The sequence below is a fragment of the Python bivittatus genome, unplaced genomic scaffold (assembly GCF_059951505.1).
Source record: "Python bivittatus isolate LINGU-HERP-01145 unplaced genomic scaffold, Pbiv_v1 ctg000840_np1212, whole genome shotgun sequence".
Taxonomy (NCBI): Eukaryota; Metazoa; Chordata; class Lepidosauria; order Squamata; family Pythonidae; genus Python; species Python bivittatus.
Window position 1 is genome coordinate 8,564,294 of NW_028277113.1, and position 264,019 is coordinate 8,828,312.

A 264,019-nucleotide genomic window follows, 5' to 3' on the forward strand; every position below is an offset into this window, starting at 1 on the left:
CACAATATCTTTACAGTGATAGGAATACTGGTGGTCATTATTTATTTATTACATTTATAGGCAGCCATAATCAGATTGACTCCTGGTAGTTTACAAACAATGAATAAAAAGCACATACTCTAATAACATCTACAAAACAAAATAATGGTCAATAACTTAGTGATAAAATAAACTTTCCCCAGAGAAAAGGTTGGTCCCTTTCTCCTTGGCATTCCAGAAAGCTGTGAAGACTCTCCTTTTTAAGTGGGTATTGTGTTATGTTAAGTCATGTTGGTTCAAGGGGATTGAATTTTCATTCATGCATTCCTTATTTAACATTTTTATTGTTAACCTTCCAGAGTAGATTGACTGAGGTGGCATAAAAGTAGTGAAAATAAATAGTGTAGGTTAAAAGTTTGTCTCTTAACATTAGTGAGGTTTATGTCAATTAGTCGTACATGAAAAGAGGGTGGCATGTGCAGAAGGACTGAAGGCATGCTGGACATGACAAATGAATCTAAATGTAATAACTTTGTTGTCTTTCAGTTGTACAGAAAATCCATAAATTCTTAACATACTGCTTTGGATGTCAAACACAGATGGCTTCTGAGGGGATTATTTGGATTTTGAGAGGATTTTTCTAACTGAGAGGGAAAATGTACTTGACATACAGTGCAATGAAAGTGGGATAAGGAACTCAAAGGAACATTTGGCCCTTGAGCTTCTGAAAGTGTCTATCCCCCCCACCCACCCCCACCAAAAAAAAAAGCCTTTATGGGAAAGTTTTCTGATTTTTTTTTTTAAACTTCAACAATAGGAACAAACAATTGAGGTAAAAGCAGAAACATATTTAATGATGCAAAGTTAGAATTCTAATGGTGACTCTGGGTAGAAAACCCAATGTGTAAGATGGATACAATAGGGAAGAAACTAAAATGTAGATGCCAGATCCCACCAAGCCTATACAAGTGAAATAATCTATAATATTTCTGAGGCCAAATATCTATAAGAAGAACCAAAGGGGAAGAGGGTTTAAAAAAAAAAAAAGTATCACTAGATTTCAATGAAATCTGTTCACCCCAAGTTAGCAGTATTGATTGCATGGGACAATAGCTTTATCTACATTAAGTTTCTTCCTGTCTTTTAATTACCATCCTAGAACAGGCAATAATGCAATACACACTTTCTCATCTCTCAACTCCCACGTTTAATTTCTCAGTACACCCCACCCTCATGGGCAGCTAGCAGGGCTCACCCAACATAGCAGTTTGCCCAATTAGAGACCAAGATAAAATTACTTCACATGATGTTTAATTTATAAAAGTCTTAATAATAATTAAGACTTATTAACCAGACAGAATATCTCCATAACCTTTCTTGGAAACATGGCAATGTCTACGCCCACCCAGAATAGCTTTTAAGGTTTAAGGGCCGCCCAAGTTGCTGAGTTAGCACTGAGAATTACACCCACAGATGTGCATCACACCTTCACATATGTACATATACGTTTATTGTATCCTGAAGGCAACCCAAACACAATACCAATTGCAGAAGAGACTTGCAAATGACAGTAGAGAAAACTACTGAAAACTAGACTTCTTCAGATTTATGGTCTCAAAGACGTAGCTTGCAAGGGGAAAGAGATAGGGAGGGAGAAGAAGGACCTACACACACATCCAGAGGTCATAGTCATACAGACACACCACTTTGTCTCTCTCACCCTCTTTTGCATACCACTATTCACACACACATATGAGAGACAATTTGGTGTAGTGGTTAAAGGCGCCAGGCCGGAAACAGGGAGACTTTGAGTTCCAGCTCTGGCTTAGGCATGAAAGCCAGCTTTGGACCAGTCACTCTCTCTCTCTCTCAACAATATGAAGAAGGGACTGACAAGCCACTCCCCAAAATGTTGTGAATAAACTGCAGGATCTCATCCAGGCAGTCACTAGGAATCAAGGCTGACTTGGAGGCCCTAAACAAACAAACATCACGCGTACCCAAGTCCATATAAAACTTTTACAAGCAGACTTCACATGCTCCTATGCAGCGACTAAGTAAAACAGAACTAACCATCCTATATTATGACCCCCTGCTTCTAAAAATCACAGAACATATCCATTTTATCAACAATGAAGCATGTTGGCTTCATTGGCTATAGAATGGAATGTCTCAGGAAAAAAAAACATATATATCCAGGCAAACAATTTTTAATTTTGATAAGGGCTGCACCAAAGCTCAGTCACTCTGTTACAGGGACTGCAAGATGATTTTCCTGTGAAAGAGATTCTCTGTGACAATGTGGATTTCTGTCATCTGCTCTCTCTCTCTTTTTCTTTTACTCACAAAGACACATCCATGTGAAACTGAAGTGTTTATGTCGTTCCCTTGCTTTCTCAAAGCACCGGGGTACATCAGGCCTTACGGATGGTTGGGAGCTAGTCATCTGCTATTGAATGACAGCTTGGATATAAGAACAAGGCATCCTCTTGTTCACATCAAAGATTTCATGATTCAAGGAGACAAGGCTTTGCTCAGTGTTAACACAGAAGAAAACCCACAGCCGTAGGGCCACTGGCCGCCTCGTAAAGCCTTGAGGTGGTCCCTAAGCCCTCCAGAATGGCTGCCAAACTGTTATTTAACATGATAGAAAAGGGGAAATTATTAAATGCATGAGAAGTAACCAGGTTAACTGTGTTTAATTTTAATAAAATCAAATTTAACTTTTGCACACTAATGCTTTTGAGGAGCATTTCTCAATTTCAGCAACTTTAAAATGTTGGCTGGAGAATTCTGGGAATTGAAGTCCACACATGTTAAAGTTGCTGAGGTTGAGAAACACTGTTTTAGAGGCATGGGGACAGCTGGTAATGGACTTCTTCCTGCAGCAAGAGTAATCTCAGAGGTCAGGTAGAAGGAGCTGACACTACAGACACCTCTCTTGCCTGCCTCACATGGGTCTAGCCTTTATTTCTACCATTTCCAGAATTCCTTCTTAGGATAGCCATGTTGACTGGAATTCTGGGAATTGTAGTCATATGATATTTGTTCAGGAAGGCCGCTCTGGGAGAATGACAAGTTCTGCAACATTTCCCATGCCATGCTAAAAAAAAAAAAAAAGGCAGAACTTATATATGGTTGTGTGTGTGTGTGTGTGTATTCTATTCTGCCCTTTAGCATAAAAATTGCCAGGCAAAATGTAAAGGTGCACGCATGGCAATAAGAATAGTTAAGTTGATGCCAATCCATCACCCTCTTAATCTTGGATATAGCAAGAAGAGGGCCTAGACAATGGGAAGTTTGGGTGCTTTGTGTAGAAGAACTATTTTGGTTACAATCAACATGCCTTTGTGAGTTAGCTGTGTGCATTTTACACGAAAATAAGCCCCCTGAACTTACCAGACATCTGTAGCCTTAAACTGCCAATTACTTGAAGTTAGATCTCTTTAGAAGTTTGACTCAATCATGAATTAACTCTTATTATTATTAACAGGAAGAAAATTAAGCTGAATTCATTTTCTGCCAGTCAAATGTTTTTGTTTCCTCCTCTTTCCATATCTACATGAGGGATTCTGGTGGTGAGTCATGGTGATGTATTTTTCTGTGGTTGTTGTTGTTTTGTGTTTTCTACTTTACACATTCTGTGCTGATTTTTAAAGATTAGGGGATATATGGGCAAAGTGCAAGCTTTTAAAAGCTCAGGTGAGCAACATGAGTGGAAGAGACAACAAAAACTGTTATTTAATTCCCATCTTCTTTTAAGTAAAAAGTGGGAAAAGGTATTTGGATAAAAGCATGTTGTTAATTGTGCTTTAAAAATACATTCTTTTCCAATCCTTCCCCCCTCCCCCACTGCATTTCTCTTCCAATATTGAAAGCTCCCTTGCTGGGTGAGACCATCAGAAAAGCACAGCTTGAAACTGAAAGATGAGCCAGTACAACTGCTACACTTTGAAGCACACAGTAAGAAAAGCTGCAGTTTGGAAGCCTAGGAGAGAGATGTTTTTAAAAGGAACTATTTATCCTACATCACATTTTTCAATGTCTGTCTTCTTTAAAGCATAATGCAACTTGAAAAAGGGGTAAGCTTTGGAGGAGAGACAAAAGTTCTGGAAGATGATGATGGTGATTGTGATGTTCATGATGATGTCAAATGCTGTCCATTAATTCATATCCCAGGTGCTCCACTCTTTCAAGTCACAGGAGGTAATGAGAAATATAAACCCAGTTGTCTTTCTGGATTAAACCAAGGGTCCATTATCTAGCCCAGAATTTTATTAACTTGCAGGAAGTCTACAAGGAGGACATGGAGGTAGCAATTTTATTATTTGACTCCTTCTAAGTTGTCCTTACAAGATATCCTATTTCTTAGCATAGAATTTATTAATACAGAATGTCTTTGATGGGGGAATTATAGGTGCCAGATGTTTAGATATGTAATTTAATATAATATATGATATTTTAGATTTATTGTATTGCTTATCATTGTTGCTCTTTATGCATTACCTAAAATCTTCTTAATACTGAGTCAGTTTAAAAACATTATTAAACAATACATTGAAAGGGAGCAGAGGTAATATCTGTTGACAGACTTCCATGATATTGTTCATTCAAATTTACTTAAAGCTGTCTAAGCCCATCATTATATCTGTTGCCAGCACTTCCCAGTTTACTATGCATTGTGTGGTTTGTATTGCCCATAAGTAGGCTTAAAATCAGAAGCAGGTCAAACAGAACAAAATCAGAACTAATGACAAAAGGCTGATACTGTAATCTTTTGGAATTTCAGTAGAAAAAGGTTCACCCACCTGAACCTTGCACCAGCATACATATACACAATAACCAAAATGTTCAAGAGAATGAGCAGGGAAGAGAACCCTCATTGCTGAGAATAACATTATTCCCATGATTGTGCTCCCACCCTCACTCCCACATACCTGAGAGAGAGAGAGAGAGAGAGAAGAAAAGCATTACAGAATATCTGCATCTTTGGATACTTGTTTTTAGAATCTAGATCATTCTGCAAAAACGGGGGGGGGGGGAAACGGGGGGGCAGAATGACAGTAAGATCAAAAACAGGGTTAAAAATGATGATAATGTCTGGATACTCAAGGGAGTAATTATAATGCCTGGACACTCAGAGTAAAAAATGTATCTGGAAGCTATTTGGACAGCCTTCATAGAGATACTACTTTCCAGAAGTTCTGAACAATAACTATCCAATAAGGTCGAGAGACATCAACATCTGGATTCTGTATATTGATCATAGTGGCAAGAATTGTACTATCAAGAGGGAGAGAAATCACATTTTTGCAAAAGACAAAAAAATGATTCGACCACTGAGAAATATAACGTATGAATAGTGGTTTGCTGCAGATAATCATTACCCACCCCCCTCCTTTTAAGGACGGCATTTTCACTGGAAATCACACCAACAATCTTAAGATTTTATATGCATAAAAGAAATTCCTGATAACTTTGAAAGGTGTTCCAATAGTCATTTTGATTTCTCCCGTTATCATTATTACTATGTTGATAGATTTATTAACTCTCAGGGCAACAGCTTTTTCATTCATTTGACATAGGAATGTATTTCATCTGCCCATTGCAACAAGTAGAAACTGCAAGCTAGGAGTCATTTTGCCCTTTAAAAAAAAAGGAAAATCAAGAAATGGAGAAATCAGAGGTCTGTTCATAATTAAAAAATTAAAAATCCCCATAGGAAATACCTCTTCTGCTTGCATATATCTGCCAACAGTCCACCAGATGCCAAAAGCAAAGTTAAATTGGTGTGGTCTTTTTTAAGCAAGCTATTTCAGCTTCCATTAGGCCAATTAAAAGAGACAGTATATGTAACCTGTCTCCTTTATGCCATAAAAATGAAATTTCTCATCTTCCAGATATGCAGAGGTTCCACACATTCTAAACCTGATTAGCCATTGTAGCACCACTAACTAGCTCATTAATGCCATTCATTCGTATTCCAATAGCTTCTTCAAACGTCTATCAAATTTGCAGCCCTTCAAGAAATACTGTTTGAGCAGAGAGAACAAATGTTAAGCATTACTAATGGCTTTTCACCTTGTACAGGCACGTGATATTTAAAATTCGTAGCAAGGATATTTAGGTACTTAATCAATATATAACCATTTTTGTGGCCCACCTATCATACCCTGCCATTTTAACAATGATAGGTCTGAAAAAGTAATCTTGGTCATCACGGGAATAGATTGTCTAGCCCAGAGATGAGCAGAAGATGGATCTGGATTTACTGATGGAACTCTGAGTAGTTTGTAACAAATCAGCAAGGACTTCTGGCTACTAATTGTTTAGCAGTAGCATCACTAGAATAATTCCTCTTCCTCTAAATTAATCTGCTGAAATTAAATAAATTTACAGTTCTCCCTAAAGAAGTAGATTTGCATGTGGAAAATTAATTCCATTTTAGTACTGAGGTTTCTAGGCAAATTTATTTATACTTAGTGTAATACTTTTGGTCTAGGTGGTAGATCTCAGGGTTCTATTTTGTGGCATACAATTTATTTTAATTTATGATGATGATGATGATGATGATGATGATGATGATGATGATGAGTCACACAGTCAGCCAGATGTTTAGACTGGACTTGGCATTTTTTATGTACCTATTGGGTCCTTCCCAAGGACCTGGGATAGGGTGTTGTTGTTTGATGGTATTAAAGATGTCGTCACAGGATGTAAGCTGTTCCAAGTAAAGCTGCCTTTTGCAATTGATTGATGGTGATTTTGTCAATGCTGATGGTGTTCAAGTGGTGCTCCAGATGTTTTGGGATTACACCTAAGGCACCTATAACTATTGGTACTCTCTTTGTTTTCTTTTGCCATAGTCATTCTACTTCTATTTGCAGGTCTTTGTATCTTGTGATTTTCTCCAATTCTTTCTCTTCTCTTCTGTTGTCTTCAGTATTAGAGTACTATCCAGACTTTTTTGTCTTTCTTATCAACAATTGTCAAGTCTGGGGTGTTGTGTAACAGGTACTTGTCTATTTGAATTCTAAAATCCCAGACCATTGCTTTGTCTGTTTTGTGGTCCCAGCAGTTCTTGCTTGCAGGCAAATGGTATTTCTTGCAGATATTCCAATGCACCATTGTTGCCACTTTGTCATGCCATTACCGATAGAGGCGAATATGTCAGTCTCTGCGATCTTCTTGCAGCAGCCAACTAGGTGTCCACTGATGATGATGATGATGATGATGATGATGATGATGATGATGATGATTAAATCTAAAAACTAGATCATGCTTTAACTTGCCTACTTTACTCAGTTGGTTTCACTTTTTGCTGTTTTTTTTTTTTTTCTTTGTGAGTCAGTATGATATTGTGGAGAGACTTGGCTTTAGGCTCAGCATTGTTTCGAGAAGAAAAGCAGTGAGACATGTATAGTATGTCTCCTGAAGCTTCTTTGAGGAATGTTGAGATACACACTAGATACATAGAATCAGGTCTATCTCTCAGAGTTCTGTTGTGAGATAGTAGATAAAAGGCCTTAGCAAGTTGGGTCTAACTGCCACTGGGCCTGTCCTCCACCTCACGATCCAGATCTAGTATGAGGCAAGTTGCTTACCCTTCAGCTAGCAGAGAGAGAGAGAGATCACTCAATTTATTTGCTGAGAACTGTGTTTTAAACGTCTTCTGTTAATTTGTTGATGGATTTTGTCCAGATCCAGTGCTGAATGAAATATCCATCCATTCAACTTCCTGGGAGAAAATGGTGCATACACATTGGGGGCAGAATATCTCCCTTTAAGACTGCAATCTATTTATAAGGCCCATAATATTGATTCAACTTGTACTGAAAATGAGCAAATTTTGCCATTATTCTTCCTCTCCCTCTTCTTTCTTCTTTCTTCTTCCTTATTTACTGCCTCTTCAGACCGATTAGCCATAGGTTAAGCTTTTTTCTTAGATTCATCATGGCAAACAAAGGACCATGAAGTGAATGGGTTGATACAAAAGAATATATAGCCAGTTTAATGAACTACTTGTTGGTAAAGTGAGTATAGTACTTCTTCAATTTAAGCCTTGTCTATCAGTAATCATATGGTAGGAAAAGTTGCTTTTCTCTCATGGAAAATGTATTATGGGCCATACGTTTTCAGCAATTGGGATCTGAGCTAAAGGTGGATGGATGGATGGATGGATGGATGGATGGATGGATGGATGGATGGATGAATGGATGGATGGATGGATACTCCACAAAATAAAAATAAAGGCAAAATGTGTAGGGAGGTGATGGCTTTGGCAGAGTGAGAGCGAAAACAGGAGGTATGATAAGCTTATAATTCTCTCATACTCACTCTCTTGCATTCATTCTCATCCATTCAGCATATCCAGCATTCAGATGTTCCCTCTTTCCCTTGTGGAAACATTCCCGAAAGCTAAACCCTGAGGACAGGGCTTTAACGAGTCACAAAAATGTTCCTAAAAATGCTGCTCTTGGTAGGAGAAATGTTATATATTTTAAATTAAAATTATATATATAATAACAACAAAAATAATATTGAGTATACTTTTCTAAAATGAATTTGGAGAAATCATTCATCATCTTCTTTTATTAAAACAAGGCTTTGAATCCCCACCAGCCACTTTAGTAAAAGGAAAGAGAAATTTCCATTGAGTTAGGGTCAACTACTGGTGACTACATGGGACACATACATGTTGGTTTTCATAGCAATACAAAAGTGGTTTGCCATTATCTTTACTTCTTTTTTTTTCCTTTTTTTTTTAATTTACTGCCCAGTTCTATTCCTGGGACTTCCTAGTGATCTCCCATCCAAGTACTAACCAGGATTGTCCTGGCTAAGCTTTTCTGTGATCAGCCAAGATCAGCTAACTTTTAGTTTACAGTTAACTGTAAACCAGTAAACAGTCTCAGCTAGCCACAACGAAGGGTCTCAACATTCTTGTCTCAACCTTCCTTGCTAAAAGATTTCTAAAGTGCCCTATCTTATAGCCCTCCCATAGTCAAATGTACAAGGACACATATAATGTTATCTTCAGCTGCTGCTTCATGATTCTCTTCCCTTATCCAGACTTTTAAAAGCAGTTTAAGGGGGGGGGGTTGCTGTTGCTGTTCATTTTCATGCAGTTTGCTTCAAATATTCAAAAAATAAGATCGAGTAGGTAAGGAAGCAAAAGCTTTATTGTTCCCTAGCATGATCACCTGGGACAGGATGGCTTATACAGTAAACAACAAAATGGAGCCCAACTTTATTAGCAAAAACTAAAAACACAAGGAAAGAGCTTGGCAGCTCCTCAAGGATGGAATGGAGAAGGCCGCAAAAGGTTTGCAGCCCATGAGTCCTAAACGTTATTCAGATGCAAGCTGGAGCTGCGTTTTGAGCCCAGAGAATGTGGCTCAATCAACTTAAATTAAAGCAGAGGCCCCTGAGAATATCATGCCAAGCATGACTAAATTCCTTGTCTGCAAATCGTCTCAAGCTTGGTTAAAAATTAGGCTTTCCCTAGAAACCAGAGAGGCAGGGTAGAGTCAAGTCTCAGCAGGACAGCAATGGTGCTTCTTTGGGCTTGAAGAGATTTCTTCATCACCCCTTTTGCATATCCCAGCATGTAGTTTGTTTGTCAGACTCCAAAGGCTTTCAAAAGAATTAATTAAACTATCTCCCTTAAGTGCCAGGGGGAATTAAGTCTGAGTAACACTCTAAGGCTTGGTTCTCATTCTGCCTCTTGATACTGTTTTGAACACCGAAAGTGAAGGTGGCAAACACTGAATGAGTCAACCCATCAGATGTTCTATAAACACTCACCAATGGAAGGTTTGCTCATTTTAAGGACTGAAAAATTATACCTGGGGCTTATGTATGCTAATTTAACGGGTTTTCATTTTAAAGTTCTTTGAAGAAATACACTTGCCTGAGGGATGGTGATTGAGCCAAGAAAGCCAGTCACCTTCACGCCTAAATAAAAATTCAAAATCAGTCTTCCCAAATGGTGAGGTTACCATTTGATCAAGCCTAAATGGTAACCTCACTTTCCCCAATGTGAGGCAATCCAAAGATGTTAAACTTCACGGGAGATTGAAGTTCAGATCAATTCTGGGGGGAGGGGATGGTACCAAGTTTGGGGTGTCACAAGGGAAATCCTTTCCCCATGATCAATGAGTCTCTATGAGGTGGTGTCCTTAAAGCATCTCATGCAAAAGTTCTACTTTAAGTTCCAGTGGGTTAACTCAGTGTTTCTCAACTTTGGACATTTTAAAACGTGTGGACTTCAACTCCCAGAATTCCCTGGCCAACCTTAAGATGTGTGCGATCCCAGAATTCTGGGAGTTGGAGCCCACACATCTTAAGATCATTCAGGTTGAGAAACACTGGGTTAACTCAACCACAGAGCCATTGTTCTCAGGGCCAGCAGATTTCTGGATTTCTGCCTACATGGAAAATCAAACAAACTAACTAAAAAAAGCTTGAGTTCCAGATTTGAGTCTCTAGAGATCAGACATCTAGATGTTGAGGGAATGAGGCCATATCAGTAGCAGGGAGACCGGGCAAAATTTTGATGGCTCTGTTTCATGTTGCCAGCCTGCTCTTTTTAGAGTGTGTTTGCTGGGTCAAATGACACAGTTGTTCTTATAAATCTGGAATCTGTGATGTTTCATTTGCAATGCTGCAAAACAAATAAAAATGCAAAAAGTGTGCTTGTGTTTGGGGGGGAGGGGAAAAAGCAATCAAGCATAGCATTCTTTACAAAATGACGTGTTTCTCAAACCTCTGGTATATTTAAGACCCCACGTTTCTTTTCCAAAATAAGGTTGAGATGTTCCTCAACCTCTTAGTAGAGAACACGTGACCCTTCCCTCCTTCTGCATGAACCTTTGTCCTGGGCATGCGTCTTGATAATGTGAAGGGAAAGCTATAATATAGTCGCACTGTAAAGATTAATCAATGTTAATCTGAGAGCAGAAATAACTAAATGCTGCAGTTGCGTCTATTTTTGAATTTCAGTTTTCCATTCCCATAGAGAGATCAGAACGCAGTCTACTTTCCCTTAAGCAATCAGAGGAGAGAGATACAAATATTACATTATGTCATGCCCCTGTATATGACTTCTACCTCCACCAACTGCTGGAGGGGAGGGAAATTTTTCTTGTATTACACAACGTATATCTTGTGCCATCTATGTAACCGAAAACACCATCTGCAGTAGAAGGTGATTGAAAGAGGTATGCCAAGAACGGTGACTCATGCAGAGAGCCAGCAGGCAGGTAATTCTGCTGTGCTTTTCCACTGAATGTGATTGAATCATTCAACCACATTTCCAGTAAAGATGCAGCAAAATTAACTACCTCAGGAGTATGTTAAGCTAGAGCAGTAACTCATTCAGAGACATGGCAAATCATTCCTTCTATGTAGAGCTGGCTTTTGTCCATGGGAACTGCTGATATGTCTGTTAAGAAGAAAGTCTCACTGAGTTCAATGGGGCTTATTCCAAGATAAGTAATATATGATTACAGCCTGTTCATCAAGAACGGGAGCTTTACTTTCTTTTATTTTGTCAAGGACTGCAGGGGCTGGGTATCAATTGCTGGAAATCAGTGGAAGGGAAGCAAGAGAACAGCACTGAAAAGAGATTGAAGAAGCTATGATTGCTACTCTATTTTCATCTGTCTTTCTGCCATCCCTCTTTCCTTTCTGATACCTCCTTTTCCTTTCCTCTTTCAAACACTTCTTCTCTCTTTTTCTGAAGAAAGTGGGAAATGCAGGTCATTCTGTTGCCAGAGATCTTATCAGTTGTAGGTATCTTATAATATCCATCTGAGGACATGGTTCTATTAATTATGTTGTGATACATGAACTATAGCCTACTTCCTTACTCAGTGAAGTGAATTTATCACTTCAATTAATTTGATTTAATTAAGTAAATCTTATTAATTTAATTGCCTAATCAAATAGTGTTGGCATTTTCATTCTTGAAAAAAAACTCTTCTAGATTTTTATTTCCACACCCTTTTCCTTTTTTTTCCAGTATGTAAATGGACAAAAATAGATATCAAATCCTTTAACATGGAATTTACCTTCTGCTACCTTGCTTTGCTACCTGTCCAGTTTTGATACAAACATCTCACAAAATCCAAAAGCATCAGAAGAGTAGTCAATCACCAGTCTGTGAAAGGAAAAGCAGCTTTCTTCAGTGAAAGAAAACCCTGAACAATTTATTAAAATAAAAACGGTTGGAAGATGGATAATAAATATGCCTGTAAGATTTAAGATAACTGAATTGATTCCTGCCCTTTTTCAGCAACTGATTTCACCATTCTGTTTACTTTTAATCGCTTCTTTGGAAGTTTTGTTGGTTTAGAAGGTGCACCACATGGTGATCATACACATTGAACGTAACCTGGATTCCTTCTAACTTAAATGGGAGGAAAAAACAAAGTAACAGTTATGTTTATTAGTAAGCCTGTATTTTTTCAGATGCCAGTTCTTCTTTTCCTCTGGACAATGTTTAAGGACAAGAAAAACCCAAGTTCCCAGTAATCTTAATCCATTATGTTCCATTCAAGTGCTTTGCTATTTATGGAAAGACTGGCTCCAAGGGATAATAACTAAAACTCCCACTGGCTTCAACAGCATCAGGATTTCAACTCAGATGCCTGTCTAAAATAGCTCTCCAATCATTTTCCTCCTCCTCCTCCTCCTCTTCCTCCTTAAACACAAAGGAAAGGAACAAAATAAATTATGGAGCCCTGCAGCCCTCCTATCTAATCATTAATTAACAACTGTCCTGTGGAGACTGCTATATCTCTTTTCTTCTTCTATCTACTGAGGACAAAGCAGGCATCATTCAACCAAATGGAGCATTTCTTTCTTCCATTTATTTCAGCTGGGGAGTTAAGCTGCCTTTGATTAACTTTCTTATTCACTGATCCCTACTGAAACAAAAGCTAGGTTCCCACTGTGTGCCAGAGCCAAACAAGCCACATCAGGGTTGTTGAATAAGCCTAAATTAGCTTGATCCACAGTACCCAGTGTATCATGGTAACATGCTTAACCAAACATCAAACATGATGGCTTACTGTGGTATGTGAATCGCACCTAAGAAAGCTTCCAGAATAGATTATGTGTGAAATAGTATTGTGCAGCTGTTCCATCTTTTACAAACAGCAAAATCATGCTCAGTTAAGCCTATTTGATTTTGTGTGATACACAACCATTACGCTATCATTTACAAACCATTTTTTATGCTGTAGCCTACTGTAAGAATCCAGCTTTACAACAAACTGTAATTAAACAACTCATGGATTAGCATAATACATAAGACTTTATCTAGTAAGAGGAAGAAAGACTCGGCCTGGGAGAAGACAGAAAGGAAAATGGGGTCATCTGCTTTCCCACTGCTTTAAAATTCTATAAATGAGCCCAAGAAAATCCTATCTGTTGAAATAAAGATATAATAAAGACCCTGTATCTGAACTTGGATTATACAGGTTTCCTGATTACTGAAGCTGGTTGACCCCTTCACACACAGAAGCTGAGAAATCCTTTCACAAGGTACAATCTCTGGTACCCATAAGAGGGCAGCTGCATAGTCCACATCTGTATGGTAAAGACTACCATGTTGGCCCGGCCCACATATCCTTATCATACAGCATCATGTGGAAGTCCTTCCCTGTCATTCATCTTCGCAACAAGTGAAAGGAGCATCATCTTTCTTTTACAGATATACATGGAGCTCAGATTATCCCATTTATTTGGTAGGGAGAAAGGAACAGAGATGGTATTCTTAAATCTAGTTCCCCCCACTCCCCAGATCTTTAGTCCCAATTCAAAGAAAACAGTATGTATATTCTGCTTCATTGTTTGGGCTAAGGCAGAATTGTACCCATATGTACAAGGAGATATCCCAGTTAGCTAAAAATAGAACTACATGGCAACTTTGATCAGGCAGGTACAGTGATACCTCGAGTTACGAACGCCCCTCCTTACAAATTTTTCGAGATACGACCAGCTCCAGCCCCAAAAATTTACCTCGACTTGCGAACTCCGCCTCGAGTTACGAACCGGATCCGCGGCCATTTTCCCTGCTGCCACACGGTCGTGGCTTCCTGTGGGCGAGATCGCGGTAGCAAGGAGACGTTCGGTGAGGCTTGTGGTGTGTTTTGTGGCGTTTGGAAGGTGTTTGGTGTGCTTGTCAGCATGGCTCAAAAGAAAATGCAGAGCAGGCTTGGCAAGAATAAGGCTTTGAAGAAAAAAGTGACGATCGAACTTAAGAAGGGCATTATAGAAAAGCACGATCATGGTATTCGTGTGACTGATCTGGCCTTGGAGTACAAGATGGCAAAGTCGACCATCTTGACTATTTTCATGTTTTTGTGGTTTAAAAATAAAATGCATATGTTTCAGAACTGTTTAACCGTATGTATTTACATTGACCCTTATGGGGAAATTTACCTCGAGTTGCAACCAACTCGAGTTGCAACCAGAATCACGGAACGGATTACGTTCATAACTAGAGGTACCACTGTATATCCTGACATCTTAATATTCAAAATCATCCTTCCATTCAAGTTTGTCCAGCTATTGGGGTAAATGAGGTATCAGTTTCTGGAAACTCTGAATGACTGGTTCAGACAGTGGTGGGGCTCTTCTTTCATCCATGACTTTGTTAGCAATATGGAAGATTACTTTTTCCATAGGCCCACATAACAATGTCCATATATTTGGTCTTCTTTTCATATAATTTATGAATATCACGGCCACTATAACATAAACTTGTTGGTTTTAAGTTGAAACATATTCTCCTGAACCTGATGGCTGACTCTAATACTTAAAATACGATCTGAAAAAGTTACCCACTAATGGGGAAATCTTTTTGTGCTATGTGAGTGTATTCGTGCATGTTAGGGAGTTGGAAGAGAGTTCCAAAACTCTGCTACTTTTTAAAACTTTTCTCAATTCCATAATTTTTGAGAATGTTGTAGAAGAATTGAGTTTTGTCAAGACTTGAAGTAAATCAATCCCTTTTGCACTGCTCAGATTCACATGCATATTAAGACATGGTTATTCTTCAGATTAAGGGGCATCCAGGGGTCAAAAAGCCAAGATGGGAGCTATGACTGTGCGATCAGAATTGACAGATGTAAAAACTGGGAAACTTTGGTTAAACCTTTTTGACACCCCCCCCCCCCGGTCCCCCTCAGTGGGCAACCCTATTCACATTACACATTGCTATGCAGTTTTTTTTTCCACTAAATTTTGTATACCTGGAAAAAATTGATATTATCCCAGAGAATTCTAAAACAATCTCTATTTTGAACCATTAGTTATATTGGAAATGAAACTGTAATCATCTTAATTTTGGCCTTTCTCTATTCCCAAAATGGCTGCTCAATGAACAGGATATCAATTTAGTCTAAATATACGGGCTTCTTTTGGGACGTAATCATAATAATCATAATAGCAGAAATAATAATTTCAAACAATGTGCTTATATCACTTGAAAACATAGTTCAATGACAGTTTGCTAATAAGAAACAAGAGCTTTTTCTTTGAATATTTATATTTATTTTATTTATTTATCAAATGTGTTTGTTTATCCAATTTATATTCCCTGCCAATGAAAAAGAAAAGACTCATATTTTATCTTTTCCAGGACCTTCAGCTTTGTTTTCATACCTCTGAGCCAAATTGTGGCCCATATTTTACATCTCAGGGATTTTATCTTTCAAAAATTGCCAACCTAATCACATCATGTGGTCTGATTCCCTGACTGCCCTGCCCAACAGGTCTCGGGCAACCATGCTTGATCAAATTACTGACAAACCTCCGAAAAATGAATGTATTCCAACATTAAATTCACAGTACCAATCTCTGCAAGTTATTCCAAAGTTATTCAACTAGAACATACTTGCATATGCATGCTCTTCATTTTTGCACTGTTTATTCTGAGCTCTTTAGCTTGACAAGAACCAGTTTGCTGAAACTCCCCATTGGACAATACTCAAATTGTATTTTTTTCCAAGTAGCTCCCCGAACCATAATAGCTAGGAAACTTCTTGAAAAGAAAAGAAAAGAAAAAAAAAGTAAAAGAGTCTCTAAGGGAAGTCTTGGTGGCATATTTAAGCTTACTTTATCACTGCAAGCAACAGGAAGTTTTCCATTCCTTTGAAGCCTCCTTAACTGTCCACGTTTCCCAACTGTGGAATTTAAGTGATGTGGGAGAAACCAAAGAGCCCATCAGCTGCTGGAGATACTGATGTCTATTCCTAACCACAATGATGTTGAAATGATGAAATGTGTGTATATTGTCACCATGCAAGCCCTACTCTTTTGTAGTTGTGTTGCAACATGAAAAGTGTATAAGAGGCAGAATTTCCATCATCACGTCGTGATGCATGCTCCACCATAACAGATGCCTATGGCTGGAGACATGATTACTGAAAGTATATGTTTACGCTCACATACATCTACTTTAGTCTCCTTATGACTAAATAAATGCATGATACCGTGTTCCACCCAAGAGAAATTCACAGAATTCTTCCACTTAACAGAATGAGAATAGACAAAATGGCAAACTGTTCAACACAGTGCTACTTTCGGTGTACCCAGATCTCAAAATTCGTGCTTGTACATTCTGATAATATGTGCACATAAGAAAAAACCAGGGATGTAATATATCAACAGATTGCTTTTACTCCAAAATGTCAAGACTGCTAGGCTGGATTCGGCGACAGCATGTACTGCAACACTGAATCAGATCTGCTGCCTTTCATCATTCTAGGTGAGAGAAACTTGTACAAACCAACACATTTTGGACAGATTACTTTTTCACATATTCTTTAGGATAGTTAACAGTACCTTAAAATCTATATTTTAAAAATGTGTTGAAAAAAGCATGCATTTAGGAATTGTGCATCCAAAAGTATTGTAACATAGGATCTCAACGTAGAAAAAAAGTTAGATGGGGAGCGTCATGTAAATTATTAGAAAAATATGTGCCTGTAGTATGGAAAGATATATCCAAGATCTGTATGTCTGCAACTATAGCTTTCTGTATTTTTAATTGCTTTTTAATTTAAAAAGAAAATTGCTGAGAATGTATTTTCACTGGTTCACACTTCCCTAAGAGGGCCAGTCTGGGTGTCGTGGTTAAAGACACCAGGCTAGAAATGGGGAGACTGGGAGTTCTAGTCCTGCCTTAGGCATAAAGTCAGCTGGGTGACCTTGGGCCAGTCACTCTCTCTCGGCCCTAGGAAGAAGGCAGTGGCCAACCACTTCTGAGAATCTTGCCAAGAAAACTACATGGATTTGTCCATGTAGTCACCAGGAGCCAAGATTGACTTGAAGGCACCAGGAAAAAAAAGGAAAAAAATTCTTAATCAGTACTGGAATTACAGTATATTGAGTCAGGGTACCGATTGTAATAGTTTATTTATTATTTTCTTGCCAGCATAAGTTGCTGCCCATACCAACATGTACAGTATGAGAAAAACGGTTTCTGGCAGCTGAAATTAGAGGTATTAGGTTTTTTCCCCCATTCATTATTCTTCTCATCATTCCTTCTGGCTGATCAGGTCATGCAGCCTTCAGTTGTTATAGATTCATCACTAATTTAACCAAAGACAGAGTAATTTGTTCTTGGTGGCTCTATTCAAGGTTCATTCTAGCAGGCGCCTTTGAAGTTAGCAGGAAAGCTGTTCAAGAAGGAAGAATAGACTAGGCTTTCTATTAGCAATAAAATTCTATGCATTAACCCCACATAGTTCAGAAAATGAGCTGCAGTCAAGTGAAGAAGGCAACATCGTCTCTTTTCACGCAGCGATTTCCTCATACCTTAATTCGTTATAAACAAGATGGTTGTCATAAATACAGATTTGTTCTTCTTTTGCATTGTTCAGAGCAGGCGCTGAGCCTGCAAACCTCAAAACCATTTGTACGCAGGTAGTTCCAAGGACATGGTCATTTCTCACATTCCATAGTAGGATTAGAGCCATAAACCTACTTTGGAAGGTTACATTTTAAGGCAAAATAGTATTCAGAAGGAAGGAAGCTGCTTTATAGGAAGCTGTGATCTTGTGTCATGCTAATCCATAGTTCATTCTAGTCATAGTTTGTGTAAGTTGCAAAGAACACCATCAGTTTTTCAGATCAAGCAGTTAGGACTTGCTTGGATAATTTTAGTTGGTTTTCTATGCTTTGTAAAGCTGCTCTAATATTTATATGTCTATGATAGACAGAGATTTTGGCAGGACACAAAACCAGTCAGGAATTGCATGGATCCACATTTCACTTATTCACCCTTGCAGTCAGAAAGATCAACAATCCATGGTTCCAAACTGTGATTTATTGCTTTAAAACAAAGTGTGATTTATTCACAAACCTCCTTCGCACAAAATAAGTCAAACACAAACAGGTGATATTATGACAACTGCTATTTGAACCCAGCAACTGATCATTAGTTTGTCTAGTTTTGTCAGAACGCTTTTGTGCAATGCTGACTTTTTCAAGAGCTTTTGTTCATTTTCAACTGAAGCTGCTATGGTCTGAATCTGGCATCTTTTACATGCAACAGGCATGTAGTAATCCAAGCTATAGACATTTCTTTAGAAACTTTAGGATCATTTTAAGAAAAAAATGCTTATGCCATTACATCACAACTTACCAAGGGTGATAAAGTGTGCATTATGGTATTTTAACATACATACGAAAGTCTAAGATCTATCTTTAACTTTTGGAATAAGTTTACCATCCTTTTGGACCAATATGCAGTCTCCTTCATATGTAAGATACATAAAGTCATCCTCATTTAATTACCATTATGTGCTTTATCACCGAACTTGCCCCCATTGTTAGGCATGCTACTGGCCTTGCCTTCTGCTTGCTCATCTTTAATACAGAGGGGAAAACTCTGTTTCAACACTTGTTTACATACCATATCAATATTAAAAACTGGACTATAACATATACTGGAAGCCAATTGTGCTAGCAGCCCAAAAGATTGAAGTGCTTTGGAGAGTAATCATTTAGACAACTCTTCATGAATGTAATTCTTTGAAGAATTATATTCTTTCCTTTCAGCTGTCTTTTGTGGCCAATGTCTATCTCTCTGGAGACTGAGCTGATCATTTCTGGAGTCATCAGCTTATCGCTCTACATCTGCCATGTAGTTTTCCTATATATCCTGAAAGCAGCTATAACAAGGCTTCATGTGGGTCAGTCATTAAACATTATCCAGCTGCACTTACAAGGATTTCTATAGAAGCACTTATTCTCCTTCAGTATAAGTAAATAAGATAAATTGACAACGTTGGCTTGCTGGGGATTCCTTTCTTGCTTCCTAGTTGAGGGAAGATAATAATTGGAATGACCTCAGACAGATTTCACTATTAAAATGGTGATAAAAATATCTTGTTTTTCCATGCTTTCATAAAGCTACATGAGATACCAAATGCATAGTCCCTTATTTATTGGAATTGTTGCAGAAAAGAATAATTTAAAATATAAGCAGGTTTCCCCGAAGATAAATATCTCTCCTGTATCTTTGGGACAATGTTCCTTATGGCTGCACGCCCCCATCCCCACCAATCTCATTAAAAAACAGAGAAAATCCTGTGTTCAAGGACTCAATTTGTCCACTGAAAGTATTACTCCTATCTTCTCCCTAAGCTTAACAGATGCCGAGCATCTCTTTGAAAGCCAATGAAAGGACTGATGCTAGTTTATTAAATGAGAAGTGAAAGAAAGGATACCGTACTCTCTATTCATATGTCCTTGAATACATGTTTCTGCTTTGTTCCTTTTCTACCAGTAAGATTTCTTCCATCAGGTTCGAGAATCTGAAATCTATGTTCAAAACTGCTGAGATATAAGAGGAGTTCTACGATTGCAAAACACCTTAATTAAGTTGGAAGTGCTGGATCTGCCCTCATGGTGTTTTCCAACATTTTAGAACATTTTGTTGCTGCTGCTGATGCTGATGCTTGCTTAGATTTATTATAGCCGCCCACTCCAAAAGACTCTGGGTGGCTTACAACATTGGAATAGATGACTAAATAGACAGTTAAAAATATGACAAAACATAGAAGCCCAGGCTAAATAACAATAATAAAAAATACAACAAGGGCTCCATAAACACACTTAACTCTAGTTAAGCGTGAACAGAGGCAAGTATTAAGAACCTTCCAGAAGCCCAGGAGAGTGGGTGCCATACGTATCTCTGGGGGGATGCTGTTCCAGAGGGCAAGGGCATCCACAGAGAAAGCACAAGGTGACAGTATTTAATTGAGGGGACCTGGACCGCACCCACTCTGTCCAAACATCCAGAAACCATTGGAATTAGTTCTGGAATTCAGACAATTTTCATTTGTAGACATTGTGTGTGACAGAGAAATAAATGTGATTGCGTGTGTGTGTACCTTCAAATCAGTTTTTGACTCCTGACAACTGCCTAGACCTGTGTTGTCCAAACTTGGTCACTTTAAGATGAGTGGACTTCAACTCCCAGAATTCCCCAGCCAGCATGGCTGGCTGGGCAATTCTGGGAGTTGAAGTCCACTCATCTTAAGGTGGCCAAGTTTGGACAACACTGGCCTAGACTAATCCCTGCAGTTTTCTTGGCAGGGTTTATCTGAAGTGGCTTGCCCTTGCCTTCTTCCTAGGGCTGAGAGAGAATGACTAGCCCAAGGTCACCCAGCTGGCTTTGTGCCTAAGGCAGGACTGGAACTCCCAGTCTCCCCATTTCTAGCCTGGGGCCTTAACCACTGCACTAAATTAGCTCCCACCGATGGCCATCCAGAGATACCAAAATCTGCAGTGAAAGGCATCAATGGATGCTGTGCAAAGGCCTGCAAAATGTTATCCTTAGTGCTGTCAATAAGCATAGTATTCCAATGGTTTAACAAATCAGAATCAACCAAGCTAAAAGAGGTTCCCTGCTTTTTGCAGGAAATGCAGTTAAATTCCATGTCCCTTCCCATATGCAATGTCTGTATTGGCTGGGCATAAGAGGAACTGTAGTCAAGCATAACTGGATGAAGCTAAGATTATGAAAGACTTGTTTAAAATATATGACACTGAGAGCTTGATTGATTCCAAATAAATGATTTGGAGTTAAGTTCTCTGTCAGGACACCCCTGTTCTTCTATTGTCTGGACTTTATTTCTCTGAACCAAAGAAATTATCCTTTCTGTCCAGCTTGATTACAAAAGATTAAAAGGATGCAACAATCCTTTTAGCTATTGTTTATCCATTTTAATTGTCTTACTATCCTATTATATTTGTTGTCATCTTAATTTGTAAACTGACTCAAGTTTACTTGCCGTGAAGGGCAGAATAAATATTTTAAATAAACAAACAGTCAATTGACAGGACCAACCTGAATGCCTGTGAATTTAAAATGTACTTAAAATATCATTGAGGTAAACCAGATCCAAAGAAATGTGGCTGAATAATTCTGGTGGTTGTTTTCTTTTTTCAGTTTCATGAATAAAATAGAAGAATGACTTCCAAGATCAGATTTACTTTTTAAAACTTCTGCTTACCCCAAAGAGTCAACTCATCCCAGAATGGAACTGTGGCACATCATTGTTGTGATAGGCTTTTTTTTCGCCGAGAACATCAGCTAGATTTTTTTTAATTAATGTGGGGCAACTTTTCCATGCTTCTTCTTGAAGTAAGGAAGATTGCTTCAGGGTGTTTCTTCAGAGGAAAACGGCCAGAGGCCAATCTGAATGCAGAATATATTTAATAGGTTCACAAGGGTAATAAGATGCATGGCTGTTAAATATTTTATTTTACAAAAAATAGGATAAAGCTAAATTTATTTTGCATACAAGTGGGCCTTCAAACAAGCCCAGGGACACCATACAACCTGGGATCACATGCCTTTTTGATTTAGGAAGGAGCCATTATTCTGCTATGGAAAATTCCCACAAAGCCATTAACTCCTTTCAGTTCTGACTACAATATTGGTCACTGTGACATATTCAGTGGATCCAATTTTTGGGGTACCATCACTTCTCATTCATTTGGCTTTTTCCTTTGGGTCCTATCTCTCAACCATCAGAATGAAAAAGACAAAGAGCCCCAAACCACCTTCTCACTCTTGCTAAACTATACAAGCAAGCATTAAACAAATAGCTGGAAGAACTGGGGAGCATCAAGGGACCCCAAAGGTTAAGAATGGAAGCTTGCTGGAGCATATCTACCCAACAATGCCTGCTCTGAATCCCAACTCTCCCTTCTATTCACCTCCCTTCTCCTTGCCTTTCTAACAGAACAGATGCCCTCAGACCAAGTACTGAGAAGGAAAAGAAGAAGATGAACCTCCTTTATATTTTCACCACTTCAGGGTGAGATGGGATCTCACATGACAAATGCTATCTAAGTAAAACCAATTAGCCAAACTCCAGTATATAACGCATTGGCACTTAGAGAGTAGAATTCAAAGTTAACCTTCTTCACATGATCATTTTTGGTGTGCAAAAGGTGTATTGTATGAAAGTGAGCACCATTTGAATGTGTTGTTTGTGGAAATAAGCTTTAGTGGCAGGATTACTGTAATGAATCTAGCTTTAGTGTGCATCTGTCTCTTTAAAGAATATGCAGAAAAAAAGGGGATGCCATCCTGTACTGGTTTTTGTGATTATTCAGTGTTTTTCTTCCACTTCCTGATTGACAAAAATATCCCTTCTTTTTCATAACACCAAATGACAAAAAGCTGAGAAAATTAAGCATCTTGTACAAAAGCAGTAAGACTGAAGAGTAAACAGTGCTGGATTGTCTTTAAAGAAGGAAACCTGTATCTTCCTAGAAGGGGGCAAATTTTGTTTTTAGTAATAGCAACAAGGTAAGTTTCCTGCAATCACTACCCAGAGGAATTATCTCTATATATTCTGTGATGAAACCAGTGAAATACAATCTCTCCATTCTACAAAGCAGTTGTATAAAATAAAAATAAGATGTTAAAGGAGGCAAAATTCTGAGTCAAGATGCTCAGGCTTTGAATTCAGATCTTCCCAACTAGGCTGAAACTTACAGCAACAATTTTGAAGTGAAATCACACCCACCCACAGGCTTTCTAAAAACGATTAATATAAATATAATGAAAGAGCCAGGACCTTTAATAAAGGCAGAGTGAAAACAGAAGTTCAAAGGGGAATTTGAAAAATGGGAAGGGAAAGGGTATAGACAAAGGACAGCAGGAGAGAAAGAGATTATAGCCAGACTGCCAGTGGAAGGAAAAAAAACAAGTCATAAGTGGGGTAGACATCATTAGAATAACTGGTTTTTGCATGTCAGATGTGTGTACTAGGCTAATTCATTCAAAGTAATAAAAGTGGATCTTCAAGGAGAAGTTTTCATATTTTCTTTTTTCAAGGACATATCACGAGCTGCACTCAAAAATCCTGTAGTTCCCAAACCAAAACTGAATTCTGAACCCATTTCTTGAATTCTAGAAGGGAGGGAGGGAGGGAGGGAGGGAAAGAACAGGGCATGAGGTGAAGAACTCATCTTTTCCACTCCAAGCAAGACCCTCATATGAAGCACATGTTGACTTGATGAAGTATGATTTTAATTTGTCCTTGTGCCAGCAAGAGAATAAATTATAGTTTTCAAAGATAGCTTGACACTTCTCTCCTTTCAGAGTAATTACATATTCTCTGGGTAGAAAAACAACATCCAGACCCATGATGTTGCATTGGCTTGCTTTTTAGCATTGTGGTTATTGTTAAACTTATAAGTCGAACAAAGAAAGGTATGGGAGGGAGTAGGTGGGTTAACAATTAGGGCACCTTTTAAAAAAAGTTCTCCATTAGCACCTGGAAAGGAACATTTGGTCAAGCAACAAAAATCTGCTTAGAAAACCGCATAGAAAAAGACAAATATGCAGTTAATCCACCTTGATGTTCTAGCTTTTTATGTAAAGGTGTTAACTACAGAACGATTACAAAATCTTATGGTGCTTAGTTTTGTCTTTGTGTAATCTTGGCAACTCTTTCTGCCCTCTCCAATTGTTTTACTCTTCCAAAGGCCAATGTCACTGCCATATCCTGCCTCCTCCCCCAGTTCCAGGAAACTTTGAATAGTCATGCAGAAACATGTACAGAAAAGGCTGAAAAAGGCTGAGGATGTTTCAAAAATAAAAATAAAAATAAAAAAGGAAGAAGTGCTTGGGATCTCAGGCAAGGTGAGCATGTCACCGCTCTGCTTTTCATTCCAGCTTGCATGCCTTTTTTTCTTGCTTCTGTCTGAAAAAAGCTGTGGCTGCTTTAATGAACCGAATCATTAAAACAGCACTTCTGTAATGCAACTCTTAAAGCTGCAACATCTTTTTTCTTACTCACACAGATATCTGAACAAAGATGCATGTGCTTGAATGAAGAGCAGAGAGGTGAAATGCCCGAGGCTCACAGTATTTCTTCCTACTCATTTCTGAAGCATGCTCACTCACTGAATGACAAATGCTATCTGCTCAAATTTGTTTGGACACACTTTTTGGCTCTGAGGACTCACAAGTAACTGAGGGCATACTGGCAACTTAGGGACCAAAAATGTATGTTTCAGTAGCTGCTATTCTACTTTGATGTGCATCCTCCTGCTTATTCCCTCTGCCTCATTCCATTCCCTCATTCTTATATCCACAGATACTTTCTCCTCTCTCTCTCCCACAAATATGTCAGAGCCTCATATGTTTTTTCCCCCTTAAAAAAAAATAAAACATTTATGTAGAGGTCTAGGCAACAATATGGGAAAGATTTGCCATGGCCATAGATTTTGACACCCCAGTTTAGCAAACAATCCTAAGAATGTCCTGTGGTCTCCACTCCAAGCATTACCCAAGTCTGACTTTGCTTAGCTTTTTGAGATCAGGTAAGGTACCAAGCTGTTGTTGTTGTTTTTAAGTCTAGTTTTTAATAATTAAAAAGTAGGTCTGAGAGGGGAAAATATGAATATTCCAGAGTTCAGTGGATCATGTGAAATAATTATTAAGATTTTTAACCCAGTGAGCACTGACATTTTAAAATTAATCATTCTTTTCTAATTAACATGTGTTTTCTTTCTATATTCAGTTTTTCAAAAACAATTATTATATTTGCACTTTAAATTTCCTTCTAGCAATGCAGGAATGACTAGATCAAATGACAACTGCTGAGGTGCTGATCCAGTGCCTGGAGACTGTGAGGGTCTAGATGTGGAGGAATGGACTCAGATTCAACCCAAAAACATCATCTTTGATCTTCAACAGGGTCGGACTTCCCCAAGTGCACTCCAGAGCTGGTGAGTGATCTGGAGGTCCTCCTGGACTTACCATTCCTGCTCAAGGAACAAGTGCCAGCTATGGCTAGGGGGACTTTATCCACAGATTCATCTCATATGACAGCGGCACCATTCCTGGACAGGGAGGCCTCATGGTCACTCGTGCCTTAGTTATTTCTCGATTGGACTATTGCAACATGCCACACATGGGCCTGCCCTTGCAGATGCCTGTAAGTTACAACTGGTTGAAAATGCAGTGGTGTGCACAGTGTTGGGCACCCCTTGGTTTGCCCATGCCACACCACTGTTGTGCAACCTGCACTGGCTCCTAGTCTCCTTCCAAGGCAATTCAAGGCACTGGTCATCTCCTTTAAGGGCCTGCCTGGCATGGGAGCAGGTTATTTGGCAGACCATCTCTTCCTGAGGACATCTGCTTGTCCCACTAGATTGGATAGAATGGGCACACTCCAGGTCCCTTCCCTGAAATATTGACATCTACCAGTACCTAAGAAGTATGCTTTTTCTGTGGTGGCCCCAATCCTGTGGAAGACCCTTCCCCTGACTATACCATAGGCCCCAACCCTTTTAGTCTTCTGGAAGGCGATAAGCAGCTGACTCTTTCCCAAGGTGCTGGGAAAGAGTGCAATGGGAACCTGTGGATGGCTGTTGGGGCGTTCCAGGAGGATGACTGAGTGCCAGATTTTAGTCTTTGTTTCTATGGCTTTTATGGTTTTACTGTTGTTGAGAGCCACCCAGAGTAGTGCTCTAAGATGGGCAGCCATAAAAAAACTTATAAATAAATAAAAACATTTGAAGAAATCCATTGGAGGCCCTTTCCTGTCCCTTGTTTACTTTAACCATTGTTTCTTTCCTTCCATGGTAGAACTTCTCTCTGCTTAATTCTAATTCCTTAGCACTGATGAGTAAGTTAAAATGCAGCAATCCTGATACAGATCCTTGGACAAACCCCACTGTTTAATTCTTCCATTGCCAGAACATTTAGTTACTACTAATATCTACCTTGAATTTGTACTATAACTCTTTGCTTTCTGTTTTTAACTGTTAGCAATCTGTAAGACGATATATTTAGATCCGGCAATTAATTTTGCAGAATCTAGTTATAGTAAGAATTTGTTGACACTGGCAGCATATCTAAAAGGTTATCAAGGCTGTATTGTTTTGGAAAAACCATTTAATTCTTCTCCAGGATGACTTTTCCTTCTCTATGTTTGATCACTTTATCTTTAATACAAATCAGCTGTTAAAGTAACTGTTCTGTAACTTATGGGATTCTCCATGGAACTCTTTTTTTTAAAAAAAAAAGTATTATACTGGTTATTTCCAATACCCTTATGACATCTTTTGATATAATTTTGTAAAAAGATTAGCAATTACAAAGTTGAGTTTCCTAGGAAATTCTGTAAGGATATTACCTGAACCCAGTGGTTTTTCTTGTGAATTTCAAGAGTGGAAAGGGTCATTAGTATTATAAAATTATCTCACCCATATTTATCTAGCAAGCTATTCAGAATATCATGGGGGTATTTTATCAAATGATTTGTTGAAAGCAAGATACAGTATGTCTGCAGCATTTTCCCAATCTATTAAGAAAATTACTCTCACAAAAAATGAAATAAAGTTAATTTGGAAAGACTCATATTTGACAAATTCATGCAGTCTTCTGGTAATTAACTCACTGTTCTCAGGAAATTATAAATGGGTCTCCTTATGGTTTGCAGTTTCTTTGTTCTTTTTCTATTGTTGAAGATAGAACTCCATCATTCTCCAGGATTGTCAAAGATAAATAGTACATAAATGTAGCAGCACTGGTTCTCTGGAACAGTCTCTCAGCAGTGATCAGAGTGGGCCTCCCTAAGAGTATTCAAAGGGATATTGAAGACCAAGCTATTTCAGAGTGGTCTAGTCAGACTTGGACATTTTTTATTTTTCTCTTTTTTTTAATCAAGAATTTGATTTTTGTGGTCTGATCTTATTTTAATTGATTTTATTTTAATACATACAGTGGATCTCTTAAATTCCTTCATATCATGTAAACAACTGTGAATTGCTTTGGATTGCACCAGGATATACATATATGAATGAATGAATGAACGAACGAACGAACGAACGAACGAACGAACGAATGAATATCTGGCCAGACCATCAGCAAGTTCCTTTCAGTACCCTAGATGATACAATTCATTTACTCTGGAAATTTAAACTCATTGATATCCCCAGACCATGTTTTTTGGCAATTGAAGGTTTCAATCCTGCTGATTCATACTGCTCTTCACAATGTCTGGTAGAACACATAACTCTTGCTGGCTAAGGCTAAGACAAAACAGGAGTTGAATAGTTCTGCCTTTTCTTTTTACCTGTAGTATCTTGCTGGTAAATATGTCCCAATTTCTACCTTATATGTGCCATTTTTCATTTTCAGACTTTCCTGGAACTATTTTTTGCAACCACAGTAATTTTTTCTGCTTTCCTTTTTTTCTATCATTAGAAATGTTTTCAACTTTGCTTTTTCAAGATCTCCCTTTTATAGGAATGATGCCCATCTTAAGCTTCTTTTCCCATTTATTCTACTGCTATGGAATCCTGTTTAGCTTTGCTTAGTTTATTCACCTTTTTCAAATTCAAACTACACATTTTACTGCAGTCAGTTTTAGTTTCCCTTCAAATCAGGGACCCCAATGTTAGAAATAACTTTTTCATGATGTTCCTGCTAGTTCCACCTCCTTAATCATATCTTCCTAAAACCTAGATATCTCTGATCCAAATAATTTTGCCCCAATTTTTCTAACACAATTTCACCAATGTATGTATTGTCTATTAACTGCCTGTTGATCAGGATTGATCTAGTGGTTCCCCTTTGAATTAGACAATAGAAATCAAGGAGGCATATTAGAATTAGTGATGAGCTGTTCAAATGTCAATCTACTATAGCAAGAAATTTTTCACTCCGTCTTCTGGTGATGCTGATTATGCCCTGAATGAGGAGCCACTATGTTCTGCCAATCTGCAATCTACTATCTCTTACAATTCTTTGAATAATTGAGTTCTCAAGGAAAGAAAAAATGTTGCAGATTGTATAGATTACTCATATCCTTTCCCCTTTTCAATATTTACAAAAATTGAACTGAAATAGGCAAATAGCTAATTTGTGCTTTTGCATTTCACAGCCTTTAGGCACTCTTTGCCAAAATGAATAATACATATGTGCATGAAACATAACCAGCACTTTTCATATGGTGTTCCTAAAAGAGAGAGAAAGAGAGTACGTGCCATCATCCCCCCTGAGGTGAGGTTGGCCCCAACCCTTATGGCCTTCCAGAAAGCCCTTGAAATGTGTTTTTTTCATCAGGCCTGGGGATCCCCTGGGAGCAGGGAGTCTGTACCATGTGTAACATTTCTGATTTTAATCTTCTTGTGATCTTGTTCATATTTATGTTTAATTATTTAAGTGGTTTTATAATATGTTTTAATTGTTGGTTTTATTGTACACCAGCCAGAGTCGCCTTGTGTGAGATGGGTAGCCCTATAAAGTTGGTAAATCAATCAATCAATCAATCAATCCGATTTAGTTGGAAGTAAGTCATTAGAATGCTGGGTAGAACTGTAGACAACATTGCACAATCTTTCCTGGGAGTCAGGGCCACTGAATAGAGCAGAGCTTACTTCTGAGTAAATGTGCACAGGATGGTGCTGTGACATCCCAGATAATTTAGCTGAAAAACAAAATTCCAAATATGTTTTTCACTTTTCCCTAATCAGAAGTAGGATAGGACTCTGTCATTAAGCTGTTCTCCTTCTTTGCTGAATGGATGCATTTTCATCTTCTATTTAGAAGTACGTATGTCTAATTCATTTTTTTCAACTTAGGGAGATTTACTCCAAGTCATTTCCTATTCACTCTCTTGCTGTGAGGAGAGTCAAAGTCTCTACAAAAAGTCACTTTGGTACCAGCAATTATCACTGCTGAATGAGTATGCTCAGGCCCCAGTCCTACACTCCTACACCACATCATTAAAAAACACAGTTGACTCACGCTGGTAATATATCTTAATAGCATGTTCATAAAGACATGGGAAAGTACAATCTGAACAAAGCAACATAGCCTGAAACAAAATAACAGAGCCTTGGAGTGAAAGAACAGACTTTGAAGAGAAATAAAGTAATACGGGTTTGTGTGTATTCACAGTAAATTATCTGTTAAAAATACACTGCTCTTTGGCACCATTAAAAGTTAACACCTAGGTGTACTTACATTCAGTTGCTTTCACTTGCCCTTGCTTTGAAGATCATTAGCTATGGGATTATAAGAAATTGTGTGGATTAAGAAGGATTTAAGGCCAGTTTCTCTGTTCTCGGTCAAACAACTGGTCTCAAACAGCCTAAATCCTCTGCCAAGCCATTAATTATATTTCATTAAAGTCCTTAGCATGAGGATGAACTCAAACTAAACCTTCATCCTTTGCCTGCTAGGGACCACTCCCACTGATATTTGCTCCATTACCTGGTATAAAAATAGAAAATTAATTGTCAGCCACTGAAGTTCAAGCACCTATTGTTCAAGCAATTTCTTCCTATTCTCAGTCCAGTACTGCCTCAACACGGTCCTACACCCCACAAAAATAAATAGAGTAGGAGCTAGCCTCAGCTTTACAAAAGAGTGAAATATTAGCCTCCCACGGCACTTCTCTACCTGCGTATATAACGTATTGATCGGCTCTCCCAAGCAAACAAATATATTATAGGCCCTTCTTAGTGCTAAGGTTCTTAATTTACTGCCTCGCCGTAATGATCATAAGTACAAACAATATGGGATTCTAGAAGCTTGATAAATATGCACTGGTTAATTGGAGACTGTTTCAAAGACAAGAAAAGAGCAAGCAAGTTGCAGCACCTTCAAGGTTCTGCAGCACACAGGTCCTCGGCAGTGATGTTTGCATAATTAATTTGCTTTCTGCGCAGGGCACGTGAGAAAAAGGAGACAGCTTAGCCAACATTCTATGAGAGCCCTTTCATCTGGAAAAGCAAGCTGACAAAATCAATGATGGCCTTTCAATTCAGGGGCTTAGAATTAGGTAGCATAGGTGGAAAAGAATAATTCTTTACATGTTCAGGAAACAGAGCATGTTAACCAAAAACAGTGCTCCCTCTCCTCTTTGTCCTTTGTAGCTAACTAACCCTACTTCTAAAATTAAAATAGCATCATATCCCAGAATATATATATGCACACACCCATACACACACACACACACACACACAAATAAACATGGTTTGAGTAAGCATCTCATGGAAGAGGTGGTGATTAGCTCAGCACCCTGAGCTAACTGAAAACAATCCAGCCAAGTTAAGTACTTTTAATGTTCTTGGTGTATCTTTTCTTGAAAATAAATCAGTTGAGCTCAGTAGGTCTTATTCTACTCTAAGTGGGCATAAGATAGCAACCTCAGTCCTATTTTTCCTTGTGGGTAAGATCATGCTCAGATCTTTTGTATGGAAATTGGTAAAATGAAAATATTCTTTTTCTTTTCTTTTCTTTTTTTTCAGTCCAGGAATATCCCCATTGACCCGAATTGTAGACTTAGAAAAATTTCCAGAGAACCTTAAGGCAGGATTAATAAAAGATACGGAGCAAGCTGGAGTATTAAGATTGAAAAATCAGTTAAGTAAAGTTTCTTGTAGAGATGATATAAAGGAAATATTTGAACGAAGTAAAATATCTTGGTATAATGTACTGCAATTGGAGGCATGGACTAAGGATTGGGTAAAACAATATGGGAAATGCAGACAATTAACAAAATTTGAGGAATTAATAATTGAAATGAAACAGAATGATACAAAGTAACAAAAGGGTTAACAGGTAAAATATATAAAATATTGTTAGAAGGTAATCAAGCACAACAAGGAATGAAATTTAGTTGGGAGAATGATTTAGGTATTAATATTACAGAAGAGGAATGGTCGAAGATTGGGACGCAAAGAATTATGAAAAATATGTCTGTTAGAATTAAAGAGAATTGTTATAAGACAGTTTGGAAATGGTATATGACCCCAGTAACTTTAAGCTATTATAATAGAAGTAATTTAAAAAATTACTGGAATATGTTTTTGTTAAAGGGAAGGGAGTAAAATCAGATCAATACATATCATCCTTTTGGAGAGGAGGGCTTATTAAGAATTAGTAATAATAAAAATTTATGATAATAAAAAGTAAAAAGATAATGAGGGTTATAAGTCCCACGGGTAATGGGTGCACGTAGAGGTTAAGTTTATATGTGTTCTGTTTTGGTGGTTTGATTGAATTATTTTATGTTTTTGTTATTATTGGTTTTGTGTTTTGTAGTTTGTCTTTTAAATTAATAAAAAATAAAATAAAATAAATGAAAATATTCTTAATTTGGGCTGGATCGTACCAGTATCTCAAAATAATAGTGGACTTGGACATTTGGATTCTGATTGAGACCCATTTATATGAAATATGTAGAGCTTCCCTGTGCAGCATATCCCTCCATTTTTTGTATGTTTCATATTCCATAATAGAAACACAATGCAGAAGTCTTAAGAAATTGAATACTTTGGCAAAATGGTTTGTTTCAAAACTTTGACAAGTGGAAATGATTTGTGCATTAAAATCCCCATATTCCAGTACAGGAATTGATGAAGCTGTTATACAGTCAGATATTTGGCTCACCTTGATGAGTAATGCCTATACTGATTGGCAACAACTCTTTAAGCTTCCAGACTGAAGTTACTCCCAGCCTTGCTTGGATTCATCAGAATTAAACAAGGGTCATTTCACATGCAAAAGAGAAGCTCTTCCTGTCTCTCTATCTTGGAAACATTGGTGAACCTTCTGATGATAGCAGCACTGAAGACTATGAGGGATAGCTTTGGCAGTAAGGATTAAAATATATGCATAGTCAAGCTTTGAAGAGATCAATAAGTTTTCTCAGTTGATAAACCCAGGATCTGGACAAATATCTTTCTACCTGTAGTTAAGTTCCTCAATTAAGGATTGAAAATCAAAGGAAGTTGCTCATGTTCTAAAATATCAGTATGGACTAGATGAAGGAAAGCAAGCTGATACTTAATTCAGGTGAGGAAGAGGTGCTCTTGATGAACCTAAAAGAAGATCAAGAAATAGGAACATAATCTGGGCTGCACTGTGCTCCTCTTGTTCCTGCTCCAAATGTCCATGTATTCATGATTCCAGGTTTATCTATTGAGAAACAAAAGCTAGACTTTGTATAAACATGTCAGTCTAGATATCTTGGTGGACTTGGTGCTCAGGCTGCTTAGTTATCAGATCTACCAGAAATGGAAGTCCAATTCTCTGAAGGCGCCATTCTTCATTATCTCAGAGAAGGTGATACATACCTTAGTTACATCCCACTTATAGTATTATAAGTGCTATATATGGGATTGCCTTGTGTTCCAGGCATTTAGATAGTTCAGCTGGTCTACAGTGCTATATCCAGCTGGTAATATGTAATATACAATGCCCTTGTTAGACAAAAGGGGAGGAGAACCTCTAATGGCTACCGTCTCTTTCTAGGTGAAATTCAAAGTGCTGGTTGTGATTTTGAAAGCCCTATTTGATTTTCAAAAAGACTAGAGACCCTTTGAAAGACTGTGTTTCCCTATATGAGCCTGTCTTTGCTTTAGGGCCTTTGGAATAAGATCTTCTCTTGGGCTTATCAACATCTGAGGCATAGAAATCAAGAATGGGGTCGCTTGGTTGCCCTGCTGGACACTAGTACTACGTGCAAACTGCCTTTAGTGATAGTTTGATTGTACTGTTGGTGTGGACACTAATATTGCCCTCAGACCATTGCAGTAGTTTCTTGATTGTACTGCTGAATACTACGGCAGTCCTCAGATCATTATGCCAGTCACTTGATGCACTGCTAGATGCTAATGACACCCAGGGGACAGTCTGCTGGTTCCTCCAGAGGCAGGATCAAAAAGCCACCTCCTGAGGTAATGAAAGGACTAAATGGAGCAGAGGAGCCAACATGAGGCCCAGGGTGCAAAGAGGATGATTCTATCATTAGAAGGAGAAGGAGGGAAAAGAGGAAGCCATGAGGAAGTCTCATGGAGCTAGGCTGACACAGCAAGATCCACCATAACTGAGTGAGGAGGAGCAAATGCAGAAACATTGCACAGACAACCTCACCCTAATCCTTAAAAAAGGTACTTTATGCATCCATCAAAGCCCATCTGCCATTATCCACATATCTAAATAACAAAAAACAAGACCAAAACAATGGATAGGTGAAACCTTTCCCTATATACCAAGATCTCTAGTTATCAGTTGCAAATGCACAAAAGTGCAGACAAAGAGGGCTACCTCTACATTCTCTGGCTTCCTTCAAATATGTCATGGACTCTGTTCTTCTAGACTCTACCATCTAGGCAACTCAAGTGCTAAGACAGAAGTCTAACATGGGAAGAAAGAGAAAGTTTATAGTCTTGTTTGTTTTATGTATTAAGTATATTTCTAAACATGAGAATTGGCAACCCTGAAACCAACTGTATTAAAATGATGGGGGGGGGGGGGAGTTTCTTCTATTAAGTTGGAGTTGAGGTGCCTATTACATATCTGAGAAATGTGGAAGGGTATAAATAGCTGCAGAATTTTTTTTCAGAGGCTCTGTGTCCCATGTGCTCTTTGTTGGCTTTGGCTGGGTTTGAATTGCATGCTGAATCCAGATGTAAAATGTGAGACTCAGTATATGTACAAGGAGGTTCGTCAACTCATTTTTCATTACAGGGTTTATTTCAGTGGATCTTCATAACAATCATCAATGGTTTGTGATCTGGGATAGACATGGTTGAAAATACTTTTTTTTTTTTTAAGAAGGGATTTATTCTCATAAATGCAATCATAGATTCACATTTTCAACAGATGATGATGACGGTGATGATGATGATGATGATGATGATGATGATGATGATGATGATTCTCTACAAAGATTATTGAAATTTCTTGGACAATGCAGTTGTTTGCATTTGGAAATACATATTTACAAACTACCCAGAAACAGGCAGCTGAACTCCAGCTCACTTGTTTAGATCCTGCTTCAAAGTCTGCCCTAGTTTGGATCATCAGTCTCTTTGTATTGATTCAGATAAATGTTAGAATCATTCTTCAGAAAAGGAAACTACTAGAGGTACAAGCTTTAATTGGTAGATTAATCAACAAAAGCTTTTGTTGACTACTCAGTTTTAGAAGATAAGGACAAATTTTAATCAAGGGCACTGAAATTTAATGGCCCACTTGTTTGTTTTCCCAGATGTTTTGGTTACCATATTCTGTGTAGGTTAAAGTAGGGGCAATTACAGGAGACAGCACTTTCTAACACTTTCTACCTATTAAGGATTAGAAAGACCTAATAGCACTGAAAGGCACAAGAAGAGTTGCAAATGCTGTTCCCCACCCTTTAATTCTTAAAACAAGGCTTACATTGAAACTATAATGCTTCCTAAATGTATCTAAATATACTAGTTATCAGTCAGTTAACTCATTTGAAAACCTGTGTGGATTGATAAAATTGCATACTAAAGGAATACTTTATTAGGCCAGTCTTAGCTACAGTTTACAAAATAGCAAGATTCAGATTCAAAAGTGAGACTGGGCCAAGAATTCTCCCAAAGCTGGTTGGGAAAAAGTAAATATGATTAGTGGGAATTCTTCACTGAATCCACATTCTCTCTAGGGATGGAAACAACCTTAAGTATTTGCATAGAGTCTGTCTTTGGAAAACAGGTTGAGGATGACATTCATTACTAGAGCCCTAAATGGGGATTGAATAGAACTATAAACACAGGATGCCGTATAACCTCTGGCACAGCATAATTCTCATTCTAAAAATAACACATTTATCTATGGGTAGAGTGGATTCCAAGTGTGGAATCAAGATCCTCCTCCTTCTCTAAGTGGCAGCCTTAGCTTTGTTGTGGCCAAGTCATCGTTTTCATCATTCCAAGGAGTAGCATTTGCCTCTTAATCTCCAGAGAAGAGGGTGCTGCATACAGAGAGTCAAGATAATTCTGGCAGCAGAAAGATACATTCCCAACTCTTTGTGCGTTGACCATAAGTTACATCTTATTTTAGCATGAAGAAAAGCACTCAATCGCTATTTATTTCACTACCTGTAAGGGAAGAAATGAATATTGAAAGGCAAATGCACGTTATATCTATACTCACATCCAAGTGAGGGGTAGAATACCTGGTGAGTGAAGTAGATGACGGTCGTTTCATAGTTGCCAGTATAATACAGTAACCTAAATAAAAGATGCAGAAAATCCACAGGAGTCAGCTCTGTACAGTGTGTCTGGTGCATCTAAGACTGCTGAGACCCATTCAAGTTCAAATAACAATAAGTGAGCAAGTGTAAGAACCACTTCACTGCTCGACAGCATAATAGGAACTGCTTCCTTATGTCTGAAAGTTTTGAACGAGCATGGAGTCAATTACATAGTTTGTTCCTCAAGTTAATTCTTGTAGGCTGACAACTGGGTGTGCCGTAATCTGTGTGGCTGGCTCCACCTATACAGTTCCAGGCTGCTAAATATGATACAAAGCAGGAAACCATGGGAATACTGTTGCAATCATCTGCAGAAACATATAAAGCAGACCCATATATACACAATACCCAATGCATTTTTTCTTCAATTAAAGTTCCAGTATGGCGAATATGTAGGAGCTTTTGAAGAATGACAATGGCACACGAATATGACTCTTATAGGACTAGCTGTATAGCGTCCGAAGCTAGGGGACAACAACAGCAACTTTATGATTATAACCTGAAACACTTTTTTCCTTGTAGAATCTTTATATTGCCTTTCAAGTAATTAGTTGAATATAGCAGAAGGGGGGGGGGGAACCCTGAAGAATGTTATTTTCCATGATAGGGAATAAAAAGCAATCTAGTGCATTAGTAAATCCTATGCCCAAAACTATGTACAACAAACGATAAGTGAATGGACAGGATACAGAAGGCCTTGTATCCATCAGCCTTATCTAGACAGATGAATGAGAGGTACCATCTTCACTGTCATGTGGAAGAACAATCTCGTAAATAGTCTAATCTGTAGTTTAAGTTGAATACAGAGGTTATGCAAACAGCAAGGCCTTATTTGTGTAGGAGTGATAGGCATGAGATATTTGTATAAGACAGTTCCTATATTTGGGATTTCGAGAGAGAGAGAGTGCACCAAAATGGTCCCAGTGGTGGTAGGAGCACTCGGGGCTGTGACCCCTAAGCTGGGGGAGTGGCTGCAGCAGATCCCAGGAACAACATCAGAGCTCCCTGTCCAGAAGAGCGCAGTGCTAGGAACAGCTAAGATACTGTGCAGAACCCTCAAGCTCCCAGGCCTCTGGTAGAGGACCCGAGACTGAGGAAGACACAGACCACCCATAGGCGTGAGAGGGGAATTTTTTTATATATAATTTTTATTAAACTTTTTTTTTAAACTAATACAAACTAATATAAAGTAAGAGAAAGAGAAGAAATCAAAGAGAAAGCTGAAGGTGCAAGAAAGGTGGGGAAAGCAAAAGAAAAATAGAAAAGAAAGAAAAAATGCAAAGAAGTAGCTTCTGATCTTCTTTATAGCAGTTATAAGTACAATTATAAATTCGCCTCTTTCTCTAAAGTTACAGGTCTCTCATCTTTCTATAATCTATCCTGTCTAATCATCAAAACCATAAATCATAAGTTCACTTTTTTTCTGTTTCACACAAAAAATCTATAAGGGGTTTCCAGTCAGCAATAAACGTAGATATTTTCTCTGTATTTGGGACTTCTGTTAAAATTAACATTTGCAGTAAAAATATTAGAGAGTTTCAGTTTTAAATACTATTCAATAATCTCTCTCTGTCTCTGAGGAACAGTCTTCTTATGAAGCGGCAGCCTCCTGCAACACCTTGTCATATATAGCTTCAAAATCTTTCTTAGAAAATAACAGTGAGAACGGTTGCAACCCAGTGCTTTGTTTGGAATTGTGAATGGCAAAAAGGCAGCCATTTTGGAAATTCCCCCATGTCATAGATTTCCAAATTGGCTCAGTGGTCCAAATAGATCAGGGACATTTCACATATTTGGGTAAAAGCAATTGATTTTTAATTCTGGAAATCATTCTTCAGTGTAGATAAAAATGGGGTCAGTAGAAGGGCAACCATGGGTACCAGGCTATCCTTGAGATCTACAGACCATCAGGGATGAAGAAAAAATTAAGATGAAAATGGCCCAGATCTTTCTTACAAGATTGCCAAATCTAACAATCTTTCAGGCATTCTAAAAATGTGGGAAGGGGAGTTGCCATCCCAATAAAAACAAAGAAAAAATATAAGATGTAGATTCAGTGCTATCATCCATCCATCTATCTATCTATCTATCTATCTATCTATCTATCTATCTATCTATCTATCTATCCATCCATCCATCCATCCATCCATCCATCCATCCATCCATCCATCCATCCATCCATCCATCTATCTATCTATCTATCTATCTATCTATCTATCTATCTATCTATCTATCTATCTATCTATCTATCCATCCATCCATCCATCCATCCATCCATCCATCCATCCATCCATCCATCCATCCATCCATCTATCTATCTATCATCTGTTGGCCTTTTCTAAAAGAATCTACTTAAACATCTAAAAACAGGTAATTGAATTTCGAAAACCAGGGTGGCTTTGGTCTATAATGCTTCATTGTAGTAAGCCTTGACTAAAAATGACTAACTTTGCTTGGATCTTAAATTAAAGGAAAAGTTCCTGTACCATATTGCAGCAGAACTGTCCATCCTTTGTGCAATGTTCTTCTGACACTTTTTATGATACCCAGCCACTCTCATCATGGAGACAGGCTCCTATTTATGTGTGCCAATTAGGTTCTTCTTGCCATCACAGTCCAGACATACCGCTTGCACCATTTAGTCTCAGAAGCAATTCACAAAACTCTTGTGGCCTGGCAGTGGTCCAGGCGAGCTGCTCTATTAACATAGCTCATCTCCTACTGTGAGCAGGGAGGACTGTCCCTAAGTAAAGTCTGAGTACCCAGAAACATGCGATTTCATCATGACCTTGTTGCCCTCAGTATAGGATGCTATTAGGGAAACATTGTTATATTCGAAAGAGAGTGGCAAACATGCAGTAGACATCTTAGCTCTCTTGTTCTGCTGAGTAGTATTAATATAATTGCAAGTTGTGTGACTGCTGAGAAATTCACTAGAGAATAATCTCACTCCCAATGCTCAGGTTTTCAACACATCTCCAGAAGAACAGATACATTTAATTTTGTCATATGCTATGGAATGATGTGTTTGAAGAGGGATGGTATATATACATATACACATGTGTGTGTACACACAGACCCACAGACCCAGAATAGGAATGATACAGACATTTGCTAATTTTCCCTCTTTAAATACTTCCCTTACATCTTACATGCAAGTAGAACATTAACTAATGCCTCTCGTCAACTTCATTTTTGTCCCTACATAGAAGAGGTCCGTATCAGTGCACCAATATATAGTGCTGGATGACAAAGAGAAACACCATCCCCATTTAATGCTATAGGGAACCTCTCTGGGATCTCATACAGGATTTATCAGAATTGCAGGTTTGATTCCAAGAAGCTTATGACCCAATTTTTGCTACTCGATGAAGCTACTATTTCAGACTTCAGATTCATTTTTTAAAATGTCCTCCCATGGGGCGGGGGGAAGCATCCATATCTAGAAAAATAGCATGGCAGGAAGAAAGATTAACCCCTGTAGTTCTCTCCTCTCACATGCTAGTCTTCTGTATGCAGGAATCAGACACACACAATCGTCTGGTTCTGGTTTATACCTTGCTGATATTCAGTTCAGCACATAGGCAAAGGTATAAACCAGAACCACACGATTGTGTGTGGAGACCTTCAGACACTGGCCCTAGCTGAAATGCACATAGGTGCAGAAAAAAATAAGATGTAGATTCCTCAAAACTATGTCCTTCTCTTTGCCTGCCCAACTTTAAATTGATAAATATTTAGCAGTTAGCCATGTTCAAAAGCATTTTCTATATTTTGCAGATTAAATAATATCAGATATCTTTCAAGTAGGAAACCCAAAAAGGAGTATATCTAAGATACAAAGCTAATTGTGCTTCTCAACACATATGATCAGTGCTGTCCCAAAGCATTAGGCATCTGAAGCAGAATATAAATGGTGGTCCCCGTTGCACTAAAGCGACATGTACGATAGTCTTGCTAACCACTTAACCACCACTTCTTATCTTCATCTGCCCATTGTCTTGAGATGATCAGTTCATCCTGCTGTACAGCTTTAAGCCAGTCCTGCAGTTACATATGTCATATACACAGGATTGGCTTTCACTTCAAGATTATGATGCAGTCTCAACTTTTGCTCACAATTGGGATTTGGGTATAAAACAAAATGTTTTATTGTCCCAGCCAATAAGAAAATCACTGTTGTTGTTGTTCAGTGGTTAAGTCATGTCCGAATCTTCGTGACCCCATGAACCATATCGCACCAGGCCTTCCTGTCCTTCACTGCCTCCCTGAGTTTGCTCAGTTTCATGCTCATTGCTTCAGTGATGCTATCTAACCATCTCATCCTCTGCCGTCCTCTTCTCCTTTTGCCTTCAATCTTTCCCAGCATCAGGGTCTTTTCCAAAGACTCCTCTCTTCGCCTTAGGTGACCAAAGTATCTGAGCTTGAGCTTCATTATCAGTCCTTCCAATGAGCAATCAGGGTTGATTTCCTTTAAGATTGACTGGTTTGACCTCCTAGCAGTCCAGGGGACTCTTAAGAGTCTTCTCCAGCACCACAGTTCAAAGACATCAATTCTTCGGCGCTCAGCCTTCTTTATGGTCCAGCTCTCACAGCCATACATTACTACTGGAAAAACCATAGCTTTGACTATGTGGATCTTTGTCGGCAAGGTGACGTCTCTGCTTTTTAATATGCTATCTAGGCTTGCCATAGCTTTCCTCCCAAGGAGCAAGCGTCTTTTAATTTCATGGCTGCAGTCTCCGTCTGCGGTGATCTTGGAGCCCAAATAAATGAAGTCTGTTACTGCTTCCATTTCTACCCCTTCTATTTGCCAGGAATTGATGGGTCCAGATGCCATGATCTTAGTTTTTTTAATGTTGAGTTTCAAGCCAGCTTTTGCACTCTCCTCCTTCACCCTCATCAAGAGGCCCTTTAGTTCTTCTTCACTTTCTGCCATGAGGGTGGTATCGTTATTGATGATTCTCCCTGCAATCTTAATTCCGGCTTGTGATTCTTCCAACCTGGCATTTCTCATGATGTACTCTGCATATAGGTTAAATAAGTAGGGTGACAGTATACAGCCTTGTCGTACTCCTTTCCTTATTTTGAACCAATCGGTTGTTCCGTGACTGGTTCTAACTGTTGCTTCTTGGCCCGCATACAGATTTCTCAGGAAACAGGTAAGATGGTCTGGTACCCCCATCTCTTTAAGAATTTGCCACAGTTTGTTGTGATCCACACAATTGAAGGCTTTTGCATAGTCAATGAAGCAGAAGTAGATGTTTTTCTGGAACTCTCGTGCTTCTCCATGATCCAGCGAATGTTGGCAATTTGATCTCTAGTTCCTCTGTCTCTTTGAAACCCAGCTTGTACACCTGGTAGTTCTAGGTTCACTTACTGCTGAAGCCTAGCTTGTAGGATTTTGAGCATAACCTTGCTAGCATGTGAAATGAGTGCAATTGTGCGATAGTTTGAGCATTCTTTGGCATTGCCCTTCTTTGGAATTGGAACGTAAACTGACCTTTTCCAATCCCGTGGCCACTGTTGCATTTTCCAAACTTGCTGGCATATTGAGTGCAGCACTTTAACAGCATCATCTTTTAGTATTTTAAATAACTCTGCTGGAATACTGTCATCTCCACTAGCTTTGTTGTTAGCAATGCTTCCTAAGGCCCACTTGACTTCACTCTCTAGGATGTCTGGCTCAAGGTCAGTGACCACACCAGCATGGACATCAGGGACATTAAGATCTTTCTTGTATAGTTCTTCTGTGTATTCTTGCCACCTCTTCTTAATCTCTTCTGCTTCTGTAAGATCCCTGCCTTTTTTGTCCTTTATCATGCCCATCTTTGCACTAAACATTCCTTTGATATCTCCAATTTTCTTGAAGAGATCTCTAGTCTTCCCCATTCTATTGTTTTCCTCAATTCCTTTGCACTGTTCATTTAAGAAGGCCTTCTTATCTCTCCTTGCTATTCTCTGGAAATCTGCATTCAGTTGCTTATATCTTTCCCTTTCACCCTTGCTTTTCACATTCCTTCTTTCCACAGCTATTTGTAATGCCTCATCAGACAGCCATTTTGCTTTCTTGCATTTCTTTTTCCTTGGGATGGTTTTAGTTGCTGCCTCCTGTACAATGTTACAGACCTCCGTCCATAGTTCTTCAGGCATTCTGTCTACCAAATCTAATCCTCTAAATCTATTCATCACCTTCACTGTGTACTCACAAGGAATATGATCTAAGTCATACCTGAGTGGTCTAGTGGTTTTCCCTACATTCTTCAATTTAAGCCTAAATTTTGCAGTAAGAAGCTCATGATCTGAGCCACAGTCAGCTCCTGGTCTTGTTTTTGCTGTCTGTATAGAGTTTCTCCATCTTTGACTGCAAAGTATATAATCAATCTGGTTTCGGTATTGAGCATCTGGTGATGTCCATGTGTAGAGTCGTCTCTTGTGTTGTTGGAAAAGAGTGTTTGCTATGACTAGCTTGTTCTCTTGACAGAATTCTATTAGCCTTTGCCCTGCTTCATTTTGTGCTCCAAGGCCAAACTTGCCTGTTATTCCGATTACTCCTTGACTTCCTGCTTTAGCATTCCAATCCCCTATGATGAAAAGGACATCTTTTTTTGGTGCTAGTTCTAGAAGGTGTTGTAGGTCTTCATAGAACCGGTCAACTTCAGCTTCTTCGGCATCAGTGGTTGGGGCATAGACTTGGATTACTGTGATGTTGAATGGTTTGCCTTGGATACGCACTGAGATAATTCTGTCATTTTTGAGGTTGTACCCCATTACTGCCTTTCCCACTCTCTTATTGACTGTGAGTGCAACTCCATTTCTTCTAAGGGTTTCTTGGCCACAGTAGCAGATATAATGGTCACCTGAATTAAATTCACCCATTCCCGTCCATTTCAATTCGCTGATTCCCAAGATGTCGACGTTCAATCTTGTCATCTCATGTTTGACCACATCCAGCTTGCCTTGGTTCATAGATCTTACATTCCAGGTACCTATACAATATTGTTCTTTACAGCATCGGACCTTCTTTTCGCTTCCAGATACATCCACAGCTGAACGTCCTTTCGGCTTTGGCCCTGCCGCTTCACTCTTTCTGGAGCTACTTGGAACTGCCCTCCACTCTTCCCCAGTAGCATATTGGACACCTTCCGACCTGAGGGGCTCATCTTCCGGCGTCATATCTTTTAGCCTTTTAACATTGTCCATGGGGTTTTCTTGGCAAGGATACTGGAGTGGGTTGCCATTTCCTTCTCCAGTGGACCACATTTTGTCAGAACTCTCTGTCATGACCTGTCCATCTTGGGTGGCCCTGCACAGTATAGCTCATGGCTTCACTGAGTTACGCAAGCCCCTTCACCACGACAAGGCAGTGATCCATGAAGGGGCAAGAAAATCATAGCAGAGTCAAATTAGAATGTAACTGTGATACACAGACAATAATATCTGGCTACATGATGATGCCACTGAGGGCAAATTAGTTACTTTATTAATGAAAAGACTTGAAATACAAATGGCTAGGTGAACAGTTTTGAAATCTATGCCAAAAAAAGTATTCTCCCCACACTGCAAAACAGCATTCTTTCAGCAAATAAATCCTACACAATGTTGGCTTACTGCGCTCTTAGAGTGTGACTGCAAATTTAGAAGCGAATCTCACCTACGGTCACAGCAATCATGTTTAAGATTGCAAGTTTTAATTTAGTCCACCAGATTTGTCTAATGTATCCTTGAATCCAAATAGCAGGTTCTAAGAAGGGCAAGTATTTCCAAGGCAATGCAACTTCTGTAGAATAAAAAGCCAGGCCTAGGGTGAGTGTAATACCCTGTCCCATTGCCATTACCCAGAGAGAAACAGAGATATGTATCAAAGACAGCTAGATGCTTAAAAGAGAATAGTATACAAAAAGAAGGTGTCCAGACAGTGCTGGTGGCAGGTGGCAGGAAGTGAACATCTTCTGGATCAAACACTAGAGTATCCCTCTGTTGCTTCTTGAAAGGGATTTAAGGGTATATATACACATACATACACATACATACACACACACACACACACACACACACACACACATATATATATATATCTCACACATACATACATACATACATACATATTTCTATTAGAAAAAAAAAGAAACATAGAAGACCTCAACAATGTACAATAGGTTGAAGATTTGAATGGGCCTGGATTTTAGCAAAAAACAAACAAAAAAGAAAAAAAAACCAAATGAGATTCTGCTTGCTTTTCTACACACATTTCCTATACGAAAAATGGGACAAATAAAAAGTCTTAGGTTGCTGTAAAGCAAATTTTCCCGTTTTCTTTCTAGATGTTAGAGAGCTGCTGAGAAAGTAACATTAGATAGGATGCTAAAAGCATTGTATCCTGTCTGCTGAAAGGCTTTTATCTTCACAAGAAGACTGGATGCAATGAGAGAAGGAGGGAGGGAAGGAGGGAAAATTCAACACAGAGTGTTTGCACTGTTCTTGGATCATCTACTCCTGTGTGGTTTTGTGCATTGCATCTTTGGAGATGTGCAGATTTGGGAAGTAGGCCTTTTTGCCACTAGTAGGAATCCTTGCCTCATCTGCCTCCCAGTTTCTGGGTTTTTCCCTCTATCTGTAGGGTTGAAGCCACTGTAACATCATTCCATCAGTGTGGAGGAAAATGGTGACGTGGCACCTTTACAGCCTTCACCCCCCGGGGCCACTTGCTTTTACAGAATCAGAAAGAACATTCAAAAGGAAAGTAGACACTTGCCAAACTCTTCCTTTTCTCTCTCCACTGAAAGCGATTAAGCACATGTTTCTCTTGCCCGCTGAAATTCATAGGAGCTTTTTATAAAATGCCTAGTTAAAGCTGAATTGTGGCAGAGCACTGAATTATACCCCCTGAAATTAATATACAATACCTGAATTAATCCATGCATACAAATTGTGACTTTTATACAGCAAATAAATTCCACAAATAGCATGAAGGAAAATGAGGGAAGTTACTAGCTGCTAACTGTTCACTTAGATGTATTATGAATGGTGTCACTTTTTAAAATTCCTCATTTGCTTTTGCTTTATTTTATGATGTTTTAATTATTGTTGATTATTTGTTTTAGTAATTGCATTTTAATGGGCTTTTGAATATCCTGATTGTCATGTCATCTAAGCTGCAAACAAAACAAACTCATTAGCATTATTTATAAATAGAATATGGTAGAAGGGATTTGAGTATTTGTTTTTATAAATAGCAACAAAGATGATGACAATGTACCTCTTTTTTTGAGCATTGCTCAAAACCCACAAAGGGGCTGAATGAAGATCAACATGGAAAAGGGAAAACATCTGAGAAGCTCCGTGCTCTGAACTGAACTGGTTTTGGAGATCTTGTGAATCCCAAGCTATGCTCAGTGACACCAAAACTGGTTTGTTATACCAGGTTGCAGATGAGAGTAAAGCATTATTGCCCTGCTCAGAGTGTTCAAATGAAAAGTTTAAAATCCTTGCTCATTTCAATCCTGTTTAATCATGATTTCCTAGTTTAAGCTGAATTGAAGGGGGGGGGGGTTCCCTTGGAGTTAGTGTTGACTCCTGGCAACTGCCTGGACAAGTCCCTGTAGTTTTCTTGGCAAGGTTTTTCAGAAGTGGCTTGCCATTGCCTCCTTCCTAGGGCTGAGAGAGAGTGACTGGCCCAAGGTCACCCAGCTGGCTTCGTGCCTAAGGTGGGACTAGAACCCACGGTCTCCTGGTTTCTAGCCTGGTGCCTTAACCATTACACCAAAGTGGCTTTTAGACTTAATGGGAAACTATAATTAGTTGAGTTGTGATGTGGCCCCCAGAAGTGACCTGATAGCAAAGATAGGCATTGCAACTTGGCCACCGTGTCAAATGGCCATACATGTCCTTTCTGAAGAGGCGGTAACATCAGAAGCTGCCTTCCAATCCATTTAATTCAGTATGATCTGTTCCAGCAATCACAGTGTCTTGGAGAATTTTTGCTGTCTGATCTTTGCAGGCATGTGGCATCTATTTTGCTATCTGTTAAAAAAAAAAAAAAAATTAGGAACCTACTCGATGCGACATAGACATTGTATCATTGCCTCAATGATTTTTTTATTTCTTTAATTGTTCACATTTGTTGCAGGTGAACAGAGGGCCATGATGGCTTCTGTTGCAAAGGCATGACCTCCAGAAGCAGATGGCGATTATGTATGGCAGTAAAGTGCAGCGCCAAACAACCAATCAAATATGCAAGAGCTCCTTATAGTTTTGAATGAAAGAATGAAATGATGTTCCTGCATGTGACTGGCAGGTAGCTGAACCACTAAGGCATTGTCTTTAGGGGCACATAGCTAATGAGAGTACCAAAACAGTGACAGCCCCTATTGTTATTCTGTTGCCTTCATTGACCACTTGCCCTCAAAGGCAGCTTCTCATTGATTTAGCTCCCTGACATTCATTACAAATGAAAGGGAAAGGTGAAAGGGAAAAGTTGCTGCTTTGACTATCATCCCTAGAGTAAGTTTCTTTTCACACTGATTGGAATGACTATTTTCAGAGCAAGGATCAGATACAGGTTGCCCCACCTTCACCAAAGAGGCAAGTTTCCCACTCATATATTCAAAAAGCAGGAGGAAATAGACAATAGTTTTGCTAATTACCTACATATAGTGTCACATTTGATAGAGAGCAGTCTCTGGAATTCTTGTGTTAACCTTCTAATAGATACTATTAATCAGAGCTCTTAGGTTCTTGCTCCTTGGATTAACTGTTTCCAGTCTACAGGAAACAGGTAATCCAAGGTGCAGGAGGGAAAGCTGACAGCTGCCTCCATCAGGCCAAAGTGCAATTGTGAGAAAAGCTGAGTCACAATGACAACTGCCAGGGAAAGTGCTGCTCTAGAAACTTTGAGCCCCACCATGCATAACATGTTACTCCAACAGACTCTGCCCACCTACTTTTCCTCTCCATCACTCTCATCTGTTTCCGCATGCAAACCTCAGGAGAAGAGTTGAGATGTGGCAGGATTCTGACTCTCCAAAGAAAACAAATGTCAGGAACCACAGATTAAATGCTTTCTTTTCCAGTTTTTACTGAGAAACCTCATTTTCTGCTTTCTTCAGATATGCCACTGGCTGATTACGGGCAGAAGAATGAGAAAGGCTAGGGGTTTTTGCAGAGCAGAAGTGCAGTGTTTTCTGCTTTAATAGACCTCATTAACAGATCAAAAGGTACCATTAGTATGCAATGAAGATATAACTTGACACAGAATACAATAATGCTTCTGTAACAATGGGGGAAGTAGAAGGAACTACTACTACATTTGAACCTCACAGTAATTTGGTCAAATTGCAACAATTGGTAATATAGCATGGTGAAATAGACTTGAGGAGGCATTTCTCTGTTCTGGTTTTTTTTTTTTCCTCCCTTTATCCTAGATAGCTGTGGCACGTGGATCTTGTATTCATTCTTTTGAACAAGAGACAAATAAAATAAATGGGATCACGTCAGAACTTGTGTACTGTGCATTCTTTTTTATAAAAGTAAAAACTCCCTTGAATCGAATTCTGCTCTTCATGACTTCGTGTAATGTCCATGTAGTTTTCTTGGCAACAACATGGAAATAATTTGTCATTGCCTTTTTTAAGGTTTGAGGGGGCTGGTTTTTTTGGGTTTTTTTTTTTTTTTTTGCTTCCTAGCTTAGATGATAGTTCTGGAATTTTCTGGTGGACTCCCATCCAGCTCCTGCTTAGCTTTTCAAAATCAGCCAAGTTCATCTAGATCCTGCCATCTGAGACAAGTACCTGTAAGCACATTTCTGCAGCCAAAACAATCCTTCTTATGTCCAGTTAAGGGAGCATTCTGATTGAAGGGAATCACTTCACATGAGAAATAGTGTGGTGTAGTGGTTAAGGTGTTAGACCAAGAGTGGGAAGACCCAGGTTCTAGTCAACCTCAACCACAGAAGCTCCATGGAAGACTTTTGGCCAGGCACTTTCTTTCAGCCCCAACTACCCCACAGGGCTGTTGTTGTGAGGAACAATAGGAAGAGTGTCAGCCCTTTGAGGTAGGCCAGGTCAATAAACCAGCATGTTAGGGACTCTAGGAATGCTGTTTATTGAGGGAAGGTAGAACAACAGAATCTTGAAAGCCTGTCCAAGTTTCTCTCTGACCCATCTTATTTTGACCAAAAGTAAAGCAGAGTTGTTCTGCATTTCTTTGTTGTGCTTCCCTCTTTCTCAAGTCTGTGTAATCTTTTCTGTGTAATCTTTAATTACTTGTTCCTTCTCTATCCCCAGGATCAGCTCAATTCTTTACAACAAAGGAGGACTATGGGCATTGTCTCAAGCTCCTGAATGAAAGGCAGGATATCAAATTAATAACGAGCAAACAAACAAACTTGTCATGCAAAGTTGCTTCTTCAAATCTCTGTACTCCACGTGCATCTACTGGGCCTGGGCTCATGATACTGAGTCAGGGGCAACAGTGCATCCCCCACTTTGCAGTCATCATGAACTCTATTCCTACCCATGATACAGGGAAAGCACTTAAAATAAACCACAGCAAGGCAAATTGAAGCAACAAGTAATACATTGGTATAATCAAATCAAGGTGGGCCATTACATTTGTCTAAATGTATAGCAAGATGATTAAGACCTTTCTCTTAAAAAAAAATAGTTAGACTCATCTTTAACTGAATGAGGACTTGACTTTTTGCAAGTTTGGATGTCTGAAATGAAAGCTTTGAAAAGAATATCCTTCTTGTTTCAGGAGCAATTTTAACCAAGCTGAATCTGAAGTTCTCTTGCATTTCTTCTGTCTGGAGAATCTTTCTCCAGATGCTTCTTCTAACATTTCTATATGTAAAGGTGGAGAGATGCTTTGTCCTGTACAAAATGTATTGCTCTCCACTTAGTTGCGGGGGGGAGGGGTATTTTCCCCCCTTTTTCCCCCGTTTCCCATTTCAGCCGCCTGGTGAGAAGGCTTTTTATGCTTCCAAACCTGGGGGCAGAAAAATGCTGACTCATGATGTCTGACTGTTTGTTGCCTCCCAATCATTCTCCCCTTTGATCTTTGCTGTTTTGCAGCGCTTCACTTGCACATCAATACTGATGGTTGTTGACAGGCAAATGGCTACTCCTGCTCCTATTAATTAAAAATTTATGCAGCTGATAATTTGGTAACCAAGAGAATATTGCATACATTATCCCCATATTCTGTTCTGCCTGCCAACTTTTGTAACATTAATATTGAAACTGAGAAGCTGAAAAGGAGGTGTTTTCTTTTTGAATGGAGCCACCACCTCCTCTCCACAACAGTCCTGTTCAAACACTGTATTAAACATGAACACACCTGTTGATTTTAGTTGCTGTGACTGAGCTAGCAGCAATAGTGTCTTTATTTATGTGCTGCTTTATGGTCCAAAAGTCTCTAAAGAAGCTCATATGGAGCAATTCCAAAGCATATATTATATTATGTATTTATATTTAAGTTGGTTGGATCCACTGAAAATAATATAACTGAGATTGTGTGTATGGGACTTATTTACTGCAAATTTCAAGTTATTGAGAAAGAACCCTTCCTTTCAGATTCAAGAGAAAATAGTTAAAGTATTTTAAAGAGCTTCTTACCTTACTGGCCTTTTTAAAGCATTAGGGAAACAAAACAATGCCCCTTCCTTGCTCTGCCCAGGCACAAGGCCACCATTCTGAGTACTTCTTCGAGACAAAAAATCCAACCGAGCCCAAGGTGATGACCTTGAAGGGAATTTTGATGATGAGATCCAGGGAAATGTAACAAATAAAGTGCCAGATTTGATTAGGAAATCTGGCTGATCTTAAGCCAACTGCCATGTCTAAAGCCATTTCCCCAATGGTGACTTACAGGGTCTCCACAGCGTCATCAACCAACACTGAGATTACATAAAATCTGTCCTCTTTAATGTTAGTTTGGTACAGTACAGTTTGGATGGCTCTAGAAGACATTGTAAATTGCTAGTGCTGTTCTATTTTGCCTCATAGACTTGTTTTGAGGAAATAATTGTCAGAAAGAAGAAATTCTTTTTTGGGGGGTGGGGCAGGACTTCTGGAAAAGGACAGTGTAGATCTGACCTGAGGGTGACTTTACACATTGTAAAATAGACAAATTGAGGTTCAACCAAGATTATAACCAAATATAACTCTGTGGCAAAAGCACAGATTGGCTTCTTCTGTATGAGGTGACTAATTAACAACTATCACATTCAACCTTTTCAGTGACTAAATCATTGCCAACACAGCTCTTCCTCTTCCATTCTAATCCAGCATCTTCCTTTGTGTCACCAGTGTCTGCTGGGGCTCTAAACTGTCTGTTTTACACAAGCCCCATTCAGTCCAAATTTGTCTCTTTGATTAGCATGGATTGTAGTCACATATGTCAGGCTCTTCTGCTGTCCTCCAAACCTCCATTAACATTTATGGCAGTTATGCTTATCAAGGCACCGAATAGACCTGGCAGAGAGAACAGGCAGCTGAAAGAGATCTGTTTTGGTTACAACAAGGTCTTTTCTGTGCAATACCTTCCTGCAGACAGATACAACGAGCAGAAATCAATGTTCTGAACACATTATTTTCAATTATGTCTGGTCAGATTAAAAAAGCATTCTTTTTTATCATGGGGTTTTCATTGCATACTCTTGGGATACATTTATAACTTATTTGGGCTTCCTCAATAAAAAGGGAAGAATAAAGACAGACATGATGGAAGTCTTAAAACATCCGAAGAGCTGATATGCTGGAAATGGTGCAGGCTTTGCATTTTGGCTTCAGAGGGTAAAACCAAAACTAAAGAATGGAAATTGCATCCAAATTCTGACTAAGGTTGAGGGATACTTCCTAACAATAAGAAGTTCAATCTTAACAGCTGTTCAAAAGTAGAACTGCCTGGCTTTGAAGACAGTGGGCCCTCTTTTGCTGGGAATGTTTATACAATGAATGGATAGCCATCATAGAGAGATGTTGTACTTCTATTTGGCATTGCAAATCTACACTAAACAGGATTAAAGTTAAGGTGGACAGTCTGTACCTCATCGGTCACATGTAGTTCTGAAGTCTCTTTTTTGTGGTTGTTGGTTTCTCCAGGATCACTCCACTAAAAAACCAATCATTAATCAATGATTAATGGCAACACAATTTCTCACCATTTTTAGGGAAGTAACAAGTGGAATAGGTGCACTGAACCTCCATTAAGTTCATAAATCAAATTTAGTTTAATGCCTTAAATCCCCTCCCCCATGAACTGAAAATTGCCCATCTCCCTGTAGTGATAGCATCATGCAGAAAGGTTGCTCATCCCCAGACTAGATAGTCTCCACATTTTATTCCAATCTATGCTATTCAGACAATGTCGTGATATTATTGTGTTGCCATAGCACAGTATTGGATGTCTCAGTTTATTGTGTGGGGGGGGGGGGGGAGATGGCACAGAGATTCAAGAGACCTGCCATTCTGAGCCTGTGCACCCTGCAACCAAACCTCTTTAGCAATGTGCAGAAATTCCATGGCAAATAGGCTAAGGAAAATGTAAGGACTACAGATTTTAGAAGAAGAGGAGTTGATTTTAATTTTCCATGAGGAAAAAGGTCTGTTTTGAGCTAGTAATTGTAACTGAGCCAAAATTAGTTTCACAGTACATTTTCCACTACCCTTTCCTCCATTGATTGATTTTTGTTCCTTTAATAATTATTACTGAATTTGATCCAAATTACCACAGTCAGAAGTCTGAACTGAAACTTATCTTGGGTCTGCATGCTTCTTTGCACATCCAAGTGGACTGCTGGTGGGCGGTTTTAAACTCACTGCAAACTTAAATTGCACACAAGGCTGTAAACTGAAAGTGCTGATAGGGGGTATTCTCAGTCAACAAGAGCAGATATCCATGCTAAAAGGGAAAGGACTTCTGAGCTTGCCTTTATTCTTCAAAGCCTTCATTAGGCTGCCTTACACTGTTTTGATTCATTTTTAAAGATTCTGGGCTCACTGGAGCTGGAGAAGTTGTGAAGGTCTTTATCATCACAGGCTGCCACACCAAAGCTGAACAATCTGCATGAGCAAATATTGATATGGTTGAACTCTTTGAAAGGGGAACCAGTCAGTACCCTTCTCAAAGAAGCCCCCCCAAAGGAACAGACATAAGGTCCACCTTCTTCAGAATCTTATTTCCACAGTGACCGAATGAAGCCCATGAGGGATTTAGCCATCTCCCACCATTGCTCTCCAGCAACTGGTATCTAGTGGCATATAGACTGTCTCTGAACTTTTATATACAGTAGCTGCAGTTACTGGGAACTACTGACAGATTTATCTATCATGAATATGTCTAATCTTTTTTAAAGTACTGTATGTTAACGGATGTCATCACCACATCATGCTGCAACAACTCCCACCAGTTAATTTTCTACTATGAGAAGTTGTCCAGCTTGGTAATTTTAAATGTTGACTTAATGAACTTGTCCTCATGTCCCATTCCTTGAGATGGCTAGAATGTATTATTTAAGTTTTGCAACATACAACTATGTCTTTTCTCCACAGCCTAGTATAAGTTCTGGATGTCCAAACTTTGTATAAGGATAATGTAAGCAGAGGACTTTCTCTGTAGATTTCAAGCCATAGACAGGGCAATTTAATTAGGGAAAGTATTTTTATACAAAACTGTTCTGGTTAGTTATGATGTAAAAGTAGGGCTTGGAACTCTTAAAGCAGTGGCTTGGGAGTTTCTAAAAGCACCCATTTATTGGCCCCTTTTGTGCCTATACTTTTTATGGAATTATAATTTGAAATACTCTAATTCACACATAAACTTGAGATAACTATCCTATGAACACTTACTTGGAAGCAGGGGGATTTTAAGTTTCTCTTAACTTGGGTAAGTCTACATTGTTAAATTCTTAGTGCTACAATGTTGTTAAAATCCAGCACAATCCTTACCATAAGTACCATAAGTACTCTTCTTTAATAAGAAGCCATCTAGAATTGTGGTTTTCAGACTCGAGAGCAAAACTAATCTTTCTGTTTTCACAACTGAGTTTTCATGTCAACACTTTGTTGCTTCTTGTAAAAGTGTTCATGGTCTGGAAAACTCCTCCAGGAGTCCTCCAGCAACTGGTGCTTGCGAGGAGAATCTTGCGTGCTTTCAGATTTGTGAAGCTCTCACAGAAAAGAACAGCTTCAGGAGATATCTTCCCTCCTATACCTGCTCTTTTCTGCCTTTGAACTGAAAATCAGCCAAGAAAGTGGACATGATTGTGGAACAGTGAGAAATATCCTGAACCTATCTGGAATTTCTCCAGGATCAAACTTTGTTACAGATTATTTATATACTCTGCCTTTCATACCATCATTTATATGGTATGAAATGGTATACCCTGATAAGTGTGTGCTATCCATATTGCATGCTGTAAGTTGCTTTACTGCCTAATCTATAATCCCTTCCTTTCTAGACAGGTATAACCCAGTACAAAGACAATGGTGCTTTTTCTAAATTCTACAATAGGAATAGGCAGCATAGTCATTCTTGATGACCGCTATCTTCTCCAGAGGAATTGGAAATGCATTTTGCCACACAAGGTCTTTCCTTTATTTATGATCAAGCTTTGTGACAATATTGTTGATATCAAGCATAAAGAACTTCTCATTTATGAAGCGTGTAATTAAAATATAGCTTGATAGATGGATGGATGGATGGATGGATGGATGGATGGATGGATGGATGGATGATAGGGTATGCAACAGTTAAAAAGTGTTGAATGGCTTTTATTTCTTTACAAAACAGTTTTTTAACACTAGCAAAAGCAAATAAACTTTTTATTATGTTAGTATAGTAATTTCATAGGGCTGCTGGACCACTAATAAAACTGTCTTGAGGGTGAGATCAAATCCAGGGCCTTTTATTTATTTATATGCCTGTCTTCAGCCTTTGACATTAAATATAGACATCCAAGATGGCTTATGACAGTATAAAAATTATGTCCACTAATACATCAGAGCTAAATAAATATAATATGTTAAAACTTTAAAATATTAAAATAATACCAGGAAGAGCTGTCCCATGATAAATGTACCACAATAATAATAAAAATAAGAGAACATCTCTTAAAATCAGTATAGCGGCTGTCTAAAGCTAAACAAAGGCTGGGCTTGTTGGATTTATCTCACAAAGGAATTCAAAAGGATGGAGGCCATAATCAAGAAAGTTCTCTTCCTCATAACCACAAGTTTAATTTCTGAAGGCTATGGAACTCTGGGCAAAAGGCTCGCTGCTGCCATTAGTACAAACGTGGTATTTAGTTGGCTATAAATAGAAGGAGAAACTCTGTGTACTCTCAATTATAGATACCTAATTTATTTGGAAGATTCTATGGTAGCTAAACTACTTTGATGTTTGGAGAAATATAAAAGGAAGCAAGAAAATCAGGAAGGGATATGGCAAGTAAAACACAATGAGAAGGTGAGTGGGGTTGTGTTTGGCAAAAACTCCATGAAGTCCAGGATTCTGAGTCACACAATGACCAACCAAATACATCTTCGAAATTCACAAAGAAATTGTCAGGGTGATAGCCCTGGTATTTATGGCATGCTATTTTTGATACTGGAGATGGTACAGCCCTTTGGCTATAGTCCTGTCCTCCATAAATTTATCTATAAGTAGACTCCTTTGAAAACAATCTAATGGTGGGGAATGAATTCTTTGTGTTGTGCAGAAAAGTAGCCTCTCTTGAATCTCTCTATGTTTAGGGTATTTCCATCCTGGGTTTTATACTATTCCAAAATCAGCTCCAGAGCTCTGTGCTCCTATGTGTCTTCCATATTTGCCAAATGAGCCCATTGATTACCAGCTCATCTACAATGTATCCAAAAAGGGGACAAGAGATCACACAACCTCCAATCTCCATTCCTTTGCAGCAGTGAAGCTCTATAGTTCAAAAAACTATAAAGGGGAAAGGTGGCTTGATGATTTCACATCCTTCCTCCTTCAGAGCAAACACATTTTATTTTGCTTGCCATCAGATAAAGTGCACACCACTCAGCTGATTATACTTGAAAAGGTAGGGGGAACCTTTTGACAGTTTGGAGCTGGGCTGAAATTGACAAGTATTCTGTCCATTTCCCAGTTCCAAAACTCCAGGCTGCTGGGTTCCTTCCTTCCTTCCTTCCTTCCTTCCTTCCTTCCTTCCTTCCTTCCTTCCTTCCTTCCTTCCTTCCTTCCTTCCTTCCTTCCTTCCTTCCTTCCTTCCTTCCTTTCTTTTGCATTATTTGTTTTAGAGTGACTGCCTTCTGGAAGGGATAAGAGGGCAAGCTCTCCCCACCCCCACCCCCATCTTTTTTGTAGAAGAGAAACGGAGGGGAATTTTGTTACTCTAGGATTCTCTCTATCTCCCACGCATGCACAAAAATATATCCAGGCAACCTTTAGCATCCTATTCACAGTATCTGTCAATAGGCATTTTTTATAGGAGAGTTACTTCTCACTCTGATTAAAAAAAAAAAACTAGCAGTTATCTAAACCATCAACAGATTCAGACAGTTCCTCCTTTTCTGCATTAGAAAAGGGGGGTATCTCATTTAAAAGTTGAGTATTCTGGAATTCTTCTGTTGTAGCCTTAAATTGCCTTCTAATAAATACTATTAATTAGAGTTCTTAGATTCTTATTCCTTTGGATTAGCTGTTTTCAGCCTAAATTCCAGGAGGCAAGTCTGATAGTTTAGAATGTAGCTTCCCTCCCCTCCTTTGCAGCCACTGAAACAATATACAACAAGGTTATAGCTGGGGGTGGTGGACTGATTGCAAAATTGCTGGTGTGGTAGTCTGTCAGCACCACCACATATAGCAATAGACTTGTAAATGAATCAGAGAAATGGGTGACTTGGCAGCATCACAACTACCCTTTATAACAATTGCTCAGAGCTTTTGGGGGGGAGGGAGGCAGTTTTCACATGGCCAGATAATGCCATACATTCTGAAAACATAAAGAGGCAGACATTTATTTTATTTCCTTTTCTTCTGCATGGGGTACAGGATGAAAGCATTTATTTCCTCTAGAATCTGTCACACTGTGGGTGGGGCATAGATTGAAAACTTTTTACCCTCTCTTGACTGGTCAGTTGGAGAGACAGCATGGATTGCCTGGGATCTGAGGTCTGTAATAAGGAAGAAAATCCCACAACCAGCTGCAAAGCAGTTTGAAGATACTGTGGTGTGTGGAAATATTGCAAGCTTCATGGGTGATTCAGAGTTCTAACATTAGGAAGAAGTATATCCACCCACATTCTCCCTTATACGGGTAGTCCCCAGTTAAGAACAAGTTCCGTTCCCAAGGTCTGTCCTTAAGTCAAGTTTGTATGTAAGCTGGAACAGTATTACTGTATAGTACTGAATAAGTAGTATTGTGTAATGAACTTGAACTATTGTGTATTTAACTCAAATCATTGTGTATGTAACTCAATGTTTTCTATAATAGGCTCCATGCTTAACTATGGGTCATCCTTAAACCGGGTGTTCTTAACCTGGGGACTACCTGTATGTGATGCCTCTAATAACGTTTTCCTCTTAACCTTCTTCTTCTGAAACTAACAGCCCCATAATGCTGAAAGCTTTCTTTGCAGGGCACCTGCTTGACTCCCTAAATCAGTGTTTCTCAGCCTTGGCAACTTTAATATGTGTGGACTTCCACTCCCAGAATTCCCCAAGGGGAATTCTGGGAGTGGAAGTCCACACATCTTAAAGCTGCCAAGGTTGAGAAACGCTGCCCTAAATGCTTTGGTTGCCTTTCCCCTCACCTTTTCCAGTTCTACATTACCCATCTTGAGGCATGGAGACCAAAGCTGTGCATGGAATTCCAGATGTAGTTATACCACACATTTCTCTGAAGGCATTATTACATTGACAATGTTATTTTCAGGCCTTTCCCTAATGATTCCCAGCATGATATTCACATTTGTTTGTTTCTTTGTTTTCCAACAGCCACACACTGGGTGGACATTTTCATGGTGCTAACTGCCATCGCTTGCTTTATGAGTCAATCACTGCCAGCTCAAATGCCACTTACGCTATACAAGCTTCAGATTTCTTTTTTAAAAATGTTCTAATGTGCATAATTTGCACTTCCTTGCATTGAGTAGCATTTGCTATTTTGAAGCCTATTTACAAAGTTGTTGATAAATGATTGCTTCATTGTTTCAGGGCAGATTCCTCCCTGGGCAGAATTAGGGTCAGCCTTAATGAAGCTAAAAATAGAAGGGTCACCACAATTGTACACTTGTAATATCTTGAAATAAGTAGATGTTCAACAAGCAACCTTACTGTTAGTTTTAACAGCTATTGGTAGTGCATCTGAAATTAACCTATTCAGTCTACTATATATAGCCCGTCTCTTTTAGAGTCAAAAGCTTCTGTCTATAATGGAAAATTCCCCTTTTTTAAAAGAAGCCAAGATCCTCTCCCAACAGCATTCACTTTTAGTGCACCCTAAAAGTAAGAACTAAGAGAAGCTGTGAAAAATGTAGTTCAGAATAAATTGACTGTGCTGAACATTTGTAATTAAGCATGATAACCAATTACAGTGATACCTGGAGAAGCTCTGTGATCCACTGCTCTCACATCACGGGCTTCCTAATCAATTTGAAGTAAACCAGGCACTGCTACAGAAAATAAGCAAGATCAGATTATTTGTTAATGAGTCTCAGAAATGGATTTCACTGCAGGAAAATGTTCATTGTCAAGTGAAAGGCAACACTTTTGAAATCTTAAGGGTCATTTCCATTTGCATGCAGTTGGGGGGGGAAAATCCCCCCCCCCTTGTTCCTTTATCCTCCCTTTTCCATTTTCTACATCCCTGCTACATGGCTGCTTTTTCCATGTGATGATTTAATGGTATAATATTAACATGGCCCACCAGTGTCTAAAAATACAGCCAAATAAGAGTGTTTTGTGCTGAAGCGGCAAGTATCCCCTTTCAATTATTACTTAATTTCACTTGGTAATGCTGCTTTCCTTGAATTCAAATGAACAGATGCATGACATCTGGGAGAGTGGCTTGACAGGAGATGTAATGGGGAGGCTTTGAAGCACATGCCTGAGAAGTATATTATGACATGAGTGACCCCACTGAAAACCTTTGTAAAATGTAACATTTCCATGCACTCCCATAACAGCAGGCACTTTCATGCTTCATCCATCTACAGCAAGGTGTGTATAAAAGCCATAGAGCCTTGAGGTGGAGATATAGCACTTGGTTTCTCCCCATAAAATAACAAGAGAGTCTTCAGCCTCACAACACAGCTTTCCTGGTTTATGCATTGCATTGCTTATGGGAAAATCCCTGTTTCCATTAGGATTTGGTGGCATTTAAATGATGATCCACCTGCATGTCAATGTTACTGTAGCAATGGAAGAATTGAAACCGTGGCAACTAGAAATTGGGTAGCTGGCTTAGGAGTACTATAAAGTAGCATAAATGGGTGTGAAAAGTCTCCTCGATTCCAAGCTGTTTAATCATAGATGAATTTTATAACCCGTTTGTTGCCACTGCACACATCAATTCTTCTTCCTACCCTATGCACGTCATGAATTCATGAGTCAGAAGGCATTCTGTGTGTGACTATTATCAAATGCATCCTATAAAGTATCTATGGAACATTTGGGAGCTGGGGATGAAACTTTTCTACCTCAGGCGACTGGGAAAATAATGAAACGGTGCACTGCTGCACTAAAAACAAACAAACAAACAAACAAACCGGCAGAGGGGAAAGTAGGAAACTGAAAGAAAAATAGTAATTTAAAAAATATATTTCTGCTGGGTTCTAAACCAGCAGCCTTCTACTTACAAAGCAAGTGCTATTACCCTTGTGCTATTCTAACATTCATAGTAAAAGGCAGCTTTCAAAGGTACTAGAGGGTATTGCAAGCACTGCCTTAGTTTGAAGAAATATTCCTGCCTCTGCAAAGTAGGTAATGAAGTGCTCAGGTTAACCTACAACAAACTTGAAGTGCGCTATCAAGTTAACATAACCTTGAAAAGTGTATTTCAGAAATAGACTGGAATAACACATCCTGAAGTCACTTTGACAGTGAGTAGAGGATTAATAGAGGGCAATGTTGTCTGTTTCTACCCCACATAAATGATTGCTGGCCCATTCCAGTAATGGGACAACTGGACAGCTCATATAAGACCTTAGAAACAAATGAAACCTAGGAAAATCCAACATAAGGCAATACATTACATTATCAAGGTTACTTTTAAAATATCTGTTTTAGGCATATATTTACACATTTACAGTTGCTATCTTTTTTTTTATTCCCTCTTATCATATCTTCCTTTAGAAATGTTTTATGATTTTAAAATTGAGATGCTAAACTTATAATTTGTTTATATGACATATTACTGAAATCTTATTTCTTAGAAATAAATCTTAGAAGTCAAGGATATATTTCAAACATCCATAATTTATCATGTTTGTCTATGATACTTCCCCTACAGACTTCAAAACTTATATGAGTAGGTTCTGTACCATTTTATCCTCACATCTGTGAACGATAGTAGATTCAGGAGTGGTAACTGATCATTCAATGGGAAGGTGAACCCAGGTTTTCCTACAAGTATGACACTTTACTGGTTCTTAGTAATCACTCATATCAGATAATGAATGGAATCAGTATAGAATTAAGGAATGGTAAGTTGGGTACTGACCTTATTTTAAAAAGTTGTTACAGGTACACATGATACTGTTTCCTTCTGGTTCCCTCTAAAGATTACAGTTAAAGAAGAAGAATATCTAAATTTGACTTATTATACAGAATGGAGCAAAGGATTTTAACATTGGACGTACTGAAGGATATTTTTGAACAATGGACCCAGAAGTTTATTTTAAGAGTGTCTGCCATTATAGATAGACTGTCCTTAAAAGAAGCTTGAGATTGATTTGAAAGTGGATATAAAAATGACAGGCTACAAGAATGATATGGAAAAGATGCTACACTGGATATTCAAATGAAACTGGCTGATGCCTTAATAATTAAAAGGGATATTCAAATAACAAACTGAAAGAGTGACCTGGATAATTTTCCTATACTGGATTTACAAAAGATACTTGCTAAAGTTTTGAAGAATTTTGTGAGAAGGGATAAAGAAAAAAAAGAAAAGAAATCAAGTTCTAGGACATTATTTGAAGGGATTAAAGATCAGGATTGTTAAAAGTAAAAGGAAGGAATTTAAAGTTGGTTTATTTGATCAAGGTTAAAATAGATATGTTGTTATGTATGGTAACCCTTAATAGAATTTTGCTGATTTGTTTATAGATAAGAGATGAGATATGGGAGGAAGAAATCATTTGTTGTATTTTAAAAGAGGGTGATAAGTTACTAAAATTGTTTATACTTGGGATGAAGGGAGAAATTTATTTATACGTTTCTTTTCTTAAATATATCCTTTCTTTCTATTTTTCTTTCTGTTTCTTTTATTTTCTGCACTATTTTTTTTCTTTTTCTTAATTTGTATTAGTGTCCATCTTTTTAATTGTGATGCTTAATAAAGTTACTTTTAAAAAATATTAACAAATATGCTAAATAAAGAGACTTCATTAAAGCTAAGATTCATTAAGCCCAGACCTGTTGCATTTATTTTCTAAGCTTTGGGAAAACCTAGTGAGCCCTGAACAGGCAATTAATTTTCCAAGCTAAATGCAGGCATAAAAGGCATGCCAGTAAATTCTTCCTGAAAATTAAAATTTTAGTATTCTGCAACAACTCCTAAGACAGCTTTCTCTTTCAAAGTTTTCCAAGTAGGGCTACCAGATCTGGACTGAAAAAATCCAGAAGGATGTTAGATAGCAGCAGAGTTACCTTCTCTCAATCTCTTTGCTGCCATCTAATGGTTATGTAGATGTTTTGCAGTCCAGTCAGCATGGACAGAACTGAGCTAATAGGACCAAAAGTGCAAATCTGTAAAAGACAGGCTCCTGCATTAAACTGATTTCACAAAGTGTGTGTGTGTGTGTGGGGGGGGTGTTGCAATATTTTCAATAGCTTTGGAGGGCTACAGGAAGGGACAATGTTTGGTGGAAAAACAGCTGCTTTGCATGCAAAAGATACCAGGTTTCTTCTTATCGTGGACAATATTAGACTAGATAGACCAACAGATCTGATTTGGTATAAGGTATTTTTCTGCATTTCTGTTTATGGACTGATTATTTTAGGGGCCAAGGAAGGATTTTGTTTTGCTCTGGCTAAACAATTCTTGTCACATTTGCTAAAATACCTTGTGTAACTATCTGACCTCCATAATTTTCAGTCTTCTGAAAAGGAAGAAAAAACACAGAACCTTGATGGTAGAAATAAGCTGGCAACATGACTAACGTGCTGGGATCTGTCACAAATAGAAATGATGCAATATTACGATATTATCCTAGCACCACTCTGGGATTTCTCCAAGACTCTTCTGGAAAAAGTTGCCAGAGATTAAGAGCAAGAGAGTGGATTACTTTAAAAGTACTCTGTACCCTTTATATACTTGTGAGCAATATTGAAAATATTCATAAGAAGGCCTGTCTAGCTTCAGAAAAGACAGGGGTAACTGCACTGTAAGCATCAAAAGCAATTTTAAAATGTAAAGGCCATCATGATTTTAAAAAGTACTGTTGATTTAATTCCTCACCAGCAAAGCTAACATTAGCATGGAGGTTGAGGTAGTCAAGAATGCAGGTGATTGGGCTTATAAATCCAAAAGAATAGCAACAAAAATTACACAACTTTAATAGGTAGATCTCCTGGAAAGAGGAGACCAGGCAGATTAGGAAAGAAATCAGAAAGCATTGTATTACCCTTGTGAACAGGCTGTACATGATTACCAAGAAGGACTGCTTAGGCGTAAGTATGTAAATACTACTAAGTGTTTGGGACAATCGGGGCAAATATAAAATGCAGGGCCCCGATGGTGCAGACCACTTTTGCCTGAGTATTGCTCATTCACAGATGTCTATATCCAAGATAACAAGGGCAAGAACATCAACTTGCACTGTGTTGGAGTTTGGCTAGCACAGGTCCCAGTCCAAGATCAAATTAATTTCAGGGAAGTTTTAATATACATGACCCATGAAGAGGGCTAAGAATTCCAGGGGAAGGGGGAAGGGCAAGGTCTTGGCAAGCATGGAAATGATCAGGACCTGAGTGGACAGACTCAGGATCTAGAAAGGGGATAGGAAGCTTTGAGTTAGAAAGTTCAGGGAAGGTGCTCCTTAACGCTGCAAAAAGCAAAGAGAAGTCTTACAGCAGTATACCTATAATGACCTTATTTTTAAACTAAACTTTGCAAGTTCATGAAAGGGGAAGATTTAAAAAAATAAATAAAAAATAATAAATCTAAAGTTTGTTCATTCTTGAGAAGGGCAGAAGGGAAAACTACTGGTCTGAATCACCAAAGGCATTTGAAGCTTTACTAGGGCAGTGAGCAATCATGTATAATTAACAAACTCTTTGAGTGACTCTTGGTAGCCTTGAATCCGAGTGCTTATGGAACAGGCATTGTGGAGTGAGAACCCCTAGTTCTCAGTTTCTCATGGAAGAAACTGGAACTTCAAATTGTACTATACAATACGAACTGAAGTCACACTGCTCCTTCAGTAGGTATTGTATAATACAGGGACTCCTCCATGCAGTGAGAATGTTCAGCAGGATTGCCAAAAATTGAGGAATAAATTGTGGTGGAATGTTTGGGAGTGGTATATTATGACTTCAGTAGGGCAGTTGCAATAAAGATCTACTGGGATGTGAAAATAGTTCAAATGATATATTTTTATATTCCAGCCTTTCCAAACCTATCTGAAAATTCTGGGAGTTGAAGTCCCAATACACCTACAGAGCTCCATGCTGGGGAGACCTATGTTATCCATAGTCACGTGTTTGAACCTAACTTCCTTGCTGATTACTGCATCAACATTATTATATTCCATATTTAAAACTTAAAATTGTATAAATGTTGTATAAATATTCTGGCTATGCCAGAAGGCCTGGGGGCCAGATGGGGGTTCCCATCAGTGGAAGTGGCTTGTGGGGTAATTGACCTTGCCCCCCTCATCATCTTGAACATTTTTTTAGTAGTTATGTATAGGGTTGTTTTTATAGTCTGATTTTAACTGGTTAATTAATTTTAACTATTTATATGGTATCATTTTTTAATGGTTCTTGGGTCTTTGGTTTTAATTGTGAGCCACCCAGAGTCACCTGTTGGGGGAGATGGGCAGCATACAAATTTAATAAATAAATAAATATGCAAATCAAATTATCCTTGTTCTTTTTTAAAAAATTGAAAAAGGAAACCATGAAGTTGCTGCTTTCCATGTCTAATATGTACAGAACCGTTTTTCCCCCAATCCTTGATTTGTGAGCTCGTGTGAAGGGTAGAATTTTACCATCAAATCTGATCTGCTATATCTTCATTCCTCAACCAAATGAATTCTCATTCAAAGGAGTAGAACATCACATCATCTAACAGTGAACTCAGGTACTGAGTGCTACGAAGACTGTAACCAAAGGAAGACCACCATTAAAATAAACAAAAACAAATCAACAATGTAGGGAAAGCAAGCAGGGCATGACTTCTGAATTCTTTTCAGTCCCTTTAGTGGCAGTGATCATAGAAGGTGTCTGTATTTTCTTCTGCCAGTGAAATAATGTGCTATATTTGTATGTATGTGTGTACTTTCTCCCCAGGGACTAATCAGAGTGTATGTATACATTTTGCTTGTAAGTAAGGATCTAATCAGAGTGGGGGCCTATGTGTTGCCTCTGTGCATGCATGGATCAAGGCCTAATCAAGGCAGGAGTTCTTCTCCTGTGTTCTATCTGTGCATATTTGCATATAGGTGTGCCCTGTTCAGGATCATGTTACAAAAAAGGGAGGAGGGAGAGTAGTAGAGTAGCATGAGAAGTTGCAGCCCAAGTTTCTCTCCCACAGGGATACACCAAAGTGCCTCTTTACCTACCTTTTCCCCCCATTTTCTGTTGGATAGGAAAGAATATTAAGGTAAGGAAACTATACAAAGGAAACTTCTGGAATTCTTTCCCACCTCTTTATCAGCAGGCATCTGCATTTTTTCCCCATGTAATGAAATAACACACCACACATATATGTGTGCTCTCATCTTTGCTGCCTCTCTCTTGTTTTCTGCAGTGTATACTGGGAAGCACAAGATGGGCTTAATATAGTCCTTTCTGGGTCACATGACTAGAAAGGAAGTAGAAGGGGGGCTTAGAATGGCGTAGTCAGCAGCATTCCGATCTGCTACCCGGTGGCTTCTCCTGGCATGGTCGATTATGATATGTGCCATCAAGTCATTTTCAACTCTTAGCAACCACATAGATAGATCTTCTCCATGATGATCTATCCTTAACCTGTTCTTTCAGGTCTCCCAATGGTGCCCCCATCGCCACTGTCACTGAATCCATCCACCTTGCACGGAGGGACTGTTTTTCTCTGCAGCCCTTCACTGAATCCAACCCATTTGCAAACTCAGTCAGTCTTCCTTTTGCTATCTTCCTACATACACACACACCAAATATGATCCTGTTCTATTCAGGTTTTTGGAGAATTATCATGTTGACAGAGCTAAAATCCCAAGCCTCTTCCATTCAATCTGTTAGATTGGAGAGAATTTAAATTTTAAAAAAGGAAGGAGAGAAATATCATTTTGCCTGGGAGAGTGTCAACATTTGCAAATACCTGAAGAATCTTTACCATTACCCAAGCCTAGGCCGGTAAAGACTGAATATGTTTAGTAGATGAGTTATTTATAATGACACATGAAAAACAAAGCTTAGGAGTAAAGAGTAGAATGTTCTGCTAAGAGGAAAGAGGTAGTTGGAATCCTGAACAGATTTTTCTGTTTGGAGGAAGTCACATTTTACCGTTGGGTCCCTCTTATGGTAGAGTAATACCTATATCCATCATACAGAATAAAAATTCACATGGGTGAATTCCTATGAGCAATATGTACCAAAGTATATTACTTTTATGCTGCTCTATGACTGTAATCAAGATCTGATTTGACATTACTTGAAAATACATGCTTTGCCTATCTAGTGACTGTTTTTTCTCCAAATAATTCCCTGTGTTTTGACTGAACAATTACAAGTTGTTTTGCTGCACCATATAAACTTCTTCTGCTTCCCCCTGCTCTTAAACAGTGAGCAGTTGGGTGGCTCCTGACATCACATCTGTTGTACTCCCTTTGGTAGGACTCGGGTTACAGTTTTAGTTTTCACCCACCATCATGTGTACATGGGTGTGCAATAATTAAATAAATAAGTCTAGACCTAGATCAGCCCATAGTTTAGCCTGGAGGTAAAGAAAAGGGCAAACAGTTCCTAAGCTCAAAAGGAGTGTTGTGGATCAGAATAAGCTGAAGCTTTTGTTCGTACCTGCAGTGAACATCTTTCAGTTCTGAGCATCTGATTCGCAAACTATCAATTCCCAACCAAGAGGCCTGAGAGAAAGAATGCATAACAGGGCATACTCTAGTACCAGCCTTACTCTTTTGCCTCCAGCAAAACCAACCAACCAACCAACAAAAAAAAAAAAGCCAGATGTAATTTGACTGCAAATGTAATTTAGATAAGTGGCTGCTAGGAATCTGGCATAGGCATCTCTGGCTTGTAGCAGTGAAACTGACTCGAATTCATTAGCATGCTTCATCTTATGTTTTCACAAAGCGCTTAACACAGCATGACTTTTGTCTGGTTCGCTCATAACAGGTGCTTTACTCCATGTGTTAATGTGCCATTGCAGGTACTAATAATAAAACAGTGAGCAGTTGGGTGGCTCCTGACATCACATCTGTTGTAGTGCCTTTCGTAGGACTCAGGTTACAGTTTTCGTTTTCAGCCACCATCATGTGTACATGGGTGTGCAAAAAACCTAAAGAATGTACATGGAGGTTTGAATCTACCCTGAGGGTAATTCTGCACTGCAGCCTAAGTTGCTTGTTCCTTAAGCCAACTTAGAAACTCAGCTGCTTCTTAAGCCAGCTTCAGATATTCCAGTCTGGACTGCAGTGGGCTGACAATGAGGCCAGGCTGTTGCTGAAACTGGACTGTGGTCACCTGATTGGCCCTTCCCCTGCTTCTCTCCCTTTCCGTCCATCCAGGAGAGGTCAGCCTCTGGCTGGCTCCTGTGTGGCTGCTCTACCACTTTCTGCTTTTTTCTTTTAGGGACTGTTCCCTCCTCACTAATTCCTGTGATTTTCCTTTGCTTTCCCAGATGTTTGCAACATGGATGCCTTCATACCTGTTTCCCATATATCTCCTTTGACACTAACACAGATTTTTTTCTTTTTTCTCCCACCCCTGGAAGTACCATCCTAGCTCTAATGCTACAATAATCAAAGCAACAGGGGACAGGTTGTTCTTTCACTCCTACCTTCCTGCGTAGGTCCATGGAAACTCTGTCACAAGGAAGGACGGATAGCTTAGCTTCACAGAAACAGAGTAGTGATGTTCCTTTATTGCAACCTAAAGATACAGTATATTTAAAAAGAAAATAATAAAGGGCACAAAAGGGAAGATGTGCAGTAATGTGTACAGGGAGTGGGAAAGTAAGGGGAGCATGCTTCACCCACCCCAGGCAGAAATGGAAAGGGTGCCCTCTGGGAGATGTAAGGGTTGAATGGAGAATGAGCTTCTATAGCTGAGGATAGTTCATTGACTTAATGGGCCATTGTTGGCTCAATTGCAAAATTATTTTTTTTAAAAAAAGAAAAAAAGCAATTGCCAACCAGCAGAGAACATAACAGTCTGGCAGCTGAAGATGAAATGGTTGCCAGGGCAGCAACTAGCCACTGCAAGGAAGCGGGCATGCCAGGCACCAGAGTCAGTCAGAGCTGGGGCTTTTACTAGAATGGAACAAAAAGCTGGAGACCACCCACTCTGAAGGGCATAAGACTGCTCAGGCTGGAAAACAGCAGTTCTGAAGCAAAGCTGGAAAACAGAAGTGGGAGGGGGTGCATTTGCAATGGGCTGGATGTAAACAAAGTCTTTTGTTTCTGCACTCAGAAAGTAACTACTGATGGGCCAGGCAGAAAATGGGGATATGCCCTGAGAGTCAAATGTTGCTTTTTATGCAGATATCTGGTCATGTAGAATGGCTCAAGAGACAGCAACTTCAGCTACTACATAAGCCTCTCTGAACTATTCTATTCTATTCTATTCTATTCTATTCTATTCTATTCTATTCTGTTCTGTTCTGTTCTGTTCTGTTCTGTTCTGTTCTGTTCTGTTCTGTTCTGTTCTGTTCTTCTACTCTACTCTACTCTACTCTACTCTACTCTACTCTACTCTACTCTACTTTTCAGGACTTGGTGGAGAGTTGCAGGGCTAAAGGAAAGGATAATTACTATATATATATATATATATATATATATATATATATATATATATATATATATATATTTATTACTGGAGGAAGTAGGTCCAGGAGTTTCATGCCATTTTTCCTCCTCTTTAGCACTTAACAAAATCTTTGTATATTTGATTTCTTGAAGGTTTAAAACACTGTTTAGGGTGGCTTCTTTTAGAAAATTAATTAGTGGGCAATTGCGGGGTTGCTGCTGACTTTGCTGGCATAATTCTGATAAACTTGGATATGTAATAAGAATTTGAGGGCAATTACACAAGGAATTGTCTTGTCCTCAGCAATCCAGTACAGGACACAAAATAGGTTCGATGACAGCCTTTTTAGACTTGTAGATGTTTCTGGAATTTTGTGAGCTAAGTATATATTGAGTTAGTTCATAGCTACTCTCATGAAAAGGCAACCTATTGAGAAGATACGACAAAATATGTTATGGCAACTTAATGGCTAACAGATTTATTGTCACATAATTTTTTATGGATCACAGTCCACTTCATGTGATGTCTGATGACGTCTGGTTCTGAGAAAGCTGCATATCTTTATAATCCTCCTTTCTTAGGTCTCTGTTGATGCATCTGATGAACTGTGATCTACAAAAGCTTACAGGAGTCTTTAAGATTCCATAAGACTCTCTGTCGTGTTCATTGCAAAAGATGGAACAGAACCGACTACCCCCCAGAAATCCTTTCAGATGAGGCCATTTCAGCTCAGTCCCATCTATATCCACACAAAACAAAAGATCCATTGCTGTGATTTATGGCTGATTGGGTATGCTTGTCTGGGCATACATGAAGATATGGCACCAGAAAGGCAGAAAAATAATCAGCATCTGACAAGTTGCAGAAGCTGATTCCTGTTGGCAATAGACATGTTTCTTACATTTCATGCTACAGCTTAGGAAATACGTCCTGACTGGGCTATATGTTTAAGGATATCCATGAGGAATAGCCATCAGTAATTCATCTAAGTATCCCACAGGATATTATTACTGTTCTTGTGAAATTAAAGTCTAGAGATGGGGATAGGAAGGATGATACTTTTAAAAATAGAGAGAGAGAAGAGCACAAGTGCCCCATATTTGTTAAGCCATAATTGGGAGGTAATAGGATAGGTAAATGAAGGGGAGAGTAGGTTGAAGTTCTCATTTGCATGGCCTCTGTTTGCGTTTGGGCCCTGCACACTACGTTTACTCTCATCAAAAGCTTTAGTTGCTATATTTTGCAGTCCTTCAAGAAACAGATGATTACCTTTCTTGGAAACATGTGTTTACTAACACAGAGCTTTTTCTCCCTTACTTTGTCCCTTAGGTAGTATAAGAACTTCTTTCCCTCAAAATTATTTAGGATACTGCACCAAAGATGTTAGTATGTCATCCCAAACTAAGGCAATACCAAAGCTTTGACAAGTTCACATTTTAAAGTCCTCTTTGAACTCTGAATCTTTCTCCCTCTACCCTGAATCACAAGCAGCGGATGTTTACAGAAAAGAGACAGGTAGAATCTTTTGATACTCTTCCTGCTGGGACCATATACAACTATGAGAGAGGAGTTTGAGCATTTGCCAGATTCCATCTGTCAGAGAGCAATAATTACATGTTCTGTTGACATAGTCTTTATCGAGAATCTCTCTGTCTGTTGATCAACAGGAAAGATTTATGAGGAAAGAAAAGAAACATGGCATCCCAAATGTTTCTGGAAACTACAAAAAAGTTGGAAAAGGTTTCTTTTGCATTAACCTAGTAATGAAATAGTAAGAGGTTGGTTCAGACAAAGGTGAATTTAGTCCCATCCATATCAATGAGACAAGCCCATGATTACCTAAATCTAGCTGATTCAACAGTTTTTGAAAGAAACCAGTGCAGTACAGTGTGATTTTTGGCCAAACCAACATAATTCTTAGAAGATTAAATATCACATGAGTTAAGATAAGAGATTGGGGATCTGATACATGATCTCCTATAAAACCTTTGTCATCATTATTACCACAGAGCAGGCCCCATCTAGCTTGAAAATATTCATCCTGAATTTTCTATCACTAGACCTCATTATTTCATTGATGTCAGTGCATCGGAGAACCAAGGAACTAATCTTGCTCTGTGTCCAAGAACAAGACATTCCATTGTCCAGGCTACTTCTGTGTTCAGGAGATCGATCAGGATTTTGGAAGGATTGCCAATTTCTGAGACAAGAAACCTCCAAGAAAACTCTTGGGACTTAACAGCTTAGTGGGCCAGTATGTCCACTGCCTCTAAGACTTGAGTGTCTCAACAGCAAAGCTGACTAGGTGATCTGCCCATGACAAATAAACTATAGAGCCAAGTAATGTTGATAAGCAGGACTTTGATCAGCCAGGAAAGATTTATATAAATATCCACTCAAAGAGGTTTTTTATAATTTATAGAAGAGGATAAAGTGATTTGGCAAGTAATATGAAAATACTACCATTGATCCATGACTTATGGGGAGCACTCTATATTTCTGTCAGTGAAATTCAAAAGTACTGTTGTAGACCCAGATTAGCTTTAGCAGTCAAAATAAGAAATGCTGTTTCTGAATAACAACCAGAAGTTGTTCATGTGCATAGGACAGAGTGAATTAGTCTCTATTTCAAGTGCCTCTTATTTAGTCTTTTCTATTTAATAACATGTCAGCCAAGCCATCTCACCATTTGTGGCCAGGTTTTGCATTGCTATACATTTAATTTACTGATCACCGCTGGCTAACAGCTTCTTTGTATGACTGTTACATAGGCCTTCATGTTTTGTACACATGTGATCCATACTCAACGTTTATTTATTGAAGTGCTTTCATCTTCCATTTAGTCTAATGGCTCAGGTTCTAAATATATACTAAAGAAATTAGTATTTAGAGATACTAAACTTCACTGTTATCAGGTATGTATAGTTTTCATCCCTGTCAATTTCAAAAACTAAAATCTGGCATTAGACACCAAATTTTGATATGAGCTATTGAATCTCCAGATGAGTTTTTAAAGTTACTGATTATTTAATATTTGCAGAGAATTGTGCTGAAGTAGTGTCTTCCACTTCTCAAAAGAGCCAACATGGGCTATTTAAGCAGTTTTGCATTCATCATGACTTGCTCCCCATTTTTCTCCGAAATATGTCCTGCTTACAAAACTGGCAGCTTAAAACTATGGTATGTGTTTCTGTTGTTCGTACCAATTTTCTGTGAAGATCTAACAAGTGAGCTGTTGCTCCAATGATGTATGAGTTAAGAGTTGTTTATACTATATTTTGCAGAGCAAAAGCATGTACCCTTTCTTCCAGAACACTGGTATTCCCACCACTGCAAGAAAGCTGCAAAGACTATCTTACTCTCACTTAGCCTGTATTAGTCCTTGTCAGTCATACAGACTGTTTGAAGCACTTAATTCCTCTGAACAGTAGGAAGCAGAAATATCAGATCATTGTGTTTGATCTGTGAAAGCACAATGTTTAGATTGTTTTTAAAAAATGAAGGATGATGTTCACTTCAATAAAGCACCAGTTCAACCTGATATGGCAGGACTGTAAAAGGTTTTAAAGAATGTTCTATATCGTTTTGATGGCCTATTTTGGCCCTTGTCAGTCATACAGACTGTTTGAAGCAATCAAATGCATGCATGCATACGTACATACATGATAAGAATAAATTAAAAACATAGTTGTCAGAGATGTACATGTGATGTTGTATTATACTCCAAAATGCAGGGTTTGATATTTTATTAAGCACTCTGGCTCTCTCAAGCCTGGAACTGGTGAAGAGAATCATCCTACATAGCTGAAAACTCACTCCGAATGACAAAGAATGGATTCAATATATGGTTCTTTGTTGATTTTTCAAATAACTTTTATTGTCGAAATGAGAAGATGGACTAATATGTTCCGATATGGTTTAGAATATGTGAAAGGACTGAGCTAGGTCTTTCCCCCTTTTCTAGAGTTTTAGTTTATTTTTATCACAAACATCTAGTTTGCTATGTAAAGCTAAAAAAACAGTTTAACTTATACTACCAAACCATAAGATGTTACTCATTATGTGATCATGTTTTATTGAAATGGGATTTGATGTTCAGTTATGCAAAGTGATGGAATAATTTTCTGTGAGATGTTGTGGTTTCCTTTGTTAGTGCTTAATAGCCTCTGAGTTACAACAGCTGCTGCAATCCAACAGCATTTGGATTATATCTCAGCTGTGTGCATGAAACTGGTTTGTAGCTAAAGGAAAAGAAGGATGCATGCATTTCGCAGATGGGTTGTTAAAAGCAGCCTTGGGGAATTGCAAGAAGAGACTGATGCTGGTGGAAAGCTGGAAGTGTTACCTGCAACCTGAACATTTATAGATGCCAAGACGGTTTATTTGCAGGAGCTGATCGGAGCAAACCGTAAATGACAATATTATAAAAATCAAATAACCTATAATACATTTACAGTGCAGAGTGAAAAGTTTCTATTAAAAAATAACAAAGAGAAACCATTTTTATCCAGAGAACATGCGGCATCAAGACTTTTCAAGGCAGTTCTTTGAAATGGATTCCAGAAACGAGACCCTGCATCTCAAAAGAGATGGCTGTTAATAATTTTATTGGGTTCAGACTGGCTGTAAGAATGACAAACCAATTAAACATCCACTTTGAACAATGCAGGTTCACGTGGAAAACAAGCAGATGATACGTTGCACTCTTACACTTAGCACTGTCTTCTGTTGAAGGTGAACTAGATTGAATCCACCTTTCTGCGGTTCTTAAAATAGTCACAGAAAGGAAGGAAAGGCAGTGAAATGGCAAAATAGGAATGTTAATTTCCTAATGAGTTGTCATCACACAGATTACTATTACTCCCAAAAGCAAATGTAAAAGGGTCCTAATAATCTAGGCTGCTATTCAAATATTCCCTCTCCATTGTATTTTTTAAAATGATAACAGAGTGTTTTCTTGTGCTTATTACATTTTGGTTCTATTTTTGCTTTCCCTTCACTGGAAACATTAACCATAGTCTCTACTTTCATCACTGTGAAAAGTTTTCTCTCTCTTAGGGCTTACAAGTAATGTAAGTCTTACTTGTTAATTTTTTAAAAAGACTCGTTTAGAAACTTAGCTATAAAGAAAAGGACTAACCCCAGATTTGTGAGCTGACAGGGGATGAAGAAGGAAAACTGTTTCAATCATGGGACCTATACTCTAGAACAGGGTTCCTCAACCTTGGCGACTTGAAGATGTGTGGACTACAACTTCCAGAATTCCCCAGCCAGCATGGCTGGCTGGGGAATTCTGGGAGTTGTAGTCCACACATCTTCAAGTCGCCAAGGTTGAGGAACCCTGCTCTAGAAGCTAAGCTGACCTCCTCAGTGATAGTCTTCCAGAAGACACTGAAGTCCAAATTCTTCCAGAGGATCTTTGGGGAATGATTTTGTGGCCCCTGGAACTGGATGTCATTAATTAAATAATTAATTAATACCTGTTTGAAATTGCCGTTGTTTTTGGCTTATGGTTTTGCATTGTATCATATTAGTTTTGGAGCTAGGCTTCTCTTACTTATTTTTGGCATGTTGTTGTGTTCTGCTGTCATAAGTCACCATGAGTCTCAATGTTTTAGTGGCAAATTTAATAAACATTGCATCATCACCATTGTCACAGTTTCATTGCTGTTCATATTTTTGGAATTTACCTGAAACAATTTAGTAAGAAGATATTACAACAGATGGGGCATTTCCAGATGTCCCTGCTATAAACAGCTGTTGCAAAAGAACAAAAAAAGCAATCCCTGAAAAAGGAAATATTCAGTAGTTACTTCCTCTTATGGGAGCTTTAGACATCACTTCAGATGACAGTAACATTAGACTATAAAAAGCAGTACACTGAATCAGGCTGAAACTAACCCACCTAAAACTAAATGCTTACCATTTTTCTGGAATGTTTTTCAAACCTAAATAACTGGCAAAATCAAGGAAGCAAGAAAAACAAAAATTTCAGGAAGGTATCTTTAATCTAGCCTGGGGTAAATACAGAATCTTGAAAACTGTAAGAGTTAATCCCCAGTCTCAGTGATAGTGAGTTATTTAATACAGATCCTCTTTGAAATGAAACATCCTTCACATCTGTGTTGCTTCTTCTCACATAGACCAAACTGCTCATTCCCTGCATTCTCATAATCACTCAGAAACATGCTGGATAGAGAGACAGACATCATGACCAGTTGCCAGATGACTGTGCCTAACCTCCTCTTAAAGCCAGTGTTGTCCAAACTTGGCCACTTTAAGATGAGTGGACTTCAACTCCCAGAATTCCCTAGCCAGCATGGCTGGCTGGGGAATTCTGGGAGTTGAAGTCCACTCATCTTAAAGTGGCCAAGTTTGGACAACACTGTCTTAAAGCAGTCTGAGAGCCGTTCCTCAGTTTCACCTGATCACAGCACAAGCCTGGGGAGCCCCAACTTTTTTTTCCTGGGTCTCCACAACATTGTCTTCATCTCATCCTCAGAGTGAGAGCGCGTTAAGTAATCCTTTTCATGAAAGGATAGACCACGGGAGGGAGGGGAGGCATCAAATTGAATCCATGACACTTTTTGCATCTAATACTTCAATCACAGGGTCACAGACACTGTCTTGACTTTTTTAACCCCTTCTGAGGACACCCCTGGTAGGTGACACCCCAAATCTCATTTTTTTAAAAAAAATTATTCATTTATTTATTATTACATTTGTATGTCACCTGACTCCCAACAACTCTGGGCAGCTTCTCCTCCTGAAGTTCCTCTGACCATTGTTGCTGAACACCATTTTGAGGCAGGAATCACAACTGCAGAATGGGTCCATCAGTAAGTTGAAAGACTTTAAAAAGCAAAGAAATCCCTCAGGAAAAAAAGAAAAAAAACCCCAACCCTCTCCCATTGGACATCATTGCCCTCCTCTTGTAGCCCTCAGACCCCCACCCAATATTATGCAGCCCACAGACAGTAAAGGGTTGCCTAGCTTTGTTGTAGTCAGAGATTCCACAACTGAGCAACGTACTCAACATTTGCACTCTCAGCATTTCTCTTAATGGGATTACTGTGGGTGCCTGTATGAAGAGAGAGGTGCAAAAAAAAGTCCTTAGCATACTTTTGCAACTTTATATTCACCTTTCTTCTAAATTAAAAAGCTCAAGTCTTTGTTGCTGTTTTCTGGAGCTCTATAATATCCTTTTTGGAGTCCAGAGACCAGAAAGTATGACAGTGAAATAGTATAATGCAGTGTTCCTCAACCGTAGCAACTTTAAGATATGTGGACTTCAACTCCCAGAATTCCCCAGCCCCACATGCTGGGTGGGGGATTCTGGGAGTTGAAGTCCACACATAAAGTTGCCGAGATTGAGAAACATTGTTATAGATAATGGAAATAGATAACAGGTAGGTAGGTAGATAGATGGATAGAATAAGGAATTGATCTAAAACTTTTACCTTAGAGATGGCTCTTGATTTTTGTAGTTTGTAGCATAGGGGCATTTACTTTATTTTAATAAAGAGATCTCTTAGTCATTCATTTTGAGGGTTTGGAGGACATCTCCTCAATAGTGAAATGTGCTCCCTTTCAAATTAAATGTAAATATGTAGAAAATTATTTCTTAATCAGTGACATTTCTTTAATTGGCTGTCAAGCTTCTGAATTCCAGAGAAATCTGAACTTCTGTAGCCCTGGCAAAGGCTGTTTTATCTTCTCCCAAGACGCCAGGCAGAAACAATTGACTTACAATGTGCAGGTTCAATTTTCAAAAATAATAAAAAGGAGAAAGAAAGAGAGATCAAAAGAGAGTTCAAAATGCCCAGCAAAATTAAATTAGCACAGAATGCTTGCTACAAAAACATAGGAGACATTTACTGCCTAGGAGCAGGCAAGGAGCACATAACCTTGAAAGGAAAAAAGAAAAGTTGGGTTGTATTTTTAAAAGATGCCATTCTATGGCAGATGGAAATGTTAACAATTTTGTGAGATTCTGATTAAGGTCACTCCATTAACCTGTGTCAAATTATTGTTATTTTTATTATTCCCATGCTTTTGCAGCTACTAACTCATTTGATCTTCTATGTACCCATTTACATAAGGTATAAGAGAAAAAGCTATCCTATATAATGTTACACTGCAGAGGTGGATTTTTACATTATAGCTCTCCTATAGTACAAAAATAACGGAAAAAAAGGTAGGTTCCAGAGATTCTAATTTAAAAATTCAGACAAACTAGATCAAAGCTGGGTGAAGCCTGCAAATTTATTAAATGCCATAGCTCAGCTGTAGAGCACATCTGATCCCAGATTCAGTCTCTGGTTTAAATAATCTCACGTAGCAAGAGCAGGAAAGATTTTGCTTGCAACACTTAAATGCAAGCAGGAATGTATTCCAGAGATACCACTATGGTCTGATTTAGTATAAGTCTGTTCTTTATCTTATAGAATGTTGACCTGTAAGACCACTTGTATTTGACAGCCTTTTTGATGGTATTTCATGACTGTTTTTTTTTCCCCCAGAACAGAACTTTTAAAAGCCTGTGATCTTAACGACTCTCCAGTTGGTGTGCAATGGTAATATGTTGCTTAATTAAAAGGTTCTCAAACTCCAGACTTCTGCCTTCAGAATCAAGCCAAGCCACACAATATACAGCAGAAATTATCAGAATATTTTGAGTTGATCTGCTTTCATTTGATTGTTTCTACCCCACAATTAAGAAAGTGGGTAGATAGGAAATGATTGGGGTGGTTGGGTGAGAAGTGTTCATTTGGGGGTTGGTGCTAAAGCATGGGGTTAATTCTAGATATTTGGTTGATTTATGTCTAGGAAAAAAATAGTGGGTCTGGCTTTTTAGATAAGTTGGAGAGATATTTATTAGAAGCAAGATGATCAATTAATTGAACTGGTTTTACATGTACAGAATACAGAATTTGCTATTTCTCTCTCTTAATCAGGCTGAACGACTTGTCCGGGCAGAAAATCTTTCTCATACACCAAAAGGATCACAAGGTTTTGTGTGTGCTTAAGCACGTGCAGATACATTCTGAATTTGGGTACATTTTTATCTCCAATCTATAGTTGTACCTTTGAATTTACTTGGATTTCCAACCCAATCAGTTGTATGCAAAATGCTTAGAGAAAGGACTTTTCAGACACAATGCTGAAATCATGTAGTTCACCAAGGCCCCTTTTCTTTAGAAGGACTCACTGCTAAAGCTTGATACCTTGGTAAAAATACTGATATTGAATTCTGATGTGCTTCTAGCAATTGGATCTAGTTCCCATTCTAATTTCTGCCAATGTAACAGCAATCTCACCCATTTTTGTTGAAAGATAAAATGATAGCCTCCAGCATAGTATCCACTTTTAGCCACAGTGACCAAAAAAATGACAAAACATGTATTGTGACATCATGACCTGAACCGGATCTTTTGTATTTGCATCCAACATCAGACCCAAATACATAAGTCCCAGGGTCAATTATCTCATATTGCATGTCTTGTCACTTACCTGTCCTCCCCCTCCTCTCTCTCTCTTACACACACACACATCTATAACCTCCAGTCATCTGGTGTTGCTCAGAAAAATGATGTGTCTTCCACCACTGTAACTAAGCTTAGTACACTTCACCAATGGAGAAGGGATGTTACTTAGCCCTGCGTCACCTCAAATCTGTACCTGGCTCTTCAACACATAGAAGAATACAGCACAGCTGAATTTTGGGAACTGCTTCCTTGGAAAAAGTATTGTATCTGAGATGATTTAAGGTGACATGAAAGCTATCACTTCATATTTCAGGCAGAGCCCTACAACAAAAATAAAAATGGCGAGTCTTCTGTGTGGCTTTTTGTGCATGCAAATCCATTACTATACCAATGAAATGTAATTCAGAATGCATTCTCAAACACATGGAGAATACTAATGTTCAAATACATGGTTTAAAACTACTGGGTGGCATTTAGGAGAGGATGTTTTGAGTTGAAACTGATTTCAAAAGAATATGAAGCCCAAGATAGCAAGCCAGTTCTTCAAACTATGCTGCCAGTCAGTCTCAAGGAAAGGAAGGGACCTTGGTTGATTCTGACCCCACAAGATGAGGACGGGGCATCCTGCAGGCATATAAGACAGCACAAGTAACACAAACAACAGGGAAATATTTATGTTATGTATCACCCACCTGTAGAACTCATTACTGCAGAAGGTCAGTGGGTCAAACAACGCATCTGGATTTTCAAAGGTCTGGAGGGAACTTTGGTCATCAATAACATCTGTAGTTATACAGGCAAAGATAATATTATTCTTGCTTCATAATTCATAGTGTTGGCTGATGGTTTACAGAGGATGGCCAGAAATCTCTGTTCTGGGTGGCATTGCACAAGCTGGCCTCACATTTGCTGCTCCCCTTGAATATGTAAATAAATTATTGTTTGGAATGGTGTATTATATCATTGTAGCCTCTTTACATGTAAAATGCATCAATCTAGGATAGATTAATCTGAGTTGTAAACTTCTCAGGACTCTGGGATTAGATGCAAGAAGCTCATGGGCCCATCCATAGACACATAAACAGTTGGGGACTGTGATTGCTTACCTTTTAGAACTCTTTTTAAGAATGAATAGAAGTGTGCATCCTGTTGCTTGACTTGCTTCCAAACATTTCAAAATGAGGGTTTGATTGATTTTTACTTCTAGGTAGATTTTCAGAAGTTGTTTTCAATTCAATTTCATCGAATAGCATGCTCCATCAGATGACTCATAAACAACTATGGATGGCCAATGAATATGAACATGGATTTCCTTGGTTTCTTTTCATTGGGGGGAGAGGGGCAGGTAGAATCTAGATGATTGATTAGTTACATAATGACCCTCTTCAAGAAAAATGGACTTATGAACGTTCAACCAGTTATTAATTTATTTGTGAAGATAAATAACCTTTTTTAAAACTTTAGGTTGCTATTCCATTAGACTGTTTTCAAATCAAATTATAGTGTGTATGTATGGATGGATGTGTGTGTGTCTGTGTAAAACAATCACAAAAGTAAAATTATATCAAATCAGATCTTTATTACGGTCATAGACCAGCATAAAAATTATATCATAGTTGGCCTAGAGATCCAAAGAGAATCTTATTTCTTGTATTGAGTTCCATAAAGAGTTTTCCTGCATTATACAGGCTAATGTAAGAAAACTTGGAAGACAGAAATATAAGCATAAGAAGAGTCTAATTATCAGACTATCAGCCAATATTATCAGACAATCTAGTTCTACATCCAGTTTCAAACAATGGCCAATTGGAAGCCCACAAGCAGAACATCAAGGGAATAATTCTCTTCCATTGTTGTTCTGCAGTCGCTGTTAATTTGTAGTCATTGATAAATATCCTCCAAAAATTGTCTAATCCTTTAATAACCATAATCATCAAGCAATCAACTTTCATGGTGCAATAACTGAATAGAAAAATCACTTATAGGCAAAATGTATAAACATCTTTATTTTCAAAATAAGGAAAGATTGTCCAATCTCTAGCTCAATACATTAAAAAGCTCTGGGTAACTGTTGGGTAACATATCAGACCAAGGATAGTCAACCTTGTGCCTTTCAGATATTTTGGATGGACAGGTGTAACCTGTGAGCACTGGCAATGCTGAGTTTTGAAAAGCAACACCGTCCAACCCAACAGAAGACATTATTTATTTTTATGCATTTTATTCCATTTGGACTCCAAATGGCTCTGGGCAGCTCACAATACACCAAACAATATAAAAACAATATAATAAGAAACAGTAAAAGACAACAAAAACCAAACTAGAACAGAAGAAAAAGAACAGAACAAGATGGTGAACTGGGTAGAGACCCCCAAAACCTCCTACTAACATCTAATATCCAAGGCCTGGGAGAACAGCCAGAGTACGATTATTGTTGTTGCTGCTGTTGTTGTTATTATTATTATTTTATCCCACCTTTTTTATATATTTTGGTCAACTCAAGGTGGCAAACATATCTAATCCTCCTGCCTCCTATTTTCCCCACAACAACACCCCTGTGAGGTGGGTTGAGCTAAGAGAGAATGCCTGGCCCAAAGTCAGTCAGCTGTTTTTCATGCCTAAGGCAGGCCTAGAACTCCCAGTCTCCTGGTTTCTAGGCCAGCATCTTAAGCACCGTGGCCCCCAGAATGCCAGTGGGACAGGAGCCACCTGAATCTCAGGAGGAAACTCATTCCAGACGGCAGGTGCTATGACAGAACATACCTGCTTCCTGGGTCCTAATAGAAGACATTGTTTGATCAGAGGAATCCAACTCTGTGAGCTTGAATAAACTGGGCAGACACCACGGGAGATAGGCAGTCCCTCAAACAACTGGACGCTATGCCATGTAGGGCTTTATAGGTCATAACCAGCACTTTGAATAGCACCCAGAAGCAACCTGGCAATTACTGCGGGTTATGAAGCAAAGATGTCACATAGCTATTTCAAAGTATGCTTGTAACTGCCCATGCAGCTGCATTCTGGACTAGTTGAAGCTTCAAAGTGGTCTTCAAGGGCAGGCCTTGTATGGCGCATTACAATGGTTGAGCTGTGAGGTGACTAAGTCATGAATGACTGTCTGAAAGGCCTCCCAGTCCAGGAAAGGGTGCAACTGATGCACCAGATGAAGCTGTGCAAAGGCTTTTCTGCCACAGCAGCTACCTGGCCATTGAGTAGGAGCTGTGCATCCATGAAGACCCCAGATTGTGCATCATCCTTGAATGAGGAAGTGCAACTTCACCCAAGATGAAAGATGGAATACTCCCAAAACCAGGTACCCCCCAATACCCACAGCCACTCGGTCTTGATAGGATTGAATTGGAGACTCATCAGTGGCTGTTTTGAAGTTTACAGTTCTTTGGACTACTGACTTACAATACTATTAGAAAAAAATGTATCTATAATGTTAACAGATGGCAAGTCTGTTCATGAATATGCTTCTCCTATTCTCCAATACCATATTAATATTCTGGCATTGTTGATCTCAAATCTGCAGAAAAGCAAATACAAGGGGAGCTTGCGTTTTCAATGATGAAAAGCAGACGGAACAATGTATCATTGTTGTGCACCCTTAAAAAGTTTAGGGAAACAGTCCAACAGTGCATAGCTCTGGAGTACCATCTCTTGATTTGGAACTAGATATTTCTGAAACTCACCCACATTCATCAAGACTGCCTGAATTGCTGCTTTAAGCATTCTGTGAACATATGAAGATGCCTTATATGGAATCTGCCTAGCTCAGTAGACTTTGACTGACAGAGGCTTTTGAGGTTAGAAGATCATTTCCAGTTGTCCCTGAATTCAGTATGTCAGAGATTGGAATCTTTTGCATACAGAGTACAGGTCCTACTATTGGACCATGATTATTCCCAACCATTAGTTTGGGACTGGAGAATAACTTCAAAACCAATGAAAAGTTTACATATAGAAGGCACTTATATAAAATATAACTGATTGATTGATTGATTATATGCCATCAGTGTGTTAGCGAGCACATAGATAGATTTTCTCCATGACGATCTGTCCTAACCTGGACTTTCAGATCTTTGAACAGTTGCTTCTTTTCAATGATACTTACTTCCTACTTAGGGAAAACAGTGGTGTTGCTATAATACTATTAACTTTTACTTTTTTTCTGCTGATGGAGTATTTATAATATCCTTTCATTAAACTTTGGTATTACAGAAGAACAATTTCTTCTGTAGAGCATGCAAGAAATCTGTTGGTGTGTCATGAGAAATAACATAATTTGTATTACTTATATTACAGTTTTTTCTTCAGAAGAGCTTAAGGCAACATACATAATCCTATTATATGCTTAAAACAACTCTGCAAGGTGAGAGAGTGTGATTTGCCCAAGCTCCTTCTATAAAACCTGGACTGTTTCTCCATTTCATGGCTCTGAATTTTTCCAAACAGATTTTGCTGAAGTCAGATAATTTTTGCCACGTCTCTGTTTTGAGTTATTGAGTGTGATTGGATGACACAGGCACTGCTGTGCCATGAATGCTGCTAAAATATTTTCCTCAAAGGGGACATGTTTACAACAATGGCTGACACAGAAACAGAGCAGAAAGGACACTTACACTCTCTAGAAGTAAAGCCTTTGGACAATAAAGGTGATGGATGTCTCCAAACATTAACTTAGAAAATGACTCCAAACTTACACTCAGCTGAAAAGTTTCAGTCTCAATTGGCAGGAGATATTATTTTACACAAGTTTAAAATCAAGTCTTTCTCTAAAAAAAAAAAAAAAAGAGCTGGCACTTAAAAAAAGCATTCTCACACATAAAGGGAATGCTTCTTCTCACACACTCAGAGAATGCTTCTTCCAAGGTCTACCTAATGAAACAAACTTTTTTGGTCTGGAAGGCCACATATGGTCTGTTAGTAGAGATGACATTTATGGCCTGGATTTTTGTTTGGGGTTTTTGAGGATTTGGGGGCTTAATGGATAAAATGAATTTTCCCATAACAACACCCCCACTGACTAGGATATTTGGCCCTATTTTGGGGGGACTAGGGTTTTGAAAGGATATGATAGGTACCTTCAGCCTCCAAATATATCTGGAATTCCCCTCTCTACCACACCCAATCAGTATTGCTTCAGTAGATCTTCACACGTCAGACCCTGTAGCTACTGTTCATGCAGAAATTCACTGATTTTACATGATCCAAAGAGAAACCAGAGTATTTTACTGTTTTCACAATGGGTACTATTTTAAAAAATCCAGTGAACTCCATGGGTTTTATAGCTATTAATCTAAACCTACATTTCTGATAACATATTTCTCCTTCTGTCACCATATTTTTTTATCTCTGGGAGAAAAATGCTTTCACGCTACTTAAGAGTCTCATTTTTCCTCTCCCCAACCCCCTACCCCACAAAAAACCCTTTACGGCCCTTTTGGCAGACAAACATTAACTTTCAGGCTGAGCAGGTTGTGCCTACTTCTTTCTGAAAATATATTACATAGTGCAAAAACAAGGAAAAAAACAGAAACAAAAAAAAAAAAATAGAGCTCCAATCCAATTTAAATTTCAGTTCAACTAAAAACTCAAGCTAACTCTTGATAGGCCGTCTTTGTCAGTTCCCATCTGCAACAGGAGACTAATTATATCCAAGAATTATATCAATAATGTATGCAAAATGCTCTGAACCTTAGAAAGTGCCAAATAAAAGTACTGTCATGAAAACATGTAATATTTTTGCTTGTCAGTCAAACTCAATAGTTCGGTAAGGAATTTTTGTAATATAGAAAGAAAGAGCAAGAGTACAGGCAAAAATATTGGACAAAGACCTGGGTTTAAATCCAGGCCTAGCAGCTAGGTCTAAAGTTTAATTGCTTTATAAAAAGATTTCTATTCCTAATCTTTAATCTTCAGAAGCTTCCCATGGCAGCCAAATCCCTAAAAACATAAACACCCACTTGACAATATAATAAATAATAGCAATATAATATAATATAATAAATAATAGCAATTATATAGTATATAAAAGCAGAGACCAGCCTTCCTTTCTGGGTCTTTTCCAGATGGATAGACTGCATTCCCACAATTTTGCAGCCAGCATGGCTATTGCTGGGAATTAGTTCACACATTTAGGGGGAGCCCATTATAAGGAAAGAAGAGATCATGTTAAAACCTGCAGATTGATTCAACAGTCAAGAGAGCTTCAAACCAACAAGCTCTAAAGATGTCCAATGGAATCACTTGAGAGGAAGGCTGAGAACCTGGGTGTCACAATAGAAAAGGTTGCTGACTGACATCACAGCCAACTGAGCCAACTGAAAGTAGCATAAGAATATTTGGAGAAAGACAATGCATTTGAGATGAGGCAGATTTTTAAATATTCTGGCTCAAGATTCTTTTGGAGTTTATATTTATTAGCATCACCTTGAATTCACCTTAGAAATTATGTTAACTTAGCATAAAGTCAACAATGCTGCTGAAGCCAACAGCGTGATAGGGCTGCAAAAATGGCAAATGCAATTTCAGGCTGCATCAACAAGAAGTATGGACTCCAAATTATATACAATCATAATTCCATTTCATGCTAAGGTGGTCACCTTGAATATCGATCCTACTTGGGCACTACATTGTAAGAATTTGGAATATGTTCAGAGGACGGCAACAAGGATGCTCAAGGACTGGAAAGTAAATTCTATGGAGACAGTTTGACAGATCTTGAGAAGTTTCATCTGATGAGGGATTGGATATCATTTTCAGGTACCTAAAAGGATATCATACAGAAGAAGGCCTAGGCCCCTCTCCACCATCTCAAAGGAGAGACCACAGAACAATGAATTTAAGAAAGAGGATTTTTTTCCTAACATTAGCCAATACCCAGTTTGGGGGGGGGGGGAATCTTAAATAGCGCAATTCAGCAGGGGAATCTCTTAGAGAAATGGTGGACTCTCCTTCACTGGAGGTGTTCAAGTAGATGTTCAGGTCCCAGCAGAAGGAAGAGCTTCTTTGGTTTGGATGCTTGATTTGGGTTCCTGCCCAGGGTAGCAGGTTGATCCCTCTCCCTCCCTTTCTACAAAAAACACTTGTAGATCAAATCATAGGCTTGGCCATTCATGTCGGCTTTCTAGTGTGGGGCCTACCTGCAAGGCTGTCACTCAGGGGTGTATTTTAGTACCTTTGCTGTTTAATTTCTACATCAACGATATTGTGGAGAAGCTCATAGCGACAATCGTTTTCCAAAGGTGAGAAAAAACTGGGGACCAGTTACTTTAAACCCAGGAGATGTAGTGACAGAGAGACTGAGGGCGGAGGAGATAAATCTACATCTTAAAGGCATATGCAATGAACATGCCAATGCCTGAACACACTTAGTTGATGGCTGTTGGCCGGATGAGGACTTGCTGGAGCGATCCCCCCCCCCCGCCAAGAAAGCCAGTCTTTGTCACACAGTGAGGCGGGGGGGGGGTCCTTCCACAAAGCCCTCCCCCTCGTCCCTCCCACCTCATTCACTTGCAAATCGCTGGGTGCCTGGAAGAGGCGCTTTCTCTTTCCCCAGCCTTTAACCTTCTCTGCGAGGCTGCAGTTCCAGCGGCGCGGCAGAGAGAGCAGCAGGCGCAGCAGCAACGGGAGCGTCCAGGGGCTGCGCGTCTGCAGGGGACGGGGCGAGGGACCGAGCCCTTCGTCTTCCTCTTCCTCTTCTTCTGCGCGCTCCTCGTGCTATTCTCCCCCTTCAGAGCCTCGCGAGTGCGGAGGGGGCATTGCGTCGACCCGAGAGCCCCTCCGCCTTCGCTTCCCCCGACAGGCAGAGTTGTGAAGGGATGCTGGGCGAGCAAGAGACGGAAGAGCCCCGTTCCAGGCAAGTCGGTCCCGCAGCACCAGCCGCCGCCGCCGCCGCAACAGCACAAGCCGCGGAGGAGGCGCAGACAGGCAGCCGGAGAAGCGGCGCCGTTGCCACCGACGCCGGCCGCGTTTCCTGCCCGGCTCTGTAGGCTGGGCGGCCGGACTCATCCTTTGCCTTCCCTTCCCAACGGTAAGGCGACGGGGCTGAGGCTTTGAGCTCCGGGAAAGCCGCCCGGCCGCGGGAACCTGCAGCAAAGCGGCGCTTCTTCCCTTGGCGTGGCGTTGGGCTCTTTCGCTTTACTTCTCTCGCTTCTCTCGCTCCCGCCGCCCGCTCCGCGTCTTCCCTTTTTTCTTGGGCGGGGGGGGGGGCTGCTGTGAACGCGAATCCTTCCCTGTTGTTTGCAAAAGTTGGCAGGTCCGTTACTCGGGGGCCAGCGGAGGAGCGAGGGCTCGCACATGGGCAGCGCGGCGCTCTCGGAGGCTGGGGAAAGGTGGCGTGTGTGCCTGGCGCACGGATAGGGTGGCAATTGGATGCGCGAAATTAATGTGCTTGTTAGGAGGAGTAGGTCCCTGTCGCGTTAAGTAGAGAAGGAGTCAGAAGCCTTGCCTGGCTGCCGCTTGCAAATCTGCCGGATCCCGGGAAGCTCACCAAGACCCCTCTTGCTGGCTTTTTCTAAGAAAAGGAAACTTCTCCGGAGATCTGATTTTGCTCCTCTTGGGCAGGGAGAGGAAGGAGAGCCGGTGGTAAGATGCTGATTTAGAAGAGATGCGCAATTGAGAGAAGGGCTTTCTGGTAAACTCTAAAAATCTCTTTATAGGTTTATAAGGGGGAAAAATGGGGTGGTGTGAAGGTGAATAGATGGGCACTAAGTGATTCTAGACAATTAAGATTTCAGGGTGAGACAAAACTCTAGATATCGGAATGCATTACATGCATGCATGCTGTGTGTATGAATCCAAAGGCTGGAGGAATTGGGGATAGGTAAATGGCACAGAGGTCAGCGGTTGTGAATGAGGTCTTGACAGTGCTGCAATAAAATCCATATTTTATGGAGAGTTAAATGCAGCGCTTTGTAAGTGCAATTGGATAGTCGTAGATTCTACAGTAACTCCTGATGACATTCAAGGATCATGAAATATAATGGCTAAGATTACACTCAGCTCAGCAGCACATCTGCCGCCTTTAACCAGAAAGGGATCAAGAGCACATCTGCTGCTTTTTGCCCCAAAGAGGTCAAGGGATGTTTCTTTATGGCACCTATTACTTAAAGTTTTTCTGACCGTGAGATGGGAGAGGGAGATAGATGCTTCGGCCCCTCTTTCCCAAGAGCGAGCCAATCTGTGTGTCTGAAGAGCAAAAGTCCGCAAACAGGACCAATGCAGTTCTCCGGTAAACAGCAGTCATTTAAGAAAAATAGTTTGATGGATCATGCATTTATGGTGAAATCAGCAAATTACTCGGTAGGTGAAACATGCACACACAGTTCTTGCTTGTTGTGCTGAAAGTTCTGTGTAAGATTATATGCTTCATGTTGTGTGCAGATGTGTGTGCAAACTTACATGAAAAGAATGGTACTAGGTGTGGGACTACATTAAGGATACTTACATTAGTTACACATACATGCAAATATTTCCCTGTCTTGCTTTTAGAGGGGTATTACAGATGAGGTGCATTGGGAAAGTAGAAATGTGCATTTCTGAGCTTACCAGAGACAAATGCACCTTCTTCCTCCAGGCATGGCAAAAGCTTTTTTTGGAGGTTGTGTTGGTTCTGCCGTAAATCTTTGCCTGGAACTTTAAGTGTTCTAGCAAATTGATTGAGAGCTTCCTCTCCTCTGACATGGTGGGAATGATCGAGGGCAGCATCCCCCGTGTCTTGCCTCTTTTTTAAGGGCACAACTTTTCCTTGGGAAGGAGGATGGGGAATCTGCAGATGAATCTGGCAAGACGCAATCAGACAACTCTTCTTCGCTGTTCCTCCATAAGATATAAACATAGATCTCTGTCCAGTTGCCACAGGGAAAGGAAGTGATACAATATTCCTGAAGTAAATTGAATGTGCTAATAAATAACGGCAGGTCCGAATTGCTTCCCACTGATTTTATCAGACGGACTCCCGGCTTTTGTCCGTTTCCTGGCAAGGAATTGCACCCAGGCTTTCCTGCTCCCAGTTTTGAGCAATTTGCAATCCAAAGTCACTGGTTATTCAGAAACCAGAGGCAGAGGCAGAGGAGATGTCCCAAAAGCAAGTGAGAATTATTAGGATTGAAGGTGGCTCCTTTGCAGTTATCCTCTGCAGCCAACTGAGGCCCTTAAAAGTGTCCCCTTTAGGGATTAAAGTACCAGTTCCTATTGATAATAGTTGTCACACTTGTTTCCTGCAATCATGTATCTCAAGATTACACTGATTAAAAAAGATCAACAACACTGATAAAAATCACTGTTTTCCATTTAAGATATGTTTCTCAATGTGTGCCTTTTTAGCCTTATGTCAGATACCTGCAATTCTCCTGCAACTGAATATCCTTTATTCCTATGGAGAGAAAGGTTAGAGCATTAAAAGCTGTGACACCAAAACCAATACTGAGGAACCTAATGAAGATACATTCCATTTATCTTTGTGGATGCGTGGAACATGGGTCATCAAGTTTGAAAAACTTGCGTGAAAGTTTTGAACAAAAGTTTCATCAAAACGTTTCACCTTCCTTGAAGACTTTTCCCTCCTTGTAACCTGCTTGTTCATATTTTGGGATGGAATCTCAAGGGAAGGCCCTCCCCAGTTAACTGAGATGCCATGAGTCTTGAATAAATGTCACTTAGTTCATGATTTATTTTATGTATGTGTGTGAGAGAGAGAAGAGAGGAAGAGAGAGAGAATCCAGTGTAGGTATATTTTGATGCCATATTCTGGTATTAACGCTTATTTAGAGAGCAACTTTGTTTATGGATGTCTCATGAAATTTGAAGCAGGCAACAAAACTGAAATTATTCAATTGGTTACACCATTAACCTCACTGCAAAACCAAGCTTTTGTGGTGGATAGCAACAGAGAGCAAGGCTATCAGGAAGAAGGGGGTGCAGTCCAGGAAGGGAAAGGAGACAAAAGACCACACAGTCCACAGAGGGAGCGTGGGAAGCATAAGAGGTTCAGGATAGCCACTCCCTAGAATCTCCCAGGGTATCTCCACTAGTTACAGTAATATAGATTTAGTCTGGCAAGATTCTGCCTATATGGTGTAAGCAAATAAAGGAACTTAACTCAACTGGACTGTTTCACCGTTGTTCTTGGGCTGGGCCTGACAGCTTTATGTCATGATTTATGATCATGCGTTGGCATAAACATTAACCTGCCACATTCCAGTAACTCTGATGTAAAGAATAAACAACTTTGGTACTAAAGAACAACAGGGTCAGGCTCAGATGTGGATTTTCTTTATATTGTAGATCAGCTGTTTTTATTATGGTCTAAAAGCATACATAGTACACCTTGTATAGTGGAAGGAATACATCCAAGATGTAAGCACGTAGTTATGAGTTCACCTAAGTTACTGGTTCAACTATTTCATTTAGACTTGCACTTTGAATGAATGTACTCCCTGACCTGTAAAATAATGGAAAAGCAAAGCAGGTTTCTTTTGTATTGCCTGTTGGGGTTACTGTTAGATACCAATGTCCTCTTCCAACACTTTTTTAAAATAAAATCTGAGAAGGATGCTGGGGCACTCTTGATGTGGCTAGGATTCTACTGTTAATATTCACTTGGAGGACATATCTTGTAGCTTTATGTATAAACTCTTGAAGGAGCAGTCCTATGGACTAGTAAATCAGTTTTTCCTCTTGACTCAGGGCACAAATCAGCTTGCACTCTATAAAATGGCTTTCAACTCTGAAAGGTTATTATCCATTGGAATTTGATAGAAGCAGATTTTCTGTCCTTGTTGGATGAAGTGGGGATAGCCAGTTGGGGGTGGACAACAATCTGACTGATCTAGAGTGTGTGTTTTTCTTTCCCCCCAAAATTAGTTCTGATTCAGCAGCTGGGGATCTTATTTGCCCAACAAAATGGGGTAAGAACAGATTATCAATACTTTTTCAAACCTTCCTGTCCTCTGAATTATGAATCTTACAGGCAAGGAATCCAAGTCATAATTCAAATGTGATGACTGGAGAAAAATCTATCCATTGTAAAGGATTCTTTTAAAATGTAATGGTAACATTTTATTTAAAAATACAACAGTTCATCAAGGTATTGTACTGGGCTGCTAATTTTGAGCTACGTCCTCAGTCTTGATCATTTGCTCTTGACAAAGATTTCCTATGTGACCTTGAGTAAATTATTTAATATAATTTTCCTTTAAAGCAATAAGAAGCTTCAGTACATTCTGCAAGGAAAATGGTCATCTAATTGATTTCTGGAATGTCATGTTTATTCTTACAGGTCAGCAAATTTTATGAGGCCTAACAATCCTTTAATACAGTTGTTGACATTGGCCACCTAAATGTTTTTATTTAAATGAGCACAGAAGGAAGCACTACGAAGTCAAAGTTAAGAACATTTGAGATTGAATGTTGGTGGATTTAACAAAGGTGAAATTCATTTGAATTTTGCCATGGTACTATTCCTCATGCTTGTGGCAAAAACATATTGACTTCTGATTTCAATACTACTTGGAAGCCAAAATCAGAACATTGCATATGAATTCGAATATGTTACATGATAGATATTTATACATGAGGGAGAATTATATTAACTATGTGTAATTAATTTGATATTTTGATATATTTGTTATATGTCTTTAAAATAAAACCCAGAAAGTCCTCTCAATTCAAAATCCCACAATTTCTTAGCATTTAACAGACATTTAACATGATAATTAAGGATATGTTGCCCCCTCACTGGATCTCTGGGTCAGAACAATGCAGGTGATCCAAAGGATTGCTTTACTGACTGCAGTAGCCAGTGGATGGAGTCAGAAGACTAGGTCTAATGACCAGTGACCATGACTGCTCCTTATTTTCCCCATTACAATGCTACCTTTCAGCAGTGATTACTATGCAGTGCATTATAATTGGACAAAAAACACTTTTTAGATTTGAAATCATGGGAAGAGCAGGGCAATCAGCCAACTAAGTATTTTTTAAAAGTTGAACAAAACCATTTTGAAGACGATAGTTAGGTTTATTTTTAAAAAATATGATGTGTGTTGTAGCATCACGCTGTTTGGCATGTTATACATTCTGTGTTCAATTATATTTAGAGGTATCAATCCGAAAAAACAATGTTATGATTCTTTTTAAGAAACTTTGCCCAATTAGTGATGGACAATTTTTAATCACTGAAATGCTTTTAATGGATAGATCAGCCATATTTTAACCTTTTAAAAAAAGAATAGCTGTGTAACCCTCACAAAATATTTGAAGGAATATACTGAACATTAACAAAAGACATTATTTATTGGTAGAATTGTATTAATACTCAGGTAAATAAATACATAAATATAGCGGCCTTTTGTTTGGTAATGGAAGACTTATAATTGTTCTTTGCCGCCATAAGAAATCATATTCCCATTCAAACAACTAACCCCAAGATGTTTGTTTTCTGACCTGTGAATTTCAATGGGAAGATTAAGTACCAGAAGTAAGTCTCCCTGAATAATCACCTCATTAAAAGTAATTATTGTTAGTTGGATTGTGCTTATGTTTAATCCATTTAATGATACATTTTGTGATTAATAACCTGAAACTCCCCAAAAGTCAATCTTACCAGTAATCGTTAGTGCAACCCACTTTTTCCGTAACAATATAAACTCTCACCAGGGAAAGGATATGCTGACCTGACTTTTCTTGTGTTCTGTTTGGTTTGGTGGAATTACATATACCCACCCCTCAAAGTGTGTAGGGGAGGACAGTAAAGTTTAGACACTTTGGCTCGGAGGTGCTTATGGAGGACATATCATATCTTCTGTGGGACACCAAACAATGCATTAAGACCATTTAAATAATACGATGAAGATGAGATAGGGAAAGTGTCATGTGAACAGAAGATAAAATTTGAATTTTGAGGTTATGCAGCTGCCACTGAAAATTACAAATGAAGGAAGGTTTTCAGTGCAGTACAATAACCTTCCTTCTGATTTCTTCTATTGACAGGTTGGCTGGGAACATTTTTTTTTTCTATCAGAGAGTTTCACACTGGCAGAGTCATAGGTATAAACATACAATATTTCTTGTTCCATAGTTTGTGTGTGGATCTGTAGAGCTCAGTTATTGCAATGAAAACTGAAAACCATCAGATTCCAATGGTCGAATTATTTTCAAGTTTCAGCTCTGCTGATAGAGGCTTAGCAGCAGCTCCGGGTATACTAACCCTGCTAGTTATTTCCCTTTTCATTTTTTCACTGGTTAGCAAACTGAGAAAAATAACCAAAACACATAACAAAGTCTAAACCCCCATTCTGAATTTCTGTCAGTCCTGTATATAGTGAAGTGTCTAAGTATGTTTGAACCCTGGCTATAAATGAGAGTTTGGAGAGCTCACATGCTTTTCATCCCTCTTAAGGAAATCTCTTCTTACACACTTGCCTGTGCTTAATTTCAGTCCAGACCACCATGAAAATCCTCAGAATTATGAGACAACCATAATTCTCATCAGCAAGAAATGTCCAGCATAGAGCTAGTTGGAATCTTTTAACCAGTGCCATAATCCAGTCTGCCTTAATTTCTCAGACTTCTCTTCTCGCAGTGTGCACCTTCACTGAAAATGAGACACACAACTATTGTTGTTCCACCTGTGAATAACGTGACTTGGGAGGCTGTTCTAAATATTATTAAATAAAAATAATCATAATAAATCATAATCACGACAAGGCACAGTTCCATATTCCAAATACTGTATACTCATTGGCTATATATCTTCCATCTGTTCAAGCTCAGATATTTGCCAACCTTGTTGTGTTTCAAACCAATCCATTTAATGATGCCTTGCCTTTGGCAATATGGGGAGGCATTTATGGATTAATTAGGCTGCTGTGCCAGAGTGAATATTGTATAGTCAAAATGTAACTATTGGATTTTGTTTTCAATATAAAATATGCACCCTGGCTCTTCCAAATGTTGTCTTATACTGTATGTGCCCAGGCTGTGCACGCACGTGCACACACACAAACACACACATAGACCCAAGGACAGAATTGGTGACAAGAACCATTCATGAATATGCTGCTACTATGCTCATTTAGCATCTTTAAATTGCTCCCTGCTAAACTGATTCCTTTATCTCCTTGCAACATTTACAATAGCCTGTGAGATAATAGGTAGTGAATCTGTTCTGTATTTCCATTTGTTTTGACTAACCGTGGAGTCCAATCAGGAATAGGTTAGGGGAAGGCTCAGTTCAGTAGGAGACTGTGATTACTAGAGAAATGAAAAGTCAAGATGTGGGCTTTTTCACTTAGAACATGAATGGGCTGTATCCATTATGGCTTTGCCTTAGCAGAAAACAATTCCACTTCTGCAAGTTGGAGTACCTCATTTTCTCTCTCTTAAGATCTCCAGGCTCCTAAAAGCTGCTAATGAGGCCTGGGGAGTCTTGAGGAACAGAATGGGATATGCTGTGGAGGACCACAGCAGGTCAACAGGTCATTAAAGGTTGGCCTCTGAGCAAAGTCACTCCTCCATATATGAAAAAGCAACTTTCCATTGGCTTAACTTCTCAACTACTGCTACCCTCTCTTAATTTTCTGTTCATAGACTCCAAAAAGTTAGGCACTCATTACTATGTTGCATTCTAGTTTGATGAGTGGTAAGTCCTTACAATGGTAAGTCAGAAAGGGCAGCCTTAGGCTGGAGACACACAGACACACACACAAAAGACATGGGTCCAGCACTTGGCAATTCTAATCACAGATATGAAGAGAGAGATCTATTGGGCTTTAAAACTAAGTTATTAATGGTTTAAGTTCTGTCTGTTGTGCCCTGATCAAGATGATGGAAGCTGGGATTCAGAGATGACCACCATCCACTGCGATCCAAAGGGGTCAGAGATTCTGTTCTTGCTTGGATCTTCAAAAGGATTGAGGCATCTTTCCACTGCTTCTCCGTATCTTTTTGAGCAGATGAAAAAGGCAGTTGACAGCTTTACCCAAAACATGTTAACTGGGAAGTAAGCCCCACTGAGTTTGTGTTTCTAAGTATTCTTATTAGGAAATAAGCTATATTGAACTCAGTGGGATTTAGCTTTAGGTAAAGTTCAGGCAGCTGGAAGTTGTAGTCTCACTACTGCTTTCAGGCCTGGGTTACCCCTGAGCCAAAAAGAAATCAGGAGTAATACAAATGAAAACAAAATGAATGAAGGTAAAAATAATACAGCTGTTATTGTTAGGTATTTTCATGTTTCCCATCATTAGTATCTGTATATGCTTGCTAAAAAGACTAGAAATATTCATTAAAAAAAGGGATCGAAAAAGGCAAAATCCAGTATTTTTATCTCATAGACAGGAACTCAGGCTTCAACCCTAACGTGCACACTTTGTTAGGAGCTACTCCCATTGAGGGCTCTTTGCATGAGATTATGCTGTAGGCAAAATGCCAAAAATTAGTCTCATTCTAAATATGGTTACTGAGAATTAGGATCAGTGGAGCATCCTCCAGGTTAAATGTTTAGAGGGTTGCAGTGCTAAATAGAATTTAACGTTATTTACTTCCAGATAAACCCTATTAATCTCTAGTGGAATTGCTTTTCAGGGGATGCATACAGGATTAAGGTTTTACTGAATACAGTAGGAAGGAGCAGTGCTGGGTCAAGTCCTGTGTGTTCGTTGCCTGCAAACAGGATCCACACTCAGCAACATTCTCCTGTTTGTGTGTTGATACAGGTAGATACTGAAAATGGAATATATCATAAGTGGTTGCTAATGACAGGTTTAACCTCCATGAAAAATATTATCTGGGAGTAACCTTGAACAAACTCAGAGACATTTTGGAGTCAGGCAGCACCTAAATTTAATAAAACAAACAAACAACTCAAAGGAACACATGATATTATAGGATTGTGCTGAAAGCTGTTAATCAATGAGTCCAAGGCCAGCCATTGCAGAAATGAACAGGCAGATTAAAACCCCACATTAACAACAAATGCATGTGCCAGCCCATCTTTTTCATACCAAACCTAAGTAAAGCATTAGCTTTCTTTTGCCTATTGGGAAGGCTAGAATGGATGTCCTTCAGGTTTAGTACTCTGGCTGGGTCACTAGAAAAATTTGGAAAAGGGTATAGGGTTGATGGTGAGTATGTTATATCTGATGCAGTGGCCTGTGATCCACAAAAGCTTATGCAGTGATTATTCATTAATCTTTAACAAGATTTTTACCCCAAAACTTCTATCTTGATTCTAGTGTGCATACTTCTGCATCCCTGGAGCTTAAGAATGTAACCAGCCATGTGTAAGGTTAACTCTTTTTAACCTTCAAAATAAAGCACATGCTTTTTACTTCTGAAGCAAGTACAGGATTGTACAGTTATCAAGAGCGGGCCGTATCTGGGCTGCTGAAAATTGGACGATCAAAAGATTGCAGCAAAGGACTAGAGTTTTCCGTAACACTTTGCTACCATTTACTGATATTTTAAGCCAAGTTAGGGCAGAACGAATCAAGAGCCCAGTAGCTGCAGGAGGACTTTTGAAGAATTGTGTGCCTGTTTAGCTCAAAACAAGGCCTACTGATTTAAATGGGATTCACTTCTCAGAAGCCATGGATAAATCTGCCAAGACTGATTTTAACCAATTTCTCAGATTTCTAATCTTAAATTTATTCAGTCTGTTTTCTTCATATGTGGCCTTTGGTTAAAAGACTTGCATGAGTATTTATATCCATTTTCATGCACTTTTCTTACATGCAAATTTGTGTATGCATTTTTGAAAAAAAGATATGCCCATTTCTTTCGTTGTGAAAATGCACAATTGCGCTATGATCTGAGTATCAGCAAAATGCCGTTTGAATAAATGTGCATGAAAACATGAACTGAACAAATTGCTCTCTGTTCTGTACTTCAGCATAGAGACATATAGCTAAAATAAATAACATAGTATGTATAATTATCATATAATTGTTATTTCAAGTATATATATAATTAACAATGCAGGATTGCATGTTCAGGCAGTGATCTTTGACTGGGGAAGCAGGTATAGTACTCAAGTATTACAAACTCCCCTGTTTGAAAGTCTGTTCAATCCAAGTCCAGTTTCAAGATAATAACTGATTAAAAAGAGAGGTTTTAGAGTTTCCTATCCCCAGTTGGCATCTCTTGTCGCTACATAATTGAACAATCTAGAAGAGGAACACGTTCCTATTTAACTTATGGCATAATGTAACCTATGGAAGCATGAAAGAGAGGCGTACATTAAACAGATGTAAGATTCAGGCTTTCATATGAGACCTGACCTTATCATTTCCAGATTGAAAGAGTATATTTTATCCATAAATATAGGACAACATTCATTGAAATAACCTCTGCATCATTGGCATGTGTGTGTTACAGATATCTATTTCCTTTTACAGGTCCAATCAATTCATACTTACATGCGCACACAGCTCAGTAAGATGCACTCATAAAAGAATGAGCCTAGGACTGTATTGACACTCACTGTGACATTTGTCTCTGCCTTTGAAATTCTGTACATCTAGGGCAGTGTTGTCCAAACTTGGCCACTTTAAGATGAGTGGACTTCAACTCCCAGAATTCCCCAGCCAGCATGGCTGGCTGGGGAATTCTGAGAGTTGAAGTCCACTCATCTTAAAGTGGCCAAGTTTGGACAACACTGATCTAGGGTGAGCAACTTTTTTGGTGTCTGCTGATTTAGATTGATTATGTGCCATCAAGATGGTGTTGACTCTTAGCAACCACATAGATACAGTTTTTTCTGTGACAGTCTGTCCCTAACCTGGTCTTTCAGATTTTCCAGCCATGTGTCTGTGGACTGCATTTTTAATATTTTAATATAATATTTTACATTATTATAAATTATATTTACATATAATTATATAGTATGACTGCGGGTAGAGGGGAATGTTTCGCTTCTTTCTCTCCTGCATTTTACAGATGCCTTCAGCATATCAGAGGTTTAACACTTGTAGAGAGCCAGTTTGGTGTAGTGGTGAAGGTGCTGGCCTAGAAATCAGAAACTGAGTTCAAGGGCTTTCTTGGGCATGAAAGTCGGCTGGGTGACTTTGGGCCAGTCACTCTCTCTCAGCCCAACCCACCTCACAGGGTTGCTGTTGTGGAGAAAATAGGAGGCAGGAGGATTAGGTGTGTTTGGGGCCTTGAGTTGAGTTGAAATAAATACCTATCAATTATCTATCTATCTATCTATCTATCTATCTATCTATCTATCTATCTATCTATCTATCTATCTTATCTATTGGATAAAAATCTAACAATAACACATCTATTTTATTTCATTTCTTAGTGAAAACTAACGAGAATTTGTGGCACTTTTATTCAGTGGTTTGTTGCCAGACTTTTGGTGGCACAGTGTTGGGGAGACTATGGAAGTTTAGGAAGATGCTGGCATTAGCATGAATCTTGTTGCCCATCACCCCAGTGGATTTGGGAATAAGTCATTGACCTCAATGGGGCTTCCTCTGGAATAATCATGCGTGGTTTTGTACCGTGAATCCTTATACTCCAGTTCTTGTTTTTATGTAGCTGATTCAGTTCATGGAGGTCATACATAAAAGCTCAGGGAGCGAGTGATTTTGACACTCGAGGCTGTCCTACCTGAATGCACTGGAGAAGGGGGAAGGTAATTTTTTTGCCATTTATCAATTCTAATCCTAGTTGAGCTCTTGCAAATCATAGCTGATTGCAATTAAGTTCCAAAGAGATTTGCTATGATGTCTCAGCACAACTTTCTTGCCTGGCTTATTTTGTGCCAGTTGCCAACAGCACTGAAGGGAAAAAGAAAAGAAAAAAAACCTCAGTGAAGAAATATCTGCTAGTATAAAAATTCAGATCAATTTGAGCAGAATTAACTACAAGGTGGTAATACTGCATTCTCCAAGAAGGTCCCCGCAGATGCCTGGGACTCCACAACTCATCTTCCCTTTAGCAGCATGAATGCTGCTCATGCTGACTGGGACTTATTGTTGAAATTCAATTCACCTGAGGAGTGCCAGTTTGAGGAAAGCTATTGTAATAGGTCAGACTCTGCATTTGCATGGTGCTCCTACTATCCATAGTATGGGTATAGATTGGTCTTGTTATCAGTAGGTTGTTAAAATAAGGGAAGAAAGTTAAGGTGCTGATGCTGATTTACAAAAGGGAGGACAGAAAGCAATGGTTTTGGCAAAATATGGTTGAAGTAGGAATATTAAGAATTGCTAATTCAAAGATAAATGGGTGTGGGGGGGAACTCCATGAAATCATCTTTGTTATGTTGCTTTCAGGTGAGGTTTTTAATCAGGCAGATAAAAGACTATGTTCACAGTATTCTGTTGGGGAGGTCCACTCATCCTCCTATTCTTTTAACCCTCTCCTGTTTTGCTTCTGCTTGTTCTCTTTTTTTTCTTTCCACAAAAATCTGTTAAAATAGAAAAGTATGGAATAGCTACATGATAGTATCTTTTTATTGGTATGGCTAGAGGCATCACTCTAGGAACAGCCTTTGAGGCTTTCAGAAAGAAAAAGGAATGGCTATACTAAAGATAGCTTGGAGCTACAATCGTATCTTGGACTAAGATGGACTCATCAAACTCCATCAGACACACTTCGTTCTGAGCGTCCGCACACAGGACTGGACTATAGTTCATATTGTCGACTGAGTGTGGAAGAACCAGAACTACCACCTCAAGCAGAACCTGACATGTGCAAAATGGACTTTAAAATGCCAAGCAGAGTTAGCATTATTGGAATAACCAAAATGTGCTACAGAAGACTAGCATTCTTAAAAGCTGAACAAAGGCAATGATCTAAAGAGGAGGGCACACTTCACCATCACTGTTGATGAGGAAAGAGGACATTAGACTTGTGACTGTGTTTCTGCTTTTTGAACACCAGCAGCCAACTTCTGCCAAAGGCTTCTCAGCCACCATATCATCAAGCAGCAAGTGACAAGAACAGCCTATCTGAGCAACGAGGCCTTGGAATTTTGGCAGTTTAACTTTTATGCAACCACCATTCACATCCTAGGCCTTAACTTTTGCTGCCCAAAAGGAGTATCCAAGGGAACAGTATTTTAAAGAAATCTCTTTCTGTTTCCCTCTCCTTTCCCAGAAATCTCTTTCTTGAAATGCAGCTTGACCCCAAGTGCCACAAGGTGAGACTTTGGCCTCACTGTATGAGGTGTGCTCACTAGATAAATGTAGTATCATTTATAATGGTACTCTGGCTGCAGAATATTTATTATACATTTTAAAACTGACCAGGTTTGCACATAAGAACCAAAAACAATAAAGCTGCAGCAGATTGTAAACAATCATATTTGATTCCTTGGAAGATATCTTTTTATTTGTTCTATTTGGGCCTTTCTCATTTTGTATTCTTCCCTTTTCTGTGCCCAAAGGAATATATTTCCAGACTAGTGGCGTTCTTCTTCTCTAATGCCTGTCACTGCAAGCAACTTTATTTTCTCTAAAGTTTAACTTGGAAAGAGTTAGAAAGAAATGTTGGAGTCTAACACTATCTAGTAACCTTAACTCAGGACACATTCTACTATATCCTGATTCACATGAACAGAGTCTTCTACGTCTCGTGTAAACATAGTATGTATCTCCTAAGCTTATTTAAAGGAGCACATCTAAGTGAATTCCATCTTAATATAGTATTGGGCATCTAAAATTACAGGATCAGGGTTAATGAACGTCTTCTAAGTGAAGAAGCAGCATTCCAAACACCTGTGAGATCCTATTGCTGAACTTTTCATAGTAGAACATTATCCCATCAGAAAAGGCTCCCCTATTACATAAAGGACAATTTTAGTGAGTTTAAAAGATAAACATGCATGTTCTCAGACTCTCTTTTAAATCAGCTGGCAAACATTTTTTTTTCAATGAGGAACATAAAATAGCCGTAAAGCATAGAATGATAGGAGTTAAAGGGGAATGCTTCATAACTGAAATAATAGAAAAGTTATAGGCCAAGATCAATAATTATGGAACTGCACTACTTAAAGTAAGTGGAAGTTTGAACCAGAGTTTGGAGAGGGGGAAGCATTGGCAAACCTTGGCCCCTTGCTGGTAGTCAGATGTATACTAAGATGCTGAGGACCACAAAATAGAAAAGTGTAGATACCAAATTTCTTTTCCCAGAAGTTACCACCTATCTTCTAGGAGCACCTATCTGGGGGCTACCCTTAACCTCAGTGTGTGAGAGACGTAAAGGGCTGTGCTAACACTCTGTGATTAAAAAGTCAACATGCCAAAATTTGAAATAAGTGTTACAGTGCTTCCTTCTGGCTATGTCAGAGTAGACTATGATTAGAGGATTCAGCCATTCTTCTCTTCCCTTTTGGGAAATAAATAATTCTCACAAGAGATTAAAAAAATCAAATTTTATTTTTTTAAAAAATAATTTAAAAATGGTTTAAACATTAAAGTGGAAACATTCAATAGTGAAGAAGATAAATTACAGAACTGCCCTGATCATAGCAAATCAAGGGAGGGAGGGAGGGAGGGAGGGAGGGAGGGAGGAAGGAAGGAAGGAAGGAAGGAAGGAAGGAAGGAAGGAAGGAAGGAAGGAAGGAAGGAAGGAAGGAAGGAAATATAAAACTCCAGACAGACTACAGGATGGCAATGATCTGCTACACATTGGAAACTCTCTGTCCTATATCTCCATAAAGCAACTGGAAAGATATCACATTATTAGTACAGACCCCAAGAGCCTTCATGGACATACCTGGATAAAAAGTTTTGGCTGCCCTGATTAGATGTAGGACAAAACTATTTTCTGAATAATTGTTTCCCATGAAATGTCAAAATGTATGCTGTTTTCTTTTGTTGTTATTATGTTTGTTCTTGAGTCCTTTGACTGTAATAAACTTTCAGTTCAAAGTATGGATAAAAGCTGAGATTTCCTAACTGGTGCAGAGAATTGGAGCCAGTGAGATTCCGGAGTCCCCAGAAAACAGAAATAAAGTCCTAGTGCAAATTTCTGGCCAGATATGTTACCTATTTCTATAAAAATAGCAGGCTCCTGAAGCAAAGACCCTCTCTTTCCCTTTTCCCTGCTTTAACCCCTTAAGATTTCTGTTGAGTTCTTCTCTTTCATTGTTTGAAGGATCAACCTTTTCTATCTCCAGCACAGGGAAGAGCTGGACTAGTCTGACTCTGTCAGTGATCCAGAGCCATGTCTTGCTCCTGGGCTGAGGTATTACGGGTCTACATTCGCAAGTTGTTTTCCCAATCCCATGCTTCAATTCCTTTGTTGGCTGGCAAATCAGTGGGGTCAGAATATGCTTCCCTGCCCAGCCACAATTCCAGGAGAACTAAGGCTTAAGTTAGAGGACTACTGGATCTAGGGAAACCTAGGTTCCAGTACCCCATATGACCACAGAGCCCAGTAGGGGACTTTGGGCCAGTCACTATTTCTCATCCAATTGCTGTTGTTGGGATAAAATAGGGGAGAAACCTATATGCCGCCTCAATCTCCTCAGAAGGAAATGGGATAGAAATCTAAGAAATGAATAAAAATATATAAAAAACCACGATAATAGGCAGGTCAGGGTTGGGCATCCTCATGGCAGTCAGGAACCATACCTTTTCCCATCATTGAGTCTTTTCCTTTGTGTGTGTGTGTGTGTGTGTGTGTGTGTTTTGGGGGAGCTTGAAAAATGGTTGAGGATTTTATTTTGGCCTTTTATGCTTAAAAGAAGACTTAATCTCATTTTTCCCTCAACTGAAACATGTCAAGAAATTGCATTCTATTTCTCAATGGCCAACTACAAAAAGTCAAAGGTATGATTTCTGGAGCCACCAAAAAGAGGTTCAGCACCTGGATCATTATTTGCCCACATCTGGGATAAGTCTTCCACATGGCTCTCATCCCATATACATATATGTTCAGTATTAGAAAATCTTCAGCTATGCTGATGATAATACTTATGTTCAAAGGTCAGCACATGAGAACCACTTTGGTGTAGTGGTTAAGGTGCTGGACTAGAAACAGAGAAGCTGTGAGTTCTAGTCCTCCTTTAGGCATGAAAGTCAGCTGGATGACTTTGGGCTAGTTATTCTCTCTCTTAGCTGAACCCACTTCACAGGTTTACTGCTGCAGGAAAAATAGGCAGAAACATTATGTACACCACCTTGAGTTGTACCAAATAAAGGCAGGAAATAAGCCTAATAATAATATGAAAAGCACATTCTTTTCTTACTCCATTTATATCTCACCTTTCCTTTGAGACATCATACCTGGGAGTTTCCTCCTGTCTTAACATTATGTGAGTCAGATTGGGCTGACCAAAAAAGAGTGACTAACTTAAATTAACTCAAGGAGCTTTGCAGTTAAATGGAGATTTGACCCTAGGTTTTTCCAGCCAAGGTCAAAGACCTTTAAACATGATCAGGCTGTGTATAATATTTCTATATCTGAGTTTTATCTCAGGCTCATATAACAAGTTAACAGGACTTCAATTTCAGTTTAGAATTATTGGTGCAGGCATTATTGTTAAGTTGCTGTCCTTCCCAAAACATTTAGCCATCTTTGGCTGATCCCCTAAAATTTAAGCAACCCTGGGATTTCTTGGTGTTGCCCATCCCAATATGAACCTAGCCAGAACCTGTTTAAATGGGGGGTGGATGGAAAAGAGAACAGGAGGTTGATTTTTTTTTCTATGCCCTCATAAGTCGATTCCTCATTTAAATTGGCAGCAGTGACAAGGGCAAGGAAGAGAGGACGAGGGGAGTTCACTGCCCCAACAAACTGCCCCAGGGCCCCACAAAACCTGGAACTGATTCAGCCTAGCTACTTAAATACGCTGTGCGTGACCATACAGCATTCTCTGCAAGGATATCAGAACTTCTTCCCCTTCCTAGCAACTGGCTGAAATTTCATCAGGCTGATTAGCGCAAGTCACCATTTGCTTGCTGGTTGTTGTCCGAAGCAGGCAGAATCAAAGCACAACCTTCCTCTTCATTTCCTGGAGATCTATTACACTGAACTTTCACCAACCACTCTCAGTGTACCTCATTTATAACAACAGTTCGTTCATTGCTGACAATTTGGATAAGTATGTTGAAGTGGATTTAAATTTAGCAGGACAGCTTGGGAATCTCCAGATTCTCAGGACAAACTTTGGCTGTGCCATCTTTGTGGGTTTGTTATTTCACGTTGCAGGTTTTCTCCCCCTACCCCTTCAGTTGCCAATTATCGGAAAAGGCTGGTGATGTCTCTTGTTGGTCAGGACATACATGAGTTACTTAATCTGTGATGCCACCTAGAGAGTGAAAACAGCTAAGAGGCTGCCAGTCACAGGAAGGGATTTCTGTGCTGGCAGATTATTTTGTAAACCACCCCATTGGAGTTTCAGTGTGTGGATGTAGCACCCTTAATGTGCATCCCTGTCAGGGGCCACTGCCTCAGAAAAGGGCAGGAGAAAACACGACATTGCCGAGAGCTTGGCTGTTATGGTTCAACAGACTATTTGGAATTGATGACCTAACAGGACTTTGAGATCTCCAGCCTCTCTGAATGGAATACAGTATTTTTCTCAAGCTGCCTATAAAAATGAATGTAGGCTGTTCGCTCAGGGTACATATTTTCACTGACGCCATTTTTTCATCTATTCTCTTGGCAGCCCTCCCTTCAGCTTAGGGCTTGCTTGGCATTGTAGCTTCAGCCCTGGCTCTCTTTGGCCCATGCAGCCCCATCAAATGTAAAAGAGGCCATTTTGCAGTAGACAGAAATGTTTCAGGCATTATTGTTATTCACTTCTTTCCACTCCCCCTATCAATGGATGATTTTTCATCCTGAGGGCCATCTTCCTCAGGGATAACTCTGTGCTACCAAACACGTGTACATGTGTCTCTCATTCTCCTACATTCTTTCCTTCTCATGTATACACGCATACAATATCAGGCCATGTGGTAGCTGTTGGGAATTTATTTGAGTGCAGTAGGTAGGAGTGATTGCACAGTTTGGACAGGAATAGCTCTAGGAACAACTCTGAGCATCTATAGAATATAGTCAGTATTTTTTTTTTCTAGACCATGGTACCATTTCCCAAACTTTTCTTCACAGACATATTAGGAGAATGCCAGCAGAAGCTTCTAGAAATATCCTGGTGCCATAGCACCAAGAATTTCTTAACTCTGTGACATATTGATGAATACCAGATGCTTTCAACAGCCATTTCCTTCTATTTAACAAATGAACATGGCCATTCTCCTTGGGAATTGCCAGTTCAAGGTGCTTCAAAGACTTTGCCAATGCAAACCAAGTGAGAGGTTGTGTCAAGGCCTCAAACAGATGATAAAAACGTTCCATTTTCCCTCTTTCTCTCCTCTTGCCAAGCTGTCTTCAGAACTGTAAACATTCACTAATGTACTTTCATGCCAGCTCCAATCAAGAATATACATCCTTGTCTTCTCCAGTTAGTTTTGTCCTCCAAATGCTTGTACAAGATACAGCCCCCACCTTTAATTTGCCATTAGGTCTGCAAATGAAGAGCTTTCCATTTGAAGGAGGAGAGGCAGGCACTAATAACAAAGGAAAGCTTTTAGTCAGCGTTACATAAACACTAGTGTTGATTTATCCATGGCTGAACTATGGACATGTGCATGTGGAATAAAAACTCTGTGCTTAGGGGAGGTGAGAATCTTTACAGCAACGGGATCCCAAGAAGAGATTGACTTGGTTTTGTGGCTGTTCCCCAACCTGGCCCCAAAGGGCAACAATATGCCTTCTTATGCTACAGTAAGGCAGAGAGAAAATAGTATAATTGAATTCATTAAAAAATATGGGCATTAGGATCCTCGTCAATAGGTGCTCTAGGTTTTCCAAACCAAGCAGAGCTGCACTGCACAGACCCCGCAAGAACATTTGTTTTATGGTTCCAAGCAACTCATTATTGCAAGTTGTTTTATTTTCTTCTCTTTTTCTCTCTCCTTTTAATCTCAGAAAGTAACTGTTCTGCAGCAAGAGAGGTACAATTATTTAAACAGCTGTCTGGACACTTCATAATACCTTAGGAGCAATTGTACTTGCCAAGTGCAAAACTTCCCTCATCTGTGGGAACGAATGAATGAATGAGTGATGACTCAATTCCATTGCCAGGACTCGATGAGATATGGCATGGAGCAGAGCTCATTTCTGAAATAAACGAGATTAACTCGATACAGAGCCTGTGGTGAGATTTTAGAAAAGATAGAGGGGGATAGAAAAACTGTTTCATTTAGATGGGAAACCAAACTGATTAATTAAGCAGCTGCAAAGGAGCTTTGCTTCACACTGATACGAAGCTTGTGTGGCTAATTTAACCCAACCCACAGTCCCCATTTGTTATTAAATAATTGAAAAATAGTGAAATGAAATTTAAAATGTCTGTTGTTTGTACTCTCTTACTCCTTCCCTTGCTTATCTGAGGGCAAAATGATTATCTTAGCTGGCTTGAGATGTCTGTCCCTGCCATTAAAAGTAGAGGGGGGGAAAGGGGGGGTGGACTGCTTTTATAATTAAGAATATTCTGCTAGTATCTATGGCATCATAAGCAAGAACTTCAAAACAACGAACAGGCTTTTTTTGCAAAATAAAGTAAACAATTAAATGGTAAGGAGCAGCTCTAGGGAGACACTAGGAAGACAGACTTGAGGGGAGTGCTATTGCTATGCATACAAACACAGGAAAACACTCCTCCATGCACACAAATGCACACGCGCACACACCCTCTGGTTGATACAAGTATAATTAAGGAAAAAAAGAGAACAGACATATTCCCCCTCCCCCTTCCATATTCAGAACAATTTTTTTCTTCATTGATATACAAGGCCTGTGATTTTGTTCTTCTCAGACTATAAAATGGAGCTGCAAGATGGTTTGGGTGATAAGAAAGTCCCTTGGAAGAACAAAAGAATAACCTTGTAGTGACATTGCTTTTTTAAGGCACAAAGAAGTTTCTGCTCTGACAGGAACAATTCTGTGTAATTTATTGCTGGATAGCACGACAGTAGCAATTTGTCACGCTGTGATGTAATATGATGGGTTCATTTCTGAAAGTGAATTATGGATTATAGATTACCACTTTTACATCAACAGTGCAGCCGTGTCAGTTTGTATAAATAACATTCCTTCCATTCTAGCCTTTATTTTTCCTCATCCAGTTTTTCCGTGATATAAATACAACTCGTTTTCCTAATAAGGCGTTTCATCAAACCGGAGATCTTCAGCGTAAGATTATTTGAAGGAGGAGGCCAAAATCAATGGCAGTCAGAGGGCCCTCGGGCATGAAAATAGGAATGGGACAAACGAGCCCTGAAAAAATAGAATCCCCACTGATTTCTGGCCTTAGGCAACCATTTGGTTGAAGTTGGTATTAAACCACACTGCACAGATTGTGACAAACTGCTTGTGCCTTCATAGAGGATTAGCAGGCACTTATCGTTTTGATATTTAAATCTTAATTTGCATTTTGGGGAGGTGGGGAGGTTTTTTTATGTGAACCTTTCAAAATTTATCATTATTTATACTTACCACAGTTCTGAAACCTTGATCAGTTGGAATATCTGAAGGCTAGGTCCAACAAAGCTTAATTGCAAAGACAACGTCTATGTTCAGAGACAATATATGTTTTACCAATGCTGAGGAGAATCAAAAGGGGCAAAGTCTGCTCCATAGTCTGCTCAGAAGCTTCCCAGAGCAAAGAGAATACCGTTAGAAATAAAACTCTAGACAAAACAGAACAGATCAATCTTTCCTGTACTAGCACCTCAGTTGATTGGACTATGGTTTCCCTCAATCTCAGTTTAGGATGATGGGGGCTATATTTTTGCACATCTGTAGAGGCCAGATTGGGAAGGCTGCACAGGATGACTTGCTCCAATTTTCACATGCTTTTTTTTTTTTAGCAAACACGAAAGTGAGAAATGCATTGGCTTGTACTGAGTTATAGAGACATTTGATAATTCAAGCATTTGTTTCCGTGAAATCAGTAGGGGATGGCACCGAGTCATACAAGAAAGCATAACTCCCCTTTGTATTTTTCCTAAAACTTCAGTGTTTCTATCTTTCATATTTTTAATTTACCCTAGCATCTATTTAAACTCACAAACATGCAAGGGATTTTAAGGTAGCATATATTTAAATGAATTGGTAAATGCTGATCTGATTCTTGTTCAACTTATGGACAAGATCTTTATCTCTATTGTTAACTGTGTTTGCGAGGTGTTGCAGCTATTTTCCTGCAGTATATACATACTCCAAATACTGGGACGCAGTAGGTATTTATACATTAACTAATGTATCTTATCTGCTAATGATCTCTTGGGTATTCAATTTTTGATTTCAAAACCCCTCTCAGTTGTGTGCAGTCAGATGTGGAATTTGCATTAGATTAAAGTTTTAAATGTTTGATTTCCGTAAGTGGGTGGAGAGGCCGTCCAGATTGGAATTCATGCAACTGGCTGACAGCTTCTGTATTAAACCTACCCCTCCTCAACAAAAAAAATGTACAACAATCCCAGATCACATTTAATGAAATGGCGTGAGGCCACAGCAGAGGAGCAGTGGTACCTCAGTTGGGCAATTAACCTACCTTCTTTGTCTGACAAAAGAATGAAGCGATAATAATGTTTCTCTGTAACAGGTAGCATAAAGAAGATAAAATGAAATAAATAATCAAAGGGAGCCCAACTGGTTCTTTCATGGGGACATGCAATGGGCAGTAGGAATAACCTTGAGGAACAAGAGGAAGAGCCACATCCAAGGCAATGGTCAGATAAAAGACATCTGAGAAAGCGTTAGAAAAGTAATTTGAGAAAGTGTTTCAGACTTGACCCTCCCTAGTTATCATGAAGATGATTGATTGATTGATTGATTATTTGCCATCAAATTGTTTTCAACTCCTAGTGATCACATAGATTTTCTCCATGACAATCTATCCCTAATCTGTTCTTTCAAGTCTCCCAACGGTGCACTCATTGCCACCGTAACTGAATCCATCCATTATGCTGCTGATTGTCTTCTTCCATTCTTTCCTTCCACCTTTCCCAGCATTAGAGCCTTTTTCCAGAGAGCTGGGTGTTTGCGTAATGTGTCCAAAGTAGGATAATTTGAGCCTCGTCATTTGTGCCTCGAGTGAGAACCCTGGGTTAATCACAAAGATCACGTTTATCACAAAGATAAAGAGAGGTGTATTCAGACTTGCAAGATTCTGTTAATATAACTTTACAATAAAAGCAGTTTTAGCATTCATAACTTTGGTTTCCTAGTCTGGCCTACCTCAGAGGGCTGACAGGAGCCTTCTTCAAGTGTCTTACAATATTGTTTCCATTTCACATGGAAACTGAACAATATTAAAGCTCAGGGTGTTTTACTGAGCTCAGAGAAGTTTACACCATGCCTAGGATTATAGGGACATGTCATAAATCTCTTGTAAGATTTTATTTGTGGTTTAATACTGAATTCTGTGTTCCGTGATAGACTTCTCAACCAGAAGGTTGGTTTCTTCCAGAATAAATAACAAAAGCACGATGTCATGGCAGGTTTGTAGATTCTCCTTGGAGAGATGACTACAGGGGTTATAAAGACAAGCTCCACACTTCAGAATTTAGCAGTACATCACTGCTGCCTGAGGGGAAAAAACCTCAGAGGTGATGAATCCAGTTAGCTACGAAGAGAGGGAGTCAGTTCTGCCACAATTTGTGTATTTTGTACTGTATTGTGTAATTTGAATTATGGCTGGTGTAGGTTCATTGATAATTTGCAGCATGACTTTATCCAGATTAACCAGTGTGATGTTGGAATGTTACTGAGAATAATTTCCAGTTTAGTTTACATCCAGCACACTCCCAGTAAATGCCTATATCCAGGTTGGAACAAGCACACACAAATTAGCAAAAAATGTAGCTTGATGATTATTTACTAAATATCAGCAAACATCAAAAACAAATAACTGGCAAAATGGGACAAAAAGCAGAGAAAAGCAGAGAAAAAGAGAAACATGGACAACCGCAAGAGTTTACATTGTCTACATCTATCTATCTAACTGTCAGAAGGGACAGAACTTTCCAGAACTTTCCAGAACTGGAAACAATGCTGTGGGTAATTAGGATGGAGAGTCCCAAAGAGAGGGACCTTTGGGTATTCCAGCCTTAATCCTTTTATGTACATAATAGCAGTAGAACAGAGATGGAAAGTAGGACACCAGGTGGTTCCTCCTATATTCTACACCATTAAAGAAACAAATTGATGGATAGGAATGATGTATTCAGAAAATGGAACATAATAGTGCAACAGTTAAATTGCTGATGTTGAAAATGAAAGTAAGAAACAAATATCCTGATCAATTCCACTCCATTTAGTGTACTATTTTTATAGTGTATGGCATAATATAACACAGATGCTAAAGGGGTGCCTTGATCAAGGTCACCAAGCAAAAACCAAAAACCTACTGGCCTGCCACACACTTATTCACAAACAGAAGGATTGTGAATTGAATAACACTTTTCTAAGCAACCAAATCAAAACAATCATTCCGCCACATCTTTGCAAATATTTAGTTCCTAACAAATAAGAATAACTGCAATGAAAAATAAAATCCCAGTAAAAATGTAACTTAATCAAAATCATTTTTTAAAAAATCACACTCTTAACAACACTAAAAACAACACAATCATTAAAACGGAAAAAAACTGAACTTATGATTTATGGTTTGATGATTAGATTGGACAGATTATAGAAAGAAGAGAGTCATGTTGTAACCATAGAGTAAGAGGTAAATTTAAATTTGTACTTATTAACCGCTGTAAAGAAGATTGGAAGCCACTTTTTTGTAGCTTTTCTTTCTTTTCTATTTTTCTTTTACTCTTTTTCCTTTCTTGCACTTTTAGCTTTCTCTTTAATTTCTTTCTTTTTCTTTTTCTTATTTTATATTAGTTTCTATTAGTTTTTATATTCCTTTTTTTAAAAAAAATAAAATTATATTAAAAAAACAACCCAATCATCAATTAAACATTAACTGCCATCAGAGATACTTTTTAATATAATTTTATTGAAAGTTTTAACAACAAGAACTAATACAAACTAAAATAGAATAAAAAAGAAGAACAAGAAAGAGAGAAATAAAAAAGCTAAAAGTGCAAAAAGAAAGAAGTAGAAATAAGGTAGGGAAAAAAAAGAAAACATATAAAGAAAGATATAAAGAAGTGGCTTCTGATCTTCTTTACAGCAGTTATAAGTACAATTATAATTTAACCTCTTTCTCTAAAGTAATATTATGATTCTCTTCTTTCTATAATCTAACCTGTCTAATCATCAAAAACATAAATCATAAGTACTTTCTTTTTTATGCAAAAAGTCCATAAGGGGTTTCCAGTCACTTATAAATGTAGATATTGTCTTTTCTTTAATCAAACAAGTCAATTTAACCATTTCCGTAAGTTCCGTCATCTTCACCAACCATTCCTGCATTGTAGGTATTGCCAAAACTTTCCATCTTTGTGCATACAATAATCTCACTGCAGTTATTATATATAAAAACAGTGTTCCATGACTCTTTTCTAACTGTTTATCCATCAGTCCCAGGAGGAAAAGTTTTGGTTTCAGTTGAATGTTAATCTTTAAAATCCTCTCAATCACGGTATGTATTTGAACCCAACATTTTCTAGCTTTTTTTACATGTCCATCAAGCATGATAAAATGACCCTTCTTGTTCACATTTCCAACATAAATTTGAAGCACTTTTATACATTCTAGATAATTTTTTGGGTATCAGGTACCAACGGTACCTCATTTTATTAAAATTCTCTTTAACATTATAACATCATGTAAATTTCAATCCTTTCAACCACCTATTTTTCCACTGTTAAATCTGTATATTATAACCAAAATTCTTAGCCCACTTTATCATACATTCTTTCACTTGTTCTTCTTCCATTTCAAATCTCAACAAAAGTTTATACATTTTAGCAAGTACATGTTCATCCTTTCTACACAGTTCCATTTCAAATTCTGTCTTACATTGTTCAATACCATGAATTCTTTTGTCTACTTTAAATCTTTCTGATAATTATAAGAAAACCATTGACAACTATGTCCTTCTGTCATCAGTTGTTCTCTTGATTTGATTTTATATTCCCCTTGATAAAATTCTAGTATCTCATAATGCGTTAACCATTTAACTTTGTATATTATTTCTTGTCTACAAAATGCTTCTTGTGTTGAGAACCATAAAGTGTTTTCAGGCACAGCCTGGGTTTGTATCTATTCCATGTTCTCAATACAGCACATCTAACACAATAATTTATAAAATCTACATTAACCTTGTATTTATCGTACCACAAGTATCCATGCCACCCAAATCTCAGGTCATGCCCTTTTAACTCTAAAAGTCTTTTATTTCTCAGCAACACCCATTCTTTCATCCAAACCAAACAACAAGCTGCCACAACAACAACAATTTCAGATCAGGTAAACCCAATCCTCTCTTTCCTTTGCATCTTGTAACTCTTATATTTAACTCATGGCTTTGTCTCTTGCCATACAAACTTAGATACTATATATCTTTTTGCCATTGTTTAAATGGTACATCAGTTGTCAAAACAGGTATTGTCTGAAACAAAAACATCATTCTAGGCAGAACATTCACCTTTATCACAGAAATCCTCCCCACCAATGACAATTGTAGTTTCTCCCATCTGCAATATTTACATAGTAAACTGTAAACTAGAAGCTGAATTTTTGCAGTTGACACTTTATGATGTTTGCTCCCATTTTATTCTGAAAATGTATTTTAGAATGAGTATGTTTGACTTTCGCTAGGCCTTATGACTGAGATAAATAAAATTGAACTGCACTCTTTGCCTTTGCCTTTGCCTTTGCCTTTGCCATTTCCAAAATGCCTGTTGGAAGAAATATACATTGCTGTTTTTGAATAAGCAAGCTAGGAACAAGCTGGCCTACAGGAGAGAAGTCCATTAAAAAGATTCCCTGCTGAGAAGGCACTGAACCATTCCCACCAAATTAAGACTGGAGAAAAGTAGGATCCAGGCTGGTGTCATCTTTAAAGATATATGTTAAATATATGAAGATATGTGTGCAGTGGCATTGAAATACCCAAGATCAAATGGATTAAGGGCTTTAGGGATGCACAGACATTATGATCCCCAAGTGAGTGTGACACTCAGAGCTCCTCCAGGAGTTGCCACTGAATTGCATTTTATAATTGGACAGAAAGGGAAAATTATTAATAAGAGTATGTGATGGTGATGACATCAGAGAATGTCCTGTAGCCTACCAAGCAAGAGTAGTCAGTAGTTGACCACTTGCAGGGTGACCACTTGGAGGCTCCACCCAGGAGTACAGGTGCTGAAAAATGATGGGTTGAGATGGTCTGCATGGGAGGAGCTAGATTAATTGAAGAAGAGGGCAAGAGATTTGGTGCTGCTACTCTTTCCCAGGCCCTCAGCCTGAGCCTGAGGTATGGATGTAAGATTGCTGAAAGCTTTTTGAATAGCAGGAATTTTGCAGCCTATTTCTGCCTATATGGAAGAAAACTATATTTTTGGACAATACTCAGCAGATCATGATCTTAGTATCAGCAACTTTTGGCAGCTTTGAGAACGTACTATTCCATCTTAAGCCTGTCACGGGCCTCTCACACCAATAGTTGGAAATGATTGTTTTAAATTTCCATCATGCCACAGAAAATCATGTTAAAGTTAATAAAGTTAAAAATAGTGGCTTTCCAACTACTCTAATTGTCACCAGGCAAACTTGTAGGTGGGGTGGTGCAATATGCTGCAAGGCTGCCATTTTGTTGAGGGCATCCTCAAGCATAGAGTTATCTGTGTCCATCAACTTGTGCCAAGTGGCAGCTTCTGACTATCTGAATTCGCTTTCTGTGGCACAGTGGACAACTGTTATGGGATGTGTTTGTGCATGGATGCAGGGGACTGGACCTCTGGCTCAGTGCTTCTGCAGCTTCCACATCTCCTGGGCAGAGCCTACTCAGTAGATACAGTTACCATCCATTTTATTCCAGAGGTAGTTCCTCTCTGTATGGTTTACTCAGAGGAGGAAAGGGGTAACCCTACCTCTGCTTTTCTTCTTTTTCTGTAGTGATGACGTGGGTGTACTAAACCTAAGATACTTTCAGAATGACAGTGTTGATTTCAGTAAGAAATGCAGGTATGTATTACATATATTAAAGATAAGGAATTAAATATGCATTGAAAACAACAGCAGGCAAGGGGTGGGAGAGGGGAGATAACAATGCTTTCTGCTGAATTTGTCCCTGGCCAGGAATACCCAACACACACACACACACACACACACACACACACACACAGAATGAACACAGGCAGAACAAAAACAGCAAGGGATGAGCAAGGTATAGCTCAAATAATTTTCCATAATATAAATCCAAAATTCCAGTGTGTGTCAAGATCCACTATTCCCTTGATTATCATTTTTTTCCTGGCTGTCTGATCCCAGATTCCTAGGGATTGGGGTGCTGCTTATGAGGCTTGGAAGCAGCCTGGGAACAGATACTGCAGCTCCTCCCATAAGGGAATAAAGACAAAATGGGGCAACTCCTTCCCCTTTCTAAAAACTCACCTGAGTGATGAACTTCCTACTCCTGACCTGCTCTGTAGCTTTGATTTTCCAGGTGCTGATGATCTCTGCCGCTACTTGGAGGAGAGATCAGATTTAAGTTTCTTTGAGAGCATGTCATGGGAGGACTCAAAATGGCTGCCATAACAGATTTCTAGACAACATCTTCCATGATGAGTATGACCGGTCTCAAAATATCTGTTTATTAGAAGAGAACTAATCTCTCAGTGTGCTCTCTTTATTACTCCAGGGGACCTCTTGTGGGACCCAAGACATTGCTTGCAAATAAATATGCTAGGGGCTGATGGTTTGCTTTTCAGTACACCACTTTCCTATTTAATTTGTTGCCCTTGTTGCTGTTGTTGCTGTGAAAAGAATCTTTGAAAAAAGCTCTTCAAAGGGAAAAGGATGCTAAGAGAGATGTCTGGAGACACCTTAGTGCCCAAGGACACTGTAGTACCTGCCTACCTCTGCTCGGTGGAGGAGTGATGATTGTCGTAGTGTTTGTGTGGGAAAAGAATTATTTTGTGTGCCGTCTCTTCTCGTTTCTGCCTCAGAAAAGACATCCTAAATGGTCTCAGGTGATAAAAGTGGAAGCCCAAATTTGAGAAGTTACCTAAATAAAAAGGGAAGGGGGGGGAGAGTGAAGCAGCACCTAGGAAAAAAAGTAGCTTTGAAGGTCAAGAGTTGTGCTTGAGGATATCTTCAGGCTAAATTCTGCCCTCAACTGCATACGAATAATCTTGTTTCCTTCACGGGGTTGAATGGGTGAAACTAGCATTTTATTCTTGGTTGTCTTCTTCCAGTCCTCAGAGTGTTTGGAACTCTGCTACATTTTTCTCCTTCTGCAGCACATTTTGAACTGAACAGCACACTGCACAACCCCAGCCTCTTTGGAATTCTGCCTCTCTCCCCTTGTACTTTTGCTGATTGCTGCAGCAAATCTAAAGACAATTTGGGGATTCTTTTTTTTTTTTTTTTTGGCAACTTTTGGTGTCAGGGCTTTTCATTTCAGTCACATCTCTCCTCCTTGCTGCAGAATCAAGGAGCTGGTTTGAGAAATGAGAAGAATTTCTGCAATTCTCAGTTCTTCTATGCAACGTGCAATATGATTGCATCAGCTATTAGTCGTCTGAAATGTTTACCATTAGCCATGGTTTAATAAACAAGGCACATGACATTGCCAGTCAGGTTTTGAGTCTAATTTGACTAAATTATGCCTTAATGGGCACTTTATCATAAAGGCCATAGCCCCAGGCCTTAAAACCCCAATTATCAAATATGGGTGGATTCCCCCCCACCATCTGAAACTAATTGCCATTCAGGCTTACTGTAAGAAGATGAATTAATCATTTCGGCAATATCTATTACTTTTACACTCTCAAGGCAGTCTAACACAATCTGCTGTTGGCAAGTTATGCTAGCTTCAAACTAGGTAGGGATTTGGGAATTTAAGAGTCCAACACAGCTGGGAGGCAGCAGGTTGGAGAGGCTGATTGAAAGTTTTGTGGCTGTTTAATTAACTGACTTAATACTGGCAGCAGCTCATCTGAAAGCAGTCTGAGCAGAGAGCAAAATCATATTAGATCAATTTCTGATAGGACTATTGATTTTATTCTCATTAGAGAATAATTACACACATATGTATATATTATATGCAAATAGGAATATATTCTTTTCTAATAAGAATAGGAATGCACTCACACACACACATACACACTGACATGTCTTTCTGTCTATGGGGATTACAGAGGCCAAAACATGGCTTCAGAGAAATAAAGTCCCCACTTACACTATTCTTCTTTAGCGTGCACAGCAGTGTTCTAGCAGTGACTGAAAATTATAACATCATTAAGGAGTCAATGGAGGTGAAGTCTGATTTGCAGAAGGAAAATTTAGATTTCAGTCCCTGTTCAGCTAGATACCGTCTTACAAATGAAACTACTTTATTGGATTGTAAATTGTATCCCATTGTAGGACTAGTGATCCTATTGTCCATTGATCAATTGCTCAAAGATGCAGTGGCCTTGATGCTGCTTGAAGAATTAATTAGCACAGCAACGTTTAATAACTTTTTCATAAGTAATTAAATTTGTTGTAATTGTGAGTAGATTCATCCATTCATTTACTGCAACTATTGACTCATTCTGCAGCATACCAGGAGAGAAAGATAGTGAATTGTTTGCATTTACCTAAATTATTGCATACTATAATTATAATAGGTCTTATATGTTGGTTGTTTTGTGATTTTTTTTTTGTAGTGTTATGATATTTCTATCTATTGTTAGGCCCCCATGGTTGCTATGGTGAGATGGGTGGCCATATACATCTAATTAAATAAATAGGTTTATATATTTACTTTATTCTTTACTTCAGCATGTTTTTTACAGAAAGATATGATATAAAATGAATTTTTAAAACTATAAAACATCTAATATTATTAAAATTATGGTTTTTACATTTAAAAAAGTTAATGTCATTGTTTTATAAGTAGAAATGATCTAATTGTTTTTTTTAATTACCATAAGTATCAAACTTGTTAATAATTATAATTGCCTCTCTAGAAATTAGAAGTCAACAGAACTTACCTTTGAGGAAATATATGGCATATGTATTGAATGAATGAATGAATGAATGAGTGTGTGTGTGTGTGTGTGTGTGTGTGCGTGTGTATATATAACAAGTATATATGTATCAGCGCTGTAAAATAAATGTTCTCAACCTTTTCTGTTTTACATCTCATTAGTGATACTATCAAAGAATCTGGCTTCCATGTGATAGATAGAGAAGGGTCTGTTTATCTAAGAAGCACTTATAGGTATTTTGTTATTATATTGATCATTTATGGTACTTTTTAAACATGGAATTAAAATTTTAGTGCCACGCCCTGGGTTCCACATTCCACCAAAGGTACATGTGACACTCATCGAAAATCACTGCAATGATGTATCTTGGTTGTTGTGGTGGTGGTTGTTTTAGGACATTCATAACATTAAAAATAATTGACCAAGTGGCCAGATTTTGACTGGTCAGATACTAAACTGCATGCCAGTGTTTTCTAACTGAGTATCCTTTAGCGGCATAGAACTACATCTCTCATCACCCCATCCTTTTTGGGGGTGGACGGCAGTTGCAAATACAGTACATATATATCAAGGGCATCACTTTTGAAAAAGCTGCTGTGCACCTTCTGTAGAAATGAAAGTTGGGGTAAAAATGTAGTAAATTAAAAATGCATTTTCTTTTATCTGCTTGTTGTAGATGGAATCTAGCTTAGAGGCAAGCTGCTATTTAAAAGGTTACATAAAGAATGTGGGATCATACTTTTTAATGGCCCATAAGTTTTCTTTTGAGAGGTTTTTAGAGAAACATTTCTGTATTCTGCACAAGGCTATCTATTGGCAGTTGCATCTTAGACAGAAAGGGGAAGACTATTACTTGGAGAAAAAAAAAGTCCTATAAAAATATGGTTAAAATTATAGCAGGATGTTTAAAGTAACTATTTAAAAGCCTTTTTTCCCCATGCAAACCTGATAGTAACCCTTTAGAAAAATTATGCTGCTCCAATACCAACTGAACTCTCTCCCCCCGTTTTTGTTCCCTTCTATAAAAGTAAAACATCTGCTCAGTTGGTTGGCATTTCACTCAAACATGGACATCACCACTGACACCCTCCCCTCCCTCAATAACCATTATTATGATGGTTACAGAAAAACACAGACCATTGGATTTATGTCAACTTGAAATTGTTTCAAATTTCAACATTGAATTATTTGTCTGTAATAGGGGACAAAGGGTTACAAATGAGAGGAACATTCCAGGGTGCATGATTTCATTCTGAAAAGCCTTTCTGCAATCATTCTACCACAAAGCCCAGAAGCAGGCCCTAACCCCATAAAGCAGCAGAAGTGGATAATTTATATTCCATGGGTCACATTCAGTGTCCAGCACTCTGGTTGCACCTACCAAGGGATAACATTTTTTGCTCCCATTTTTGTTTGGAAACACATCTCCTAAAGCCCCCCCTCCCCACAGTAACCAATCAAAGTAGATTAATTTTCCTGATTGCAGTGGATTTTAAGGGGTACAATTGGGCCATTAAACCTTCTGAACCCTCTTAAAACTCCTCTTAAAACTCCTCAAATTCCCTAGTGCAGAAGAGGGCCAAAAATGCAAAAATCTTTCAGGTTCATTAGTCTGAAAATGATGTAGATTTTCCATATCCCAAATAAAACTTGCCAAAACTATTTACAAAATATCCATTACATATTGCGGGTCACTTTCTCCTATTTTATGTCTTGGGACTTCTCCCCCCCCCCCAGCAGAGCTATATTCTCCCAGAGATAATATTTTGTTGGTGGGGGAGAAAGAATGCACACCAGATTCCCCCCTTACTCATAACTAACACCTCTCTCTGCAATACCTTTTGGTCTCTCCCCTTCCAGTTTACTCCTGCCAGAATTCTGACCTCATTGCTTATAAGGATGGCAGAAGAATCGTTTTCTTTTGTTTTCTTTTCTTTTAAATGATTGCTTACTGCTACTTGATGAGATTGGATACAAGAGGAGGAAAAACTCCCAAGGAGGAACATCAGAATAATAACATTGCAGTATAGTACTCATATAAATTGTATCTATAATTCCTATTTCAACTCTAAAGCCAAAACTCCACATATTACATTAATATGGCAAGGCAAGGTAACAGAGTATATACATGGCCTGGTCATGGTGCAAATCCAAGGAGGATTCCAAGCAGCAGTGAGAGTTTGGAGCCCAGCAAAAAGTCTATGAGGAGGAATCAGGTACTACGGTACCTTGGACAGTTCCAAATCATGTGTAGGAAAGGACCAGGCTATCTGTCAATTAAAACAAAAATGTTTTGAACAGAGAGAGCCAGTTTGGTGTAGCGGTTCAGGCATCAGGCTAGAAATTGGGAGACTGTGAATTCTAGTCCCACCTAAGCACAAAGTCAGCTGGGTGAACTTGTGCCAGTCATTTCTCTTAACCCTAGGAAGGAGGCAATGGCAAACCACTTTTGAAAAACCTTGCCAAGAAAACTGAGGGGACTTGTCCAGGCAGTCTCCAAGAACTGGACCCAATTGAATGGATTGAAAAAAAAAATTTTTTTTGAATAGGCTGCAGGTCTTGTTCTGGGTAACATATCAAGGGAAAAAAACTTCTATTTAAAGGGGCTTTAATCAATTTTCTGAGTGTTGGCTCCAGAACATTAGGGTTTGAGGGGCTGAAATTTGAGAAGGATACTAACACATCTCCTCAAAATAGCTGAGATAAAAGTAGGATAAGCCCAGATCAGTTTTGTATTCCAGGAACTCAATAGAAATGTAGACATCTGGGATTTATGCTCAGGAAAAACCTCTCTCATTTTAACTTTTTGTGAGACTATGGTCTCATCCCTTGACATGAAGAAACTAAATCTGACATTTCAAAAGTGAGGAAATGTTGAATGCATTTCTTATTCTGTAGTAATGATTTTCCCTATTTCTAGAATTCTCTTGCATCAAATATAGCTTACAAATATTCAGCTATTAGACATTTTCAGTTGAGTATAATATGCAATACCTAACATCTCTGTTACTTCTATTTTTTAATCTGGTTATTAAATATAACAAGTTATAGTTAAGAATGCAGCACTTTTTAAAAATGGGGCTTGTATTTTTAAAAAATGCAAAACATAATGAGATTGCCATGTCATAAACTTTAGCGATAAAGATTAATGGGAACTGAAACAAATGAGTTCAAACTTGGGAACAGGACACTATCTACTGTACATGTGTTCCCTGTTTGTTTCTATTAGGATGAAAAAGATTGAAACAGTTTGGAAGAAACCATACAGATGACCACAAATCTCAGAAAAAGGAAGATAGACAATTTATAAAAGCACACATAGAGTTTGTTTGTTTAACAAATTTATATGGTTGCCCATCTACCAAAACTGGACAGTGAACAAGAATCAAAACACAGCATCATTATCAAACATCATTAAAGCAAAAAATACAACTTTGAGACCCCAGTAAAATTCACATCCATAGAACAAACACACCATACCAGTCCCATTAACATCCTGGCCCCAGCGTCTGGGAGAAAAGCCAGGTTTTTACTGCTTTCCTGAAGGGGGAAGCTGTTCTATAAGACAAGTGCCACAACAGAGAAGGCATGCTCCTGATGCCCCACCAGGCAACATTGTTTCACTGAAGGGACCCAGAACATGGCCTGCCAGTTTTAGTAGGATGGGCAAAAATCATTGGAGATAGGTCTGCAAGTAACCTGGCTCTGTGCTTTGCAGAGCTTTAAAGATGATAATGAGCACCTTGAATTGTACCAGAAGCCCTCTGGAAGCGAATGCAGTTCACACAGCGATGATGTTCTGTGAGCATACTGTATGCTGTGCCCATTACTGCCCATGCCACTACATTCTGGACCAACTGAAGCTTCTGAATGCTTTTCAAGGACAGTCCCATGTACAGCATATTGCAGTAGTCCAATTGGGAGGTGACAAAGGCATGAGTCACCATAAGCAGGGCCTCCCATTCTAGAAAAAGTCATAACTGATGTATTGGTGCAAAGGTTCTCCTGGCCATGGCTGCCATCTGCTCTTTAAGCAGGAGCTGTGAGTCCAGAAGGACCCCCAGATTGTGCACCAACTCTGACTGAAGAAGTGTATCTCCAGCCAGAGTTTAAAATGGCAGATCACTAGACATGGGGGTGGGGGGAAAACCCACAGCCCCTCAGTATTGTCAGATTTGAGCCAAAGCCAGCTCTTCCCCATCCAGACTTCAGGTACTGGGAAAGGATCTCCATAGCATCACTTGAATGGCCCGGGGCACAGATACAACTGAGTATAATGGGCTAAGCTTCATGCTGACAGATGACCTCACCCATCGGTTTCAGGTAGATATTAGATAGGAGCAGGGAAAGAGTTGAGCCCTGCAGCAACCCAGAAAGCAAATGCCTAGGGCTGCACCTCTTATCCCCACCAACACTGCTAGAAATAGCCTGGGAGGAAGGAGAACCACTGAAGAACCATGCTTCCCACGCTCAACCCCCTCAGCTGGCCCAGAAGGTTACCATGATCATTTGAATATGAAATCTGGCACATCTGACTCTTCAAGCAGCCTTTCCATTTTGGAAAGAGGAGTGCCTAAATATTTTGTGCCACTTGGATGGAAAACCCTGCTTACCTGAAGTTACAGGTAGCAGAAAGTTGGTTGGTCTACCATTTAAAGCAATGTAACCTGCAAATGAATGAAACAGTTCTGAATCACAGTAAAAATCATTGTTAAATGGTACCAACAGAAAATCAAATATCAAAAACCCTAAATATCTTAATTCCAATTAATAATAGTTAAGGTAATAATCATTTATTTTTATGTGAAAGAAAACAAAATTCTAATTGAAATCATCGCTAGATGATAACTTGATTTGTAATCAAAAATCAAAAGTACACAAAAGAGTATTCAAGCTTTCAACTTCTTCAGAATTTTTGTTCAGGCAATGTTATTAAAAAAAAAAAAGGCAGAGAACAAGGAATACTCATATAATTATTATATTGGAAATTCTGAGATCAGATCAAATCTGCTTAGATGCAGGATTTATAATTATATTTGGCCTGCTTTAAAAAGGGCATTTAGTTATTATATGTCAAAACAGCAGTAGGTTTTACTCATGTGTCAATAATTTGGAAAGCTTAAAAATTATTGATAAACATGAAAACCCATTTTAACAATGAATTCTGTAAAGCTCTATAAACACTATTAGAAAAAAAAAGTTTTTATTCTGAAGAATACTGAATGAAAATAGTATCTACATCTGTTTCTTTGTAAAACAGAATTTGACTTTGATTAATAAATGCAAGATGAAAAGAGGAAGGGTTCCTTCTCTTCCTTCTCCTTCTCCTTCTCCTTCTCCTTCTCCTTCTCCTTCTCCTTCTCCTTCTCCTTCTCCTTCTCCTTCTCCTTCTCCTTCTCCCCATATCCTTAAATCCATTGCCTGAGGACATTTAAACAAGCTGCTTGTTTGTTTCTTCTGCCCTTTGGGAATGTTGGTTGCAAAATATATTAGATGGAAATAGGAGAATAAGTTTACAATTTTGTGGGTAAACATTCAGACACCCTTGTTAGACGTATAACTTATTTCTAAATTGGAACAGGCTGTGGTTTGAATCATGGGTGACTTTAGGCCAGTCACTCTCGCTCAGCCCAACTCACCTCACAGGGCTGTTGTGGGGAAATAGGAGGAGGAAGGAGTATTAGGTACGTTTGCCACCTTGAGTCATTTATAAAAATTATAAAGGTGGGATAAAAAATCTTTTTAAAAAATGTCATTAAAGTTGTTTTCATTCATAAATATCTTAAGTCAGTTTAGTGCCACCATGCTAAACAAGTCTTTTGTGACTCAGAGTTCCTCATTACCAGCTTAGCCATATCCAAATTTTTCAATAGGATATGAACTATATTGACTTGTCTGTTGATGTGGATTGGGATCCATACTGGCTGTAACTGCTCCTTCACACCCTAAAGCTGAATTCCTTGAAATATTTTTTTCAGGTTATAATCATCATCAAACATAGTAAGATTTGCATCTAAGTCAACAGGCATAGTATTCCATTGTCTGTAATTCTACTTGTATCTGTACTGTGCCATATTCCCCAAATTATAGCCACACTTGTTGGGAATTTAGAGAGTTGTGGTCCCATCAGGTTTCAAAGGTTGGGAAATAAGTAATACAAGTGGAAAAATACATTTAGGTTGCGATCATATTATCCTCATTGATATCCAAAGAAGATAACAGACTGATGTCAGTTCAGTCAAGTCTCAGATAGTATGACCCAGCCAAAGGAACTCTGAGAGTTTACTTAATTAAGGATGCCTTGATAAACTTTGAGAATGCATTTACTGACCAATTAACTCAATAGACATTCATGGACCAGTCCTTTCATCTTCTTAATTATTCAGCTTAGTCTGCTGACAAGAGCCCTGATTAATTAAGATACTTTGTGGATCAAACTGCATGTTGCCCAGACTTCATTGGAGTTGGGCAGCTAATAAATTCAAATAAATAAATAAATTTAATGTTCTGCAGACGTAACATTGATTAGGATTTTCCAGTTATGAATGAATAGACTAAGTAGGATATTTTTACTAGGTATAGAAATATATACTTTATTTCTACATGCTAGATATACTTTGTTACTACATTTTGTTTTATTTCTTTAAGTGGATCAGCCCTGGGATTAATAACTCTGCCTTTTAGGTATTAATGTGCTGAAAAAGATATGTATGTATGTATGTATGTATGTATGTATGTATTATGATGTCTGTGTGTGTGTGTGTGTGTGTGCGCGCGCGTGCGTGTATTCATGAACCAAAATACAGTTGTATCCCAACTTTTCCAGTTCTAATTTTTTTCAGCATGGTTCATATCCAAAAAAACATATGAAAAGGTCACAGGGAAACGTGCACACGAAATAAATGTATTTTAAGGTAAAATCATGTATGTAATATAAGTGTACATAATGTATATATTCAGAGAAATATATATATATAGAAATGCAAACAAGGTTATTTTACATGGTTTCAAAATAATTTACAAATCCATGTAGAAATCAGTTGGAATAAACTGTAACACTGTAAAAATGAGACACTGAATTAATAGTTTACTCATTCCTGTCTACTCATTCCTAATTATAATAAGAAAAAAAAAAGATCTTGTTCCATATCTTTGGTTAGAAATAAGGCCCTTTGATGCCAGCACCAGAACAGGGCCTTTTCAGTCCTTGCCCCATTTTTAAAGAATTTCAACTGCACTAAGAGCCGCCTGTTAATACAAGGAAGAAAACATGGTGACAGATGGTTGTAATAAAGGACATGAGCTCCTCTTCATCCTTGCTTGGAGAACAGTGCTAACACCTCTCTGCTGTATATTAATCCAAATCTTACTGGCTTGCTGAAATTCCAGGTGTCATAGTTGCACTATGCTGAGAGATCCTCCCACATTTCACCTGACTACACCTGGCTGCGCACTCTTCTCCATAGCCCAGCCACATAAGCTACTTGCAACAAGGACTAATAACTTGGAAGGCTTAACCAGTGGATTAACCCTAACCCTAACTCTTAAGGCACAGGAGTTCTAACTTAACCCTGAACTGAACAGCGATGCATATGCTGCGCTCTTTAAAAAATCAGTACATTGAAACTGATGGCATTATATAAATCATGATCATTGCAGAGGAAATGGGGAATTGCCCTTTTCCACTTTCCTCCATTCTACCCTGAAGATAACTGAGTTCAGTATTAACATGAGATTCATATCAATGTTAAAAGTGGCTTTTCTTTTATGTGTAGTGTGTGTTTGTGTGTGTGTGTATGTTTTTCAGGATGTATGTGCATGTGTGTATATATAATTGTGGAGTCCTTGGTGCTTGCTCTCTGAGCTTGGTTGCTTGCTTGCAGATGTTTCATTACCTGACGAGGTAACCTCATCAGTGCACGAAGCTCAGAGAGCACCAAGGACTCCACAGTTCCTGAGCTACGTATATTCTATTGTATATATAATTTTCAAGAAAACAATCTTTGAAAAAATACACTTCTAACCCTCTCAGACTTTTGCTTCTTTTTCCAGCAGCATCATTACTCCTATGACTTAGAGTAGTATGGAAGCTTCCTGGTTAGACTCAAGGACCGCAAGGTCCATGCTCAAAGAGGCCATTTCTTTCCAGTTAGATGCATTTGACATGAACTTTGGGAATTTCTTGGCTTTGGTACTCAGGCTTATCTTGAGAGTATGATCCCTCTGTAGAAGCCATGACACAATGAAATTCTGGAATGTAGGATTATTTTTTGTAAAGAAACTGGTTAGGAGATGTAATAGAACTGTGTATCTCGAATATGAAGTCTCAACATGGCAACATTTTCTGTAAACTTCACTTAGGACTACCTAAGTGGGCTGCAAAAATCCCAGACGATCATTAGATTGTAGCAAAGATTTTTGCAGCCCAAAACTGTAACCTTAGTCTGGCTTGTACAGCTTAATTCTAAGAGCAGTAAGCAAACTGAGATGATCTTGAGGACCATTAATATAGCTACTTGTCTTTTTGACCTTAAGGGTCAACAACAACTGTCTTGTCTTACACAGATTAGCTTTCCTACATCCATACATTTATTTTTCTCTGTGCTAGAAAAGTGAGGATAAAAAAACAACCCAAAACAGTATTTATATCTATAACGCGATACAATGGTAATACACTGAACCCAAAATAGAAAAACCAGAAATGAAAAGAAAACAAAATATGCTGTTCAACATGGGAAGGATAGATGCGAGCAAAAAAACCCCCCAAAAACAACAACCTGTGATCAAAAAGCCATCTGCATGCTAATCTGAACGTTTTTCAAGTAAAACAAACAAGAGAAGATGGAGGGGGGAGTTGGAAACCCACATTGAAAAGCTAACAGGATCTGTGAACCAAAATAATTACAAGCAGGAAAACACTGACAAGTGAGAAATAAAGGAAGGAACAGATTGGATTGGCATGCTCTTCTTCACAACGATGGAAACAGGCATTCAGCAGTGTGACTATTATAATTGGGGCAGAGAGCAAATCTGGCAAAATATTTAAATGTGTCTTCGAACAAATGGATAAACTGTTAAAAGTTCTGTCAACATCATGAGAGAAGGGGCACTTGGGTATGAAGTCTTTGGTTTGATTGCCAAGCTTTGCAATCAGGTTACACTTTTCTTCTGTGACATCGTAGCTAATCTTTTCTGCTTCTCCCATTTCACTTGAGAGTGGTTTGCATAGGAGGCAGGTGATTATTATTCTGACCAGGATCCCTGAAACAAATCTTCATAGGATACACCTCTCTGAAAATATACATGATACTGAAATGTAGATTTCTGAAGTATTCAGAAGATTGTACTAGTTACAGAGTTCTGCAATTGTACAGATGCTTATTACTTACACCACTGAAACTCCATCAGGTAATTACAAGATGCTCTTCTACAAAATATTAAAAAAAAAGTCACCCCTAGAATGGAGAAGAATGGATCAAGGTTTATTCAAAGTTGACCATTGATTGTTAATATCAGCGACTGCATAGAAAAACTAATGCAGGACCAGTTAGTTCAACAGTATCCATGTATATTGTACTCTGCCTTTCATCTATTCAGACAGTGAGACAGTCAATGACTGACAGCTGTTAAGAGAAGGGCTTCAAGAGCATAACATAAACATCTGCAGCTGCTGCTCCATCTAGTTCACTACTGCTTCTGCTTAGCTGGAAACAGCTTGCTAGGGTTGCAAGCAAAAAAGACGTCTAGCTCAGCCACCTGGCATTTATTTTAACCCATAAGGCTGAGAATTGGAATCTTCGGTGCTCTGCCATTGAACCACTATTGTTCTCTGGGTGGGAGACTATGTCGCTGAACCACAGTTGTCCTGTGTGGGCTTGGGGATACTTCTAAAAAGGGGAAACTGTACAGCAAAGAACAGGAACTTTGATATATAAAATTTCCAGCAAAATGTAATCCACTCTGCTCAGTGTTTATAGGCTGATACTTCATTACAAAGGCACGCAATAAGTCAAACCCAGTCTAGTTCTTGAATCTGTTATGCTGTTAAAACATATAATCATTACTGATTAGAGTTGCCAGATCTGGGATGCAAACATCTGATGGCACAAAAATACAAACAATCCTAGATTTTTTTTTTTCCTCCCGTCTTTTGCAGACGTGTAAAATCCAAGTTCTAAACTCTCATGCATAGCATTTAACATTCAAAGATCAAAATAATCCAGGGCTACATATAATCAATGTGAAGAGGAAGCACGGAGGTTGGAACTGAGAAGGCTGGGCATGACTGCCTTATTCCTTATTCTTTTAGGCTATAATCAATAGATATTTACTGAAGCTTTTAAATGAAAGTCTATTTAGTAGACCCAAATATTTTTCTATAATAATAAGACTTTTATTTAAGTAAAAAGAAAGAAATTCTTAAATGCAGCAATGATGGATTATATGTAATCATTCTCTCTCCTAACAAATATAACAGCAGGACAACTGGGGAAAGTAAACAGAGTCATAGAAACAAAAAGCAATCCAACACTCAGGTCTTTAGCTCTCATTCCTGCACAATACAGCTTCATTAAAATTAACCTTAATCTGTTGCTTATTTACAACAGGAAGGATTGCAGACAGTGGTAGAAGGAGTTAGGAAATTTGGGGGAGAAAGTGGGGGTATTGGTGTATACTTTAGTATGTATAGTCATCTCCCATGCATATTTGTAACCAAGTGTGTGTATGAGAAAGAAAGTGAGGTGTCAAAAGTGATTGTAAAAGAGAGGACTGGACCCGGGGTGTGTGTGACTCTGGGAATAATAGTAGCCTTAGATATTTGCAGTGTAGTGTTTGAGAAAGAGACAAATAATCTGCCAAAGAAAATAATAGGATCAAAAAACTGATACTGTGTTTTGCAATTTTCTTGCCTTGCATATATATTCTTGTTCATTTGTCTTCTGTTAATCACACTAATTTGCCAGTATAACAATAATTTCAATTTACCTGATTGTTATGACATCCTATCAACTTCAAAGCTTAATTTAAATCATGCTCTCAATATAGTCCTCTTATTCTAAAAAAGCAAATATAATCCAGCATTAAGATTAAACACAGTAAAAATGCTTAAGCTTTACAAAAATGAGGGATATTAGTTTGATCCTTCTTTTGTAATTAAGTAATTACACTGTTGATTAATTATAACTAAATGCACATTTTTTCCACTCTCTGTTTAGAACAACGTATGCAGTTTGCATGGCATGGTAACATTAGTTGTGTTTTTTCCCTTGAAATTACCTCTCTCCACCAAAGGTGAACATTTCTGAACTCATAAAGTAGACAATATATTTCAGTAGCTATTTTCAGATGTATACAATTGGATGTAGGTTTGTTTAATTGAAATGGTTAATTGGCCTGGTATCCTGTGGCAGAAAAATAATCCAACTTGAATGAATGAATGGCCCATAAAATTTTCATTCCACCTAAATGTTGTGGTTCTAGTTAACTTGTCTGAAGTTTGTGTGTGTGTCTGCGCGCGTGTGCTTTAAGAAAAAGCTCTTTTGTATTTTATTAAATACATTGTCATAAGCCACAAAATGTATTCCATTTGCATTATATGTCATACTTTTAAAACAAAAACAAAACAGTAACCATCAAAGGAGATTGTTGGCTGAAGGCTGACACTTGTTTTTCTTCCATCCTGAAATTATATGTGAAATGAAAGTGTATTTTCTAGTTCCTGGATTTTGAAAAGCCAACAAATAGACTGCCACTGTCGACTCTGAGGTTTATATTAAGTATGCAAAACAGCTAGTCAAGTTTGGAGCTCCCTCAAGTGGATACTTACTCTATCTAGTGAAAATGGATGTTTATCCTCCTTTTTTAGTATGCAGGGAATTTCCTAAATATACAAAAGAAATCAGAACTACAATATGTAATCTAATTTCCCTCCCGCTGCCCCATTTTACCACTTTCCTTAAAATGGATCCCATGGTACAGTGCACGTGAATTTGTGGTCTAATGCATCTTCCCTCCATATTTTTTTTAGATGAAAAGAGTGGAATAAAGGGGAGAAAAAGACAAGCATCAAAGAGGATTAGCTGTCCACCTGTAAGAATAGATTTGCTGTATCAGTTCAGTGCCCATCATCATGTCCAACACTTGTGTCTCCTTCAGCAATCAGCCATATGGTTGGAGTTCAGAAACAATAAATGACGTTGGCCATTCTTTGGTTCCATTAACCATCTGGTAGTCTGAGATTCTTTCCTGCTGTACATATTTAACATTTAGCAACAGAGAAGACCAGAGAGAGAGGAAGGGAGGGAAGAAAGGAAGGAAGGAGCAAAATGTTTTTAATACATTTTGTTGATGGGTGATTTCTGTAAATTAGATCTGTAAATTAGATTGATTGAGCGAATCTAAGCATGCAACAAAACTAATGCAGTTTTCCTAAACTATAAATGGGGCAAGGTTGAATGTATCCCCATTAATGTATTTACATGCATGTACACATACATACACATACACATAGAGACCTATATACATGCACCCTTATACACACATAGTGGGGAGAAGCCTATTTTCACCTTTATTCATTTTATTCAATTCCTTCCATTCCCTTTCTTCCATAGTGAAAATAGTTTATTTTAATACTTCCTAGTTTTAATTAATTACTGGTCTATAACATGTGCCTTCTAATCTTTTGACTGTTATATTCCATACCACTTTTAAACATTGAAAGCTTTGTGAAAAGTTTCATATATCCACCATAAAATAGCCCTTTTACTTTACCAGCCCATCTGAATGTCCCATTAACAGAAATGTTACTGCTCTTCTCAATATATCTGTTTCCTTCCCCATGCAAGAGTTGTACTATCCTATAATTGACCATATAGCTGTGTTCCTACAGTTCTGCCAGGTTTGGGAGCACCTCTGCAGTTCAGTGATGAACTTGCAATTCAGCTGTAGGACAGAGGAAACACTTCCTTCAAAACAATGGAATGGGAAGTTTCTCATTGTTGGAAGTTCTCATCTTATTTCACCTTCTGGCTTCAATAGAGGCGAATATGTGTAGCTCAGGGTTGAACTGTGGAGTCCTTGGGGTTCTCTGAGCTTGGTTCTTTTCTTGCAAATGTTTCATTACCCGGCTAAGTAACATCTTCAGAGTTACCTCCTGGCTCCTCGGTCCTTCATCCTCACTGCTGTAGCTAAGGGGCCACTGCATCTTCCCAGCATTTCCTATTAATAGTTCTCAGCCAGAAGGCTACTTCCTTCTCTCCCACCAAAACAATAGCTGGATTTTTCCTTACCCATCCTCTGTCTGACCCTCTGTCTGGAATAATCCCAGCAGGGCTTTGGACATAGTGGTTCTTTCTGCAATGGGTTTTTCCAACCCTAACCCTCTTTGTACTTATTTTGTTACTATACCGTATCAGGTGCATAATTTACCATCTACACTGTTCTACAGCTTCCTGCAATTCAATAAAATTGGAATTGGTGGAATAGAAATGTTTAATATGGATTAAGAAAAATAATACAAATTTAACAACCAGGCAAAATAATTTTGAAGGTTTTTTTTTTTAAAAAAAACCTCTTGAAGTCAAGTAGTAAATACATTAAAGCTAATTATTTTCTTAAATAAGACTCAGGAAGGAGGGAGAAAATGCATCAGTAAATGTACACAGTTTGAGAGCCAGTTTGGTGTAGCGGTTAAGGCATCAGGCTAGAAACTGGGAGACTGTGAGTTCTAGTCCCGCCTTAGGCACAAAGCCAGCTGGGTAACCTTGGGCTAGTCACTGTCTCTCAGCCCTGGGAAGGAGGCAATGGCAAGCCACTTCTGAAAAAACTTACCAAGAAAACTGCAGGACTACTCCATACAGTTGCCAGGAGTCAAAAACTGACTTGAAGGCACATACACACACAAATGTAGCAGTCTTTACTCAACAGAGTAAAAATCACTCTTGATTGAACTATTTTCTGCACATCTTTTCAATTCCCAAGTTCACTGTCTGTTCCTACATCTTGTGAAAGTGATCTCTGTGTTAGCATTGTGGTTATGCTAAGAAGTTCTGGTTTGGGTCTACTGTGATAAATCTACTGGCACAGTTATAAATCTACTGGTACTGATACTGACTTTAAATTTTAAGCAAGAATACAGAAAATAAAAAATGAAACGCCCACCTGCAACAGAATTAGCAGAGCGAGAGGTATAAAATTGTACCAGAAATGTGTTCTGCACTATCAGATAGCAAAAACGGCATCTAACATTTAGGCATCATAGCCCTCCTGTGAAATCATGAAATAAATTTCTCTTGGGCATTGCAATCACTGTCAAGCTTTTCTTTAGGAATCCAACATCAAAGATAGCAAGATATTATCCTCCCCCAACAAAAAACCCCCAAAGGTTTGGTAGATGTTTTTGAACTTTAAGAAAAACACAAATCTTCTCAAATTTCCCTCCTCAACCCTCCCCCCCCCCAATTGATCCCATTGCTAACAGGAAACTGAGGGAGTTGCAATCAAAACACAGTTGGAGTCTACCAGGCTGGCAAATTCTGATTTAAGACTAGGAAAAACAGACTTTCAGTGCTTAGCTATAAAATTCACTGGATTGATCTTGGGCCAGTTACTCTTTTTTATCTTCAGTGATCTTACAAGGTTGCAAAACGAATATGGAGCAAGAAAGAGAAACAGGCAAGCTATCTTGAGCTCCATATACAGAAAAACTAGAATCAAAATGTAAAACATTAATTTCTTAGTTTCCTTGACCTCAACCATGGGATGTTTTCATTTCTCTTGCAGTCAGTGGGGGTTGCAGGTCTGAAGGACTATGCGCTGCATTTCCCTGCTGTGGAACATTAAATAGTGCCTAACAATCCAAGGTGGATTGTCTTGTGAATCATAGCTATAATAGAGTTTTAGAACAAATAATATCTCAAAAAATTCCTTCCTCTATGATGTGCTACTATCACCTACTATGGGCAACAAGGACAAGATTCTATCTCAACCTTAAAATGAAGAGAAAAACCTCTCTGACTTAGAAAGCATCTTCATCAAGGTAATACTTTTGTCTAGAAGTCTACTTTGGAGCAATAATCTATTGAGTTCAACTCACTCCTTCCATTTAAAAGATAATCTTATGGAATTCAATGGAGTTTATTTTAAGGCTACCAAGTCTGGATTGCTAGAATCCAGATGTCTCCCAGATGGCAGCAAATAGGGTTGTCTGTCTGTTTTTGCTGCCATCTAATGATTGTCTGGATTTTTGTAGAGTAGACTTGGCAGCCTTAGTTTATTTCTCATAAATGGATATAAGATTGCAACCCCAGAGCAATAAAGTTTATTGAAGTCCAGCACCAGAATAGTACAGGGATTACAAAAAATGCAAAAGAGTTTCCTAGTCCACAATACCCATCTTTTATCTCTAAAACCTTAAAAATACAATTCTCTGCCAAATGAGAGCACATATAGCCTCAGAAATATATTCTTTAAATGTACCTTCAGAAATTTAAATGTACTTTTTAAGGGCTTGCTGATTTTCTGCATATATAAGGGTCTAAGAGCTCATCCTAAATCTCCTTTAAATTCCCCATTTGCTAAGTCTAATAAACTGGCCTAAAGATAAAATCATTTGTGCCTGTTAAGCAGCTGCTTTTAATACTAAATTGTGCCACCCTGAAGATGTTCAGATGATATTTTGGGCACAATGTCACTAAGAGTATTATTTCATGATGCAATTCTATATAGATCTACTTAAGAGTAAGCTCCATTCCAGTGGTATTACTCTCCAGGTAAATGAGTAAAGAACTATGATCTATTGGAGTAATATAATATAATATAATATAATATAATTTGATAATGAAGCTCAAGCTCAGATACTTTGGTCACCTAATGTGAAGAGAGGACTCTTTGGAGAAGACCCTGATGCTGGGAAAGATTGAAGGCAAAAGGAGAAGAGGACGGCAGAGGATGAAATGGGTTAGATAGCATCACCGAAGCAATGAGCATGAAACTGAGCAAACTCAGGGAGGCAGTGAAGGACAGGAAGGCCTGGCGCAATATGATTCATGGGGTCACAAAGAGTCGGACACGACTTAACGACTGAACAACAACAAAAATGTAATGTAATGTAATGTAATGTAATGTAATGTAATAATATAATATAATATAATATAATATAATATAATATAATATAATATAATATAATATAATATAAAAACAGCTCTTCAGAGTTTTGGACAACTAAGGGATATGCCCAGCAAAGCTGATGGAAGTTTCTTGTTACCTTTTCTGGAATGTGGCCTAGTATCAGTCCAGTGAAAAGCTGTTACGCTTTTTCTGCCTGCCTCTTCAAGAATGCAGTTAGGAACTCTTTCTCTGTGATATTCTCATAAATGAAGTCGTAGTCTCTGAAATGTTTGCATCTTGGTGAAGCAGTCTCTCTCTCTGTCTCTGTCTCTCTCTCTGGGCTGGAGGGGAAGAGAACAGATCTTTTTCTGCACTTTGCTTTCAGAGTAAATTGATGCAGAAATGAAATGTAAACTAGTACCCTCCAGAAATATGCAGCTACATAAACCTCAATAAGTATAGTTAGTAGTCCAAGATTATGGGAAGTTGTTATGTCCTTGGTTATTTACCTATACTTAGCTTATTCAAGTGTAAACTGAAGTAAGTCTTCTATCAAGAATTACTTCTGGGCCTTTTTATATAAAAATAGTATTAATTAAAGCATAGAAATAGTATTAATTAAAGCAGGAGCATTTAACTCTGATGTCCTTTTTCTTCTTTCAAGAACAGATGTACTTTTGCATACTTCTAAATGTCATCTTGATGGCCTAAGAAAATGTTTTTCTACAAATCAATCCTCCATTGATTCATTAACAAAACCCCTTCTTTCTGTTTGTGGATGTAATGGATAAGTAAAAGTGACAGGAATTTGACAACAACCAAGTAGCCGCTTTACCACTGTGGAAATAGATGTGTTGTCTATAAATCAAGCTTGTACAACTCAAATTACTCTTGAGGAGCATTTTGCCATTTATATTAACTCCAGGAAAAGTGCATAGCTATATTAGTCACAGAAAAGCATTTTGGTATCCTTTTCAGTGTTTTTCTTTGAAATCATTCCATATTAAGTTTCTCTTTCACTTGTGTCATTTTTTAAAAATCTCTGTAGTTCTACAATGTTTCTGGATTTTAGGTCTCTCTGTACCCCCAACCTCTGTACTCTCATACTTCTCTTTCCATCCATTTCCATTCCTATTATTCTTCAATTTTGTCTCTCTCCTGTCATCTTAAAGTCCATCAATGCTTACATGCAGTAATAATTAATTGTAAACTGCAGAGAGTTTATTGGTGAATCACTCCCAGTTAGTACAGTTATTGGTGAACCACATGAGACAAGGACTATGTGATGAAGTTTCACCAGCAATGCATAGATTTTGTTACTCACTATTATATTTAACTGATTGAATTTGCCCAAGGTGTGTCTCTTTTCACTTGCCTACACTTAACTTTATTTTACCATTTTCATGCCCATGTCCCTCAGGTTAGAGATACTATTTTGGAAGATTTTGCCTGTGCTGTTTTAATCACTCTATTAGCAAAGTTAGTCATCTCATTGCTCAACTGTAACTTCAGATGATTTGTGAAGAAAAGCAAAATGCATCTGTGGAATAGTACAGGATTGCTACTAGTCAATATCAACAAAACTGGTCCAGATGGACCAATTATCTAACTCAGAGTTGGACTAATGTGGTGCTAAGAATGCAGTACATGCTAATGATATATGATATTTATTTATTTGTTTGTTAAATGTATATGGCCACCCATCCCACTTGCATGTGACTCTAAACCACAAAGACAATTGATTGGCCATTGCTTGAAAACAGAATGCCAGCTTATATTAGCTTTCTTAGGCATAGAACCTGCAAGATAAGTTGGACAGGACTATGAAAGTCAAGCTAGCATGGAATGATGGGAGCTATTGTCTTTCACATCTGAATGGTGACAGGTCAGGGAAAGCTAGACTAGATGATCCAGAAGTTATGGTGTTCTTAATCCAGCATATTCTGCCATAAACCTAAACTGAGAAAAAGTATGGAGAAGTACTTTCAAAAAGCTACATAGTGCATTCTCTGGGCTCTGGCATACTTTTTTATATTTTATATATTTTAAGCAAAATATAATCATGTACTTAAGTAAAACAATTCTGTTGCAACTGAAGTGCATCTCTACCTCAAAAGCTGTATAATTGCTGCCTTCCTCATTTGCCTTTTTAAAAAAAATAACCTATTTTTGAGACTTGAACAAGTAGGAAAATTAGCAATAAACATGAGGAGGGTGCACACGTGAGCACACACACTGCTGGAAAATAACCCTTTTAAGCATCTCTGCCCCATTGGCTCCAATTAACCTAAGTATTTTTTATAGGTTGCAGCTAGCTGCAATCAGTCATGTTTTTGGGGCTAATAATAATAAAATCCATCATTATTGTAACTTCACACAAACATATACATTCTTTTTCTTCCTCCTGAAGTATTTTAAGCCTCCATTTACCAATGAGAAATTGTGAAGAGAAGCAGCTCTATTTTCTTTGACATTTGCTTGATTCTTAGGTGTAATCAGCGCTGTCTGGGCCAGGCAAGGTTGTGAACTGTAGCAATGTTTGTCCCTGTATGAAATCGCCTAGTTCTAGTGCCATTAAGTACTCAGCAGCTTCCCTCCTCTCTGTCCCACTGTTTTTAATCTGCTGGAGCACTTCAGAAGTAGTGCTTCACTTGTGGACGTATTTCAGAGATTACCGTCAGAGGCTGCTTCCCAGAGACCCAGTCAACTAACAGCCACCATTCCATTTGTTTCAGCAGAACAGCGTTGTGTTTCAGAAGAAGGCACAGCAGGATTTAAGTTTAAGCTTTCTGCCCAAACACCTGCCTCAGAGAAGCCAGGATACAACTGGCAGGGCAATCTAACAAACAGCATTGCCCTTATCACTTTCCTGTCATGGCTCTGTTGGCTTTTCATGGGCTGAAAAGTTGCATAAATCAGCTAGAAAAGAATGAAACGAGTGGATTTCTACTCACTTCCTAAAGCTTGGTGGTATCTATAATGCTTTCTTTGCACAGATATATGGAGAACATATACATCTTGGGATATGGAGACTTGAGAGGTAAAAGACCACCTCAGGTGACACACCCACCCCCATCAGTACTTCTTGAATCCTGTTGGCCTTTCTGTGGAGAACAGTGCACTGAAAAACAGAATTGCATGTTACACAAGGGCTGTTGTATGCCACAATGGCTGTCCTATGTTCCAAAATTAGACATCTAATCTCAGAAGAAATGAGCAAGATTCAACTGCTAATCCAATTGATTCCCATCTTTAGAATGGAATGATTGCCATCTTGTCCAACTTAGCATGAATATGTCTTGGGCTGCTCCTGCTAGGGTAAAATATTCTTCTCCACTTTAGACAAGGTAACCAGTTGGCAGGATGAACTTAATGCTAAGTGTTATATTGTACCTGCAACTGACTCTCTTAGCCCATAATAATTCCCAGGTGAATGTGTGAAGTGCTTCTCCAGAAAAGCTATTGTCTTTGAAGTAATGACAATTGATGTGAAATTTCTGTACATAATATGATTTGTGAATCATCTATATTACTGAAACTTGGGTGGCTCTGCATTCTACTTTACAGAGGAGAACCCTTCAGCTTTTACTGGAGGGCTGTCAGACTATAATCTTCTGTGTGAAGATATCCTATATTTAAAGAACTGTCTATTCCAATCCAGTTTTAAAACATTTTTTAGAAAAAGAAAAAGAGAGCAGAAAGAAGTCTTGAAGTTGCCCACTAATAGTTGGACAACAGACACATTGCAGGCAAAAATTTCACCTGGACATAACACACTATAATGAGATGTACTGCATTTCTATTTCACTTAGAGAAATTTCCTCTAAGTTTATATCTAGATAATAAATAAGTGTAGGAAACTGTTATACAAGGAGAGTGATCAAGAGGCAGGGATAAATATGCCAGTTTCACTAGTTCTCACATTCAGATTTTAAAAAGTATCATTTTTTCCATGAAGAAAGAAGTTGTACATGTGTATAAGTATTCCTATTTAATAGAAAAAAGAAAAAGTAATTCTTACTCATTTGCACCAGCCAAATTCAGTAAGTATTCCCAGTGGGAAGCAACTGTGCCACACTTGTCTGCCCTTCAGCTTTTAAAGATAAAAGAACTTTTGGGGGGCTGGTGGGGAGAGAATAAAAGATGGTAACCCTAATTCAGCATCACAAACATCAGATAACATAAATTCAAACTCAGAGTTTAAAAGCTCAGTATGCAAGGTTTTGCTTAGTTGGATGAATATGTTTTTCTTGGTTCCATACACAAATTAAAAGAGAGAGGGAGAACCCTTTGAGTTTTTCCATAGATCTTGTGAACCCATTTCTAGATGTTGCTCATTAAGACCAAAGAAAATTAACCAAACACTATTCTCCCCTATTTTGAAACAACGCATATCTTTGTCTTTGATTATTCATAAGTGGCTATGCTATTAATGGACATTGATAGGCTTAATCTCCCCCAGCTACATGCACCCTAGGATGCTGCAATTAAAAAGGCAGCTATATTTTTGCCTCCTCCATTTCAAAGTATATCCGCCTAGGTGCATCCATATCGAACTACCATTTTGCTCCACACTTGAAAATGATAAAAATTGCCTCCGTTTCAAGGTGTAACTCTCTTTCTGTAAGAGTGACCTGTCAAGGAAGGCCTGATGGTCCTGGCTGTCTCAGGGTTGATTCTCCAGCATAATTAGAGATAGTCTGCCTTTGAATATAGATCCCATTCAAATAGGTCAAGTAGATCAGATCCATTTGGAAAGTGATTCCAACCTGATTTGGGGTGTAGAAGGGAACTGTAATTGCTTTAAGAAATAAGGATTTTAAAGGCATTTTGGAAAAGATGTCAGTCTATCCTACTCTGTTATGTTTGTGCTTCTCTTTCATAAGAGGGAGGAATAAGCAATGAATTATTTAACTCACACATCTCCTTTTGAAACAGAAATATGTACTACTAGGCTTTGAGGTTCTCAAGGCTTCTTCTCTGGCAGAAGGAGAGCGCTCCTGACAACTGCAAGGGAGATATAACCAAAGAGCCTTTTTTGGTAGAGTGATTGTTTCTGTCAACTGTTTTTCATGCAGTGACTATTTGTGTCAACTGATTTCCTTTCTTGCAACTGCAGATCATAATCCCCACATTTAAAGCAATTTGGACGAGTGACAAATCTGGAGAGTAATGCCACCTTGAATATTTTTACAGAGGCTTTTGCAGTAAATCTGTACAGGGAACAAAAGCACCTGTGTAAACAGAAAAAAAGTGGGAAGGTAAATTGCAGACATATTTATGCAGTATCTTGTGACAGCCCATATTCTCTTGCAGAATCGCAGATTTGATTTTACGTCAATGCATCAAGATGATTGATGGGCGAATCAATTGTATTCTATTGGATAGCTTTTTTCCTTCACTATTATTGAAGTGTATGGATGTAACAGACACTAACTGTACTCTGTAGCAGCCCATAGCAGATTCAATAGCTCTCAACAGGTAATCTTCAGTCACAGAGTGCAGAAACTTGCTTTGGGTGGCAATGGAAACCACTCAAAGAAATAATTTAAAGCTTCAGCAGCTTTATTCAGCATTTCCTGCAAGGTCCAGATTTTTCACATTCAGCTATACTTTTGGGATTTGATTTAATTTTCCATTTGAATTTAAAGGGAAGACAATTCAAGGGTTGGTGAAATGCTATGGCAGTTAAAGGACAAAGATGGTGGATGGATGGCTAGATAGAATTTGAACTATCAGTTACCAGACCTGGGCTTCAAAAATTTGGACAACCACTAGATGGTAGCAGAGAGTTAGAATTTTATCCATCTGTTTGTTGCCATCTGATGATCACTCAGATTTTTGCTGCACAAATCTGGTAGCCCTAACAGAATTACGTGGTAAGCTAACAAATACCTGTGTTTAGTGCAGTAAGCTAATGCATGCTGATATTTTCTGAACTTCACCACATTCCTTCTATATTAGAAGGACTTTTTGTAATAACAAAAAAGGCTGTTTTGGGAAGTTGTAACCCATTCAGGAACACTCTTTAAAAAGGCATTTTAGGTGGCTACACCTTTAATTTTTAAAAAATTAAAAAATCCTTTTTCTTTGTTTTAAATTGTGTCATCTTATTATTCCTGCTTCATTAGTGTAGAGTATAGCTGCTCTTCTTCATTCCTGTTGGATGAATGGTAGTATACAAATATCTGAAATATTTACATTAATATAAACAAAAAGGGGAACCAATGTGGTGGTGTACCTAGAATTGCTTTTCCCAACCTCTAAATATTTTTAATTATAAACCTGACTGATTTTATTTAAATCACGTCTTTTTCTAGATCAGTTTCAGTTATTTAAATCACTCTCGGGAAGCCTTATAAGAAAAGGAAACACTTTCTCAGGGACAGATGTAGGTTTCATTTTATTTTTAGGAAACAGATGTAAACATTATAATATAATCTTATTTTTTTCAGATTAATGTTCATTTAAAATTGGATATTGGTCATGTATTTAGCATCAGGTAGATACATCTTGTGAAACCAATAATAGGTTCAATTAATTTTAGATATAGGAGATAATTTTGCCATAATAGAACAGGAGAACTGGTTACTTCTGTGATGCTACCCAGCATTCACAAGATGGCAGGTACTTTCCAGATACAGAGTCAATATCTTCTCTGTCTCAGATTAGATCTTCCTGAAGAAAAAAATGTTTACCTGAGCTTGTACCAAAAGGAGATTCCTGCAACTTCATCCTTTCTATAGAAGAAAAAGTTTTGTCTTTTAAAAATCAAGCAAAAATCAACATACCAAGGCTGGGCAGAAGAATTAAGAAAGATTGCGGCTGAGCAGCTCGTCAAAGCTTCAAATCAGTTAGAATCTGGAAGATCTAGGGAAACAAGCAGGAAACATTGTACTTTCACTCTAAAGCAGTGTTTCTCAACCTCAGTGACTTTAAGAAGTGTGGACTTCCAACTCCCAGAATTCTCCAGCCAGCATGCTGGCTGAGGAATTCTGGGAGTTGAACTCCACACATCTTGAAGTCACTGTGGTTGAGAAACACTGCTCTAAGGAATAGGTTAAAATGACTTAGAAATACTGTGTGAGATTATTTTTATTTTTTGAAAGTGGTGAACGTTTAAACTTTGTGTTACACATCTGTGTCTCTGATATGTATTTTCTCTGTTCAGTGATTGTGTATCCTAGGAAACAAATACTGTCTTGTGGCATACTTAGAGCCTTAAGGTTTCTTGTTTATTATTTCCATTGGAGAGTCTTTCAAGATGCTGCCTGTCTTTCTCACAGCTCTCTCTTCTGATCTCCTCTACCTGTTTTGCATGTAAGTTCATTTAGGGAAGAAGTTTTACTTTAAAAAAAAAAAAGTTAATTTTGTGTATACTTTGTGAAATTGATCTACCTCCCAAAGGAGAGCCAGGGGCTGATTTCCCTAGTCACACATCTCTATGTTCCAGTGTCAGGTGGTGACACTAAGTAATGGCCCAAGGAACAGGGTCTCAGCTGCGAGTAGATCAAGGTGTGCCAAGTTCTGGAGAGCCAGGCCCTTCCTCTGCCAGCCCAGAAGAGACCCCTCCCGGAGCAGGCCCCAGCAAGTAGGGCAGGCCCTCCCAACCTAGGCATGAAGGCCCTGAAGCCTGGCAAATTTGGCACCTCGTGAGCAAGTAGTTAGCCTCTTCCAACTCAGGTGAGGTGACCACCTCCTCACCAGCACCAGCTGGGCAAAATGAGCTGCAACTCTGTCTTGCTAGCAGGATTTAAGTAATGCTGCGGCCCCTCCTAAGTTTCTGGAAGCAACTTACGTGTCCAGCGCCTTGTTCTCTACTTTATGCCTTTTGTTTCTGACTCCTGCAATGTTTGCAACCCTGGCTTGTTCCTAACAACGGCTCTGGCTCTCTCCTTGGCAATTCCAAGACTGAGTTCAGTATTTGACAACAGACTGCTTGAGTCTCACTTGGCGCTTGATTTTTTTTTCATTGTTTTTATTGAACTATGAATAACAAACAATATCAGGTAACTACATTAACATAAATCCAGGATGAATATATATATATATATATATATATATACACAAAAAAAAGAGATAGAGAAAAAAATATATAGAAAATAGAAAAAAAAAACACACCCTACAATGTAAATAGATAGGTATTGTACCTGTACAAATTTACCATATATGTAAAATATACCATATTATAGTCTATTGCTATTGAGGTAGTATCACTTGGTTCTTGACGAACTGGCACACATTCCACGCCATTCCTCCTGGCAACTTCATTCTGGTTTCCCTTGCTCCTTATCTTTTGTCTGACAGTCCTCAATACAAGTGCACTCTCAGCCTGTACTTGTCTCTGGTTCCCTGAAAACCCTTCAACACACACAATGCCTGCACTCTTCTAGCCCTTTTGAATGTCCATATAGTTAGAACAGGAAACATTATAGAATTTATTTTGTTTTTACCAGCTTTGTGTGTGTGTGTGTGTGTGTGTGTGTGTGTGTAGGCGGTGGTTCATTTACTTGCCAATAAGATGCGTAGGTTGTGGGATCCCTATCTGTCTCACATCCTAGGAGTAGGGAGGAGAATGCCAGGTAAAGTCCTGGAAAATAGGTGGTTGCCTATTTTCAGCTACAAGCAGCTACAGTACACCAAGGCAAGAAAGCACTGCCAGAGAGCATAAACCCAGAAGATTCTGGGAGAGGAAGTTTGAGACCTCCTGCCGTTCAGTCTGTGGGGTCAGCCTTGTTGCTTCAGTTGTGATTGATTGATTATGTGCCATCAAGTTGGTGTTAACTCCCAGGGACCACACAGATAGATTTTCTCCATGACGATCTATCCCTAACCTGGTCTTTCAGATCTTCCAGTGGTGTGCCCATTCTACTCTAACAGAGTCCATCCTCACTGCTGGATGTCCTCTTCTTCTCTTCCCTTCTACCTTTCCCAGCATTAGAGCCTTTTCCAGAGATTCACAAAGGAGGCTTTTAAGTTGTATTAATAAATAACTTGTTTATTCTGCTTAAGTTGTCATCATTAGGCAACCAAAACTGTATTTCAGCAAAAGGAGCATGCATTTCTAAACTGCTAACTATAAATGTGGTTTTTTTAAAAAAAATAAAATTAAATAGGCAATTTCAGCTAAGTCAGATATTGGGTGAGTTATGCAACTAATGAAGTATTCTTACCATCTGATTATACAGTCAGAAAAGATGCAAGCTTTCTTGCCTTTAAGTATCCAAATTCTTTCTCAGTTTAGAATGAATTATACAAAAGAATTGGGGGGAGGGATCCCCCTATATACCTGAAGAAGAATTTAATGCCATCAGAAGCTGAATTATGACTTAAGTAGCTTTTGAATTCAAATGCTTTGAAATATTCCTAGTTTTTTTTTAAATTTAATATATTTATATACCACAGGCATAGCCAACCTGTAGTGGGTTCCAATAAAATCCAATCAGTAGCAAACAGTCAAATCCAAAAGATAAATTATGTTGAAATAGCATAAATGTTATAATGTCATAAAGCAACATATAATTACTGTACATAGTAAAAATAAATAAAATATCATGCCAGCATTCAAAGATCAGATAACAAATTACAGTGAAGTCCCTATGGTAGAAGGCCTACATTGTAAAAGAAAGGTTCTGAATTCCTCCTAAAACACACCAGGTAAGAGGAAGATATTTGGAGAAGGGAATTCTGATAGATTTTGTCTTCTACGATCAGTGGAGGGCACTTGAGTTAAGTTTCCTCAGAATGGCACAAATACATTCTGCTCATTTTTCATTTTTAGTCCTTTTCCCTCTTCCCTGGCAATGTATGAATTGAACTACTTCTTCTTCTTCCTTGTATCTACTCCATTCTACACATCCTATATTTGTTGACCTTCATCTTTGCCATTTTAGAGAAAGAAGTTAAGAGCTTGACTATATGTGAGGGTGAACCTGAGTCTCCCCTGTCTTAGTCCTATTATCTTGTAAATACAGTGCATCTAATAAAAACAAGGATTTTAACTTTCAATCGCAACCATTCTGAGGACTTTAACGCTAAAGTCCCTCCCTCCTCTTCCCCAGATGAACTCCTGTTTCCCAAATATAACCACAACAACCCATGAGAGGTCATCCAATTTATCTTTCTGCTCAATCCAACCTTTATTCCAGCCTGGGAAGAGGCAACTTTGTACTAAATTCAGAAATATTGGATCACAACAGAGAGTGCATCCTTTCTTGCATGGAATCCTGGAAAGGCCCATTTGCTTACAGTACATGTGACCTCTTTCACCACTTTGCCAAAATAAATTTCCTTATGCTGGAAATGCATACCAAGGCAGCCACACATTCCCAGGCCTTTCAAGAAAGGAGTTTCCTCCATGACCAAGCCTGTTTTCCCTCTCTCCTTTTTGCATTTCTTTATCTGGGGCAGACAGATGAAGAAACCATCTCTATATACAGGCTGCCCATCTTTTGGCAGCTTACTGAAATAAGCAATCAGATTTGCTTTGATTTTATTATCCGCAAATGACAGCCAACGACTTGCATTCTCAGCATTAATTCAGAATTATATGCTAACAAGCAAAGCCACATAAAGGAATAGGATTAGAGCCCATATACACAAATGTGCATGATGAAGTGGCAGTTTATCACTGACAGTACGTGAGCATCTCATTTATGCCTTAACTGTCAACAGATTAAAGGTAGTTAGTCAATTAAGTGACTTTTAAAAATATATTAATCAAATATTGAACTGAGAAAATAAATATCACAGCACATTAACACATGATATACAGTACTTTGAGGTTAATAGAGGCAATTCTTAGCCTTAATTAATGTGGATAAATCAGTTGTCAAGAATTGTTTCTTAAAAACATACCAGACCTTACATTTTTAACTGTGTATAAATAAAGTGTATTTTGTGTATAAACAGAGAATAAATAGGGTTATTAAAAATATACCACTGTGTACTTTGATGTATTAACTGCGTATTGTGATTTTGCATGAAATATTTGCTGGTGATGTAAATAATTTTTTTAGTCAAACATTCTGTATTGTATTATGTTAGCGAAGATCACATTGATTGGCTAAGCTTTTGAAACCATGTGGAATGTCCTTGAATAATCACACACTCAGAACAAGTCTATCAGAATATTTTTAGTACAATTGCTGTGAAATAAAAGAAAAGTTTTGCATTCTAACTGGCTGGCTTTAAAACATCACATGACTTGGATCCACATATTAGGCAAAGCCAAAATAAGATTTGTTTCAATTTGGTTAAGCCTCATCTGTAAATACAGATTTCTAAAAGGTGACTTCATGTGAACCAAGCCATTATAGAGTCTTCAACAACTCATACTTAAACAAAGCCATGGTGTAACATAAAGAGAAGGAACTCTTTCATTTGCAGCCCTTGGACCTTTTTCTAATGATACTGTTGAATTTTGAGGAGTGAAACCTATGAAGATTATACAATAAACTTAACATACACTTAACCATAACAACATTAGCAAAATTTGTATTGGATAGAGCTTCCAAAAACCTTAGTTTGTTCCTTATCTCTTCCTCCCTGCTTTTGTGTATAAACACTAATTGTGGACGATTGCAATAGTAAGTGGTATTTTGAGGAAGCACTATATTGTATTAGGCAGAAGCTCTTCAAAGGCATTGCCATCAACGGTCTGAAGAAGATGCGATGTATTGAATATCTGCCTAGCAGCATTCTCTCCACCCCCCACCCACACCCCCATTTTAAAATACCAGGGCAAACTCTGGGAGCTTGCATCCTCAGTGAAGTTATTCCAGATTACATGGAGTCACATATAAAATAGCATTTATATATTTCAGTTTCCTGTGATTTAGAAGCCTGAGTGGAATTTTCAATTGCCTTATACTTTGCATTAAACCAAAGGTTTGGCCAAGATTTTTCCCAAACTTTATGTGTTCTTTCTAGTATTTTTAATATGTATTATGTTTCACAATACAGAGAAAATTGAAATGCAAATAACTTGATTGATGTATGCCCTGTTACCAACATACACACATTTTTGTCTGTGTGATATCTGGGTATGAACTTTTTCATATCTCCACTGTGGGTAGATTTTTTAATTTTGTAGCATCAGGAGTTTGCAGATCATAGTGCAACTGGAAGAGGAGATTCAAAAGTTTAATTCTAAAAATTTCATAGGCTTCCTAATCACTTGAGTCCTATTATATTCATGTTATGCAATCTTAACTGCAACCAGTTGATGCTATCTTTCCCTTTAAATGAATAATTTATCAGTTCCCAGAGCCAAACGTGGTGAGGAGACAACCACTGTTTTTATATTTCAGTGATTCTTCCCTCAACTGTATATCACAACCTTTGTTCCAGTCCATCTTTCCTTCCGCTGATCTTTGATCCACTTTGATCCTTTATTTGTTCTCCTACAAAATTGGATTTGATTAATGAATGGTTCAAGAAAAAGGCAGCTCATTTCGGCATACATATATTCATAGGAATCTGGTGGGTGTTGGGAGGAAGGCGATGTAAAAATGTCAACATGGCAGTCAACATCATGATTAAGCCCTGCCCCATTTAAACATACTTGGGATGCTGACACAATGTACAAAAGGGGTGAGCCTTGCATCAGAACGGTCCACCTGCCATCTTGCTGATTTTGACCTTCTCAGTGTTGCTGCATAAAAACATGAAATTGTGCATCAGTGGATTCAACTACTTCATTTTCTGAATTATTAATTTGATCTCACTATTGAAGCTTTGCACTCAAGCATGGGTTTGGATGAAATCACCAGCTTCTTGTAAACAGAGGCTTTCTTATCCCCCTCAACATGAAATGAATGCTGATACAGGCTAGCAGTCTTTTGAAACATGCAAAACTTTACCATGACCTTGAAGAAAATCAATCCAGCCTTTCTGCATGCTGGAACCTCACCAACATTTGCAAGGTGGTATGTCTTTGTATGCATGTTTAAATTCTAACTAAGGGTGATGCTACGCTTCTAAAGTTCAGAAGCTCTTGGTGTCAGAAATTCTTTATTTCCTGGTTCATTCTGAATCACATTTGCCTCCCACTGCTTTTCTTAATTGAATCAAATGCAGAGGATAACAATAGCTATGATGATGTTAAGGTGAGGTTAAGGCTAAGGTACAACATGAAATACAATTAATTGAAAGAGAATATATGACTCATCTTCTCTGTAGTCTCAGAATTGAAGCGTGATCATGCCAGTTGACAGGTACAAGATATAGAATTGTTTATCATGAAACGCCTCACATACCTGCTGTTTACGTGGAAGGGGTAGCAAACAGTTGGGTCCATGTTGAGCAGGCTTTGATGTCCCATCTTCCTCCACATCTGAGATGCTTTCCATTTCTGTTTGAGATTTTCCAAATCTGTTACAATAATTCCAGCAGTGGGGACATTATTCTCATCTGGAAGGCTGCCATGTGTAGCTCGACATTCCCTTGAAAATCAGACCCTTTTAACTGTAACCTTTTATTTTTGAAACTTTGTTACTGAATAAATAATCTACAAACTCCTTTGATAACATAAAAGGGCCCAGTTGCAACAGATCAAACGTCCTCTTCTCTCAAGCATCCAACAAATACCTCTTGGGAAGATATGGGTGCAATAACCCCTAGTTGTTTCTCAGCAATTAGTACTGACAGTCATACTGAGCTTGGCACTTGGCGATATCTATAACAATCATGTCCAGTAGCCACTGATACGATCACCCATGAATCTGTCTAATCCCTTCTTAAAGCCTTAAAGAAACTGGTGATCATCATCACACTTTACAGAACCAACTTTAATTTGGTTTCACTCTATGACAAATTTTATACATTGCCTTATCTTCCCATTATCTTTTGGTTATGGAGTTTGATTTATGAATGGTTTATTGTGGAGTGGTTTCATTTTTCAACTTGTTTATTAAATTACTAGGGTCTGTGCATGTAATACATGTCATATGACTATATTATTGACCTGCAGGAGGCTCTTCTATTTTTGTTTATTTTGAAGGGGAAAGATTACTTTGAAAAATTAACTTTCTTTCAGAACTGACCTTGCTGCTAAGATACTAAGGACTGAGGACTTGGTGCTAGTTTCCTCTTTTTAGGAAATAAGACTTGTAAGAGTTACAGTGTTGGTAGAATGTAATTAATTGAGAGTACTGGATCATAATGACCATTGTGTATGTGCAGATAATACAATATTTTAGGCTAGAATAGGGGCAGACTAATTTGGCCCCAGCGATTTCCAGTTCTAAAGACACCTTCCCTTTTTATGAAGTTCAGTTGCTTTCCTTGTATAACTTCCTACCCCAGCTGAAGCCGACGTTCAGCTTCCATGCAGAAAGGCTAGAGTAGTATCACTGGTTTCTAACATCTCACACGCCCTGCTCCTTTGTTGTGTTTTGCGATGAGTCTTGCCTGACCACCCCAGTTTCCAACATTCTTTTATTTCCTTTCTGTGCCTGCAAAGAGAAGTGATGGTGCTGGATTTCTTCTTTAGAGACCAAAGCTGTTCAGAACTTGTGACCTAAGATATTTCAAAACATTTCACACGTATGTTGGCAGAGTCATTCATGCACACCAGATAATTCAAGAGCCACTTTCTGGCTGGCACATCTCTCTTTCAGTGGGCAGAGCTAATTTTAATGCCAATTGATTTTTGGCTTTTGTTCCATTTGAAATATTCCCTCTATTAATAAGTTCTTGGTGACTACCAAATACCATGTGGCCTTTGTTGTTTTAATTACTATAAGTTTATGCATCATGTTGCAGCTGATTATATGCCCTTAGATAAACTTGTTTTGCTGACTAAATCGTAGTTCAGATACTGATACAGTTCTGCTCGGATTAATTGAACCATGAGAGGCATTTCAGTCCCCAAACCAGCTGTGTGAAAGTTGCAGTTTAATTGATTGCCTGATCCAGGAGGGAGGGAGGGAGGGAGGAAGAAAATTTTAGTCATTTGACTAATCCCAAAATAAGAATGCAGAGAGGGTACAGAAATGGTTCACTCACAACTGATTGTATTCTGGCCCTCATTAGCAAATGATCAAAATTGGCATACTTCATTCATGCACGTAGTGAGATCTCCATATGGAAGCTAAAAGTAATGATTTTGATAGACACGTCTGTCTTTCTGCAGCATTAAAGTACCAAATTGTATGTGAAGCCTTCTGACAGTCAGTCTTGATTTGGACAGATCTTGCTGTATCTCACAGAACCACCAGATTGGTCTGGAGCATCCAAATCTCACATATGCTCCCAGTTTAAGTAGTAAATATTGGAAATCTTTCATGCTCACAACATAATATTGCATATGATGGATCTGGAATCTAAAGGAAAATCTCATGGCTTTGTCGAGTGTCAGCCATTTTGGTCTTATTGTAAAATAAAAGTAGGCAGCACATAAGTAAATAAGCCACAGGGCTGGCTCTGAGAAAAATTACATTTATACTACTATAATACTATACTACTGTATGTATAGTAGACAAGGACTTGAAGACAAGTGGTGGTGATAGATGTAGCGCTGCCAAGTGACTAACATCAGGAAGAAGGAGTATGAGAAGTACCAGGGCGGAGGAACTAGAGAGGATGTGGAAAGTCAAGGCCAAAGTGGTCCCAGCGGTGGTAAGAGCACTCAGGGCTGTGACTCCTAAGCTGGGAGAGTGGCTCTAACAGATCCCAGGAGCAACATCAGAGCTGTCTGTCCAGAAGAGTGCAGGGCTAGGAACAGCTAAGATGCTGCGCAGAACCCTCAAACTCCCAGGCCTCTGGTAGAGGACCCGAGACTGAGGAAGACACATACCACCCATAGGGGTGAGAGCGGATTTAATTACATATGTGGGTGGGTGGGCGGGTGTGTTAAATTCCACTGAGCTTCTGCAACCATTTTTTATTTCTTTCTCTAGCAATTTTGCAAATGATTGCAATCATTTCACCAGTGTTCAGAAACCACAGCAGAACCCATCTAATGCAGACCTTTTGTTACTGACCTCACTTGTTACTGACCTCAACTAATGATTATTCAATGAAGGAATGAGCAGGCATGGTTTCTCAGATGTTTGGGATGGAAAATCCAATCTGGGTAATATAATGACCCAAAAAGGATCATGGCAAAAGGCCTGACTATATTTTTAAACTTGTAAATGAAGATAAGAGAAAAAATAGGATTGCATGTATATGAATGGTAAAATAATAACAGTATAATCCTATACTCATCCTCTCAGATGTAAGTCCCGTTTTGGTACAAGGACTTGTTTCCAACTTTAAAATTAGCTTTGGTTTGTTTGTTTTAATGGGATGCATTAAAGTTAATTAATTAATGTTACAGATAACATCTAGACCTGAAAACTGAGCTGAAAAGTTACTGTGTAAGCCAGCACCTATCAATAGCCAGAACAACATATTTTGAAATGAGTCAGTTACCAAAACTCTCCAATCTTATTGATATCTTCCAAATGGTTGGGGGACTCAATAAAAAGGTAGGTAGGTAGGTAGGTAGGTAGACAGACAGACAGACAGACAGACAGATAGATAGATGTGTAGCCCCATATTCCTCCAAGACTCGGCCTCAGTTCTGCTTAATGTAATAAATCTTTATTAATGTTTTGTCATTCCTACCTCCACTTCAAAATTTTCTAGTATTCCTTCAACAGAAGTGGTAAAGATTGCCGAAGTAATATATTGAGGGTATATTGTTGGTCTGTTTATTTATTTATGTAACAAAGGAAGTTACATCACAAATCAAACTATTTGTCTATCTAGCACAGTGGCTTTTCAGGGTTTCTGGCTGATGAAATTTCCGTCAAGTGCTTTTGGATCCTTTTAAATGGAGATGCCAAGGTTAGTTTGGGACTTTCTACAGACAACTTGTGTTAGTTTGTAGCTAAGCTGTGACCTCTTTTTCATTCAGAAAGTCTGATTTATCCAGTTGTGTTGTGTTTAGGTACAATAAAAAAAAAAAAGCAAGCAAAGAGTGTTTATTTAGATTTATAGCCTGCCTTGCCCCCAAGGGCTCAAAGCAAGTTATTGCTAACATCTATCATATATAGATTGAATTTCGCAGCATAAAAAACATTATGCATTTCATCTTTCATGTAGTCCTCCCCTTCCACATGTATATTGAAAGGCGAGAAGGACAGATCTATCCCATAGAAGGTTTAAATCATAAATGCTGAAGAAAATTATCTTGTCAATTCTCATTCATTTCTTATTTACCAGGATAGACCTTGGATCCCTAATCCAACCATTTTCTGGCATCTTCACCTTATGCATCATGCTCTGAAGCATTCTGTTTCATCCGATACATTTTTGCAGCAAGAAGATGTTCAAACATAACATATTGAAAATGAGAAAGTAAGGGAGCACATTCCCACCAAACCAGAATACCTAGCAACATGTTTTTCTTCCTAACAGATAAGAAGGATGGGTATTAATGGTGCAAAAGCAGATATGTGAATTAGTCCTGCCTCCTCTTCCTTTTCCTTTCTCTTTTCTGCAGGTTGAACTCAATTTTCTGCCCCATGGTCTTAGAAGCTGCTTAGAGTAATTCCTAGTAATATTTTCATTTAGAAATAAAAAGAAATTGATAATTTTAATCTTTAAAGCATCTTTTTAAATAGCCCTGATATTAACTACCTAAAAGAATGGCAGAAAGCCACCTGGGAGAAGGGGTAAGCAGTTTCAAATTATCTTCTGAAATGCTAACTAACAGTTCTGGTCAGCACAGCAAATGCCATGCCCATCTTCTAGAAGGCTGATCTAAAGCTTTCAGGGTGAGCTTCCAGAACTGGAGACAAATTAAATTGGCTAAGAACCAATATTGGCAAGTCTTGAAATAATAAATTCTGGTAGCTGAAACATTCTGAATGAATGACCTTCAGTTCAGAGGGTAGAACCCTAGCCATGTCTATTAGATTCAGTGTTTTTTTATGGATCTGGGGGAAGAGTACGATGCAAAAGTTTATATACAATTGAATGTACGGTTTTGCATCATGTCACGTGATGAAGAATGATAGAAACCACAACATCTGAAAAAGCAGACGTTCCCAGTCTCTACATTGTTGGATAGCAGGTCTCGAGTATTTCTGAAGGAAATTTTTCCAATTCTGTTAGAAAATGTCAAGACTGAACGTGAAATCAAGCCCACAAACATACGTTCCAGCAGTGAGCTAAGCTCATTTCCGTAAAAGCAATCTCGCGTAACACAAAGAAAACAAATCAGTAATTTTAAACCCAGAGATGAGTGAACCCTTTTTGTCAGTATGGCCCACACAACCAAACCCGAGTTAGAAAAATTCAGATGGCCACCAGATGGCAGCAAACTGTTACCTAAAACTCTAATGTTCTGCTGCCATCTAGTGGTCATCCTGATTTTGCAGCCCACAGCATTGTGAGTATAGAGAAATAAAACTGAGATTGCTTCTCTGGTGCTGATACTAAAGACATTTCCTTCAGAATAAGCATTTCCTTTATCTGTTGGTTTAGGGAAAAAATGATTAAAATATCTGGAATTATGTACAGGTCTAGCTAACCATAGCATATTTTCAAAAAGGAAAAGAGAGAAAGGATGTGGTAGCAGAGTTAGTTCCACCTAATTCCTGGTACCTGATATGCTCTTGGTGACTTTTCTGAGTCAGAGGGAGAATGGCCTGATCCAACAAGCTGTCAGCCTCAGGAGCCAGCTAGTGATCGATCACCTTAGGCAGATATAAGCAGCAGGAGCAGACTTTATAATGAGGGGCAAGATCCTGGGATAGTGCCTCGCCCAGGATGCATCAGTAACTTTGAAGGACAGAACAAAGGCAATCTGCTCAGCTACTTGGCAAGCAAGAATGACAGGATATATCATTGAGTCATTCCTGTAGCTAAGAGCAGCCTCTAGGACTTTGCTGTCCGAGAGTCTTCCACCTCATACCTGTGTTGTTGTATCCTTGCTCTGTCTCACATTCTAGGATTTACAACTGAAATCAGCTTCTCTTATAGAACTGCCATTTGAATCCTAGACTGACATAGACCATTTTATTTCTCTGCTAATGCCTCACCCCATTTTCCTGGACCTGCATGCCATTGGCTGCCTGCCTTCTAGGCCCGCCTCTTGTCCCTTATGGCTGTGTGTCTGGACTAGACTTTGGGACCTCTGGCTCTGGATCTCTGAAGTCTCAACTTTAGCAGTGCCCATATTGGCACTGTTGGTACTGCACCCTGGCTGCCAAGCAAGATGTCGCCTTCCCTATTTTCTTCCTGAAAGCCTGAACGTGACTGCACAGCCCAACTTTCTACCTGAGGTCTTAGATGAATTTCAATTCCATCATTTAACCACTTATAACTAGCTACTGTATGATTGCTCAATCTAGAATCGAACATTATTATACTTCTTGGCTATGCTATCGTCTGTTACTCTCTGGGGGTGGAGTTACTTAGGCTGTGTTAGTTGCAGGGCCCTTGCTTTGGGCTTAAAGACTCAGTCCTTGATGCACACTTGAAGGGACCTTCTAGTGTGCCTCCACAACTACCAAGCTTTGAGAAACTGAGCTGGTATGCTGAATTACTGCTGTGCACAACTGGATGAGGGAGGGTAAGTAAACTGTAGGCCACCTTCAGGTACAGCCTATTATTCAGTCTCCAAAATTCATTGCAATTTCTTATATCTTTTGTTTAATGAAAAAATGTACAGGTTCAGTATACTTATGGTGTAGAGCATTAAGGTAGTAAACATTGCAGTTAAGGTGTCAGACTGAGATCAGGGAGATTCAAATTGAAATCCCTTTGTGACCATGGACTCTTGGGTGACTTTGGTGCACTCTCTTTCTCAGCCCAAATGACCTCACAGTCTGTTGTGGGGATAAAGTGAAGTAAAACTAGGGCTACTAAATCTGGGCTGCAGAAATCCGTGTAAGCACTAGATGGCAGCAAAGAGTTATAAAAACATGGTCTTTTCAGTTCTATCTCACATTCATTTGGATTTTTACAGCCCTGATTTGATAGCCCAACAAAAGACTTCCATAAACATCATCTTGGGCTTCCAGGAGAAAGTCAAGATGTGCATGCTGTTATATTGCCGTAAAAAATCTTGGCCAAAAAGTTGCAAAAGAAGGCAACAAACATCATGCCATTGTCACATCACCTGTGGCTCCACGTAGCTTACTTGTTTTTAAAATAAAGTGTGGCTCCTGACTGAAAAAAAATTATGGCCCACCCTGTTGTAAAATGAGGAAGGGATAGGCTAAACTTGTAGGTCCATTATTAGGTCTGAAACAGAGAAGTCAGTATTTTGCCTGACACACTTCCAAAGAAAGTTAGACCATTCTTTGTTGATCCTTCCAGAAGAAGATTGCTTGGTTAGTTACCTTTTACCAAACAGTTCTGCAGCTGTGACTACCTTGTGATGATATAAAGTATATTTCTTCCCACACTGCAGCTCCTGCACTGAATTTCACGTGCCATTGGGTTTGAAAAATTTGCATATATAACTTGAATCTAATTACAGAAATACAAAAAAAGCTGGAAACTTATATGAAATCAATCCCTTGCCAGAAAACAACTATCATCAAAAGTATGGCAGGGGGAGGAGGGGAATAGCAATTGCAAAGAGAAATATGCTGGCAGCGGCATATTTGCTCCAACCTTTCTCCTAAAGATTTTCTCATTATACTTTAATGAGGTTTGGTGGAAGAAACAAAAGATCAATCCTATAAATTAAAGGCTTAAGAGCTAGTTTAAGGAGGGAGAAGAAGGAGTTATAGTCTATTGCAATTTATTTTGGTGGGGTGGAGTGGGTCGCCATTTCCATTCCACTGTCGGCCTTTTCATAGAAAATGAAGCTGGAGGAGGAAGAAGGAAAATAGTTCAAAAGGTATTAACTTTTATCCCAAGAAAAATAGTGGCAATGTTAAATTGTGGCTGACAGTGTGGTGGTAGTTACAAGGGAGGTGGTTGTTGAAACTTAACTCTTACCATAGTATAGATGGATCCCAGAATTACCAAAGGACTGTTTTTACCCATTTTGAATAACATCTAATAACCTCTAATGGTATGTGGGAGTGACCTTGGGAGACAGAAGGAAGAGCCACAGACTAGACAACAGACGAGGGCAGCTGAGTCTGCAGAAGGAATGGGGGCATGGCAAATGACTCAGAAGGGACCGTCCCTAGTTTCTTGGACTGTAAAGGTGAGGGGGAGAGATGTACTTTCAGACTTGCAAGATTCTGTTAATGTAACCTTACAGTAAAGTTAGAGTTAGTACTTCTGGGTGTGCTTCTTGTCTGGATTACCTTGTGAAGCTGATATCAATCTTGCAAGTGAAAATACATCTCCCCCCCCTCACCTTTACAGTCCAAGAAACTAGGGAGGATCTCTTCTAAGTGGTTTGCCACATACCCATTCCTTCTGCGGACTCAACTGCCACTTGTCTGTTGTCTAGTCTGCGGCTTTTCCTCCTGTCTCCCAAGGTCATTCCCACATACCCTTACATAACCATAAAGTTCTAAAGTTTCCTGGATCCCTCAAAACATGGTTTATGGTCATTTGCTGTCCTACCAGCCTCTCTCTTCTGAACAATATTTGATTAATGCATTTGTGGGCCACCTTTTGAATCCCAAAAGCCAGGATGGACACCTTGTTTAATGGCCAAACGCTATATATTTTTTGCTCCTGGAAATCAAGGGTTGCAATGGATGAGATAGCACGTGGGCAATGCATGTTCGCTCCTGTCTCTCTCCCTCCATGAGTCCTGGGCATAAAAGATAGTTTGTTCATATCTTGTAGTACTACCACTAAACCCTTTCCAGATTACTTGGGCTACAAATAGTAGACTAACTGGTACTGTTTTCTGTTGAACAAAAGAGATATTCTCTTCAAAAGCCACATGCCATTTTTAGAAAAGAATTCCCAGTAATAGCATTGTAGAAGAAGAATGAATAAAAAGCCTGATGAGTTCTGGAACAATAAATAGGTTGACAACTCCTCTTTGAGGCCTTCCACCTCCACATCCCCAACCTCAACGCACCCTACTGTTAAAAGGAGGAAAATGCATATGTCACTTATCTGTCTGATTTTCATCCCACGCTCCAAACAAAACTAGTAAATTATATACTAGCTGCAGTCACAAATCTCCACACATTTGATAATAACATCTCTATATTTAAGTGGATTTGAAGTTCTTAAGCATGATGCTAGCCTCGATCTTTTGAGCTTACTGTAGCTCTTGAGTTACAGCTGGGGAATATTAGCTTATTCAGTAAATCCTAAAGCCCCTGAAATGGTAGACTAGTAAAAAGTGGTATTAAGTAAGCTTCAAGATTTCTCTTAATGTAAAAGTGCCTCTCTGTAGAAGAGCAGAGCAAAAAAAAGTCAAGGTGGTCGAAGGAGAGGGAGAGATAATCTAGTGGAGAATGAAATGTTGACATCTAGAATGTTCTTAGGATAGCACACTGGTATCATGAAAGCTGTATATAATTATCAGGCACTTTGGTGTACCAACAATCTGCCTATGGTTGAAAAAAAACAATAAGCTCTGTATCAAAAGACTTCTTTGGGCATACCCAAGAATTATTGTGATTTTTAAACGTTCCTTTAATGAACAAGAAAAGGTCCCCTTTGCTGCAATTAAAAGAACTGACAAATTTGAAGGCCCTCTATGAGATAGCATGTCTACTAAACCGTGTTAGACCCATGACCGTTTGCACTGTAGCCATAATCTTTTCAAACTTACTTGGTCTCTCTAGCTCAAAAGCATATTTGCATTCATTTTTACTTACATTAATGTAAAGGCATGGGGTACACATATTGGAAAGTAAGTCCCAGTAGCTGACACACACAAACGACAGCAAAAGAGGAAATAATGTTGTGCTTACTAGCAATGGAGATTTTTTTTCTTTTTTTTCTTGATTAGTTGTGGATGATTTCTGTAACCAAGTAAGTAGAGAAGAAGGTTTAAGACTTCCCAGAACATGTGGCCCTATTCCTGATTGGGATGTTAAAAAAAAGAAGACGTCTGAAATTGAACAAAATGTGAGTTTTGACATTCTGTAGTTCTCAGAACTATATTCTATGGGAGTTTAAGAGCATACTGTGGATTTCAATGTGTGCTAAGCTACCAGAGGCAACAAGTTCAGTAATAATCAGATTTGAGAGTCCCCACCATCCTGAAAAGAACAACTGAATAGGCCCATTGTCTCAAGCCCTCAAGGGAACCAGAGTGCAGGGTTCATAATTTAAAAGTCAATATTACGTACAAAACAGGAATAAAATACCCTTAATTGTACTTCTCTTCCAATCATGCTTTCGGCAACTACCCATATACCATTTGAATGATTATTGCATTTTCAAAAAGGAACTGTAAAATAGCCATTTCCAGCACAATAAGTGAAAATGTGATTTATAAATTGGAATTCTCTGATTGCTAACTGCCGTACTTATCTCCTGGATTTGCAAATAGTACATTTAAATGGCATATTTATGGGACTTTAGAAATATTTGAATGTGACTAGGAACCATGCGGATGAAATTATTAATCTGCATAGAATTCATTCCAGCAATAATCCCTTATGTTCTGCAGTTTACACTACCGACAGTCAAATTAAGGATAGGCATCTTCTCTACTGCCTAATTATGAGGTCCTTGGCCTCTCAGCTTCATCCAGAGTTCAGTCCACATCATCTTGCTCATATTTTGGAGAATATGGATCCAACACCTTTGGATATTTTGGGGTCATTTTCTTCAGTCACTGCAAGGCTGAATCAGAGGCATGTGAAGAAAAAAAAATCTGGGGGGAAAAAAAGCATTTTGTAGAATTTTCTCCCATATAACTTTCAGAAGATGTTTACTGTACATTCTACCTTCTCATCTTGAACTAATTTGCAGGTGTAAGTTGGTGACGTTGGTATCTAAAACTAGAGAGGAGGAAAAAAGTAACAGGCTTCAACTTTTTCCCTGAGAGAAAACCCCAGATTCCCAAATCCTGCATTCCCAAGAATTACATAAAGCAGCCTTTCCCAATCTGGTGCTCTCCAGAGAAGTTAGACTGCAGCTCCTAAAATTCATAGTTGTTGAAACATCCTAAGTGTTGTGGTGAAATATTACAGCAATACCAGAAATAGCTTAACAACTCAGAAACCAAACACACAAATGATAAGGGGGAAATGCTAATAAAAATCCATGAATGTCCTTTCAGGAGAGAGAATCTGAGATACCTGTGAGATCTGGGATCATTCCAGAAAGTCAGAAGATTTGAGATAGTGCTTTGCCAGTTTTATAAGAATCTGAGGCTTGTTAAGAGTTTGCCTGCTAACAAAGATGAAGTATCGTTTGGACCAATTGTCCAGGAGGCTCCTTTTGCAATGTAGGTGGTCTAAGTAGCCCACCAGAAATGTTCAGGTGGCCAGGGCTTACTCCAGAATGTGGGTCCTTCCCAATCTTCCAAACAGCGTAGGATCTCCTGATTTCAACTTTACACACACACACACATTCATATTTTTATATAAAGTAAAATTATGCACATACTTTTAGTGCAAGACTGAAAAGCATGAATTAGCAATTATCTAAACATGTAAAATGAGCAGAATATCTATAGCTAGGGCTGATTAGCTCCTTTTCTCACAGCCTGAAAATCCTAAACCAATTCGTTTCTCTGTAGTAGCTGACTAATTAAGAGCGATTTAAGGTATGCAATGTCATTTCCCCACCCACCCCCCTTCCTTAAGAATTTACAGTTGTTCACCCAATTAATATTATTGGGCAAGTGAAGAGTTTAAGACAGAAGAAGCTATCCTGGTGATCTCTAGATATTTTGAATTACAATTCTATAGTCCTTTATCGTACATGTGGCACAAGATCTTGGAAGTGGATGAGTTCATTCTGAACCTCTAGTTATTTAGATTAGAGGCTTGAATGAAAATGGATTCCAGAATTCCCGTGTTATTTATCTATGTAGTCTAGATTCTAGAAACACTTCCTATAATATTTTTTCTGTTTATTTTCCAAAGACAACAATATCAGTCTAAAAATGTAATTTCACAAATGTTGGTCTTAACTCAGATCTTAAGATATAATGAAAAATAAATCTCACATTTACAAACACAGTTCTATTTACTAAATCTTGTTTGTTAAATCATTTTCAAATCATTATGAACTTGATGTGAGTATAATCAATCTTTGATGTTGACCTTCAGATTCACTGAAAGAATTTGTTAAAAATATTTTGTTAATAATCTGGTAAAAGAAAAAAAAATGGACTGGCCTTGCAGAAAAACAAATGACCAAACTATCATTACTCCTAGATTAAAAAAAAAAAACACCAAAATTGATCAAATGACATTTAAGTTTGATCAAGGTACTGTACATCTAAGTTTTCAAATGAAAGAAAATTGCTTTATTTACTCTAATGAAAAGTAATGGTAAAGTCCAAAGATAAGCACTTTGTGTCCTACAAGAAAGGGCTAGAATTAATCTTTTAAACCAGGACCAACTAGATATTTGGCTTATAACTTCCACAGTCTTTGCTTGCAGAGATCATGCCACCAGAAATTGGTGAAAGTTCAAGTGTAAAACATCGAGAGAGCATCAAATTGCTTACCCTTGTTTTAACATTTGTTTTGAAAAGCCTCCAAATCTTTATTTTCCTCAAACCTCCGAACCATAAAGAATCTGCACTAAAATCTTCCCTCAGGCAAGAAGTGACCTGCCCTAGTTTTGAAAACATATAGCAAGTTCTAGAAGCGGCCAGTTTAAGGGTGTATTTATAAGCCTTTAAGGACAACTCTTCTAAAAAAAATGAACACCCAAATATGTTCAAGAGGAACATAGTACAACTGAATGGTTATCCAGAGTCCATTTATGGAAATTGCTTCTTCCAGTTTTTGGGGTGTTGATGGACCAAGAGGGAGCTGTTCCTCATAGGCGTACAGAGATGGTGTGGAGTCTTTTGATGATTACCTGAATCATCCTTGGTGAAAGCCTTTGCACCTTTTGCTTAGAAAACTTATTTATCTGGGAGTTGGTTCTTTTTGCCTCTGGTGTCTGATCTTACTGAGCAAAGAAAGACTTTAATCAGAAATACAAAATGCCATTTTGGAAGCAATTAGGAGGTAAGCCAAAGTATTATGGTTGATACAGTGGGAGAGAGGGAGCAGGCCGTTCTTGGGGAGCATGCAACTGATGTCTTATACAAGTTTTGCATTCCAGCTTCTTGGTCTCAGACCCTGTACCCAGTCAGCAAACCTTCAGAGGCCCTGGCTTTCGGCTGCTGCTTTTAAATGCCAGGTTGGACTGTAATAAGGCCTCCCTCATTCGCAATTTAATCACTGTTGAGAGGGCCAACTTGGCATGTATTACCGAGACCTGGCTGGGTCTGGAAGGGAAGGAATGGCACTTTTGGAAATACGCCCAACTGGGTTTCAGATGTAACATCTGCTGATATCATGGGCCAGGGGTGGAGGTGTGGCGATCATCATCCATGAATCTCTTACAGCTTTCTGGGGTGCTGTATCACAGGTTACCGGATGTGAGACCCTGTTCATTAAGTTGAGCTCTAGGGATCAGTTGGGATTGCTGATGTTGTACCAGCCTCCCTGCTGCATAGCACCCTCCCTGCCTGACTTCTTTTCTGGGTTGGCAGTGGAGTTCCCCAGATTTGTGGCCTTGGGGGACTTCAATCTGCCTTCCCCAGGAGTGGGGTCCGAAGTGGCTGAGGAGTTCATGGCCACCATGATGTCCATGGGCCTATCCCAGGTTATTCAAAGCCCAGCACGGGACAGTGCTCACATAGCAGATCTGGTGTTCCCGTTGGAGCAGTGGCTATATGATCTGAAATTGGGGGAGTTCTTGGTGTTTCCCCTATCATGGTCAGATCACACCCTAATTACCATGGCTCTAGTTCCACTATCTGCTGCCGGGAGGCTGAACCCATTAGATCAGTCCACCCCCAGCGACTGATGGACAGATGGGTTTCAGTGGGAGCTGGGAGCTGTTCCTGCTTGTCTGCTGCATGGTTCATCTAAGCCTTGGTCACTGCTTAGAATAAGCGTCAGTATTCTCCAGCCTTACTGTGTCCACAGATAGCCATCCTATGACTCTGTTTTGGGTGACACACGCCCTCTTGGATAGAAGGGGCTTGGAGAATCCCTTGCAGGGCATGTGGAAGAATTTCTTCAGCATCTATCGGACAATGTTGCTCAAATTCACTTGGAATTGGATGCTAGCTTTGTTGCAGGTCTGGTGGAGATGCCTGGGGAGGAGTCTTGCCCGGTTATCTTGGAACAGTTTGAACTTGTTGGGCCTGAAGATGTGGACAGGTCCTTAGGACTGTGAGCTTAGCCACCTGATCTTTAGATCCATGCTGTTCCTGGCTTATTACAGAGGCCCAGGGTGTGTTATGTGAGTGGGTTCTAGTGATGGTGAATTCTTCGTTGAGTGAGGGTGTTATTCCTTTACCACTTAAGGAGGCCTAGGTTTTCCCCCTCCTCAAGAAGCCATCTCTGGACCCCACTATACTGGACAATTTTCGTCCAGTATCTAACCTCCCCTTTTTGGTTGAGAAGGTGGTTGCACTACAGCTCCAAAGGACCTTGAATAAAGCGGATTATCTGGATCCCTTTCAGTCAGGATTCAGACCCAAGTATGGATGGAAACAGCATTGGTCACGCTTTTGGATGATCTTTGGTGGGAGCGGGATGGGGGTTGTGCATCCATCCTTGCCCTACTTGACTTCTCTGCGGCTTTCAATACCATCAACCATGGTATCCTTCTGGATCGGCTCAGAGGATTGGGGGAGGGAGGCACTGTGTTGTGCTAGTTTGCCTCCTTTCTCCAGAGTCAATTCCAGTTGGTGGTGATTGGGGGGGAGGGAGAGATCCTACCCTCGGCCCCTACTATTTATGTGGGGTTCCACAGGGTTTGGTGCCTTCTCTGCTCCTGTTCAACATCTGCATGAGGCTGCTGGTTGAGCTCATCCATTGCCATGGGGTGAGGAATCATCAGTACACTGATCATACCCAATTATATATCTCTGCCCCTGGCAAATGGACATCTTATCCCAGTGCCTGGAGACTTTGAGGATCTGGATGAGGAACAACAGGCTTCAGCTGAACCCTGGCAAGACTAAGTGGCTTTGGGTTTTGGGGCCTGCCGGTTCTAGGACTATGCCATCTTTGGTGCTGGATGGGGTTACACTGCCTCAAACAGACCCAGTGTTCAACCTGGGGGTCCTCCTGGACTCATGACTCCTGCTTGAAGAGTAGTGGCAGTTGTGTCTAGAAGGACTTTTGCACAGCTTCATATTGTGTGCCAGTTGTGCCCATTCCAAGATCGGGAGAAGGCTCTGCTCACAATCACTCATGCCCTAGTCACCTCCTGATTGAACTACTGTAATGCGCTTTACGTGGGGCTATCTTTGAAGAGTATCCAGAAGCTTCAGCTGGTGCAAAATGCAGAGGTGTGCCTCTAGAACAGCACATGTTACACCTCTGCTCTGCGAGCTGCATTGGTTTCCAATCGGCTTCCAATTCAAGGTGCTGGTTTTGACCTTTAAGGCCCTCCATGGCATGAGGCTGGGTTATTTGATGGATCGCCTCTTCCCGATTATATCTGCCTGTCCCATCAGATCCGGCAGAAGAGGCATGCTACAGGTTCCGTCAGCTAGGGAGCTATACTTGGCAGTTCCCATGAGAAGGGCCTTCTCTGCCACACCGCCCGCCTTATGGGACATCCTCCCCCTGCCCCGAAGTGACTCTGGCTCTATCCCTGTTGATTTTCCAAAAGTTTCCAAAACCTGGTTATGCCATCAGCCCTGGGGCCCAGGGGACTGGTGAGGTAGTGACTCCATTGTTGTTAACATCTGCTGTTCTCTCTTAGCCTTTGTGATTTTTAAATTTTTTAATAATAATTTTTTTATATGTTAATTGTTGCATAGTTTCATCATATGCCACCCAGAGTCACTTTTTTGTGAGATGGGTGGCCATATAAATTTGAGGAATGAATGAATGCATGCATGCATGCATACATACACACCTGCACTCCATTTTGATAATTCAATGCCTTTTACAAAGAGATAACTTTCTTTGCCAGGCAATTTCACTCTCACAAGGTCTAGTAAGTTGACATTGACATAAGGGAATATATATAATGAAGTTATTTCCCAATCCTAACATTGAACATGATTGAACATCCAATTGGCCTTCTTTTCTTTCCTTTTTCTTCCTTTTTGGAAATAGCATTTTCTTTATATGTGGCTGTAATTTAGAAAGGGCTGATCCATGGAGAAGAGGATGAAGAGGAGAAGTAGTTTAGAATCTAATTTATAATGTAGAAAATGAAAGAAAGCTTTCAGGGTAACTGCTTGTAAGAAACATAATTTGAAAGCTGCCTCAGAGCTGCTCACTCGCTATTTTAAATCAAGTTCATTATGAATAGCTCTACAGTGCTATGTATCATCAGGAATGGAAACATAAGCATTACTCAAGCTATCCTCTAAAGCGCAGTATCTTCATACTTAAGTAAACAGAATTGGAGGTTCCTTGTTCATTCTCTTTCTCTATCTGGCTAATACCCTTCAACCTCATGCTATGTTCTTCATTTTCCATTTTAACTACATTAAGTGCTCCCAGGCCATGCAATCAATTCAACTACAATATTTATTGAGTGTACACTACACAGTAACTCACCCCAAATGATATTCAGTGTTGGCAAGCTGAGTAAAGCAACCAAACAGGGGCAAGTTTAGGAACTGATAGATGCCTCTTCTTCCTCTCTCTGTTTGTGTATGCGTAGGAATGGCTTTTTTCCTTTTATGACTGGTCTCCTATTTTTGCTCATGCTTGGCTCCAACATGCTGTGGCCTGATTAATTTTTTAGGCATCTCTGTGAGGTCCATTTGGGTTCATTTAATAACACTAAGCCTTTGAAGGGTGGTGAGGTAAGATCTTACAAATAAAGATTAATACATGTAAATACTGTATAGTTTTATATTTATATATTTAAATTATGGGTATATCTGCACTGCATCCTTAAGCTGCTCCTGCCCTGTGCTCATACCAGCTTGACTCTAAGCTGGTTTAAGAAAATCCTGTCTGGACTGACACACCTTGATTACAGCTTACAAGATAGTCCCTAGTGCAGGCTACCTTATTCTCTCGTTGAGCAATTTCCCAGTTGATGTGCCCTCCCACTTTCTGTTCCAGGAAAGCAAGTGCCAATCATATATGCATACATGTACGTACACATATACAAATACACATATGAACTGTACACACACACGCAGACACACATAATTCTACACACTTTAACTTAAGCTATTTTTATTTCTAAAACAAATACGCAAATAACTAAAAAATGAATAAAAATGATGCATAAATGTAATCCTTGAAATTAGGAATAAATGAATTCCCTGTGTCTTGGTCCCACAAACTCAGGGCCAGGGAGATGGGGTGGTTATTGTCATCCACAGGCAATTAGAGACACAGCTCTGCAGATAATCAGGTATGAGGTCTTATTTCTGTAGTTGAGTGCTGGGATGAGTGGAAATTGCCATTGTTGCATCATCGACCCCTACTGCATGGTAGTGTCCTCCCCAGTCTGCTGATCTCATAGCCTACTCAGTTGCAGCCCCTCTTCTTTGGAGTAGTTTACTTCCCAAGATCAGAGTAGCCCTACCTGTTAAAGTTTAGGTGAGCTGTAAAAAGTTGACTTTTTAAAGAAAGGCCTGGGAGACGACCTGGTGTGAGCTCTGGACTGTGTGTGGCCACTTGTAATCTTACTTGCTATTTTAAATTATCTGTTGTGATATTGTTTTGTTAAGTTGATATTCTAGCTGAAAGAAAGGAATGTAAGCCACTCAGAGTCCTTTGAACTGGAGCAGCATATGAGCCCCATTAAATAAATGTACATAAATAAATAAAAATAAACAGGCAGATGATTGGAATCTCAATTAGCTCCAGACTGGGACTTTCTTCTAAGGAATCAAAAAAGGCCTAGAATAGTGAAATAGAGCCACAAACTCGCATGGCATTAATATAAATCTCTCATTTTGTGGGGGTAATTTCCAGTTTTCATCTCTCTGCTGACACATGTAATACATTTGTGAAAAAGTTGGTCTCTCTGTAGATGAGACAACTTTATAGGTATTCAAATCTATTTTAGAATTCCTTCTTTCATGTACACCCGTCCTTTGCTTCATTTCACTGAGGCAACCAGGTACAGGGGAAGCTAGCTACCAAAAAAGCCTTAGAGGACACACGGTTCAAAGAGTTAGATAAAAACTTGATTATCTTTCTAAAATTCAATGTGCATATCGTCTTTCTCTTGTTGATTGAAACAATAAATCAATCACCCTATAGAAACACCTAAGTGCTGAGTTGAGCAATCACTCATTTGAAGATTTTCATACAACTTGTGATTAAAGCAAATGATGGCTTGAGCAGTAATTCTGCGAACAAGAAAGAGTGCTCCTGAGACCTATATGAAAGCCTCTCAGGAGATTAACTGGGGCTTTCAAATACTCCTTGTCCAGTAGATTATTGTGTTTGCTCTGAAATAGAAAGTGTCACTGGCTTCTTTAAGTACTCCAAGAACTGGATTAGTTGTTTGGATACAGTAGCTACAGACTGTGATGCCCTTTCTCTGTTAAATTTGATGTAAACTTGGTATCCTGGTTTTCAGAGGGAGAACTACTTTGTTTAGTTGATCCAATTATAGAAATATACATAATCTCTTTTAATTTGGGAATCTTAAGTGGGACAAGGCTCTTCTCTAGAGTTGGGCTGTTCTGATTTTTCTTCCCACTGGTAAGTTTACTATATATACTATAGCTTGTGGGAGAGACCCATATTTTTATTATACAGTACTCTCGCCATTGATTTTGCAACTTACTGCTCTGTGCCTCATCTTTTGCTGGAGGAAGGTGAGAATATATGTCAATATGGACTGTGGTGAATCTGCATAAATGTAAATTCCCTATGTAAAATATTTGGAATTTCATTTAGTACCTGGATACTCTTTTTTGAGTTCTCCAAACTCTTTTCTTTTTTAGTAGGAAACTGTGGTTTAGTAAGTAGCTATGCTTTAGTAAGCACTTCTGAAGCACAACTACTGATATCACTAACTATTGGGTGGATTTGTATAGTAGACTATAGGTTGGGACATTAGAGATGTAAAGACAATCTTCCTTGTATGACTCCCAAAATTAAGAGGTTTTATGCTGAATGACTATGTCTAGTAATTACTTAAGTTGTCTTGCAAATACTTATTTATTTGCCCTTTTATCTTAATTATTTGCCCTTTCTAGAAAGCCTCTAATGTTTGTCACTGCTTTCTGTACTACTGATGGTATGGGTCCATTATTCCAATTCTACACAAAGGTTGGTCTCTTGCCATTCTTTTTCATTAATGTATCATATATCACCATATTATCCATGAAGACAATTATTTGTTTTATTGCACTAAAGAATGCTGTCACTTTCCACTGAAAAATATCAGAAGCATATATAATTCTAAAGAGCAAGTAATGAAAACAGAATCTCCTAAAGGGTAGGATAAATGTGGTTTATTTTTCTCACTGGATTGAAATGTTTTTGAGGGAAACTATTTATACTTATTGGATTTAGAAAACAGTTTAATTGCTGTCAAGATTGAGAAAAAGCTCTCTCAAGCTGGAAGCCCATTTTTTTCTAACTACAGTTACCTCCTGACACTATGTCATAGAAGGATTTATGTTGTGAAGATACCAGATAAAAAGCTAGGTAAGAACTTTGTTTTTTTAAAAAGATATATAATAATTTTAAGGAATCATTTTGTGTGAACAAAAAACAAATAATAAATTTCTGAAAACAGTGATTTAAAATAGCAAATGAGCGATGTCTCGCTAGAACAAAATGGGTCTTTAGGACAGTTGTTTAGGCCCTTGTCACCTCATGGCTTGACTACTGCAACATGGTCTACATGGGGCTACCCTTGAAGACCACCTGGAAGCTTCAACTGGTCCAGAATGCAGCAGCACGGGCAGTGATGAGCATGTCTCAGTATGTCCATGTAACACCTCTGCTTCATGAGCTGCACTGGTTGCCAGTATGCTTCTGGATGCAATTCAAGGCACGGGTTGCTATCTGTAAAGTGCTACATGGCATCAGGCCTAGTTACTTGAGGAATCACCTATCTCTCATAGTATCTGTCTGGCCAATTTGATCTGGTAGGGTTGGTGTGCTCCAGATTCCTTCATTTGATATCTATTGGGATCCCAGAAACGCACTTCTCTGTAACAGTGCCTGCCCTCTGGAATGAGGTTTCCCCCCTGAGATCTGGATGGCCTCTATCCTGCTGGTGTTTTGAAGGGCCCTGAAGATGTGGCTCTTCGCCCAGGCTTTGGTGAGGATGACTAACACCCCCTTTGTGGGTCTGTTTCTTTTTTCCATTCCAGTCTGGTTTCTGTCATCTTTGCTATCTTTTATTCTTCATTCTTGTTTTTATTGCATTTTTAAAAATATTTTTACTTGCGAGCCACCCAGAATCACTGCGAGTCAGGTGGCATACAAAATTAATTAATTAATTAATAACTGACAGACAATAGAAGAAGACAAAATAGCCAAGAGGAAGACCTTGATAACTAATTTCATTAATTGCTTCTGCAGGAAGTGGAATTTCAGAAATATATCGCCATGCAGGTGTGAGAAAAAGCTAAATCTATCAGACACTCTCCTCTAAACATTTTATATTACTTTGGTGTCCTGTTGTTTTTCGTCCCACCTTCCATGCAGAGTATTATATTACATATAAAAAAATCCTCCATTTTCCCATTTGCTTGGGATCCAATCTGGTGAAATGGCCCAGGATTGCAGTTTTATTATTTTCCTGACCTGAATTATATAGCCACATAGTGCTGAATAAGGGAAGAGAAAAGATACTGTGTTTTAATATGCAGTTCTCATGTAAATCCTGACTTGCAAAGATGCTCGGATATGTGAAGGCCCTGGATTTTTGTCAGATAAAGATATTGTGTAAAGATAAGTTAGGTAACATCTTTCAGGATTAGCTCCTTGCTATGGATATCTATAGCATATTCTAACTAGGGAAACGTTAAAACATTGCGTTTAACAGCTGTGATATCTTCCTTGAAAGCCATATTTCAGCCAGGGCTGCTGTAAAGCCTCCTCCACGACATCAGAGCAGTGAAAAATGGCAAATCTGAAGTGCAGAAAAGTCCCCCCTCAGGAGCCATTGCTTCCTGGCAATTGACATTTGGAGGGCTGTTTCTTTAAATGGCCAGCCTCTCCATCTTCCTTGGCTTTCCCAGCTTGACTGAAAGAATAATGGCTCACCACTGGTTTCATCTGCGGGGGTAATGAAAAGAAAAGACATGATGGAGATGCCTGAGACAGGGTGAGTTCCACTCCCCCCTTCCCCATGCCTTAGTGATACATCCAGCTTGGACTAATGACAGAATAATAAGTGGGTTCAGATGCTCAGCTCCATGCCCAAAGAGCCTTCCTTCCCGGGAAGAAGGATCCAGGCGCATGGAGTGAAAGCGAACCCATCATCAGTCACTTTCCCTCTGTACTCAGAGCAAGCAGGATGACAAGCCTGCTGTTTGCTGGCAGCTCGCCAGGACTTCAACCCATGGCTGCCCTAATTAACTTACCTATGGAATTTGTTTTTGCCAGCCACAGCTGGGAAAGTGTGTTCATCAACCCTACAGTCAAGCCTTCAAATTAAATTAAATTAAAATAAAATAAAATAAAATAAATAGGAGGTGAGGAGTTCCCTACATCCTGTAATGTTAACTTGTTTTGGGTGAAATAACTCTACTGTGTAGGTTTGAAAAGAATCTGTCAAAAACCCTCTCGTAGGAAAGTGGAGTCACCTGAGGATAGATGAATCAATCTGGAGGCTGTTGGTAGCATATGGGCATCAGCGCTGCCCTCCTCCAGTACTGTGGCACTTATGCCATTTAATTCTACCTATTTAATAGTACCTACTTATTTTCACAGTGTACATATCTCACTGACTGCTGTTGGCCGGTTGATAAATAGCATTTTCCTGGTATATAGTGAGTTCTTCAAAAAATATTTGATAAATTTGGGGTCTTATTTGTTTGACATTCTGAAAAATAACCCATACATATTTCTTTCCTTTAAATGTACACACAACCACAACACACACACATATATACATTCATTTAAAAATTGTTCATCCATTTGTTCAGAAGTTAACTAGGGAGGGAGGGAGGGAGTGAGGGAGGGAGGGTCATGTAGCCTAGTTGTTTTTAGTATTCAGTCATTCCATTAAGTGGTTCAGTGATTAGCAGTTTTTGTCTCAATTTCACCTCTGGTTTATTCCTATCCACTAATACGAGTTAATAATAATTTATTAAACTTGTATGCCACCTGACTCTTAACGACTCTGGGTGGCTCACAACAAGCAAAGATATTATAATAAAACCAATAAAACATTTATTTTGTTGTATACATTTCAAAAAAATATTGTATATTTCTATTTGTGTGTGTGTGTGTGTGTGTACATACACACACACACACAAGTTGCATCTGTTTCAAAGAAAAAAATCCATAGAATGGATATGCCTATAAATGTCTAAAATATAAGGGAATTTGCTTTCATCTTCATTATCTGTCAAACTTTCCTCAACCATTCATCTATATTTGGAAGTGAATTATTTTTCCAGTAAGACTCTAGAAATAAGCAATATGTTTCCAACCAGTTTTCTGTGACACATATATCCATAGATATCCAAATGAGATTTGAAATGGATTCAGTAGAATGACATGCCCAGTAACTTTTTAATATTAGTGGGCGGGGGGGGGGGACACTATTGCCAGTCCTTTATTGTGTACTGATAAAAAATTGAGATTTCAGATAATAAAACTTCCAGAATTCCTCAGTGGCATCAGCTATAATGTTATCTGATGGACCTCAGAAACTGCAGGAGAGAAATAGGTAGCATTTATCTCCCTCTGCTTCAGGTTCATATTTTTGCTGGTTGCTGTCTATCATATTGCTCCTGGAAAATAGAATTCTTCTCCCCCAGTAATGTATTTGAAAGGATGGACATCAGGTTTTCTTTGTAAAAAATGTGAGAGTTCACTGACTTTGTGAACTATTAATATCTTTTTGGAATAGCATTTCAATATGCATAAGTAGATTCAGGGTGAAATCCCTAAATGTTGAAGATGTTAATGTGATGCTGAATTATCTCTCAAAACTTTGAAATCTGACTGTCTTTGAGGAATTATGCTTGTATGAGAGGCGTGGGTGGTTGCCAGAAGAATTATTATGAGAAATTGGAAAAGTGATATTATTCCAGACATTAAGTATTGGCTTTTGAAAATGTGTAATTTATCCGTTTTGGAAAAGGCAATATTTTCAGCTGATCAGAAAATGAAGCAACATGTTCTTCTTTGGTATAGATTTCGTGATATTGTGCAACTATAGAGTAGCATTTTTAGGTAATTTTTTTAAACTCTTTTCTATTTGTCAATAATACAGCATTCTAAGCTATTTTTTGTAAGCCAGTGATTGCTGCATGTCTAATATTCATATTTGAAAGATTTAATATTGATATCTTTCCATTTTTTCTGTTTGTTTAGGTTTTGTTTTTTGTTTTGTTTTGTTTTTTGGTTTCTTCTCTTCTATTTCTTGTTTCCATTTAGATTTTTTATTGTTGTTTATTAATTGTCTTTAGAATTGTTCCTTTTATTGTTTGTCTTTTTTATTTTTGTACCCTATTTTCTGTATTCTTGCTATAAAAGACAATAAAATGGGAAAGAAAAAAAACCACATTGTCCTGTTACTGTATCAAAGGGCAATTTCTAAACTGACAAAAGATATAAATGAAACTGGGCCAAAATGACCAACTCCCTAAAGTCTAGAGAATTTGAAATTCAGTAGCACTTTAGGAAATAATCTTAGATGGTACACCCAGGGCTAGCCTTATTGTTAGCTAGACTGGGGCAGTTACCTCAAGCAACAGCCAGGAATGTCTATGGAGGCGTCAAAATCTGCAGGATGGCAAGCACAGCATCGCGGGGTGGGGTTTCAGCCACAATGCCACACATTGCAGATTTTAACTTGCCCTCAGATGCCCCTGGTAGCAATTGTTTGTAAATAGCAACCTCATGTTAGAAAATAGAACCTTATTTTATTGTTATGTTATTGTATTCTATGCTATGCTATCTTATTATGACCCGTGGTTACAACAATAAACTTACTTTCTCTCTTTTGCATTTGTTCTTTCCATTTCTCCATCCAACTGTGGATGTCCAATTGACCTCAGGAATTTCATTTTCTCTTTGCCCAATCACTTGATCTCTGACAGAGACCCATAATTCATGGCACACTTTGGAAAGCTCTGTTTCAATTTTTGGATGTAAAGCTCTATCTCTCTCCACTGTTGGATGGAGAAACGGAGAGAACAAATGCAACCTTTGAGCAATACTTCGTAAAACTATCAGTAAGACAGCTGGCTTAACCTTTTACCTATTGCTGGGTAGCTGATAACAACTCAGTGCCTCCACTCATACATTATCATTTCAGACTACCACCTGCACCAGCTGCCAAATGCTTCTTGAACTTGTCCTTTGCAGAAGCTTCCAGTGTTCAAGCTTCTCAGTGCCTGCTTAAGGATCAACTGGATAGTGCCACTTCCTCCTACAAATGCTCCTCTGATGATCATCAAGATGACTTTCAATCATTGTCGGAGATAACTTCTGGCTTGTGAACTCCCTTGTAAGACATTGGATGCCACGTTTCTTGGACCATTCCCTGAAATAGCACAGTTCAATATTGTGGCCTTTTGCCTGCAACTTCTGCACTGAAAATACCCTCAGTTTTCCACCATCCTGGAATGCCCCTCCCCATTTTTGCTTCCCACATTTCTGTCCCACCACCATTCCCATTGGTGGAAAGAAAAGAAAGAATCTGAAGTGGGACATGTTTTGAGGTCTTGGCACAGGAGGGGCAGGCTGAAATATATGATTCATTGGAAGGACTTCTGAGTCACTGAACATTTTGGGAGGTGAAAGATTACATTTACACACCAAATCTCTTTGGCAGTTCAATTTGCAATGCCCTCACAAGCCCAAGCTGCCACTAACTGTGCAATCAGACATCTACATGTGATAGCAATTCTGACACTGGGGGGCAGTGGAACTTGTTTGAAGAGGAAGACAGTGATATGACTAATGAGAGGCGGATATTACCCCACCCAAAGATTATGAAAGGAGGAGTTCTGAAATTGGGGGGGGGGGGTGTTCCTGACAAAGTAGAAGAATTGAAAATAGTTCCCTTTCTGCTGTCTGTTGTCATAAAAGAGGAGGGCTGAAACTGGGGAGATCTTACCAGTTTTAGCCAAAGAAGAAATGGAAATCCCTCCTTGCTATCCTCAGTCAGGTGGACAGCCATGAAAGGAGGAAGATGTCACCAGCTTCACTCAAAGAAGAAATGGAACTAGAAGGAGAGGCACAGTGTCTTCCAGCCACTTATGTCCTGAAGCAGGGAGAGGGAGAAACACTTAATAACACCAAACGCAGAGAAGGAGAAGGAGAAAATAGAGTTAGAGCTGAATCTGGCAAGGCAACAATTGAGAGGCCAGAGATGCATTATGTCAACAAAGTTCAACTGCTACTCACAACCATGAAGAAAAAAGGCCAAGTATCTGTTAACTTGGAAAGGCAGAAGGAAAACGCTTAGTCTTAAATTCTGAAGCACAGACTTATATAAGGGCTTGCCTTCTTTGCTTTGCAGAGGGCAAACCATCCGTTGTATATAAGGCTTCCTTCTTCTCTGCAGCAATGAAATATGGCTGCCATTCATTGAAATGCTTACGTAGAACATTTATATATGTGCATTATATGTATCCATGAATATATGCCCTGTATGTTTTTGTTCTTTTTTAGTTTTCTTTTCTTTCTTCTTTATAATTTCATACACTGTTCTATCTCTCACTTTGGTGGTGGTGGTGTTGTTTTTTTTGTATTCAGTCAATGACAATTTTAATCTAGTTGAATCATGTCTGAGAGTAATTGCTGAATAAAGTTTTGGATGTCTGGAAAGCTAAGATTTATTGTGGTATCTTGGTATGAAACTGTCTGAGGGAGGTTGCTAGAGAGTGCTGTTGTCCCAGTCTTCTTCTGTCTAGTACCATTTATTAACCTCTTCAATTTTCAGGTGCTTGTGTTTACCAGTTTCAGTTGTTCCAGCAAGTCATATGAGGGGTTTGGATTAATTATCCTGGCATTGCTCCCTGCCATTTCCTCCCCAATCATAACAATATTGTGTATGTAGGGCTTTTCTAAATGAAAGTATTATTATACACCCTTATTATAGAGTACATTTATTCAGTATCCTTCAAGATAAGAGATAGTTTGATCCTCACATTCTATGTCCTTCTATTGGTTTCTGTTTAGCATGAATTGAATGTGGCTGAGAAAAAAAGAGATGATTTACCAAGACAGGAGAAAAATGGGATTTTTCAAATATATGAAAGCAAAAATGAAGCATTCCTGTCCTAGAAATAGGCTGATCAATCATTCAAAGTGTGGGTGGGTATGGGTGAATCAATATTTAAAACAAAACATTCAGGACAATTACTGGAATTGGGATGAATCACCAAAATACCCAGGTTTCTAAATTATTCCTCAGTGCTATCCATTAATACAAACAGGCACATAGATCCCTAGGGTGCACTGATTAGGCCATGCTCCACCTCGTTATCTACAGTTAATCAAGAAATGTACAAAATGATACAGTGCATCGTTTACATACTTGGAGGAAGTCTTCACTTGTGCCATATGCTCCTAAATTAGCACAGTTTGAAATGCACCAATTGAAAACCAACTTTTTTTCTTTGATAGAATAAATAGGATTATCATGAACCATGTCAAAGAAATAATCAAATTGCCAAAAATAATATCTTTCAAGTAAGTAGAATAACAAACAAAATAAATTACACTATTATTCCTCCTACTCAACAGAGATATTGCATTCACTTTATGTAAATGGCAATATGCAACTAAGAGCCATATAAGATTCTTTTTGTAGCAATTACATCTACCTTTTTGTCATATTTGCTGTTGCACTGAGCGCTAAACAGCCTTCTCTAAATGCTTGATAAATTGTCATTTCTTTTTCATTTCAGAGCTCCTCCGAGACCTAAAGAAAAAAAATTAAGGAACAAAGAAGGAATGTGACTGTCCTCAGCATAGAGAACTAACTTGCATTTGAGGTGGGGAAAAAAATCATCACTTCAGCATCATTTTGTACTGTCATCATGAGAACTTATCATTGCTTCTGGCTCCTCTTCTGGTTTGGTCATCCTCACCAAAGTTATTCTACACCATTATCCAAAAAAACTTCCAGTTTTCCAGAAAACCCAAAGGTTTTGGATCTATCTAGAAACAGCAGAAAAGAACTTAATCGTTCCAAAAGAAGCTGGATGTGGAATCAGTTTTTCCTTCTAGAAGAATACACAGGCTCAGATTATCAGTATGTTGGCAAGGTAGGATACTTTAATTTTTTTCTAACAGTTAAAACAAAATAGCATGGGATACTAATCTACTGCATCAAGTGTCTTTATCAATGTCTCTTGATAGATAGTTGTTGTGAGAGGACTACAGGGAGTATTTAACAGCTTAACTAACACTTGAAAAAGATGAAAGAAACTGTGATATGATTTACATAAACAACCATATATGTTTAGAATAAAATCTGTAATTTCATTTCTTTTTCTTGGCCTTGTAACAAAAAGGTTTCAGAAATTATAGACTGCTGTGCTCCAGCAAGGGAGATTAATACTTGTCCTTTAATTTCAGCAGAGGGACATTAATTTAATACTATTTAAGGACCTGTTAAAAATGGATTTTAGTAGAACCTCTTCTTTCATGAAGATTCATGGAAATATTCTTGGTTTTACACACAAGTGAATCAGAAATGTATGTAAGGTTGTCACCACTGATTGTTAAATTAGTTGCTTGTAAATCTGGAAAATGTCGATGGAAGCTTAGGTTATCTTTCCATTAGTGACTTATAGTGTCTTCTAGAGTCATCCAAACATCGTTGGGCTAAAATAACAGTAAAAAGAACGGGCCTCATTCATGCAAGAGAGGTAAGGGGGGACAAGTGACAAAATATGTCACAATGTCACAATGCAAACCACATGAGTTACGTGCTTGTATCTGATATCAGCATGCAAATACAAAAAGAGAGGGTTTGCCTTGTGATCTTGTGATGCTTGCTTTTTCATTTTTGTGTTATTATAGTTTATCCTAGAGACCTATGGCTTCATATCACTTCAGTGATGGCTGGGTGATGCTATAAAAGCCATTGGTAAAGAAACAGCCCTAGATTACATGATATTTGTATATAGTGACATGATTTGGTCATCACATCCTCTAACAGTAATTTTTGGTTGAACTTTCTCATCTAAGAGGTGCTCCCCCCCCCCCCCGGTTTGTAAATCTTAAAATTCTGCTGAAATCTTGAGGGACTTAGGATGCTGTGGTTTTAACTTACTACATTTTCCTAGTCCAAAACTGGCATCTTTCCAGCTTCTTCTGCCTGGTACTTTACATGAACAGGTATTACCTCCAAGCAAGCCATCTGTAGGAAGTATTAGTTGTATTTTCTTTTATTGGGTTTTATTAATTATTTTGTTCTGAAATAATTAACACAGGCACTGTCTATTTGTTATTACTCTGGTTTAACTGGGCTTATGATTTTTTTTTTTTTTTGGTGGGGAATCATCAGAAATGTTTCTGTGGAAAGACAAGTGTGTTAGCCTATAGTCTCTGTATTTTTTATCTATTAAGTGAAAAAGAACAAAAGAACTCAAGCATGGATTTCTGGGTTTATGTGTTCCTTCAGCTAGAATGAATAGAAATGCCCATGGAGGCAAAATTCAGTGTGTTCCCTGTGACATTGTTAGAGAGCTTTGTATTGCTGGGATCATGCTTTGCATCAGAATATTGCAAAATACAGAGAGCAAGAAAAAAATCCCACATCACATGAGTTCTCCAATTTGGGGCAAGTTAATTTGATAAATCATAGTTTACTTGCTTGTTTGAGAGTTCATTATATAATAAGAGCTAATTCCTTCAGCATGTTTGTGACAGAACCTCAAGGGAAGCATTTATTCGTTCACCAAAATGTACAGATTTTTTTTAATGGATTTGGGCAATGTGGTCTAGAGATGTCTTAATAACTAGGCCCTCCTTTGTTTCCCAAAGAGAATTGGAAGGTGCTCCAGCAACACTAACATGTCAATCAGAAGCTTATTAATAAAAAAAAAATGATCGTTTTTGTCTAATGTGTCTCTTTGGAACAAAGATCTTAAATACTTCATAATTCTTTCCAAAATGATTGCAATTCAAACGGCTTAATTATGCCCATAAAACTACAAGGAAAGCTTGTTAATTAAAATATGGATAATAAAATCCAAGACTGAGTTGGGAAGCAAAGCAAGGAAATGCTATAAGTGTAAAGTTAGAAACAGATACAAGTTATGTAAGTATTAATGCCATGGCCATCAGCACTTCACAGTTGGCCTTTTATGTGTTTTTGGGTGCCTGAGCAATTCATGTCTTTGTAATTGAGCAGTTAGTCATGAGGCATGAAGGAGAAATACATGGAAGATGAGGGCTAAATGCAAGTGTTCCATGATTTAGAGCAAAGTCCATATAAGTACATATTTTAGTGAATAACTAAATGATGCAGAGGGCTTATATAGTTTATGTCTACAGCTACTCTTAATCTAAGAGGCTATCTGAAGAGTTTCCTTTAGGGTGGAGGGAGTTCTCAGCCTTTGGAACATCTTTCAGTTAATGTCCAGATGAGATTGCTTAAGAATGGTGGTTTGTGCTGGACTGATGTGTTTTGTTGGAACCAGTATGCAGGTGAGATCTTTTAACTAAAGAATGTTTAAAAAGAATAAATTCCAAAGTGCATGCAGACCTCCAAAATGGCAGCCACTCATGCCTCAGGGAAAGGGGTTGGATTTCACGGACAGACAATGTATGGAAAATATAGTGGGAAATGGCAATGAAGGAGCTAGGAGCAATCATTGGGGAAACAGATTTTAAAACAGTCAACAGAGTTGTGGGAAAATCAATGAAAATGTGAAAAAGGTTCACAAAGCACTCATTGGGAGAAGTAATAGTCAATGGGAAAGTGGCAACAAAGAGGAAGTTAGCAATAATTAGGAAGGTAGCATTCAATAGGATAATAGCATTTAAGCACTACTGAGGGAATCGCATGCACAATCCTTGTGGACTAGCAATAGAAGAGCATGCATAGTACAGTTTTAAAGGGATAAAGCAGGTCCAGTACATGCTCTGTGGAAGAGAGGAGGGAGAGGGGAGAGAGAAAGAGTGAGAGAGAACATTTTAGAGAAGCAGAAGGAGGAGAGGTATACCCTCCTTAGTCTTTAGTGGCAGGAATTCTGAGGAAAAAGGAAAAGAGGAAATGAGAAACTTTTCTATAAGTAGAGGCAAATTGTAGATCAGGAGGAGATGGTGGGTAGCTTGGTGGCAGGCAGACCTTCCGGAAGTTTGCAGAAGGAAAGGAAGTAGGAGTCCCTACAAATGACTGCTTGCCACTGCTGTTGTGTGGATCAGCTCAGCATGCTCTTTGGATTCCTGAACCTACAACCCTCCTGGAGCTGGGGACTCAGACTTGTTCAGTCAGTCACATGGTGATAGCCCTTTGAAGAAGGCCAGGTCAGGAAACATGCCACAAGGATTCCAGGAATGCTACTTCACTCTTATAAGTATCATAACAGAATCTTGAAAGCCTGTCAGAATGGAAAATATCAGTGGATCTTATTAGCGCTTGTTGTGCATAGCCATCTTGGAGCCAACTCTTTGTTCAGAAAGAATCTTTCCAAAAGAAGGAAATACTGGCCAGCTGTGTTGGAGTCATAAGCATAAAGACAGGGGCGCTGACTTGCACAAAGTTCTTCTCAATTCTATGGACCCTGGGTCTCCCTGCTGTTCTATCAAGTCCATCATTCAAAACGACAGAATGATGTACACTGGAAGGGGTCTTGTCCCTGGAATCTTCAGCACTCAGGCATATCTTTCTATACAGATTCTTTGGACTCATTAAGCTTAGTGCTTTCTGACTCTTCCCCTGGTGAAGATATCCATATCTCTTCCCCACCCACAAACACATTCACCTGCTTTCCAATTCATAGCCAGCCATCATTTTTCCTTTGTCAGGCTGGGTGGCTAGCTTTTTTTTCATTCATGCTTAGCAAAAGGAAAAGTAATTGAACTCTATTTTTTAATTCCTATATTCTGTGCAACATCTTTTGTTTTTCCTAACCTTCTTTTTCTTCCTGTAGATACACTCGCTTAACTTCTTACAGCCTTTTTCCCATCCTCAGATTACTGACATTGATAAAAATTCACTGTACTGTCAATCCATCATAACAATGTGGTGGTAACTTCTGAAATGATAGGCAGCTAAAACATTTGTGGCTCTGAGGAGGATAGAAAGGGGGAAAGCTTCATAAAGAACCAGAGCATTCTGTGTGGGCCCAGTGTATTCACAAAATCAAACATGGAGCCTCAGAAAGAGACGAGGGACATAAAAACCGAAGTTGGAAAATGGATCAAACCTCATCTCTTCAAATTAGGTACATAGCTCCTTAATATTGATCTGTTTCTTTGGGGCCCCCTAGGCAACCTAGGAGAGTTCATTAAACCAACCATCATTCAGTAACAGGCATCTCATTACACCATCTCTCTTCATTTTCTTCTGTCAAGTATTCATCTAAAGCCTCCTGCCAACATAGACAAGCCTGGTTGTATTCCAAGTTTTAAATTAAAACAACAACAAAAATATAAAATGCTATGCCAGGAAACTTCACATTTGGTAGAGGTAATGAAATGTGTGAAATATAATACATAGTGATTCTAAAAAGGGCCGGATTCAATTTTCTAATAAATCACATTTATCAAAATCAGATCCACATTAGCTGCTACTTATTCTTTGTTCACATTTTGAGCCTTGGTAAGCTCTTTTGAAGTAGTGAAGAAAAGCATAGAAGCCATATATTTACTATTGATCCATATTAAGTTAATAAACCACTCCAGAAACAAATCAGCGCAAGAGGTTGTCCCTCGATAATCAGAAAAAAACAGTGAAGTTGGCAATAAGCATACCTATAATTCTAACTGCAGACAAATCCATGGGCTCAACCCCCCAACATCTCATAGGCTGCATTCTTGCAACATCCTTGTTCTCAGATGACAGAACCAGTCTGCTCATCTTCTGTACATGCACACATATTAAACTTGTTCCAGCCATTCAGCTGAAAGCATAGAAGGTTCATGCTGAATAAAAAATGGGTCATACATGCTGCCCCCTTTCCCTCCCTCTGCATTGGAGGAAGGAGGAAAATCACAACAATACCATGCCTCCCTACTCCCAACCCTTTAAGTTGGGTCAGAAGGATACCATGAGTGATGGTATTGAAGGTTTCTGAGGGCCAAGTTGGATGCACCATGCCCATCCTAGGCCTACTAAAGATCATCAACAAGTGTGATCAATGCCATACTATATCCATATAGGAAACCAAACTGAAAAGAATCCAGATAATCTGCTTCTTCCAAGGCCCTCTGAAGCTGCAGCCTGACCGACTTCTCAACAATCTTCCCTAAAAAGAGAAGGTTTGAAACAGGACAAAAGATTTCCAGCACCATTGGATCCAGCAACAGTTTCTTGAGGAGGGGATGGACCACTTCCTTTTTAAGAGCTGGCAGAACCACAGCTTCTCTCAAGGATGAATTTACCACTGCTTTGTAGTTGCCCAGGAATCCTTGACCATCCAGGCATGTGGGAATAATACACAGATGGCCACACTTACAGCCCCAAGGACTGTGTCCCTTTCCTCAGGATCAACAAGATAAAAATCTTCCCAGATATCCAAGATTGTGCCTTTGTCAACTCCATAGGATCTTACCGGCTTGAGTCCAGCTCAGAGCAGATCCAAACAGTTTTATCTGACTTATTCACATGCTTTGAATAGGTCCTTACAGTGGCCCCTTAAATGTTCTTCTGGCCCCTCTTTACTGTGAAAGGACCAGTCACCTTGAACAAGGCCACCAAATATCTGCAAGTATGATAAGAGCAGAAAATAGTTAAGTTAGTCTAGGTAATTCTTAATAAAGGTTCTTATCCATACTCGGTTGAGTTTACTTTTCATTTTCCTCCAGCAGCACTCAAGGCATCTCTTCTTCTTTCCAATAATTGAGTCAGGTCCATGGTAACCATTAATTCCCAAGCTGCCTCTGACTTACACCCAGGGAAGGTAGATTGAAACCCCCCAATACCATAAGTCTGAGGAACATCACTGCCAAACTAGCTGCAACATTGAGCAGCTCAGATTGGGAAGCCACTATGCAGAAGGGAGGCTGGTACAATACAAACAATTCCGTCTGATCCCTGGAACCCAACTTCACATCTAGTTATCTGCAGAGCAGCATGCCTGAAAGTCATAGAGTGTCTCAAATAACCATAGCTATTCTACTGGCTCATTCTGGAGTCACAGCTGGTGTTACCCTCAAAACCCAGCTGGTACATTTCTGAGAGGGGACTCCCCCCCCCACACACACACACCCATTAAGGCCTTGGCGATACGCATCAGGTTGGCCCACTTCTCCATTATAAAGTCCTGTGTGAGGGTCCAATGACTGGGCAAGGGCATAGAGATCAAGAGGCTGGAATGTGGAATGAGTATAAGACACCAAGACCACATGTCGTTGACAGTGACCCCACCCACTGTCTCCCACTATGTCTTCCTTTACCCATCAACACCATGATGTTATTGCCTACCTCTTCCCCCGCAATGCATCAACCTGCCTACCCCTGTAATCCCTTCTTCAGATCAAAGGCTCATACTTTGATAAGACAGCTCCCCCACCACCTGACTAGACTGGTTCTCTGGATCACTTCTCCCCACTACTCAGTGTCCATACTCCCAGACAACCAGCTTCCTGGCACCACCATCCATACATATGCTACATCACACTCCAGCTCACACCTGCTTTCACCAGGGCAGCCAGAAATAAAACCAGCACTTTCAACTCTTTCTAAAACTGAGTCACCACTGCCAACTGCTCCACTTTAGTTGCTATCCATCTCGCCACAATATCCACCAAACTCTGCTCTCTCCACTGTTTGTAAGTCTGTTCTGTTCCACAAACCAGTTCTTCAGATAGCAGAGATGGAAAGCTCCAGAGGCATACTGCCAAAAGATGAAACACACAAAACAATCTTCTAGTCCCACAACCACATAGAAGGGACAAGTTGACTGCTACCCAGAGTGACAAGCCTTGCAACAGCCATAGGATGCAGGTTGGCCCTCCAGCAAATCATTAGCCTACTATCAGTGAGTGCTGTCACCTAAGTACCTGGACCCTCCAAAACACTGAGGTTGGGGGTTCACTTCCAGGCAGTAATGGCAGATTGAAGATGGCTCCATTTTTGTGGAGCTGAGGACTGTGGCAGTTAAGAGGAACCAGCAAAAAGTACAACTCTTTGGAACTCTAGACAAAGGAGATGACTGGATCACAAGTACTCCTTACGGAGGCTCCCTGTGAAGAGATCACAATTTAGCAGTCTCCAGTGGGTTGAGTGCTCTGGGAATTGCAGGAAACATTGAGCTCAAGCCACAGTTCAGAGCCTCCAAAGAGTCACTAGATTTGCTTTTACTTCCTCTTTTAATTAACATCAGAAATTACTTGTTAGTAATTACTTGGAAATGAAAAACTTTCTAAAAGACAAGTTGCTGTAGATTTGCTTTCACTTCCTCTTTTAATTAACATCAGAAATTACTTATTAGTGATTACTTGGAAATGAAAAACTTTCTAAAAGACAAGTTGCTGTACACCGGGAGAATTTCCTTCAATCCTGAGAAAGAAGATCTAAGTTTAAAGATTAAAAAGAAAAAAATTAACTTTTGGAAGGGAATTAATAATATTGGCTATGGACAGTTAAGGGGCCAGATGTATTTGAAAGAATAGTTTTTTTGTGGACAGTTTTAAATTTTATAAAAATACAGCAGTTGATTTTGGAATTAACTGTAAGAAAACTTATTGTAGGAAAGTTTTGGCTCTGAAAATAAACAACAGACTGGGCTTTGAAGGTTAACTAGAGGGAACCAGAGAGCAATTAAAGGAAAAGATACTTCCTAACATAATGGAGGAACATTGTTTTACTATAGAAGAATTTAAATCTGTTTGGGCACACTGTATTCAGGACTTATTTTTAAAATTGGATCTAACAGAGGTTATAGAAAAAGAAAAGATTCTACTGGATAAAACAGAAGCTGAGGATGATTTGAATAGGGATTTTAAAATGGACTGTAAAGAATTGCCAGACTATAAAAGAGATATGGAAGATATGGAAAAAGATGTTGTGGATTTCAAAATGGACTTTAAAATATTTGACTACAAGAGTGACATGGAGAAAAAGTTGTAATGGATATACAAAATATTCTGGCTGATGTTTTAACAACTAAAGGGGGTATCCTGATTATAAATCAGAAGAGTGACTTGGAGAGTTGTCTTATTTGGATCCACAGAAGGGAAACACTAAATCTCTGAAGTTGCTACTGAAAACAGACAAGGAGAAAAGGATAAGAAATCACTATGTGGAATTTTATTTGAAGAAGACTGAAAATTAAGCCTCTTAAAAAGAAGAAAAAGGAATTCAAAGTAGACTTATTTGACCAGGATCAAATTGTATAAATTTTGATTCTGGGTTGTTGTTATTGGAATCTTTTTTTTTTTTTTTTGACCCAGATTGCAAGACGATGTAAAGATTTTTTCATATGGGGATAAATCTTTTACCTTCTACTTGTTAGAAAAAGTTATGGGTTAGAATGTAAAGGGGACATGTTGGATCTAGTTTAAAATATATCTGTTACTATTGTTAATATTCTTTATACCTATGGGGATAAACCTTTTATGTCTTACTTATTAGAGAAAGTTGTAAGTCAAAATGCAAAATAGATTTATTTGTCTAAGTTTAAAATATATAGGTTATTACTACTGGTACTCTTAAGGCTTTTGCTGAGTAAGACTGATCAATGAATCTTTCTATAATTTGGTTACTGTTTAGTGATGAGAAATGGGAAGAGGTTTTTTTTTCCTGTAATATTAGAGAAGGCGTTAAGTTACTGTAAATGCTTATACTTGTTTAGAGGGGGGAGTCACCTTTTATATGTCTTTCTTTTTCTTTCTCTTGTTCTCTTTCTTATTCTTTTTTGTTTGTAATTTATTTATTTATTTATTTATTTATTTATTATTTATTTATTTATTTATTTATCAAATTTGTCACCGCCCATCTTGTGAAACGACTCTGGGGAGTTTACAACAAGATAAAAATTCATTAAAATACAACATAAAAATAATCCTAAAAATAAGTAGGTTCCAAGAAGATGGAAAATTGGCAAGTAATTCCAGGGAGCATTATCAGGGGGCTAACCACCCCCAAGTATGGGTAGAGCCCATATCACCCCATGCACACTGATTGAGCCAGGTGCTTTTCGGAAAGCTGGGAGGGTAGGGGCCCACCTCACCTCTGGGGGGAGAATATTCCAAATTCAGAGCAGAGCAGAGAAGGCTGTCCTCCTGGGCCCTGTCAGCCAACATTCCCTCACTGATGGGATCTGCAGTGTGCTCTCTCTGCCTGACCAGGTGGGATGGGTTGATTAATGGGGATGAGACGGTCCCTCGGATAACCTGTATAACTTTTCTAACTCTGTGTTAGCTTTTAACTACGTAACGCTCTAATAAAAATATTATTATTAAACAAACAAAACACCAGGCTTGGGCATCCTTGGGTTGCCATCACTGCCACCACTTTGCTAGGAGATTGGCCATTGCTGAACATACTGCCACCACTACCACCTGGTCAAGGATCACTACTAGCTCCTTTGCCTCTGCTGCACCACCTCATCTTCCACAGTTGAATGGCAGTGCCTCCAGCCCAGCATCACAAGCTGCAAGTTTCCATTGCCAGCTCTTCATGTGACCTGGTCAGCTGCGCCAGCCCATTCTAGCTGAATGCAGGCTGCTGAACACACCATCCTCCTTGGTCACTTGGGTATTCAAAGACCCTCCAGATCTTCCTCAGTCCTTTACAACATCACCATCAGTAAGTTTCCCCAACAACTCCTATGGCCAGTATCTAACATTCTTCTAGCCTTGGCACCATTGCCTATATGCATATGCTCCTCAGCTCCCTTTTTTTAAAGTTGATCAAATGGTACCTTTTTTAAATGTGTAGTAGAATTCGTAATCCTACAGTAGGCCTGGCATACTTTAGAACAGCTGAAACTCAAAACTCACCTGTAGAAGGGATTTTTAGAGAGAAGGGCTGAGAAGAAAATGTATTCTATTTTCTCTGTGCTTGTGTAATTGAGTGGGGATTAACAAAAGTAGGTAGGAATCTATTAGTAGATCTCTAGCTCTCTAAAGCATCACAACAGAAAGTCAGACTAACTCTGCTTAGTCTGGCCATATACTAATCACTCACTTCCCAGCCTCAGTTTCAGGTTAGAATTCTTGATTTGTAGCCATTTAGATAGATTTCTGCTTGCTCAGGCAGGTCAGCCTAGTGTTGGGGCTCAGGGAGTATACTGGTAGCTGGCTCTGCTTCCTACCGTACCATTTTGCCTTCGGCTTCGGCTTTGGCTTTTTGTTTATTTATTTATTTCTGCAATTTATATGCTGCTCAGTTCCAAAAAGGCTCCAAAGAGTTTGTGATAATGCAGAAGTAAAAGAGAAAGAATTAAAAGGAGAAAAGAAAACAAAAGAACAAACCAACCCACAGACACACCAAGGCCAACAAAGCTAACAGCAACCATTGCCTACTGCTGGGAGGAGACCCATAACCCCCCCAACAAAAGCTTTCTGGAGTATTTCCTGAACAGCAACATGGTTGGTGCTGACCTGAACTTGCATTGAGCACTATTCCAAAGATGAGAGGCCACTAGAGATGTTCCCTTTTATGGTCCCTGAAGAGAGCAATCCCTCAAGGCTGGTACCCAAAGGGTGCCTTCCCTACTAGTTCTTATTGGACAGGCAGAAATGTCTGGGGGAAAATACTCCAAAAGATATCCAGGTCCTGAGCCATGAATTATGCCTTGAATTTTTAACCCTCCATTTCAATAGAGCAAATGTTATGCTAAAAAATTGTACCATGTACACCTCTAAGAAAACTTGTGTACATAAATGCAAACTCATTGAAGGACCTCTTTGATTGGAGGAACCTCAAGATTTGTAGACGTAGGAAAAATGAGCATCTTGTGAGCCAAAGGATAATTATTGGAAGGGTGGGGGGAAGATGGGATGCACTATTTTAGAAAAGAGCATAACAGGAGCACTCTGTACAACTGCATTTGTTGTAGATGTAACCTGTGCTTTTAGATGGCCTTTCAATATCATGGCTTGCTCTGCAACCATTTACTCTCCTTTATAATGCATATTAGTATAAACTCCAGAGTTGTCCTCTGAGCCCAAGTGCATGGATGTTTTGTCAACTTGGCTTGCAAAGTTTACACTGCAGTGTCATATACTGTACACTCCTTATATCTTGTAAGCCTCTTTGGGAAAATGGTAGCAGTGGCTCCAGAATTTTGGAACTCTTGGTGGTTGTGATTTTGATGATTTAAAAGGGTCTCTCCAGCCCTTAAATTCATGTAATTCAGACTGAGTATAAACTTTTTCAGAGAATACCTAATCTATGTGCTTGATTTTGTCTGATCCAGATATCCACACATTAGTCTGAATACAGTCATAGAGCTTCAGACTCCTATCATTTCAGAAATCAAACTCTATTTTATTTTTCATTGCTCTGCCATCAGAGAGGGGACTTCATTAAACCTTGTCTCTAATAATCAAAATAACATCATGCAGAGGATATTTCTCGTGGGGCAATATTAGAACAAAATGCAATACTCATTCCACAATTTTACCATTTCATCCTTCACAGCAAGTGTATCAGCTCACCGGCTTTAAAAATTAATAGTCTGCAGCTTTCTGTGGCAGGCTGTCCACTGTATAAAGACTATGATAATGCCTATGTACTGCAGTCTTAGCAGTACAATGTATCTCTGTGTTGTATATGCATGCCTGTAGAGTACACCAGATTTCTCATTTTAGATCCAAAAGTAACACTGAGGCTTGGTCTCTTGCATCTCTCTCTTTTGTTCTCTACACTCCTCCTCCCTTACTCTCAATATATGAGTAATGTGTATGTCTACAGACTGGCCAGCACTGAATGCTCAGCTTCCGCTGGGTCACCTTTGTCAATAAGAAAAAGATGAGATTTTCTTTCAAGTGCATCCATCATGTAGTAAGAAGCTGTAACCTGCTGCTGAAAGGAAGAGATGTTTTATTCATTTGCTTCCCAGTAAAACATTTGTGGATTTTTTTTTATGTACTTTTACCCTCTCCTCATGAATTCAGAAGTTCACTATGGCAGCCTGGTATAACATAGAAAGCATTAGGCCCATTCTCCATAGGGAAGCATTCTATAGTGACCAATTTCTCAATATTTACTAGTGAATGATCTTCTCATATCAATAATCTTGATGATGATGTAGTTCGAAGAGCTATTCCTTCTTCACACCCATCTATCCATTCTGAAAATGAACCAGCCAGCCAAAATATCCATGGTCATCAGTGAACAGAAATAGGACAAGGAAGTTCATATTGCTACCCACTTTGTACTGATTTGATTTGGAATAGAAGGGAGAACCTAAGTCCATCTTATAAGCAAATATTGGCAAAATATTGTTGGCTGTGACATAATATCCAAGATGGTTGTGCCACTTTTAAGAACACCTTTTTCCTGTCACATGAGCCTACTTCAAACTTCAAACTTCAAAATATTCTTTGTCCTAGATTACAAGTTATGAAAACATGGTCTGCCAATGAATTAATATTTCTGGCAGAAGACTAGAAATAAAAAACAACACCAGAACTTGGTTGCAAGCTAATATAATGGGCAGATGTTTTGAAGATTAATGGCCCTTGTTTTTTCAAAGCTGGGGAGTAGCCATTTTCTTTGTTCTGTTTATAAGTGTAACCTGATACTGACAATGCTTAATACTAATTATGCATTCAGTCCGTAAACCTATCTTCATAATGATTTGAACTTCTGGCCTTTTGGCTGAAACTTCTAGCCTAATCTTCTTGTTTTTCCCCCTTTCCAGTTTTTTTTTTTTTTTAATGTATGGTGAAGAGTTTTAGAAAAGCTTAAAAGGCTTATACTTTTTTGGGGAGGGGATGATATTTCCATTGATCTTCACAAAAGTATCTCTCAGCTATGGATTTTCAATATTTTCCTTATGACCCAACATGACTATGATTGTTTTCTAAGCAAGTAAAATAATGGATTGTCTTTTTCTTCCCCAGAGTCTCTCTGAAGAAAACACATTAAATTGGAACAGATAACTAGCTATTTAAATCTCCAAGATAGGCAGCTAATGAAAAGAATTTTCATAAAAGAAGTCTAAAAAAGTAAGGTGAATAGGTTGTATGCAAAAGTCTTAGGAGGGAAAAAATGTAATCTTTGTTTTCTTCATTTTACTGTCTAGTTGATGATCTGCCCTTGTATGTAATCTGATGGACATTATATGAAGATACTAATATTCCAACAAGAGTATCATTATATGTATCATCTAACAAGTGTATACAAAGATGCCAATTTTCCTACAAGTGTATCATCAATATGTGTATGCATATCAATATGTATTTAATTAAATATGCATTTAATTTACAAATTTCAAATCAATATGTATTTAATTTACTAATTTCTATACTCCCCAATCATAAGAATCTAGATGCTTACATATGTGAAATCATCATAAAATCAATCATCATCCTTGATCCAGCCAGCAATACAGAGCACCAATATCCACATCCCACACACACACACACACCTCCCCTTAAGATTCAAATGCTTGACGAAAGAGGGTTAGGGCTAGATTATTTTCATTTCTCTCCTAAATGTTAACAGGGAGGGAGCCATCTTTACATGGTAAAGGTGCATGGTAAGATAAGCCTGGGGGAGTCCCAGAGAAGGCAGGTTTCCTGTCCCTGTCCCCTAGCTTCACGGGCGGTGAACCTTCACTGGAACATGTAGGATGGGTAATAGCAAATAAAAGAATCAGAGGGAACTACCAACCTGTACTATACACAAATTTATAAAGGTGTAAGAATCAGTATGGGTAACAAATAAGCCATTACCTCTGTCACTGTACAAAGTAAAGAGCGAAAGATGTAGGAATATACAGCTGTATTAATAATTTCGATGTGCCTCTCAAAAGTATTCCTGTAAGCCCATACACATGAGCCTTAGATCAAGTATGTAAACATCTGATCCATAGTAATGAGTTCAAACAGAAATCATAAAGAAACTGCAACCAAGGCTGTCACATTTTGTTTACTTCTTCAGTGCCTTATTTTGGCTTCCTGAAGCTGAAACGACAATATACACAGTAAAACATGAATTCTTACACACACACAATTGATGCATTTGGAACCCCTCTCCCCCTAAAATCACATTGTACTTACATAATCTTTAGGAAAAACAGCTTCTACATTCAGAGTGCCATTCTCCAACCATAAGTGCTGTCAAATACAGGTGTATATATTTTTGAGGTTATATGTGTATTATTCCAAACAACAGAAATGCAGTACCACTTACACCAACTGCCTCTCAAGGCAAAAATAAAGGCAAAAATGAAACTGGATATACATCAAGAGTTCTATATTTCACATCACTCTGCCTCCTCATGGACTCCAAAACAGAGCTATGTTTTTAAAATCTTTCTCTTAAAAAATAATGATCACCTAATGTCTGGTTTAACTTCCCATTTCTACATTAGGATGTTCTGTCTCATTAGTTAAAATCTGTATTAAGAAAAATGTAAGGTCCATAGAAAGTATACTGAGGACAGCATACCATTTTTTCTATAAGAATGTGCCTGCATCTTTATTCAACTCTTTATCTTTTGAGGATAATATTATCTCTATAATAGTCTACCTACACAGGCCTCTAGTATCATAACTCTTAGAGCATCCGTTTTAAAATGTTGCTACTTACCTCAGTTTATATTGGTCGTAACCAAAGATGAATTTTCCTTTCATTGTTAATTAGTTAATTAATTAATTAGACCAATTTATATAGTTGCCCATCTCACCACGGGCAATTCTGGGCGGTGTACAACAAAGCTAAAAACAATCAATAAATACATTAAAAATATAATGTAATAAATAAATCAAAATATAACAAAGACTAAAAGGATGTTAAAAATAAGGGAGCCACCTCACTAATACCCCCATCCCCTGGGGTACCCAGGCCTGTTGGTATAACCAGGTCTTGAGGGACCTCTAGAAGCTCAACAATGATGAGGCCAACCTCACCTCAGAGGGGAGAAGATTCCACAGCATGGGTGCCACAGCAGAAAAGACCTGCCACCTAGGGCCTGCCAAATGTAGCTCCCTAGGTGAAGGAACCCATAATATGCCCTCTCTGCTAGATCTGGTAGGATGGGCAGATGAAATTGGGGAGAGGCAGTCCCTTGGATAACCCAGCCCCGTGCCATGAAGGGCTTTAAAGGTCAATACCAGCACCTTGAATTGGACCTAGAAACAAACTGGTAGACAATGCAGCTCAAGAAGCAGAAGTGTAACGTGTGTTCTTCTAGAAACAGACATAACTGCTCACGCCGCTGCATTTGCACCAGCTGAAGTTTCTGGATACTCTTCAAGGGCAGCCCCACATAGAGGCCATTGCAGTAGTCTAACTGGGAGGTGACTAGGACATGAATGATCATGAGTAGGCCCCTCTGATATAGGAATGGGCACAACTAGTGCACAAACAAAGGCCCTCCTAGCCACGACTGCCACCTGCTCTTAATGGCTCACTCTTCTAGCTACCATTGTTTGCATGAGAGCGATAGCCATGTTTTTAACTGAATAGTCAGAGGATGGTAACATTTTGCTATTGAGTCAAGAGGAATCGAGTGGAAACATTATCTTTTCTTTTTTGAATTGTAGGGAATAGTGGATTTATAGAGTTTCTCCTTTACTTAAGACAGTTAACTGAGACGTTCAAAGAGAGTTGCTAGTTTTATTCCAAAGGATCTTTTTACGCCATCTGTTTTTCAATTGCAGCTGATAGATCTTAGAGTGGATAAAAGAGTAGTTCATCTAAGGTATGGTTTAATAGAAGGGCTTTTCTTTCTTCTTTCTTGCATTTTGAACAAAATTCCACAAGCTGTCTACTTATTGTATTACAGCATTGTACCACTTAAAAATGATTGTTTGCTTCTTCTAATGAAATGCAGACACACATAAGGTGTGGTGGCTTAGGCTACTGTTGCTTTCCATGATGAGTCACCAAACCCTTCTCCTACAACCCTGCTCACCTTCCTTATGACTTCTGGAGACAGCTCCAGAGAAATCCTCTCTGCCACTGATCTCCACAAGGGAGGAAAGACTCAACTTGTTCCATTAGTGAGGCACATGCTAAGGACTAGATCAGAATGGGCACCAGTCGTTCACTAACATTTCTAAATCTTTATCATATATAGCAGTGTTTCTCAACTCAGCAACTTTAAGATGTGTGGACTTCAACTCCCAGAATTCCCCAGCCAACATGTTAGCTGTGGAATTCTGGGAGTTGAAGTCCACATGTCTTAAAGTTGCCACGGTTGAGAAACCCTGGTTTAGAGGCTCTATTGAACTCTCTGTATTATAGGACCAGTACATGAAGTGTTAGAACATTGGTTCAGTCTTCAGTTGAGACACTAGATTATCAGGCCATCGTTGCATAATTCATTACCTGCTGCAAACAATGTGGTACAAATGTTTAGAGTATCGTAGTGTGTATAACACAGAGAAATGTTGAAAGCAGTGTTTTAATTGTTGTTCGCTCTTTCCAAAAAGAAATATTTGTTAGAACTTAGCTAGTTATTTTTGAGAATATGAATTTATTGTTTGCTTATGTCCATTTAAAAATAGTGTAATTGTTTCTCAGATTTAGAAAGTACACCCAGTTTGTTTCTCATACATAGGATGTTGGATATGAATTGCTGCAGTGCAGAGGGCTGAGCAATGTTGGATATGCTCGGCCTTCTTGCGTCCACTGTGATTCCCTCTGCTCAAGAGATCAATGGTAGCAATCTTCCATACTTGGAGCAGCATATTTAGATAAGGTTAAGGAGATGCAGAGAGCAATTGGCACATGTTCTAAATCAATAACTTGTAACTATATGTATAGTCCCTCAAGGTTAATACCTTTCAAATGGTTGGAAATTGATTTAAGACTTTTCTCAACTGGGGTCAAGTCCCTCTAGTGTAAATTTGCATGCATCTTTGAAGAGAAATATGCTTTCCTGATTGGTATTAGGCCTATAAATATTCAGGTCTTAGTGTTATCCAAAGAATGAGTTTAATTCATCTCAGACCACTAAAAAAGAAATGAGTAAAATTGCTGTCTGTGATGCAGAGCCAGCTATATATTGTGGGATAACGACAGGGGTAGTTTAAGAACCAAGAACACTGGATGAATTTTTAAGTTAAGTGCTAGACAACTTGGTGCAATGACTTTTTAAAGATAAAACAGGCCTGATGTGCAACATCTGGGATCCTGAGGCAAATGCCTGTCCTAGCACCCCAGTATGCACCACCCCTTGGGTCTCCCACAGCAACACCACTGCTTCTTCTGCTAGTCTTCCCTGGCAAGATTATGGACTTCTCCAGGTGGTGGGTCTTTGGAGAGTTACTTGCTAGATAAAATGGACCAATCCAGGTCATAGATTTATAGTATAGTATCCATTTGATAGATGTAACCACTGCACCACTATGGGGATCTCACTTTGCAAAAGAATACAGTCTAACAAATGACCTTCCCCATCCAGTCAATCAGGAAAGCCTTCAGAATGGTTGTTGTTTCCCTTTATCTTCACTCATTGCAACAACTTCAGCATTATTCACACGTTATAACCTGTATTTACTAGTGAAGTTGGCTTGTAAGGCCATTTAGCATCAGTGTGGTTATGCCACATGTCATGAAAGATAGGAATGAACGCTAGATAGCTTTTACATAATGCTCATTAACAGCTACCAAGAAGAACTATACACAAATAGGCAGGGAAAATTGGTTTGGGAAGTCCAAAACTTCAACCACTTGGATAGAAGGGAGTTCACTCTCATCACTACTCATCAGCCACAACTGTCAGTCCTGAGTCTCCCCAAAGGAATTTTGTTTACAGCAGCTGCTTGAATGCAACTTGTCCATTGGAGGGCACACGTACAGACTAGAATTCAAAATGACATGCAATCACACAAATTGTCTTATTTACTTCTTCAGGGTAAATGATCTGAAAAATCCACATCAGATGGAAATTTCTTTGACATGTTTCTCTCATGAAGATTGAGAGTTTTCCATCAAAACTGAGAAGTTTCAAAGAGAAACTAGAAGAGATCTAACACTGTCTAAAGCCTATGCAGCAACCTAGAATGGTTGGAATAGACTGCAAAAAAACCACAATTTATGGAGTTTTATCAGTGCTGTGATGAATTGGCAATTCACAGCAGTTGTACTATGTGGGGACTGAAAGATATGCCATCCAAGCTGGAAGCTCAAGTGTTGAAGGGGGGACATCTCAGAACAGTAAAGATGAATGCAGCCTATGGGGGTGATGGTGATGGTAGCTGAGAATAGACCAACAAATTGAACAGTTTGCAAATGGTTCCTCAGGTTGCCAGCATGCCCCCAAATGCCAAAAACTGCACTACTTCACCAGGATCTACCTTGCCATTGCAAACAATTTATGAAGGTTTTGTAAGATTAATATACTGGTGTAGGCTTTCATGGCCAGTATCTGTTGGGAAGTGTTGCGCTTCAGGGTTTAGTGACTATGGTTTAGAGAACAGATTTTCTGACATTTTGCTGGCAACTGTGGTTTTCATCTTCAGAGGCAAAGTGGTCTGCTACACAAGATTGTTTGCAGAATTCTTATGGGCACAACTTTTTTAGTTGTAGCGGAAATGTGTTCAAACACGAGGTGTTTTCCAGCATAGCCACACACATCATCGTTTATCAAGATAATTCTTTGCAAAAACAGGTGTTCCAAAACCACCCGTAAGTGGCAATGGATCACAATCTGAAGTAGAAAAATTTCAGAACTTTCTGAAAAAGAATGGAATCATGCATATAACATCAGCACCATATCATCCAGCTATGACTAGATTGAATGAAAGGTTTGTTCAAAGTTTTAAGAATGCTTTGTGAGCAATGTCTGGAGAAACAATGAATTTCACCAGCAATTTTATTTTTAGGATGTACTTTATGTACAAGATTGGATCTTCTCAAACCTAATTTGAGAAGAGATGTTCAGGGCAAACATCTGAAAGAAGCTGAACGATCATCTCACATTGAAATACAACACACTACCAAGCTGAGGAGAACTCAGATACACACAAAAAAGTTGTGATTCGACACTCAACTGTAACTTCTGAGTTACCACCAGTAACACCTACCCCCAAACTAGACACACACTAGTTGCCAGAATCATCAGACAAATCAATCATTCCTGTTTGTTTCTGTCACTTTAGATACTGTACCATCCCACTTACATTTGAAAAAAAAATAAAACTCTGCCTAGATTTTAAATATAATACAGTCTGTATTTTGGTGGAGAGGGCAATGTTTGCAATTTTTACAATGGACTCACTGGAATTAGTGTTTCTAGAAGTTTTAGTAAAGGAAGCAGCAGAAAAACTAAACTCTAATGTCTTTTGTTTTATCAGTAGAAAAAAACATATTTTTAAAGTAAAAAGAATATGTTAATGTGAAAGAAAAACTAGATGTAAGCTGGCAATTTCATGTGTATGTTACTCTATGAAATTTTCTGAATATTGTTCAGTCTTGATATGATACACCTGGCTGAACTGCTTCCTTTCTACATAGCAAACCGCTTGCTGCTGCAGAAATCTTAGATTCAAAATGAGCTTATTACTTGGGGAAGTAACAATGAAAATGATGTCAGCATCTGCCATGTGCAAACCAGTATTTTAGTTTGACAGCAAGTCACCTAGCTCCTATTCAGTGTTTGAAATACTTTGTTCGGTATTTTGTTAGTAGCAAATGATGAATCTGATCACCACAGAAACAGGAAAACATCCTTAGTATAAATAAGCTGTAAACCATGACAGCTCACATATAGGTTTGTGACAATTCTAAGATGCTTGCCTGCTGTGCAGACTCCAGAGTTTTATCATTTTCAAGCCATCAGTCTTCAATGAACATAAATTTGCCCTCTCCATCTGACAGCCACATTCACAGATAATGCTAAGGCATGATTGTTAATACAGCCATGAATTCTCTTACAGATACAGTGATGAATTAAACCATTGTTTCTTTTGCCCCTCAGGGTGTGGTTGTTGCTTTTTTTTAATGCTTGCCAGCCAGTTTAGTTTCAAGTTTGTATTTGAAGGCAACCTCTGGTTCCTATCTAGATAGCACATGGATAAGCACCTGAGCAGGTACACAGGTTACCATCTCCCCCCACAGGGCGATCAATTATATTTGGTTTAAATGATAGCAATTACTTCTAAATTTACATAAATGTGTATAAACATACATATGCAATTTGTATCCTCTTTTGCCTTTCTTTTTCATAATGCCTTTCTTCTTTTTTAGTAATATTTAAGTGCTAAAATGGTACAAAGAGATTATAGATTGCAATAGTGTGTCTGGGAATAGCTGCCAATAGAGCTGAATCTTTATCTGCTCCTTGCAAGCACAACAAGCTGGGTTGCTCTTCTAGTCAGTTTAGCTTTCTCATTTAGTTAACAGACATGGGAAATGAAATAAAAAGATCAATTTAAACATCACCTGTGAACAGAATAATTTACTTCACTGAGGGCTCATTGATAGCTCTCATGTTTGCATATAACTTAAATTTTCTGACCATGGTGAACCGTATGTGACTGGAGTATTCAAGGGAATTGCAGTGTTGTGAAATGATAAGGGTTTCCTAATTTTTCAATTAATTAACCAAAAAAGTATCCAGGGTGGTTTACAAATTTCAGCCTAATATTTTTCTTTTGAATAATTTAGAAGAAAGATACACAGGGGGAAAGAGGATCCTATATGAACTGCTGAAAGTATATGCTGATATTCATTTGCCGTGGGCCATGAAAGTTTAGCAGTATCTAAATGCAGAGTTAAGAATTCATCACTGCCCTTCAAAACCTTTGCCTAACGTTTAAAGAGAAAGTGAGGGGGGAAATAGCTTTTTAACAATGAGTTAAAGTGATTGATCACATCCAAACACCCTTGGATGAAATGGATTTTTTGCACCCTTTTCAATCAGGCTTTAGATCTGGATTTGGCACTGAAGTTATCTTAGTCACCCTGTTGAATGATTATTGCTAGGAAAGAGAGGGAGTGCAACTTGTTGAGTGTCCTGAATCTCTCACTGGTTTTCAGTGCTATGATATTCTTCTGGACAGATTGTCCCAATTTGATCTGAGTAGGTTAACCCTGAAATGCTTCCACACGTATCTCCAAAAGGTAGTGCTAGAAGATTTCTTCTTAACCTTATGGCCTTTATATGATGGTGCTCTGTAAGGTTCCATTTTCCCTCCATGCTGTTCAACATCTAGAAGAAAACAGAGAGACCATTCAGAGGTTAAGAGTACAATGCCATAAGATTCAGGTGAGACAGCAGAACTGTTGAACTACTGCTTGGCTGTTGAAATGGGCTGGATGGGGACCAAAACCCTGAAGTTCATTCCAGATAAGGCAGAGGTGCTAATGATGGATGGTTTATCTCTCCATTTAAGTGGAATCCAGCTTGTTCTGAATGGTGTTACGCTTCCTCTAAAGCAGTGTTGTCCAAACTTGGCCACTTTAAGATGAGTGGACTTCAACTCCCAGAATTCCCCAGCCAGCCATGGGGGCTGCCCTTGAGGATGGTTCAGAATCTTCAGTTCCTTCAAAACTCTGTGCCCTCCAATGCTCTGATGTGTCATGTGCTACTCACGAGCAGGCCTTTTCAAGGCCAGCTTCCCAAACATTCCCTAACAAGGTACATCTAGGAAAGACAACTTTTGGCATCAAAGATATGCTCATTTTCTTAAGCCTTCGAATGATGTGTTAATACTGCTGTTCAACCTTATTGCTGTTTTACTCATTTTTTCTTTTGTTCTGTAGTTGATAAAACGTTTCAGGGTATGCTTTCATTAATTGCTTTAACTGATTGTTTTAAGTGTAAACTTAAAACTTTTTTTAATGGGAAGCAATGGAGGAAGAGATCAAGCTATCCGCCTCCTTGCTGTTTTTTGGGAAATTGTTGAAAACTGAAATATTTTAGAGGGCGTTCCCTTAAGCCAATATAGGACTCACCGTTTTATTCTCTTTTTCTTATTCGTTGCTCTTATTTTTGTACCTCTTGCTTATGATTTTTGAACAGCCCTTCATGTGATTTTATTCAGACTGTGGATGTTTTAACTTGTTTTATATTCTATACAATCCATTGAGAGTAATTTGATTGTAGTAGGGTAGAAATTTGATCGATCAATTGATTGATTGGTAGGTGAGAGAGAGAGAGCACGTGCAAGCCTGCCTGCAATGCCACACCTGGCTTTGTAGCAGTTTATTTTATCAGATGCCAATGCCAGATTATATTAACGTGAGAAGTGGAAATGGCAAGTTCTGTTCTCCCAGAAACGTTTTCTTAACTATGGCAAGAACATGCCCCAGTAACTATTTTTTGATGCTATATCCTCATGATGTTGTCTTCATCTCATCCCCTCCCCATAGCTGAGGCAATTTAACATCAGGTGTTCCAATAGCGTTTTCTCTTTTCTCCCAACACAATTTCTGCCATGGACATGATCTAGCATGCTTCATCAAAGATGTGGGTATTGACATGATCAGGAGTCGGGACATGTCCGCTCCTATTGGCCACTCCAGGCTGTAGCAGGCATGCCCTTTTTCCTCCAGTCACTGGGCGCTGCCCTCCATTATCATTTTGTGCAAGAAAGACTGAACATCTAGCTTCTGCAGATGCCACTGCCTGTATAATGTCTGACTAGCACTTTCTAAAGTGCTTGTCAAGTCTCACACAGGTTCCTTTACGCACAGGTTTACTGATCTTTTGAAAAAGCTTTAGACTTAAAAAAACCCAAAAAACAATACAGGACTTGAACTTTCTCCAGAGACAGCTAATCCTGTTCTGCATCGAAAGACAATTTAAACTAGGACAGCCAGCTTCTGCCAGCTGACACCAATAATTGCATTACAGGGTTTTGTTGCTTCTGCCAACAAGGTGTTTCATATAGTCATACTTTTTCCTGTTTTTATTGCTTTAATTTTGTGGGGGGGGGGGGAGGATTCCATTTTGCCTATCTCATGAGTTACATCTGGATGCTGCCAGCTCCAGCCACTTACAGCAACTCCCTTACCTTACTAGTCAAGAATGGAACTCACCTATTATCAGCTTCTCCCATCCCATTTCACCTTCAGACTTTCCTGGCTGATGGGAAACCCCTTATAGACTTTTTGCATGAAACAGACAAAATGCACTTATGATTTGGATGATTAGGAAAAAAAAATAGATAATAGAAAAAAAGTGAGCTTTTCTTTTTGTAACCACAGAGTAAGATAACTTTGTAATCATACTTGTATTTGCTGCAGAAAGTGTCTTTCTGTTTTTTTTCTTTTTTTCCTGCACCTTTGCTTTTCTCTTTTTTCCTTTCTTTTTCCTTTTTTTCCCTTTCTTTATATTAGTTTTTGTTAGGTTTTATCTTCTCTTTAAAACTTTTAATTTATAAATAGAGAGAGAGAGAAAGAGAGAGAGACTTTTTCCTCCATGCCTGTGACCTGTCATTGTAGTTATTTTTGCACTTTCAGAAGAGCACTAGACCCAGATTTAGAAATAGCCAGACTGACTGCATGCAACCTGCTAGTCAGTCATCTTGACAGGTGGCTAAGCCAGCTGTTCTAAGTATCCATCTATATTCACCTCCACACTCCTACACATATTAAGAAGAGCAGTGGATGGTTATTTTTCCCCTAACATATTGTGCCCGATGGAAGGAAAATCAAAAGCAGAATATCCCATGAATCACTTTCCTTAACTTGTCTTGCATTAAATGGTAGGGAAAGCACCTGGTGTATGTTCATGGGCTGGAGCCCAGTACTTTAACCTGACTATCTGGCTGTGTCCAACATGAGGTCTGAATCAATATTAGATTTTGTTGCCTTTTTTCCATAGGTGATTGAAATAGAACACTCCTAACATGACCAGTCAAAAGACTTTATGCAGATATTTTCTTTTCTCTTTAGTAAATTTCCTGTAGTTAGCAAAAAGATGGAAAAAGCAGTGGGAAAACACAGAAGGTCACAAATGGAAGACAATGAACTCCGGACACCAACATTTCCCTTCTAAAAATTAATCAATGAAGCAAGGTGATTGCACAGTAAAGGCTTTGATTGGTAATATCTTAAAAGAACTCACCACCACAAGCGTCTATGTTTGTGTATTAAATGACCAAAACAGACAATGTTTATTTTAATTTTTTTAAATGCCCTTTGAATTGTTATTGACTTAATTTGAAGAATTGGCTAAACCATTTCACAAAACCCAAGGAAATCTTGGAATAAAAGCTGAGTATGTTTTTGTTTTGAATACTATTTTCCTTTTTTTGTTCTAGAAATGCTTTATGCTAGTACGGATAGTCCTCAATTTATGACCATTCATTTAACAACCATTCGAAGTTATGACAGCACTGAAAAAAGTGACTTATGGCTGCTCCTCACACCGTCACAGCATCTCCGCAGTCATGTGATCAAAATTCAGGCACTTGGCAACTGGCATGTATTTATAGCAGTTGCAGCATTCCAGGATTACATGATTGCCATTTGCGACCTTCCCATGGGGCTTCCAACAAGCAAAGTCAACAACTGTAGTATCTTTGTAAAAGGCATTTTCCTTCTGGCGCTCTGTTCTGTATCATACACTTGGTAATGTAAAACTGAAAAATTAAGGATCCCCTAGCAAACCTTCATGGTTCAGGGCCTCTCATACCTTTGGAATTGCCTTTCTCCTCCAATCATCTCTACCTGTCCTGTAAGATGTACCAGCAGTCAGCAGACCCTAGGTCCCATCATTTTGCCCTTGTCTGGGGTTATTCCTTCCCTCTAGAGCAGTGTCAAACCCCACTAAAGTCCACCCAGCCCTGACGCTGATGACCATTAGGAAAATCCTGAAGTCCTAGCTCTTTCAATGGCCCTGGGACTTGCTTGTGATGTGTGTTGGTTGTGCATTGTTTCCCTCGTGTGGGTTATTAATTTTTTAAATTCTTTTTCTTAGTTGTTGTTATAATTTGCATTCTCTACATTATTGCATATTGCCTAGAGTTGCTGGTGGCGATCAAGACCATGTATAAATTGATTAAATAAATAAACTTGCTTTAGGTTCAAATTGAGCCTGTATATCAATTTTTCCTTCATCTGATGCCCACAAGCAACACTGGACTGCAATTTGCACCATCCAATAAGCAGGATAGTTGGGAATGACAGCAGTTATAGCCCAACACATTTAGAGGATTCAGGATTGGAGACGGCTGATGTATGACTTGATTACTACATTGTTATCATATTTAGAGCTTTGCAGAGTATTAGATTTGATGGACTAAATTGATTCATGGGTATAATCATAGTACCTGTCAAGAGTACGTTAAAACAACTGCAACTTTTCTTGGACTCACACAGCTGCTCTTTCCAGGTGATGTGTGATTGTTGGAAAAGACATGTTTGATTTAAGCTACGCTTGACAAGTTAATTCATATCTTTGCACTTAGATTTATCACATGTATTCCTTATATTTAAAGCTGGTCATTTTCCATAATATTCCATTTTATTTTACAAAAAACAGAGGGAGGGAGTTGTTATGAGCAGATTCGTTTCACAGCTGGCTAGAATTTGAACTCTGGTCTTCTTGCTTCAAGTGAAAGATCTCTCTCTATGCTTTAGATTTTAATTGCAAGCAAATATATAACGGTTATTCTTGAAGATTGCAATGAATATGATGGTTTTACAGCTCTGCCAAATGATCTCTGCACAATACAAAATACATAATTCATCAGAATGGTGTGTGGATTTTAATTGACTCCACAGCTTTTTATAGGTAAAACAGCATATTATGGACATAATTGTAATCAGTCTATAAATAGAGTAATTTAATAATTATGACAGCAGCATCTAAAGCAAGCCACAATGATGCAGAAATGCCAACATATCAGTGGTGATGTCATGATGCAAATCCCACCTTTATCCCCAATGTCTGATGCAAGTACATAAGTTACGGTATTTATGTTATGACTTCTAATCACTTGTTATCCTCAAGGGATATCCAGGTATCATGAGTTGTGAACAGTGACAGTGAATTTCACAGAACTTTAAACACTAGTATGTGCAACTCAAAACTACCTATCCAGTATGAACATTTTCTTATTGCACAAATTTGACAGAAACTATGAGTACATTGTTACTGTTCTTTTCCATGATTGTGTTGACTAAAGAGATAATACCTGTCCCAGCTCTTGCACTCAGGAGAGGCAGGCCTCCCAGTTGTAAAATGGCCTCTCCCAATGTCCCAAATTTTATATCATAACTCAGTCTGGAGTTCTAGATAGAAATATTCTAAAAAATACTTATTTTGTGTTATTTATTCTAAAATAAATTAAATAGGCCACTTATCTGTGTTGACTACAGGATCTCAGGCATTTACCTTTGTCTTATTATAATAAAGAATAATCTCAGGAGCACTTTTCCTTCTTTAGATTGTTGCATCTTTATCAGCTGGAAAAAGGGAAAATCTGTCCTTCCTTTCGCATGAAGCTAAGAACTATAATATGTTTGGAAATTTAAAAATAATGCTGCTGTTAAACATCTGGCCTTTGGGGCAAGAAACACTAGAGGAACTTCTGGATTATTTCTTTTTCTCGGCGTGGGTTTTTTTTCCAAACTAATCCCAAAATTAGTGGACACCAGTGAAAAAAGGTGTCAGATTGTTAGTTTCTCAGTCATTCTCTGATCTGGATGTTTGATCTTTGGAGATATTGTCTTTGTTCTTCTAATAATGATCAGTACCATAAATCACAGCAAAGTCAGAATGACTCCAAAATCAGATTTAGTAAGTTTTGTTCGGAAAGATTTTTTTCAGTAGCAAAAGAGGTCTTTTTGGTAATAGCTCCACATTCTAGAACCCCCTGTCCTCAGATGTATGGCTGACCCCAAATCTCCGTTCTATTTTCATTTATTTTTGTGTAGTATTAAAAAAAATAACAACAAATAGAAAGACAGACAGACAGGGCTCATTTTGCTACATTTCAGGAAAGAGAAAAAGGATTTCAAAAAGCAAATTTATCAAGTGTTTTATATATGTGTAGGGTAATAATACTTGTTTCATGTTATGTGCCTTCAAGTCATTGTTGACTCCTGGTGACGGCCTGGAAAAGTCCCTGCAGTTTTCTTGGCAAGGTTTTTTGGGAAGTGGCCTGTTTTGCCCTTGCCTGTTTCCTAGGGCTGAGAGAAAGTGACTGGCTTTCCAAGGACACCCAGCTGGCTTTGAGCCTAAGAAAGGACTAGAACTCTCAGTCTAGTTGTTGTTTTGGTGTACATTTTTTCCAGAAAGGATAAATTCCTAAGTGCTGTGATACAAAATTAAATACTGAAACATTCCTAAGGTTGTCAATACATCTTTGCAATAATTAGAAAGATAATCTGCAATTAATTTCAGCATATATTTTTTTAAAAAAAACCATTTCTACCAACACTGAAGTTGTGTTTTTAGCTAGATATGATCATATTTTTCCTATTTTTAATTTAAAACGTTTATAGGCTAGCTTCACACAAGATGCTATATTAAGCTAAAATGGTGTTGGGAAGTTTATGGTATGGGACTGACCCATTATTTTAGCCTGTGCATTAAACAGGCGATCACATTTAACCATTATATACAGTGGAACCTCGGTTTACGAACTTAATTTGTTCCGAATTGGTCGCGACCCGAAGCAAATTTTCCCATAAGGTTCAATGTTAGCCATACTAACAAGCACACCAAAAACCTTCACAGAACGCTAAGAAACACACCACAAGGCTCACCGAACGTCTCCTTGCTACCGCGATCTCGCCCACAGGAAGCCGCGACCGCGTGTCAGCAGGGAAAATGGCCACGTATCCTGTTCGTAATCCGAGGCGGAATTTGCAAACCGAAGCAAAATTTTGCGGCCGGAGCTGGTCGTCACCCTAAAAGTTTGTGAACAGAAGCATTCGTAACCCGAGTTTTCACTGTAGTTTATTTGTTTAGGTATAGCATATTATGTGGGCATAACACACTACTGTGTTTTGTTAACCACGTTTAGAATTTACCAAGTTGTACTGTATCAACCAAGCTACTGTGAATGACTTTGATATATTACCTGTGCTTTAACTTTTCCTCAGCTGACCAAGACTATAATGCTTCCTCACATGTAGAATATGTTTGTTGTTGTTACTCTCTTGAGCAGTTCTTCATTTTGTAGAATAAAATTTGTTTGGGGAAACCAGGGCCCAACTGTTGGTTTAATCAGGCATCCTTAACTATTTCCTTTAAAATTTTATATGAGAAAAAACAGGAGTAATTTCTTGCTACCACTCTAAATGAGGTATGGAATGCTTTTCTTATTTTTGTCTCTATAGTATAACTACTTCATAAGGCTACTTAAATTCATATATAAAATGATTCAAATATCTGTTTACTACTAGCATTCAAGACAATGTGTTTACTCTAGGAGTAAATGCACTGAAGCACCTAAGATTTAAAATCAGAGAGAAATTGGTATAGTTGCTAAAAGTATCAGGAGCCAGCTAAACATGATACTTGGTTTCATTTTGGTCAAAAGGCGAAAAGCTCAAGGATTTTGAAACCAAGCATGACAAAGCAGATACTTAATCCCCATCAACTCAAAATGTTACAGAATGCAAAAGAAACTGGAATAACATCTCTCTGTTCAGAATGAGTTCTCAGATAATCTGAGATGTGTGTTCCTTCATTGAAAGTATCCTCAGAACCCGGAATAGAACCAACCATCCAATCTATCTTTTCTGATGATAAAGACATTAAATTTACCAGAAGATGATATTACAGAGAATTTGTCATCTCTATTTGTCCTAGAGGTGACAAATCTAGAAAGGAAGTTAGCAATTGTACTAAGGCCCTTCAGAATATTTCAGGCTTCATTAAAGATAAATGGTATGAACTAAACAGTAGTGCACTTCCTCAACAAAGTAATGGCCAAACTAGACGTAGCTTAAGTGTATGTTTGTATTTAGGATGCTAGGTTTGGGGGGATTTTTTTGCCCCCTAATAGAAACAACACCACCTTAGGAGAGTATAATTATTGGGATCATGGCAAACAAAAAGAGACAATTTAAATATTTCTTTCCCTGAGTCTGAGGAAAAGATCTAATCTGAAGTTGGTATTTACACTGGAAAGAAATCCTCCAATTTGGGATTCCAAAGAAAATGCCAGAAATGAGAACTTCAGTCCTATGCCAATGCTAATACCAGCTTTGGAAGAGGGTTTTCCTCAAAACAAAATACTGGGTTAATTTGTTCCTTAAGCCTGTTGGTGTAGTGTTTAAGGCATCAGGCTAGAGACCAGGAGACTGTGAGTCCTAGTCCTGCCTTAGGCACAAAGCCAACTGGGTGACCTTGAGCAGGCAATGGCAAACCGCTTCTGAAATCTTGCCAAGAAAACTGCATGGAGTTGTCCATGCAGTTGCCAGGAGTCAACACTGACTCAAAGGCACAAACACACACTATTTGTTCCTTAATGGCTGCTTTGGTCCCAGCAGTTATTATATCCATGAATATATTATGATGATTGATTGATTATGTACCATCAAGTCACCGTTGACTCTTAGCAACCACATAGATAGATTTTCTCCAGAAATATATCATTATAGTCATAATCATTTTCATTACCTATTGATGTGATTGGCACTTTGACAAATCTATATATGAAATGAAAAGTAATATTTTGTGGTCCACATACTTGGATATTGAAGCAAATTAAATTTGCTGCCATCTCAAATACACGGCTGCCCATTTGAATGGATGCTGATAAAATAAAACTTTAGCAATTATGGCTATCATAGTCCAAATTTTTCACAATGTGCTAAACCTTCTTACAATAATCCCCCCTTTTTTTAAAAAAAAAAAAAAGAATAATTGTGTTAATGAGATGTGGATGGCTGGAAATGACTTATGGTAGGAAATATTCTAGAGAGGATTGAGATGTATGGTATAATAAATAATCTCCCTGACTTGTTCTAGCCAAAAAATGTTGTGTGACCATAAATCTTGGCTGACAGAGGTGCAACTTAAGAAGACTTTTCCAGTTATTTATGCTTTTGTTTAAAATTCTTGTTTCTCTCACAGCTTCATTCTGACCAGGATAAAGGAGATGGTTCACTCAAGTACATCCTTTCAGGAGATGGAGCAGGAGACCTCTTCATCATCAATGAAAACACTGGAGATATACAGGCCACAAGAAGACTTGATAGAGAAGAGAAGCCTGTTTACATTCTTCGTGCTCAGGCTATCAACAAAAAGACTGGAAGACCCGTGGAACCTGAGTCAGAGTTCATCATTAAGATCCACGATATCAATGACAATGAGCCCCTGTTTACAAAGGACATTTACAATGCCAGCGTCCCAGAAATGTCTGATGTAGGTAGGTGACAGATCACTCAACCATGCTGGGATTAGTTTTCATTAGCTAGTCAAGTGGCAAATCCTAGAGTTGGAATTGCTAAGATCAAAGCAATGACAATTCCTTAACATGCCCAACTGCATTTTTCTGGTCTACAGTTCACAACGCAGGGAAAAAGGATAAAGAGACAAGATCTGCATTAAGTCATCAGTGATGGAAGAAAGATGAGAAGGGAAAAATGGTTTGTAGATACAGATAAACATATGCTATCACTGCAGCATCCATTCAATAAGATGGTTGCTTAGTAAGATTATGTTATGTATCAGCACATGGTCATAAGACTAAAGAAAGAGGGCAACTGAAAATTAGTCCTTACTACATAAAAAGCATATTCCAGATAACCAGGTTCTCTAATAATTAACTTGCAGATCATGCTAAGTTGTAATAGGCATTTATTGCTGCCGTGTATTCAGCAGTTGTTTTCATATATGCTCTTCTGTAAAGATTACAGTAATTTCTAGGTGCAGATAGAGCTCCACTTGGTGCAGCGTTCTGATAGTGACTTCTGACCAATAACAAAGATCTGGTGTTTGTATCTGGGATTGTATCACTATCCAAGAAGGTCCCATTTGAATTAGAACTGACCTGCACAACTTTGTATGTGTAGGTTAAGGGGGAAACAAAACTGTGTTCTAGATTTTGTTGACTGAAAATCTGTTAACAAGCCCATGCTAATTTTTCTTTGCTTTTCTCAGTATTTTCACCATAAATCAAAATTCAGTAGCATCTATCATAGTGCATGCATATTAGAAGGTTTTGCCTTGAATGAAACTTAAAATGTCTATTTGGCAAAAAAAAAAAAAAAAACAAGAAAAAGGAGAAATTACCTACTTAGCAGGACATGTTAGCATCTGATAAGTTCATGAACTGATTTGCATGTGTAATCCAAGTTTATGCAGCTATTTTATAGTAGCATTCTCACAAATCAGCATTAGGCGCTATCTATATTCTATTAGCTCAGCAGGTGGGCAGCACTTGCTGACTTTGGCTGTTTTTAGAAAATTAAGCGGGCTTGAACCTTGTTTAGTAGTTGGATGGAAGACCACTAGGAAATTGCAGGGCTGTAGACTACACTGGGAAGTTAAAAAGCTAAACCCAGGAGGAGGCAGTGGCAAACCAGTTTCATATTGCTACCACAAAAACCCCATGGGTGTGTCCATAGAGTTACCAGGAGTTACCATATATACTCACATATAAGCCCATCCGCAGATAAGCTGACCCGTGAATTTTTAACCAAAATACCATAAAAAATGTGCCACCCACGGATAAGACAACTTGCATTTTTCATGGTACTTTGGCTAAAAATTCAAGGATATGCTTATCCAAGGATGGTCTTATATGTGAGTATACGTAGGAAATATGGGTACTTTAAAAAGGTATAATCGTATATACTCGTGGATAAACCCATCTGTCAATAAACTGAACCCGATTATTTTAGGTCCATTTTGGCACCTGAAATTCTCAGCTTATCCTCAAGTATATATGGTAAGCTCACCTCAAAAGATATTTTATATTTACCTTACTTGCTATCAACCTCAAAGCATGACATCTCCTGTGTGTAAGAGTATCCCATGATCTAAAAGCACAGGAACTAATATTAACTGAGATCATGTCCTCTTGCCTTGACAGTGTGAAAATGGGGAACCAAGATTTGTATATTCATCTTCTGATTGCACGCTGCATGAACTAGGACAGTATATGGTTTGAAAATTATTCAGAAGTCATTTCTGGATTCAATGCAAGTTGCATTAATTTGAATGAGTGAACTCCTTAAAGCAAGATTATTTCTTTTTTTTCCAGACTCGTGCAGACATCTGCAAAAAGTTGGGTTGCTTTCATGAAGAGAGGTGTTATGCTTCCAAGACACTTATTTTTCATTCATTTTTAAGTGTCCATAGTCACAGCGTGCACTTTGTGGTTCTCAGGCAGGAAGAAGAAATCCAGCTGCCAGGCCAGAAAAGCTTGCCCACTTCTACAGGACACTACATTTAGAAAAAATATGTATTGATGTGTCTATGGGTATACTATATATTGCAGTATTTGTAAAATCACCTTCAAGTCAAGCTAGGCTTCTGCTAACTTACATAGATGCATCCAGGCAGTTTTCTTGGCATGAAGCCAAGAAAGTGGTTTGCCACCACCTTCTTCCCGCATTGTGTTTTGATCTTCCAGTCCTGCCTACAGATCTGGATCTCCTTGGGGTCCCTCAACCTAGTACCAGTCATTTAACTCTTTTGTTTTTTAGATTAGCCAAAGTGCTGTCACTTACCTGGGATCTTGTTCTCTGGGTTTGTCTGTACTGTATATTCTTCAACACCCTCTCTTTTTGCTATTGCCCCAGAAGCAATGTTCTCGTATCAGAAAAATACACTCTGTGGGTCTGAATTTGGACATTTGCTTGCCTGTTTTTTAAATTGTTTGATCTTTTAGTTTGTCTTTCAAGAATAGCCAAATTGGGAGGAGATGGAGTGAGAGAAAGAACCATGATAAGCAGAAATTTCCTTTCCCCTACTGTGGTCTTGTTGGAATTGCCCTTCTTTCATTGTTTCCAACAGGAGAATAAGCATTTCCTTTTATTTCAAACAGCAGGCACAAGCGTGAGCCGATTCCATTAAGGAACATAGAAAGCCTCCTCTCTCATGCCATATATACCGGTTAAATTCCCTTTTCAACTTGATAACTGCTATTTGTAAAAGAAATGTCAATGAACTGAAAGACAAATGACACAGTGACATCATGTGCAGTTTGATTCCTTTGAGCCATTTGCAAAACATTGGAACGGCTCCATCTTTCAAAGCAGGATGTGCATGCTTAGATGTACAGCTAATTTTCATAAAATTAGTCATGCCAGTGTTCCAAGAGCAGACCTTCAAAACTTGCAGTATCTGACTTGCCCTCATAAAATCTATTTTTAAACCCAAATTCTGTTAGCTCCACAATAGACTGCATGCAGCTGGCTATAGCAGTTGAAATGACATCCTTTGACACACCAGTTTATATCTCTGTATTTTACTGTTATAGGTACATTTGTCATGCAAGTCACTGCAACGGATGCCGATGACCCTACATATGGGAACAGCGCTAGAGTTGTCTACAGCATTCTCCAGGGGCAACCATATTTTTCTGTCGAGTCTGAGTCAGGTCAGAGGACTTTAATCTGTCATACTCTGACAACTTCCATAATTTAAAGTGACTTGTTAAGTCAAGCTAGGATGTCATTAGGCAAATTCTTCAAAGGCATTCCATTTGACTTGATGCAGGCTTTGAGAGTTCCAATAGAGTAATACATCTGTAAGCATGATACATTATTTTAATCAGAATATCTTAACCTAATAAGCAGAACTTAGCCTGGATGCAAATCCATTTAACAAAGATTGGGTATGTTCAAGATGCCTCCATTAAAGCTGTGCTTAGCACAGTCATTTGACTTTGAATGGGAAAAAGGAAAAGAAAAGGAATGATAATGGAGAAAAAAGATCTTACTAATCACCAGTCTTTAAAAAAAAAGTGGAACTAGATTTGGCATTTTTCTCCTCCTCTGTGGTTTATACAGGGTTTGCAACCTACTTCAGTTTTGATATGCAACTTTTCCTCAAAAATTCAAGGTGGTTATGTGGTATTCCCTCCTCCAATTTTTCCCTAACACAACCCTGTGAGATAGGTTGGATTGAAAGAGAGCGACTGGTTGAAAATCACATAGTGCTTTTCCATGGTTTAAGAAGGATTTTTCCTGGGTCTCCCTGGTTCTATACAAACCCATTAGCACATGTGTAGAAGAAATGTGAGAGATGTCTGCTAAAATCCAGACTAGAATATATATATTTTTTCCACTCTCAGCAAGTGAATTAATACATCTAACCCTATTAACGGGGAGGGGCATACAATCATTAAGTATAGAGATTAATGAAATCACTTAAGAATAGGACTTATTTGGTACACAGGTAGATATTGCCATCATAAGATGTAAACACAGAAGAAAGCTCCAGTGATTCATAACTGGTTCATACAGAGAGGTATGAAGGAAATGCACTGCTACATTCTGGCTACTGAAGTATTACTTAGAAAACAACATATTAAGAAAAAATCTTATTTCTTTTTTTCATTCCTAGGTATCATCAAAACAGCTTTGCTGAACATGGATCGAGAAAACCGAGAGCAGTACCAAGTGGTCATCCAAGCCAAGGATATGGGAGGCCAGATGGGTGGATTATCAGGAACCACCATGGTGAACATCACATTGACTGATGTCAATGACAATCCACCCCGCTTCCCCCAGAGTATGGGAAAAATACTTTTTTCCTTATTTAGTTACATCCATATAATGTTTTGGCAATCAGATGATGTGAACCTTACGTACAAGTAGAAATGTGGAAAGCCAATGGAAATAGCCAAGGGAAAAGGAATGGCTTTTTACAGCTTATTGGCAACATTAGGCCAGAGATCTATGCAAGTACCAAAAAAAAGTCAAAGCCTTATTTGATAATGTATTTATCTTCTACTGTATTTATTCATATATTTCATTAAAAGGGGGTTTTAGTCCTTATGTTTGCAAACATATCCTTAAACTGTTAAATAATGCAGTGTAATCTCAAGAACCAACATTATTGCTGATTAAGATTTCCAGTGAATAAGGTTGTCTTCTTACTCTTCTCCATGAGCAACGCTAAAAAAAACATATACATATTAAGAGAAATATTCTAAGTTTGTAGACTTGTTGGAAAAGAGTGTATATTTATTGTTCAAAACTAGTTACCCTAATGTAGAATTTTATTCTCCCCTTGCATTGTGGGAAAGCCGTTTCCTGCTTTTCTCTCTAGTTTTCAGTTTATTCTTCCTTTTTCTTAAAAAAAACCCAACCTTTCTATTGTTCTTGTCATTCAAAGTACTGATTAGTTCACATCAACTTAGTGTTCTTAACTACTGGCAATTACTAATAAGCAGTTTTCTTTTCAGCTATTCTGTTGCATCTGGTGTTGTACTATTTTCAAGGATCAAAAGAAATTACACAGGAACCAATTCAAGTATAATGGGGGAAAATTACTCCAATATGTCCACTTCATTTATTTTAGTCTCACTTTTTCACTTTTAAGTCACCTGTATAAGATGCAGTTTTTCATTTTATCCTGGGCTCCAATTTTTGCCAGATGCTGTGGAATTCTCACACAGATTCACCACTAATAGACCATTTACCCATTTGGAAGAAGGCTCAATTAGAATCCTTTTGCCTGACATATTTGCTTTCCAGAAGCAAGGAATTCTCCATGCATCATGAAATGCTATTGCCCAAATAGAAATTACCAAGTTCTTTTCTCTGCAAGGAAAACAATTCAGGAGAGAAAAGTATACAAATTTCTTATATATATATGAAATGAATTTATTTCCCCTTTTTTTCCTGCTGAAAAATTATTCATAATATAGGGCAAACATCAGCCTGTGGGTATGCGGAGCAGGAAATTCCTGTTGACATGAGTGGTTTATAATGTGAGATGCTCTGAGAAAATTTTACATCTCTAGCCCCAGGCTTTGCAGATACTGTAAGACCACAATACAGAGGCACAGTAACAAAACAGTCCCCAGCAAAGTATCTGTGGGTCATTTGCAGTGCAGCACAACAGAAGACAGAGTTTGGCTGTGCTCAGCTTTCGACCACTATATCTTATATGCGTTGCATGTTTTTTATTTGCTTGATATCATAAAGGTTTTTAGTTTACTATCTTCTCTGGGTAAAAATGGCTCCTTATGTTGTACTGAGAGAGGAATGGGTGAAGTCATTTCTAAGGGGAAGGAAAGAGAATGGTTTGGCACAGGATGAAATTGGCTTTAAAGAAAAGATATAGGTATAGATAGGGTATAGATAGGGAAAAGATATAGGTATAGAAGAGGTATAGATAAAGCACTTGCCCATGCTGGATTGTGCACACTTCTCTAGCCTAACAGGATTGGTGGCCTAAATGTTACTGAATATTTGGCTGTGGGGCAAACTCTGTAAAAAAAAAAAAAAAAGAGTTAAAAATAGCTCCCTTTAAATATAAAGAGCATAACCTCCCCAAACTGAAAGGACAGGCCAGAAGCTTTATAGAGCCATATAAATTGAGCCAGATTCAAATTTGCTCTTTGTGTCACCTGATTCATGCTAAATTAGCAGCCACAGTACCACCTCCCTGCCACTAGTAGTGCTATCAAATGTCAGGGTTCAAAAGCAAAATGTCCCTCCAATCTGCAGCTGCCACTAAGTTGCTCGAAGTACCCTGTATCAAAGTCACCAGTTTTACACTCCTCATGCCTCATACTACTGCAATTAAAGAATTCTTAAGCCACATTTATTTATATAGATCCCACATTTTTAGTGCTTATGCACTATTCAGTTTGCACAAGTAATTATGGAGCTTGCTTGGCAGAGAGATATTGGGGAGAGGGCCCTTTTGTCTTATAGCATATGATTTGCATGCAAATAACCCCAGATTTGATCCCCAATACCTCTGGGTAGGTATAAGAAAGATAGTTTGAAAGTCGAAAAGAGCCACCAGGAAGGGACAAATGCTTATGGTAAGTTATTTGCATGGTGTGACTCAGTGGGGAGAATTTATTTAGCCACAACAAACCTGTAGCCATTTGAGATTAAGACTAATAACCTCTGGTTAGTTGTGTGGGTTAATAGGTTATCATTGTCACATAACACTAAGTCCCACCCAATTCTTTTAAGCATGTTACAAAGTCTCCCCTATGTTCTAGAAGAGCAGCAATCTAGTAATATACAGGCAGCTAACAGGTATAACAAGAAAATTGAAAGAGGTTGTTGAAAAATGCTGAAATAATTTTAACTTTCTGGTTCAACTTTCCATCTCTTTAGGTGCCTATCAGTTCAAAATACCAGAATCTGCACCCCCTGATTCACCGGTTGGACGGATAAAGGCTACTGATGCTGATGTGGGTCAAAATGCTGAGATGGAATACAGCATTCTTGAAGGGGATGGCTCAGAAATGTTTGGGGTTACTACAGACAAGGAAACACAAGAAGGCATTGTAACAGTAAAAAAGGTGTGCATTTTTAGATGCTTCATTCCAGCCTTTAGTGTGGCATGCAAAATGCAGTTTTTAAGATGTCCTCAAATAAAAGATCCATTGGAGTCAGAAACCAAGTAAATAATGTTGATAGGATCCCTACAATTGTGTGGTCTTATGCAAGATACTTAGAAAAAAGTCATTTTTTTCTGAGTATAAAATCATTTAAGTTTTATATTGCATGTTTTGGGCACCTTGGTATGCCCACTGAAAATATCTTCAGCTAAACCTGATGGAATGATTGCTGGGGTTTAGTACTCTTCCAAAACTCTGCATTTCACAAGTATGCAAGATATACTGTTATATTCAGTTGCTATGTTGGTTCTCTTCATTTCTGCCATTTCCCATTTGTTTTGAATACAAAATAACGTTTAAATAACTCCCCATATATCCCAACATCATGGGAACATTGCAGGAAAAAACAGGTTGTCAGGGAATGTTTGTCCAGGGGCTAGGTGCAAGTGGAGAAAATCACAAACTTAATAAAACCAAACAAATACAAGCTAACATAAATGCACGCACGTACACAAACACATACACAATCTGCACACAAATAAAATTAAAGAGGAGGCAAAACAAAGTGTATTAAAGATAAAAAGGATTTAGCAACTCTGTCAGTAATAGGAGGATCCCTTATCCAGAAAAATATCCTCATTTTTAATGTGTCTTCTGGGTAAAATCCTTAATATATAAAAGATCTTTGGCAACAGTCTCTAATTCCACAAGGATAAAGTCATCCATTAAACAGAATTTTGTTGAATCAATCAGTTAACAATTCAGAGTGCAGCACATTAAAATAAGTGAATATTAAATACTCTCCTGTATTTAAACAGTTGATGTGTGCAAATACAGAGCTTTATCTGTTCCATAATTTAAAAGTTATTTAAGTGTAGTGGAGAACAAGACTTACCAGCTGCAGTTCTCTTAGTTTGTAAATTTAGCTCTATTAATCTCTGCATAAAACAGAGCAAAGTCTTCTTTAGGCTGTAATTACCCAAAACCTCAGGAGAGAAATACAGTATATATTTTTTCATAACTCAGATTCACACACTGATTAAAAAAAAAAAACCTGAAAGCAATAAATATGTATAACAAGGAGGAGGAGTAGAAAAAACTGAACTATCATTTCAAGCATTTCATTTAATGGATCATAGATCTACTTCTGATCTTATACCGGCATTTCTCATATAGAGTGATGTACCTTAAAACTTTCACTTTAAAATAATTAGATCCCTTCCAGTTGTACACTGAATCCAGAAATCGACATGAGAATGCCAAAGGTAAATTAAAGTAAAGGCTTGCGTAATGTAGTTGAAGTGTGGAATGCCACCAAGGAAAAGAAAGATCCTTGAGATGGTTTGATGACAAAACCATAATTTGCATTTGAATACTCAAGTATTTTTTATGGGTGACTTGTTCTTATTTCATTATCATTTAAAAGTGATTACACCTTTTATATCTTTTTGAACAATCACCAAGCCCTTTGGCATTGTACAATGTAATACAGAATAAAATTATATTACGGCCTTAGAGTTGATTAGAAAGACATTAGCATTATATTTATAATTTCAGCAAGCTTTCAGTCCTAATTGAATGTTACTGGCATCTGTCCTGGGTGAGCTGGTCTATTCTAATTGGTTTAGCTTTTATATATATTTTACTCTGTTGTGATCTTTCTAGAGTCTTTTAATTGGGATGAACTATAAAAACTAAAATAAACAATGTTATAAGAAAGTTAATAGATAATAAGACGTGTCCTGCCTGCTTTTTTTAAAAAAATGAGGATTATGTAACACACTTCCCTAATACACTGCTAAAGGTATATATGGCCATGGAGTTACTTTGACTTACTTTTCAGAATACTTTTATTGCTGCAAGGACCAGGGAGATGCAACAAAATTAATTTTGGCCAGTATATTGCCATACTGGCCTATCATCTCTTGAAGATACCCAGTGGAGATTCATCAGAACCAATTCTAGCACTGAAATCCTCAGCCCTATGGATTTATAAACCTATCATAAGACATCCATTTGTGCTTTATCTGCAATAACTGTTCTTGTGAAAGCTAAGTATGGAATATGCCTGCTTCTATGCCAGAGACCCTGAGCGAACAATGAATCGTGGTTAATAGAAGTGAATCGTATACATATACATTTAGAAGATTCATAAATGAAAAAGCATTTAATTATCCTGTTCTTTTTGAATGAAAGTGCCGCCAAATCAAAAGGTATACCCAATTTTTTAGACCGGTACAAAATGTTTATTTTTAAAGTTCTTGCTGCTAAGTTGATGGCCCTGTATCCCAGACATGTGCCAAGAACTATTTATTTATTACATCTGTATACCATTGAACCTTGGGGCTCACAGCAATTTACAGTAATAAAACAATAATAAAATACCAAAACAAAATATGAAAACAAACATAGTAAAAACATTAAATTAATAAAACCAAGTGATTACAAATAAAATGATAAAACCATGTAGTCACACAGGTGCCTTCTCAATCCTGGATGACATCAGCCCTCAACTACCCTGAGAAATAGTCCAGTCTTCACTACTTTAAACTCTCTCCCCCCCAAAAAACCCCAAAGTACAGGGATCAGTGCCAGTGTCACTTCTTCTCCACACAAATTGGAGGTCACCACCAAGAAACACTGCCTGTGGACTTCCATCAGTCTTGTGTACCAGGGACACCCGGTGTCTCCAACTGGGATAAATATACTGAACAGAGAAAGCAGCTATAGGTACCAAGGAATCAAGCCATGTAGGACTGTAAAGGTTCAAGCCAACACTTTGAATAGAACCCAGAAACTGAGTGAAAGCCAGTGCAGTGCCCACAGTATAGGAACTACTTGATGGTAGCAACCCGTACCCACCTGCACCCAGTAGCTCCGTTCTGCACCAATTTCAGTTTTCTAGTAGTCTTCAGAGCTAGCCCCATGTAGAAGATATTTATTTATTATTATTATTTATTACTGAATTTGCTATTACAGTAATCTCTCGTAATGGTGGTGGCCACATAAGTGATCAGTGCCAGCTGTTGCTGCACTAGGTAGGGCACCAAGGATATAATTCAACATATTTCCTTGCCATGGAGTTCGGTAGCCTTAACTAAATGACTATGTTCTCAGCCTTGTAACCCCTTCTTTAACAAGGATATTAAATAGCTGGGTGCTGATGTTTGCCTGCACGCATGAGGGTAAGAGCTGTGTAATGGGTGCTTATGTACACTCCATTTCCATCTAAGGATGAAGTCTGAAAAAGACTCACAAGTGTTTTTGGCTGATAAGGCAAGATTCAGAATCACAGGGTGATTTGTTAGCGTGTATTTTACCAGCCTTCTTCAAACCATAGTACTAAACACACAAGCGTATTTAAAAGCAGCCTTTCGGCCTTCAAATAAGCAAGCTGAACAGGAGAACAAACTGAACAAGCGGTGTTAGGCCTAATAATAATGTCCTTCTCATGGCTACTGTAAAGATTACTAAAAGAGTAAAAAATGCTTCATGTACCTTATCTAATCGCTTAATATCATAATTACGTAAACAAGCCGGCAAAAGGCCACTCACATGAGAAGACATGAAGGTGTACATTTGTACTTCTGAAAATAATAAGTTTTATACATTTGTTGTCTTATTCAGGATGCTTCTTGTGCTGGTTCACACATGATATTAGACCGTGGTTTTGCATTACTGGATGGGTCAGAATGAGCCAAAGTAAACATCAGGCTCCTCTGTTTCACAATACTATGTCAAGGAAGAGAGTTGGGCAGATTTTAGTTAAAAGATATATATGATTCAAACCCGAGATCCTGATTTAAAACATTCTCTAATCCAGTGTTGTCCAAACTTGGCCACTTTAAGATGAGTGGACTTCAACTCCCAGAATTCCCCAGCCAGCCATGCTGGCTGGGGAATTCTGGGAGTTGAAGTCCAGCCATCTTAAAATTGCTGTGGTTGAGGAACCCTGTTTTAAAGAGACTCACATTTAAACACTGGGAAACCTTTGGATTCAATATTTGGGGGGGGGGGAAACTTTTGGTAAATTAGAAAGGAGAACTGGAATAACTTCTATGCCAAGATATTTTAAATAATGACTTGGTTCATGTAGATTGAGTAGACTGTGAATATTTTACAAGGAAAGGTACCAGGCTTGAACTACTATAGCAAAAAATCAGAGTGCCATGCTGGCTGGGGAATTCTGGGAGTTGAAGTCCACTCATCTTAAAGTGGCCAAGTTTGGACAACACTGCTCTAATCAGTTTCTTTTAAATTAGGATCTATAATTTGAGCATAATGCTAAATTTGCAACTTTAGAAAAGTGAAGCTGAACTTTGCTAACCATGCATGAGGACAAAGGGAGTTGTTCGGAATCATCCACATAGTCCCAAGCCATGTTTTAGCATTTTGTGAACCAGGTCAGTCTATTGAATTACAATCTAGAATTCTTCACATGCAAGATTTTTCCTACAGATTAAAGGGAAAAATTACACTATGGAGACCTGAATAAAAAACGTATCAGTTTCTGTGCCACTCTGAATATTGAATATTATACATTTAAATGCTACATGTTGTTGGCATCACACAGATTAAATGCATATTGTTATAATTTCATACATGTTAAATGCTGCATATTATTATGGTTTTCCATATAATGCAGTAAGTAAGTGAATGTGTGTTGTCTCACTGTCTCTTACTTTTTTTAGAGCAGAGGTTTAATAGACATTACATGACTCTTTTGATGTCATAAAGAGTTGCATTAATCTTATTTACAAATATATAATCTAGTAATGTTGGTAAGGTTATAAGTATCAGCCTACATCAGTAGGCCCTCGAAAAAGGCATTGTGTAAACTTCCAAACATGAACAGTGTCTGTACATAACAGCGCAACTAACATTTCTCATTCATAGGAAAATGTCTCTTAGCTCTTAACCATGATATCAGTTGAATGGGTATGTGCGTGTGTGAGTGAATGCATGTGTCTGGCTCTGAAAACAAAACTTTGGCCAGGCTTCATACAACATAAAGAATAGAAATGGGGACAGGATAGCTGAAAGGGCCTTGGATAGTTCTTCTACCTGCTCAGTTTGCATGATGTAATTGTCTAATTACACTGAGTCACACACATATCTCCACTTCCAGACACAGTAGGACATTGAAGAGGCAACTCTATAGGCCAGTTTCTCTGTCCATTCAAATAACTTAAGCATCTTTATTGACAAACACACTGAACACTGATGAGAAACATGAAGGCCCTTAATCATAAAGAATTTGCCTGTAAAACAACATCAGTTCACCAAAAGCAGTTGGAACTTACATGGGATCCTCCTTAGTTCCCGGTTCTATACTTGGATCCTCTTCCACAATACAAGTATAAAACTGAAGACAGTGCTTTTCACTGATGGTACTGTAACAGTTATCTACTACCAAGAATATGGGTCATGTGCAAACCTAGTAGATACCATTAAGGCCAATGCACAATAATCTTATGGACAGCAAAAGCCATTAAAGCAAATTTCTTCAGCTACTTCTAGAAACATTAATTCACCATCAGCACTTGTTAGTAAGCAATCAGGTAAAAAAAACCATGATGGTTATCATTTTGCTTGCTGATAGCATTTCTGCTGTACCAATTTACTGAATATTACACTTGATTGCTTTTGACTTCAAGTATCACACTCAGTTGCATTCCCAGTGTACTATTTTTGGGCATATGCTTTTAAGGAAAAGAAAGGGCAATTCCAAGTGAGCATTTTATTTTCTCTTTGTGAGGAAATGTCCTGATATGACAAGGAAGTTGATATAGTTTTGCAAACCTATTTGGGAATGTTCATTTCAGAAAAGATGGGAAAGTGTGAATCTGAACTTCTGCCAGTTTATCCTCTTGACATACTGTAAATTAAGTGTGTCAGCATTGTTCTCTTATCTTAAGCAAAGCTAAGGCCATTAACACTTTCCTAAAAGTGAAAGATTGTTGGTGCTTCAGAAAAGCAACTGAACTTCTCACTACTTTGCATCTTATGTCAGCAGTGTTTAGTACCAGATTCTGGATGCTGAAGATTTCCATCACAGATAGTATTATAGTTGTCATGAGTAATCAACAGTTTTCTTTTTCAAACAAAGTTTTAACAGTAAGGATAGTTTTCACTATTCAAAATGGAGGTGCTTCAATAATAAAACATTGTTGCTTATCTAGAGTGGGCCAAGTCAGAAGTGAGAGATGCTTTTATCTTAAATCAGAGGTACTGTTTTTCAGAGAGAGAGATTACAGATATAGATATATGCACATACTTGTACAATTCATGTAATCTCAAACAGAACAAAAATCATCAGCTATGCAGCATGGCCCATCAGGTGTTCAATTACAGTTTTATACTGCTTGCTGGGGATTACAAAAGCAAGATATTTACGTCTGATTAGCCTTATACATGTCTGAAATTCCAAACTGAGCTTTTAGACTGCACACCAATCAATTTACAGTGGCAAGTAGATGGTTGTTAGGGGATGGTCATTAAAATCTTAGACTGTAGTCAAAACAAACATTTATTTTTTCCATTGTATTCAAGGGATGTTCATTCTGTATTGGACTGTAAAGGTTTAGTTTAAATTACACATCATCAGCTCATTCATTGCAACTCAGTGGTTCTCTAATTGACAAGTCTTCCTGGATGCTTTATCAGATTTCTTTTTAATATGTATCTTTTCTCTTCTTAGGCTTTGGATTTTGAAAAGCGGAGACAGTTTACTCTGAAAGTGGAAGCTAGCAATCCTCATGTGGATCCCAGATTCCTCTATCTGGGACCCTTCAAGGACATTACTACTGTCAGAATTCAGGTGGAGGATGTAGATGAACCTCCAGTCTTCAGCAGACCAGCTTATATATTAGAAGTAAAGGAAGATGTCCAGATAAATACCATCATAGGTGCTGTAACAGCACGGGATCCTGACAGTGCAAAGAACCCCATCAAGTAAGCATACAGACCAGAGGTATCCAACTGACAAGAGTCAGTTGAGAAGACAGCAGTATACAAACATGATAAGTAAATCTTATTGTAATAAAGGGGGAGCACTTTTAGAAAGTATGTCACAGGTGCTCTTGTAGAATGGCTGACATAGTTGAAGTATGAAAGGTGAACTGGATCTCCCCTTTTCAATATACGTGGGGGATATAAAGTGAGGCAGAACACTATGGTCACTTTATGGTATTATAAAAGAGCTGTATAGGCACATATACAACATTGTCCATAGTGGTTGAGAAAGATGGGAGTTATAGTCCAACGTATAGTGTGGTTGTCCCTTCCTTAATGGAATAAAGTGGGGTGGAAATGGTGGATGGTGGATAAGCATGGGAAAGTTATAGAAGGAATATGATGTTTGGACTCCCCCCCTCCAATAAAATTCTGTGAATGAGGTTAAGATACTGCACAGTGAAAGGATCTCCTGGATGTGGGGAATGATTGAAATTAGAAAATGAAGAGAGATGCCATGGAGGTCATTAAAAGAGAAGGATGAAAACGGAGGGAAATGTATACCAATAGACTCAGACAAAATAAATGAAGTTAGAGACAAACAGAGAAAAATAGAGAGATGAAGGAAATAGGCTGTGCTCCCATACAAGCTGCACACCAGCAATAAAATGTGATCCAAAAGGACTTCTTTTGTACAATCTTTGTACCTCCCAAGATCTATAAAGGCTGCTCTGTGCTAATGGCACTTCCAACCCCCCACCCATACATTTCCTATTTCAAGTGTAAATGCTAGCTCTAACTTTTCCTCTCAGCTTGAGGGAGGATGCAATTAGACCATTATATATACTACTTGTCACTTATTTGTCAGTTTCCTCTGACAGATAGGAATAAAACCTTCAGACACTCGGTGTTACATTGAAAACCCTCAATTTTTCCCTTCTTGACTGTAGCTTTAAAAAGAAAAACCTAATCATGGAGCACTGTCAGCTTGAAAGTCCTTTGATCTCCCATTAAAGAGTATTTCATAATGGCATTATGAAAATGCTTAGTGAGGGGAAAAAAACACTCACATACATGCCTTGTCGACCCAGAAATCTATTCAACTTGCAGTTGCATTAAACAAGAGGATGCTGTATTTAAGAAAGCAATTAGGAAAATATCTCCAAGGAACCAGATTTGTAAAACCCTGCCTTTGGCGTGAACAGATTTGAGTGACGTGTACATTTGTCAATAGAGTAACATTTTAGTTGCCAATCTCCCCCATCTACTTGGTTGCTGAATGTTTTTTCAGGTGCATAAATAGCATGATGTACTACTAGAAATGACAGTTTCTAGTCCTGTCTGCAATGAGGTCCCTGTCCTTTGGCCCAAAGGGCACTGCTGTGAAGGAAAAGCACTGAATGACGGTATTTCATTTTTATCAAGGAGCTCATATGATGTAGACATGTAATGGTATGTGAGAAAGACTTTGAGAGACGGGGCGAAGAGATGCTGCCTAGGGAACAGTCAGATAAGGGAAGGCATAGCCTGCAGCTGCATAATGGGGAGAGCAAGAGGCTCAGAAGGGACCCGCCCTAGCTTCTCAGGCTATAAAGAAGATGGCGGGAGATTTGTCCTTTCAAACTTGCAACGTTCAAACTGTTAATGTAGCCTTACAATAAAGTAGAATTAACTCATCTGCTTGTGTTTCCTGTCTGGTCTACCTGGGAAGGCTGACAAGGCATGATGCACCAATCTGAACTTGAATAAACTGGGCAATAACAATTATATGTAATGGACATATAGGTAATCCTCATTTACTGACTGCCTCATTTAGCAACTGTTCAAAGTTACAACAGTGTAAAAAAATAACTTTGCAACCAATACTCGCATTTACAACCATTGCAGTGTCCCGCAGTCATGTGATCATCATTTATGTGCTTCCCAACCAGCTTGAGACAAGCAGAATCAATGGAGAATGTAAATTGTGGTCACATGATTCCTTAATGACCAAATAGGAAGTGACATTGTAAGTCCATCATGGTCACGTGATTTTCCACTTAGTGACCACAGTGCTTAGTGATGGAGTTGCCGGTCTCAATTGTGGTTGCTAAGCAAGGACTTACCAGTACACATAATACAATAGCAATTGAACGGAACATAATTCAGGCTCCAACCCAATGCAGTCTATTTATTTATTTGCTCACTAGCTTGCTAGCTACAGTTGATATGCTGCTCAATCCAATAAGGCTCAAACTTACTTAAAAAGTGGGGGGGGGATCTTTAAGAACTGTTATAAAATGTTAGTGAAACAAAACAATGGCACCTTGAGAAATAGAACCATAGTAGGAAAGTCACCTTCATTACTAGTCTACTCACAATGACTTGGCTTTCCAAAAAAAGAACAGGGTAGGAACCAATTTCATCTCAGGAAGAATGCTGTTCCACATATTTTTGGCCAAAGCAAAGCCAACATTAAACCAGTCGCAGCTCCCTATGTCTGAACTTTGTCATAGTCATTTACAATGCAACCTATGCCTGAAAGAAAATCCCAGTCAGAATAAAAACTTGAAGGTAAGAGCCAGGCCCTAGTGAAATTTAGCCCTGCAGATGTGATCAAGATTGCCTTTCCAACTTTGTGACAAAAAATGTAATTGAAACACTGAAACAAGGGTAAGAAGATAATAATCAGCAAATAAATTAATGGATGTTCCTGAAATTTACTAACCAGATGCTGCCTTGACATTCCCTGATCATTTGTCTTCTCTGTGCACTCCTAGTACAGCAAAGCTTTGAGCAATTATATGTATTTATTAATCTTCCAATGTATCCATGTCCCAGGATTTGAAAAGGATAAAATCCTACAGTCTGTCAGATACATGTAGTACTTTATAAAGTATACAAACAAGTTTGATGTGGTTGTCTTAATTCTTAATAGCCTATGATCTTTTAAGTCACAGTCACCAGCAGCTCAACATAATTAGCAGTCTTTGACCAAAAGAGACCTGAGATTCTTTAAACAGAATGAAATTAGGGACAAGGTAACTTATCAAATGTATCATCTGGGCCAAGATAAATAATATAATTATAATATATATTTAATTATTGTAAATCTGCTTTCTTCTTTTTTCCACCTCTTGATGTAAGAAAATACAAAATTAATACTTTGCCAAACCACTGTCTTTTTATAGTAATTCTGAGTTAAGTCTTTAATTCTGTGCCTTGTCTCTGCTTTTTTAGTCATCATCATCAGATGGAAATGTACCAAACGATAAAAATAAAAGGAACTGGAGGGGAGGGGAAAATAAGACTGGATCTTTCTTCTTATTGATTGGTTCTCAGGCAAGATGAGAGATAAGCTTTTTACTTTCTTTTTCTGCCTAATTTTAATGAGAGGTAGATCCTATGTCCTACTGCTTCTCCAAGGTCACCATTAAGGGCTTAGCTACTTGTTATGTTAATCATGTGATTAGGAATTACATCTCATTTTTTTTCAATTAAATACAAGGCATGGGAAGGATCATCAGTGGAATCATTGCAGGAAGAAGTTTAAACTCTTCCTTAGCTATGATCTTATTAAAGAAATACTCTTCCACGCATCCAGTAGAAAAGTCCTCCATTACCATTTAATGCTTATTGCCAGATGAAAAGATGTCCTATGGTACCTATCAAACTTCTGCTGCATTTAATTTTCAAGCACCTACATCACGACTTGTAGTTGGTTAACATAATACATAGCTAAGCTTTAGTTCCCACCCCACTTTATGCATTTTTTCTTCTTTTTGTAATCAAACATTTTTTAAAATAAATGAAAAAAAGCTTTCATTCCCACCACCTCTCTCTTCTTGTAGAGCTGGTCTTATCACAGTGCTGATTATCAGAATCTCTGTTGTCAGAAATGGCTCTTGATATGGCTGCCATAGTATAAGATTAGCTGTGTGAAAGAAGGTGAGATTAGTAGTGACTCTGCTGCAGACTGCTTTATAAGGCCACCCGTATCAATCTAGTGACCCTGGGCAACTAAGAATACATAAAATATTAAATGGAGCACAGTGAAATAAATAAATACAATGCGATGCGATGCGATCAGGGCTCCAGGCAAAATTCTCCCATAACAAATTGTAAAACATACACAATGGCTTCCACTAACATCCTGACTCCCAGCACCCAGGAGAAAAGCTAGCGCTTCCTTCCTAAACGCTAGCAGTGTCAAAGCTCTCTGAATCTCACAGGGCAGGTGCTGCAACGGAGGAGGCAAGTGATGTGCGACAAGTGTTGCTTATGCTGACACTCACAAAATACTGTTTTTGATCTGGATCAAGATGGGTAGAGGTCTTCATGGTGGGCTGAGGACTGGTTGAGAATGGCATTGTGCAGTCCTGTCCTTGAGACCTAGTTAGTGCAACATGTATAGAGGAGCCCAGAGGCTCAGGCTTTTAGAAAGCAAGGGAAATAATTTTTTCCCTTGATCTTAAAAAAAATATCTCATGAAGTTTACCACTTTAAGCTTTGTAAAGGCTTGACTGTTTTCTTTAAAGAGACAGAATGGAAACAGCTGCTCTACTGCTGTGATTTTAGGGGCTTAGTGCACTGAGAGCAAACGCTGAAGATGCTTTAAAATTCTTACTTAAAAGGAGCTCTATTTATCAGTATCACCTTTAAAAATGTTTGGTCTGATTCATGGAGGGGAAGGGTAGTTTTGTTTTTATCTTTGTTCTTACGGATTGTTGTGAACTGCCTAGAATCTTTATATATGTCCTGTAAATGAATGAATGACTTCATTCATGTGTTAGTGGGCTGGATGACAGCTTATAAATGTGCAGTGCCTGCAAGCCAGCAACTTCTTCCCGAAACAGCCATCATCTGCCATGTAGTCACTATGGATTTCTGGAAGAAGATATGAGATAAGGGCTACTGAAACATGACAGAGGCCTCATATGTTCCCATTACTGCAGCGTCTGACACATTTGTATTACACACTCATCGCCCGTTACACACACTCTCTTTCTGCAATTACATCCTAGTATATTTCAAAACAGTTGTATTGCTACTTTTAATTTATAATAATTGGCATGGCTATAGTTATGTAATAACTGTATGATCTTGTAACTCTTACCAGTTGGAGAGTTTTCAAAGCAATAACACTGCAACCTTTCCTTCCATTTTTATCTTGAACTTGGGGGCTGAAAAGAGGTTATACAAGCAAGGAATCAGTGGTTATCCTCTATTTCTGCTATTTTTATGACATGTCCGTCAACTCATTTTTGAAGGGAGAGGTTACATTTCAGTACCAGCATAGACATCTGCACCTCACATAGATAGGCTTTTTTTCCCCTGAAGTTGTAGTGTCATGCATGTGCTTCCCCGCTAAACACAAATAATGGAGCACGCATAGCCTTTCAAATGCCTTCTTTTCTTTCCCAAATTGCAGCATTATGTTTATCTGTGTTACATTTGATCACATGATAAGTACAGGAAGCATGACTTTGTATTCAGTGATGGGTGAGCTGCAATTGCGTGTGTTTAAAAAACCCCAGTCCGTTACAATGGAACGCAGGTCTGGTAGCCTGAGTCTGTACTTTTTAGCCTATTGATCACCAGAAACAAAGCAACGAAAATCCAGGTTAAATAGTTGTGTTCCAATACATTTTCCAAAAGCCAAGAGAACAGGAAGTGGGATGAGGCTTCGGATACAGGATTAATCTGAAAAATAGATCAAGACATTGCACCTTATAGCAAATTGGTTTTGTTTATTGGTTTTCCGTACTAAGTTTTAGAAAGCAGTGGGAATTGAAAAGAATAGTGAAATGGAAGTACATCTCATTTCTTATCTGTCTTTATTTGCAGATATTCTGTGGATCGGCATACTGATATGGACAGAATATTCAACATTGATTCTGGAAATGGATCAATATTTACTTCCAAACCTCTCGACCGAGAAATGTTATTGTGGCACAACATTACAGTAATAGCTGCTGAAATCAGTAAGTTGTCTGTAAAACACACACACGTACACACCATTGCTCTAACAAATGCAGCCTTCTAGCCAAGCATGGCTGAAAGGAAGTCAGGTCTATATGCTTTAGTTGCTTGCTATTATTCAGACATAAACCTGAAAGACTTTCTGTATTTTTTCCCTATCTTCCCCTGGGCTGTAGCCTGTGAAGAGGCAACTACATGCCTGAACAGAAGGAAAATTAACAGGCCCCTCAGTTCATATCAAACAGACCAGAAGAATTCTCCTGGCCATTGACTATCAGAGAGGAATTGCTGATCTGCAAAAAAGTTGTATGGGCTAAAAATATACAGATATATAATGTCAGGGAGGAAAATGAAAATCCTGTATGTTTTTTGTGCCTGGAAATTTCAGTCCTATAGCACTGACCAAAATGAAAGATAACTTCTAAAAGCCATTTACTTCTGCCGAAACCCTATTAGTTTAATTAGGATCAGAATTAATCAGGAGAGCTGAAAAGCAGCTCATTGCTCTTAAATCCATTTATGCAAAAGCGGTTATTGATGGGACTAACTTTCATGTAGATATGCTTCAAGAGCTAGCCTCAAGGCATTTAGATTGCATTGAAAGCAAAATGCATATTTTGTCATCTTTGAAAATGTCAGCCACATGTATCATCCTTCACTATGACCAGTTTTGTCCAAGCTGAGGTGATGGTGGAAGGAGTGATCTTTCTTGATAATGCCAATTCATTTGATGAAAAGCAACACAGTCTAGTGGTACATTAGAGTAACAAATTCATTACTACACAATCATAAGCTTCCATGGTTCATAGTATCTATACAACTGGAGATAAATGTGGCATTCAAGCAAGTTAAGCTATCTTCTTTTTTGTATATAAAATAGAGCTACAAAATTCTGGAGGACAATGAGATGGCAGCAGACAGAGATGTACCAATAGAGGCGAATATGTGTAGCTCAGGGTTGAACTGTGGAGTCCTTGGGGTTCTCTGAGCTTGGTTCTTTTCTTGCAAACGTTTCATTGCCCATCTAGGTTACATCTTCAGTGCTAAAATGGGTTGGGGTTTGCTCTCTGTTTATATGCTGTGGCCTGCCTTGCCAGTGCTGGTGGAGGAGGGGGTTTTGTTTTGCTCCTCTGGTAGTTCCTTGATTAGCTTCTGTTGACTACTTGATTGTGTGCCTGGTGGTAACCTTTGCTTATCTGGGTGATGATTGCTGGTGAGGCGATCTTCTGATCTTTTGTCTCTTTTGAATAGTATGTAGATGCTGTTTATCTCTATGTGTCTGTTAATTGCTGCCTTGTCTGAATACCAGGCTTCCAAGAATTCTCTTGCATACTTGGATTTGGCTTGGTCTAAAATGCTGACAGTTTCCCAGTTAAAACTGTGGTTGAGTCTGTCCATGTGTTGTGAGATAAAGGAGTTTTCATCATGTCTTCTGACTGCTAGTTGGTGTTCATGGATATGTTCTGCTAGTCTTCTGCCTGTTTGTCCTATGTAGTGTTTGTTACAGTCCTTACATTATATGTTGTAGATGACTCCTGTTTTTTCTTTTTGGGCAACTGGGTCTTTTGGTTTACTTAAGATATTTTGGAGGGCTTTAGTTGGTTTGTGTGCTACAGAGGTGCCACATGGTTGTAATAGTCTGTTGGTGGTTTCTGAGACATTTCTGATGTACGGCAGTGTGATCCTTTTCATAGCTTGTGTAGGTTGTGTTGTAGTAGGTTGAGTGGTCAGGCACTTTTTGATAAGCAGAGGTTACCACCAGGCACACAATCAAGCAAACAACAGATGCTAATCAAGGAACTACCAGAGGAGCAAAACAAACCCCACCCCCACCAGCACTGGCAGGGCAGGCCACAGCATATAAACAGAGAGCAAACCCCACTCCATTCTAGCACTGAAGACGTTACCTGGCTGGGTAATGAAACACATGCAAGAAAATAACCAAGCTCAAGAGAACCCCAAGGACTCCACAGACAGAGATGTTTTTATCTCTTTTTTGCTACTGGTGGTCCCCCAAAATTTTACAGCTCAGATATAGTATGCCCATTAAAGGTAGCGACTGGTGAAAGATATGCATCAGTTTAGGGTGCAAACCTATGAATAATAATAATTATACATAATAAGTAATAAAAACCACTGTAATAAGTAGTTTGGGTAGGAAGTAGTAAACCCCATTATATTCCTTTTTCCCACAAAATCCTCAGCATTGTAGTTCTTTCAAGAAGAGTAAATTGGGGTCATTAATAAACTATAATGACCAAGGTGTTATGACTATCATATTTAAAATGGTATAGAATTAGTATACTCCTGGCATTCACAGAATCTAAAAACACCCCCAGGACTATGCTGATACTTATCAACCCTGATGCTTGACACTTCTTCCGGATAAGGCTCACCTATATTGAGTCTACTTTGTTTCATTTTTTTTTTACTCTGGAATAGACCAGAATGGGTCTTTTTTAAAAATAAGAATAACAATAACAATAATAATAATTTAATGTCTGAAAAAATTGGGGAGCTCCTTTAGATCAGACTCCTATTTGCAGCTAAATCCAAGGAACTTGATGATATAGTCATATGTAGCACACACTAAAAAAAATAAATTTCTGCTCCCAGGAAAGGCCAGGAAAACTGAATTCTGCATTTTGAAGCCTAACTTGTGCAGAATAAGAAACACATATCAGTTTGCTCAAATAAAAAAATGCATTCAATATTTGGGGTTTGTCAGGCAAGCTCAGTTCTTGGTGACTATATGGAGTTTTATTAGCACTAGTATAAAAGTGATATATCATTGACTTCTCCTGAGGCATTTTCTGACTTCACAGTCTGGCCTAAAACCATGGTGATCCCCCATCCAGCTACTAAACTGTAGATAGTGAAATCTTTTTTTATCTCAGCTGCACGCTCTTACTATGTGTTTCTACATGAGGGAGACTACTGACTGAGAAATGCTGAATATGACCATCATCATTTATCAGTTCATTATAAAGCACTTGAATTAAGCCAGGCCATGCCAAAAGCTAAAGACATTGAAAGAAAAGGAGAAGGGAATTGGTTGGAAAAAGAGAGCTTTGAACTTGTTGTTTAGGGTGGAGTGTGCAACTTCCACTTCAGGCTTTGTGTGGCATGTCAAGGGTGCGTGCCAAAAGTCGGTAGGGCTAGACTCCCTTTGGAATAGGGGTTTCAGGTGACTTGATGGCTTAACCATATGCAGGTCTCACAAATACAAAACTGGCCCCATATTGTTGGTCCTACACACTTTTGAGGAGCCACGAAAGTAATGTAGGCAAGCCATGCGTAATCCCTGGCCTGCACTTCGTGCACATTGTATTAGGGACTGCAGTTTAGACTTAGACTATTAGGGACTTCAGCACATGATCCCTCTGTGCTTAAGTTCCAGTTAAAATGAAAGGAGTTTTTTTTTTTAAATGTAGTTTCCAGAGATGCGTTTGGCACCCAGCGTATATATCACGATGCTTTTCTTTCTTTCAAGCTCTTCTATTTTTAATTCCTATAGTTTCTAAAGATGCATGCAATATGTCTAGTTTAATTCTTAGATTAATCAAAGCAAACCAAAAGCCAGGGATCACTTGTACTTTGAGATGCTGTGCAATGGTATGACAGCTGAGTTCTATGCAGTAAATATTTCTACATTTTAGGGATTACAAGATCCCTTTCCAAAGGAAGGCTATTTTTAGTGTTATTGTAATCTTATCCAAGATGGCATATTCCTGGTGGGTTAGACTACAACTTCCATAATCCCAAGCAAGTATGAGCATACTGGACAATGATAGCATTTGTAACATCTAGAGGGACGCTATTTTGAAGACTGTTGTTGTGATTTTTTTTTCTGACAAATATACATCTGATTAAATGTGGGTGTATTTTATTTGGGTCTCCATGAGCCATTTATAAACTCAGATTCAGAAATGGAACTTAAACCTCTCAGTATGCACTTGCCTTCCAGATTAGAGTTCTGAATGATGAGATTTCAAAGCATGAACCCTATAAATTCCAAAATCAAGAGAAAAAAAGATTTCAGTGCCTGGTTTGATAGATACTACTGCTACATGAATAACTAAGAAATATGTATTTATGTTCTATGGGGAACAAGGGACTACCTGCTCTATAAAGTAACATTTATCCCTCTTTTTGACAGGAAAAAAAAAGCAGGTGACAATGAAGTTTTGTTGAAGAGACCAACATTTTATGATTAATTTACTGGGGAAAAAAGAATGAGGGAGAGAGGAAGCAAGATAAATACCAGTGAAGCTTTAAGTTTGCACAGACATATAGGAAAGAGGAATGCCTGAGAGCAATCACTAAGAAAAATATTGATTGTGCATTTCCTAAGTACTGCATCCCTGTGTTTAAAAATGTGTTGTAACTTTTGGAATCACAGTCTGTAAATTATGTAAAGAGCAAGGTAGGGAAAGCATGCAGAACAAATTCATCGTGACCCTTTTACCAGCAGTGGTCATAGGAAACATCTGTATTTTCTAACACGTTGTGTCAGTGAACATTTTCTTTAAGGTATCTGCCTATGAGTTGCCTTTGGGTGTTTGTGAGGATCTAATCAGAATCAGTGCATATTAGTTGCATCTGTACAACTACAGATACATTTGCGTTTCTGCTCTCCTCTCATATTGTGTCCATGTGTAAAGAGTTTGTGTACACTGGGATGCACAGGGCAGGCTGCATCTGCTTTGCTGTGGTCGTGTGACCCGAAAGGAAGAGGGAGGGTCGCTTAGAATGGAGCAAACGGGCCCTCTGTCCCACAGTCTCACTTTGATTACATTCTGTTCTGTTTTGGACAAGTCCTCCTGCTGATGGATAGACATTAAACTTCCTTTACATAATTTCTTCCTGACATTCCATTGGGTTGGAAAGATAAAAACTGGCTCTTAGCGCATTTTGAAAGCAACGTGCCTTGGGAATGGAGAGAGAGGGAGAACTTTGTAGGTTTGTGAAATTAGATAAAACAATGCAGAAAGTGATGAAGATGGCCCTCTGTGTAGAGTTTTTGTAGTGCTGACGGGAGAATTCTTTGGGCCCACTGCTTCCAAAACTAGAACAAGAGATGACAACCTGTTGTCCTCCAGGCATTTTACACTAGCTCTTCCATAATAGCTGACTCTAAGCCACTTTGGCTGGGATCACTAGGAATTGTAATCCAAAATGCCTACAGAGTACCAGATGTCTATCTCAAATTTAGAGAAATATCTATTGAAAATGAAAATTGGGGGAAGGCAAATGGAAAAGCAGCTAAAATTAGGAAATTTGCCTTCAAGAGGCTCTGTAGCTCCCAGGAAAACTTATTTCCAACAGGATTTCTGTTAAGATACGTATTGGTTGTGTCTAAGGCCTAGACTAAAAATAAAGAAAACTGAGATGGAAATGAAGAGCTAGAATTCTACTATAGTAAAGTGGAACAAAGCATTTCAGATTCCACATGATGAAGGGAAAAGGTTAGCCTTCCCACTATAAAGGGAATATCGTATCAGTTCTTCCTTTGAAGTTTATTCCCAGAAGAGGAGTTGCAAGCAACAGCACGTCAGGCCTCTGTTTATGTTAGCACAGTTAAGAGGCATAAGCAAATAAAGTTTGTCTTTCAGTCTTTCTCAAATCAAAATGAAAACTCTAATCGTAAATCCTCTCTTCTCTCCCTCCCCCTCCCCCTCTTTCCTCAAGCCCTTGGTGATCACTAACTCCCCTTCCCACGCTGTCTATTTATATTAATCACCCCACATATATGCAAATAGTAGAATCCTAAGAATTACAAGAGAGGATCTTTTTTATATTGTGGAGATGGCTGGTGGGATGATGGGTTGCCCCCCCCCAGCATCTTACAGGTTTTTATAGGGCCAAAATTAGAGGAGGTTTTTTAGGGCATTTTTAATATGTTTTTTAATTATTTATAGTTTTTAGCCATCTTGGAGAGAATTGTGTTTTTTCTTTTTTATTGTGAGCCGCCCAGAGTCACCCGTGGGGGAGATGGGCAGCATACAAGCCAAATAAATAAATAAATAAATAAAGTACATTTTTTCTTTTTCTTTTTCTTTGTAGCAGTAGCAATAGTAATATAGATAGGGGAAGATAGTGCAAGAAGAATTTCAGAGGTAAAGAACCCTATTTGTGGTGATCTCTTTGGTGGCATTTTAGAGAATTATACCAGAAGGAAGGGAGAGAGTAAGGAAATCATAAGATGCAGTTTGGACCAATCCTACTATTAGTAAGAATGAGGCAGCTACCTCAGGGAGTGAATGCTGGGAAAGGGGAGGAGAAGGGCCAAGCCCTTAATCATTCCCATCCTTCAAAGGAGAGGATTGCATGCCATGACACACTTAGGTGCAGTAAATAATATACCATCCATTCATCTGCTAATCTAGTCTGCTTCTGTTAAATGAAATAGAAAGGGCTTTCTCCTCAGGCAGTAAATTGTCAGTCCTGTGTATTTCTGCAACTCTCAATAAAAGAACGTTATTACTCATTGCTTGCATTCACTTCATGAATGTCTTGCTCCCCTGAAAAAGCAAAAAACCACTCTTTGTACTCATATTAAAACACTTTCTCTTTGTGTGTTATTGCAGACAACCCAAAAGAAAGTAGCCATGTCCCAGTATTTATTAAAGTCCTGGATGTGAATGACAACGCCCCAGAGTTTGTCATGTTTTATGAGACCTTCGTCTGTGAAAATGCAAAGGCTGAGCAGGTTAGCAGTTGGTGTTTTCTAAGACATATCTCATGTTTTGTGCCTTTTATGTTGCAAGGAACTGCCAGCGATGCTAAATGAAATCAACCCATCCCTTCTTGGCCCCAAACTATAACTGGCATTTTGCATAGTTTAGATGGCTGTTTCCTGCACTTCGTTTCACTATCTGCATCTCTGCCCTTCTTCTGTTTCTTTTGGACAAAAGAACTCTGCTCCTTTTGATAAATCAGTGGAGGGTTTGCACAGAGAATCTACAGCCTTAATGGAGTAACTACCACCAGATCCAAACTCTGGTTATGTAGTAATCCAAACAACCAGAGATTAGGACAAAGTTGGTATTATTATTATTAGGAGTAGGAGTAGGAGTAATCTACAATTAAATTCACAGTCTAAGACTCATGAGACCCTAATAATTCATGTCCTAACCAAGGACCTAAGAATTATTAAGGTAGCATCAGAGAATATAGGCAGTTCCTAGCAGGGTGGTTTTTTTTGTAAAATTAGGGTGTTCAAGTCCAATAAATTCAAAATTTCCAAATATCAAGGGAGTCCCTTAGGTATTGCTCCAAGGGTTCTAATCATGATTGATATAACAGCGGATTTCTTTTTCCATATGTTTTTATTATTGATAATATTATAAACATATAATTTTTATTATTATTATTCGGAATTCATGTTAAAAACAGATGGATCATAAGTTTGAGAGCTTTGAAGTTAGCACTCTCCATTTCGACACCTCTACAGAACAAAAATAGTTGTCATGATTTGTGAATTCCAGTGTTCTCTTTAAAAATACATCCACTTGTCTAGAAAACAAAGCAATGTAAACTGGGAGGAGGGGCAGAACATTCAAATCATCCTAAGGTCTGGAGAAGTTAATGGGAAATTTCCTTCTAGATAAGAGATTTTTCACAACTAACTACATTCATGATAGCAGATGTTTTGTAAACAGGTGTGCCTCACATGATAGCCATTTTGTGGGTGCACATGTGACATGCTATCAAAACTCAAATGTGCCTTAAAAAATTGAGAACCTCTGCATTGTATCAAGAGAACCCAATGGTAAATATCAGTTCTGTATGGAGTGACCTGAATTACATTCAAAAGAAAAAAGAAAAGCAGACATTTATTTAACTTGTTATTATGGTGTGTGTGTGTATTTTTTTTTCCAGAGAAGTAAACATATAACATGTGAAAATATACATTAGGCAAAGTGCACACAAATATTTGATTTGTCACAGGCATATTGTTTAGAAAAACTCTCCATGTCCCTGTGTCTTTATTTAACTCTGAAGCTAGAATACTACGGTCCACCTCACCTGAAAAAGGATGTGGTCTTTTGGGAAAATATGCCAAAAAGGCAACCCAAATGACCAAGGGGCTTGTGCAATTCCCTGTGAGGAAAAATTCCAGTGCTGGGTCTTTTGAGTTCAGGAGAAACAGTGAAAGAAGGAGGTCTACAAAACAGAATGGAACAGCCTAGTTTATATGTCCTCCAGAGTAACCCAGATGAATTTTGATGGTACCAATTTTGGTCCTGTTCCATCGCAATAGCTGTCTCCTCTTGCCCTTAGAAAAAAAGGTTAAAAGGAAAAATGTGACCTCTGCTACCACCTTAAAAGGATATCCTCCTCTGATATAAAGAAAATACTCAGTATGAAGAGATTTTTGTCCCCCCTTCATAGTATTAGAATCAAGAATGATTCAGTGAAGCTGAATGTCAGGACATTCAGAACTGAGAAAAGGAAGTATTTGTTCAAACATCTTATTTGTTCAAACATCTACGCAATTTGCTGCCTCAAGATTTATTGTGTGGGTCATGGATTTGGAATGTTTAAAAGGAGATGAAGAAATTTCATGATGAGTCGAACTATCTATGGGTACTAATCTAAATAACTGGATATAATCTTCAGTGGCAATGGTAGCATATCTCTGAATGCTAGTTAGTGGAGACCACAAATGGGAGAATGTATTCACACTCAAGTCCTGCTTGAGACTTTCCCAGTGAAATTTGATTGGTTATCATGGGAACAGAACAGTGAATTAAATAAGCTTTGGACTCTTGGGGTATTCTTTACAAATAAGAGTATTCAGAATTTCTTTTTTATTATATACTGGCAGTGCTGCTTCACTGAATTCTTCAGAACCACTTGGGATGTGCTGGGAGTATAAGTTCCAGGTTCCTAATCCAGATCATGGAGTTATAGACCCAACACTTCTGACTATCTTAACAGATATTAAAAAAGGCAATGTAATTTGTATTTCTACACTGCCGCTTTCATACACTTTCCTGAAACCCAAAGATGGACACACGCATACCAGAATAGGTAAAAAAAGTCATTTGCCTGAGATAGATATGTTCATCTCTGATCTTCAGTGATGCCCTGAAACATGTGAGCATGTTGGGGGAAGAATAAATCCCTCTCTCACCACATTTCCAAAATGAAAACAACAGTGGAAGCCATTTTTTCTCCCAAAAACAGTTCTCATGAGAAAAGTGTTCTATTAGGAGGAAGGGTAGTATATAATAAACAATATACTTACCAATCACTACTTTGCTGTTATTAACTGATTGTTCTCATACTGTTTATTCTGACTGATAAAGAACAAGGTGTATGCATGCCACAGTGATGATAAAATAACACTATTGTCACTTTTCCAGCTCATACAGACTCTAAGTGCAGTTGACAAAGATGATGCTTTTGGTGGGCACAAATTTTCATTCACTTTGGCCCCAGAAGTAGCCAGTAGCTCCAATTTCACCCTTTATGACAACAAAGGTATTCTTGCTTTTTTATTCTATACTCTTTCTCTCTTACTTGGGTTTTGACATTCAGAAGAAACACACTTCTTATCATGTTTTTACTTTTTTTTTTCCAGATAACACAGCCGGAATCTTCACAAAGAAAATGAGATATAACCGTCATGAAATGAATATGTACCTCCTACCAGTGATAATCTCAGACAATGAGTATCCAGTTCAGAGTAGTACAGAGACTGTGACAATTCGAGTGTGTGCCTGTGACCAAAGAGGCAAAATGCTCTCCTGTAATGCTGAAGCACTGATCCACCCAACTGGCCTTAGCACGGGCGCATTGATCGCAATTCTGCTTTGTATAATTATATTGTTAGGTAAAGGACTTGTATGAACTCAATGGCTGTGGGGAGTAAGATGGAGAAAAGAAATTGTGCTAAAGAGCAAATGAAGCATATTACACATTACTGTAACTATGAAGTATTATTAGGGAGTAATCCTCTGTTGTAGGTAGAATTACTCCATGACACATTTTGGATCTTCTAAGTATTCATCAGTAGTGATATGCAATATATTGACTGTGGTAAAGAGACAGCCACCTTTTCAGTTTCACCTGTCTCCATAGTCATGCCACCCTTCCCATCCCTACACATCCACCAAATATCTTGCCTATCTGTTACTACTTCGTTAGTTTTGAGTTACTTGGGTTTGCTACCTAATCAGCAAACTTAAGTATGTACCCCCTATAAACAGTACAGAATTATTAATCCTAATCATATCCTGCAGCTATAATTATGGCAGAACTCTCATGAATCAATTCAAATACATACAATTTAAAGTTCACACACTAAGAAGCTGTGGGCATACTAATTCCTCAAATGCAGTTCCAGTTCACCCAGGTTACTTCTCAGGATTGTAGGAGCAGCTGCCACAAATATCCTTCCAAACAGGTCATTATTTTGTCCATTATTCCCCAGCTTGATAGAGATGTTGCTGTGTTGAAATGCTATCCAACATAGCGAGAAAACTACACTTGCATAATTTTTGCTGTATCCATTTCTGATCTTTATCCTGCTTTCTTTGCCTCTGTTTCAAGTCATATAGCAGGCAACCACACAGCAGAAAAAAAATGTTGCCAGGGGATGTTTGGTAGATGCAAATGGGAAAGGCCCATCAGCTGGAGTCCTAAGGTGCTTACAAAAAAATCACCAATAGAAGAAAATATTTGTAGCTCAGGGATGAACTGTGGAATTCTTGGTGCTCTCTGAGCTTGGCTGTTTACTTGCAGACATTTCATTACCCATCTAGGTAATATCATCAGTATTAGTGAGTGTGGTTTTCTCCCTGTTTATATACAGTAGCTTGCTTGTCCTGCCAGTTTTGGTGGGGTGTGGGTGTCTCCTTGGTGGTTCCTTGATTTTCTCCCTATAACTCTATGGTCCAGGAATCAACTTGTTAGTTAATGCTATCAGGATGGAGTTTAAAATAACAATGATTGGGATTGCAGGTCTGTAGCCTACAGTGGAATTAAATTAATGGCTGTTCTTCTCATTTGATCTGCAAAACAATATCAACACCAGGTGGTAAAACAAAAGCATCAAAATCATTAAACTACCAATTCCATTTTTAAGAGTAACAAAGCAGATGATTTGTTCATTCATTTGTTTTTGGTCATATGTTATATTTCACTTTCAGCCTCAGTAGGCCTAGTTGTTGTTTTTTTTAATGCTAAGAACAGCTGAAGAGCGGGAAGAGAAGCAACATCTCAGCTTTACTTTTAAGCTTTACCATTAAGAAGACCTATTCAACAAGTTCCCATTTAAAAAAAACCAACCTGAACATTGAGAACACAGTTATATTTTGAGCTGAATTACTTAGTGATTTGCACAAATTCAATTTGCATATTTATTTCTTTTAGAGAATTCTCATTTCTAGTGACATTAGAGTACCAGACTAAAAATAAATTTAAAAACACAAATTAGCTCTGTATTTGTGGGCCGAATACTAGATGACATAGAGAACAAATGATTATTTGGACTGAGGTAGAGTTTATATGGCACAGAAGTAAATATTTTGATCAAAGGAAGATATAAATTCCAGAGACAGCTGTTGAGGATATCCAACTTTTGCATGCCCCTTCTCATATCTTCCCATTTCCAAAGACTTATTCTAGGGACATATTATTTGCATGTGCAGGGCCATAGGATTTGCCCACGTGGTTTCTATTGAAGGGAAAAGAACTATTCCTGAGAAGTTCTGCTAGCCGGTAAAGATAATTCTGGGTTGGATGGAGAGGCAGCCTCACCTATATAAGACAACTCCCTATGTCTCTTAATTTATAATTTGCAGGCTCTTCTAAGCTAAGGGACTTGGTAAAATTGTCTTTCTTGAGGATCTTCTCAAAATCATGGAGTAGCTGTTAATATCTTGAATATTTTTAGTAATAAGACTGCAAAAGCTTAATTTCATGCTTTATATCAATAAGGAAATTAGTATTACTTTTCATTTCCATAGTCAAGTATCTTTTTAAACTCTGTTTAGTGAAGTTGGGGAAAGAATGGGGTAAAGATTCAGCTTGAGAACATAGCTATGTGTCCTTTTTTTATTTTATACCAATCATCTTTGAATTTGGAGTATAGTGAGAATTATCTAATAAAGGTTCCAAACTTTCTTTAAATTAAAAGGGAGTGGAAATACAAAACTGATTAAGAGAAGCTTTGCCAGTTGTGTGTATTGAAGCTTTATTTATACCAGTATTCACATCCAAATGTTCTAATTCTTGAAATGGTTTGAAGCAAGTCCACGTTTGAAACCACATTATATATAATAGTTCCTAATTTATTTTCAATCTTAGACTTTGGCAACTGGCAATTTGAGAGGCAAATCTAGGGTCAAGGAGGTATAGAAGTATAGCATCAGAGGCAACTGGAAAAATACTCAGGAATTCTTATTTTTTAAAGGGCATAAATTAAATCAAGAATTGTAATATGCCTTCTACAGATTTTCTAAAGGAAGATTTTTTTTAAAATGCTACTATACTTTTTTCCTCATATAATACTGTTACTGTACATCTAACTTTAAAAAAAACCCTGGAGAACAAAATTCAAAGAATTTCAGCAGTTCACCATTTGATTAACCAAATTTTGTTTTCTTTTTCTTTTGGCCCTCCTCAGAATAATTACTTCTGTAACTCAAAAAGGATTGCATTCTTGCAACATGAAAACAAACTAAGATTCATCTACCTTTTAGCCTGAATTTTGTATTTCACCTAATCTTTCCTGTATTTACAAATGGAATATGCTGTTTTGCAGATCTTGTAAAGAAAACAAAACAAGGGTCAAAGAATACAAATTTCATGGCAGCTTGGTTTTGTTCTAATTGGGTAGAGAATTAATGTCCCCTCTCAACTCAGCCAACTTTGCTTAATAATTTTTTCATCTTCTCAGTTACAGTGGTGCTATTTGCAGCTCTGAGACGGCAACGGAAGAAAGAGCCTTTGATCATTTCTAAAGAGGATATCCGAGATAACATTGTCAGTTACAATGATGAAGGTGGTGGAGAGGAAGACACTCAAGCCTTTGATATTGGCACACTCCGGAATCCTGAAGCCATAGAGGACAATAAATTGCGCCGAGACATTGTGCCAGAAACGCTGTTCATGCCACGCCGGACTCCAGTGGTACGAGACAACACTGATGTCAGAGATTTTATTAGCCAAAGGTTAAAGGAGAATGATACAGATCCAACGGCACCCCCCTATGACTCATTAGCTACCTACGCATATGAAGGCAGTGGCTCGGTGGCTGAGTCTCTCAGCTCTTTAGAGTCGGTGACTACAGAAGGAGACCAGGACTATGATTACCTCAGTGACTGGGGACCTCGTTTTAGAAAGTTGGCTGATATGTATGGTGGAGAAGACAGCGATAAAGACTCCTAATAATGTTGCCTTTTCCTTTTTCAAGAAACAGCAGTGAAATGTGTAATGTTGCTACTTCTTTCTATATATCAACCATTCTGGAAAGGGTTCTCTATCCTACCAGTTCAAATTGTTTTTTGACTGCAGTCTTTGTGGATCTAATGTCATTCCCACTATAATTTCAGCTTCCAAGAGGAGAAAAAAACACCAAACCTTGTTATTTTTTATGGCATTTTTATTTAGGCAGTTCAACAGTCAAATGGCAAGGCAATTGAGGGAGAACACAAACAGAAATGGAATACTAGTTTTAACATGTTCTGCTAATTTTGTAAATGGGATTATCTTAATGTTATAGCTCACCAAATAACCTATATTTTAATTATTCACCTGAGTCACATTTTTCTGCAGATTATATATTGAACACCCTATTTTAAGGAAATGGTATGGCTTATCATATATTATAGTGAAAGAGTGTAGGTTTTTTGAAAGCTGCAAGTTGACAACAAGGGAACTACAGATAGCCCTCACTTAACCACTCATTCAGTGACTTCAAAGTTACAACAGCACTGAACGAGGGGACTTATAACTGGTCCTCAAAGTTGTGGCCATCGCAGCGTCCCCACAATCACTTGATCGCAATTTGGGTGCATGGCAACCAACCCACATTTACGACCATTGCAACATCCCGTGGTCATGTGATTGTTATTTGCGATTTTCACTGCCAGATTCCCACAAGCAAAATCAATGGGGAAGCCAGCATGAAGTTGCAAGTTGCGGTCATGTGACATCTCATTTAACAAACATGTGGGATTCACTTAATGACAGCAACCAGAAGTGTTGGAACTGCCGTTGTAAGTCAGCATGGTCACATGATGTTTTGCTTCATGACTGTATCACTTAGTGATGGATTTGGCGGTCCCAATTACTGCCATTAAGTGAGGACTACCTGTAAGATATTTTAAATAATTCAATGACCATTTGAATGCCAGTGTTAATTTTAAATTGGTCACTTCCCTCGAACCATTAAAACACAGTAATGATGGACAATCAGGAGTTGGAGGAAAGGAAAGATGTGTTTGTATATATATGTGCCTGGTGAGTGGTGCTGGCCAATTCAGTATGTGGGCTAGAGTATTGTATTTCAAGAGATATTCTATTCCTGGAAAGTAGTCTACTAGGTGATGTATAGAGATTGTAACAAAGTGTATCAAGAAAGCAGAATAATTGCTGAAAATACATGTATGGATTTCAAGTAAACCTACTTAATAATAAGAGTAGATTAATTGAAATCAATGAAATTCAAGTTAGAAATGTCTAAATTAAATCCCACTGATTTTAGTTACTCTACTTTAACTAGGACTGAGTCTGGATCCAACTCCAACTGAGTATGGATATATATATCCATAATATATAAGGAGGGTTCCTTATTTATATTTTGTGAGCTCTATTAATATTAATTATTTCTCAATACTAGCTCATACCAGCAAAACAAAAGCTATTATGTTAGCTTTATCACTCCCCACTTGCTCAGCTGGCGGGTTGCTGTTACTTCTACCTCCTCCTTCTTAACAAAATACTCTGCTACTAGTGCCTAGGATCAACCTGACAGCAGGTACTATGCTGTGCAGCAAGGAAAGGACGTGGGAGAAATAAGGAACTAGTACTACAGTAGTGATCGGGTAAGCAAGCAGCAGGAGATTGCATCTGACCCAATCCCACCTTGCAATAATCATCCAGTTCAACACTGGTCCCTGCTGCTAAACCGCTGCTGAGCAAAGGGCTTCAGCCATACCAATTAACAAGAATCCACATTATCCAGGAGGTGCATCAGAGATGGCTCTCTATGGCATTGAAATGTGAAACATGGCCAAATGTTGCAAAGGGTCAAGATTAAAAACAAGCAAACAAACAAATGAAATGCAGAAACAGGAACAAGACACAAAGCGAGGCTGAAGTGCTACCACAGGACGGTTTGGAACCCAGCTGAGATGAAGGAACACGCTGAAATGAGCGGGGAAAGCTTTGAACAATATGAAATACTTGAGCAGCCTTGGCAGAGTTTTGGCAGAATGGCTCCCTGACTCACTCATCTGCCTCACCATTAGCACCAAAAAGGGGTCCAATAGGAGCTCCTTATGAGCTCTGAGTTTTATTTAAGGGCAGCATTTTAAAATGAATGTTTGTATTTTTTTTATTTTTGCATATAGTAGATCCAAGCTTATGAAAATGATTTAGCTTCTTCTAATTATATAATTTTCACTTGTGTAATCACTCTTGCAATATTTATATTGTTGTTAGTAGGTATGTGTGTGCACACGCATGTACACAAATGCACCTAGGTGTATTCTAAATTCCTTAGACAAAGATCCCCATTAATTGTTAATCAGTTCTTTTTGCAGCTCTGTAGAGTATGATCTGTGTCAGTTATAGTTATAAAACAACTTTTCAGTATCACAGTTAACAGAAGAGGTTCACTGAGACTCAGTCAGTTTGAAAAGTTGCCAGGAATTTTACATAAAAAGTCAGAGAGATACAGAATCAGATCCACCAATTACTGTATGCTGTGTAAACTGCTAAACTGCTATCACAAAAACTCAAATTAACATTGTAATCCTAGGCATGTCTACCCATAACTGAGGCCTATTGATTCATTTGAGACTTAGAAACAGTGATTGCTTTGCAGCCTAATGTTACTAACACTTTAAGCCATGAAGCCAACAAGTTACTTGTTTTTTGATTGCCAGAATCCCTCTATTAAATCTGTCCTATTTTAGGTACATACTTAGAATACTTTTTTTTTTAAGTCTTTAGAAAAATTACCAAATTTGCTGCTTCTGTCCAAAAAGGCATTTTTTGCATTTCTGCAATAACATCTTAAAGGTGCAAATTCAGAATATGACCAAAAAGGTGGGATTTTTAAGCATTTCCAGAACAGATCTACATGTCCAAGTTATAGGTGATTGTTCCATTTCGAAGTAGATTAGCATCTTTGGGAACCTCCAAGGCCTTTGTGTTCTCACAACTTAAGCTTTCAGCTTAGCTGAGACACAAAAGAATCCACAGAGAACTATTCTACTAGAACTTTGGGATTCCAAATTGGTAGCTATGTCCACCTCCTCCAGCTTCTCCTTTCCTGCTGAAACTAAGTTTATATGGCACCATGCCAACCATTTCCCTCTTGAGAGTGCATTGAATTGAGAAGCAAATTTGCCCTTATACTGAACAGTGACTAGGATGTATTTTTGTTCTTCTAGTTGCCAAAAAACAAAACAAAAAATTAAATTAAAAAAAAACCCCTACAAGCATGTATGGGACATTGGCTACCTGCTGATTCTTCTGCTCCAATATTAGTTAGCTGCAGGGAGCATGGGCAGCTGGTAAACACTGAGTGGCATCAGCAGTGGGAATATAGTATTTGCAGGGCAGTGTGGAAAAGATTCTGAAGATTAGGGGGTGAAAGAGTGGCTATGTAGAAATCCCCTTTGTCTTTGGACATTGTAGAATATGTATATTTGGTTTATTATAAAACAACCTGCTAAATCTGTTTTGGCAAAGAGGACAGTAGGACACGAGAAATGCCGGAACAGATTTAGCAAACGCAGAGTTATCTTTCCCATCTTGGTGTCCTCCAGATGTGTGGTGCTGCTACTCCCATCATTTTCCAGATATCAGGAACAGGGACTATGCTGCCCAGACAGGATGGGAGTTGTAGATAACACATTGGAGAGTGTTAAGTTGGAGAAAGGTAGCATACCTTATATGTAATGAAAACACTGTCCATCATTTTTTTTTCATTTTATAAAACAAAAAAAAAGGCTAATCTGTTTCTGATCTTTTGATGCAAGTAAGAAAATCATAAGATCTTCAGAATCAGCCCATGTTTATCTTAGCATAAAGAGTGTACAGGATCCAAAAGTAATCAGCTAAATGTTTCAGGTTTTGTACATCTCTTGATGTGTTATTTTAAGAACACTTGTACAAAATACTGTGCTGCAAATTACCAAATTAGAAACTTTAGTGACACTTAACAAAAGAGTGAAATTTTATGTATAATCTCCTGACAGTAATTTTTAAATAATTTATTTTTTGGTACAAATGGATTAATTTGTTTTGTGGAACCAGGTTATTAATACTAAATATGTGTACACTGATCTGAAGTAAAGAATGTAAATTTGGATGTGATCCAGATTAGTTTGATAATGAAGGAGCAATAAGGAGCAATCAAATAGAGGAAGTGAAATTTAATTTATATGTAGACATTTGGAGAGAATTTAAAAAATTAAGCCATAGTTATTTAGCTATATTATTTAGTTATACCTAAGATGGGCCTGCACAGCATGTTAATCCACAATGTTGTTTGATTTTCATTTAGTGTGATGTATGAATCCAGGCATCATGGTTATAATCCATGGTTTATAATCTGACATTATTTGTGAATTAGACCACTATAGTTGGTTCCACAAACCATAATTAAAGAAAACTATGGCGTAGTGTGATGAATGTGCCCAGTGTTCAAGTAGATTCATGGATATTCTTGAAGTCAAAATGGACAGTTCAATGAAAATGTCAGTTGCACAGCTGCACCAGAAAAAGGGGTAAATTCTTTTATGCTTAGAATTATTAGGAAGGGGACTGAACACAGAACTATCAATATAATAATGCCCTTAATTAAACTTGTGGGAGAACAAATGTGGGTATTGTGTATAGTTCTGATCACAAAAGAGTTGGAAGATAGGTGCCATTTGGAAACCAGTATGGTGCACTTTAAAGCAGGATATTACAGAGCTAGAAAAGTTCTGTAGGGCAACAAAAAGGGCAACTAAAATGATTAGGAGGCTAAGGTAGCTCCCTTATAAGAAAAGACTACAGTAATTGAGGCTGTTTAGCTTAAAATCAAGGCGGGTAAGAGGAGACATGTTACAGGTATATAAAATAATGCATGGGGTATATAATGTGTGGGGAGAATTTTTCTCTCTCACCCTGTTAAATCTCAAGATCACTGATTGAAACTAAATGCAGCAGTATATTAGCCTGTCTATAATTGTCTGTTCTTAACCACAATGACATGTATAATGATGTTACAATGTAAATTCTGCCCTTTCATACCAGCAATACAGTATTATATTCAAGTACATAAAGGGTAGAGTTTGCTTTGTTATGTCATGTCACATCATGTTTTGTATTCATGCCTCTTTTACCCCTTCATACAGAACCTATAGGCCGAAGTGGGGGGGGAGAATAGACAGATAGATGATTGATAGATAGATAGATAGATAGATAGATAGATAGATAGATAGATAGATAGATAGATAGATAGAATGTCATAGCACCTTATTAAACTGTGGAATTTGTTGCAAGCAGTTGGAGTTCTCAAAGGAGACTGAACAGGTTCATCAAAGAGCAGGTTCATCAGTGGCTACTAATACTGTGGGTTGTTTAATCCTGACTCATAGGCAGCCTTAATACTGGTTGCCCGAAAGTAGCAATGGAAGAGAATAATTGCTCTCCAGACATGTGTCCCAAATATATCTAGTTGATCAGTTGTGACAAAGAATGCTGGACTAGATAGCCTGTGCCTGATGCAGTACGGTTCACTGTATGATATACAGCCTCTGAACTGTAAAGCTGGAGAATAACCATTTGTCAGCTCACTTAAAAGCAATGTTAAATTGGTTGAAATCTGAAGTGTGTAGAAGACAGTATTCACTGTAACACCACCATGTTGACCATGGAAAAGGGTATTCCTTAAACCATCTTTTGCCAAATGAATCAAACAGTTTAGGACACTAAGTGTATGTTATGAAGAAGACAATTGCACATTTCTCCTGATATAGCAGATTTCCTTTGATGGCTCAGGTTAATTTAGCTAGGATTACTGACACTTAACTGTGTGACATCTGATGGCTTAACTAGAGAGCTCTTCTGCCACCCCCCAGAATTACTGACACTAAGTACCAGTTATCTGAGCCAGAAGTTTGCATTTTATTGATGAAATGTTTCGCCTTGTCAATAAAATGACTGTAAGCCACCCACAGCTTGTGCATAAATATTATATAAACTATTTAACATACTGGCATCAAAATTAAGATGCCAAACTGAATAAAAAAATGAAATATAGTGTTCTCTGGAGGCTGACACATTATGCATTAATCACCTGAAGTTTCTTATCCGTGCAATTTACGAGCATGGATTTTTCCATTAATAGGCCTCATCTGGGCACTGGTTCATACTTTTTTGATATATAACTAAGGCCTTTAGATTTTCTCCTCAGGCAACATAAAATGCAACTAAAAGCAAAATTTCTTGAATTCTGAGTGCCAGCATGGAATCACAAGAAAAGAAAAAAGTGAAATAGTATATTACCTGAAGTTGGAATAACAGAAATGTGACTAGATAATCCAGTATGAAAACATAACAGTATTAAGACTGGCTGAAATCCTATAAATGCTTCTGTAGGCATAATTCCTATTGAACACAACAGGACTCATTTCTGAGTGAAAATAAGATCCTTACAGAGCATTCCTTTGCATGTCCCCTGAGGTTCAATGTGACTTGCTTCTTTTAACATTATCTTTGGTGACTAATGCCGCCATCTCATACATACCTGCCAATGTATGCCACTGAGCGCCTTCTAAGAAGACATGCACAGAATTGCATCCAATCTGAGTGGTCGCTCATATGAACAAATGAATTGCAGTCCCATCAGCACTTTCAAAATCATTTTTTTAACAGCTGGGTCTCATCCTTGCCTAGTTTACTCAAAATGAACTGGCCCAAATCCTATAGCACAAAGATTTTGGATTAGGCCTGAAGCATTTATTATTTTCAATCAGTGAGCCTTTCTTCTAAATCAGCATATTCAGGATTGGAGCATTTGCTTTCTATCTGAGACTAGAAATGTCCTACTGATTACAAATACACATGTATCCAAAATCAATGGAACATTCAAAAAGGAATATAATGTCCATAAGTCTTGCATTTAACAGGATAAACCTTAATCCTGGCCCTATGTAACATACATTTGAGATTCTGCATCGCCATAGGAAATTGATAATGGAGTTCCTTATTATTATTATTTACACTGATTATCACCTCTTACTAACTGAACAACTGGCCAGAATCTCAGAACTTCTTTATTTATTAGAGAGAAAAGCCACATATTGATGTAATACGGCTGCTAATGATACGGAAATAGTCAAGTAGCTATTATGAGATTTGTGTGCAAATGAATTGAGGAGGAACACTGACTGAAACCATATTTGATGTCTTTAACAGCTTAAAGGCTTTCTAAAGAGGAAATGCTATAGCTGGCATAATTATTAGAAGTGAATGAAGCAAGTTGTTATTTTTATGTCATTGATTTCTTACACTTCCTGTACTAGCAGTTTAAAGTAGATACTGCTGAGACAATCTTCAACGCATCAACACTTTCCAACACTAAAGTTCTCATCCAAGATTTCTTGCATATCAGAAAGTCCCTTTAAAGCAAACAAATTAAATTCAGGGAAGTTCCTCTGTCATTCAGACAAGCCCAGCAGAGTCTTTGGGGAGGGGAAGAGTGATAGAACCAGCAACTTTGAAAGAAATATACTATTGACCTGCTTTTTAATAATAGGTATATACATGGCAGATAAAGCTGCCCATTTTTAAAATTGACTCTAACTTCTGCAGCTTGAGCTGCAGACATTTAGTTTTCTCCATGCCAGTTAAGGCTTCAGCTTCCAGTTTCTCAAAATTAAGCTTCCATAAAAGCACAGAAGCAAGGCCGTTTGCGAACTCTAAATTTGGCAGGCAAAGGAGAAGTGGCCCTGAGCTTTATTTTGAATAGGAGGATGGAGAATTTTCTGTTTGGGGCATTTACACAAGGTGCAAAGATGTACAATAAAACCTCAATTTTACAGACCTCTCCATTCCACGGTCTTTGGAATTTGTGTATTTTACATAAAGGACATAATTGTAAATACATTACACAAAATTTACATATACTTTATGTATATCCCGCTTTACCAACACTCTTTCCTCCGCGTTCTGTAAAATCAAGGTTTTACTTTCCTTTCTTCCTAGATGTGATAGGTTTGGTTAAGATAGGCAAAGGGTGTTTCCAAACAGAAGAATTTTCTAACCCTGCCGATCGAACGATGCTGTGCAGCTATGCCGTCTTTCTCTCCCTAGGTTTCTTTTTCTATATGCATGTGCGTATGTCCATAGTCAGGGGGGAGCTGTGGGGGATGCAGGATGATTCAAATGGGAAATGTGATCTGAACCCTTGTACAATTCCAGAAGAGAGGCAAGGTGCCTGCAGAATGGCAGGCTTCATCTGAAAGCATCCATTTGCCTTTTTGGCCTTTCTCTACAAGACTGCACTGTTTATGTAAATACATCCAGATAACACTTTCGATAAGCTTTTAGTTTTCTAAAGTCTATTAATTTAGTGTTTATTAAAACTGTATAGTATTAGGCATTCAGGTAAAGACATTTTAAATAAAATAAACATTTAAAAAATGACCATGTTGATGTTATTTTCATTCTGACCAGATACCACGTGCAGAAGGGAACTCTTCAAAAGTCATATCCTATGATACTTACTCTCTCCACCCCCTACCTTAGTTTACATGCCTTACAATAAATGCTGTATAGTGTGTGTGTGTGGGGGGGGCTACATTAATTTCAGAAGTGCTTGTTGTGATTAGTGGTTTTCAAATCCTTTAAATGCCTCCTTTTTATATTGATTTTTCATTAAATGAATGGACCGGACTATATATTAAAGGAGGAAGCCACCATCTGACAAGATTGAAAGGCTATTCTTCCCATGCAGTTGTTTTAAATCACCTGAGGTAGAAGACAGAATGGGAACATGCTTAACACAGAGAAATATTTTGCTTTAAAGGCCACTGTAACTCTAACTCCACATGGCTTTCTTAGTGTGCAAAATCCTCAGCAGTGGATGCAGGACTTGGTTTGCACTAGAATTCACAATGGCAACTTTTTTTTTCAACACTAGGTAGGCTCAACTTTGAAACATGTAAAGGATAAAAATGCCCTCACAATGCCCTTGTGGTTACACAGACTGGCTTTCCTGTAATTACTAAGTAACTCTGAAGATTCCTCTTGGGAGGAAGGTCTTGCAGCTCAGAAGTTGAGTTTTATAGGCAAATGGAGCCCTGAAATCTTTCTCTCTGAAGCCAGTGTGAGGTGGTGATGAAGATGTTGAACTGGGACTGTGAAATTCTATGCCCAAGTTCACCCTCAGCCACAGAAGTTCACTGGGTGACTTTGGCCCATTCTTTCTCAATCCAATTTATCTCACAGGCTTGTTGGAGGGGAAAAAATGGAAGAGAGCATGCTATTTATGATGCTTTGAGTTCGTCGAAGAAAAGCAGGATATAAATCTAACAAGCTATTATTAAAGCAGGACAATTCTCTTGCCTTTTGCCAAGGTGACCTATAACAATGCCGTGCATCAGAGCACCAGGCTAACTCTTTTTAAGATAGCCACAGGGCAGGATTTTGTGCCAATCCCTGAGCTCCCTCAGGAATCCACTCGGGTTAGTTCTGCAGATGAGTAGATCCAACAGATGACCAAAGTATGGCCAAATATTAAGGCAGCACTGGAAGAGGCAAGAGCAACTTATAAGAAATATGCCGACCGTAAAAGGTCCCCAGAAAAGTGGGTGATAAAGTGTTTCTATCTACCAAGCGTTTGAAATCCTTACAACCCTCAAAAAAGCTAGGACCAAAATTTGTGGGGCCATTTGTGATAGGTAAAGTCACCAACCCCATTTCAGTCTGATTACAAATGCCCTCCACCTTCACCCAGTGTTCCACTGTGATCTGCAAAAACCTTACAAAGAGTCTTCGACATGGCATCCCACACCGCCAACCCCAGACCCCATTATGGTTGAGGGGGAGCAACATTTCAAAGTCAAGGAGATTTTGGATGCCAAAAACATCAAGGCGGCTTACAATTTTTAATTCAATGGAAACACTTCCCTAAATCTTTGGCTGAGTGGGTGGAGAAAAAACATGTGAAGCCTCTGGACTTAATCAAGACGTTTTACCAATGTTATCCAGAGAAGCCTAAATAATCTTTTATTGTAATGTTTGTGTGTGTGTGTGTGTGTGTGTGTATGTGTGTGTATGTATGTATATATATACATATATACATACATATATATGTTTATTCTTTTTATTTTCTAGACTGACGGTTCCACATCTCCGGTGTAGTTCTTTCTTCTGGAGGGGTGGCATGTCAGAATCCTCGGAATCAATTTAATTGCCAGCTTGCTTGCTTCCTTCGGTTCTGCCATTAGAAGACATGGGGGGGGGGGGTGCTGGAAGGACCTGGAAGGATGGGTGAATGAAATGACCATTAGAGGCAGATGGACTGTTATCAGAGACTGAGGAATGCTCAAGGTCGTACCAACGAGCAAGTGTGAGAAGTCTGGGAGTTGAGGGGGTGCATGGGGGAAGGAAAAAAAAGGTAAAAGCAACTTTTGGTGTGCGCGGGCTCAGTCTTAACAATGCTTTGGAACTGTACACTTGTTCTCAGTAAATGAACTTTCTTTTGAACAATCATTGGTTGCAAGGAGAGTTATTGAAGTTGGGAGTTGGGAGTGGCAGATAGTTACACTATGACTATTAAGATCCAAATACATGGGAATATGGCAACAAAATACAGGATGATGATATACAGTCTAGAGTTTTTCTACAGCATGAATATCTAAAAGTCATCAGATATCTACTTAAACTGTGAACATCATTTTTTAATACACTGACATCCTTGAACAGATCCCTCTAAAGCAACTAAATCAAAAGGGAACAGCCAGCAAATTAGATTATTAGGGTTGCAACCCTTAGGATTATAAGATTCCCTTATCCTGAGCTGATTTATTTATTTCATCATGGCCAAAGACTTTATCTGCCAATGTCAGTCTTCTTCCCAAATCTGTTTTCCTATTATATTCCTTATTCAGCGGAACGTCACCTCCAACCTTCACCATTTGGATAGTAAGTTTTCTCACTTGCATACACACAAACAACATATACACAGTGAACTTGTCTTTTTTGAAAATCAAGATTTGTAAGAATTATTTATACGATGCTATTAAATAAATTGTTTTTCATGAGTTGCTTTTTAAAAAAAATCAGTAAAAAAAAGATGGACACATTGAAAAATAGGAAAGACATATAAAAGTGATCCACAAAGATTAAGAGATTAAGCATAATCCTACATATACTTGCCTAAGAGTAAGTGTTCCCAAACACAGGGGAGCTAGAAAGACAAAAATTACAATGTTAATGGTGTCACGCCTTGGTATTCTCCAGATGAGTTGGATTACCACTCCCACTGTCTCTAACTAATCTGGAGTAGGCGGGTAGAACTCATTTCAGGTGCTTTCTATTTTTCTCCTGGAATTAGATATGTTCTAGATATGGAACTACAAACAGATGTAATCCACTCCAAATGAAGAAAGGACAGCCTTGAGGTTAAAGATTACCAGAATCATAACTGTGTTTATGATTTATCAAAATGAATTGTTTTTCACATAGCCATCTTTTTGATAACATGGAAAAGGCTCTTCTTAATAAGTTAACCTCAATACTTTATAGACCATCAGTAGTGAGAGGTAATGGTGTTTCCTGAGAGGAGTTTGGGTTCAGGTTGGTTTTAACCACTGTGAAGGCTACAAAGAAATACAGGTTTTTCAATGCCAAGATATAGGCTATGTAGCCTGTTCCACCTGGGTTTACATCTTTACTACATGTTATCATCACAACATCCAAATGGTGAATTTCTGTTCTCAGCATCCCTCACCATTGGCCATTCTAGCTAGACTTCTGGGACTTATAATCTAGCAAAATTTGGAGGGCCAACCTTCTCTATCGCTATATTATAGTATAATAAAGAAATAGGAGTGACTTAGACCAAGGATGAGTAATCTTAGGGCAACTTACATCCTCTCACTCTCTATTAACTCAGAGCCTCTCTAAAGTAACACTGCTGAAATTAGATAGCAAACTATGGAAAATCATTAGTGCAATTTTCTATTTTTTTTTTAAAGAAAACAAATGCATTAAACCTCCACTAGGCACGTCTATTTCATTCTTAAAAGTTCCTTTCAACTCCTTACATACAAAAATAGGTGCAGAAAAAGCCCAAGCTGATACCACTGGAATAGAGCCATGTCCCCTATGCTCAGAGGCCAAACAATGTTTTTAAAGGTATATCTTCCAGCTACCAAAAAAAAAAAAAAAGTTCAGCTCCCAACGTTTTCTAGAGTGATGATACTATCGAGAGTAAATATTTTGTCAATATACAACATTTGTATATTGATAGTAAATATTTTGCCAATTTACAACAAAAGTAAATATTTTGTCAATAGTTTCATAGTTCTAAAAAGATACTTACAGCATCTTGGGCAGGCAGATTTATCTCCATGTTCCAGTCTGGCCTCAGGCTTATACAACATAATGCAGCCTTTCCTATTATCCATCAATCTGTGTAAATTTGGACTATGGTGGCTAAGGAACTATGGGACTTGAAGTCCTATACTTCCAGAGGTGCCTCTGGGAAGGCTGATATACTGACTGTATGCATGTATTCCAGTGGGGGAAAATACTTTATTCTACAGGTAGCAGGGCTTGATGCACCCACTTTGGCATTGTTTTGGTTATGGTGATGAACATACAGATAATGAGGTTGTTTTGATTTCTCATTATGCACTAGCACAATGCTTTGTCAGCACTGTGGGTAATTTAAATGGCAGTCTGCCAGTGCCACTAAAAGTGTACGGCCTGAGGATTTTGTGGCATTGACTCTATCATGAGGGTATTCACGGGTTATGATAAAAAAAACGTCAAATGGAGGTTATGACTTCTTTGACATGTAGATATACCTGGTGGCTGCCCTGGTAGTTAATACAATATGCAATTATTCTATATACAGAAGTGGAGACCTCTGTACAGATCCCCTCTCTGAAGATTTCCTGATTTATCAGATTTCTGGATTTAAGAGAGGTTCCCTATTTTTTTTTTAATTAAAAGCATTTAACCAAGAGTAGGACGCAAGGGAGGCTGCAGATCACTAGAGACGTTTGAAGAATGAAAAACAGGATATGCCACCACTCATACAAAGGGAAGTCCCAGAAGACCACAATCCAATCAGAAGAATTTCATTCAAATTTTCTTGGGGAGGGGGAGGGAAACTGAATTGAACAGGAATTTACTTGATAGAAACTGAATAGAAAATTCTGAAGAACTTGCACATGCCTCTCACAACAGGTAATTAACAGAAGAGCAAAAATGTTTTGTGCTGAAGTTCAGTAGAATTACATTCCCCTTTGGACTTTTTGCATGAAACAGAAAAAATGAAATTATGATATATGGGTTTGATGATTAGAAAAAAAATAACAGATAGAAAAAAATGAAAGTTATGTTGTAACCATAGAGTAGGAGAAGTTATGTTGTAACCATAGAGTAGGAGGTCAGTTTAAATTTATACCTATAACTGTTGTAAAAGAAAATTGGAAGTCATTTCTTTATATTTCTTTTTCTTTTTTTTCCTGCACTTTTGGCTGGCTGGCTGGCTGGCTTGCTTTCCTTTTTCTCTTTTTTCTTATCTTAAATATTAGTTTCTGTTAGTTTTTATCTTTCTTGCTTAAAAAGGAAGGAAGGAAGGAAGTTCATATCGATATTATTTGGAATGAGGCAGAAACTGATGTCAGCCTTTACTCATTTCCCTCCTATCACAAATTCAACCTCCCTGCTCACTTCCCTGCTGTGGTTTGAAAGTACAGTGCTGCAGTTCTTTGCCTCTTGTGTTACCTCAAGCACTCTTGTCCATTTGTGTTGAACTAATTCATTTCCTTGCAGGCTAGTTCCAGCAGTTCATTGGCTACTTTGCAGGGGAAGGGCCGCCCTTAGACCTGAACCAATGCTTAGGATTAACTGCAGTACCTTTTGGAGCAGTTCCCAGGCTGGCTGTGGAATTCTGGGAGTTGAAGTCCACACATCTTAAAGTTGATAAGGTTGATAAACACTGTTTTAGACTTCCTCTTTACTTGCTGTGTTGCAGTAGTACAACTAGTGTAGTTCTTGCCCTGGGGATCAAACTTTGCTGGTTCAGAACCCACTGTTTGTTTTTTTTCTTCAATTACCCGTTTTCTTTCTGTTTCCTTCTTCTCCCTGTGGTTTATGGGGGGTTTTTTTAGTTAGTGCAGTTCCACTGTTGTTCCTGAGAAAGAAGGGTGTCACAAACCCTTGGAAGATAGGCTGTGGGTGAGCTAGTGGGATATGCCATGCTGAGAAATCAGTGGCAGCAGTGATTGTAGGGGAGAAGGAGAAGGAGGGAAAAGAAGGTCCAGGGCAATTGTGGGTGGGTGGGCCAGTGCAGAAGCCAGGTGGAGGAAAAAGAAAGAGAAAGCAAGCCTTGTCCTTCTCTGGGATCCTTCTGGATTTTGTTTCAGCCAAAGCCCAGACAACCATGACATTCTGGGAGTTGACAGAATTTCGGGAATACGATGGTTTGTTTTAGCTGCAAAACAAACATGCTTTCCATTCCATGCACATGCTGGCAGGCAGTGTGCAATAGTAGTTAGCTCTTCAGTAGGTCCCTCTGTGTGTGTCAGCCTCGTGAGGTTGACCAGACAGGAAGCACAGCCTGATGAGCTAATTCTACTTTATTGTAAGGTTACATTAACAGAATCTTGCAACCCTGAAAGTACATTTCTCCCCCCATTCCCCTTATAGCCCAAGAAACTAAGGAAGGTCCTTCTGAACCATTTGCCCGTCCACATTCCAGCTGCAGGCTGTTGCTGTTTTTTTTAATTTTATCCCACCTCTATTATTTTTATAAATAACTCAAGGGGGCGAACATACCTAATACTCTTTCCTCCTCCTATTTTCCCCACAGTAAAAATCCTGTGAGGTGAGTTGGGCAGAGAGAGATTGGCCCAAAGTCATCCAGCCAGCTTTCAAAATCATAAAAATAAAAAAATAAAAAAAGATAAAAGTTGCCTTTTATCCGGCCATTCCCTTGGCTGCATCTCTTCTCTCTGTTTTCCAAGGTAATTCCCACATACCGTTACAGTGTTCCAGGTACTCCTTAACTGACTGCTGCTTTATTCCAGAATCCCACCCAAATTATCCCACTTCGTCTAAGCTAAGAGCAGCAGGAGTAGAACCAGTCTCTCCTCCTGTCCTGGCTGAGACAGCCCCATTCACATGACAACATCTCAAACTCAGAAGAAAAAGGCAATCTCCCATTGCAGCAGCTCGAACAGAACTGAATGTTTCATATACTTTTTTTCTGTCTGGGACAAACAAAACACAAGTGTGCTCACTCATGTTTAAAGAAATAGATGTCCTACATCTGCCATCTGGTAGCAGTGAGCTTTCTGTCATCAACAGCCATGTTGTTAGCATTCCATGAATGACTGCAACTTCAAAATGCGTATGTTTCCAAGCATTTTTTCCAAGAGGAGCCATGGATGAGTTTGAACTTATTAGACCCTATGAAAACATTGTTAAAATGTTCAACAGATAATATAGCTAAAGTAGCTGCTACAGACAGTGGCTAGGTAACTTTATAGGGAATGGAAATAAAGCCAGTTTAGGTGAAGAAACAGTAAGTCCCATTTTATCCTTTCTCCTGAAGCGTATTTCCCACTTGGTTTTGGCACTTCCCAGTTGTTTCTCTACTTGCATTGGGAAGGAATAATCAGGTGTTTGGGGAAAGAAGAATTGTTAGTTTTTGAGAAGAAAGGAACAAATGGAGAAAGGCTTAACCAGCTTCTTTCCATGATTTTCACATAAGCACAAAGATGGTTTTCATTAAAAAAAAAAAAAAATCCCTCCCAATGTAGAAGGAAGTCTAGGAAGGAAGAAGGAAGTCTAGTTGCATAAATCACATTTAAGTCAACTCCAAAATTTCCTATCCTGAATGATCAAGACACAATAAACAGTTTTTCTCCTTCAACTACTCCACAATAACATCAAGAATCTTTGTTATTGCCTCCAGATACAATTTAAAACATGTTCTTCATATTATTACACATGCGTTCCATGCACAATATGATGATAAATTAGTGCAATGTTACGTGTTTGCAGGTGTGTATTTTTCAAAATTTTGAATATTTTTTTAAAACAAACCCACACATTCAACTTATAAGAGGACCATTCTGACTAAAATCCTACTTCTCTGTCCTTTTTTCTGAGAAAGGGGGCGGGAAATAATAATAACCAAAACAATGGCCTTGTAGAGTTAGATCGTTAAAGATTTCTGATGAGATTTATATAGCCAAAAGAACGCTCAGAGGCGAATCAATATGACTAAGTACTGTGTTCTTTTGTAATAACAGACAGCGATTTTAAAAAAAAATTGTTTGTAGTTTCATGAGTTTATCATTTTCTTTTATTGTTGGGCTGAGTTGCCAAGGTTTTGAATGTGATTTTGCAAATGATGGAAACGGAATGGCAACAATTGGGGAGTGGGGAGCAGAAATGGGTCACCAACCTGATGGGAAGGCTTTAGATTGGAATGTCTTTGCAATCTCTGGGTATTCGTTAAGGTTATGGGAAAACTACTGAGCACATAGTTCACCATGACTCATTCCTGATTCTGGCATGTTATTTGAGAGAGCTGGAGCTAGCATGGGAAAATCGCCCATGCCTCTCAAGCACCTATAGTTCTTTCCATCAGAGGAGGACAAAGATTTCAGAAAAGTTGGAGCATTATGAGGAGTTAAAGGGCACCAAATTTCCTAGTAACTGATGGATCCATTTTCAAGTTACACTCCTTTTCAGTCTGGGTTATTAAAGTACCTGTAACTATTTTGTTCTTCCCTACAATGGGATGGAACGTATTTGAAAGCTAGACCACAATTTTGAAGCATTATGTGTAGGCTAAATTTAGTAGACATCAGCACAGGCTTCTTCAAGTTACATGGGCTTTTGTTCATGGCAGCCCACTGCTTATACCACTTCCTCAGCATTTCCAATAATCCTCTGCCAACCCCAATTCGGCAATGATCTTCAGTGATTATTCTGTTTTTCTGGTGCCATTGCCTAATATACACCTGCTGTGCCAAAATGAAGAGGGGGAGATACTGCTTAGAAGGACAAATGAGAGGAAGAAGACAGATGAAAACAATATATTGTTGTTTGAGTTTATAGAAATCAAAGCTGTTAAGGAATTATATAGAGAGAAGATAAATGAACAGGGGAGGAAAAGCTAAAAAAAAAAATCTGATATAACTAAAAAATAATTCTCTTTAAACAAACAAAAAATGAAAAAGGGTCTAGATAATCTGTTTCCTCCAGGGCTAACTGAAGCTGTCTTCTTTTTTAATATAGTAACTTTTATTAAAGATTACAATTAGAAAACATAAAACTAATGCAAACAACAAAAAATATAAGAAAAACAAAGAAGAAAAAAAGTATATAAAAAGATAACTTTGCCCTTCATCACAAGTATAAACAATTTTAGTTACTTGTCACCAAATCTTAAAATACAACAAATACTGTTTCAACCCATATCTCATCTCTTAACTATAAACAAAATCCCAAAGCTTCATCATTCATTCCTTATCAGCAAAAGGTCCATTAAGGGTTACCAGAAATAACTACATATCTATTTTAACATTGATCAAATAAGCCAACTCTATATTCCTTCCCTGTACTTTTAACAATCAGTTTTTAATCCTTTCAAATAATGTCCTAGAACTTGATCTCTTTTTATTATTTGTCCCATCTCAGAAAATCCTTCAGGATCCTTTCAGATTTTCAGATCTCTTTTGTACATCCAATAAGAAAAGGTTACTCAAATCACTCTTCTGGTTTAATACTTGTATGTCCCCTTTAAATATTAAGACATCAACCAGTGTATCATCTTGTTCCATATCGTTCTTGTAACTTGTCATATTTAAATCCACATTCAAATCATTTTCAGTCTTATCTGGTATAACTTCTTCTTCTTCTGTGACATCATTAACACACCAGCTATCTATGGTATCAGACATTCTTAAAATTAATTTCTGGGTCCATTGCGTAAAAAATATCCTTCAAAATATCCACTGTTAAAGTATTTTGTTGCATTCTTTGTTAACAAGTTGAATTTAAGTATTCTTCTCCTTTAATTGCAATCTTCATTTTCTTCTAGTTCCCTCTAGTGTCCAACCTTCAAAGTCCCATCCAATCATGTCCCCCCCCCCACCAAAGAACCCAAACAACCACCATTTCCCAAGGAAGAATTTTTATAATTAATTTTAATTTTTTATTCCAAATCCATCTGAACCCTTAGTCCATTTTTAACTTTCCAAAATCAGCACTCTAAGCACCCTTTTGCTGTTTATTCCAAAAAATAATATTTTTCCAAGTCCTTATAATCATATTTAAAATTTCTTTGTTTAAGAAGGAGACTCACCCAGGGAATGCAATAAAACTTGCTGTTCCAAAGAATCTTAATATTTCCAAACCAGTCAAAAAATAATTCCAAAGGTGATTAAGAAATGAGGCTCAGTCAAGCTTTTTTCCATAGGTTGGAGATTAGAGAAAGCTTGTCTAGGGCTGTTGGATCCATGACGGCTTCCTGAGGAGCAGGTTATCATCATTTCCTTCAAGGCAGGTGGAACCACCCACTCTTTCAATGAAGCTGATACTACTGCATGGGCCAAACCACATGTCACCTCCCAAGTGGCCTTCACGAGCCAGGAGTGATATGGATATAATTAACAAATGGCCACATTAGCAGTCCTGAGGACCCTCTTCACTACAGAAGTAAAGGGTTACCAGGTAACCATGCAACACTGTCCTTCCATCACCTCAACAGAACTTGCCCATTCAAAGTCCAACTTTGAGTGAGTCCAAGTGATTTTTTCCATCAGCTACTTAGAATATACTTGACATTGGCCCTGCAGACAACTGTGACTCGTCCCTTCTTGCAAGGAACGATCACTATGAAAAGGGATGGCTATCTGCGGATATGACAAGAGTGGAAAAATAACAATGTTTTGCCACTGTTATTGACATCATGTAATCCCTACTCATGCTCAATCAAATTCAGTCTTTGTCTTCCTCCAGTACTTCCTCCAAGTATCACTTCTGGCATTTCATCTCCAGGAGTTCCGCGGAGAACCCAGGAGTACCCTGGAATTGACACACATAATAGGAATGGGGAAGGTGAAAAATAAATCAGTTTATTGTTTGCAAGAGAGTATACCTGAAACATAAACAGCCACATCCATATCCTGAACAACAAGAACTATGATTTCAGTGAAGGTGAAGGTATATGCAATGTGGTCTCCACCTATCCAAAAAACTGTGACTGAGGTTTCCAATTTCAAGAGCCACTATATCAAGTGAGCAAATGAAGCATTATTTTTTTTTTAAAAAAATGGTATACCACATGATGCCCTTCCTCTTCCAACATACTGAAATAGATATCTTCATCACCATCCGTCCATACATACTGACCTCTGCTGCCCATCTTGGTTTCAATCAAGGTTTTCACATAACACTTTTTTAGTAAGATACACAAGGTGTAAACTAAGTTGTCAGTCTTATTTGTGCCCATGCCACATGCAGCATTCCCTGCTAATGGTAAGCACACCATTCTGGTTAGTTTGGGCACATTTTGAATAAGGGCAACCAAACCCCAGTTTACTCCAAGCACCTCACACTATTCTATACCAGTTAGGATCTCTAAATTACAGTCTATCATGCAAGCCAACATTCTGTTACCTATATCATACCAGCTAGGAGGTAGATGTAGAGTATGGAAACACATTCAAGATTTAGGGTTTATTTACCTAATCAAGATCCGGTTGTACTTCATTGCTGAAGTGACAAAAATTTACTTATTTAAGACAGAACATTATGGAAAGGTGTTTTTTTTTCCCTTTCTCGCGTTCTCATGACAGACATGCAAAATCTGCCAATAAAAAAGTGTTCAATTCCCCTTAATCTCCCATTGACTGATTCTTCCCTAAAATGGCTCTGTCCAAATGATTTTAAATGGTTCTTCCAGTTGGACTCTGAAATTAGCTCAGCTGAAGAAAGAAAACTTTTAAGACACACCGGCAAAATAGAATAAAACAGGGCACAATCTTTGTCTACAAGTTTTGGCATATTATTTTCCACAGAAACATGGACTCATGAGTCAGGTAAGTAAACATGTAGTTACTTCACCTACCTTCTTGAGTTTAGGCTTACCAGCTGTCCCTTCTATTCAGGGATCACAAAATAATGTAGGGAACTACTCTTTGAAATATGATTCCCAACTCTGCTGTACTGAAAGCAGAAATGGAATCCAAAGATTATATCTCAGGAAGGTGGGTTCCACAAAGAGCTGGCAGCCAATGTAGGCAAATCCCCAAGTTGAATTACACATTATATTAGCAAAGCAGCAAATGTTTCCCTAGTATATATGGTGGAGAGCATCCATAAAGGGGCAGGAGTAAAGCACTGAAGAAGTACCAATGAGTGGGTGAGAAGAGATGTTTCACTCCTTTCATATCTGCTACTTATCTCCATACAAATGTTCATCTCAAGCTTATTTTTCAGATAATTGTAGATTTTAATCTCAGAGCATAACTTGAGGGGGAAAAATGCAGCCAGAAGGACAATTATCTATAAATGCCTCCCTACCCCCAATTTACTATTAAGAGGCAAAGAAAGGAAATGGAAAGCTGCTGTTCCACTCTACTAACGTTGACAGTTACTGAGATAGAAACACCTGACCATAGGAAAGGGAACTACTAGCTAGGCTGCACAAGTTCAGATATCATTAGATGGTAGCAGAAGATAAACGTTTATGGTATCTCTACATCATCTGAGATTTGTTAGCTATTTACATATATTTTCAGACGGATACTACTGATTTGGTTTCCCTATTTTGCCACATTTTTTGCTCCATGTCCATTTCTAACTTAGTAGAGTTAATTGAAGCCCAGAAGACTCTAAGCAGACTTTGGTACCAGGCAAAATAGCCTAACCAAGAATATTGATTTATTTATCATATTTGTATAGCCGGACATTTCACACAGTGACTCTGGGCAGTGTACATAATAAAACAAAATACATAAAAGCAAAATACATAAAAACCAATAAAACCACAATTTAAATTAAAAATAAAAGCAAAGTAAAAAGCAAAATGGCGGCCAGCATACAAAGTGTACATCAGTTAATGATCATATAACCATAGAACAGGCTCCACTCTACCATAGGATCCCCAGGCTCCTTGACAAAACCATGTTTTGAGGGCATTCTGGAAGGCCAACAGAATTGGGGCCAGCCTGACCTACAGGGCAATGATATTCCACAGAGCAGAGGCTATGGTAGAAAAGGCTTTCCTCCTAAGACCTGCCAGACGAAACTCCCTAGCTGATAGGACCCACAACATGCCTCTCCTGCCAGACCTGATGGGATGGGTAGATGTCAATGTGGAGAGGCGGTCCCTTAAATAACCTCAAATAACATGCCATGTAGGGCTTTAAAGGTCAAAACCAACACGTTGAATTGGACTTGGAAGCAAATTGGTAAGCAAATTGGTAAATGAAGCAGCGGTGTAATGTGTGCAGTTCTTGAAGCACACATAACTGCCCATGCCACCACATTTTGCACCAGCTGAAGCTTCTGGATACTCAAGGGCAGCCCCATGTAGAGTATGTTACAGTAGTCCAGGAGGTGACTAGGGTGTACAGCCTTCCAATCTAGGACTGGGCACAATTGGCACACCACATGAAGCTGTGCAAAGGCCCTTCTGGCCACGACTGCCACCTGCTCTTTAAGCAGAGTTGCGAGACCAGAAGAACCCCCAAATTGCACACGAGGTCTGTTTGGGGTACTGCAACCCCATCCAGGACCAAAGATGGTAAATCTCCAGATACAGAAGGCCCTAAAACCTAAAGCCACTCAGTCTTTCCAAGGTTTAGTTGTAGCCTGTTGTTCCCCATCCAGACTCCTGCAGCCTCCAGGGACCAAGAAAGGACATCAACAGCATCACTTAACTCACCAGGGGTAGAGATATACAACTGGGTGGTATCAGCACACTGATGATACTTCACCCCATGGCGATGGATGATCTCATCCAGCAGCTTCATGTAGAGGTTAAACAGGAGTGGAGAAAGTACTGAACCCTGCAGCACCCCACATAGCAGGGGCCAAGAGCGAGACTTCTCTCTCCCAATGAACACCAACTGGAACTGGCCTTGGAAAAAGGAAGAGAACTAGCCCAACAGTGTGCCACCCACTCCCAACCCCCAAAGCAGGTTCAAAAGGATATCATAATTGATGGTATTGAAAGCCACCAAGTAGAGCAAGGATGGATCATCCAAAAGCTCAACCAGTGCTGTTTCCTTCTGATATCCAGGTCTGAATCCTGACTGAAAGGGGTCCAGATAATCCTTAGGCAACTCTTTGTTCCAGTGTGATTCTTAATCATGAAACTGAAACCACTGGATGGCAGCAAAGTTTGGAACTTTCTGGACACTTTTGCCACCATCTAGGAGATCATCCAAATATTTGCACTCATATCTAGTAGTTTTAAGTAATCAAGTCAACAAGGGATTGGCATTATTAGCATATAAGAGAGCTGTGTGTTCAGCAGTTTCATCTGACAAAATGTTTTTGTCCTCTTACTGAAAAACTGGGATGGAGAACAGCCAGACTGCTAAAGTTCTCCTTGCACAGAAGCACCCAGTTTGATTTGTTTTCAGAAAGACAGTCTTTCTGAAAGATCTTGCCAAGGAGGATCTTGCCAAGGAATGCAGGTAGGATTCTAGTGAGGCTTTGTTGGATTAACTTTTCTCTCAAGACAGCTGTGCTTTTCTAGCTGCATGTCAGGAAGCAATTCAAGAAACAACCCAAGACAATGTTAGCAATTGATATTACTAGGTACTTGCCAAGGCTCATACCTAGCAGGCAATCCAATGCTCACCTCTGTTCTTCCTCCCTTGCTGTTTTGGTTGGTTTCACTTGCCTTCTTCCAACACACAAGCGATCAAAAGAGCAAGGGGGAACCATCTTACCTTGTCTTCTCTTGTTAGGACATGGAGGTGGATTAAGATGAAACGTTAAACCAATCTATACAGTTACCATAGCAAGGAGGGTGCATTCAGAACTATACACCTATCCAGGTTTTTTTTTTTTTTTTACCAAGGAACCTTTTTTATACTGTCTGCCACTTAATGAAAAAAAAAATAGTGGGTTTTTCTGGAGAGTTTAACAAAAAAAACCCACTTAAATGCTGTAAGACTGTTATGCAGAAACTCCTGCACCCCTTTGTCTAAAATTTGGCAGTCTTTATCCCAACAGAAAGGGCAAGTGCAAATGGCATGTAATGTTGTTGAATATACCTTTTTTCCAAATCATATTTACTTATTTTAACACCAAAACCCTTGTATTTAATTATTTGAAATTTGTCAGGATTCATTCTCTCTCAAAAAAAAAAAATCCACAAATTTCACCTAAGTCAATTAAAAAGTATATGTCTATCTATCTGTATCCTATAGACTCACATACCTACATATACAATCACTGGTGGATTACCTAAGTTAATCACATGAAGGCATGAAGCACTGAAATTTCAAATCTTGTTTTGACCTCAGTATTGACCTAAGTTGAATTGGACAGTTTTCTGAGTTTCAAAATTGGTGCCTGAACCAAATGTCATGGTTAATGCACATCTCTAACAAATGGCCTTCTAAACGCAACCACTATCTTCTTTTCATTTCATCTTTTACAAATGAAACAAATTACCACATAATGTCCAAACACTGAACTGTTCAACAGTTTATCATGTGTCTGCTTCTGAGATATAATGAAAAGTCTCCTTAACGCTTGATGAGATACCAGAAATATTCAACTCTTACCAATTATCTGGACTTCATTCTTTCTGGTTTCTATTGTCCATCTAGTAATCTCTTGGCCAGTAGCCAACAGGTTTATTGCTTCCCATCGCTGACATTCAATAAAGCTGCTCCTCAATTCTTAGTGATTTCAAAATTATGGGTATATGCATATTATGTGCCAAAGGGAAAATGAATAAGGATGAATAGGATAAATAATATTAGTTTGAAATAGGTATAGTGTCAAAATGATTGCAGAAAGTTTCCATTGTAGTTCTGGGTTGAATGTTCCTGCAAATAAAATGCATGGATAGAAATAATGTATCACATCACAAAAAAAAAAAAAAAGTTTTGTAATATGAAAAGGAAACAACCAAGAGGAATGGGATCATAGTTCAGAAATGTTTCATGGTAACATTAGAAAAGAAAGAATTTAATTAAAAAAAATTTAACTCTCTGTGGAATAAGAAACAAGAAGAAGAAGTTATGAAGTTAGGGAAGGAAAAGTCTAGACTAAATACAGAACAATACATTCTTCTAAATACAGAGAAATAATTACAGCAAATATCAACAGTGCAGGCTCATTAGCTAGATGCCAATGGGAATGATGGAATGAATAGTCCCATAAAATTCAGGTGTTCTGGCCATTCTTCTTTGGTGGGCTAATCTGTAAGTCTGTATTTCTTTTTCACCTAAGAGATATCACAAGATGATAAAGTAGTGGCAAGGAATTTTAAGCTTAGAGTAGATAACAGGGAGAGGAGGTCTGAATGTAGCTTTTGACATTTTTTTTTCAACTTCTCCCATCACTTCATATGATTCTTTAGACTTTCTGCTCTCTGTTATGAACTTAGATGTCCATCTTTAAGGCAATCTTCCCCAGCATTTATCTGAGACAGACATACAGTTCCACAGTTTATTAAGTTTATGCTGAGCTTGCTATGCCAGCCAGAATTTTACTGACCTTGGCTAACCTCACTAGTTCTTGAAGATGACTTTAAAACTAGATGGCACAGAGCCCTATTCGACAAACTCCCTAAACTTTTTCTTACAATTTCTGACCTCTTTAGATTTTAAAAAAGTGCCATAATTAAAGAATGAATTTGAGATCTCAATCTACATGGTGACTTGAGTGCCACCCTGACATTCTCCCTTATTAGCTGTTAAGGGCAGCTTAAAACGGACTATTTGAGCCACATACAAATATCACTGATAGTTTACTTGGCCATAATGCTATGCCATTGGTGATATTAGTGAATAGATTTTCAAAAATCTTTTAAGAGCAGTGTTTTTTGCCCTTGCAGCAGAAGACAGATTGTATTGCTCCTTCTGTAAATAAGTACAAAGTATTTACATCATATCTATGGAGGAAATGTGCTATATTGGGGCAGGAAACATCAGCCAATAGAAGTCTCTTATAGGATGGCCAAATTTAAGTGGTAGCTAATTCTGTAAGATAACATCTAGACAGTCCCTTGGAGGTACAATCATTTTCTTAATAATTTGTTTAACTTTCTGCTGTAGCTAGTAGGGCTAAAATTTAAATTTAGAAGGATAGAGAGATTTTAGCTTTTAAGTGATTTTATACTTGGGTGATTCTAATATCAATTCTATAACCAGAAATTCTACAATGCTCTCAGTAAGGAAATCTGCAAAACAGCGGCATGGATGGTCCCCTTGCCAACTCCCCAGTCTATCCCACATCTTGAACCTAAGATGCACACACTAAATAAAAGTCAGTTCTCTCACAGAGATTCTGGTAAGGGACATATCATTACCTTAGCCATACCACTTTTTCACCTACTTCTCCAAACTTGCTCCTGATTAGTAATCTGGTAGAAAAAGTTAATTCCACAGAACAGCAATAGACCCTGCCATCATATATACACGCCATGTTGACTCCTTCATCCTAGGGTGACTCCACTCCTAATCTAGAGTGATGTGGCACCATAAAAATCAATTTAGGTTCTGTAGGAAGTTGGGATGTGAGGGTTGCCAAAGCAGCTGGGAGGGAAGATGGATATTACATTTCTAGTAACACTTTCCCTGCAAAAACTTGCTAACCTACAAAATCTTCTATTCCTTACTAATGGAGGATTGTAGTTATTTTTTAAAATATTTTTATAACCACCATCTTAAAACCAAACTCTGGGCAGCTTGCAACCCAACAATAAAAATATATACCACTAAAACAAAAACAATAAAAACAAAAACAGAAAAACCTGGCACTGCAATTGTACTTCACTTTTTTTTAATAGTAATTTTATTAAAAATATTAATTACAACAGTAAAAACTAATACAAACTGAAAAAATAGAAGAATAAAAAGGAGTAGAAGGTGCAGAAAAGAAAGAAAGAAAAGGAGAAAAACAGAAAGAAATAGAAAAGAAAGAAAACATAAGAATATAGTAAAGAAAAAGAAAAAGAAAAGAAATATATAAAGAAGTGACTTCCCACCCTCATCATAACAAGTATAAACAATTTTAGTAACTCATCACCTTCTCTTAAAATAAAACAGATCTCTTCTTCCCATATCCTATCTCATATCTATAAACAAATCCGTAAAGCATTGTCATTTCAGTCCTGAGGCCAGGAAAAGTCCATAAAGGGTTACCAGAGATAACATATATATTTTAACCTTGATCAAATAAACTAACTTTATGTTCCTTCCTTTTACTTCTAACAATCTTAATCTTTAGTCCCATTTGAAATGATGTTGTTGAACTCTATTTCTTTTAATTTTTTCTTTGTACCTTCTCACAAAATTCTTCAAAACTTTTACAAGCCTCTTTTGTAAATCCAATACAGGAAAATTATCCAGGTCACTCTCTTGGTTTGTTCTTTGTATATCCCTTTTAATTATTAAGACATCAGCTGGTTTCTTTTGTATGTCCAATGTAACATCTTTTTCCATGTCATTCTTGTAGAAATCTGATGTCAACTTGGTCTCGATCTTGTCAGGTAGAACTTGTTCCTCTTCCATAATATCTTTAAGACACAGTCTATCTATAGAGGTAGGCACTCTTAAAATTAACTTCTGGGTCCATTGTTCAAAAATATCCTTCAATATATCCAATGTTAAAGTATTTTGCTTCATTCTGTAATTATAAGTCAAATTTAAGTGTTCTTCTTCTTTAATTGTATTCCTTAGTTCCCTCTAGTGTCCAATTTTTAAAATCTTATCTTACATTTCAAAACAAAAGCATTTTCCTGTGGGAAGGATTCTTTATAATTAATTCCAAAATCTTATTTCAGATTTATCTGGACACTTAGTCTATTTCTAAAATCAAAATTTTAATCACCGCTTTGCTGTTTATTCAAAAAAAAATTTTTTTTAAGTTCTTAAACTTGTAGTTAAAACTTCTTTCACTAAGGATTGAGGAAAACTCACCTGGTGCTGTAAAACTTGTCCATCCAAAGGTTCATAATAGCTGAAAAGCAGTTAACAGGCAATTTCTGAAAGTGATTAGAAAAGGAAGTATGCAAACCCAGTGTCCTTAAAGGCGCTGACTGTGGTTTGAGCAAGATGGCTATTCTCTCATCTTCCAGAGCGCTAAACCCGCCAGAGTCTACTGTCTTGCAGCCTCTTCACAAGGAGCAGCTGTCTGGAGCACTTGTGGGCAACCTCAAATCCTCTCTTTATCTGGAGAAGAATTATTGAAGAGCCAGTGTACTTGCTGGTTCTTCATTCACTGTGGTCGTCAGCTCCACTTTTTGCAGAGCCATCTTCAGTCCACCATTTCTTTCCCAGAAATATCCACCGCAACCACACTTCACTGATGCAACTCATCACATTCTCACCCTGCTCTGACCTCACTCTGCTCTGACCTATCCCAGAGCCTGGGGGAAAAGCCAGGTCTTCAAGTGCTCTATGGAAGGTTAAAAGGGTGAGGGGCTGTTGGATCTCAAGGGGGAGGGTGTTCCATAAGGCAGGGGCTGCAACAGAAAAGGCACGCTTCCAAGGTCCCATAAGCTGGCAATGTTTAAGAGAAGGGACCTTGCCACCCAAGCCTTACTGAATTCATATCCTAATATTCCTCCCTCAGTAGGACAAATGTTTGCATCCTTTTAACTAGCCTGCCTCAACCCACTAAAACCAACACCACTTTCCATCAGACTTTGTCCTACACCAAAGCCCCAAATATGTCTTTATCCTCTGAAGCCAAAGAGATCAATACTCTCCTCAGATCAGTCCTTAACTTTTTGGCTGATGAAATTAGGCCTTTCGAACTGCAGCTTGTCGGGGCAATCAGCTCAATTGAAACCTGGCAGAAATAAGTTTTCAGCAAGTTTTCTTTCCTTCCTCAAGCCCAAAGGGAAGGGGTAAAGCAGTTTCAGTGAGCTTCCAAGCTCAAGCCAGAAAGACGTTGATGGGAAGAGAATGCTACGTGCCTTTAACAGTTCTAAATACAACACAAGAGCAAGAAATTAGGTTTTAAGAAAGTTCATACAAGATTTTCTATCTTACCACTGAAAAGTGTGAAGCTTTGGTTCAAGCCCACCTTGTCAATCAAATAATAAAGGGCAGGTTGGAAAGTGAGATAAAGGGCAATTTGGTCAACAAAGGCTTATCTTTACAGATCTGAACTAGTGGAAAAAAAACCCACCTTCAACTTCTTAAGCAGCAAGTCCCAGCAGGTCAAAGATTTTAGCCTTTATCAGAAGCCAACATTCACTGCAAAGGTCAGTATCATTAAATAAAATACACAACCAATCACAAAAGGACAAGGTTGCCCAAGAGACAAAACTTTCTTGTAAAGCCTGGTTGGACCTTTGCTTGCCCTCTTTTACTCCCTGCTATGTCAATGTTTTGGACCAAACAACAATGTCAGCTAAAAGTACTGCAACCAGGTAACATAAGTATAGTTTTAAAAGGAAACTAAATGACATTGTTAATGCATTATTCCTAATCCACAGAGGAAGAAGGGAGCAGCAGCATTTTGTTCATTACCATAAATTCAGGTCAGTTTGAACGTTTTTGTCTTCTTGAGCTAAATTACCCAAAGGCTTAACACTCCTTCTTTACTGACTTTTCCCCTGGAAAATAATGAGATATCAAATCACCAAGTTTTTGTGATTAGCCAGTAAATTTCAGTGAGGAAATCTTGGGGAGCTTTGATGGTTATAAAAAGAGGTGTGGGCTATGTGCACCTTGTAAATTACCCCCTCCCCTCTAGAGAAAACAAAGATCACATGGAATATTATATACAGACAAGGAGTC

General features: G+C 38.5%; 1 protein-coding gene across 1 annotated transcript; it reads left to right on the forward strand.

Moving 5' to 3' along the window:
* The first annotated feature begins 84,068 nt into the window (after positions 1 to 84,068).
* Positions 84,069 to 243,422, forward strand: CDH6 (cadherin 6). Its single transcript, XM_088130687.1, has 12 exons — positions 84,069 to 84,479; positions 170,864 to 171,223; positions 201,248 to 201,542; positions 204,603 to 204,722; positions 205,691 to 205,858; positions 208,432 to 208,619; positions 215,359 to 215,612; positions 221,439 to 221,575; positions 228,164 to 228,285; positions 230,948 to 231,065; positions 231,166 to 231,417; positions 234,487 to 243,422. The coding sequence occupies exons 2-12, from the start codon at positions 170,996 to 170,998 to the stop codon at positions 234,975 to 234,977; spliced, it is 2,373 nt and encodes a 790-aa protein (XP_087986813.1). The 5' UTR covers positions 84,069 to 84,479; positions 170,864 to 170,995; the 3' UTR covers positions 234,978 to 243,422.
* The last annotated feature ends 20,597 nt before the right edge of the window (positions 243,423 to 264,019 follow it).

Bases quoted from the DNA above. Each gene is read 5' to 3' on its own strand.
- CDH6 (XM_088130687.1), top strand. From the start codon at position 170,996: ATGAGAACTTATCATTGCTTCTGGCTCCTCTTCTGGTTTGGTCATCCT. The intron at 171,224-201,247 runs GTAGGATACTTT...TTTCTCTCACAG, and splicing joins ATTATCAGTATGTTGGCAAG to CTTCATTCTGACCAGGATAA. The intron at 205,859-208,431 runs GTATGGGAAAAA...CCATCTCTTTAG, and splicing joins TCCACCCCGCTTCCCCCAGA to GTGCCTATCAGTTCAAAATA.